At 28.5% G+C, this 235,841-nt stretch overlaps 8 protein-coding genes and 1 long non-coding RNA gene across 15 annotated transcripts; 4 read left to right on the top strand and 5 right to left on the bottom strand.

Moving 5' to 3' along the window:
• Window positions 1-6,394: 6,394 nt before the first annotated feature.
• Window positions 6,395-8,568, bottom strand: LOC127280690 (uncharacterized). 4 transcript variants are annotated; one of them, XM_051303878.1, is made up of 4 exons: window positions 8,347-8,568; window positions 7,813-7,943; window positions 7,036-7,342; window positions 6,395-6,604 (listed from the first exon to the last, which is right to left on the bottom strand). In XM_051303878.1, exons 2-4 carry the CDS (start codon window positions 7,873-7,875, stop codon window positions 6,480-6,482), a joined length of 495 nt encoding a protein of 164 aa, XP_051159835.1. In that variant the 5' UTR covers window positions 7,876-7,943; window positions 8,347-8,568; the 3' UTR covers window positions 6,395-6,479. The 4 variants fall into 4 exon arrangements, with proteins under 4 accessions (XP_051159835.1, XP_051159834.1, XP_051159832.1 ...); XM_051303877.1 differs by having other exon boundaries at window positions 6,396-6,604; window positions 7,813-7,995; window positions 8,128-8,567; XM_051303875.1 differs by having other exon boundaries at window positions 6,396-6,604; window positions 7,813-7,968; window positions 8,128-8,567.
• An 8,476-nt stretch (window positions 8,569-17,044) lies between these two features.
• Window positions 17,045-30,856, top strand: LOC127280736 (G-protein coupled receptor 52). The gene is made up of 5 exons (XM_051303964.1): window positions 17,045-17,265; window positions 23,572-23,944; window positions 24,296-24,515; window positions 24,717-25,146; window positions 25,332-30,856. Exons 2-5 carry the CDS (start codon window positions 23,833-23,835, stop codon window positions 25,509-25,511), a joined length of 942 nt encoding a protein of 313 aa, XP_051159921.1. The 5' UTR covers window positions 17,045-17,265; window positions 23,572-23,832; the 3' UTR covers window positions 25,512-30,856.
• A 2,609-nt stretch (window positions 30,857-33,465) lies between these two features.
• LOC127280735 (dynein axonemal heavy chain 5) lies at window positions 33,466-55,561 on the top strand. Its single transcript, XM_051303963.1, has 30 exons — window positions 33,466-33,558; window positions 33,778-34,017; window positions 34,128-34,282; window positions 34,369-34,592; window positions 34,782-35,059; window positions 35,153-35,326; window positions 35,400-35,629; window positions 35,718-35,917; window positions 36,013-36,236; window positions 36,352-36,527; window positions 36,619-36,801; window positions 37,979-38,377; window positions 38,608-38,855; window positions 39,032-39,289; window positions 39,386-39,561; window positions 39,626-40,115; window positions 41,203-42,682; window positions 42,771-42,978; window positions 44,346-44,732; window positions 44,817-44,989; window positions 45,100-45,466; window positions 45,528-45,861; window positions 45,924-46,200; window positions 46,261-46,702; window positions 46,760-51,698; window positions 51,770-51,996; window positions 52,077-52,388; window positions 52,458-52,909; window positions 54,231-54,525; window positions 54,598-55,561. The coding sequence occupies exons 1-30, from the start codon at window positions 33,466-33,468 to the stop codon at window positions 54,982-54,984; spliced, it is 14,028 nt and encodes a 4,675-aa protein (XP_051159920.1). The 3' UTR covers window positions 54,985-55,561.
• LOC127280732 (uncharacterized) lies at window positions 55,470-57,750 on the bottom strand. Of its 2 annotated transcripts, none has more exons than XM_051303958.1 (3): window positions 57,422-57,750; window positions 56,744-57,105; window positions 55,470-56,648 (listed from the first exon to the last, which is right to left on the bottom strand). In XM_051303958.1, the coding sequence occupies exons 2-3, from the start codon at window positions 57,077-57,079 to the stop codon at window positions 55,608-55,610; spliced, it is 1,377 nt and encodes a 458-aa protein (XP_051159915.1). In that variant the 5' UTR covers window positions 57,080-57,105; window positions 57,422-57,750; the 3' UTR covers window positions 55,470-55,607. The 2 variants fall into 2 exon arrangements, with proteins under 2 accessions (XP_051159915.1, XP_051159916.1); XM_051303959.1 differs by having other exon boundaries at window positions 57,496-57,750.
• Window positions 57,751-57,881: 131 nt separating this feature from the next.
• LOC127280734 (eukaryotic translation initiation factor 3 subunit K) lies at window positions 57,882-59,286 on the top strand. The gene is made up of 4 exons (XM_051303962.1): window positions 57,882-58,065; window positions 58,394-58,613; window positions 58,684-58,903; window positions 58,971-59,286. Exons 1-4 carry the CDS (start codon window positions 58,013-58,015, stop codon window positions 59,135-59,137), a joined length of 660 nt encoding a protein of 219 aa, XP_051159919.1. The 5' UTR covers window positions 57,882-58,012; the 3' UTR covers window positions 59,138-59,286.
• Window positions 59,287-60,469: 1,183 nt separating this feature from the next.
• Window positions 60,470-62,324, bottom strand: LOC127280733 (palmitoyltransferase ZDHHC3). Its single transcript, XM_051303960.1, has 4 exons — window positions 61,912-62,324; window positions 61,100-61,378; window positions 60,849-61,007; window positions 60,470-60,765 (listed from the first exon to the last, which is right to left on the bottom strand). Exons 1-4 carry the CDS (start codon window positions 62,022-62,024, stop codon window positions 60,495-60,497), a joined length of 822 nt encoding a protein of 273 aa, XP_051159917.1. The 5' UTR covers window positions 62,025-62,324; the 3' UTR covers window positions 60,470-60,494.
• Window positions 62,325-64,103: 1,779 nt separating this feature from the next.
• LOC127280737 (mucin-4) lies at window positions 64,104-217,677 on the bottom strand. Of its 3 annotated transcripts, XM_051303967.1 has the most exons (10): window positions 216,746-217,677; window positions 105,282-105,397; window positions 71,929-72,834; window positions 69,528-71,457; window positions 69,035-69,435; window positions 66,854-68,959; window positions 66,645-66,767; window positions 66,347-66,513; window positions 66,024-66,238; window positions 64,104-65,904 (listed from the first exon to the last, which is right to left on the bottom strand). In XM_051303967.1, exons 3-10 carry the CDS (start codon window positions 72,814-72,816, stop codon window positions 65,483-65,485), a joined length of 6,252 nt encoding a protein of 2,083 aa, XP_051159924.1. In that variant the 5' UTR covers window positions 72,817-72,834; window positions 105,282-105,397; window positions 216,746-217,677; the 3' UTR covers window positions 64,104-65,482. The 3 variants fall into 3 exon arrangements, with proteins under 3 accessions (XP_051159924.1, XP_051159922.1, XP_051159923.1); XM_051303965.1 differs by having other exon boundaries at window positions 69,528-72,834; XM_051303966.1 differs by lacking the exon at window positions 216,746-217,677 and adding an exon at window positions 115,269-115,335 and having other exon boundaries at window positions 69,528-72,834.
• On the top strand, window positions 93,267-120,456 carry LOC127280739 (uncharacterized). Its single transcript, XR_007842869.1, has 2 exons — window positions 93,267-93,340; window positions 119,588-120,456. It is a non-coding gene; the product is annotated as an uncharacterized LOC127280739 (long non-coding RNA).
• Window positions 188,876-192,698, bottom strand: LOC127280738 (uncharacterized). The gene is made up of 3 exons (XM_051303968.1): window positions 192,200-192,698; window positions 191,010-191,340; window positions 188,876-190,903 (listed from the first exon to the last, which is right to left on the bottom strand). Exons 2-3 carry the CDS (start codon window positions 191,322-191,324, stop codon window positions 188,969-188,971), a joined length of 2,250 nt encoding a protein of 749 aa, XP_051159925.1. The 5' UTR covers window positions 191,325-191,340; window positions 192,200-192,698; the 3' UTR covers window positions 188,876-188,968.
• Window positions 217,678-235,841: the final 18,164 nt, after the last annotated feature.

The raw sequence follows: 235,841 nt of genomic DNA, 5'->3' as shown, positions 1-235,841 counted from the left end.
CTGTGCTATCTGGGAAATGTACCATTTTTTTATATTTACCCAATTTTTTGGTTAGTTGAAACAAAATTTGTTTAATTCAAATAAATATTTATTTGATCTAAATAACTGTTTGGTTTATTTTAATAAATTTTTTGAACAAAGAAAAAAATTGAGCTAAATAAACGTTTATGGTTTACCAAATGTTTGGTTAACTGTATATCAATGCATTTATTTTGTTGATTTAAAAAAAATTTTGTTGCTTCAAACGAATTTTTTTCTGAGTGTGGGAGCCCTGGTAGAAAAAAATCGTGGCGCTAGCTAGCACCGCTAGATTACATAAGCGCCACTATGGAGTCTAGCAGTGGTAGCTAGTCCCATGATTTTTTTCTACCAGGGAGGGTGGTACTGCACCAGTACGGATACAATGAAAATACCCAGTACTGGTTCAGTACATACTGCCCAGTCTCGGCAGCCAATATTGAACCAGTACTGCGCCAGTAGTCAAATCTGGTATAATACTGAAATTTTTTGGTTGGATTAAAATTATTGCAGGTATTGAAAATACGATTTTCTAAAAAGACATTTTTTTTCGTATAAATATTTAATTATTAAAGATAAAAATGACATATTTATAAAAAGCAATTTGTTATTTTTGGGATATGAGTAATGAATTTATTGAAGGCGCTATAGTAATTATGGTGATTTAATTGCAATTACGATAAAGTGACAGTTTTAAGATACGGGGTGAATTGAATATATATATATATATATATATATACACAACCGCACGTTAAATATGAACGCGAAGCTGATTCTGGACCGCATTGCGGAGGTCTCCCGTTCAAGGTCAAATGGCTATACACATGTTCAAAACGAAAAGATTCTTTCTCCCTAGCCACTCTTTCAAATTACTTCAAAAACAATGACTGCATTTACCATATTATACTATAATCAAAAAAAAAAAATTTCAGATATACATTTTTTTTTCACTTTGATATAAATGAAATTTTAATAATTAATTCATAAACGATTTTTTCAAACTTTATTCCCTGTTGCAAATAAAATTATTTTTTTTTACATAAATTTTCTATTTTTTCGTTCAAAAAATAGAAGAAAAAAATAAATTCCGAAAAACGAATTTTATATTGTGTTATATAAAGGTGAATACTTTTTCGCTGTATGGCGATTTTAATCTCTCTAATGTGGAATATTTACTAGGAATATGATTATGGTCGCGTATAACGATGATCGTGCAATCAGGACAGAATTATGCACAAGTATCGCGAAAATGTGAATAAAATCTAGACACATGTGTACTTTATCAAGATAAAGAAATTTTTTTTTTTTTCCCCTCATAACATTCCACAATAAAGGGGACTATAAATTACTTTCAAAAGTTGTGTTATACCTTCTATATATAAGAGTAAAATGACGATTATTTTCGCTAAATCGTTGCCACGAGGACGAATATTATAAATTCTGGATGTTAACTTTCTAAATACAAAAGCCGTATATATTTTGCTATTATATATATATATATATATATATATATATATATATATATATATATATATATATATTGTGGGTGACTTAAGCTGTGTATATTGTCACTTCCCACATTTGCTGTCGACGAATCTAGACGGATGCTGTATAGACATCAACAGGTTCTGCTGTAAGTCATATATACACAAGTTTTTATAAACTTTTACCTGACGATCGTGCAATTATTGCAAACTCAAGTTCTATACAAACGTCAGACAACTTTCAACGCAGAGAGAAAGAGAGAGAGAGAGAGAGAGAGGCAAAAAAATTGTTCATGAAATAGAAATTCATAAGCTATTTTTCTTACTCACAGTGAAAATAAATGTTTTATTTATTTAATTTTTTTTTAAAAATATTTTAAATAAATATAATTATTTTTTTCTCTTATAAAACTACCATTTTGTCAATATTTGTATGAAAATAATTTTTTTTTTTTCCTAACTTTTTGCTTCTAAGAATTCGCTTCTAATCGAAAATTCTTTTTTATTTATAAGGTTTGACATAATTTATTTATATATATATGACAATTCTTCTTGATTTCCCAAGCGGTTTATAGCCTCGACTGGACATGATCTGATTGATCAAAGATCAGAATAAAAATCTTTGAATATAAATACGCAAATGTAACGAATATTTCAAATGCATTAAAAAAAAATGACTAATCAAATAAATATTTATTTTTATTTAAATTGTATTTGTTTCAAATGAGAGATTATTGAAATATAAATTATTGGTTCAAAAAGTACAGTTTATTTCAATTAAAAATAGTTTGGTTCCAGTAAATATATTTAATTTTTCTTTTTTGAATTTAAATAAAGAAAAAAAAAATTTTTTTTTGAAAATGATATATATATATATATATTAGGAGAAATTCTACTTCTATGAGCTTTTTTTCCTATATTTGAAATCCTTTTCTCACAGCGTACCTTTTATATGATCTTTTCTATATCGCAGGACAAGGTCGATTAGTTTGCGCATGCCATACCAGTCCGGAAAGAGAGAACTTTAAAACTTTGAAGGTCGTAGGTGAAGCATGCCTGACAACTTTTCCCTTCCGGCACGCGAACATCACAAACATATATAAAAAATTCCTTCACGCTTCCTTATATATATATACGTTTTCTATTATCTCAAAAGTCTCCATAAACGTCACTTTACTCTTATTTATATACTATTTTTACTGTACCTATATATATTTTTTTACTTTTATTTTTAATCCCTTTTTTTCCGATATTCTAAAATTTATTTTTCTCTCATAATTTTTGCCTCTTTTTGAATTAGTGAGAATTCCCTTTAGTAAATTTAAATTAGACAAAATTTCTAATTTTTAGTGTTTTTTCACTAAAATTTTAGTAAAAAAAATATTACTAAATAATATAGTAATATTTTACTAAAAATTAGTGAACATTTCTAATTTTTAGTGGTTTTTCACTAAAATTTTAGTAAAAAAAAAATAGTTACTATATAATAGTAATATTTTACTAAAAATTAGTGGAAATTTCTAATTTTTAGTGATTTTTCACTACAATTTTAGTAAAAAAAAATATTACTAAATAATATAGTAATATTTTACTAAAAATTAGTGAAAATTTTTAATTTTTAGTGATTTTTCACTACAATTTTAGTAAAAAAAAAAAATAGTTACTATATAATAGTAATATTTTACTAAAAATTAGTGAAAATTTCTAATTTTTAGTGATTTTTCACTACAATTTTAGTAAAAAAAAATATTACTAAATAATATAGTAATATTTTACTAAAAATTAGTGAAAATTTTTAATTTTTAGTGATTTTTCACTACAATTTTAGTAAAAAAATATTACTAAATAATATAGTAATATTTTACTAAAAACACAGGCACACAAAAAGAAAAATGTGATTTGGCCGAGACACTACACTAGTCTTTTTTCATGTATTTTTTCCCGCTGAATCCGAATCCGATGTCAAAATTATCAGATTGGCTTTTATTTTTGAGATAAACTCAAAAAACTGTTCAGAAAGAAAAATAAAATCAAAAAGTTAAAAAATTTTTGAATTTCACTGCGATAGTGTAATTCTATGTATTTTTTGTCGCTGAATCCGAATCCAAAGTCAGAATTGTTAGATTTGCTCAAATTTTTAAGATAATTGCAATAAAAGGCAAGTAACAAAAAACTCAAAATACTCAAAATCAGTTTTTTTTTTTAATATTCTTCAAAATTTGAGCCAATTTTGTCAATTCTGACTTCGAATTCGAATTCAGCGTGAAAAAATACATGAAAATGAACTATCGTAATGTTTCGGCAAAAAAAAATTTCTTTGAGCTAAAATCGCCAAAAACTGATAAAAATTCTGAATTAGGGGCACAAATAATTTTTTTTTTGCCGAAACACTACGATAGTACATTTTCATGTATTTTTTCACGCTGAATCTGAATTCGAAGTTAGAATTGACAGATTGGCTCAAATTTTGATGATAATTCCAAAAAACTGATTTTGAGTATTTTGAGTTTTTTGTTACTTGCGTTTTTTTGCAATTATCTCAAAAATTTGAGCGAATTTAATAATTCTGACTTTGGATTTGGATTCAGCGACAAAAAATACATGGAATTACACTATCGGAGTGAAATTCAAATTTTTTTTAACTTTTTGATTTTATTTTTCTTTCTGAGCATATAGTAATATTTTACTAAAAATAAGTGAAAATTTCTAATTTTTTAGTGATTTTTCACTAGTAAATTTTAGTAAAAAATAAAGTAGTTACTAAATAATAGTAATATTTTACTAAAAAATTATTGTAAATTTCTAATTTTTAGTCTAAAATATGCTTTTATTTGTAAGAATTAAAAAAAAGAAGATTTTTTCTCAAAAAAATAATTTTTATCTGCTTCAAGCGTATAAAGTATATATTTATTTTGGCTTTTTGAAATCTTATTGACTGTGAATAAACCGCATATATATTTTTGATTATTATTGAATATATGAAAGATTTCCTAAAGAATAATGTTCCTCCCAAAAGGGAATTATATTTGTTTTCATATATATATATATATATCTTCTTCACAATTCAACGGAATAATATAAAGGTAGTTTTATATTCAATGAAGCGCACGATTGTGAATGGAAATAGAGACGACGATCGATAATAATTACAGTAATTGATCTTTAAGGTACTTTTGCCTACAGCGAATTCCCATGAAATCTTCTTTTATGCGCTTCTGTGAATAATAACTAGACTATATATATATATATACAATCTGTATAACAAAGCAAATGAAAGAATCAATAATTATTCTTCTTTTTTCAATTTTATTATTTTACAATGTTTTTTTAATTCAAGTTTGAATTTTTTTTTTTCCACGTAACATATACGAAATAAGGAAAAAATATGTCTTATAATAAATTTATTTATTTTTCAAAAATTCAAATTGTTGATGAAATTCTTGGCGATGAATTTCTTTTTTTTTTTTTTTTTCATTAGTTGGTTCCGCATACTTTTTCCCCATTGGGATTTATATTGAAAGTGATCGTATCTCCGAATTCTCTACGTTACCAGCGGTAGAGAGATCCTTTCATCTTATTTTGCTTTAAAGAAAATTGAGAATCTTCACGACGAAGAGCAACAATTTTCAAATATTTTCATTGTACAACATTTATATATACCACAAAGATTTTTGTACTTTATAAAATGTTCTAAACTGTGGTTAGATTATATTATTATTATCATGAAAGTAATTTAATTCCCACCACAGAAACCACTCAACAAAATCGCATTCATTTTTTTTTGTTTGTTTATTGACCGATAGACTAAAAAAAAATTTAATTCAAAGAATTAAATTAAATTAATTAAATTTTTCTATAATAAATATTTTTTATTTAAATTAAATAAATCCATATAATTTTTGTATTTGAAACAAATATCATTTAATTAAATAATAAAAAGAAAAGAAAAAATAATAATAGTAATGATAATAATAACAATAATAGTAATAATAATAATAATAATAATTGACAAGATTTGAATCGATATCATAGATTGTATAATGCAGTTGAATGCGTTTTTGTTACGTATTGTATATATAAATTGAAAGTGGAAGTCAATTATAAAATTTTATTAGTATTCGTTTATAATAATTATTAGTTACAATAGAAATCGAATCACATTTCATGGACGTGAATTTTGAAATCAGTGAAGGTATACGTCACACGCCTAGGCTTTGACCTACTGACACGATCCTGTGACGTCACGGGAACGAGGAAGAAGGTGGTATATATATATATATCCCCCCCCCAACAAATGTCTGGGGACGAATACAGAAAACGTGGAAAAATTGACCCACCTTTCTCGCAAAAGAAAATGTGCGCACAGGTGCTAAATTTATATGAAAAAAAAATTTCACTATTTTTATATATATTTAAATTTTTTCCTTCGTCAATAAAAAAAATTTACTCAACGCAATTCATTATTGGAAATAAAAAAAAAAAAGAAAAATCTTTTTTATAATTTTAACTAATTATTTATTCATAATAATACTTTTTATTATATAAAATCTTTTTGGCAGAAGGAAACGTTTTTAATGTTAAAAAAAAGTAATAAATAAAAAGTCGACTAAAATTCAATTTAAAAAGTAATTGCAGATTTACTGTTTCAATTTTGCACAAGTATAATTGAATTCTATTCACTGTAGTGTATATTTTTGCTTTAATAAATAAAAAAATCGAGTGCAAACTGCCTCATAAATTCAATTAAAAAAAAAAAAACAATTATTTTTATTTTTGATTATAATTTTGATTTATGAATAGAATAATTATTTATGAGAACACCGAATGGATTAAATAATTTTTTTTTTATTATTTTTAGGAAGATATGAAAATATAATTATAGATACTAATTACCTTGAAATTATGATAAAATTAAGAAATAATGATATATAAAAAAGAGGCAAGTTGTTTTTTTTTATGAAAATTTTATAAAATTTTCTATTGCTTTTTTGACATTATCATTTTGTTATATTTTCCATAAACTTTACCGCTTCGAGTGACTTTGTAATTCATTAATGGAGATGTTTGAATACATGAAGCGCCAGTCACATGTGGTCCGTCACCTGCAATTAAAAAATAATATTTATGATTGAAGAAAAATTTTTTTTTTTTTTTTTTAAATAAAAAATTATTTGCTTAGACAAAATTTTTTTTCTATTTCAAGTATTTTAATATAAAAAAAGTTTTTATAGTTATTTAACAGTGGTAAAATATAATTTTAGTCAGACAAATGAAAATTGTAATTTTTAGTAGTGAAAGACAATTTTAGTCAGACAGAATTATTCCGCATATAGAAAGCAATACTTATCAAAAATACCGTAATTTTGGTAGTAAGTAGTAAAAGCGTTTTTAAGTCAGACTTGTCAAAAACTTTTTAATATTAATTTTCTTTGTATTAAATAGAAAAATTTGTCAAAGAATCCTTTTTTCTCGAATGTAGTTAGAGAAATTTTCAAATTTGTTTAACTCAATAAAAAAAAAGAGTTTATTTTACCAGTGCAAAGTCGTTTAACTCGTGTTTTAATTCCCGTGTTGTGCTTTGAATTGAGTATATAGCAGAGTTTTTTTTGTTGTTCTTTGGTGATATTTTGTGCGGTCGTCGTTGTGGCTTTTGGCGCTTGCACCGCTTTCACATTAACTGGAATTACACGTCGTTTAAATAATTTTAAGGGTGACATAGCGTTAACTGCTTTTGATATTCGTCGACGGCATCGCCATAAAACTGCAGCCGTTGCGAACCAAGCAAACCATGGACCAGCCCTGGAATGTGGAATAGGCTCTCTTGCCCACAAAAATAACATCTGCAAAAAAAAAAAAAAAAAAAATTTCTTTCATAAAAGTTTCGCATTTTTTTTTTTTTTATTACATTAAAATATCTCATTTTAAAGTCTATTAAAAAAAATAACATTTTCGATACACTTAAATAAATAAATATAAACGAATAAGGATTTAATTTTCATATGTTACAAATTTATTTGGATGAAAATAAATTTATAAATAAACGTTAAATAATTAATTAAAATTCTCTGATTTTTCCTCTAAACTTGAATTTGACGGTTCAAAGAATAGTAGTTAAATATTTACTGCGGATGACTGATTTCAGTGAATAAACGAGCTTTTGTCGAAATAATATGGAAGATTAATTAAATTTTCTCTCTCAAAAAAAAAATTGAATCATTTTTCAAAAACTATTTTATATTTATTATTTTTTAAAAAAAGATTTTAAAAATCAATTTAATTATTTGAAATAATAAAATATAATTGCACTCACCTTATAAATCCACTCGTTGGCTTGTTGCCTGAAACTCAAAGGATGATCGACTAATCGAAACATAGAAGGGCCGTAAACGATGTTTCATAAAAAATTGTCAATTCTTCTGCGCAGTAAATGAAATACAAATTCTAAAAAAATTTCTTCTCTCATTTCCTTTCATTTGCAAAAATATAATGTTTTCTTTTTTTAGAAATTAAAAAATTTGATAACAAATTAATAGAATATTTTTTCATATTGTAAACAAAGAAAAATATAAAATAACAAAAAAAAAAAATTAATAATATTATTAATAACAAAGTGATAAATTATTACCAAAATGTTGAATTCAAATTTTTAATCCACAAATTTTTCAAGATTCTTCTAAATATTTTGAAAAAAACAAATCTTTTTTTTTTTTTAATCAAACTATGTGACAAAAAATAATGATAATTTCGCGCCGAACGCTAAGCGTTCGGTTCGCGACGAAACTATATTTATATAGTTATTTGAAAAAAATGTTTGCTTCCATCAAAATAACAAAAAATCACTGACCACTAATGACAGAATTTTATAACCAAACGATTTTCAATAGTTTGCATGTCCCGATTATTTTTTTTTTTTTTCAATGAGTTCTCCTATTTTGTGAATTTAAAAAAAACACACACAATTCACTGTGGGTAAATATTTATTTCAAAAAAAAAGAAATATTGTAAATATACTAAAAAAAAAAAAAAATATGTAAATAACATATGAAGGAAAATTTAGACAATCGCCGACTAGATGACACCATTGCCTGACGTTACTCCGGAAATGCATTGTCTGAAGTTTGTAAAATTTGACATAGAATGTTATTTAAATATTATTGCAAAATTCTGATAAAATTCAAAAAAAAAAATATATTTTTCCCTAAAATCCAATTGTAAAACAGAAAATCTAGTTTTTAAATTGAATTTATTACTTGACTTTTATTTATCTTTTTAAAACGTTTCCTTTTAACAAGAAGGATAAATATATAATAATTATATAAATAAATAATAATATTAAAGAATTATAAATAAAATTTTCTGTATTTTAATTTTTATTTCCCTCGAATCTATTGTTGCGGGCAAATTTTTATCGATTAACAAAAAAAAAAAAAAAAAAAAAAAATAAAGCAATAGAAAATCTTATAAAATTCTCATTAAAAGAAAATTTAATAAGTGGGACAAAAAAAAATGTTCTGATATATCGCGTTCATCCGGTCGTGTCCTCAACCCACTTTTTTGTCTTCGAAGAGGATGAGACATATATATATATATATTTGATAAAGACCTTCTATAATGGAATTCGCATTATTGAGACACGTCTTATTATATATATGTATAGTCAGGAAAATGACCGCGCTACCAAGAGCACGACCCCATCGCGTCAATTCGGGGCTTTTTTTTTGCATTTGGCCCTCACAAACTTGGTTCGCAATTGCATCAACCCAGATCAATAAGCTTCGCGTGCATTTTCGAGGGTCTAGGACGCCTTACAGCCTTCACAACATAGTCTTCCCAAAAACCCTGAACTTGCTTATTTCTTCAGGTCGATCATGGCCTGTAAACAATTTTTTCTTTCTTTTCATCTTCTATATTCAATTTATCGCTTTGCACTTTCAACTTTGATAATCAAAATAATCATTATTTTATACCTAATTTTTTTTTTTTTTTTGGAAAAATCATTTTCATTCAGAAAATAAATAATAAAATCACAGAAAATAATAAGGTATTAAAATAAGCTATGCAACGCTTATTATTTTAATTCAATTTTGCTTATTTTAATACCAAAATTGATTTGGGGCATTTTTTTTAATCTATTGTACTTATAAATTAAAAATTATGCTATATATGAAATTTGTTCATTTTTTTCTTAAATTTTTCAAATATCTGCTCAAAAATAACGTACCTGTTAAAGAAGTAACAAAAAAGTTGAAATTAAACTTAAACAAGTAAGTTTTCTCAAGAGAGACAGACACTTTCGATTTTTATTTTTTTTTTTTTTTTTGCATTACAATCTCTGGTGACTGAAGAATTTTTTCCCCTATCTACGAAAGTGGTAGTTTTAGTTTTTAAGTTACTATTTACAATTTTTAAGCTCGACGTAACGATTTTTAGTATATGTTTTTATGAAAATTAAAAAAAGAAAAAATGAATAATAATGGAAAAAGATTATATTTGTAAAATAACTGCTTAAATTCTACTGTGAGCCGTACTAAAAAAATTAAAAATTGTAATTTAAAAACTAAAAGTACCACTTTCACATATAGGGGAAAAAATTCATCAGTCATCAGAGATTGCAATGCAAAAAAAAATAAAAATCGAAAGTGTCTCTTTTGAGAAAACTCACTTTTTGAGTTTAATTTCAACTATTTTGTTACTTCACTTATAGGTACGTTATTTTTGAGCAGATATTTGAAAAATTTAAGAAAAAATGAACAAATTTCATATATAGCATAATTTTTAATTTATTAGTACAATAGATTAAAAAAATTAGTAGTAACTAATGCCACAGTAACTAATGCCGCAGTAACTAATGCCGCAGTAACTAATGCCATAGTAACTAATTCCGCAGTAACTAATGCCGCAGTAACTAATGCCGCAGTAACTAATGCCGCAGTAACTAATGCCGCAGTAACTAATGCCGCAGTAACTAATGCCATAGTAACTAAATGCCACAGTAACTAATGCCGCAGTAACTAATGCCATAGTATAACTAATGCCACAGTAACTAATGCCGCAGTAACTAATGCCGTAGTAACTAATGCCGCAGTAACTAATGCCGCAGTAACTAATGCCGCAGTAACTAATGCCGCAGTAACTAATGCCGCAGTAACTAATGCCGCAGTAACTAATGCCATAGTAACTAATGCCACAGTAACTAATGCCGCAGTAACTAATGCCGCAGTAACTAATGCCGCAGTAACTAATGCCACAGTAACTAATGCCGCAGTAACTAATGTCACCACAGAAAATTAAAAGGCATTAAAATAAGCTGCAACGCTTCTTATTTTAATCCAATTTTTCTTATTTCAATACCAAAATGGATTAAAATAAGCAAAATTGGATTAAAATAATAAGCGTTGCAGCTTATTTTAATGCCTTTTAATTTTCTGTGATACAATAAATTACAAAACTGCCAGTACTCGGCCAGTACTGAACCTGTAGTGGTTACCAGTACTGGTGCCAACTCTGGTAGCCAATACTGGTAAAATGTTATCATCCCAAAGTTACGCCAATACTGGCTGCCAGTACTGCGCCAATATTTGTCAGTAGTTCGCCAGTACTGCGCCATTAGTAAATTTTTGATTGCGAATAAGCTTATTTTAATGCCTTTTAATTTTCTGTGATATAATAAAATAAAAGATAAAAATAATAATTAAACCTACTTATTTGAATATTAATAAATTTTTTTAGTGTTATACTTGTTGAATAAAAAGAATTTTTTTTGTTTGTATGACACAATAGAGAGAATATTTTCTTTTTTTCCTCCGGGTTTGACAAATAAAACCCGGAAAATTGTCGCACAGACAACATATTGTGCTATTGAAGCGAATGTGCAGTATATTTACAGTATAAGTTTGTCCACAATGATCTCTCTCTCTCTCTCTCTCTCTCTCTCTCTCTCTCTCTCTCTCTCTCTCTCTCTCTCTCTCTCTCTCTCTCTCTCTCTCTCTCTCTCTCTCTCTCTCTCTCTCTCTCTCTCTCTCTCTCTCTCTCTCTCTCTCTCTCTTTCTAACAAGCTTTTTCTGCAACTGTGAGAGTCAGTGACGTACAATCTGCTGGCAGTGAATTGAATTTGGCACAGTTTCGTTTTATTCTACTCCAGGGCGCGCACACGTTCGATACCATGCTCTCGCCCATTCTGAAACTGCGGCCTATTCTCCTCTTTAAATTGGCACATCTTTGATATGAAACTTGTAGTTTCATTGTCCTCGACTCCGCGAAACAACATTTCTATCATACAACTCCCAAGAACACCATATATATATATATATATATATATATACAATTGATTCAGACATTGTATAAGTTTTATATAAAAAAATATATATCAACTTTTTAATCAAATAATTTATTTTGGTTTTTGAAAAAAAAAAAACTTTTATTCCAAAAATAAATGTCCAATAAAGATATTTCTTAAACGAGGTTTTCCTGAAACGATTTCTTTTTATGGTTATACTACTGTCAACATTTGATTTGCGTGTTACATAAAATTTAATAACGGGAAGTATCGTCGTTTATGACCATCTTTATCTCCATAACAATTTGTCGTGCAACTTTCAAAATGTATATAAAAGTTCAAAACACAATTGTCTTTAAAATAATTTTCAAGGTCTGTGAGAATGACGAAAGTTTTTTTTTCCATTTATAGAAAATTTTGATAATTTATTAAATTATTTATTAACTATTTATTTTAAAAATTAAAGCTTAATTTAAATAAAAAAAAAAACTAAACGGTTTGAACAAATTCATTATTTAAATTGACTTTGAAATTGACAATTCAGTCTCATGAGTTTCATTTGCAGCTTCGGATGATAGAAGTTGATTAAATGGTTAAGTATACATATATACAATGGCATAATTAATTAGTATCTTTAATTAAATTGATTTCAATTTTAGGAACTTTATTGACAGATTATAAATAGCAAAAGAAACTATTAAAATCTTTTCCTTTGTCTTAAAAGTTTTTTCCTTATTTTTTCCAAAAAAATAAATAATATAATTTAGAACTTTTATATATAAATAACCGATTATTTGACCTATTATCATAAAAATATTTATTTTAAAATTATTATTTGAGTCATTATATATTTGTTTTAAATAGAGAAATTATTGGTTCTTATAATTATTGATTCAAATAAATTAATTGGCTCAAATAAATATTATTGATTCATATAAATTATTGGTACAAATAAATTATTTGCTTAAATAAATTATTAATTCTAAATTATTTATTTTCTAAATAAATTATTGGCTTAAATAAATTATTAATTCTAAATTATTTATTTTCTAAATAAATTATTGGCTTAAATAAATTATTATATTTTAAAATTCGATAGTACCAATTACGATATAACATTGTCAAAAGACCACCACTTAAAAAGGACTTCTGTGCCAAAATCAATAATCCGCAAAGTGGAAACTATATTCATTATATAAGTATATGTTTTTTTTTTTTGGCATAAATCCACTAGAAAAAATATGATAGAGATAAAATTTTTCGTTCACTTTGTTTTAGAATTTTTTTTTTTAACATTCTCTTCTTAATTTTGCAATAATGGTATATATATTGCAAAATTTATATACGAAATAAAATTTAAGGATAATGTATAAATTATATGAGAGATAATATATAAGTGTTTGGATTTCCTTGATGCAGTGAGAAGAACCTCTTGTATGAACTTATTGCCCTGCATGTGCTTGCATATATGCATTTCTAATGAACGTCAATATTTTTGAATCACGGAGATAAATATTCATATAAATTGTGATTTTTAATTTTTCATTGTAATTTTCACAAAAGAATATATAGTTAACTTTCCGTTTATAAGTAAAATTCTCAATTTTTTCTCCTCGATACTTTTTTCTATAGGGATTAGAACTAGATTTTTTTTTTAATACATTTTCAAAATAAAATACAGAAATATCAAGAAATTAATAATATATTTTTTTTTGTTATAATTTTCGTAAATATTGATAATAGTAAAAAAAAATAATAGTAATATTAATTGAATGAAAAAAAAAAAATATTGAAAATTAATTTAAATGAAAAAAAGAAATCTAATCTATTTTCTTAAATCTAGATAAAATAAATTAATGAGATCGAACTTTAGTTTGACCTTGAATTTATACGAAATTACACTTTCTGAAAATAGAAATTTCTTTATCTAGATATTGTTGAAACCTTGTTATTATCTATACTCCCTTATTCTAACGGAAATAATTACGGTAATTGAAATAAATACATATTTATTCATTCATAGGTGAAAAAAAAAAAATATGCGGCTAAAACATTAACTCGAAACATTTGTTTGATAAAAATTAAATAAATTCAATATCAAATATATATAAAATATATACTAAAATCAAATAATATCAAAAATATTTGTAACCTTATGTAAAATATTTTTTTCCTTTTTTATGCATAAAGAAGATATTAAATATTTTTCCTCAAATATATCGATTATTATATAGTATATTTTTAGCAATTTCTTATTTTCGCTGGGAATTTTTTTTTTTTTTATTTAAGCAACGTGTGTTTATAAAAGAAAGAATGGAGGGACTAATTTTTTCACAGTCGAATGAAGTTTATTTTTATACGGTTTATTTCTATCAACGATGCAAAAAAAAAAAAAAAAAAAAGAATAATACAATCGATCATCTTTTTTTTATATATCGTGTTCCACCACAAAAAACTTCAATTTAACCATTTTTCTTCTCGAGTAACGCCGCGCACTCAATCAACATTTATATGCTAACTCTTTTTTTGTCTGGTGCTGTACAACAGAATTTTTCGGCAAAAAATAATACACAATTACTTGAACAAATATTCTAAATAGAAAGTAATTTCATCATTTATTATTATAATAATTATTGTTAAAGTGGATTAAAAAAATATTTCCTTTTGTACAAAAGTATTTTGATGGATAGAGGGGGAAAAAATTAACATAACTGTAAAAATTTAAGTTATTATTATTATTATTATTATTATGCATTCGACTGAGTTTGGTATAGAAAAAATTTTAAAATATCTCTCTATACTTTTTTTTTCTATTTTGTACTATCGAGTATAGGTCAGTGTGCAGAAAAAATCGAAGAACAATTGAAACAAAAAAAAAAGTCTGCATTGTTTTTTTTTATTATTATCAAAATATGTTAATGGTATTAAATATTTCAGATCTCATAAATATTACTGAAAGTATATATTTTTAGCAAAATTATTGTTCAATTAAAAAGAAAAGTTATTTTTATTATTATAAAATAGAAATCAATAATGAATAATTTAATAAAATTAAATATTTCAATTTATCAGTAGTAAAAGTAAATTTTAGTCAGCCACAATTATTAAAATTGTGGTTAATTTATTATATAAGTAGTAGGCGTAAGTTATTATCAGACATAAAAAATGAGAAATTCTACTGATTTTAGAAAAAGTAGTAGTGTTAAATTTTAGTCAGACGCAATTGTATGAAATTTGAATATTTCTATTTATTAGAAGTGAAATTAAATTTTAGTCAGCCACTAGCTATTATTAAAATTGTAATTAATTTTTTATTAGTAGTATTGGTAATTTATAGTCAGACATATTTTTTTTCTAATTTCAGTATAAAGTAGTAAAATTTAATTTTAGTCAGACGCAATTGTATGAAATTTGAATATTTCTATTTATTAGAAGTGAAATTAAATTTTAGTCAGCTACCAGCTAATTTATAGAAAATTAAAAGGCATTAAAATAAGCTGCAACAATATTTTAATTCAATTTTGCTTATTTTAATCCATTTTGGTATTAAAATAAGCAAAATTGGATTAAAATAATAAGTGTTGCAGCTTATTTTAATACCTTTTAATTTCAGTACAAAGAAGTAAAATTTAATTTGAGGTCAAAAATTTGTATATTATTATTAAATATTTCGATTAATCAGTAGTATAAATAAATTTTAGTCAGGCATTACTATCAAAATTTTACAATTATATTTATTATAATTAGTATATTATGAATGTAGGTTTTTTGAATTACATGAAATTCTTCTAATTTTAACTACTAGTAGTGAAAATAAATTTTTAGTCAGACAGAATAGTTTAAAATTAAATATTTCGAGTAGTAAAAAGTAAATTTTAGTCAGGCACAACATCTAAAACTGATAGTTAATTTATTTTTAAAGTAGTATGGGTAATTTATTGTCAGACATATTTTTTTCTAATTTCAATACAAAGTAGTAAAATTTAATTTTAGTCAGACGCAATTGTATGAAATTTGAATATTTCTATTTATTAGGAGTGAAATTAAATTTTAGTCAGTCACCATAAAATTGTGATTAATTTTTTATTAGTAGTATTGGTAAGTTATAGTCAGGCATATTTTTTTCTAATTTCAGTACAAAAAAGTAAAATTTAATTTTAGTTCAAAATTTGTATATTATTATTAAATATTTCGATTAATCAGTAGTATAAATAAATTTTAGTCAGGCACTATTATCAAAATTTTACAATTATATTTATTATAATTAGTATATTATGAATGTAGGTTATTTGAATTACATGAAATTCTTCTAATTTTAACTACTAGTAGTGAAAATAAATTTTTAGTCAGGCACAACAACTAAAATTGATAGTTAATTTATTATTAAAGTAGTATGGGTAATTTATTGTCAGACATAAATACATAAAATTCTACTAATTTTTGATATACAAAATATTAAAAGGAAAATTTTCTTCATTAAGAATTGTATAAAAATTAAATATTTTGATTTATCAGTAGAACTAAATAAATTTTAGTCAGACAGAATAGTTGAAAAATTAAATATTTCGTTGTACCAGTAGTAAGAGTAAATTTTAGTCAGACAGAATTGTTTAAAATGTAATTTCGTTATAACAGTAGTAAAAAAAACATTTTTAGTCATACCTTCTTAGTTTAAACTTTAAATTCATTAAAAAGAAAGCTTTTTTTAAATTATTTTAATTATTATTGTATAATTATTTTTTCTAATTAATCTTGGTTGGACTGAAACAGGAGAAAAAAGTACTTATATTAAATTGACGTTGTATTTTAAAATTTTTATTTATATATAACCAACAAAGACGCATTCATTTTAAGTGGCTTTTTCTACAATAATAAAGGAAGCGTGAAAGTTTCCGTTGATTCCTGTTTCTGTTGCCGGAAGTAGAAATGCTTAGACATTGCTGAAGCACATGCCAAGCCATTAAGGATTAGTCTGAGCTCTGTACACGTTACACGCTAATTCCAAAAAAAGAGTTTTCTCGTCTTGTGCACTCTCTCTCTCTCTCTCTCTCTCTCTCTCTCTCTTTGGTATATAACACGGTTACAGCAGCCAATGCGCTGCCCGGGATATGGAAAGGGTGTTCGGGGGTGGCGCGCATGCGTCGTCAACGTATCGACTCCCGGGAACCGTCTCCGAGAACCCTTGCGGGCTAGACAAAAAGGGAAAGCAAGAGAGTAAGAGAGATAGAATGACAAGAGTTAAAAGGGTGGGGGGAGTGGGGGAATCAAGCCAGAATCCACAGTAGTAAAGCCCAGCCTAGTCAGCCGGGCGCATCTCACAGGAAGTTTTCTCAAAATAAAATATATTACTTGACTGTTCATTCTCTTTTTTTTTTTTCTCTCTCTTGCCGTGCTGTCTGTGTGAAAAGTGAATTTCTTTTTTGTTTTTCATTTCATATATTGTGCAATTAGAAAATTGAGAAAATCACTGGGAATGAGAACAATGAGGTATGAACTCGAGAATTAGAATTTCTTTTAAAGATGGCAGTATCTGGTTTAATATGGAGGTTCATCAGCGAGATGCTGTATGGACCAAGAATTACAAAATGTGTTCTTATATGAGTGTTATTGTCTACGTATATATGCATATATATTTTTTTATTTATTTACTTATATATTTTTTTATTTATTTACTTATTTATTTATTTATTTACTTATTTACTTATTTACTTATTGACTTATTTACTTATTCACTTATTTACTTATTTACATATTTACACAGAAAATTAAAAGGTATTAAAATAATAAGCGTTGTAGCTTATTTTAATACCTTTTAATTTTCTGTGTACTTATTTAATTTTTTACTTATTTACTTTTTTTTACCTTTTTATTTACTTATTTATTTACTTACTTACTTATTTTTTTTTATTTTTTTACTTATTTATTTATTAATTACACACTGAGATTTACATTTTGATCCCCTTCGAGTTTCGAGGGTTATATCTTTCCCCCCCTAAGGAATTTCAAATTGATTTTAATCAACTGTCTTGGATTTGAATTTAGGGGAATTTAATACATCTTCGATCTCAAAAGTCATTCCTTGTTTTTTAAATGATATATATATATATATATATAAATATATGTGTTGAGAATATTTCCCCTTTTTTTCAATTAAAAAATAATTGTTTTATATTCATGTACTAAATGCTTTGCTCTTTATCAGTAATAAATATTTTTTTTTTTCTTTTTAGTGATAAATATCAAAATAGGAAATTTAATTAAACTCCTCTACACGAAAAAAAATGAAATAAAAAAAAAAAAAAAGAAATGGGTACTAAGAATTGCATTTTGTATAAATATACATTATAATTTTATTGTTTCACTATTTTATATACTAATTAATAAAATAGTAAAACAATAAAAATATAATGTAGATATTTATAAAAAAAAAAAAAAAATGTCATCAATGGTACTCTATTTTTTTTATTGTATCAAAGTGTATTTTATCATTTTTGTCTATTTTTACACATACAAATTAATATTTATACAAATTAATATTTGTTTGTATTTTAAATTATAATATTATTTGAAAAAAAAAATAATTTTTGAAAAAATAATTTTCATGGATGTTTCACAAAATTTTTTCTGATTTTTTTTGTTTATTATTAATAATTTTTAATTAAAAAAATTCAAAATATGTTTCTATTATTTGTATTTTTATTATTATTATTATTATTATTATTATTATAATTATTATTATTATTATTATTATTATTATTATTATTATTATTATTATTATTATTATTACAGAGAAAAGAAAACAATATTAAATTTCAGAACAGAAATTCAATAAAAAAAAAAATTGTTTTCGATACTTTTTTTTGGGGCAAGTTTTTTTTATCTCTTGCTAAACAAAGAATGACAATCAATTTATTATAATCCTATACATATTTTCCCTTGATATTGTTCTCTTGCGCTCAAATGCTCTTGAATTGTCAGCATATATAGATAGTAAAATTGATGTCACATTAATGACAAAGAGAAATTTTGTTAAATATATATATATATAGGTTCCACGAATATCTGACCCTTTCTATTGTATTTTAATTTTTTATTATATTAATATTAATTAACATTATTTTTATTATTATTATTATTATCATTTAGAATAGAAAAAACGTTTATTTACATAGATATTAAAATAAATAAAAAGTATAGAATTTTTATAAATATCCTACCAACATTAATTTTGTTAAATTATTTGATTTTTTGTGTTAAACTGAATTTTTTTCTTTTCATTCCATTCAATAATTATATTAAATCTTTAATTTGCACAAAATGTGAATTCAACTATTGAAAACAAATAGCCATTTAAAATAGCCCATATACCAATATAATAATTAATTATCAAACTATATTGGATTATTGGATTTCTAAAAATTTACTGAATTAATGCAAATTCTTTAGACGAAAAAGAATGTCCTATATACCTAGCTAAAATTATTACCCATTATTATCATTATTATTTTTTTAACAAAGCAAGTTTAGGATAATTATAATTTTAATAATAATATAGTAATATAATAATAATAGTATTTTTATATATAATAATAATAGTAATAATAATTATTATTATTAGTATTGTTTTTAATTTAGCCAAATTTATCATTAATATTGTATTTAATGAAAAAAAAAACTGAAACATATAATATGAATTATAATGAAATTATAATGAAACCATTATTAATATTGATAGAACGAATTTTTATATATATATATTTTTTCTGCTACTGTAAGCTCATTACATGAATAATTTGGGTTCAACTTTCCCTGGTAATGTCACTTGCAACTTGTAAATCGATAATGTAAGCGGAAATAACTTCTTATAGTAGAATTAAAATAGACACGTTCTTCAATTCTTTATATGAAATTAAAGTGAAAATTCATAATATAACAATATATAAATCTCATTAGTATACAAATATTTTAATTGACAATTTTTTTTCTCCATTTATTAGCTATATATTTATTATCTAAAAAAAAGAAAATGTATTTCAGTATATGATTTAAATACCAAAAAATAAATTAATTTAATGCAACTCATCAAGTTATTAAAATATATATATATATATATATATATATATATATATAAAATAAAATATAATAAAATAGGAAAATAATAATTACAATAATTATATAATATAAAATTATAATAGTTATGGAAAAAAATAAGTAATTATGAAAAAATTAATATCAAGAAGAATTTGTCTTATTTAATTATTTATTTAAGAATTTTTGAAAAGAGTATACTTTTTTTTTTTTGAAAAGTTCATTGATTTATTTGTGGGAAATAAGATAAATGATGGGACGGTGAAATATAAACAGAAAAAGTTTATACTAAAAAGTACACAGAAAATTAAAAGGCATTAAAATAATAAGCGTTGCAGTTTATTTTAATGCCTTTTAATTTTCTGTGTAGCAAGTACTCTAACTAAATCACTTTTCAATGACTATTTAGCCCTGACACAGAGACATTCTCTACCAAATTATATTTCAAAGTAAATAACGAAAAAAAAAAAGAAAAAGATCGATATTTTGTCATGAACTTTCAAGGCACTTTTCACATACCGCTAAAGCTGGCTTAGCGCTAAAGGAGTAACGTAACTTTCCAATCCGTCACTTTTAGAGGTTTCCCTAAGCTACTTTTTACGTAATAGACTCATCAACTATTCACTATTCGATATATATATATATATATATATATATATATATATTTTATATAACCACATTCTATTATTATTTTTTTTTATTTCTATATATTATTCTCCAATAATTTCTCTATTTCTATTTATTTATTTGCTAATTACTTTATTTTATTTTATTTCTATTCATTTATATCATATATATATATATATATATATATATTAGCGGTTTTTAGATGCAAAAGTTTCTATATATACCTATTATATATATATATATAACCATTAAAGTCGGAAAGTCAAAACAAAGAGATCTTGAAAGTTTCGCATGAAAATTTCTCAAATTGAATATTCATTGAACAAGCGCGTCTGAAGGGGATCTTGTCGAACTTTTTACTCTCATAGTTTTCTCAAGTTTCGCCTGGTTTGTTTTCGATCAGAAACAAAAGACAGTCTAAAGAAAATTTACATTTCTATAAATTCTTGTTATTTGTCATTTTATAATTAAACGTTTATTTAATTTTTTTGTCCACACAATTTTTTTTTTTTTTTTTTTTTTTGAAAAACAATTTTTTTCATCTAATAATTAAAAATTATTTTATCAATATTTATTTATTATATAATAATAATAATAATAAATATTAAGAATATAAAACTTTTGTTTTTTCTATTTTAGTCATTATAGGAAAATAAAGAATTTTTTTTTCTCTATATTTTTCCCAAATATTTATTATTTATAAATTTTTTTTTCTCCCCCATCAAAATATATTGAAATATTCTTTGCGTTGAATTTATATTATATATATAAAAAAAGTGTTTTTTTTTCCTGTGCATAAACTTTATTATATTATTAATTATAGAGAGAAGGAAAAAATAAATTGAACTGGCGCAAGGTTCTATATATAATATGCAAATATATAATGAAGAGTTACATGTGTACCCCATTGAGAATCGTGACGAATGAATTATGAATGGCGGTCGATGTTTTAAAAGCCGCGCGAGAAAGCTTCATGAGTAAATGTCGTTTTCATATGGGGGAAAAAAGAAATGAAAGAAAAAAAATTATACAACTTGTTAAATATATGTATAATTATCTTTATAGTGTTGAAAAGTTGTCGTGTATATATTGCATATTTTTCATTTTATCATAACAAATTTTTCCCGTTACTTTTGACTCATTACATCGAAAATTGCTCTTTTTGATACAATCACTGCACGCAAACATTCGCTTACAATAAAACAACATTGTTCCCTTTTTTATTTAATAAAAATAATTTTTTTTTTGTGTGTTTTATTTTATTTTCCATCATTTTTTGTGTTTTATTTTATTTTTCATCATTTTTTGGGTTTTATTACCATTTACAATAGAAATATTTTTTTTGTTAAACATTATACCCCCAACTAAAAATTTCAGTATTATACCAGAGTTGACTTTATTTTGCTTTTCTGTGGGTAAAATTATTTAAACAAAAAAGTTTCCTGAGACCAAGTCTAAAAAACATTTTGCAAGATTTTCTATTTATTTTCAGATATGCAATAAACCAAAAAAAAAAAAAATTTAAAAGATCCAACTAAAAATAAATAAATTTGATTATAAAAAATTAATATTTTTTAAAATAAAATTTATAATATAAATTTAATTTAAAAAATTAAATACAATCGCAAGTAAAATTGCACAAATGTTATATATTATCAATAATATAAAATATATAATTAACCTTTCTTATTAGAAATTATAAAAAATAGTTAAACCTACAAACTTATATATTTCAATGGTCAATAAAATTATTGTAATTTGTTTCTGGATGTTATTCTTCAGAATTTTTTTCCAAAAGTGAATTATAAACAAAAAATTTAATGTTAATTTAAAAATAATTTAGATAATTTTTTTTTAATAATTACCTAATTTCAGGAATTTAGTATATTCATTATTTATTAAATCATTATATATTTGTGATGAGTTAATTTGTAAACTAATTTTGTTTTATGTAAATTGAATTGAATTCAATGTTAATTTATTTATATTTGGATATAATAATTAATAAATTAAAGTGAATGAAAAAATAATTAAATAGTTAATTTGCATAATTATATACATTATAATTATTTTATAAACATTTTTATTTTTACTAAACTGTTTTTATAAATTATAAAAAACTTTGGTTTTATAATAAACATATTTTTATATTTATTTTTTGATTTTTTAAAATAATAATTTGCAATATATATATATTATAAAAAGGAATGAAAATTCTTTGTGTTTTCGATTTTATATAATAAAATATTTAATTAGTTAGTTGACTAATTTAATTAATATTTAATTTGTCTTGGGTTACTAAAAATTTCAGACATTTTTTCCTAAGTATACCAAAAAAGTATTACATGGAGTGAAACATATCTCTGTTACAGTTAAAGCTTTCTTTTTGTATACAATAAATTACAAAACTGCCAGTTCCCAAAAAAAAAATCAATTTTTCTTAGAGAGAGGATTTCAGTGCAAATTCTTGCACAAAATACACCTAAAAGTGTAGAAAAAAATTGACACCCAGATCAGAGTAGAGGAAGACCCCTATTACCACACTAAAAAGGCTACAATAACCATAAAAAAAGTTCCCAAAAAAAAAATTCAATTTTTCTTACAATTAGCCGAACTTTTTTTTATGTAATGTCTGACTAAAATGTATTTTTCTACTTTAATTTCTTTTAATTTTAAATAATAACAAGTTTAAAATTAATTATTTTTACTGTCGCAGTAGTAAAAGTATTTTTTTTGGTCAAATAGAAATGAATATCAAAATTTATTAAACAATAATAAGCAATCAAATTTTCAGGCACATAGAATAGAATTTTTAACATAAGTAGTAGAAATTAATTTTAGTCGGACAATTCTTGTAATTTCGATATCAGTAGTAGTATGAGTTTGTTTTGGTCAGACATTTCAATTATTTGTGAGTTTGTGACTTTTATTATTATTTTCTATTTAAATTAAATTTTTTTTATTAATATTTTTTACTACTACTTTATATAAATATTTTTTACTAATATTTTTTTCCCATCTGTAAATAAATAAATTTCAATTATTCGCAAAAAAAAAATGTCAATTTTCCGATTTCAGCAATGCGGAAAAATCGACATTCTCGTCGATGATAACGAGGATCTATTCAAGGAAATGATATTCTAAAAGTGAAAATTCTTAATAGTTGCGAAAGAAGGAAGGGAAAAAGTGAGTAGCAGAAGAAGAAGAAGAAGGCAGAAAAAAAGAAAGTGAAAGAAACGATAAGTAAAATTGGAGATTTACGACTAGTTTCTTCCTGAAAGGTGAAGGGTAGAGGCTCATAAGGGCGAGTGGGGGGATGCAGCGCGAAGGGGTGGCGGCATGGAGGAGCCCTCGCTGGAGGCTCTCCTACAGGCGGGCTTCATCTTCGTGGTCGGCGTCGCCATCATCCTTTCGAATCTTCTCATCATCGCAACCTACCTCAACTTCCGCGGTAAGCAATTTTTTTTTTCAAATCTATTCCTTATAGAAAAATTTGAAATTCATTTACAATTTTTTTTTTTTCTTCTGAAAATTCGCAGAATAAAACAAATTAGAATTTTCTTCTTTTTTTATATATAATAATTTATATTAATTTAATATTTTTAAGTGTGATAATAAAAAAAAAGGGGGAAAAATTGATTATAAAGAATATACTTATTATATTCTCAGTATTAATTATTGATAGAGTTTAAAAAAAAATTTCTTAAAAGATTTCTTTCTTCTTGGTATACGTTTTTTTAAATGTTAAAAAATTTTCTTCTTTCATTATTTCTATAAAAAAAAATTTTATTGTACTTTAAAGGTCCCTCCGAGGTGATAAATTGTTATTTGCTCTCATTGGCAACTGCAGACTTATTTTGTGGTCTGCTTGTTGTACCCCTATCCGTGTATCCAGCATTGGTTCGAAAATGGGTTTACGGCGACATCGTTTGCCGATTGGTCGGCTATCTAGAGGTCACCATTTGGTCGGTGTCCGTTTACACCTTTATGTGGATCTCTGTCGATCGATATCTCGCCATCAGGTAAAGTTTTTTATAATTTTCAATTTTTTTAGACAATAATATGTGACTTTCTCTCAAAATAAATTTTGTATCAGATTTATAATAGAAACGATTTCATTATTAGTAATCGGTAAAACAGATGGAAACAATGAAATCTGTTTTACCGATGATGATTGATAATTTGGAAGAAAATTGAAATAATGTTTTTTTTTTTTTTTGTAGAAAACCATTGCGATACGAAACGGTACAAACAAAAACGCGATGTCAATGCTGGATGGCCTTCACATGGATAAGCGTTGCAATGATGTGTTGTCCACCATTGCTTGGCTTCAACAAGCCATTATTCGATGCCGATGCATTTATTTGCATGCTCGATTGGGGAAATATGGCCGCGTACTCCATCACCCTGTCTATTCTTATATTAGGCCCCTCGGTCATCACCATTGTCTACACCTATTTCTACATTTTCTCAATGATGAGACGACTGAGATCAGGTGTACCGATTCACGACAAAGAATACGCCACTGCTCTATCGGAAAATCTGAGCAATCCCAGTCACATCATGTCCTTCGTATTGGTGTTGACATTTTGGATCGCTTGGGCGCCATACGCTGGCCTTAGGATATATGCCGTTGTTAATGGACCCCCACAAGTATAAATTTAAAAAATTATTCAATATTCACAAGGAGAAAACTCGAGGGTTCAATTTTGATAAATTCTAAAAAAAAAATGCTTTTTTTTATCAACTGTCGATAATGTAGATTTCATATTTAGACCTCAATTTTTCTCCAAGATGAAAAAATAACAAAAAAAAAAATTTATGCCTTTTTTTTTTAGGTGCCATTATTGCACTTTGCTGTGGTGTGGTTTGGAGTGACAAACAGCTTCTGGAAAGCAGTCGTCCTAGGAACCCTGAGTCCCCAATTTCGTCTTGCAGCACGCGTCCTTTGTTTGACCCTGTGCTGCCGACACAGAAGACTTCCTCCGGAACTTCTTGGTCTTGATGACGACGACTAAAAATTAAAAAAAAAAAAAAACTACTTTGCACTTTTAAATTACGCGCCGCATTCCTAGAGCATTGTCCTATTTTTTATCAATCGAACAATCGCTTAAGCCTCCAAAAAAAAGATCGACCCTTAAAATTAAAACAATTTATAATTTTTATCGCAAATTAATTCACTACACTTTTTACTTTAACTTAAATATAATATTATAATTGTGACGCGCTCTGAAGAATGGGACATAAAAAAATTTGTAGGTTATGTTTTGAAATGAACTCTCACTATCATAAACATAACCTATAAGGTCGCGCGTCTCACTTTTTCTTTAAAAATAGAAAAAAAAAAAGTAGTTAGAAAATTCGGAAATAAATCGAAATCTCATATATAAATGTCGTCCGTGATTAATAAACGAACGATTCAATGATAATCAACTTTTTAGACGCCGCAGGACAATTTTCAACTCGTCCATTCTAAATACGTCTTATATATATATATATATATATAAAAAAAAGAGTGTCTAAAAAATAATCTCGCTTCGCTCAATCTAGATTCTGTTAAAATTAGAAGATAATTTTTCGTAATAAACGAAGAAAAAACATAAGTGAAAAAAACTGCGTTGAAAAAGCGACGAAAAAAAAATATATATATATAAATAATAACCGTTGCCTACAAAAAAATATCTACGTAAGATCAAGCTCAATAAATGTCGTAGCTAATTACGCAGAGTTAAAAATCTTAAATCAATTTACAAAAAAAAAAAAAAAAAAAAAACAAAGGGCGCGAAAGATGAAGAAACTATTGAATTATTCGAGAAAATGAAGAGTATGAATGAAAACAAAAGAGAGAGAAAAAGAGAGAGAGAGAGAAATAGGGAAATTTTCTCTAATTTAAAAAAAATCGAGTCTAGTCAATTATTGGAAATGTCTCTGCGAATGCGACGCAAAAAAGTCACTGGTGGGAAATTTAATTTTTTTAAAAAATATTTTCTCGCTTTTGACTTTTCAAGTTCAAAATCTCCAATATAACAAATTCTCTCACACCATTATTGCAATATTTGTTGCATTAACATAAAAAAAAAAAAACAATTTTCATTATTGAAGATTTTGAAACGCTTAAAAAAAAAATGCAACATCATCATTACAAGTCCTTTAAGTCTATATTAATTGTTAATTAATATTATTATATTGTAAAATCTCGGTATATATTCAACGCAATCTGAATGAATCGAATACGCACGACCATCAGCGATATATAGAAAACAAAAAAAAATAAATAAAAACGCACTATTAAATCTCTACGTGTCGTAAAAAATAATTACTAATGACAGTTTAACGCGTAGTGCAATCAGCAGCTGTCGAAAGACCCAGCTATTATAATATAACATCTTGAATTTAAACTATATATATATATATATATAAATAATATATCCCAAAAAAAATCAAATATCACTATTGGGGTAATTTTTTCACGGACTTGGCACCCTCCGTCAATCGCGGATAATTTTTCGTTTTATTTCACAAAAATAAATTTCTACATTTTATTTGCTCGTTTGTTATTATTATTATTATTATTATTATTCTTTATTATTTTTAGAACCCGTTGCCCTTTTTTTAACTGAAAATAAAGAAGAATTATTTTCAAAATTCTCACTCTTTTTTTTTCTTCTATTAAAAAAATATAAAAACTGCAAAAAATTTAACGAACTTCTAAATTATATGCAAATAGTGGCAAGCTGTGCTTGCAAAAATTTATAATTTAAAGAAAAGAGATCGTCTGATTTAAATATTATATGTAAATAAAATAAATAAATTTGCAACTAAAATTAATTAAGAAAAAAAAAAATTTCTCTATATGATGCAAAATCAAGAGGCGTTTCGTATAATTTATTTAGAGTGTAGTCATTTTTAGAGATAGATGCAGCAGGACTGCCAATCTGTCGTCAAATTATTGTATTTTTATCATTAATGCTCTCGTTATAGTGTTTTGATTCATATTCGATAATCCGGCGGGTCCCAGAAAAAAAAAATTTTTTTTTGGTTATCTATAAATAAATTTGAAAAATAAAAAATCTTTCACACTTAAGTAATTTATTTCAAAAAAAAAAAAAAATCTATAAATAATAGAAATATAAAAAAAAGATATAATGTTATGAATACACTTTGTAGTGAAATTTTTCGTCAACGTTTTTTGTAATTCGTGTGAAATTTGAGAAAAAAAAAAACCAAAAAAAAATTGATATTTTTATAAAATATCAAAGTGATATGCACTCAATATTTGCAAAGTAAATTAAAATTAAAAATTGTAAAAGGTACTGTATACAAATATTACGTTATATAATATTGATGGAAATTCGGTCTGACTGAAACATTATTTTTACTACTGGTGCTTTAAAATAAAAATTTGACTAAAATTAATTATTATTTATTAACATAATGAAACTTAAATTTAAAAATTTTTTTTGTCTGACTGAATCGAATTTTTACTACTGACACTGTAAATTTAAAAAAAATGTCCGTGTGTCTGACTAAAACGTACTTTTACTACTGACACTGAAAAAAGGTGTGTCTGGCTTAAATTTACTTTTACTACTGACAATAACAGTAAAAAAAATTAACGTCTGACTAAAAATTTTTTTACTACTGAAACTTAAATTTAAAAATTTTTTGTCTGACTAAACCTAATTTTTACTACTGACACTGTAAATAAAAAAATTTTAGTGTCTGACTAAAACGTACTTTTACTACTGAGACTGAAAAAATGTTGTCTGGCTTAAATTTACTTTTACTACTAGCAATAACAATAAAAAAGTTACCGCCTGATTAAAACTTTTTTTACTACTGATACTGAAAAAATGTGGCTGTCTGACTAAAAATTACTTTTACTACTAACACCAACAAGAAAAAAATTACTGTTTGACCAAACCTTACTTTAACTACTGACGCTATATAAAAAAAAATTACTGACTGACTAAAATTTACTTTTACTACTGACATCACCAATAAAATAAATTTTGTCTGACTAAAACGTACTTTTACTACTGACATTTAAAAAAATGTTGTTGTCTGGCTTAAATTTACTTTTACTACTGGCAATAACAGTAAAAAAGTTACCATCTGATTAAAACTTTCTTTACTAATGAAACTTAAATTTAAAAATTTGTTTTTCTGACTAAACCTAATTTTAACTACTGACACTGTAAATAAAAAAATGTCATTGTCTGACTAAAACGTACTTTTACTACTGACACTGAAAAAAATGTTGTTGTCTGGCTTAAATTTACTTTTACTACTGGCAATAACAGTAAAAAAGTTACCGTCTGACTAAAATTTTTTTACTACTGATACTGAAAAAATATGGCTGTCTGACTAAAATTTACTTTTACTCCTAACACTAAGAATAAAAAAAACTGTCTGACTAAACCTTACTTTTACTACTGACACTGTAAATAAAAAATTTTATTGTCAGCGTCTAAAACTTTTATTATTGACACTAAAAAAAATTATTGTCTGACTAAAACTTACTTTTACTACTGACATTTAAAAAAATTACTGTCTGACCAGAATTTACGTTTTTTAGACTGTAACTGGATTTTATCATTTAGGAAATTAAAAAAAAATTTATATAAAATATCAACTATATACTGTAATATTTGAATCAATTCCTTTAAAACGTTTATTCATCCAAAATGGCAAAAAGTGCCATTTGGCATTTATAATAAATTTTCCTTTTTTCTTTTTTTTTTACCACAAAATGTTATGGGATCCGCATTAATAACAATTTTCCCGGTCAAATGCCGGATTTTCAAGTCTTTCGTCCAATTTTACTGCTATCGTATAAGCTTGTAAAAATAAATTCTTATATTAATTTACCTGTCTCGAATGCAGAGCGGTGTTGACTGAATTATTATAAAAATAACATTAATTAACAGCAAAGGACTTGTCAAATAATAGCCTTATCTCTCTCTCTCTCTCTCTCACTCTCTTTTTCTATTTCTTTCACTCCTTTTTTTTCCTATCACCACTCTGCACTCGTAATATAAAAAAAAACCGCCAAACCGCCGAGCAGTATTAAATTTTCTCTGCTATTCTAAAATATAAAAGAGAGAAAGAGAGGAATGAAAAGAAAAAATAAATAAAAAAAAAGAAAAATTATAATTTCAAAAACAAAAAAAAAAGAAATATTACAGAGGAGGGTGCAAAAAAAAATTCACGACGAAAAAAAAAACCCATGACGAAAAAAAATGAGATTAGGGCGTGAGGAAATAAAAAAATAAAAAAAAAAATGAGTTGGTCCCTGGCAGTTTCCGGGCGGCCTTTATTATTATAATTAATTACATTTTTGTACCTAGCTGCTAGTTTTGTACTAGTTTTGTAACGTACCTCATCATGGTCGTGCTGTTATTAAATATTTTAAATGGTTGTTGATGAAAAAAAAAAAAAAATAAAATAAAATAATAACGTTGATCGAATTGTACGTTAAATACGTGTTCACGTAGTAGTAAATAACGTGATTTTTGGTCTATCAGCCAATTACACGAGGTGGGATTTTTTGATGAAAATGAAAGACGATAAATACTCGAGTGTGGTAATCGCTCGTAAATAGAATTTCAATCCCTCCCCCCCTTGATTATATAAAATAGAAAATTTTTTTCATTATTTATAAAAAAAAAATCGTAATTTTCTCTTAGCGAACAATATTGAAAAATTTCACAATTTTAGTTATTCAATTTATAAAATTATTAATATAAAAATAGAGAAAAAAATTTTATTCTTAAAATCTGAATTTACTCACACATAAATGTATTTCTACACTTGTATTTTTTTCAGTAATATCAACTTTTTCTCTTTATTAAAACTGCGAAATTGTTAGAAAAAAAAAATCAGGCCTATTATACGTTCCGAACGAACATACCACACTTGGTATAGGTATAAAAATATATATTTCGTTAAAATTTTCGAAATGCAACAAGTCCCATCAAAATTTTTTTTCACTATTTATTTATAAATAATTTTTATCTATTTTTTTTTTTTGAAATAAATATTAAATTTTTTTACTACATATCATTTTAGGGGGATGTTATTTTTTGTACTTTTTATTTATGGAAAAATTTTGGTAGATAAATAAAAATATTTCTTAAAAAAAAAGAAAGAAAAATGAGAAGGAGGAGGGAAAAAATTGTGGTGATGGACGAATTGTAGTTCGAGAATATAATAAATAGGCTACAGTGAAAAATGTGCGTAATAATGCAAAAATGATAAGTGAGAGGCGATTCCGATGATAAAGGTACAATATTAAACGATTATTGTCCTAGAATTTAGAATAGAATTATTTATTCCAAAAATAAAAAGTGAGAGACGTAGACACACGTGTGTTTTTATAATGATTTATTTACCTCTCATTTTTTTTTTGCTTCCACTTTAAGTTTCTTACCTTCGTTTTTGTTTTTCTGAAGGAGACTTCTATATTCAGAAATCTAGGTCACATAAGTTGCTTTTTTGTGAGCAGCCTCTTTTTTTGTGAGGAAATAGACTTTATTATTTTTTTTGCGTTTTTCACTTTGTTTTAAAAAAAAAATTATTTCTATACTCTATTTACACATAGAAAAAAAAATTTTAATAAAAAATTTTATAGTAAATTATATTTGTATTGTGTTAATAAATACAAAAAAAAATTTGAAAATATTTCAGAGATAAAAAAAAAAACAAAACTTTACAATAATGTTAAAAAAATTTTGAAAAAAAATTTTCTTTTGACAAAAAAATCTTTTTCTTTTTTTCGATCAATGATTGAAACTTGGCTTTGTGCAATAATTACAATAATGTAAAAAAATTTTGCAAAAAATTTTCTTTTCACAAAAAAATCTTTTTCTTTTTTTCGATCAATGATTGGAAACTTGGCTTTGTGCCAACGACAGAGCTTTAATAACTATATATATCGGTGCAAAAAGTACCTGAAATCTATTTTTATCGACAGAATTCTATTTGAAGCGTTTTATAAATTTTTTTTTTTTACTTTAAGAAAAATATTTTTATGAGATTTTAAAATATTTTATAAATGAAAATTTAGCATTATATATTATTTTTTTTTTATTGTTATGTATTATTAGTTTTAAAAAAATGTTATTGTTTCTATTATTATTATTTAAATTTCATGTTTATGTTTTTTTGGTTTATTTTTTAATTTTTGATTATTTAAACTCAGCTTAAAAAGAAAGAGAAAGAGAGAGAGAGAGAGAGAGAGATCATTGACATTATTGCGTCTGGCCTGACACAGACTGTTACTACTTGTCTGTTTCGAAGTCAATAAATTTCCAAACAATTATCAAAATTTTTCATCAATATTCAATTATTACAATAGTACAAATATTTTGTAATATTAATTTTAAATAAACTATTAAAAAACTATTATAAAAAAAAAAATTTTAAACAAAATAGTAATTATTTTTTCATAATTTAAATTTTCAGGCAAAAATTAACCGAAATAAATTTATAAAACTATTTTCAAATAAATAAATAATCAATAATTAATATAAAAAAAATAGTATAATTAAACAAAATGTAAATAAAATATAAATTATAATTAATAAAAAAAAGAAGGGGGGAAGAGAAAAAAAAATTCTATACGGGAAATATTATAGTGAACGTAAAAAAAAAAAATTATCGTTATGAAGTTTAATCGATTTTCACAAACGACGGAAAGTAGAATATTGTTTTGTCCTTAAAACAGGGTTTATTATTAGCAGAAATGGAACTAAAAGGGCAATAGGAAGGGGAAAAAAAGAAAATGATGACATCGAGTTAGTTGAAGAATCTCTCAGTTGTTATAATACAGTAAAGTAACTCCATAACAAGAAAGAAGAGCTGAAAAAGTAGAAAAATATTCTATAAAAAAATATCATTTATATAAAAGAAAATTCATTTTTAATTAGAATATTACAAAAAAAAAAATGGCAGAAGATGTGAACGATGCAAAAGTAAGATATTGTCTAGTAAAATTTATATTTTGGAAAAATATTTAAAAAATATAATTTTTATTATATAAAATTATACAATATTATTTGTTTTGATGTTTATCAAAACATTTTTTTTTATTATTCTTTTTTATTATAGAAAAAAAACAGTTTATAAATATAATTCTCCAGAAATAAAAATTGTATTATAATAACTATTATAACAATTACATTTTTTTTATTATTAATTATTATTATCTTATTATTATTATTTTATTAACTATTATTATCTAATATTTTCTATTACCACTGTTTTTTTTTTAATTTTGATTTTTTTGGTCCATGAATTAAATAAATAATTATTATTTTATTTTACAAATTCCTTTATAATTTAAATATTATTATTTCTTAATAGAAAAAGAAGCCTTAAATCCGTATAATTTGAAATAAAATATTTTTTTAATTATTATAGTTTTGTTTAATAATAAAATTATTAAGAAAAGAAATTTACTGACCTGAATTATTGGCAAAAAAAATTCATTTATTTATTTTCAGCCATTTACATTTTACTATGTAAAAATTCTCTAGTTCGTATATTAATTTTTCTCTTTTTCTTCTTTCTTTTTCAAAAAATATTTTTCTTCTTTTTATAATAAATATTTGTCACTTAAATTCTTTAACACCTTGAAAGTCAGAAATCAACTGTCATACAGGTCGATTGAAATTGAAATAGAATATATAGTGTGGGGGGGAGGGAGGTATTGGTACCTGGTACCAAACATGATACTCACACCTTCTTACCTCGCACCCTCATTTATTTTCACTCCCAACTTCTCTCATTTTATTGCGCGCCGATAGTGTTAAAAATTAAACAATTTCATTTTCAGTCTGATTTTATTATTCAGGAATATTTCTTTTTTAAAAATCAAAATTTAAATAATTTCTTTCTTTTTTTTTTGATAAAATAAATAAAAAAAAGTTAATAAATAAAATTTATTTGCGATTTGTCATAAAAAAAAAAATGTTCGTTCAAGGACCACAAATGGTCCCACAGGGATCGGAAATTTCTGAGGAATCTAGTGAAGAAGATGCTACTGGTGATGATATTCTTCAGGTTGTTTTTACTATAAAAAATGATAAAAATTATTTAAAATTTAAATTAAATTTAATTAAAAAAATCTACATAAAAATATGAAATTTGTAAATTATATTAATAATACTAAAATAAGTAAATAGTAAATAAAATTATGAGGTAAAATAAAAAATTCATTAAATTATAAAAAAAAAAAATTAATGAATTTAGTAAATAAAATTGTAAATGTATGTTTTTTAGAAAAGACGAGAAGAATGCGAGAGAAAAGCCCGTCGTGGGGAAATGGATCCACGTCTCGAATTTGCTTTTCAATTATTAATGGACGCAACGGGACTTCCTCGTCATGAAGTTATGGATAATGTTTTTGAAGGTGATATGCTGGATGAAATTAATCAATTATTCTTGCCACATATGAAATCAACTCTCATGTGGTATTATCAAGAAGTTGACGAACCGGAAATTCTTAAAATAACCGAGACGGTATTTATAATTCAAAAAAAAAAAAAAATTCCAAAAAATAATTTCTCCAATATTCAACAATAATTTTTACTAAAAAAATCCATAATTGAAAAAAAAAAAATTATTTCAAGGTAACAACAAATAAGACTTCCACTAGACAACAAGGAAATGCCACAGTGCCAAAAGTGAAAGAAATAAAAGAACAAAAAGATCCACCGAAAAAAAAATTATTCCTCACTGATGGTTGGCAAATTCCATGTACAGGAATATGTGTCTATATGTTTCGGTGAGAAATGCAAATTAAAATATTGAATATAATAATAAAAAAATAAAAAATTTTTAATTTAAGAAAATTGTATTTTTTATTTTTAGAATCAGTGTCACGAAACAATTACCAGAAGAAGGTTTTCAAAAAGATCTCTATACAGGCGTAATAGATACTAAAAAAGTTGGAGTGATACCATCAATACAAAGAATTGTGGAATTTGTTTTTATGGATGCATTAGCACATCCTGGAATTGAGGACGACGATGATTGTCCAATGATCAAAAGTCTTTTACTTCCTGGTTTACGATCATTTTGTAGCGCTTTAAAAGGTTAAACAAATTTTTATTTTTATTTACCATTTAAAAAAAAAAAAAAAAATTTAATAGAAATAATTTCGAATAATTATTTCTGAAATTAAAAAATTTTGTAACAAAAAAAAAAGTAATAATTTATAATTGATGCAAGAATTATAATTTAATTTAAATTGATTATTATATTATTACAAAAATTTCATAAAGTTTGCGAGGAAGTTGCTCAAGATGGAAGCATTTTTGATGATGGAGAATTATTAATGGATGAGATTCATAATTTTGATGATGCAAAATTATTTATTTCAAATATTCAATCAGCTGAAAAAGTTGAAGAACGAGTTCGTATTTGGACAAAAAAATTGAAAGATTTTATTCTTGAGAGCAAACAAATTCGAAGAGAGAATGATTGTTCTGGTCCACAACAAGAATTAGAATATTGGAAACGTAGAGGAGCACAATTTAGTCAACTTGTTAAAAAATTACAGGTTAATTATTATTATTATTATTATTATTATTATTAAAATTATTATTGTAATATTGTGTGAAAAAAATTTATTTAAATTCCTCAAAATATTTAGGAACATGAAATAAAAATGTCTCTCTTGTGTCTTCAAGTAATGAGATCGAAATTAATTAAAAATTGGGTTGATACAGAAGACGAAGTAATTTACTGCTTTAATGAGGCGAAGGACAATGCAAAATTTATTCAAGCCTTAGAAAAATGTTGTCATTGCCTCTATCTTGATGATCCGGTAAATCATTTTCAATTTTTCAAAAAATATATTTTTTAAATAATATTTAAAAATTTTTTTTTTTATATTTAAGGTGAGAATGCGAGATTCATTGGTGTCACTTTTGCAAACTGTTAGATTGATTTACAGTGTTTCGAGATATTACAACACTTCAGAAAGAACAAGTTCATTAATGGTGAAAATTACAAATCAAATGATTGCAGCATGTAGAGATTACGTTACTCAAAGAGGACGGGAAAATGTTTGGACACAGGATAGAAATATTGCGAGACAAAGATTAAAACATTGTTTACGATTAAATAAGTAAAATAAAAAAAAATAAAATAAACTACTTTTTTTTAATAAATTAATAAAATTTGTCATTTAAAAAATTTTTTTTCTTAAATTCTAGAGCATACAGAGAAACATATCGCCTCGTTAGATGTTCACCAGCAATAACAGAGAAGGAATTTATTTTTTCCGAGACACAAGTTTTTGGAAGATTTGATTCATTTTGTGCAAGAATTAAAAATATTTTAACAATGTTTGATCTTATTGAAGATTATCAGGGATTATTTAAAAGAAGAATGGAGGGTTTATTATTAGGGGAAGGTATATTAATAATATAATAATAATATTAATATTATATATATATATAAATAATAAAACTAAAATAAAATTTTATACATAAAATAAAAATATTTTAGCTCTAGATGAAGCAATGAAAACTTTTGATGAGGCAAAAAAAATTGCTACCAGTAAATCTTATGATTATTTAGATCCAAGAAATTTGGAATTCGACAAAGATTATAATGAATTAATGAAAAAAACTGATACATTAAAAAAAGATATCGGTGAAATTATTGAAAAAAATTATGCCGATGTTTGGGAAACGCCACAAAGCATTCGTTTTTTAACTCGTTTTGAAAGTGTAATTATATATTATTAAATTAATTAATAAATAACTAACAATTAATTAATAATTAATAAATAATTAATAAATAATTATACGAATATGATAAAGAAACACAAATTTATTATTTTAGGTGAGTGAAAAAATTCCATTAACAAAATTAGATGAAAAATATGTGATGGTTGTACGCTATTGTGATAAGGAAATTGAACGAATTTTGAAATTGTTCAAAAAACAAAAGGACGATCCACCATTGCCAAGACATTTGCCGCCAATTGCTGGAAGATTAATTTGGGCACATTCATTAAAGTTTGAAATTTTTAAAAAAAATTATTCATCTTGGAGAAATTCCCCCCCCCCCCAAAAAAAAAAAAAATTAGTATAATTCTTTTTTTTTCAGGGTTCATTTGAATGATCTTGCACATTCAGTTTCAAGTCATCCAATTTTAAAAACTTTACCTGTAACAGCTGATCTTATAAAAAGATATAATCATGCAATTTCTGTTATTTCACAATATCAAACAGACATTGGTGAAGTTTGGACACATCAAAATTCATGGGTGATTGAAGAAGCATTAAAAAAGTTTGTTTCATTATTATATATATTTTCCTCCCTTCATAATATTATTTACACATGCAGAGAAAGGATATATTTATCTTAGCCAAATAAATATTTGTTTTTTCATATAATAAATTTTTTGTATTTGAAACAAATAAAAAGTTATTATCCACTTTTGGAAAGATTCCCCGAAAAGTGCCGCCTGGAGATTCTATCAGAATTCCGCCGGAACTTTCAACGTAATCCCGTCGGAATTCCAAAGAATTTCCTATGGGATTCCGCCGGAACTTCTAACGTAATTCCGTCGGAATTCCAAAGAATTTCCTATGGGATTCCGCCGGAACTTCTAACGTAATTCCGTCGGAATTCCATCGGAGTTCCAAAAAAATTCCCAAGGGATTCCGCCCGAACTTCCAAGGTAATTCCGTCGGAATTCCATCGGAGTTCCAAAGAATTTCCTATGGGATTCCGCCGGAACTTCTAACGTAATTCCGTCGGAATTCCAAAGAATTTCCTATGGGATTCCGCCGGAACTTCCAACGTAATTCCGTCGGAATTCCATCGGAGTTCCAAAGAATTTCCTATGGGATTCCGCCGGAACTTCTAACGTAATTCCGTCGGAATTCCAAAGAATTTCCTATGGGATTCCGCCGGAACTTCCAACGTAATTCCGTCGGAATTCCATCGGAGTTCCAAAGAATTTCCTATGGGATTACGCCGGAACTTCCAACGTAATTCCGTCGGAGTTCCAAAGAATTCCCTATGGGATTCCGCCGGAACTTCCAAGGTAATTCCGTCGGAATTCCATCGGAGTTCCAAAAAAATTCCCAAGGGATTCCGCCGGAACTTCCAACGTAATTCCATCGGAGTTCCAAAGAATTTCCTATGGGATTCCGCCGGAACTTCCAACGTAATTCCATCGGAGTTCCAAAGAATTTCCGATGGGATTCCGACGGAATTCCGATTAATTTTTTTCAAAAATTTTAGAGTCCTAATTCCGTTGGAATCCCATCGGAAATTCTTTGGAACTCCGACGGAATTACGTTGGAAGTTCCGGCGGAATTCTGATAGAACCTCCAGGGGTCACTTTCCGGGAAATCTTTCCAAATGGGTTTGGCTCTGAGAATAAAATATTTCTCTGAAATTGGTATTTGAAGAAATTTTTCAATATTGAAATTAATTTTTTTTTTTTTTTTTTTAGACCATTATTGGCACTCGATCAAGAAAGTAAGAAAGTAAAAGTCAATTTAGATAGTCGAATTTTGCTTCTTCTTCGTGAATCCGATTGTTTAGTGAAAATGAAATTGGAATTGCCAGTGGTGGCATTGACAATTCTTTCCAAAAAGGAGCATTTTATATTAATAAACGATTCACTTCAACTTTTGATGGATGAATTTGTGTCAACGTCAAGAAGAGTAAAATTAGAAGTGAGACCATTGTTATTGCCCCATCTTGTACGTGTATCATCACTTTTAACATCTGGTCTTGTCACATTAAATTGGACAAATAAAGAATGGAAGACATTTTATCAAAATACTCGTGATCAAATAAAAACTTTTGGTATTCTCATAACTCGTGTTCACGACGTCTATACAAACAGGTTTTTTTTTTTTTTTTTTTTTTTTTTTTTTTTTTTTTTTTTTTTTTTTTTTTTTTTTTTTTTTTTTTTTTTAATAATTAAAATCAAAATATTAATTATTTATAATTATCATTTGAATCAAAATTTGAACTAATAATTAATTTTTTTTTCAATCAATTAAATAATGATCCAAATAATAATTAAAATAAATTTATTATAATTTGATGATAAAAAAATAAATTTCCGCTTAGAATTTTACAGGTATTGGCAAGTATGCAAAAAATCACTCTTCATTCACTACCGGAAGATGAGCCATGGAATGTAGAAAATTTTATAGAAAAAATTGAAGAAACTTGCAGAACAGCTGCTGAAGATTTGAATCGAAAGAGTAAAATGGTGGAAGAAGCTGTTGAAGAAGTATTGGATCTTGTTAGAAATGCAGCAATTGCTTTCAAAAGTGAAGCCGATTCTGATCAATTTGACTATTTAAATGCTGATTGTTAGTAATTATAACGATAATGATAATTAATTATTTTCAATAATAAAAAAAAATGACTAACTTTCATAAATTAAATAAGAAAAATTAATAAATAATAATAAATTATTATTTTCTGATTTAAGTTGAAAAAAATGGTTTTGAAAATATTAAATGCACTTTTTTTTTAAATATATCAGCACAGGAAAAGAAAAATGAAACATCTCAACAACAACAACAACAAGATTGGTCAGTTGTTTGGGCATGTTTTGATAATCCACATCAATTATTATCAACACCTGGTGGTGGTTTATCAAAAGGAATGCAGGAAATGGTACGAAATGCTGTTTCTGAAATGAGACGATACTATTCACGAAAAGTTGTTGATGTACTGATAAAAGTAACTAAAACATCATTGGACGCAATTAGAAAACGATTTGTTCTTGAAATTGATTCAGGTATATTATATTTATTTTTTTTTATTATTTATAATAATTTTGTTACAATAATTTTGTTAATTTAATAAAGTTTTAATTATCCTTTTTTTAAAATAGAAAAATCACCACAGCCTGTGTTTTTACTTCATGCCACATTAATGATACCGTCAGTAATTGTTAGACACAGTTTAGATGAAGTTCAAGATGCTTTAACAGCAATTGGAAGAACAATATCTGGAGTATCAAAAGGTGTATCACAATGGAATGCCGGTGGAAGTAAAGCAAATGAAAAGGTATATAAAAAATAAAATTTCAATTATAAAATAGAAAAATGAATTTTTCTTTTTCTGATAATAGCATCATTGGAAGAGTTTACCATGGGCACCGAAAAAGAATTTAGTTGATATTGTGAAAAATGCACAAGTCGACGCCGAAAAAAAAAGTCAAGAAAATCCAGAAGATCCAAAAACAAGAAGACGAAGATTATATAAAATATTTTCTGAAGAGAAAACTGAATTTCCTAATCAGCAACGTAATTTTTATTCTCTAGTAATGGAGAATAAGGAAATTATCAAAATGTTAGGATTATTAAGTACATGCACAATGGATTTAAAACAGGATCTTAATGATTTTATGGATAGATGGAAACCATATAAATTTTTATGGAAAAATGAAAAAAGTGTTAGGGAACTATTACAAACATCATTGACAAATTTTGAAAGTATGCTAAGAAAACATGGTGAATTGGAAGATAAATTGGCAACGGAACCAGATATGGTGATTCTTGGCTCATCAATTGCAATAGCAACAGAAAAACTTAAATACGGACTCTATATGGACATAAAAGGTATTTATTTTCATTTTTTTTTTTTTTGCTTCCTCGTGGAGGAATATCCCAGGTGAAACGATTCTACGGAAATCACTTCACGGAAATTCCATATACGGAATTCCGCAAAATTTTGAAAGTATTCCTTTCGTAATTTTGCGAATTTTTTTTTTTTGAAGAATTCCATACAGAATTGCAAAAAAATTTTCAATAAAATTCCACCACTTCACAGAAAATTAAAAGGTATTAAAATAAGCTGCAACGCTTATTATTTTAATCCAATTTTTGCTTATTTTAATACCAAAATGGATTAAAATAAGCAAAACTGGATTAAAATAATAAGCGTTGCAGCTTAATTTAATGCCTTTTAATTTTCTGTTTTTATTTTTTACTGATTTTTTTGTGATTTTAAAATAACTGCTGCTACTATAACGAAAACTAGTCGACGATGATGTTTCTGGTGGATATAATATAGAATTTATGATATAGATTAATTAATATCTAGTCAAACTTATTTGAGATGTCAATTAACTAAAGGTAGTTGAGGATTTCGGCTAAATTTTTTTCAGTGTACAGTTGTGAAATTCTAACAAAAATTTTTTACAATTCTGTATAGAGATTATGTGTGTAATTCTTATAAAAAATTCGCAAAATTACAAAACAACTTCTTTCAAAAATTTTGCGGAAATTTTTACGGAATTCCGTACGGAATTTCCGTGGAGTATAGTTTCCGTAGAATCGTTTCACCTGGGTATAAGCTTTGTAATTCTTTCGTTTATAAAAATTTTCAAAGTGTCGGAAACAAATTTTTCTCTATATAGAAACATGTTATATGAGATCGTGATCAATTGTCCGGATGTGTGTGTTTGTGGATCTCTTTTTTGTTTAGAAGATAATTTTAACAGGTTTTAATAGATTTAGATAAAATTTGGTAGGCTCATTTATCATATTAATATCTTAAATCTGACCAAATGATTTAAAAATTTTTTTAAATTTTGCTTATTTTAATAACAAAATGAATTAAAATAAGCAAAATTGGATTAAAATAATAAGCATTGCAGCTTATATTTTAATGCCTTTTAATAATTTTCTGTGTATATATATTTAGGATCGACGCATAAAATTGGACAAGCGATGAAAAAAAAATATCGAAGAGAAATGGAATATGTTTATGCGGTTATTAATGAAATGGAAAGAAAATTAGATCGACAAATACGTGATTTGGATGATGTTCGTTTAATAATGGAGACATTGAAAAAAATACGCGAACAAGAAGTTGATATGGAATTAAAAATTGATCCAATTGAAGAGGCATTTAATATTGTAACAAGATATGATGTACCCGTTGATCGTGAATGTCTTGAACAAGTTGATAATCTTCGTTACACATGGCAACAATTGCAAGCGCGTGCATTGGATAGTCATGTTCTTTTATTAACACTTCAGCCACAATTTGAAGAGGAATTAAAAAATAATTTAGATAAATTTCGTTATGATAATGAAAATTATTGCGATGAATATAGACATTCAGGTCCAATGCAATCGGGTTTAACGCCACGTGAGGCGTCAGATCGTCAAATTTTATTTCAAAATCGTTTCGATGGAATGTGGCGAAAATTGCAAACCTATCAAAATGGCGAGGAATTATTTGGATTGCCAACAACTGATTATCCTGAATTATCACAAATAAGAAAGGAGCTTAATCTTCTTCAAAAATTATATAAATTATATAATGATGTTATTGATAGAGTTAGTAGTTATTATGATATTCCATGGGGTGAAGTTAATATTGAAGAGATAAATAATGAATTAATGGAATTTCAAAATCGTTGTCGCAAATTGCCAAAAGGTTTAAAGGAATGGCCAGCATTTTTTGCATTGAAAAAAACAATTGACGATTTTAATGATATGTGTCCATTATTGGAATTAATGGCAAATAAAGCAATGAAACCACGTCATTGGCAAAGAATTGTTGAGGTAACTAGTCATATATTTGATTTAGAAAGTGAGGGTTTTTGTTTAAAAAATATTCTCGAAGCGCCATTATTAAAGCATAAGGAGGATATTGAGGATATTTGTATTTCTGCTATGAAAGAAAAGGATATTGAAGCTAAATTAAGACAAGTTGTTAATGAATGGTCATCGCATGAATTGACATTTATGACATTTAATAATAGAGGTGAATTATTATTAAGAGGTGATACAACAGCAGAAACAATTGGACAACTTGAAGATAGTCTAATGATATTGGGATCATTAATGTCAAATCGTTATAATGCACCATTTCGAAAGCAAATACAACAATGGCTTGGCGATTTGTCAAATACTAATGAAATTTTAGAAAGATGGCTATTGGTACAAAATATGTGGGTTTATCTTGAGGCTGTATTTGTTGGCGGTGATATTGCAAAACAATTGCCAAAGGAGGCAAAAAGATTTAGTAAAATTGATAAAAGTTGGCAAAAAATAATGCAAAGGGCACATGAAACACCTGGTGTTGTGCCTTGTTGTGTTGGTGATGATTTACTTAAACAATTACTTCCACATTTACAAGAACAATTGGAATTGTGTCAAAAATCCCTCAGTGGGTGAGTGTTCTTTTTTTCATATAAATTGACAAAATTAGATCATTTTGTGAAAAGTTTTTAAACTTTATTTTTTTTTTTTTGTTCTCAGATATTTGGAGAAAAAAAGAATGATGTTTCCAAGATTCTTTTTTGTTAGTGATCCGGCTTTATTGGAAATTTTAGGACAAGCTTCAGATTCACATACAATTCAAAATCATTTATTATCAATATTTGATAATACAAGATTTGTCAAATTTCATGACATTGAATACAACAAAATGATGGCTATTATATCATCGGAGGGAGAAACAATTATTGTATGACATTAGTTAAATACAAGAATTTAGAATTAAGTTCTTAGTTTTTTTTTATAATTTTTTATAATTTTATCAGTAGTACAAGTAGAAGTGTTTAGTCATACTTTTTTAAATTTTGGCATTTTATCAGTAGTACTAGTAAGCGTCTGCTCAGACATTTAAATTTTATAATTTTATAAGTAGTACAAATAAATATTTAGTCAAACTAATTTTTTATCATTTTATAAGTAGTACAAAAATAAGTGTTTAGTCAGACTTTTTTCAATTTTGTCATTTTATTAGTAGTACAAGTAAGTGTTTGCTCAGACATTTAAATTTTATAATTTTAAAAGTAGTACAAGTTAGTGTTTAGTCAGACATTTAAGTTTTGTTATTTTATCAGTAGTACAAGGAAGTGTTTAGTCAGCCTTTTTAAAATTTTGTCATTTTATTAGTAGTACAAGTAAGTGTTTGCTCAGACATTTAAATTTTATAATTTTAAAAGTAGTACAAAGTTCGTGTTTAGGCAGACATTTAAATTTTATAATTTTTAAAGTAGTACCAGTAAGTGTTTAGTCAGACATTTAAATTTTATAATTTTAAAAGTAGTACAAGTAAATATTCAGTCAGATATTTAATTTTTATAATTTTATAAGTAGTATAAGTAATTCTTTGGTCAGACTTTTTAAGTTTTGTTATTTTATCAGTAGTACAAGGAAGTGTTTAGTCAGCCTTTTCAAAATTTTGACATTTTATTAGTAGTACAAGTGAGTGTTTGCTCAGACATTTAAGTTTTATTATTTTCCAAGTAGTACAAGTACGTGTTTAGTCAGACATTTAAATTTTGTTATTTTATCAGTAGTACTAGTAAGTGTCTGCTTAGACATTTAAATTTTATAATTTTATAAGTAGTACAAATAAATATTTAGTCAAACTAATTTTTTATCATTTTATAAGTAGTACAAAAATAAGTGTTTAGTCAGACTTTTTTCAATTTTGTCATTTTATTAGTAGTACAAGTAAGTGTTTGCTCAGACATTTAAGTTTTATTATTTTCCAAGTAGTACAAGTACATATTTAGTCAGAATATTTAAATTTTATAATTTTAAAAGTAGTACAAGTACGTATTTAGTCAGAATATTTAAATTTTATAATTTTAAAAGTAGTACAAGTACGTATTTAGTCAGAATATTTAAATTTTATAATTTTAAATGTAGTACAAGTAAATATTCAGTCAGATATTTAATTTTTATAATTTTATCAGTAGTACAAGAAAAATTTTTGTTTTTCAGTCACCTTAAATTTTTTTTTTTAAATAATTTTTGCAAGTAACACTACTAAAGTTTACTATAGATTAAAGTAAAGAATTTTATTTAATCTTTTTTCAGCTCGAAAGAGCAGTAAGAGCTGAGGGATCAGTCGAAACATGGTTAATGCAACTTTTACAAACATCTCAACAATCTTTACATTCAATTATACGTCAAGCTTATGTTATGATAAATGATCAAAATTTTAATTTACTACTTTTTCTTGATAAAATGCCAGCGCAAGTTGGTATTTTAGGAATACAAATGATTTGGACAAGAGACGCTGAATTGGCATTAATGCAAGCGAGAAATGATAAAAAAATTATGAGCGAAACAAATAATCGATTTTTGGAATTACTTAATACACTTATTGATCAGACAACAAGAGATTTAACTAAAATTGATAGAACAAAATTTGAAACATTGATAACTATTCATGTTCATCAACGTGATATTTTCGATATTCTTGTAAGTGCAACAAATAATTTATCAAATTATTGTAAAAAAAAAAAATTTGTTCTACATTTAATTTATATAATTTTGTTATTTCAGTGCCGATTAAGCGTTCGTTCAGTAAATGATTTTGAATGGTTGAAACAATGTCGTTTTTATTTTAAGGAAGATCTTGATAAAACTGCTATTCACATAACAGACGTTCAATTCACTTATATGAATGAATATCTTGGTTGTACTGAGAGATTAGTGATAACACCATTAACAGACAGGTATATTGATTTTTGAGCATAATTTTTTTTTTTTTGTTTTTGGTTCAAAATGATCTTGTGTGTCAAATGATTTTTATTTCAATTTAAAAAAAAAAAAAATTTATTGACAGATGCTACATTACTTTGGCACAAGCATTATCAATGTCAATGGGTGGTTCACCTTGTGGACCAGCTGGAACGGGAAAAACTGAAACTGTTAAAGACATGGGAAAAACATTAGCAAAATATGTTGTTGTTTTTAATTGCTCTGATCAAATGGACTATAGAGGATTGGGTCGTATTTATAAAGGACTTGCGCAAAGTGGTTCATGGGGTTGTTTTGATGAATTCAATAGAATTGAATTACCAGTTCTTTCAGTGGCCGCACAACAAGTTGCCGTTGTTTTGGCAGCAAAAAAAGAAAAGAAAAAACAATTTTTATTTACCGATGGCGATCAAATTGACATGTGTCCCGAATTGGGTATATTTATAACAATGGTAATAAATTGAAATTAATTTTTTTTTAATATATGATAAATAAATTAATAATTTTTTTCAGAATCCAGGTTATGCAGGGAGAAAAGAATTGCCAGAAAATTTAAAAATTCAATTTCGAACTGTTGCAATGATGGTGCCTGATAGACAAATTATTATTAGAGTAAAACTCGCGAGTTGTGGTTTTTTGGAAAATATCACGCTTGCAAGAAAATTTTATACACTTTATAAATTGTGCGAGGAGCAATTAACAAAACAAGTACATTATGATTTTGGTTTAAGAAATATTCTCTCGGTTCTAAGAACACTTGGAGCGGCGAAAAGAACAAATTCCAAAGATTCTGAAAGTACAATTGTTATGCGAGTGCTGAGGGACATGAATCTTTCGAAACTAATTGGTAAATTTACTAATTATTTTTAAAAAAAAATGAAGAGAAATAATAATTGATAATTTCTACAGATGAGGATGAGCCACTTTTTATATCATTGGTAGCTGATCTTTTTCCAAATCAGGTTCTTGAGAAAACGGCCTATCCGGAATTAGAGGCTGCGATTGATCAACAAATTAAGGAGGCGGGATTAATTTATCATCCACCATGGGTTTTGAAATTAATTCAATTGTATGAGACGCAACGTGTTAGACATGGAATTATGACTCTTGGACCAACGGGAGCTGGCAAAACGAGCTGCATTCATGTTTTAATGAAAGCACTGACTCAGTGTGGCGACGCTCATAGGTGATTTTATAATTTAATAGTTTAATTAATTAAAAATTTTTTTTTCTTTTTTTCTTTTAGAGAAATGAGAATGAATCCAAAGAGTATAACAGCGGCGCAAATGTTTGGTCGATTGGATGTGGCGACAAATGATTGGACAGATGGAATATTTTCGGCATTATGGCGAAAGACATTAAAATTGAAACCAGGAGAGCATGTATGGTTGGTTTTGGATGGACCTGTCGATAGTATTTGGATTGAAAATTTAAATTCAGTTTTGGATGATAATAAAACATTGACATTAGCAAATGGAGATAGATTATCAATGGCTTCAACTTGTAAGATAATATTTGAACCACATAATATTGATAATGCTAGTCCTGCAACTGTTTCACGTAATGGAATGGTCTACATGAGTTCATCAGGATTGGATTGGAATCCAGTTGTCACTGCATGGCTCAAGGGTAGAACGTCACTTGAACAGGAAATTTTTGAAAAATCATTTGAGGAATCATTTGTTCAGGTAAAATCGATAAATAATGTACAATAAATGTAAAATTTCTATACTGTAAATTTTCAGATTTACACATGGACGACCCAAAATGTAAATTTGGCAATTCAAGTTCTCGAATGTAACATGGTACGACAAATGTTATGCCTTTTGGAAGGATTAGTACCACAGGAAGTTGAACCGGAGAATGAAAATGACGAAGATGAGATTGAGAAATTTCATCCCCAGCCAATGACAGCGGAGCATTTGAAACGATTTTATGTTTTTGCACTAATTTGGGGAATAGGTTCACTTCTTGAAACTGATGACAGATTAAAATATGATCAACATCTTAGGGATAATTTTCAATTTTTGGATTTACCAAAATCAGAAAAGTATCCAAAAGCAACGATATTTGATTTTTTTGTTAATGAAAAGGGAAAATGGGACATTTGGCAGAGTTTGGTGACAAATTACATGTATCCAGATTATGCAACACCTGATTATAATAGTATTCTTGTGCCAATAACCGATAATGTGAGAATACAATATTTAATTGATTTAATTGGTCGTCAGGATAGAGCAGTGTTATTAACTGGTGAACAAGGTTCAGCAAAAACTGTTATGTTAAAGGCATACATGAAACGAGCAAATCAAGAAACAACATTGAGTCGATCATTTAATTTTAGTTCGGCGACAACTCCATATCAATTTCAAAAAACAATTGAAAGTTATGTGGAAAAACGAATGGGCAATACTTTTGGACCACCGGGTGGTAAAAAAATGTTAGTTTTCATTGACGATATAAATCTACCACAAATAAATGAATGGGGTGATCAAGTTACGAATGAAATTGTCCGACAGACAATGGATATGAAGGGATTTTATTCATTGGAGAAACCAGGTGATTTCACTAATATTGTTGATGTTACATTTTTGGGCGCAATGGGACAACCAGGTGGAGGACGAAATGATATTCCATCGAGATTAAAGAGACAATTTTGTATTTTTAATTGTACATTACCAAATGATTTGTCAATTGATCGAATTTTTAGTGTATTAGGTGAGGGTCACTATAATTCAAAAAGGGGCTTTTCACTAGAAGTGAGAAATTTAATAAAGAAATTAGTTCCATTGACAAGAGTATTGTGGCAAAAAACGCGTGACACTCTATTACCAACACCGGCAAAATTTCATTATGTTTTTAGTTTAAGAGATTTATCGCGTATTTGGCAAGGAATGGTGGGAACATTGTCGACAGTGATTGAAAAAGAAAGTATTTTAATGCTTCTTTGGAAGCATGAATGCACACGGGTATTTAGTGATCGTTTTACATTGAAAGCTGATAAAAATTGGTTTGATAAAGAATTAATTCAAGTTGTTAAGAATACATTAGGTGATTCTTATGTCGATATGATTGGCCTTGATCCGGCATTTGTTGATTTTATGAGAGATGCACCAGAGCCAACTGGAGAAGAAGGTGAGGACACTGATATGGAATTACCAAAAGTTTATGAACCAGTTTATGATCATCAAATACTTAGAGATCGATTAGAAATGTTTCTCTCGCAATTTAATGAAATGCAAAGAGGATCGGGTATGGATTTAGTTTTTTTCCCCGATGCAATGTTACATTTGGTGAAAATATCCCGTGTTATTAGACATCCAAGGGGTAATGTTATGTTAGTTGGTGTTGGTGGTTCAGGAAAGCAAAGTTTAACAAAACTTTCATCATTTATTGCCGGTTATAAAACATTTCAAATTACATTGACAAGATCTTATAATGTTGCAAATTTTCTTGAGGATTTGAAATTTCTCTATAGAACATGTGGAGGACAGGGTAAAGGTACAACATTTATTTTCACCGATCTTGATATTAAGGAAGAGGGTTTTTTGGAATATTTGAATAATATTTTAAGTTCGGGTGTTATTAGTAATTTATTTACACGGGATGAACAGGCTGAAATTATTTCTGAATTGACACCATCATTAAAGAGAGAAAATCCAAAACGAACGTTAAATAATGAAATTGTAATGGAACATTTTTTGCAAAGAACATGTCAAAATCTTCATGTTGTCTTTTGTTTTTCACCAGTTGGTGAGAAATTTCGCAATAGAGCACAACGATTTCCGGCATTAATTTCTGGTTGTACGATAGATTGGTTTCAGCCGTGGCCACGTGATGCTTTAACATTGGTGGCACAACATTTTCTTCATGATTTTGAAATTGCATGTACAAATGAAGTGAAAGGACAATTGGTGAATGCTTTAGGAACAATACAGGATGTTGTGGCTAAAACATCATCGGAATATTTTCAAAGATTTCGAAGAGCCACTCATGTAACACCGAAATCGTATTTAAATTTCATTGGTGGCTATAAAAATATCTATCATATGAAACAACATGAATTAGGTGAAGGTGCAAAGAGAATGGACACTGGATTGGCAAAATTAGAGGAAGCTTCGATATCAGTGGAAATTTTAAAAAGAGATCTTGCTGTCATGGAACAGGAACTTGTGCAAGCATCTGAGAAAGCAGAGTCCGTATTGTTGGAAGTCACTGAACGTGCAATGCAGGCCGAGACATTTAAAAATCAGGTGCAAAAAGTAAAAGAGAAAGCTGAACAGCTTGTCGAATGTATTGCAAATGAAAAGGCATTGGCTGAGGAAAAATTGGAGGCAGCAAAACCAGCATTAGAAGAAGCTGAAGCCGCTTTAAATACAATTAAACCAGCTCACATAGCAACTGTGCGAAAATTAGGACGACCACCTCATTTGATAATGCGAATTATGGATTGTGTGCTTATTTTATTTCAAAGAAAAGTTGGTTCCGTAATTCCAGATGCAACAGCACAATGTCCCAAACCATCTTGGGCAGAATCGTTGAAAATGATGGCCAGTGCAACATTTCTACTACAATTGCAAAATTATCCCAAGGACATTATTAATAATGAAATGGTCGAATTATTGCAGCCTTATTTTAAAATGGAAGACTATAATATGGAAACAGCTAGACGTGTTTGCGGTGATGTGGCAGGTTTACTCTCTTGGACAAAAGCAATGTCATTTTTTCATTCCGTTAATAAAGAAGTTTTACCTCTAAAGGCAAATCTTACACTTCAAGAAGCAAGACTCAAGATAGCAATGGATGATCTTGCTGACGCTGAACGTGAACTATTGGAAAGAGAAATGGCCCTACAAGCTGTTAAGGAACAATATGATGCTGCAGTTTCAGAAAAACAACGTCTAACCGAAGCAGCTAATGTTTGTCTCCGAAAAATGACAGCTGCAACAGCTCTAATCAATGGATTAGGTGGAGAAAAATTAAGATGGACCGAACAAAGTAAAGAATTCAAAGTTCAATTAGGTCGTCTCGTAGGCGATGTTCTTTTAGCAACTGGTTTTCTCTCCTATTGCGGACCCTATAATCAACAATATCGAGCTACCCTTGTATCATCTTGGATGAATATTCTAACAACAAGAACAATTCCCTTTACACAGAATTTAAACATTATTAATATGCTAGTTGAATCTTCAACAGTTTCCGAATGGACATTACAAGGTCTACCAAATGATGAACTCTCAGTTCAAAATGCATTAATTGTCACAAAATCATCCTCATATCCATTGTTGGTTGATCCACAAAATCAAGGAAAAATGTGGGTCAAAAATAAAGAATCCGCCAATGAACTTCAAATCACTTCTCTCAATCATAAATATTTTCGAACACATCTTGAAGATAGTTTATCATTAGGAAGACCACTTTTAATAGAAGATGTGGCTGAGGAACTCGATCCTGTAATTGATAATGTTCTTGAAAAAAACTTTATTAAATCGGGTTCAATTGAAAAAGTCATTGTAGGCGACAAGGAATGCGATGTTATGCCTGGTTTTATGCTTTACATAACAACAAAACTTCCAAATCCTGCCTATAGTCCTGAAATATCAGCAAAAACATCAATTATCGATTTTACTGTTACAATGCAAGGATTGGAGGATCAGCTCTTGGGTCGTGTGATTTTAATGGAGAAATCTGATCTTGAAGCTGAACGTGTTGCATTATTTGAATCGGTGATGACAAATCAGAGATCAATGAAAGAACTTGAGAGTACATTATTACATCGACTAACATCATCCGAAGGTTCATTGGTCGATGATGAAGCATTAATAAATGTTTTACAGGAAACAAAATCAACAGCCGAATCAGTTAATGAAAAACTTCAGGTATCAGCACTTACTGAAAAGAAAATTACTATTGCTCGTGAAGAATTTCGAGCTGTTGCTGCACGTGGTTCAATTCTTTATTTTTTAATTGTCGAAATGAGTAATGTTAATGTTATGTATCAAAATTCGTTAAAACAATTTTTAACAATTTTTGATAGTTCAATAACAAAATCAATAAAAAGTTCAATAACTTTAGAGCGAATTGATAATATTTTACGTCATTTAACATATGAAGTGTGGGCATTCACATTGAGAAGTCTTTACGAAAGGCATAAATCATTATTTACACTTATGTTGGCAATGAAAATTGATTGTCATCGTGGAATAATTTCACATGATGAATTTAATGCATTTATAAAAGGTGGAGCATCACTTGATCTTAATGGAGTGACACCAAAACCATTTCGATGGATTTTAGATATTACATGGTTAAATCTTGTGGAAATAAGTAAACTTGAAGTTTTTTCTGAGGTACTAACAAAAATTGAATTTAGTGAAAAAGAATGGAGAAATTGGTACGAGAAGGAAAGACCCGAGGAGGAAGATTTGCCATGTGGTTATCAAAAGAGTCTCGATGTATTTAGAAAACTTTTAATGATACGTTCATGGAGTCCTGATAGGACACTCTCGCAAGCTAAAAAATATGTCATTGAATCATTGGGCAAAGAATATGGTGAGGCAAAAATTTTGGATTTAGAAGCAACTTGGCTTGAATCTGAGCCACGAACACCTCTTATTTGTATATTATCAATTGGTTCTGATCCAAGTCCACAGATTACAGTTTTGGCTAAACAAAAAGCAACACGTTAGTATTAATATAATTATTTTAATTTGGTGAAATTAAATTTTTTTTAATTTTCTACCTTTTTTTTATAGAATTACGATCAGTGTCAATGGGTCAAGGTCAAGAGTATCATGCAAGAAAAATGATAAGTGACGCAATGAATGACGGTGGTTGGGTACTTTTACAAAATATTCATTTATCTCTTCCATTTTGTACGGAAGCAATGGACGTTCTTGTTGAGACTGATAGTATTCATGATTCATTTCGTCTTTGGATGACAACCGAAGTGCATGCACAATTTCCAATTGGATTGTTACAGGTATTTTTAATAATTGTAATAGTATAAAATAATCAAATATTTCTTAATTTATCATGAAATTTGATTGATATTATTTTTAGATGGCTATCAAATTTACCAATGAACCACCTCAGGGTATAAGAGCTAGTTTAAAAAGAACTTACCAAGGAGTTAATCAGGATACATTGGATTATAGTACACAACCACAATGGCCACCTCTTCTTTATGCAGTTGCTTTTCTTCATACAGTTGTTCAAGAGAGAAGAAAATTTGGTCCACTTGGCTGGAATATACCTTATGAATTTAATCAAGCTGATTTTGCCGCATCAGTTCAATTTATTCAAAATCATTTAGATGACATGGATCCTAAAAAGGGAGTTTCTTGGCCAACTATTTGCTATATGCTAGGAGAAGTAATTATTTAATTTTATTTACCTTTAATATTAAAAATTTATTGCAATTAAATTAATATTTTCATAAAGGTACAATACGGTGGAAGAGTTACTGACGATTTTGATAAACGTCTACTTACAACATTCACTCATGTTTGGTTCTCTGATGTTCTTCTTCGTTCGGGATTTGAATTTTACAGGGGTTATAGAGTACCGTTAACGCGAAATCTTCATGGTTATCTTGATTATATAAATAATTTGCCAGAGTACGATACGCCAGAAGTTTTTGGACTTCATCCAAATGCTGATATTACTTATCAAATAAATACTGCAAAGGGTATATTGGACACAATTTTAAGTGTTCAACCAAAAGAAGGTGGCTCACAAGGTGGTGAAACTAGAGAAAGTGTTGTTTACAGATTGGCCGATGATATGCTAATTAAATTACCAAAACAATATAATTCATTTGAAGTAAAAGAATCCCTACAAAGAATGGGACCACTATTGCCAATGAATATATTTTTGAGACAAGAGGTCGACAGGTGTGTTTCTTGTTATATAAAATTATATAATAATAAAATGCTTGATTAATATTGTTAATTTTCAAACAATTATTAAATTTTACAGAACTAAAAATAATTTATCAAACAATTTTTGGAAAACATTTTTTAAATTTAATTGAATTTTCAAAGATTTAAAATTGAGATTTTTGAAATTAATTGAAACTTTAAGTATTTTGTAATTAAAATTTTAGATGATTTCACTAAAAATTTATTAGAAAATGCGGACAAAATACAATAATTTGAAAATCATTTTTAATTCAAAAATGGTTTCAGATAGTTGAATTTTCAAAGAATATTATTAAAATAGTTAAAAATAATTGAATTTCCTTAGAGTTATAATTGAAATTATTAAATTTCAAAACAAAAAAAAAATTTCATGGAAAATTTTAGAAATAATTAAATTTTAGATGCTTTTCAATTCAAATTATTGAAAATTCAATTAATTTTGAATTCAAATTTTTGAGAATAATGAAATTTTATTTTATTTTAATTTTGGAAAATAATTGAATGTCAGTTCATTTTGAATTGAAAATTTTGGGAAATAATTAAATTTTAATTGAAATTTTGGATAATAATTTAATTTAAGTTCATTTTTGATTGAAAATTTGGATAATTAATTTTGAATAGAAATTTTAGAAAATAATTGAATTTTATTTCATTTTAAATTAAAAACTTGGTAAATAATTAAATTTTAAATTGAAAATTTTGGATAATTATTGGATTTTTAATTGATTTTGAATTAAAATTTCGGGTAATAATTGAATTTTAGTTTATTTTGAATTAAAATTTTTTAAAAATAATTCAATTTTATTGTGATATTTTTTTAAAATTATAAACAATTGTTAAATTTCATAAAAATTTTAATTGAAAAATAATTTTAATATAATTGAATTTGTAATGTATTTCATTAAAATTATTAAAAATAATTAATTTAGTGAAGAATCATTTTAGTTCAAAATTTGTTAAATAATTGAATTGAAGAATATCTGAAGAAGATATAAATTTTATACTAAAAAAATTTATTTTATTTACATTTTTTTTCAAATGTAAAAAAAAAATGTCGCATTTTATTAAAATAAGTCGATAAAAGTCGGAAAAAGTCGTATAATCCGAGGCCTGTAAACATATAATTTTCATTATTATCATTTAATATGTAATAATATTCTAATAAATTAAATTATTATTGATAATATTAATCTTTAATTTCTTTATAATAAACAATTAAATACTCAATTTGGCGCGCGTTTAATTTTGCTAGTAAATAATAATTTAAGTAATTTTTTTTATATTTTTATTTTAGAATTATGAAAGTGATCAAAGAGGTGCATTCTACTTTGACAAATTTAAAATTAGCAATCGATGGTACAATAGTAATGAGCCAAAATTTACGTACATCATTGGATGCAATGTACGATGCAAGAATTCCTGATAAATGGTCAAAAATATCATGGGAATCAGCGACTTTAGGTTTTTGGTATACAGAATTATTAGAAAGAGATTATCAATTTCGACAATGGTGTAATAATGGAAGACCAACTGCTTTTTGGATGACTGGATTTTTTAATCCCCAAGGTTTTTTAACAGCAATGCGTCAGGTAAAAAAAAAAAAAAGAAAGAAAGGTATTTAATTTTGAAAAATATAAATTAATATACTTTTTTTTTTGTAGGAAGTTACAAGAGCACATAAAGGATGGGCATTGGATTCAGTGGTATTGCAAAATTTAATAACACGTTACAATAAAGAAGATATCAAGGATCAACCACAAGAGGGAGTTTATGTTCATGGTTTATTTCTCGAAGGTGCTTCATTGGATCGAAAAAGTGGAAAACTCGTCGAAAGTAAATCAAAAGTTCTTTACGAACAAATGCCAGTGATTTATATTTATGCAATTAACACAACAGCTGGCAAAGATCCAAAATTATACGAATGTCCAATATATAGAAAACCACAGAGAACAGATCAAAAATATGTGGGATCAATTGATTTTGAGACAGATTATAATCCACGACATTGGACATTACGAGGTGTTGCCTTACTATGTGATATCAAATAGAAAATTTGTTATTTAAAAAATATATTACATTATTAGGAAGACCGTACGTAAATACATCACAAAATTTTAATTTTAACTTAATTTATTTATATTATTTTATTGAGTTATAATACTTATTTATTACATATATTTCTCTTTCAACAAAAAAAAATATATATATACATAAATTAATTTCACGAGACTTTCTTTTACAATAAAAATTTTTTTATCACTACCGATAGACAATTTAATTTTTTAACATGCTAAAAATGTCAACATTTTAAATATAAATTCCACAAGAAAGATCTCATTTAATTAATTTTTAACATTAACATAATCTAGTTAATAAATCATAAAGAATTATTTATATTCTTGCATCAATCCAAGAATTTATTACAGTCGAAATTAATATTATATTAAAAGCAATTTTTTTGCTCAAAAAAAAAAGTAATTTAAAAAAAAAATTGTTATACAACTAAAAATTAATTTTCTTTTTCTTTAAATCAAAAAAATCATTATGTTGAGAAACAAAGAAATACATATATTTTTTTTTAATAAAACAAAAATGAATGAAAAAGCCATTAAATAGCCAGAACAATATATAGATTATTCAATTTGAATAATTAAGTATAAATGGATATCATTTACATCAATTTAGTCAATAAATGTAAAATTTGTTTCATACCATTTATTTCCGCTTGATGATGATTGTCAGCAATTCCAATTTCATGAATATCAGGATTTGTGGATATTTGAACATGTATTATAATTTTGCTCGATTTTGTTTCTAATTTCCTATGTTTATATATCAATTTCAATGGTTTCAATAATTCCGAAAAACTTTGTCTTGCATCAAAAACAATTTTTTCTGTAATTTCATCTACATTAGTTATTTTATCAATTAAATTGATCACCTGCTTTAATACCAATTCTCGAATTTCATTTGAAAAAGATTTCTTAAAATGACCATCAGATATAAGTGCCTTATTTGCATTTGCTTTCATTTGCATAAATTTCAATAAAGGAGAATTTTGAGTATTTTGTAATTTTTCAAAGGTATTGTTAATTTTTCCGACAATAACTTCTTTTACATTATTTTTCTTTTCATTCGATGATGAAATTGAATTTACATTATTGTCCTTTTCATCAGATGGTGGAATGACTGTTACTTTTTCATCCGAAGATGAAACTGGTTTGATATTTTTTGCACTGTCATCAGTTTTGTTAATTTCTTTTGTTTTTATTGAAGAATCTGGAATCAATTGATCATCGCTCTCATTTTTATCTTGAATTTCAACTTTAGTGACTGAGAAAATTTGTCCATTCGTTGAATTTGCCTGAACAATTTCATTGTCTTTTTTTTGTGAATTTTCCACATTTTTCTCATCCAATTTTTCTTTTAATGAATTTTTTAACGTAGACTGTAAATTCATTGGCAATGATTGTTCATTTTCTAATTTTATGTTCTGAGAATCACAATTTATTGTTTCTGTGAATATATGTTCATGAATCATTTCCCACATTTTTAATGCAGCTTCATTTTTAGCTTGTTTTTTCGATTTACCATCACCATAAGCAGTAAATGTTGAAACAGTACAAGTGACAGAAAATGTTTTCATATGAGGAGGACCCGTTTCATTAATCTCATAATTTGGCAATTGCTTGAACATTTTAGAACAGATTTCCTGAAAATAAAAAAAAAAGAAAATGAAAAATCGCAATTTTATATTTCTTTTTTTACTTGTAATATAATTAAATTAAAGAAGCCTAATAAGCTTACAATTAATGATCCTACAGCATTTAAAGTTGGAATTGTTTTTAATTTTTTGCATATTATTGGATTTTCTCTTATATCTTTCGTGAAAAGTGATCTTTTTAATGATTTTCCAGTTAATTGAGCATCTCGAGCTGCAATTTTTTCTAACATTTGATTTGCCGCTTCTTGTTTAGCATCTTTTTTTGATCCTGCACTTCCTATTGCGACTAATCCATCACAAGAAACTTGATACGTAAATTGATTAATACCTTTACTTATAATTAATTCAAACACAGGTACTATCTTCTTTTTTACCATCATTTCGTTAAGAATTGTAATAGGTGTTTTTATCGAACTCATTGTAAAGATTTTCCAAAAATTATACCCTGATAAGAAAGAAAAGAAACGATTTAACATAAAATTAAGAATCATAAATATACAATATAATATATATATATATATATAAACAATACAAAATTTTATTTTAAAAAATATTTTTGAGGTTAGGGTAGAAAAATTATTGTTATTTTGTGTAGGGGTTTATTAAACCGTTTAAATCAATAAAATTTTGGAAATTAAAGAATAATTATTTAATAATTAATTAATTAAATATAATATATTATTAATATTCCAAGAAATATAAACAAAAAAAGTTTCCCGGCAAATGAATGTTATTGAGTTGATGGTATATAAACAACATACCTTTCTAAAAAATAACAAATTTAATTAGTTCATATTTATGATTGCATAAATTGTAAATATTGTTTTATACAAACTTTTCTGTATAATTATATCAAAAATGATTTCGGTGTGCCCAAAAAGCCGGATCCAATTCCTTGAATTAATCAGTACGATCTAACGTGAAATTAATAACAAAATACGTTGCAGTCACGTTGCAGTGCTTCCAAAAACTGTCACAATATAATATACTGAATTATTTTTAGACAATATAATTATATATATATATATATAATATATTACGTATAAATATTCATATATCTTTAGTTGATAAATATTTTAATTTTAGTTATTTAAATAATTTAATTTAACATTAATATTAAATTTAATGTATATAATATCACAGATGTGAAACTCGTTCAAAAAGTCGCACACTTCTTTGGGTAAATCAAGGGTAAATAACGTAAATAACGTCAATTTCAGAGTTGGATAGTTACACGACAGTAAGTTGCTTTAAGCGTTCTAAACCTAACCTAAAATATTCAGATTTATCACTTATTTTCAATTTTATTTTTATAAATTTATTAACTAAATAAGTTTTTCAAATTAAAAAACATGGCCGAAGCAATGAGACAAGCTGTTGTGGAAATGTTGAAGGGAATAGAAAGGTATTTTGATAATTTTACAAAATTAATGACACGTTCCTTAAAATAGTTTCTTTCTCTTTTCTGTATTTATAACATTTTCCATATTGATTATATTTCGGTATACTTTGTTAATTATTAATTAAAGTTAAAATTTTATTTTACTTCTAAAATTATTTTTATATTTCTCTATTAATTCATTTCTTACTTTTATTCAAAATATGAGGTTAGGATTTTATATCTCTAATTTTTTTTTCCTAAGATATATTTTTAATTAAGTTAAATTTAAAATACAAATATTATATTTGTATATTAAAAATATTTCCGAGTTATTTATATATATTTTTTTTAGATATAATCCCGAAAATTTGACAACTTTGGAAAATTATGTGGAAATTCAAGCGAGAGAAAATGCCTATGATTTGGAGGCAAATTTGGCAGTTTTAAAATTGTATCAACTTAATCCACAACGATTTAAAGTTAATATAACTTGTCAAATTCTTTTGAAGGCTCTAACCAATTTGCCACACACAGATTTTGTTTTGTGCAAATGCCTCTTAAGTGAAAGTATTGTAAGTGTTTTATTTTTTTATTTTGTTAATTGAAATACTTATATTTTAATTTTTCTTCATTAATGTGTAGATGGCAGAGGAGCCTATTAATCAAATAATGTACTTGGGAGATATTTTGGAGCAGTGTGATTTTCAACTTTTTTGGGAACGCGCTCGCACAATGTCCGAGTTATATGATAGTATCATTGGTTTTCAAGATTCAATTCGAAAATTCGTTTGTCATGTTGTGGGAATAACATTTCAAACAATAGACAAACCTCTACTTTCACAATTATTAGGCGACGTTGAAGGTAATTAATTAAATTTGAAGAAAGAAAAATTAAAACTTACAATTAATTTTATTTATTAAATTTACAGACACGACACTCAATCATTGGGTGCAAAAATATGGATGGAGAGAACAAAGTAGACAAGGAAAAAATATTATTTTCATTGCAAATCAAGACGAGAACATAAAAACAAAGAATATCACGGAAAAAATTGATTTTGAAAATGTTGCTGGTTTAATGGCTGCTTGCTTATAATTCGCAAAAAGAAAAGTGTGACAACAAAAATTTTTTATTTAAACTATTTCTGCTCGACTCAATTTGAAAATGAAAATTATAGCGAATTATGTTTGTTTCAGATTTATTTCACATTGTCCAAAACTAAATAAATAAGATTTTCTAAAGAATCACAGAATACTTTATATGTATATATATATTATTTGTATGAAAAACGTTTACATTAATGCGATATGATCATTGGCTTAAGTCACTAATAGGAATAAATATACTGATACAGTTTACAAGATTTTTTTTTTTAAATTTCGAATATACTTTTTTTTTACTAAGAGAAAGATACAAGTTCAAAAACATGTTACGAGACGAACAGTTTTTTTTTAAATACAATTTTTAATACGGGATAAAATAATAGTAATACTTTAAAATTATGAAATTTTTTATAAAAATTAAATTATCCTAAAATTATATTATTAAAAAAAAAAGAATTACAAAAATTGAATCTCCATGTAAAAATTAATCGAAATAAATACGTATAGGATTTAAAAAACATATAAAAATATTTACATAAAATTATTCAAACGTAAATAAAATAAAATATTAAAAGTTTTAACAGAAATTGGTATATATTAAAAAATTGCACGGCTTTTGTATTTAAAAATAATGTAGACTATAAATGAACAATATAAATAAGAAAATTACCTCTCGAAGCATTAAATTATTTAAATAATTAAAATATTTCTTTGATTATCAAGAAATAAATGCTCTTTTCGACACAGTCACTTGAAAATTAAATAATTTTGCTAGAAAACAATTTTTAAGAAGAAAAATTTGCTCATCTAATTTTCAGAACTATTTTGTAGCAAAAATTTGTTTTTGATTAATTTCCATTAATTTTTTCTTTTTATATTACAAGAGCAGAGCTTGGGTTATATTTACAGTCTTATTCTATAAATATATATATATATATATATATATATATATATATATATATATATATATATATATATATATATATATATATATATATATATATATTGTTTTTGTCATTATACTATAAGGAAGAGTAATGAAAAAATAGATATGAAATACAAAAAGCATTAATTTGCAGTCTAACTTCGTACTATTATTTTTTTTAATGTACGCGATATTTTCATCATTAAAAATACATTTCATTACCAGTAAAAATTAAAAGGAAACAAAATTAAAAAACTGACCTGATTTATTTTACCGGTAGTGTTGAAAATATTTTTCCTTTTAATATCACAAAAAAAGTGAATTTCCTTTCTCTCTCTCTCTTTCTTTTGATAAATCACAACTGTTACGACAATTGCACAAAATCGAGAAATTAAGTAATTTTCTTTTTTTTTCGGAAAAATATTCAAACATCATGATTTAGCAAACGTTCTTCTCGACGATAAGAATAGCGAGGTGGATTTTGACAAGGTAGAAGCCACAATAGAGGATGGCTTTTACCACAAACTTGCGAGAGTAATGTAAATGTTCGCGGTGGCGTTTTATGATGATGATGTCCTTGAATTCGTTCAATTGCTGTCTCGTCACACAAAATCCCTTGAAATTGATCAACTAAAATAGCTACAACAAACATTCCAAAGAGTGCCGCTTCAAGCACCAATATCACACAATGTAATCTGAAAGTAATAAAAAAAAACATTTCAATTATTGAAATTAAACAAAATATCTTTAAATTATACATTTAAATATTAATATTTACATTCGACTTTGTTTTATAGTTACGTCATTACTGCAATGAGTGCAATCATTTATCCAAGAAGCAATCACAAGTGTTATGGCATAAACGGCCAACATTCCAACATACACCAAAAATTGAATGAAATACTTTTGATTTCTTTCTCCGACACAATTGTTTATCCTGGAGAAAAAAAGTGGTAATTATAAAATATGTTTTTCTTTTTTTTTTTTCCTAATAAAATGTTGAAGTAAAAATATTTTGATTTTTCTTACCATGGACAATGATGATCCATTCTTCTAATGCATCTTTTACAAATTCTACAATGATGAGCACGTGGAGGCCTATAAGTTTCGCACCTGGTGCACACAGTCCAATCATCTCTCTCATCACTTTCATCTAGGCCAGATCCTGCGGTATGAATATCAGAAAAGTCCATTCTAGTTTGGGGCAAAGGTACAACTCCCGGATCGCTGCACACTGCTTTCAAATGTGACATCATTAACAGTAGTATCAGTGTATTGAAAATCACTACGTGAAATGGACCCCAAAGGCTGTAAATAATATAAAAATTAAACATCATTTTTGTAATTAATAAAAGATAGAACTATAGAAATTTCAAATATCTTATCAAAATTAAAGAAAATAGAGAGAAAATTATAATTTCATATTATTATAAAAGAAATAATAACAATATTGAAAATTAAAAACCAATTGAATATTTAATTGAAACTAATTTAACAAATTAAAAACCAATTTTTGAATTCCTTTAAATTTTCAAACAATTTAATTATACAATCACGATAATTATATCACGATGATAATGATAAGATAATATATTTCCTTTAAATTAAAGTAATTTTTAATTTACAATATATTACTAAATTAATAAAATTACATTTATTTTCACCTTAGGAAAAAATATATTTATCATAAAGAAAAAGAAAGAAATTTCACATATCGTTACTGTCATTGGTTTCTTTTTTTTACGCAATAAAGAAAACAAATTAAATGCAATTTATTGTTACAAAATAATAAACAAATGACATTTGTGAGCTGTCAAAAAAAAAAAAAAAAAAAAACTTACCTGTCTTGCATCGTATGCAAAATAATCCATCGTACCACGACGTAATCGGCATAAAATACGGCAATATACGTCACAATTATACAAATTATACCACAGGGATCTCTTACAAACATTGTTCATATTTTGTTTAAAAATCACATTTTCCAATAATTAGTATTGCTATCACAATCATTTTCATTGTACTCTATTGTCATAATGATTGACTGTTGTTTCATTTTTATCAATTCAATTTTCATATCTTGTATTCTAATTATAGAATCAAATTTATCACACTGAAACATTTAATAAATTTAACTAAGGAGGAATTAAATTGAAACTTGTATTACTGAGGATAAATTAATAGAAATTTCTAAATCTTTTACTAAAAAATTCTCCTCTCACGTCAGTTTGTGCTTCTGTCAATTATAAATAGTTCAAGATCCCAATACTAGAGTGCGCTGAAACAAAAAACCGGAAATAACGTCACTAAACATTGGTGGGAAAATTTGAATAGGTATTTGAAAATTTATGAAGAGATTTTTATTAAAAAAAAAAAACTATGCATATACAAGAAATAATAATTAAAATTTTATCAATTAAAACAGATAATTTATTAAATTTTTATATTAAAAGGGAAGTTTGTTATTTTGTTTGTTTGTTAATATTTACAAAGTTCCAAATAAAAAAGAAATTGATAAATACATATGAAAATCAATATTTTCATATATTAAATAAAATCATATTACAATCCAATATTGATTTAGTTCTAATTAATTAATAAATAATTTTTGTTAAGATCACGTGGTTTTCCCCAAATGACCTTAATCAAATTAATTTTTTTATGTCTGGTTATAAAAAAAAATGTAATTTTATATTTTATATAATCCTTTAATAATATTAATATTAATAATAATAATAATAATAATAATAAAATAATAATAACATAATAATCATTACTATGACAATAGCAGCTTCTCTCTCTATTCTAAAGCATTATTATTAATACAAATAATTATAAATACGAGAGGAAACAAAAGAAAATATACATCCACATGTCTATTGTTTTATACATACAATTTTTTTTTATAGTACAATAAAAAAAAAACCATAATCTATTGTAATTGTATGTTTAAAAGTATAATAATAATATTAATAAAAAATAATAATAATGATAATAATAATAATAATATTAATATTAATAATAATTTGAATTTATTTACATTTTCAGACCTTATAGTCTGTCAATTAAATTTAACTATTTAACACCAGAATGCTTTACATACACGAGATACATTTAATATAAACAAATATCAAGATTGGTTATATAATTCTCTACTTACACTCTACATACAATACATACAATACGTACATTATTAATTTCACAAAAAAAAAAGAATTGCGAGTCATTTTTAAAAAGAAACGAACCTGGACACATTAGATTTTTTTTGCTGTATCTTACCTACTGAAAAAATAGACAGTATGTACATAGAACTGCACGTTGTTTTTTTCTTTTCTTTTCTTTTGTTATATACGGTTAAAAAGAAACATTTTGATCGCACGCACAGACACAAATCTAAAAATCACATTTTTGATTAATTTTCTGTACAATGCAATTTATATTAAATACATAAAAGCTTTTTCTTTCTTTTTTTTCATTTTGAAGCTTCAATAAAAATTATCTGTGCGTGCGCTCATTAATTATTAATAATTACATCGAAAATACACATAAATTTCCCTGAGACTGATTATAACGATTTAAATCAGCGTTAAATTTAAAAGAAAATAATATTAATAATAAAAATAATAAAATAATAATAGTAATAATAATAATAATAATAATAATAATAAATGTACGACACAGTATATAATGAACTTTCTTTTAGATAAACTTAGAAAACAATTTATCGTAGTATGTTAAACAGGCTCGCGAATATTTTTCTTACTCGCAATTAGAATATCGCAAATATTTTTTGTTTCCTTTCGATACTTTTAATAATAAATCGCAAATTTACATTATTAGAAAATCTTAGTTTGCAAAAAAGAATTAAGTACGTAAATCGACTTGTTCAGTTTACATAGAAATGTTTTCTTTTAAACTTTTAAAATTTACCATTTCTAAATTGTTTCAGTTAAAATATTTCCCCCCTTTTTTTTGTATAATTAGCTTCGCTGCTATAGATTCTCACTGCTTTTAATAAATCACCTTTTCCGCCTTTAAAAAAAAAAAAAAAAAAAAAAAAAAAAAAAAAAAAAAAAAAAACAGACAACATTTTTTGATCAGTGATCGACATTTAAGGCGTTCACTTTATATATAGATAGCTTAAAAAGAAAAAAAACATAATGATCGAATACGCGTATTGCACACAGAGAGTTAAAAAAAAAAAATATATCTCCGTGGGGAAAAAAAATTTCCTACATTTATAAATCTCAGTCGACTAAAGAGTATTTTTCATTAAAATAAAAAAAAAAAAAAAAAAAAAATTGCGTATCCTTTCAAAAATTGCACTTCCCAAATATGTAAATGCTATTTTTCATCGCATGTGAGACATTTCTTTTTTTTCTTTTTTTTTTTTTTTCTTTACAGAGAGGGGAAGAAAAAAAGCCGTATCATAAAAACTAACAAGTGGTAACGTCGTAGAATTAGGAAAAAAAATTAATAATTCTTTAGTAAAATCCTTTTAGTAACTAATTATAATTAACTAAAAATAGAATTGACTCAAGCAGAACGTCCTCGAAGTTTGAAAAAAAACTTCATACTAAATTTTTGTTTCAAAAATTATTTTTTCTCTTATTTTTTTTTTCTCTCTTATTTCTTTATTTTTCATTCCAAGACGCTCCGCATATTCTATTGTCGTATAGGCGGCAGTTTTCTCTCTTTCTAAAAAGCATTATTATTATTATTAGTTTTTTTTAAAAATTCGCATTTAAAACCAGCCTTCAGGCGCGCAATAATAAAATATCATCCTACGGATATATATTCATATATATATTTTTTTTAATATATTTATATATGCATATCTTCCGGTAAATACTCTAATGTAATGTCACAGATGGCTGCTTTGTGTTATCGTCACTCTTACTTTCTAGATAACAGTTTTTTTTCCTATATTTTTTTTACTCCTGTAATCCGAATTGCACTGTCTTTATATAATATTGCGAGACATGTTTCCTCTCCTTATTATAAGAATCAAAAAATTACAACTATAAAAACCACCGCTTTATAAAAAAAAATTTAAAAAAAATTCAAACATTCACAAAAATTCATTTTTTCAAAGTCAATCATTAAAAAAAAATCAATCAATTCATTTACAAAACCCTAAAAATCATAAATCAATTATTTTGTAAATTACTTTTTCAATAACATCGTCAATTTTTAAATAAATCAACATGAATAATAATATTATAATTATTATTATAATTTCAATTAAACTTGACGCAATCTAGTTTTTCTCTCTCGCTTAATAATCGGCTTAATAGTGGAAATATTATTCTCTAATTTAACAACAATTTGCTTTAGAGTCTTTTTCCGTGTTAAATTTGACGTTGAGGGTTTATTATCCTTTAATGAGGATTCATCCTCAATTGCCTTATGTCACCTTGTGCTTATTAAAATTCTCTCGACATTCAATAATGATTTCACTTTTTCATTATATTTAATTAATGTGACTTTTGAACCTCTAACATTAATTTTTTCACCACCACTCAATAAATGACAACATTTTGATTGTTCCAAAAATTCACCTAGTTTCATGTCCTTCATAACATCACGATGTGCAACTCCAGGTGGTCCTGTTGGTGCTTTTGGATTAATTTGTCGTAATAATGCATCACGACTTTTTACTTTAACTGCAGTCATTAAATCTTGTAGGAGAATCCATTTATCGGGATCATTATTGAGTGTAAATAATGCCGGTAAATTAACATCACTCACTTCCATTTCAATTTCTTCCAATTCTAATTTTGGTGATTCCACAGGAACATTTTCTAATGGATTATAACCTGATTCTTCGGGATCTGTAATAAAAAAAAGAGATTTATTAAAATTATAATTATAAATTAATTTAAATTGTTTTAGTTGGAGAATTTTTGAAAAAATTGAGCGAATTTTTATGAGAAATAAAAAGAAAATTTACCAAAGACTGAGGATGGTCCACCGAAGGACCAGGGTTCACAATCTCGACCTTGAATGTCATTTAAATGTTGTTGGAGTATTGTGTGTGCATCTGTGTCCATTGCCAACATCAAAGGAGTTTGTCCAGCGTATGTTGCCAATAAAGGATCAGCACCGTATGATAATAATAATCGTACAAGTTCCGCCGATCCATTTTCCGCTGCTTCATGCAAAGGCCTAGAAAAATTATTTTTATTATTTAACCATTATCAGTGTTGTTTCTAATTTTATAACAAATATTGCATTTAAATTAAAAGAAAAATAAATTATTTTAACAAAGCTCACCTTATTCCACCGTTAGCACTTTCACTAACGTTTGCACTGTAAGCCAGAAGAAGTTTAGCAATTTCAAGATGACCTTTTGCACAAGCTTCATGAAGTGGAGTATATCCTGCATTGTCTTTTGGACTAGGAGCATTATTGAGCTTTTCCAAACAAAAGGCAGCCACGTCCTGAATAAACAAAAAAAAAAAACAATTATAATTCAATTACATCAATATTAAGGTCATTTAATCTCCTTTAATTAATTTAAAGAAAATTTATAAAAACAAAATTATGAATAGAATTTTTGGAATTTTCTTACCGTGTAGCCTAATCTTGCAGCACGATGTAAAATCGTCTCACCGACTCCTTTTTTTATAACCCAAGTTCTTATCTCATTTTGAATATCAGCCACGCATTCTGGATTTGATTTTGTGATAGTTTGCTAAAATTTTAATTGAAAATTCAAATTAATTAAAAGTAAAAATAATAAGAGACAAATTTTGTTTAAAAATTTTTTTTCAAACTTACTCGTTTTCGTTCTTTTGGCAAAATATCATCCTTCTTCAATGGTTTCTTTTTCTTTCGAATATAATCGAAACCCGAGCGGAATTTTCGACGACCTGTTCTAAATTTCTTTTTATTGGGCAATTCATCAGTTTCCGGCTCATTAGTTTCTTGTATTTCATCGCGATTTTGTTCCTCCTCATCATCGTCATCATCTTCATCATCGTCATCATTATCATCATCTTCATTATCATCATTATTATTATCACCATCATCATTATCATCATCATCGTTATCAATTTCTTTTTTAACATCCTTTTTCAATTTCTTATTTATCATATCCTTTTTACGTTTTGCAATTAAAAGATGTCTTTTTGAATTAATTATTGCCTTGTTACTACGTAGAATACCAACATTTCTCAATCGCGATACAACTTTTTGCTTTAATGTCATTGTACGTTCAATTGTTCCTGTTTGCGATTCATTTTGTGAATCATCATCATCTTGCGATGTATCGTCACGATTTCTAATTGGTGGCGCTGATGCTGGACGATCTTCACCAAATACTTCGCGTATTGTTGCTTGTTTCTTAAGAACTCTTGTCTCAGTGCGTGTACGACTTTTTAAAACAACTGTTGAAAATTCATTTGGTAATGCATGATTATTTTTAAATGTATTACGAAAATTATTGACAGTTTCTTTACGAAAATAACCAAGTAAAAATGAATCGGAGACCTTTATTGGTTTTGGTGATTTATTTTTAATGGGTGTTTTGCCCTTTATTTTTGTTGATGACTCATCTGTGGATAATAATGGTGTGAGACTTGGCGTTGGTAATAATTCAGGTTCATTATTATTGCCACGACGATTTTGTATTTTAAAGGGGCTATTTTTTTCAATTTTCGCCTTTTTCTGATCTTTTCTATTATTATTATTATTTGTACCAACTTTTTGTGCAAGAACATCGACAATTGAATTTGTTTCGGATTTAATGAATCTTGTTTTTGGTGGACATGATACGGTTGTTGATGATGTTGCTTCTTCATCATCGATTTTACTACCAAGACCGGCAATAGTGAAACTACAATTTGATTCTAAATCACTGTCAACAATGCGTTTTCGATTGAGACACAAGTCACTGCTGTCCATTGAAACGGAAAGTGCCGGTGAACCGGGATCTAAATCCGGCAGAGAAGTGGATAATCGATGAAATCGTGTTGGTTTTGAAACATTTATTAATCGCGGTGGCATTCTTAGGGATTTTTTATAAACATAAACTTCTTCCTCCCATCCTGGACGAAAATCACTGCCATCACCAAATAATGGTTTTGGTTTTGTTTTATGTGGTGTTTTATCATTTTTCGGTGATTTTGTCTCTTTATCTTGTTTATTTTTATGCGGTGTATTACCACGTGATCTTAATTTCATACCCTCGTCAATTTTATTTTTACCCGTACGTTTTCTTGCACGTAAACGATCGGCTACCGATGAACCTTGTCCAAATTCGGTACTCGCATCACTTTCTTCACTTGATGATTCACTACCACTTGATGATTCCAATTTTATTCTACTTCCCCGTCGAATTCGATTTTTTCGACAGACAATTTCCTCATCTCCATCGCTGTCATCTTTTTTCAATTTTTTCTTCTTTTTTGCACGTCTTATTAAAGGTATTTCATCTGAATCATCGCCAGAAATTTTTTCTTTTTCATTAAGTTTCTCATCAATTATTGTCGATGGTTTGATTTCAATTTTTTCCTCTTCTTTGTTCTCAATTTTTAATTCAGTCTTTATTTCTGTCGCTGATGGTATTGTTAAATCTTTACTGGATTCTTGAGAAATTTCACGCGTTACGTCTATCGTGTCGGGTGTTTCTTTTTTAATGTCTTCGGGTTTAATTATAGACGTTAATGCCTCAATATTTTCTTCATTAATAGAAGTTGTAATTGTAGTCACTTCTGTTTTTAATGTGGCAGTAGTAGTAGTAGTAGTAGTAGTAGTAGTAGTAGTATTTTCAGTCTTCTTCTTGCGTCCTCGTTTCTTCACCGAGTCACCATTTCGTAATTGTTCCATAAATTTATCACAGGTCGCTGTCCAAAATGGATCCATTTCGGTAATTTTGTTATTCTCCTGCAAAAAAAAAAATGCAAAATTAAAAAAGGGTTGAATAAAATTAATTTTTAAATATATTATTAATTTTCTCACCTTTAATTCAATTTTAACGAGATCTGTTGAAGAGGCCATACCCAACATAGCGTCATTCAAAGAAACAGGTGGTTGTACTTTAGAGAGTTGCTTTCGATCTCTTCTCATTTCCTCAAGAGTTTGACGTTCTAATACAGGCATTTCACCTTCAGAATCACTCTCACGAAAATCAAATACCGAAGTCTCGGATGAACTTCTAAATCCACTTGCTCTTGGTGATACTGTAGAGGCTGTTGCAATTACCGGTACATTCATTGAAGACATACTATCATCATCTGTTCGTGAAAATAGTCTTCGTCTTGGTGGTAGACATGCTAATTTTTCACGTGTCAATTTTGGTGGACTTCCAACTGATGATCCTGATGTTTGTAGAGTTGACGTCGAAGCGGCACCTTCGACTTCTAAAGAGGAAAAAAGAAAATAGAAAAAATTAGTGAAAAATTTTTTGAATTTTACAATTTGTAATAAGAAAAAAAAAAAAAAAATATTCTACCTTTTGGTGTTGATGGTGTATCCTGTATCAACAACATTGGTGGTTTCGATACAAATTGTCCAGTGCCAACTTGTTTTAATTCAGCTTTAGTACGTATTTTTGCCGCTAATCCATCATCCTTGCCGCCAATTATCATTTGATTATTATCAATTCCCCTTGGACTTAATGATGTTTCCTTAATTGATAAAATTGAATTCATTTTAGATGAATATAATCCACGTGTATTATCCTGAATAATAGAATCAACTGCTTTTGGTACATGAAATTTATAATGAGGCGGTGTATTACTATTGCGTTCCAATAAACTAGCGGCAGTGAACGGTGATAAATTATGTCGTCCAATATTTGTCTTTGGCTCAATTGGTGTAACAACTTTTTGTTGAAAACTCTGTTGATTAACAATTGATTGTTGGCTATTTAATTGTTCTTCACGTTGTTGTTTACTTTCGAGACTATTACGCAATAGACTCAATACTCTTTTATCAGCGCCAGTATTACTTGGTGGCTCTGAATATTGACGATAATTAAGATAATTAAGATCCATTTGACTACCTGATGGTTGATTATTTGATGGTGGTCTTGTGAGTTTTGGATCTTGATAATTTCTTTTATCACAGTATGTTTGATATCTTGTATCATTGGAATAGATATTCTCCTGTCTTTGCTCATAGCCATTTGATTCTTGTTTTTTTTGCTCTTCATTTTGACGTGCTGCTAAAAATTTCTGTTGTATTTGCTCGTCAATTGCTATTCGCCATGCATCGACGCGTGGTTGTTTGTTTGGTGTTGATCCACTGGTATAGAGCGCATCGGTTGTACATCCACGTTTCATTGGATTATATTTGTCTGATGGTAATTGAGTACTGAAGAATTTAGCGCCTTGATAGTATTTACTTGAATCGGATGGTCGATCTGGATATGGTCTTGGATGTTGTTGGGTTGTTGGTAGGGATTTTTTGAATGTTGACATATGTGGCAGGGGTATGGTATTTTGTGATTGTTGTTGTTGTTGTTGTTGGGGATACAATTGTTGTGAGGATAGACTTCTTCGTAGGGAATTTTGATTTGGTTGTTGGTGTCTTGTTGTATTAAAATCGGGATAGAATTCAACTTTTGGTGCACAAACTGTTGATGGCCTGATGTTTCTTATTCCATTTGTATTTCTCACATCGAATGGATATAAATTTGTTTGTACTGGAGGTAACATATTTCGGGAAGACATTGCATTGCTGCTTGTTACTAAATTACTATTTGCTTCGATATCGTCCTGTGCTGTTGAATCAGCTGAGGTTTTTACTGTTTTCACTGATAAATCAAGGGGCGATTCTCTTTTTCTCAATCCATTTGGTAATGAATAACGCGATGAATTTTGATAATAGTCTTTATAGAAATTTTCTTGTGTACGACTAGTCGAATCGGATGATGAATATTGCGTTGGTGCAGTGGGTGGTCTTGTTACTCCAATTGATGTGACAGTTGTACTTGAGGAATTACTACCATAATGACTTGGTGCAACGGTTGTTGCATAAGTTGGATATTGTTGATTGTATCTACTATAGGATGTTGTTCTTCCATTAATTGGTACAATTTGATTTATTGACGATACAGGATATTCAATTCTACGTGGTACTGTCGATGGTATTGGTACTGTTGTTGGTTTAATGGAATGCGTTGTTCTTTGTCGTGGCAATGCTTGTGATTTATCCCTGGAATTACGATTTTGAAATGATAGCGCTCCAATTGGTGGTAAATTATGCGTATTCCTTTGAATTGGAGTTGGAGTACGATACGATCCATAATTTGTAACTTCAGTTGGATTTCTCTTAACATCCTCGCCATTATATTTGATTATTGAATTTTGATAGGCACCTCCATTAGTTCCGGAATTGATTTGTAATTGTTCCACTGGTTGTGAATAAGTTCTTGGTGGCTGTGAATAATAACTTGAATTTGGAACTACTGTTTTTTGATAGGAATGGTATGAAGATTGAGAATAGGGATTTGGAAAATTCGATCCAGTTTGATAAAGTGAAGTGGGAGGTGGAGGAGGAGCTGAAGGATTAGGTGGATTTGGAGGATTACTGTAGGTTTGAGGAGTCGATCTCGGTGGAGGTGGATACGGCGGTGAATGAGGTTGAAATTGATTATGCATAACAGAAATATGTGGCGAGTGTCTTTGAGATTGTGGTTGTTGATTCGAAAGGACCGGTCGATACGTATTGGGATTTCGACTAGAATGCGTCATTGGCGACGACGATGATGATGATGATGATGATAATGATGTTGACGATCCTGATGGTGGATGTGGTGACGGAATGTGCGCCGGAATATTATGTGGCGAAGGAATGTGACTTGTACTACCAGTTGCTAAGGGATTACTAGTACCAAGATGTGGATTTACCAATGAGGTTGCAGGCGAAGTGGAATCGTTGGAAGAAGGTCCAATTCGTCGTTGGCTTGTTGCATAAGTTCCATAAACAGAAGAACCACCAATTAAAGTTTGTGGCTGCGAATAGGCTGAGGGAATTCGATGTTGCTCCTGTTGTGAATGACTTGAGGTTGGAATTGAACCCTGTTCGTTGGATCTGATGCATTGTACAGAAACAGTTGGCGAAGCCGAAGGTGGTACGTACATTGAATTTTGGGAAAATGGTACTGGTGCACTTTTTCTTATGTCTGGATGATGATAACGTGGATAGTATTGAACTCGTTGAGCTGCAATTGATCTGTCCTGATAGGGATCAGCAGTGGGATATGAAGTTCTTGCGACGTTATTTAATTGTTGATAGACGGGTGATTGTGATTTGGGTGGTTGCATTTGGTGCAATTGAGGTTCAGTGGCGGGAACAACGGTAGATGAGGGTTCTTGTTTTTGTTCCGTCGTACGTGATTTGGACGGTAACATTTCGGTTAAAGATCCTGGTTCCATGGCGGTTTCATCAGGCCTGGTGTCTGGTACCTCAACTTTTGTTGGTTGAGGGGGATAAGGTTCAACTGGTCGCAGCTCATTTGACCCGGATGGATTCCAATAAGAAGTTGTTGATGAATCCTCGGTTTTTGATTCTGAGTAGATTTGTTGATGGCGATTATTGCTAGTCGTGACCATTGATGCCACTGCTGGTGATGTGATGGAGGAGGAGGAGGATATCGTTGTTGCTGTTCCATTTTCAAAAGATGTTGATGTTGTTGTCGTTGTTGTTAGATTCTCTGTACCTGCAGTACTTGGCACTGGTAATCCTTGGAAGTACTGGCGGGACACCTCCAACACGTTCGTGTAGCTCACATCCATGTCACACTGACTGCTAATCTGAAATCAGAAAAAAAAACAAAAATCCATTATTTTCTAAATAATCATAATTTTTCTTTTTAAACATAATAATTCTAGTTAGAAGTAATCTTATTTAAAATACATAATCCTCTTCAAAGACTGAATTTAATTACAAGGAGACTTCAATGTCTCTCTGTTAATACATCTCTAATTGCTCTAATGAGAATTCTCTTCATGTTGATCTTGTTGCTGTTGTGAAATCTTCTTCGTAACTTAATCTCTTCCTACTTGAAAACTATTTCTCTATTAATTTAGATTGTCTTTAAAAACAATTTAATTAGTAATGAAAAAACCTTGTCAAGAAATAGAAAAAAAAACTTTAAATAAAAAAACGTTAGTAACATAAATTGTTTTATAAAAGAAGGGAAAAAAAGTTTGACGATATAGGTATCTAAAAAAAAAAATTCTAAGCGTAGAAGCCATACTATGGTTTGTAAAAGAAGATTGTCGGCAAAGAGGTAGGAATCGATATGGCTCACACACCCCTGGACTAACTTGTCAGAGTTGCTATTCCCCTCTTTTGGAAAGCCCCAGTTCTCGTCACCCTAAAGCAGAAAGTACCATTTTTTCTTTCTCATTCAGAAAAAATAGTTTTTCAGCTAGAAAATCTCTCTTTTTTTTATAGCCTTGACCTTTAAACATTGCCCTCTTTAATCTCAAGAGTTTTTACAACCTTAAGAAAGTTCAAGATTTCAATTATTGTCAAGTGTAACACATATAAAATAATTGTATTTTACTTTTAAAAAGTGATAATTTTTCTAACAAATTCCCTAGCAGAATATTATTCACTTTGATGAAAAAAGACTTAAACTTTGAAAAAAAAAAAAAAAATTCCCCTCAAGTTTTCTGAGAAAAGTTTTCCTTAATATTTCACGAGTTTTGCATTTTAGGTATTTTCTTCTTTATATAAAGAGCCAACAAAAAGTATTTTTTATTTGTATCGTCTTTTCTTTTGCACTTTTTTAATTATGTCTCACCGAATGAATTCCGTTAATCATTTTTTAAATCTAATAAAAAATGGTTAAGAAACTTGAACGATAATAATTGTTAAAAAATTAATATAATAATTATCAAAAGATACAAGGAAACTAAGAAAAGAAGTAATATTTAAAAAGATATAATAATAACTATAAAAATATATAATAACAGATAAGATATTATAACTATAAAAAGATATAACAATTATCATAAAAGTTAAATTATATAATAAACTATAGAAAGGTTTAATAATGTTAAAAATGATAAAATTTGATAATGATCATGTGATTAGAAAGTTCTTTAATTATCGATTAAACTAATTTGAAAAATTTTACAAATTAAACTATAATATAGAAATATTTGTAAAAAAAAAATCTCTCTATTAATTATATAAAATAACTTTAAGAAACTTTAATCATTCTAAGAATTTTTTAAAAAAAATTTCTAATTCGTTTGATTAGTATGATCGGGAGGGGGGGGGGGGGAAGGATAAAAAATAATGATTTAACAAGCCAAGTCTAAATTAGACTTTTTTTTATGACGTCGATTTTGTTGATGGGAAAGTTCTTTTTAACCGCCAACTCAGCAAAGCTTGATCCACGTCCCTTATACAATCTCTCTAGTGCTCTACGCGAAAGTGAACTGGTAATCTTTCAACCCTCCAAGGCAGAAATTTATCAGGTAATTAAATACTTGAAGCAAACACAACTTTTCTCTTTTCTTTTCCTGTTTTCACATATATTTTTTTTTTTAATTTTTATTTTCGTACTTAAATACACAAAAACCAATTAACTTTGTTAAGATTAATATTTTTACAATAATTGACGAGAAAATGTTAAAACGATTTTCATCGCAAATAATAATAATAATAATAATAAGAAAAGATAAGAAAAAATTAACTTAAAAATACTTTAATTGTTTAATAAGATAAAATTTCTAAAGAAATTAACTAAAAAGAATTTTTATTAAATCGATTATATTATCAAAATATTATTATTGTTTTGACACAAAAAAAACATATATATATGTGTGAGAGAGATCTATGATGAAACATAATGAGGTCAGGGAAGCCCGACTCAGAAAAGTAAAACCGACTAATGTTGATAAAAGTAGATGGCGACTTGATGTGAATCAGATGGACGAGGAAATAAAAGATAAAAAAGCCATTACCTCTAAAGTGGATCAATTTATTACCCTCAAGAGAAATCAGAATTTTTTTTAAAAATTTTTATTAATTTCATTACTCTTCTATTTACACATTATTATATAAAAACAATTACGTACATATTATGATACTTTCTAAAGGTTTTATTTTACTAAATTATTATTTCATTTCAATGTATTATTATTATTATTATTATTATTATTATTATTATTATTATTTGCCAAGAATCAATTGACGCAAGTGTAATTTAATCGCCGCTTAATGAGTCTCTCTCAATAAACGATGATTTTACCTTCTCACGACAAAAAAAAAAAAAAAAACTTCTATGAATAAAGAAGACAAAACACAGAACAATCAGTAGATTTTTTTTTTATTGCAATTGGAAGGATTTTCTTCAACAATTCTCTTTCTCGATTTCTTGTCTACTTTAGTGGTGGAATTCTCATCGAATAAGGAATGCGCAGACAAGTCCTTGAATGATAATGATTCATTTTACCAGGTAGCACGTGAATTGTATATGCGTGCAAGGACAAAATCATTTTTCTTGAATAAAACAATTATATATGTTGTCTTTAATTTTTATTTCATAAAAAAAAGAAGATATTAGAAAGAAGAAAAAATTGAGTAAAAATAATTTAGAATTTGTACTGACGGTTTTAGGGGCGATATTTATTTTTAAGAAAGAAGTTATAAAATAAAATTGTCTAAATCCAATTAAGGGTGTGTCCTTATCAAGGGCGGAGTTACAAAAGAGACGTCGATACGATTAAAATCCCACCAATTTATGAGCGTGGTCACTTTAAAGAAGGAGCTACGATTAATTACACCCATTTAGGGGCGTGGTCACTTTAAGGATGGAGTTACGATTATGCATGTGTCCTCTTCAAGGGCGTGGTTACGATTAAAATCCCACCCTTTTATAGGCGTGGCCACTTTAAAGGTGGAGCTACGATCAACTACACCCATTTAAGGGTGTGGTCACTTTAAAGGCGGAGCTAAAAAAGGAGAAATGATATTAAAACACACCCATTTATGGACGTAGTCACATTAAGGGAGGAGTTACGATTAATTACACTCTTTTAGGGGCGTGGTCACTTTAAGGATGGAGCTATGATGATGGATGTGTCCTCTTCAAGGGCGTGGTTACGATTAAAATCCCACCCTTTTATAGGCGTGGCCACTTTAAAGGTGGAGCTACGATCAACTACACCCATTTAAGGTCGTGATCACTTTAAGGGCGGAGTTAAAAAAGGAGAGATGATAATAAAATACACCCATTTATCGTGATCACTTTAAGGGCGGAGTTAAAAAAGGAGAGATGATATTAAAACACACCCATTTATGGATGTATAGTCACTTTAAGGGAGGAGCTACGATTAATTACACCCATTTAGGGGCGTGATCACTTTAAGGGTGGAGCTACAAAAAAGGCTACTTTAGAGTAAAAAAATTAGAAGGCGTGGTAAATCCCTTCTAATTAGGGGCGGGACGAAAAAAAAAATACAAACAGCAGAGGCATTTTTCTCAATTAAGTAATTCTACTTTTTTCTGGGCATTACACGAAATAACGGATATCGGGAGAAGAATGGTGGTAAATTTAATGAAAAATGTTTGAATTTCTGTAAACGAAGGAATGATTACTTTGCAATTTAAGAGGCATTAAAGTGATAAAGATGGGAAGCACTGAGAAGATTTGCGTTCAGGTTTTTGCTTGTCGACCGCAGCTGACAGACCGTGCAAAGTCTCAATTTCTCGGTTACGAGAGAGAGAGAGAGAGAGAGAGAGAGAGAGAGAGAGAGAGAGAGAGAGAAAAGGAGAGAAATGTGGAATGAGAAGAGCAGAAAATAGCGAGCACAGTCTGTCGGCCTGTTTCAGTCATAACGGTTCGTTATTTCTTACACAACCTCGAGTAATCTTGCAGCACCGTTTCATCCAATGGTTTTGACAGCAAATTCTCCATTGTATGCACTTCACAAAAGACAAAATGCGCTTTTCAAACTATCAGCTTAAATTATTTTCTTACATTCACTGTTTTTAGAGGAACATGAAATATTCTCTTCTCGTTTTTTACATACACATATAAACATAAGTAGTATAATAAGCTTTTCTGCTTTTGTCAACTTCATATATAAATTCCACAAGAAGCAAATAAAAGAAAAATACTATCAAAAATGTTTTTTTTGATAATTGCATGTATTTCTAAAAAGGGAAATGTTTATTTTAATTTAATAAAATAAAAAAAAAAAAGAAACTAAACTCCTGTCAACGATTCTCTTACAGCTGCTAATTTGTTCAGGTGACCCAAATCTACCAAGTGCAGTCACGCTCAAAAGGATTAAGCGAATCTGGTAGAAATGTAATCAACCCCCGCCCCCCCCCTCTCCAACCCTTTTGCTATCTAACAGCGAAGGGAAAACCACATACAATCCTGCAAGTGTCGTGCAATGAAAACGACAAAACTTGCGTTGCAATATTATTCAAGGGAATTATACAGAGAGTTGAGAATACGCGTGTGCAAAAGGGTAGTAGCAATAAAAGAAAATTACAAAATTTTACACACTTTAAAGATATAAACGACACTATTTTGTGAATAAAGTTCTTCTAAAAAAAAAAAAACACAATTTTTCTCTTCTCGAATTAGAGTCAGTGTTTTTTTTTCCTTTCCTTTTTCCTTCCTTTTTTATCTCTTTGTATAAAAATAAAAATAAATTTTGAATTCAAGATTATAAAATAAATTCTATTATTTCAATTGAATTATAATTCAAGAAATAAGAAAGAAAACGACAAAATTAAGAATTCAACTGGTCGCGTGAACTTTTCAAGTGGAAGCGGTTGACTTTCATGAATTCCTAGTTTCTCCTTAGATATATATATATATATATATATGTGTGTATGCGCTCGTGGCGGAAACCACAGAAGGAGAAATTCCACTAGACTAGATCATCTGACAAGATTTACTCAAGTTTCATAAAGAGCCTGACCTCGAAATTATCCTTAAAACAAAATTCAATCTCCAAAACAACAATTTAATTTAATTTAATACCAGAATTTCTATAGATCAATTCCATTTGATAGACATAGCCATGAAATTATAATGATAAAGAGTAGAATTCTAATTATCATTGGGTGAGGCATTAAAGGTTCAACCCCTTTGTGGGTGTGGATAATGGCGGGTCATTAGTATTTCAACTGGGCGTGGCTACAAAAAAGGGCAGATATTTTGGGCGGGACAATAAAAGACCAACCTCTTTGTGGGCGTTACTATCAACTCTTTAAATAAACGTAGGTTGAAAGTAAACTTTAATTAGAGGCGGGACTAATGTAGATCAAATAATTTTGTAGGCGTGATAACAAAATTTCAATAGAAAGGCGTGGTTTTAATTGTAAATGGGCGGTACAATGAAGAACCAACCTCTTTGTAGGCGTGGTTACTATAAAAAAAATTTAATTTCGTTGCGGGACTACAGAAACAAACCTTAGCAAAGGACTACAAAAACTAATGAATTTACAATTTCAGGACAATTTCAAGTAAATAGACGCGACATATTAATAATGTTAAAAATATAATTTTTTGTTAGAAATAAAAAAAAAGCCTAACAATAGACAAAAAGGGGAAAATTAAAGGAAATAATTTATTGAGAGATCGATAAAACCACATTCTTTGGAAAATTGGAACGTGAATGAATTTACAAGCTTTCGCTATTTTGGAATGTGTTTGCAATATTCTCTCGTTATTTTAGAGAGTTTACGACGGTACTTGATGCTTTTTACCCCGTATATGTATAAGCTCAGTGATAGATTATAAACGTCATTTCAGACGTTGCACTATAATGGGGCGAGTGTAGCGTTCGATCGAAGTGTGTGTATGTATATTTACGTAGATAGGTATTCTATCCATTTAATTTCCTGTCACCACAATTCGAAACATCACATGATATTATATATATATATATACATATAAAGTGAAGCAAGTATTCAATATGTAAATTTTATTGTTATTTCTATCGTTATTTTAAAGAAAAATGTTTTTAGGAAAAAAAAGTAGCCACTTTAAAAATTCTTTAAAAAATCAATTTTTTTTTTTTAAATTTTAGTTAAGTATTTTTTTTTGTAGAGTTTTTTTTTGCGAATAATTATTATAGAATCAAGGGTGGCGGTAACAATGGCACACACACATACAATGGCGAGCTTAGCAAGTGCAGGCCACTTTGCAATTTTATACAGTGTTCAATAGCCGCCCCTGTTGTGTGTAATTCCTGTCGAGTGTGTATAGCATATACACACAAAATACGCGCTATACTTGAACCACAAACCGCACGCGGTTCATTGCTTTGGATGTTCAGCTTTGCTTGCACTGAAGAACAACAAGAGAAGAGAAGTCTCACAGTGCATTATAGAGCACCGATATATAAAGTTACGTTAGAAAAACAAAAAAACGATACTACATTTTTATATCAATATTTTAAAAAATTTAATTTTAATTAATTAAATTTTTTTTAAATTAACCTTACCAAAACAGCGACATAGATGATGATAGATACTTTGGAAACTTACCTGAAACAGAAAGAAAAATAAAATAATTAATAATAATTCAAAAATATAAAAAATATTTATAAAGTTAAAAATTAATTTTTTAGTATTGGTGGTACAAAAAATTCTTATTGTTATATATATAGTTGTGAGTGCAATGAACGATCTTGCGATATTTGAACCCTCTCTTTGGCTTGGGCAACGTAGTGACACTGTATAGAGCAGAGAATTTATCGCCGTCAGGCTGCCTGAACAGAAAAGCTCTCTCTCCCGGAAAATCCGTTTCCCAAGAGACGTGCTAAGAAACCGACGCAGAGAAAAAGAGAGAGAGAGAGAGAGAGAGAAAGATAGAGAAAGTAAGGGATAAGAACGCGACCGCACTTCCGGTTCTTATCAGATTGTTTTTATCGATTTTTCGAAAAAAAAAACAAGTTTCACGAGCAACTTTACCAAATTACATTTCCTTCTTCAACTATTAAAAGTATTTTAACCTAATTAAAAATTTGATTTCACTATACTATAACAAAAAAAAAAGTATCTCTTTTCACAATAGAGAAGTTCATTTTTCAGTTATACATTTTTAACAAAGAATTATACATTAGTAACACAATGTTGAAAGGAATTTTAAGTTGAATATTGCGCGCGTTGCTTTTTACTAGTGGGGAGTGGGGGAAGAACCAATCACTTTTCCAAAGCTGCGCACGCATTTTCCCCCTTCTCCCAGTTGCCTAAAAGATACCTATTTTAAACTCTGAAAACGGTAATAAAAAAATTTTAAAAAAAACATACTAAAATTATATTATAATTTTCTAATAAAATCCATTTCCGAAAACAATATAAAATACTTTATTTAACAAGAATCGATATTCAGGATCAATGAGAGAATTCCAAGAATCAAAATAGCAGGAATATTGGCAATGAAATTCAACAAAAGAGACGTCGATACGATTAAAATCCCACCAATTTATGGGCGTGATCACTTTAAGGGAGGAGTTACGATTAATTACACTCTTTTAGGGGCGTGGTCACTTTAAGGATGGAGCTATGATGATGGATGTGTCCTCTTCAAGGGCGTGGTTACGATTAAAATCCCACCCTTTTATAGGCGTGGCCACTTTAAAGGTGGAGCTACGATCAACTACACCCATTTAAGGGCGTGGTCACTTTAAAGGCGGAGCTAAAAAAGAAGAAATGATATTAAAACACAGCCATTTATGGACGTAGTCACATTAAGGGAGGAGCTACGATTAATTACACTCTTTTAGGGGCGTGGTCACTTTAAGGATGGAGCTATGATGATGGATGTGTCCTCTTCAAGGGCGTGGTTACGATTAAAATCCCACCCTTTTATAGGCGTGGCCACTTTAAAGGTGGAGCTACGATCAACTACACTTATTTAAGGTTATGGTCACTTTAAGGGCGGAGTAAAAAAAATGAGAGATGATATTAAAATACACACCTATTTATGGACGTATAGTCACTATTTTCCCCCCTTCTCCCAGTTGCCTAAAAGACCTATTTTAAACTCTGAAAACGGTAATAAAAAAATAATAAAAAAAACATACTAAAATTATATTTTCTAATAAAATCCATTTCAGAAAACAATATAAAATACTTTATTTAACAGGAATCGATATTCAGGATCAATGAGAGAATTCCAAGAATCAAAATAGCAGGAATATTGGCAATGAAATTCAACCTGTTCATTAATCCTGTATCCGGTGGGATGACAGGAGAACCGGAGAAAGCAACCCGTTTACACTATATGCGTGTATAAAGCAAGGGATGATAAACGGCTTCAAGTCCCGTTTAATCCCTTTGCATTCCCTCGGCCTGTTTTCCTCATTTTGCTCTGTGCATGGATTTAGAACATATATACATATATACAATACATTCACAGTACAAAAGCCATCGTTAGTAACTTCACCCCTCAACCAAACTTGTTCACAGTTTACACCCTTATACCCCCGGTGCACTTGGTCGGGTCCACCAATGACTTCGACCCCTTACTACTACACTATATATACTCTCCCAACGTGTACGCACGCATTGTTCCTATATTAATTAAATATGACGAAGCAAAATTCAGAACGAAAAAAAAAAATTAGATATTCGAAATTTTTATGGCATAATTTTTTTTTTTTTTTACACACTTTAAATATGTGAAATAATTTTCTTCAATCGAATCGCAGTGTGAATTATCAACTGCTTTTTTTTTTGCATTATTAAAATGCATAACTCTCGAAAAAGAATTTGGAATGTGTTGTATATGGAAAAAAATGCTTTGTTTTTTTTTCTTTTTTTTTTTTATTAAACGCAATTCTTGGAAATAATTCAGTTGCAAAAAAAAGAGGAACGTAAAATGTGATTCAATTTGGAAATGCATTTTGCAAAATGGCAAAAGGATTTTATTAATTGCTTTTTGTTAATTACTATTTAGAAAAAAGTATACAGCGAATTAGAACCTCATTTCATAAGAAATAAATAGGTAATAAGTAAAAAATATATACAATAAATAATAAAAAAAAAAAAAAACTATTAAAATAATAAGAAAATAGTAAAAAAAAAATTAATAAAACAGAATATATGAATCAGTATCGAGAAATTAAAAACGCATTTCAAAATTTCGCGCCACTATTTGATTGCGGCTATTTAAAATAAAGGCACTCTCACACCTTTTTTGCTGCCTGCCTGCCTGCCTGCAAGTTACCATGACAACGCACAAGAGTGAGTGAGACAGAAAATTTGAATATTTAAATTTTTAAATTTTCTGTCGCACTCATTCTCATGCGTTGCCATGGTAACCTGCAGGCAGCCAAAAAGGTGTGAGTGCGCCTTAAGCCCACAAGCTTTGCGCAAGCGTTGAAGAAGCGCCACCACAAGACAAATGGTGCGAAATTTTAAAATCAAAACCTCTCAAATAAATTGAAAATCAATTAAAAAAAACCAAAGACAATCATGAAAAAAAAAACAATTTTAATTAACAAAAAAGATTTTGCAATTTTTTTTTTTTACGATAATTGAATTCGTAAGTCAATTCAAAAGCAGGTTTGTTCTGTTAATATAAAATCGATATATCGTATACGCTATATAGTTTGTATATATATATATATATATATATATTGTCTTGACGTAGACACCCCCATTCCCCACCAGTATCACAACATTGAGCGGGACTTTAATAATAACCCAACGACGTCGGTCTCACTAAGGCTAGACTATTTTTAGCAATTTCCCAGTTCATCGTGACCCACTATAAGTATATACTTTTATATACCATACAATCTATTAGACAGCGATCTATCCACAACATATTTTCAATGGCACTCGCGTAAAGTTCACGCGCTCGATTTATTTTCTATACTATTAAATAATAAACATTTGAGCAATTTCAGTTATTTTTTATTTTTTCGATTAACACCTACTTCTTATTTTACATCTCAAGCGGCAGCTTTAACTCATTATTGATTAATCAGTCGCTTGCAGGAAGCTTTTCATTGTGATTGAAATTCTAAAATTGCCTCAGGTACATATAACAAGCTTATTTTTTTTATTTTTTAAAGTATGGAGTCGATATTTTTTTAAATTACAGGGAATTAATGAAAAGAAAAATATTAAATTTTCAAATAATTGGATTTAAAAAGAATTTTTGAAAAAATAAAATAAAAATGCGCAGCATTATGGATAGAGCCTAAGAATTTCCTTAACTTTTTAAAAGTGACGCGCGCATTCAAGGTTTAAATTCATATTTTTTAAGAATTTATAAATTGTTATATCGAAAAAAGAATTGTAAAATTAAAAGAAATAATGTTACATTTGGGATTATATATTATATAAATTTTCAATCAAATATAATGGAAAATTTAAGTGAAAATAACATTTTAAACTGATACTTTAAAAGTGTATATATGTATATATATTTTGAAATTCTCCTTTAAAAATAATAATAACGTTGATAAAATATTTTTAAAGTGAAACTCAAGAATTTTAACTAGCGATAAAATCAAGAATTTTTATATTTTTCATGAGTCTTTTCCTCCGAACTATATAATATACTCTCTCTCTCTCTCTTTCTCTCTTGTAACCATTTTCACAAGAGATAGTGTGAAGCAAAGAGTTAGTAATTTACATTCATATGCTGTTTACGAGGAGTCTCATAAACAGTCTTCGTGTATATATATATATATATATATATATATATATATATCCATTGCCCTATTAGACGAGGAGAAAGAAAAATGTCGAAATCTTATATGCGATCACAAACACTCTTAATACAATTCGATCGCCTTTCACTTTTGAATTATTTATTATAAAATATAAATTTTTAATAAAATTATTCCTGTTATTATAGACGCTCATATTGTCTGTTATTATTATATCTTTTGTATAATATGAATGGAAATTTTATTGTATATATTTTTACCAGCTAAAAGTTTTTATAAAGTGAAAAATAATTTTATAGATTTATAAAACTGATTTTATGATTTATAAAATATATGAAATATTACACAACAGTATGGTAAATTTTCATATATAGAAGTCTACCTAAACTCTGATTATATACTCCATTATTACTAAATTTAGTTAAATTTTGTAAAAATAATAATAGTATCAAAAATTTGATGACAAAAAAAAAAAAAAAGATTGACTTTTATAACTTAACGGAAGGAAAAATAATGATAATAATTAGAATTAGAAGTAAAAGTGAGAAAGAGAGAAGTAAAAAAAAAAAGAAAAAGAAAAGGTGGAGAGAAAGTGGGGAAAAAAAAAGTTGAGATGCAATGAAGCGTCGCGAAGGTCCAGGACAATGTGGTACATTGACCTTATCCCACCTAGTGGGACGAATGAACCCGTTTCAGTTCTCCGCCTATCTTCCTTTTCTCCCTGAAGTATCTCAAAGAGAGGATAGCTTTGTGTTTCAATGAGCACGCGGGACAACGAACAACATCTATATAGACGCAACAAATCTTTTAAACGATAATTATTACTCTTTTTTTCATTTCGTTGCCGTTATTTTAATTAAATCTTCTTTGAACCTACAATTAACCTCCGTTGATGCTATACTGAAACTACATTGAAACTATATTGAAACGATGTTAAAACTATATTGAAACTATGTAAAAACTATGTAAAAACTATGTGAAAACTGTGTTACAACTACATTGGAAATATATTGAAAATACATTGAAACTATATTGAAACTATGTTGAAACTATATTGAAACTATGTTAAAACTATATTGAAGCTATATTAAAACTATGTTGAAACTATATTGAAACTATGTTAAAACTATATTGAAGCTATATTGAAACTATGTTGAAACTATATTGAAACTATGTTAAAACTATATTGAAACTATGTTAAAACTATATTGAACCTATAACTAGATTGAACTAACTATATTAAAACTAGAATAAACCTATATTGAAACTATATTAAACCTATATTGAAAATATGTATATTGAAACTATATTGAAACTATTAAAATTATATTGAACCTATATTGAAACTATATTGAAACTATATTGAAAATATATTGAAACTATATTTAAACTATGTTAAAACTATATTGAAACTATGTTAAAACTTTATTGAACCTATAGCTAGATTGAACTAACTATATTGAAACTATAATGAAACTATATTGAACCTATATTGAAAATATATTGAAACTATTAAAACTATATTGAAACGATATAGAACCTACGTTGCACCTAAATTAAAATCATATAAAAACTAGTTTGGGCCTACATTGAGCTTTTATAAAACTTACATTGAACCAAACATGGACCTATATTGAATCAAAAATTTTGAATAAAAAAAATAATTATAATAATTTTTTTAATACAACAATTATAATAAAAAACTTTCATACATTAAGCAAAAAAAAAAAAAACATTAGTGAATGCTGTTCGATTATATAACAATAAAAACACTCAGTAGTTAAATTGTAAGAAATTGAATTTTTACGACTTGATTATTATTGGAGAGTCATGAAAAAAAGAGAAGATAAGAAGTGATCTTTTGATATAGGCAATTAAAGGTCGGAACGAGGCCTTCAAGGATGTACAATGCAAGCACTAAAGGTACATGGAGGATCAAAGTGGTACAAGGTCACAATCGACGGTATATATATATATATATATATATAAGGCTCAACTTTCACGATTCTACTGTACCGGAAGTTCACTAAGTACTAAATACAATTTGACTGTCAGCTTTTAATCAAAAATTTATTACTACTTCATTACTGATTTCGAACTAGTTTTATACTAATTTCAAATTTATTCGAAACTAGTACTATTTTGATACTGGTTTGGTACTAGTTTGTTATTCTATTAGAACTAGATCGGTGCTTTTTGAAGTGGTGAAAAATTAGTTCGCGGTACTGGTTCAAAACTAATTTGTTACTAGTTTGGAAACTGGTAAAAATTAGTTTGGTACAAATTTTAAAAATAGTTTTTTAGTATATAAGTAGGTGTTATAGTTTAAAACTAGTTTAAATCTGGTTGATTACATGTTCAGAACTAGTTTTCCATTGGATTCAAACTAGTTTGGTACTGGTTCATAACTGTTTAAGTACTTAAGGACTTTTTTTTGTTACTAATATCGAATAAGTTCAATACTGATTTGGAACTAGTTCGGTACTAGTTCAAAACGAATTTATTACTGGTTTAAAACTATTTTGATACGGATTTAGAACTATAGTTGAAAACTAGTTTGGTACTGGTTCAAAATTAATTCGGTACTAGTTTAAAACTAATAATGTACTGGTTTCGAACTTGTTAAGTACTGCTTTAGAACTAGTTTCGAACTTGTTCAGTACTGCTTTAAAACTAGTAGTTTAGAACTACTTTGACACTATCTTAAAACTAGTTTAGAACTACTTTGATACTAGTTTAAAACTAGTTTAGAACTAGTTTAGAAGTACTTTGAAACTAGTTTAAAACTAGTTTAGAACTACTTTAAAACTAGTTTAGAACTACTTTAAAACTAGTTTAAAATTAGTTTGTAACCGGTCCAATACAACTTGTTGCCGTCTAATTGAAATTCTGTAAAAAATAAATTTTTTTTAAAGCTTCGTTAACAAATGCTACATCGGCAAATGGACTCGAACAGATTTTGATGTATGGATCGACAAAGGAGTATTTATTATCTAAAGGATAAAATCGATAAAGGACGATCGATAATGCATATAAACTATATATATATATATATACAAAGAGTCATGCTATGTCGGTATCGGTAACCAAGCAGTCGACCGTTGGCTAATTAATTCGCCACGTAACGTAATTACTCTCCAAAGCTTGGTTGTGTATATATATATGTATTGTGCGCAGCGACGAACGAGTAGAACTGTCTGTTATAGAGCATCGAAACATTGCGAATTTATGAGCCACCACCGCTCTATTATCGAAACAAGGTTGATTTCGTAAACACTTGTAAATTATTCTCTCTCTCACTCTCTCACTCTCAGTTTGATTAAGAAAGTGATAAAAAAAAATAACACATTTTTTTTTCGAAAATTTTCTTAATCTCTTTTGCATTCTGGTATTTAAAATATTTTATACATCGACAATTATTGATTAATAAAATAATCGATTATAAAATAATAATAATAATAATAATAATAATAATAATAATAATAATAATAATAATAATAATCCTTATAAAATAATCGTAATTAATTAAATAATCGAAAATAATTTAATAATAATAATTAAATAAATCAATAATTTTGAATTAGAAACATTTTTTTAATTGATTAAATTGAAAAAAAAAATTTTTAACACAGTATTTATTTTTTCTCCCTTCTCCAGGCTCGTTTTCAGTAATCTGAGAAAATAACGATCGGTCACGATCATGGTTAAAGTGACCTCATAGGACACGTGAGCGACATTTATTGGACGCTCAAAGCTAAACGCATTGCTAACATATATATATATATATATATATATATATAGTTTATAACCTATAGAGGCATAAATATTCCTCTAAACATGATATCTTCCCTTTTTTTCGTAGCTGAAAAATATTTGCAATTAATTTTTCCATCTCTCTTTACAAAAAAAGGCTACATTGTTAAAATATATATATATTGAATTATTCACAAAGAATTTAATATAAGACATTTTTTCAGATAATCAAAGCCAACAAACTTTTACATTCTTCTCAACTTTTTTTTTTTATCCTTAAATTCATTACGTTCAATTTTCGTCTTTTTGTTATACATTTTTCTAAAGAGCTTGTGACACAAATAATAATAATAAAAAAAAAAAATGATTCTTATTTAATTATGTATGAGTTGAATTATTATATTTAATTTTTTGTCAGAAAATGTTTAAAATATTTTGACGGGTAATTAAAAAAAAAAAAAATTTTTTTCATGTAATCTAAAACTAGGAGAATGATATACATTCTCTTGTTATATACAAATGTGATTAACATTTCTAGGAAATTGTAGATTTGAACCAATTGCAATAACTTGAGCTTGGTATAATGTGAGTGAGGGGTAAAATTCTCTTTAACTATTTTCTTTGAAAGAGAGAGAGAGAGCGAGAGAGAGAGCTAAAGAAATACCTTTGAGAATGTACGCCGAAGAGATTTATTCAGAGAACAATGTAATCGTTTCTAATCTATATGCACGTTGTCACATTATATTTTATCAGTGAAATTTGATTCAAGATACGTGCTTAATGACCTTGAGAGATAAAGTATTTTGGCAAAAGCATTGTTTTAAAAGTAAATATTCTTTTTTTGGGTTTTATTGTCCGAGTTGGAAGTAGATTCAATTCAGGTTCAATATAAGCTTAAAGTAGGTTTAATGTAGGTCCAAAGTAGGCTCAATATAGAATTTAAATATAAGTAAATATAGGTTTAATAGACTTCATCCCACTTGGAAAGATTCCCCGGAAAGTGAACCCTGGGGGTTCTATCAGAATTCCGCCCGAACTTCCAACGGAGTTCCGACGGAATTAGGACTCTAAAAATTTTGAAAAAAATTAATCGGAATTCCGTCGGAATCCCATCGAAAATTCTTTGGAACTCCGATGGAATTCCAACGGAATTACGTTGGAAGTTCCGGCGGAATTCTGATAGAACCTCCAGGGGTCACTTTCCGGGGAATCTTTCCAAGTGGGATGTTAGAAGAAGATAAATTTAATATAACTTTAAATCAGCTCAAAGTAGGCTCAATAGGGGCTGAAATTAGGCTAAAAGTAGACTGAAAGTAGGTTTTAATATAGTTTTAATAAAAGTTCAAAGTAAATGCAATATCAGTTCAATGTTAGGCTTAAAGTAGGTTTAAAGCAGGCTGAAAGTAGGCTGAATATTCAATATCAGTTCAAAATAGGGTCAATATAGGCTCAAACTGTAAATATAGGTTTAATGCAGACTCAATCTGGGCGCAAGATAGTTTTAATGTTTAAAATATCTAATATTGATTATAATTTTTAACATTTCAATTATTCCCAAGTGTTTCAACAATAAAATTTTTTCACAATAATAAAAATGTCACAATTATAAAAAAAAAAATTATAATTTTTCAAAGTTGAGTGCATACACTAATGATAGTTAAAAAAAAGAAGAAAAAAATTATATATAATTTTTATTTTTAACTAAAATTCCCACTAAATAAGGCCTTAATAAACAATTATATATTGAGAAAGAAAAAAAAAGTGATGAATCAAATATGCTGAGTAATGAACTCTCTAAAAAATACAAAGCTTGTATACATATATATATATGGTAAAGAAGGGAAATTTTCTCGTATATTGTTATATATGGAACTGGTGTGACACAAAAGATAAGAAAAGATCCATTGATATATAAGCAATTAGAGGTCGGAATGAGACCTTCAGCAATGCACAATGCGAGAGCACTGAAAGTGCATTGATGGATCAATGTGGTACAAGGTCACAATATATTGTCGAACAGTTAAGGTGCGCCTTTCACGTTATATATTTCTCTCTCTCTCTCTCTCTCTTTCTTTATACCGGAAGAATAGAAATCTATATATATATATATATAGTAATTATTTTAAATTATCAAATCGATTGAGCAATATGATTAAAAGGATTTGTGTATTTTACATATATACAATAAGCTCGATGTTAGTTTATAACTAGTTCAAAATTAGTTACGTATTGGTTTGGTACTAGTTCAAAATTGGTTAAGAACTGGTTCAGAACTAGTTTGCTTTTTTTTACTGGTATCGAACCAATTCAGTACTGGTTTGGAACTAGTTCAAAATTGGTTAAGAACTGGTTCAGAACTAGTTTTTTTTACTAGTATCGAACAAATTCAGTACTGGTTCGGAACTAGTTTTTTTTACTGGTATCGTACCAATTCAGTACTGGTTTGGAACTAGTTCAAAATTGGTTAAGAACTGGTTCAGAACTAGTTTTTTTTACTAGTATCGAACAAATTCAGTACTGGTTCGGAACTAGTTTTTTTTACTGGTATCGTACCAATTCAGTACTGGTTTGGAACTAGTTCAAAATTGGTTAAGAACTGGTTCAGAACTAGTTTTTTTCTGGTATCGAACCAATTCAGTACTGGTTTGGAACTAGTTTAAAATTGGTTAAGAACTAGTTTTTTTTACTGGTATTGAACCAATTCTGTACTGGTTCGGAACTAGTTTTTTTTACTGGTATCGAACCAATTCTGTACTGGTTCGGAACTAGTTTTTTTACTGGTATCGAACCAATTCTGTACTGGTTTGAAACTAGTTCAAAATTGGTTAAGAACTGGTTCAGAACTAGTTTTTTTTTCACTGGCATCGAACCAATTCAGTACTGGTTTGGAACTAGTTTAAAATTGGTTAAGAACTAGTTTTTTTTACTGGTATCGAACCAATTCTGTACTGGTTTGGAACTAGTTTTTTTTTACTGGTATCGTACCAATTCAGAACCAATTTAGTATTGGCTTGGAACTAGTTCAAAATTGATTAAGAACTTATTCAACACTAGTTTCTTACAGGTATCGAACCATTCTAGCACTGGTTTGAAACTAGTACAGTACTTGTTCAGAACGAATTTGCTACTGATTCAGAACTAGTTTTATATTTATATAAATGTAGATAATTAATTTTCGAAAATTAAATTAAACCAATTATCAGAATTATGGAATACGTCAATTCTGATATGATGATGAATCATAAATCACTGAAGCATAATAATTAAGAAAATTGTGTCTTAAAGGGGGTCATGTTTCGTCCCTTCGGGGATGCAAAAGTGACGCTTGCCTTTAATAATAATAATAATAATAATAATAACGACAAGGAGGCAAGACCCTTCGTGACGAGGAATTAATCTTCCAAATGTGAGTCTCGTTAGCACCATACCGTATAGCTTTATTCAAAATCAGTGAGGTTGAAAAAAAAAAAAAATATTTTCTTTTTTTTCTTTTATACATACACCAAAGGTCCTTCTACAAAAATAGGAAAGACAGTATAATCGCATAAGAATAATATAATAAAAATATAGTAAAAAAGAAAAAAAAATTTGGTTGTTTTAATATAATTAGTATAGTTAATTGATAATTTCTAAACAATTATAGTGAAATATTGTTTTTTTTTTTTTTTCTATTTTTAAATGTGTATTTAAGTCCGGCATGTCGTTACACAAATCCAGGAAAATAGTGAACGGTCACGATCATGAACGAAGTGACCGTGGGACACACACGTGAGTGACATTTATTGGACGCGGAGTGAGAGAGAGAGAGAACCATACACTTTGCTGACATGCTTAGTTTATTGGCTAGAGACCCAGATTCGCATAAGCATTTGTATTAACACATACACACACATATGCTGTATTGTGCGTATTTTTATTCCCCATCAATATACAATAAAAAAAAAAAATTATACCAATAATCACGAAAAAAAAATTTTTTTTCTCCATAATTAATATACAATCAATCGCAATATAATAATATTGAAAAAATACCCTTACAAATAAGATATTCAGCGTAAAATAATAAAAAAAAAAGTAGTATAAAATTCTGTTTTAGTTTTCAAACAATTTTTTTTTAACACAGGAAACTTTATATAATGGATACTTTTGTGTTGTTTCACCATTTCCTTCTCCGTTATGTGATGGTAGTTTACTCGAGGCAACTTTTATTAAGAGATAGATAAAAAAAAAAAAAAAAAAAACTGGAAAAAAGATAGAAAAAAATCTGAAAAATACCATCTCACAATTTTTCTCAGCCAATACTTTGGAGAGCAATTCTTCACCCAGTGAGAATCAGAAAGAAGAAGAGAAACTATTTTTTTCCTTTTTTCCCTCTCCCACACATCGCGCTCTTATTTACAGGCCAAGCTTTATTCGAAAATAAAGGCCAGAAAAGAAATTTTCCCAGACAGACTAGACGGATAGCAACTCGATTATGGACCTTCTTGTTTTCTGTGTCGTGAGGAAGGAAAAAGGGCTCTTTTTAAAGGATAGGAAGAGAAAGAAGGAAAATATCATCAGATAAAATGTAAAAAACAAAAAGAAAATATACTAAATACAAGAAGTAAGCCGATTTTCTGCTTGATTGAAAATCAACGACGTTTTATAATTACCTTCTCTTGAGCATTAGATTATATTTTTCAACTGAAATTAAAGTTTAAGTGAGTTTTTCCTCTTTTTTGGAAACTATTCGAAAATCGAGGATATATAATTAATAAAATTATTATTATTTACTAAAAATTTGTGATTTTTTTTTCAACTATTCATGTAAAAAAAATTTGTACTATAATTCAAAATTTAAAGAATTATTTATGATTTATCATTAGAAATAAAGTTTCGAATAGACTGAATTGTACAATAGTTCTTTAAATTTTCCACTAGATAGCGCGCATCTCACTTTGTCTCGCAGATGAGATTAGACTTTCGATTCTTTATAAAGGCAAGAGACGAAGAAATAATTGTCATTCAGTAGGGTCATCACTGATCCTCTTAGCAAATGATGAATTTAGATTATGATCAATGATTAAAATCCACTTCTGGGTAATTTTATTATCGCAAAGATTATCCATAATTTTTCTGATGCTACCAATGAACTTTATATTTATTTTAAAATTAATATTATATTTTTATATTATATTTCTTATGAAAATATTATTTTTATTATTACTTTTATTTTTATAACTATTATTTGGTATACTTTATTTTTGTTATTATATATTTAGTTTTAAACAAAAAAAAAAAAAAAATTTAAGAAGAGAGCAAAATAAGAAAAGAAATTGTGTGAGGTAAAAAAAAAGAAGAAGAAAAAGAAAAAGTCGAGGTAGTTATCCAATTTGGTTCAAGATGAAGGTGTTTATAAACTTGGTGAAAGGATAACTTTCATATATATATATATATATAGTTGTTTGATAATAGAGCACAAAGAAGTGGATTATCTGAATGGCAAATAGATCCAAGAGAGGAAAAAAAAAAAGTTATTTTGTTTTTATTGACACACAATAGAAAATGTACATATCAAAAGAATATAAAAATTGTGAAAATAGATAATAATATTATTCTATTTGAATGGCGTTATCAAAATTATTCGAAAAATTCGCAACATTCCTTAAATGTGTTCTGTTATCTTAAAGAATGGAATAATATATATATATATTGTAGAAGGGAAAGGAAAGTGTATGAGTATGATAAGAAAGTAAAAGGTGAAAGTGGGTTTTCAACTCTCTCGTAGAGTATATATAGAAAAGAAGGTATAAAAGTTGGATCTTGGAAGTCTGTGTACGAATACACACACGTTTTTCGCTAACAATCACTGCGATGGAGGGCCTCGACAAGAAGCGTGCAAGGGTACCTCAAGGTAGAGTATAAGAAGTAGGAAGCAAGAGAGACTAAACAAGTTCAGAGGGTTGTTACATCGAATGAGGGACATTGTACAACACAAGGAGAGAGAGAGAGAGAGAGAGAGAGAGAGAGAGAGAGAGAGAGAGAGAGAGAGAGAGAGAGAGAGATGAAAGCTTTCTCTTTGATCTGTAAAACCCACCTTATACTCAACAACTTCAATGCATGTATAGAATAATTTATGTTTCATTGGCCCCCTAAAAAGAGCCACTTTTCTTGCTTCGTCAATTGAATTTCAATTTTCCCTATAAAAAATGAGATTTCTTTTTTAAAAACTCCTACTTTCAGCCTACATTTGCATTTGTCTATACTTTAATCCTACACTGAACCTATTTTGAACCAATATTGGTCCTACATTACACGGAAAGAAAAGTATCAAACTTTATAAAAGCATTTTCAAATTTTGTAAAAGTATTTTCAAATCGTGGAAAATATTGTAAAATGCAAAATTTCCATATAAAAATTATTAATCTTTAATAAACTTTTATGAAATTTACTATATAGTTGTAATAAAATTTGGTAGAACGTATTTGATTCATTACCAAATTTTATTATAACTATAGTAAATTTTATAAAAGTTTATTAAATATTAGTAGTATTTTTTATATGGAAATTTTGCATTTTACAATATTTTCCACGACTTGAAAATACTTTTATAAAATTTGATATTTATTTTTTTTTCGTGTAGACATATACATAGTGCCTAGGATTGAACTAATTTTCAGCCAATATTGAACACATCTCATAGCTACATTGTCCCTTAAAACCTAAGCAGCGCCAAATATTGAACCGACTTTGACTCTATAAAAAAAATTATTTTTAATTAAAAATTAAAAGAAAAAAAATTAAAATACACTAAACTTTACAGAAAAATGAATAAAAAAAAAAAAGAATGCTTTGTAAAAAATATGAATTCGACATCATACTTTAAAAATTAAATTGTCGAGTGATGCGAATAAATGAAAGAAGAAAGAAAATTTTTCATAAATTAATTTTTTACATTAAAGAAGCTCGTTTTAATTAACTCCACTATAAACGTTTAAAGGCCGTTTTAATTCTCGATTTTCTCCCCTCTACTTTTTTTTTCTTTCTTTCTCCACTTATTCTAAAACACATTGCTCGCAGGTGTGCACTTTCTTTTTTACACTTTGACCCACAACCGTTACTGCGTATATATACATCATAGAATGAAGAGTTTACGATTTATTTATTTATATATATAAAACAAGAAAGCCAGAAGGTTACCAGGGCTTTTAGATTCCCTTCGACTCCGCAGATGTAATATCCGAACAATATATACTATGTTTAACTTCACCTTTTTCTACGTCTTGCAAAAAAAAAAAAAAAAACAAAATAAAAAAAAAAGTTTCCCTCTGCCAAGTTTTCTTTGATATTGTCAAAGGGCAAATTATTTCCTGTTGAAAAATTCATTTTATAATTTTATCCTTTTAAATATTCTTTACTTTAATTGTTAATATTTTTTTAATTATTCTCTTAACAATATTCAATAATAACATTAAAATTATTTTATTATTAAAAATTTATTATTTAATAAAATAGTTTAAAAAAATAATAAATATAATAGTTTATAAAAATAAGTTTATAATATAAAATACTCAGTGAAAAAAAAGTAAGATCTCTTCTTTATCTAATAAATGTGTCTGATAAAAAAATTTTAAACGAAGTTTTCTAAAAAAAAAAAAAAAGTAAAAAAAGATAATATGCAAAGTAGAAAAGTGATTGAAGTTTAAAATGGGGGTGAAAAGGGATTCTTTCATGTTCGTGAAAAATAATTTGCGGCTGAACGACCTCGTGAAGTGAGAAACGCTACCAGATATTCAAGCTGGCATGTTTCCAATTATGTCATCGTGGCTCGATTAGTTGCGGAAGGGTTCATGGCTAGCCGGATGTTTGCGAATCGATTATCGCCGTTATCCATTTCATATATAGGTATATAGAAAAGGAATATAATTATCCAAATGATTAAAATTACGGCATTTTTTTTTACCTTTCGAATTACTTGACTATGAAATAAATATATTTCCTTGAACCAAATATAATTCTTATTTGAGACAATTAAATTTTATTTAAATAAAATTTATTTAAAAGAAATTGAGTCAAATAATTTTAACTTTAATTTGTTAAAAAAAACGTATTTGATTGTTTCAATTGTAATGTGGCTTTTATGAATTATTATTTTAAAGTTAGAGTAGTTTTCGCTTAAAACACGTGACTAACATATTACGAGATATACGTTTGCTCGTCTGTCAACGACAAGTGTCAGGTATACATCGGAATGAAACTAATGAATATTCACAACTCACTTTAGAACGAAACGCGCGCCATTTGAATTTATATATATATACATATATAGAGAGAGAGAATTATATTATGCCATCGTTTCTCATTTCATTAAAAACTTTATTGGAATTCACTGGACACGATTGACAAATAAATTAATAACTTTATGAGAATTGATATTTCCACATTGTTTGGCTATAATAATAATAATAATGAATTTTTTTTTCCTTTTTTTTTTAGTGTCAGAATATTGGTAAATAAAAGATATATATTTTTTTTTATTAATTTAAAGTAACAGAAGCTTGACTATATGGATCGCAGTTGCTATCGCAATGATTTTTCACACCTTTTTTAGACATCGGATGTCTTCTTGCGCTTTAGACGCGTGTGGGACGAACTATCGGGTTTACGTCCTTGTGCATAAATACAATATATATATATATATATATATATATATATATATATATATATATATATATATATATATATATATATATTGAAGGAATATATGCTCTGCTTTTATCTCTCTCGCATCATACTTTTACGACCAGAGCACCGTAATAATTTTTCATCTCACTCTTCCCTTTAACTTCCTCTGTGTCTCTCTCTTCTCAGAATAATATATATAGGTATATACGTGGTAAGCCTTTCTCTTGCATAATACGCCGCAGGTAATAGCTATACATATATATGTCTCATACACTTGCATTTCCGGTTTTTATAACACACTTGACTTCCCGCAGTTGTTTACTAATTTATATATATATATATAATATCGCGTTATCTTTTCAATGTCTTTCTAATGATCAATTCAAGGTGAACCGCTAATTTTTTCAATACAAATTGTTTCTTTACTTTTTTTTTTTTTTTATTCGCGTGCAAAAATTCGCCAAACTAGTCCTGATCTGAATGGAAACCCGATCGGTGACCATACACTAGGCCATAGTTGGGCACCGCGGTTTTAATCGATTTTAATCAAAATTGGATTTCTTTTGTGATTTTAGAGTTTCATATATGAATTCCCTACTTCCGCCCTGACAGAGCCCGTTTTAACATTTTCCATTGGTTTATCAAACAAATTAAATTACCGAAAATTAGTTCGTCAATCTTTTTTTTTGCAATGGTATATGATTTTATATACAGAAATCTTATTTAAAACGGACTTTTTATTGTTTAAAATCATATCGGTTTGATGATATTTTAACTGAACGTGAGATTCGAAATTAGTCGTACTAACAACGACATATTTTGGCATTTCGCCCAATTTCTCTCTCTCTCTCTCTCTCTCTCTCTCTCTCTCTCTTAGTCTCTGGAACTTGGTTTCTGTTCGTATATATATATATATAATCTGTATGCGCGAATCTTGGCACTTGATTTTCCCTTCTATTCAATCCTTTACTCCATATCAGAATAGTGGGATTCTGATTCGCTTCCGCATTATTAACACGAGCCACTGATTTCACTGGTTAAATATATATATATATAAAATTCTTGAACTTGTACGCAATTGCCTTAAAAGTGTCAGCCTTGAATTTATGTTTAACCTTTTTTTTTTTATAATCGCAAAATTTTGTAATAAAACTAGTTTTATTGTCTCAACATTGAAAAAACAAAATTATAACTATATTTACCTTTGGGGTAATATATACATATATATATATATATATTGATCATGCAGCTCGAGTTTTGGATTTCAGTAACCTTGCTGTGTGTAATGATAACGTACGGATGGTTGATACTCGTGGCAAAGCATACCATCTACACGCAACGTTGCACTTTGTGCAATATGACGTTGACGTTAACGAGCAAATTCTTGCACAACGACACAATATATTACATCCGCACAGAATGTCAATATTTTTTTTCTTTATTTTCTTTTTCTCAAAAATCGATTCAAAACTATTATATATTATATATATATATTAAAATTATAATTCAATTATTTCTAAAAATACATTATGACACCGTCCGACACAATTTTTGACCTACAAAAAAAATTTAACATTTTCGGAAACTAGGACCCCAAAAAAAATACATAACCGTATCTGGCCGTTTTGTTAGATCAAATCGTTTGTGGTTTTTACACGGAAAAAAAGAAAAAGTAACTTTTACTACTTTAAAAGTAAAATTGGACCTGTCCGAAGTTTCTCATCTCTGGCAACTTTTACTCCAAAAATAGTAAAATTTACTTCAGAAATAGTAAAAATTACTACCGAAACAGTAAAATTTACTACAGAAATAGTCAATTTTACTATTTTTCGAGTAAAAGTTGCCAGAGATGCGCAGAAACTTCGGACAGGTCCAATTTTACTTTTAAAGTAGTAAAAGTTACTTTATTCGTTTTTCCATTTTTCTCCGTGTAGGGATGAAAACAACCCCTAAATGAAAAGTGACAAGATATCTTTTTAAAATTATTAATATTTTATAAAACTTGGTATCTGGGGGTTTTCGGAGTCACTGATTATTAATCTGATATCAGATTTTCAAAATGGCGGATTCAATATGGCGCTCAAAATCAGGGCCGAATTTAGACCTACGGGGGCCCTAAACACACAAAAGTTATAGATCTTATTAAAAGGCATTTTTTTATATCTGATGCATTTTTTTCAATTTTGAATATTTTACCCAATAAACGAAACAAAACCATAAATTTTGGAACAATTTTTTTTATGGTTTTCACCATAAAAAATCAAATTTTCGGGTATTGTCACTATGATTTTCGTAATCATCGCATCAAAATACATAAAAGTACGTAGTATAAAAAATACCAATAATATTTTTAAAAAATTCTAAACTCAACATTTTTTAAAAAATTCCAAAAATATTGTAAAAATTGTTTTTAAAAAATCGACCATTACGTGAAATGAGAAAAATGACTTTTTATCATTAAAACTCAAAAATTTGATAGTAATATCGTTTTAAAAAAAATTAGATTTTTTTTTTGAAAAGTCCGTTTAAAAACATACATTTTGAAAAAAACTTTTAAAATTGATGCATTTTTAAGGAAGTTATAGGAATTCAAAAATTAAGAGTCATGAAAATTCTCCACTTTTCAAAATTCCATAACTCGAAAATGGGTTGCTAAAAAAATATGAAAAAATTCATGGAAGCTAATCTCAATTAGTACTAAATGAAAAAAAAAATCGGAGATGCAATTGCAGATGGACTTTCACTTTGGCGTGGAATACATCATATGTATTTTAATTTTGTTAGAATAATAATTTGTTTATAAACATTTATTAATTTTTATTAAAAAACATTTATTTGAAAGAAAATTTAGCCTTTAAAAAAATTTCAGGGCCCTAAGCAGTTGCTTATTTTGCTTACATATAAATCCGGCCCTGCTCAAAATTTTAAAAAGTTATTAATTTTTTATTTTATATTCGCCATTTTGAATTTTGACAATTTAACATTAGATTCGTCATCAACGACCCAAAAAAAACTCCTAGATATCAAGATTTAAAAAAAAATTTAATAACTTTTCAAAATTTTAAGCGCCATATTGAATCCGCCATTTTGAATTTTGAAAATCTGACATCAGATTAATAATCAGTGACTCCGAAAACCCCCAGATACCAAGTTTTATAAAATATTAATAATTTAAAAAAAAATATCTTGTCACTTTTCATTTAGGGGTTGTTTTCATCCCTAAAAACCATAAACGACTTGATCTAGCAAAACGGGCAGATACGGGTATTTTTTTTTTTTTTGGGTCCCAGTTTCCAAAAAATGTTAAATTTTTTTGGTGGGTCAAAAAAAAAAGTTGAATTTTGTCGGACGGTGTGATAGAAACAATTTAATTGTAATTGAAATATTCCAAAAAAAGTTTCTTTTCTTTTTCCAATTGAAAATCTAATTTTCCAAATTGAAGTCAAATTTATTTTTCACTCTCTTTTCTTACTTTTTCCACAATTTTTCTCATTGGAAGAGATTTTTTTTTTTTTTTTTTTTTTTTTTTTTTATTCACGTTTAAAAATTGCTCTCAAGTTAAATATTCATTAAAATTGAGCTTCACAAACACGTGTGCAAGTTCACAAGGGCGTAATTGACTGAAAAATTCATCAGCATCACGGATTGAGCATGCCAACATCCAATCGGAACCGCCCAAACAGGCGTTCTATTGTAATAGTACGAGGGAATAAGGGAAGTTTACCGTTAGAAAGCGAGAAGGAGGGTAATAGAAAGAGAGTAATCGATACCGGAATTTTGTCAAACTGATAAGAAAACTACTTCGAATTAGCTTTGACTTACAGAAAATTAAAAGACATTAAAATAAACTGCAACGCTTATTATTTTAATCCAATTTTGCTCTCTATCTCTACTCTCTAAATCTGAATTAGTAAAAATGTTTACTAATTTAAATTAGTTTTTTTGCTTTAGAATTAGTTAAATTTTACTAATTGTTAGTAAAAGTTACTAATAATTAGTAAAATTTTACTAATTAAGAAGCAAAAAGACTAATTTAAATTAGTCAACTTTTTTTACTAATTCAGATTTAGAGAGTAAGTCATATTTCACTGATTAGCAGTAGAAATCTACTAATTGCCATAACGAGAATTGAGCAACTGCTAATTAGTAGAAATTTACTGATTCAATTAGTAAAATATAAATTACTGATTGAATCAGTAATATGGCAGTGGCAGCAAAATCTACTGATTTAACAGTTAATTTTAAAGGTTATGTTATATTCAAATTACTAATTTACATAAGTTATTTTCTATTGCTTTCATATTCACTAATTATATTAGTAAATTTCAAAAAATAACTGAAACTTCAGTTAAAATGAAAAGTACTAATTGAATTAGTATTTCTACTGATTCAGATTTAGAGAACTTATTTTTAATACCAAAATGTATTAAAATAAGCAAAATTGGATTAAAATAATAAGCGTTGCAGCTTATTTTAATACCATATAATTTTCTGTCCTTTCAAATTCACTTTTCCTTTTATTTTTACATTCGTTTCATTTTGTTTTTTTTTTTTTTTACCAAAAAAAAGGAAATTAGCATCGAAAGTACGCCACTTATTTATTATTAAATTGATATATTGAGGAATAAAAAGCAAAAAAAATTTTTTTTCTTTTTACTAATTGTGAACTTTTGTTATTATACAGAGATAATTTGAAGGCAATTATTTTGAACAATATATAACGGCGTATAATAAAGACACACTGGGAAGTCTATATATATATATATATGTCGGTCAACTTGGATGTTCTCTCACCGGAACGAGATTATCGATGATGCATTCGCGAAACGACAAATACAGGGACAAGCGCTCGAATCGTTATCCGGTTTATTACGAGCTACTATTGGAAGCCTGGTACTCGTCGCCATTCAAATATTCACATATACACCGAATATTTATGTATATATATGTGTGTATGTGCGCGCGGACAATGATAGAAAATCAATATTTCAATGAGAATACATCCCTTATATTAATTCCTATATATGACACGTTACGACCGCATAATTGTCTATATATATATATAATTGAATTTATATCAAAAATAGAAAATAGCAAATATTTATAACATTACACAGGGAAAAAGGATTTCCACAATTGGATTTTTAATATAGAATCAAAGAACAAATTTTTTTATTCACACTGAAAAAAGGGTTTGGTTCAAACGTTTGGTTGGTATTTAAGCAACCAAAAATTTTTTTTTTTTTTGTTGAATCAACAAAATTTTAATTGTCTCAATCAAAATTTGTTTGACACAACCAAAATTAGGAAAAAAAAAAAACGATTTTTGTTGTCCTAACTAAAGTTTAATTGTGACAACTAAAATTTTGTTGATTCAAGAAAAAAATTTTAGTTGCTTAAATACCAACCAAACGTTTGGTTGTCAATACCAAACCTTTTTTTGCAGTGCATCTAACAATTCGAAATTTTTTTATAATAATTCAATAAAAGTGTTAAGAAAATAAAAAAAAAAAAATAGTAATTTTTTTTTATTTTTAAATGAAATTAAAAATTACATTTTTTTGAGAGAGAGAGAGAGAGAAAGTAAAATAAAAATTTTCTATTTCAATATTTGATAATATTGTAATTTTTTTTAAATCTAATTTTAAGCAATTATTCTGGAACATCGGATAATGATCGATCGTTTATTATAATTTATTAATTAATAACGAGGCATATCAAAAGTTTGAACTTAATGATAGACGTTTATGTGAGTGTATTTAAATTATTAAAGCCGATATATCAGTGTCATCTTATATATATATTGACGCCAGGTTACATCAGTTAATTAATATATTTACAATCAAGAAGCGTGCAATGAATTAAAAAAAAAACACTTTTCATCGATGATGATGATGATAATGAAAAAGAATCATTTATAGCAGAATCATAAAATTTTATATCTCAACACTTTTCTTATGTTTAATTTCTCTTTTTTAATAATTAATTATTATTTAATTTATTAATATTCAATCATTTAATATTTAATAAATAATAATTTTTTTTTTATTTCTTGTGTAAATTAAATTTTTATATGTAAAGTATTTTTTTTAATTTGTAGTTTCTTTTATATACAGAAATTTTCTTTTTTTTTTTTAATCTCAAAAAAAAGGTGAACATAAGCAGAAATTGAATTTTTTCGAAAGTGGATATCTCGGTTTTTCCAGGCATGCTTCTGAATGTCATTTTAAGCCACCTAAGATGTGAAATGACCTCATCCTATATGTATATATATATATGTGTGTGGTCCTTGCCTTTTTCCTATCTTCTTATTTCTCATTCTTTATTCCTATATATATACTCTACTCTTTGCTCAAGATTTTCTATATACTTTTTTTTTACCCTTTGTCCCTTTATTTGTCTCCACGACCTTTCTTTTTTTTTTTTTTTTATTCTTTCCTAAGAGATCGTATAAAGGAAACTTGGTTGAAATTCAAAGGTTGTAAATATACACAGAGAGGCGCGATAAAGAAAAAGTGATTAAATTATTTTTTTCGCGATTTTATTTTTATATTAAAAAAAAATGTAATTTCTTTTCAAGATTTTATTTTTTAAATAAAATATTAATCTTTTTAAATAGAAATAAATAAGAAAAAAAAATGGCGAAATTATCGCAGAGAAAAAAAAATCTCCGAGGAGACAACGGTATAATAATAAAAGAGTTAAAAAGGCTTCTTTGTAATAATTTCATCAACCATAAAAAAAAGTTCCAAGAGTAGATCATAAAAATTGTATATAAAGAATCAGATTTAAAATTGCGTTTTTTTTTCTATTTCATTCACAGAGTTTTCTTATGTTTTTCTCTTTCGCATTTTGAATTCATCTTCTGTTTCGATTTCTCTTGCATTTCTAATGTATATTTGTTAAGGTATTTTTTCTTATCTCCCTTTTTCTCTCTCTCTCTCTCTCTATTTTTCTCGCTTAATGTTCAAGAATAGAGCCTATATCAAGAGAAACGATCTTTATCTCATACTTTTTTTTTCTCACACCACAAAAAACGCCCTTTTTCTCCCATCCCCCCCCCTTAAGGGTTGTTAGGCACTACTTTTTTTTCTGTGACAAAAAAAAAAAAAATAAATAAATTCTTTAAAGTAAAAAAAAATTAAATTTCAAATAAAAAGGACAACAATATTTATATTTATTTCGCGGAAGCTGATATTATTTCCGGGATGAAAATTGAGAACAGTAATTTTCTCCTCATCGAAGGGAATTAATGCGATGGGAGAGTATATATATATATGGCGTCTCCGGGGCGCCGTTATAAGATGCTCTGAAAGTGAGACAATATAATTAGCGTTCATTTCGATCCATGACGCCTTTTCCTATGCTTCCTATATAATACTATATAGCGTGAATCTTTTATTTACCGTTCGCCATTCTGCTCTAGATATCTTTCTCATTTAATGAAAAAAAAAAAAAAAAAAAAAAAAAAATAATGTTCCCTCGATTTTTTTCTCTCTTCTTATTCTTATATACTACGCTTCGTGAAATAGGTCACGACCTTCGTAAGATTAACCTCGAAACGTGCCGATAGAATTATAAAAAAAAAAAATTTTGTTTTAAATTCGAAAAAATAGATATTATTTTATTTATTATTATTATTATTATTGTTGTTATAATAATAATAATTATTATTATTACTATTATTATTATTATTATTATTATTATTATTATTATTATTATTTAAAATTATTTATTATTTAACTAATTGTCGTTCGAAATAACTTAAAATAAAAAAAAGGTTAATTAACTTTTAGCAGAAACTAACGCATTTTTTTTTTTTTTCTGGAAAATAATATGAAATGTAAAAACTTTTCAATGTTGATAAATTTAAAGGCTCTCTTTTAAAACTACGAGTGCATTGACTCATGAGAAGTAAAAGGACTGGAAAATTGGAAATGAGTCGCTTCGTTCATAGTCGACTAGAAAGTCGATGCAGAATTTCCAATTAAGAAAAAAAAATAAATAAAAAAATAAGAAAGAAAAAAAATACTTTTTTTACTTCCAATTTTTAAATTCAGTTTTACTTGCGACTTAAATTTTCCTTAAAAAAGAAAAATAAAAAAACATTTTAACAAAATATTTTATATATGATTCAATATTTAACTTCACTATTTTTCATACTATTATTACTTGTTGATAATAATAATAATATATTATTATTATAATTTATATAATTAATATTACTTATAATAATAATAATAATAATAATAATAATAATAATAATAATAAATTTCAAGCAATAAATTCAATAAATTGAAAGTAAACAATAAATGAATAGAAAATTATTTTCCGACTATTTTCATTGAGAAAATAATGGTATTCATTTTTTTTTTTCCAATTTACAATAGAGGAAGGGGAGTGTTATAAAAAAAAAAAATTGTTATTTGAAAAAGAAGTTAAGTAAATTGTTACTTAAATTTATGCAGTTTCGTAGGAAGCAGTAATTCTTCACTACAAATTATCGTCCATTAATGTATTCTGCGAAAAAGAAGAATCAATCACTTTAACAAAAAAAAAAAAAAAAAAAAAAAAAAACTCGCAGGAAACAGCGGATTGTCCGCTTGCTTTGTTGGCTGAACGCCTCCCTTTCAGTTCACGACTATAGAGTCAGGTTTGACTCTTAATGAGTGCTTTCAGATAGTATATATATGCGCATTATTTATATTTATCTAGAAATGCTCTTTTTTTAAATTCAAAAAAAAAAAAAAAAAAATATCAAAAAACGAAAAATTTAATGTATAAAAAATTATTAATTTTTTTTTATGTAAAAAAGAATAATTGAATACTTATTATTATTATTATTTTTTTTTTCTAGAAAATAATGAAAAAAAAATTTTGTCAATGGTTGCGCAATATTTTGTGCAAACAAAAAAAAAAAATTAAGTATCAGATAAAATTGAATTAATCAAAGTATAGAAAAAAAATATATCTTTCTAGTGACAAATTTATTTTTTTAAATCGACATTATTGGAGAAAATTATTAATTTAAAAAAAAATCGAAACAATAGTTTACACATATAAAGTAAAAAAAAAAAAACAAAAAAAAAATTATAATTAGAAAAAAGAGAGCACCGATTGTTACAATAATAAATTGAATGAGAAATAAAAAACATGAAAAAAAAACTCACCAGGTGTGTGGCTGCAGGGTGTCGGGGATGGGTTTTAGGGCTATTAGCCTGCCGCGCTTATAGGGCGCATACGCGCAACCTCCACCTCCGAGCTTCTCTGGCTTTGTCTCTGCATTCTGTGAAAATAAAACACAGCTCGTTATTAAAAGTTACTGCAAGATTAAAAGTTAGATAACAGTCGAAAAAAATACATACATACATATATATATATATATATATATATATATATAAATTCTTTTCTTTCGAAAGAATTACAAAAAGTATAACAATGTTATTTTGTTTTTCGAATTGAAACAACGTCAGGCAATTTAATTAATGACTCAACACATTTTTAAATCAGAACTTTCTATTTTTTTCTATTTCACGATTGTCACTTCCTATATTTATAATTAATTATTATTATTATTATTACTAACAATTTGTATTGATTTTTTAGTCAAAATTGAATTTTATTTTGTATTTAATAGAAAAAATCAATTTAAAAATTTTTTTTTTTTGGTGGATCCGATATAATAAAAATGTGTATAAAATAAATAATAACAATGTGAGTTATAATAATAGTAAAAATAATAATAATGATAATAAATTATTTTCTGTTATATTAGAAGATTAACTGATATGCAAGGTCGCAAATCTACGTATACATACGTAAGTCTACGTATATATATATATGTAGATCGTTTCATTCCAATATAGCTAGTAAGGCGGAAAAGTTTATATTGGGTTTCATATTTAATGCAATATCTCCTACCACATCGTGTTGAGATAAATTATTTATGTCGAGAGAGAAGTTGTGACGCGAAGATGGGAAAATCGGGAAACACGAGACTTACAGAGAAAAGCAAAAGAGAGAGAGAGAGAGAGAGAGAGAGAGAGAGAGAGAGAGAGAGAGAAAGTTGAAACGTGTCTACCCGCCGAGTAAATCAAGGACAGTTCGTGTAGTTTTATTCGCACACCATTAAAAAAAAAGTAAAATAAAACTCGTATTCATAAACATTTAATATTTTTCAACTAAATTTTATGCAAAATTTATTACACTTAAGTACTGAAAAAGTAAAACTTTTAATTAGTAAAAGTGGTATCAGACTTTAAAAAATGTTCGAAATTTTTCTAGTTTAGTAGTAACGGACATTTAGAGTCAGACTATAAAAAAAAACCTCTAAAATTACCTTCGTTTTCTTCTAAAGTAGTAAAGGACAAAAATAGTCGGACAAAAAAAAATGATTTTAACAGTAAAAAAAAAAAATTATAATATATTTTTGTAATTTTTTGGTATTAGTAGTAAAATGCGTTTTTAGTCAGACAAAATTTAGTAGAAAAAATTCGTGGCGCTAGCTAACACTTCTGGATTACATAAGCGCCACCAATCTAGCAGTGGCTAAGAATTTTTAAACTAATTTTTTTATTGTAAGTAGTGGAAGAAATTTTTAGTCAGCCATAAATTTATTGTAAATAGTAAAAGTATACTAACAGTCAGACTTTCACGAGTGTTGAAAATTTTTAAAGCATCTAGAAATTTATGATTAGAGAAAATAAAATTATAATCTACTTTCAGTTTGTTGAACATAGTAAAAGCCAGACAAAAGAATATTTCAATATAAGGTATAAGTAGAAACAATTAATTTTAGTCAGACATAACATTATTTTAGGACTTTTTTCAGTATATCAGTAGTATAACACAATTTATGGACGGACAAAAATATTTAGATTCTTTTACGGTAGTTGTATAAGTAGTAAAAGGCGATTATAGTCAGACAAAAAGTAATTTAGTGTCAGTAGTAAAGATTACTTTTAGTAAGAAATTAAAATTTTTGTATAGTATATTTTTACTAGATAGTAAAAAGTAATTTTAGTCAGATTTTCAAAATTTTTTGCAAATTTTGGTATTAGTAGTAAAAAACGGTATTAGTGGGAAAAACCAAATTTTTTTCTAAATTTTCTTAAAATCTTTTTAAAGACTAATCATTTATTTTTATAATTAAAAAATACAAAAAAAAATTACAATTGCATTAAAATTCTGCACTTTCTGACAGTGAATATTTGAATTGCATCAGGAAACGATATATCGTTATTCGAGCGTTAATTTGCACGTCCATTAGTGTCTATTATATATATATATATGGTACGTGGTTACATGGTGAATAATATCTGCACACTCATACAAGTAGTAAGACAAACGGTTGGACTGGCAATTACAGGTGCGCACGCTTTTACTTCAGAATGAAAAGAGTTGAGGAGGGCGAGATGAGAAAGAGAGAAAGAGAGAAGGTTTTTTTTAGAGTAAAAAAGAGAGATGAAGAGAAAATACAGATGAACAAAGTGAGATGAAAAAAAAATTTTAAGAGAAGAATAAAAGCGAAACAAAAGAGAAAAAGGAAAGACGAATAACGAAAGAGACACTTGGTAGCAAAAGGGACGGAAAGGGAAAAAGAGAGAGAGAGAGAGAGAGGGGGGGATAAACGTGCCAGGAATGTAACTCGCGAAAGCCGCTCTCTCGTTGAAGGATGCTGCTTATTACGGGTCCGCATTTATGAACCCATTAATAATGCGCTCCTTTCGCGCCATGTTTGTAATTTCCACCGCGACGGATTATCGTTCTACATTCAACCAAAAAGTCAGCAACGCAATCTTGTAAGATTACTGGACTAAATTTCTTCTAAATAAACACAAAACAATCAATTTCAAGAAATTCAACAACCATTACTATATGTAAATTACCATTATTAAATAAATGTGACGCGATCTGAAGAAAGGGACCTTAGAAGCAAAAAATTATAGGTTACGTTTGAAAATTTTAAAGTGAAAATACACAAAAACGTTAAACTTGTAATGCAAATTAATGATATTTAGGTCTTCATTAATTTCAAAATATTTAATAAAGACTAATTTCAGTTTAAAAAAAACAAAAATAAACTTGTAGTTTAAGTAAAACTGTCTTAATGATAACCTATAATTCATTTGCTTTTAAGGTCCCTTTCTTCAGATCGCGTCACAAATAAATAACAATAAATTAATTATAAATACTAATAAATTAATTAATAAAATTATAAATTTCTCATTTTTATGGAAATTGGAATAAAAAAAAAACAGACGAGTGGCGAGTTGAAAAAAAAGATGAAATTATGACAAAAATGATCGTACGGTAAATTAATTTCCGGTTGAAGGAAAATTATATGACAATAGTTTAATTTCCGAAATATTTTACAATATAAGTACCGTGACCGTTATATTTTAATTATTTCATAAAAGGATAAAATAAAAATGTAGAAAAATCACAAAAAAAAAGAAAAGTATTGGATAAAAGAAAAACAGCGGAGAATAAAGAAACAAAAAGGAGAAAAAGTTTGTTTTGTAAAACAATTTACTTTCTTTTTTTTTTTAATGAAAATTTGACAGCAATTTAAAAAAAAGAGTGAGGGGAAAAAATAGAAAATTATAATTAAAATAAATTGAATTTAATTATAATTTTCTTTTATGATTTTGGAATTTCTCGGAATGTGTATTAACAAAGTTATTTTAGTGTAAAATTTAGTTCTACTGTGTATTTTATATATACATATATACAACAAAATATCAACCCCGACAAAGTAAATTAATTAATTAAAACTTTACGCTAATATTAATGTTTCCATCTCGTATATATTAGATTTTTAACTCGTGCTTCAAAACTTGTTTCTGAAAGTATAAAGTATATAATCTATACTTGCAAGTCACAATTAAAGGCGATGTATTTGAAAGTTTCTATACTGAAATTAGTGACAGTATTTCTCTTCATTTGTTTATAGAATTTTTTTTTACTTTTTTTTCTTTACTTTTTTTTCTTTACTTTTTTTTCTTTTTTTCAATTTATAATCAATGCTATTATTAATTATATAAAATAAATGAATTCTCCGAAAAAAATAAGATTTTGAAAGACGATAATGAACGGTTGGTAAAAGCTTGATCGGTCAAGCCTTATATTCCAACTATATATATATACTAATTGGAATCTTCTGCCAACTTTAACGAGGTTATAGTTCTTAACAAACCCAAACCAAGATTTCTGGTAAGTCGTTTCTTCCAATGACTTTAAATTGTCTTTACAACTTTGCCGCTTCCCTGCCTCATACAACTTTTCAAGATCTAGAGAAACTTCTGATTAGTTCGCAACTTTTTTTTTCGAAAAAAAAAAACAAGTCGTAACATCTTTTCAAAATAGTCAAATCGTGTATTATATATATATATATATATATATATATATATATATATATATTATAAAATGGCTAAAAGTGTAACAGAAATAAAATAAATGTTTTAATCAGATTAAAAAAAAAAAAAAATACAAAAAGTTAAAAGTAATCACATTCATTAGTCAGCTTTTTGTTTAATTAATTCTCATATGCCAGGACAAATAAAATATAAAGAGGAATATTAATCTTTTTTTCAATAATGATTGAATAAAAATAAATGAATATTTCATTTAATACTTTGCTTTCAATTATCAATTTCTTTTTTTTTTGCATTCACATTAATCTTTTATACCAGACTGTTTACTTTTTTTTTTCTATCAAAATATTGGTCACGAGAGAAAACCAATAAATTAAATACACTCACTAGCCAAGCAACGATTCATGAATGAATTCATAACCTATTAGTTTGTCAATAAAATTGATTATCTACTAGCGAATTTTATACTTTCATATATATATATATATATATATACAATATAATAGGCTCTTAATATTATATAGATAGTTAATCTAGTTGTTAAAATATCCAACACCAAATATTTTTAACACTACGTTTAATTAACTCAATAATTATTTTTGATAAAAAAAATATAAAGTTTATTTAAAAATAATAATTAAAATCAAAGTCACAATTAGTTATTGGGAATTAATTAAAATTTTCGAAAATTTATTATCTTTGTTTTGTGAACATTTTATATATATATATGAAAGTACACTTAAAAAGTACGGCAATTATCCTATATAGAGTTGCGCGAGAGGCGTGAATTATTTTCAAGAGTCGACACGGTCACCTGATATTATTAACGGTTCGTGAGCAGAACGCGTGTAAACGAGGCGCGAGATGAAGTTTCTGGTAAGAAGTCTGTTGCAGACGACGGCAACTTTAATGCGACCATAAACGTATTTATCGATTTTCTCACTCTTTCATATATATATATATTTTTTCTTATCATCAAACTTCCAAATCAGATTGAGAACAAACGGAAGCAAGATGTCAAAAGAAATACTTTTTTCATTCCCTGGAATTTCATTTTTTTTTTTTTTTTTTTTTTTTTTTTAATTATTAAATATATTAAGAATTATTTAAAAATAATTTGCAAAAACTAAAAAACCAAGAAAAGTTTCGTAGATCTTTGTCAAGTGGATTTATTGCTGAAAAAAAAGGGGGAAAAAAACTAAATTCCATTTCTACAAGTGCTTATACAAACGCAATGGTTTTCGGAACTAGGAAAACTCTCTTTTGCATTATGCAAAAGAAAAGAATATGATTTCTCCAAGAAACGACAGTTAATGTTCCTAAAGGAACGACAGTATATATAGCGGATTGCAAGCGAGGGAAAAATAAAGTAAAGCCGATGGGAATGCGGGGCGAAAATTGGATTGCCTCTATGTTCTCTTCTGGTTCAATGGAAAAGAGTTGAAAAAGACATTATTCAAAACTTTTTTAACATTCCAAAAAATCGTTTTCCGCCTTGCAATTATTATAGTCTTATTTAAATTTCTAAATTACCAAAACTTCACTAAATAAAAAAACATTTCCTCTCTCAAAAGAAAGAAAAATCAAACTATTTTAAATCATTGTTTGTTAAAACAATAATAATAATCTATCTATAAAAAATTATACAATCATTTACAAATGTCTTTTATTAAATAGAGAGATTTTTATCATCACCCATATAATAATTTCATTTCAATTTTTACCATAGGAAAAGAAAAGTAGAAACATTATTTTTGTATTCTCTTTATCCCCCATCGAGCATAGAAAGAGTATATGTAGAGAGAAAATAAATTATCCCGTACGTCGTGTTCGACGCAAAGTCGTCTATCATTGGACATGAGAGAAAATTGCTACATTCACAAAGAATCTTTTTCTTCAGAATGGGTGACAAATTTCAAAAATCTGTCGTATATCTTGATCGGATATTTCGACATCTCTCGAGAAAAAGAATATACTTGTCTCCGAACCAATAAGATTCTTTCTTTTTTTTTTTTTTTTGCTTGGCCATTTGTAAGGATTCACAAAATGATATAAGCCTCTCTTGACAAGAATCCAGCAAACATGACATTTTTCTTTTTCCAACAAAAATTTCAACCAAATAAGTTCTCTCATAAATATACATATAAAAAAGTAAAATTACTTTAACAAAATAAAAAAAAAAAATTCATCCAAAATATCTTTAATGAGAAAACATATGCCCACTTATAAGTCTGTTTTAAATAATACTCGCCCATTTTTAAGGCATGTATTATATTAGTCATGCCTACAAAATGGGCGGCTACAAAAAAACACTCCCATAAATAGGTGTGACTTACATAGTACACGCCCACAAGTAGACGTGGCTTACTAACGCCTACCAAAATCGGCAGGTAGTCACGCCCACTAGTAGGTTATAAACTACGCCTACAAGAGGGCGTGTACTTGGTAAGTACCTCCTACTTATTGGTGTGTTTTCTATAATAACCGCCCATAAGTAGGTGTGTCTTACAAAGTACACGCCCTCTTGTAGTAGCTTATGACCTACTAATGTGCGTGGCTTATATTTTTTTTAGTAACGCGTTCATAAATTGGCAGGTATTCTACAAGTCACGCCCTCTAGTAAGTCATAAACTACGCCTACAAGAGGGCGTGTACTTTGTAAGACACACCTACTTATGGACGGGTATTATAGAAAACACACGAATAAGTAGGTGGGACTTACAAAGTAAACGCCTATTTATAGGCGTAGTTTCTGACCTACTAATGGGCGTGTCATGTATTTTATTAGTAACGCCTTAAAAAATGGGCAGGTATTCTACAAGTCACGCCCTCTAGTAAGTCATAAACTACGCCTACAAGAGGGCGTATACTTTGTAAGACACACCTACTTATGGACGGGTATTATAGAAAACACACGAATAAGTAGGTGGGACTTACAAAGTAAACGCCTATTTATAGGCGTAGTTTCTGACCTACTAATGGGCGTGTCATGTATTTTATTAGTAACGCCTTAAAAAATGAGCAGGTATTCTACAAGTCACGCCCATTAGTATGTTATAAGCTACACCTATAAGTAGGCGTATACTTTGTAAGACACACCTACTTATGGACGGGTATTATAGAAAACACACCAATAAGTAGGTGGGACTTACAAAGTAAACGCCTACTTATAGGCGTAGCTTATGACCTACTAATGGGCGTGGCTTGTATTTAAGTAACACCTTTAAAAATAGGCAGGTATTCTAGAAACCACGCCCTTTAGTAGCCATGTATACTGGTGGGCGTGTACTTTATAAGCCACACCTACTTATGGACGGGTATCATAAAAACACACTCATAAGTGTAGGTGTGGCTAACAAAGTACACGCCTGCAAGTAGTAGCTAGAACTACTAGGTTACGCCTACTATTGAACGTGGCTTGTAGTTCAACCTGATCATTTTTAAATTCTTAAAACATACGTCTACACAAGTTTGGCGGGTATTTTACATTTACAAGTAGGTGTGGTTGTGTAAAAGTGCAAGAATTCTATAAAGCACGTAAATTTATGTCCTTTTTTTTACTTCTTTAGTGAATGTGATTTATTGATTATAAACAAGCACGTAGGGAAAAATTTCTAATAAGAAGCGTGATAAAATAAAAAAAAATAAAAAAAAAGAATGAGAGAGAAATATCCAATTTTCTTAAAAGTTGTGCAATATGGTATAGAACGGTTATTTGATGTTTGAAGTAGAAATTTTTTGAAGCGTGATTTCATTCACTATCGAAGCTGGCAGCAGCAAAGCATGATTCCTGTTTGAGAAAAAGCTATTCGCATCATCCGTTATCCAAGGCTGACAACTAAGTGGTAAATTATTGTCGCTCGGTCGAGTTTACGAGCTCAAAACCTTCAACTCTCTTAAAAGAATATCGATATCGTCCACACGATATATAAATCGTTCTTTCGTCTCTCTCACTCTCTAAATATATATATTTAAAAATTGGTGATTAAATAAATAAATATATATATATATATATATTTGAAACCAGTGGAACCACTAAATGTACAAAGTTTCACAGGAAAATTTTCCCATCACTTGAGCTTGCTTTTGTCTCTCACTCCAGTCTAGTTTTCAGGAGTAAGTTTGTTTCTAGTTTTCGTTTCACGTCAACTCTCCCTCGGCAAAGACTTAACGGTATCCTCGAACCGAAGTGTTTGCGGTTGAAACATTCCACCAACAACTTTAAAGTCTCCCAGTGCATTTGATACCTCATTGCAAATTGCAATACTGAGAGTTTAATTTTTAGTTTCTTATACAACTTGATAGTTTATATTGGTGGAACGTTTTCTTTGAAATGTTGTTGAAAACAACTATTTAGAAAAAAATCAAAGTAGAACTTGTTGGAAAGCTTTTTCTATATATATTTTTTAATTTTAGAAATAAAAAAAAAAAAAAAATTCTGACAATAAATTTTTTGATAAATATTATTCGTTTATTAAATTTAGATAATGACTTTGATAAAAGTACTTGCTAAATGCATTGAGGTAAGTAGTTTCGTATGTTGTTGACGTCAAGAGTTATTTATAGGACATTGAGTATAACGGCCGATAGAATAACTAAAAATACCAGTCATTCGCTGCGGGTGGTTACAGAGACCACAACCGAAAGATTCTTTCATCCATACCACGTGCTTCTTTTAAGAAAAAAAAATATATATATATATGACGCTTTTTCAAACGTATTTGTTCGCATATGGTTGATATTATTTAACCCTCTCTTAAAAATCCCTTCTCAGAAGAAGGCATTTGTCTCGTTTTTAACTCTGTCAAACGAGTTTATAAACTGCAAAATATGAGAAACATATTTGGTGAAGTGTTGGAAGATTTATATTCATTGGCATAATTTTTGAATTTAAATGAGAATTTAAGAGAAAAAAAAGAGAACGCGTTTTTAAAATATAAAAGAAAAGAAAAATGAAATCTAAATGTTGTTATTATTATTATTTTTATATGACTCTAACGAAATCAAATAGAGATTCCTCAGACTTTTTTTTCCACTTTGCTAGTTACTCTATATAAAGTTATCCTTCTTCCGTTCAGAGGTGAAGGAGAGAGAAATTGAAAGGAGAAGAAAAGAGTGGGAGACGAAGAAAAAGGCTCAGTAACGATGGAAACAAAGTTTCCTATTCGTTGAACTTTGCGATTCATCCTCTTTGGAAAGGAGAATTCTCCTCTAATCTTTCAGAAGTATTTTAGCAAACCATGAATTTTCTCATCGTTTCTATTTTTCACAAAAAACAAAACCTCTAAAGTCAATTAATTTTCATGGCAATTTTACGTCCTCACAAAAGATTTCCTCTCTCTCTCTCTCTCTCTCTCTCTCTCTCTCTCATTTTAATTTATATTATATATTTTTTTTCTGTGTGTGTGTTCATAAAATTCTATTTGAAAAATGTAAAAATAAACAAAGAATTTTACGAATCGAACGATTCAAGAATATTCTTTGTGCGAATGAGATTTGTTTAAAGAAATATAATCCGACTCTTATACCAAAGGCAAAAAGCATTCGAAACATCGATAGAGAGGAAATAACAAAAAAAGAACTTTTTCGTTTTAAAACTAGTTACATTGATCTGAGATTTTGACGGAAATATTTATTCTAGAATTTTAATATTTTTCCTCACTATGATATATATATATATACAACATTTTAAAGAGAAAAATGTTCATTTTGCAATTTTTCATATGTCCTTAATTCTTAGCAAATTTATAATCTAATTTAAATATTATTTTTTATACGAACAATTGGATTTTTTTCCATTTCCTTTTTTGTTGTCATTTCATACATCTTTTTTTTTTTTTTTTTTTTTTTGGTTAATCAGTCATATTATTCTTACCTGAAACAGAAAAGCAAAACAATATATGAATTATATGAAAAGAATTTCTCAAATAAATAAAATAATAATTGAAATTAAATTTAAAAAATAAATTAAAAATAATTTTTTTCATAATAAAAATATTTCTTTTTCCTACTAAACAACATAATAACACTACTAAAAATAATCTTCAGTAAATGAACTGGATTAAAATTTCAATTTCATCTCTAATATAATTTTACATATACACACAAACAATTTGAGATAGTATAAAACGGCCATCTATGCATTCTGGCATCGAAACAAATTGAAATCACTGAGTGGAAAATACGTCTAGATTATAATTAACGCGTTTAAATTGAAAGAGCAGAGAGTTGTTGCATTCTCCGCTAATTGTTATTGAAGCAGGAAGGACCAATCACAGAGATCGAAGGACGACAATGACGTACTTGCACAATTTCATTGATAATAAATAACCACTTTTCTGTAAACTTAATTCTTTTTTTATTCCATAAATTCTCATGTGTGCAAAAAAATTTGATAAAACTATTTTAATTTTACTTTTTTTTTTGTTTGTTATTATAGCGTTTATTGCGCTTTCATAATTTTAGAATGAAACAATTATTCCAACTTTAGACACGCCTTTTTCATTAGGACACACCCATTGTGTTAAAGGAGTGGGGGTTTTATAAAAAGGAAATGTCTATATTATTCCCGCCTATTCCAAGAAGAGGATACGCCTTTATATTCCTTTTTTCTTTGAGAATGTTTATATTCCGCCTTGGGAGGCGTGTCAGTAATAAGATACGCCTATTTATCACGCCCTTTTTTTTAACCGACGTACGGTCAATGAAATTTACAAGGAGGCGTGTCTTGGATAAAACAGATGTATATAGTATTTTTCATCACGCCTTAGGAGGCGTGTCAGTAATAGGAGACGCCTCTTTAGTCTCCTCCTCTTTTCAAGACACGCCCCTTATGATTCAGACTCCGCCCACTAAAAATTTGAAACTAAAATTAAAATTTGTATTTCTTTTTTTTAATTACCGTTACTCGCATATTTTTCGCAAACAAATTAATAATAAATTTGTAAAATATTTACTTTTTTCTGACTATTTTATGATATTTCGAAGTACTGAAATATTTCAACTATTTCGAGCACGAAAATTGGGAATCGATTTCCCATTCATATTTGATTCTTTCGTGAAAATATATAAATATTGGAATATTCTCAGTATAAATACCACAAATTTTTTTTGAATATCACCCTTTTTTATTCTTTTACTTGATTTTTTACTCTCTCTCTCTCTCTCTCTCTCTCTCTCTCTCTCTCTCTCTCTCTCTCTGTCAATTTCTATTTCTTTTTTGAATACTATCGTAGAATCGTTTTCTCAACATCGTCGAGACAGCTTTATTTACTTCGAATAAAGGGGATGTCTTGAGCAAAGGACCTGTGAAATCGTGCTATTGACAGAATATGGAAAGGTAGGGCATATGTTAAGTAGAAAATAGTGCTCTCAAAGATGGCAAAACTTATTTGAAAAAAAAATTACGAATTTTTTGAGACAATTGTCAATTTATATAGTCCATTCTATAGTTTTAATGTTTAAAACCAATTTCAGCATTTTAATATATACAAAAAAAAATTTAAGCTCTTGCTATAATTATTAGGATATATATATATTTACTGGTTATTTTGTTACAACTAGGGTATTGTGTGTACATATATTTAATCATTTATCTGCATTTATTTGGCAATAGCCGATTTTTGGTCCTTTGTTTTTCTACTGTTTTAAATCCTAGTTAGTCAAGTTACAAACGATAACTCTCGACATTATTTCGCGAAGAGAATTGGCATTAAGCCAACCACATTTTCCCGAGATTGGTATAGTTTAATAATGCAGTCATCCTCTTGTGTGACTTACTTGTAAATGGGGGGCTAACAATAACTTTTCATTAATAGAGGCATTTCAAATTATACTCAAAGATTTCTTTCTCAAAAACACATATCGTATATAAAAGTTTTCTTCATTCTTCTCCGAAAGTCAAAATACAGATAAAAAAGTACTATTTAAATTTAACATTTCAAATAAATGTTAAAAAATTCAGAAATGAATAAAAGTGTTAAAAAATGATTTAAATAAAAAAAAAGTATTTAATAAAAAGTAATAATGAAGAAATAAAATTCTTTTAAGCTTTGAAAAAAAAAGTTCATATGCAAAAATGTGTAGGAAATTTACAGCAATAAAAAGGAACGAGAGAGAGAGAGTTAAAAGGAGTGACGATGGGAATGAATATAAGCGGGCACAAGGGAAAATATAGATTTTCTGATGATGGCTGCAAAATGAGTCCTTTGCACGCGTTTGGAATAACATCAATTTTCTTCTCAGCAAATGTCATTTTGAAAAAAAAAAAAAAAAAAAAAAAAAAAACGACTAACGAGATCTTTTTATCTGTCAAATAAGCTTCATATATGAAAAATGTTAAATTTTATATATCGCTCAAGCAATTAATTCGCTCTCGAGTTGTAAAATGAATATAACAAAAATTAATTTTTTTTTTTTTATATTTTTAGATTTTAATTTCTTTTAGTATACGAATTTTAATATAGAAATTTAAAAAATGATAAACAATTGAAATAGATTTGGAAAATAGAAGAGAGAATGAAAATTAAAAATTTATCTTCACTAATAATTAATTGTATTAAAAAAAAAAAGAGAAATTGTGTCACTCAATGAATATAGATATTTAGTTTATGTCGTTCATAGAAGGACCGCCTATAGATTTCTTCTTTTAAATTCAAACTCTCGGGGAATTGCTCGTAACAAGTTTATATAGCAGTTCGACGAGTTGAATACATAAAGCGGTAAACTGCAAGAGCTTCTATAGAAACATAATCACACACCTCTATAAGATTCTGTCAGTTTCTTCGAAACGTGTCACAAGAAATTTCTAACAAAAAAAAAAAATAAATAAATAACTACAATATTATTTGAAAAATCAAAAAAAAAATGTTCAAAAAATTGAAATTTCATTTCAATTAAATTTTTTTTTTTTGTAATACAATTTTTAGTAATAAAAACAAATTTTTTGAGTATCAATTTGTGTTACTCAATAACGTTTTTGTATATCATATGGTAGGAGATAAATTTGCAAACTCATTGTGCAAATACTTTTCAGCAGATAGAGAGATCTACGGACTTTAACTTGAGGCGATATATTATGCAAGCATCAAAACGGCTGCTTACCGTTTGAAAATATTTTTTTTTTTTCCTTCAACTTTGAAATTATTGAAACGTTTTCCTATATTAAAAAAAAAAATTATCATCCAAATTTTTTCATATTTATTATCAAATAATTCCATTTTTTTCTGATTTGACAAAAAGTTTATAAAACATTTTTTTTATTAAATATTCAAATATTTATGAAAACTATCAAAGTTAAAGTATTTTTAAAGCGAAACAAAAAAATGAAAATAATTCGCGCAAAGCATAATTTTATTACAAGTGGTATATATATATATATAAAATGAATTTAATGTTTTTGCAAATTTATTTCTTCATGTGAATATATATATATTTTTTACTCTCTCTCTCTCTCTCTCTCTCTCTCTCTCTCTCTCTCTCTCTCTCTCTGTCAATTTCTATTTCTTCACCACCATCTTCTTCACCATTCATTTATATACACGCTTTTACAATTTCTGGTATATGCATAAGAGTGTGTGGGAAATGGATATTGAGTGGAGATCGAACCGTAATAAAATTGGACCCGCCGATGCTTTCCCCGCATGAACTTCCGCTTTTCACGAGCTTCACATATACATATATTTATAAAAAGCAAATGAGAAAAACAAATGAAAATGTGAATTTAAAGTGATTCATTTTATCTTGCTTATAATTTACGCACTCTCTCTTTTTTTTTTTTTAATTAATTTTTATGTATTCAATACAATGGTTTACCATGTCTTTGATATAAAAAAAAAATTGGCTGTAGCCATAAAAAAAAAATATTCATTTTCATTTTGAAACTATTAGTTTTATGTTTAATATTATAATTATATATCAAATTGTACTAAAAAAAGTCGATATTTTTATTATTCAAATATCAATGTATGTAAACACTGTTTAAAAACTAAAACTGCACTGAATGCTTTTTTTTTCATGAAAGATAAGGATCGATTTGAACTTTTTTTTAAAGAGTCAAAAAGTCTGATCGTAAAGTTAAGAGCTAAAGTTTCTCTTCGCAGGTAGAAATACGAAAAAAGAGAAGAAGAAGAAGAATTTCAAGGACTTGGCCAATTACTTGATCGTCTGCTTTTGCCTCGACAGAAATTGAAAATTACAAGGATTTCGTATATATATATATACTGAATCTCCAATTACATATTCATGGCATTAATTTTTGTAAACATTTTAAAAAAGGGATCAAAATAATTTTATACATTTAATATTATTTTATTTATTAATTTAATATTAAAGAAACAAATTATGAATATCTTCAAAATTTTAATCTTCAAAATAATAAAAATTAAAACAAAAAGTGTAAGGAAAAGGGCAAAAAAAAATTAATATTTTAAAAATTTATTTAAGCAAAATAAAAAAATAAATTGTGATTAAAAAGTCGCGGCAATAGATTAGTGTAAAAGACATTTTATAAAATGAACTCGTATCTTTCTCTCTCTCTTTCTCTTCTTTCGCAGTGATACAGTGCAATGCAATGGAGATACATGTGTAGATACAACTCGTGGTACAACTAAAACGTAAATACGATTGGGAAAAGGAGACGCCAAAGTTATAAAGTTTCAAAGTCCACACACAAACACAGTTGAAGTTTAAGTCAGTAAAATTGTATTTACGTTGTATGTGCGAGAACCAAGAAATTACACCAGATAAACCTGAGGATTTCTTTAATCCTTCAAAATGTTTGCAAAAAAAAAAAATAAAATTCTTAAAATTAAAACAAATATTTTGACAAGTTTAATTAATATTGATTCTTCATTCAATTTTTTTATCAACAAGCTTATTTAGATCTAAAAATATCACTACGATAAATGCTTCTGTCAAGTTCTCTCTCTCTCTCTCTCTCTCTCTCTCTCTCTCTCTCTCTCTCTCTCTCTCTCTCTCTCAAATCTATTCTCAAAAAAGATAAAAACATTATGTTCCATATAAAAATCCTTTACTTGGAATTAAATACCTTTGATATTAATAATGATGACTTTTTCTATGTTTATATTTTTTTTTACAATAATAATAATTTTAGAATAAAAATTCGTCAGTAAATGATTTAAAAAAAAAAAAATCATGAATGTAATTTCCTTCTGCTGTTTAAGGAGTTGTCAACTTTCGCTCAGTATCCGGCTTCTTTGCAAAAGGATGCATTTTGCAAATCATTTGCAATGCCTTTTGACTCAAAAGGAACTTTCACCTCTTTCGAAATTGTGTATAAGATATTTTAAATTAATTAAAAAACTTTTTAAACTACTATTCCTTAAATCAACTATAAAGGAATTATTAGCTAATTGTTATTATTATTAGGGTTGATAAAAATGATTTTTTTTTTAAATTCTATTTTAATCAAAGAAATATTTTATATTTTTAGACAAATTTTTCTAAAAAGAAATTTTACAAAATTATAAATATTAAATAATGAAACAGCTATAATGGATTTTTAATTTGATTAATTTAAAAATAATTTAAAACCCATATTGTACTTGAAAATTAATAGTGAAAACATAATGGACCAATGTGGTGCAATCTGAAGCAGCGATCTTGAATTCCGCTTACCCAACTGGAGAGAAATTTGACTCCAATGTTGCTTTGACGATGCAAATATGGTTTCAGTGAGCATTAAGCCAAAACCATTCGGAGACTATTAATGAATCGCGGTCAAAATTTAGAGAGCGAGAGAGAGAGAGAGAGAGAGAAAGCTTAGACAACTTTAAACTAATGTACAAGGGAATTAACATCTACAATTACAAATGTATTTTCAAATGTAAATTTAAATGCAATATACTCGACACCGTGTCTCTCAAACAATATATGATCATATTACAAATAATTGTTGTTTTCAAATTTTCCAATTGTCATATTACCAAATAAACTGCATATGTAAATTATACAGGTGCAAAATTCTCTCATTTCACTCTGTATATACCTATATCGGTTAATAATAATATTTCCCTAATATCAAAGTTACAAAAAAAAATATTTAATTTCAAAAAATTTTTATTTATAGTAAAAACTATACAAATTTAAAAAAAAATCACGTGTAACAAAAAACTTTATAGCAAAAGTAGCGGTGATAAGAAACTTATATCGAAACTTTGAAGAAAAAAAAAAAAGAAAAAACATATGACAAATTGTGTTAAAAGAATCCATCATCAAAGGAAGTAGAAAAATATTTGGATTTATGACATCATGAAATTTGTCATTTAGAAACGAAGATTGACATACATACACATATATATATATATACGTTGAATAGAAAGAGAAATTACTTTTTTAAATTCAAAAATTTGTTTAAGAAAATTTTTATCGTATTTAAATTAATTGAGTTAAATTAAATTTATAAAATTATTTTCTGCTTTATGGTAAAAAAAAAAAAATGTACATAGAAAAAATAAATGAAAATTAAATCTGTGGCGTTTTGGAGAAGAGAGAGAAAGAGAATATATATAGTAAACATGTATTGTTTTTGAATTATACAAAAACGTGCGCGGAATTAAATTGTAATCAGTACATTGAACCATTAAAGAATGAGTCTCTTTTACCGTAAATAACTGACAGTTCAATTTTTCATACAAAAACAATTATTGTTGAAATTTAAACATGTTTTTGTGTTAAATGATAAATATGCAAGTTTTAAAAAAAGTATTTATTTTAAAAAACTTTTTTCGAATATATATAAAAGAAAACACATATTTTTTCTGATGGGTCACAAATCTTACTGACACAAAGTTCAAGTTGGAATAAGGTCAAAAAAAAAAAAAATTTTAATAATTTATTGCTTTCGAGATTTTGGAGAGAAAATTTCAATTATTCTGAAACAAATTTAGTTTTCAACTCTCTCTCTCTCTCTCTCTCTCTAACTTTGCTTTAAACCAAAATCCAATTCCTTTCTAAAGCATACCTGAATTTTCATACTATATATACATATATATACGGTTTGAAATATTTCCATTCTAACCGGAAAGAATTATTAATTAAAATTTTTGTGAAATAGGCATAAAATTAAAAAAAATATATATTTAGAAGTTCGCATTTTTAAAAAAATAATTAATAATGTGGTTAATTTCTTTCAGTTTCGTATTACTAAATTTAAAACTTAGTTTTTTTTATTAAATTCAAAAATAATGAAAAAAGGAAGAAAAAAATAAAAATTGCAATAATATTTTGTATAAATAAACAAAAAAGTAAATAAGTAAAAAACATAAGTAAAGAAATAAATAAGTAAATAAATATATAAGAAAATAAATAAATAGTTATAAATAAAGAAATAAAAAAAGAAACAACGAAACGAACTTGAAAGAAATAAACATTTTTTTCTCGTATTCAGTTTCAAATGCGTATTTTATTAGGACATAAATATTTTTTTTTTTTTCATCTTTTACCAGGAGTTCAAGGTAGAAAGTCTTACTTAATTATTATCACTTAAGGGGAAAAGTACTTTTCTCTTGGAGGATTTATTTATATATGTATATATATATATATATATATATATATATATATATATATATATATGTATATTTTGTGGAAATGACGTAAAAGGTGTATTCTGCAGCATAAGTCTCATTTAACTTGTACTGAAACTGAGTATGCGAGCTTCTGCAGTAACAACGTTAAGCTAAAGTTGTTTCAATTTCATTTGCTCGTATTACAGTAATCTCTGAAAAGCTTATTCTGCCTGTGAAATCATGGCACTTAGATCCTTTGGCGAATGTGTATACAATTTTAAATTTTCAAAAACATATATATATATATATATATTATTTTTCTTATTTTAATTTGACTATAAAAAAAATCTTTTCTAGTATTTAAAACGAGAATACTACATACTGAAAAAAAAGGGTTTGATATTGATAACCAAACGTTTGGTTGGTATTTAAGCAATTAAATTTTTTTTTGTTGAATCAACAAAATTTTGGTTGTTCCAATCAAACTTTAGTTAGGACAACAAAAATTCTTTTTTTCTAATTTTGGTTGTGTCAAACAAATTTTGATTGTGATAATATTAAAATTTTGTTGATTTAACAAAAAAAAAATTTGTTTGCTTAAATACCAACCAAATGTATTTTATATTTTGAAATGGTATTGATTTGTTTCGAATTCAATTATTTTCAATATAAATATTATTCCGATGGATTTTAAAAATTTCTTTTTTTTTTTTAAATCAATTAACCTAAATTTTTGGTTATTTGAGAGAGCGAGAGAGAGAGAGAGAGAGAGAGAGAGAGAGAGAGAGAGAGAGAGATTTGTTACAGTTACAACTACTGCTGTCATTATATACGCGCAGTAATCAGGAAAAATTTGTGCACCCCGAATTCACGTCTCGTAGCGACGTGATGGCTAAACGGGTATCCACATAGAGCTGAAGAACCAATTAAGCACGAAACTGCTCGAAAGCGAGTCGAGAGTTCCTGTTCCAGTTCTCTCTTCTCCAAAGATCCACTTTATATTACCCAAGTTCCAAGTTCTCTCTCTCTCTCTCTCTCTCTCTCTCTCTCTCTCTCTCTCTCTTTCTCTTGAAAGCAACAGACAATGTCAGTCGCTGCAGACACTTGCCAAGGGGTTGAATAAACTTACTACATCTTGTTTAGTCCTGTGTAATATCATCTCATGCTTCAATGCAAGAGCCATAAGGATAAAATAAGAAATTAGATATTTCTTTTTTCTAAATTTCGCTCTTTCCATATTGCAATTACTTTTATACTTTTACTTTTGCTAAAAAAAAAACTTTTCTGTTCCCACTTATTTTCCCAGATTCCCCCCCGCAAAAATTACTTCAATTTTCGACCGAAATAAAAATTTTTTAAAAAAAACAAGTATTTCATTCAATTTTTAACTTGCATCATTAAATTAAAAAAAGGAACAGAATTTTTCTCACCTAACCTAAAAACTTTTACTGACAAAACTTATTTTTTGATAATTCAAATCAAAGGAACCCGTGCAAAAATTAGCCAACCTGGCTCTGATCTGGTTGAAACAGGGAACTCTGACCGGGGCCAAACCAGGCCCTGGTCGGGCCCCGGTTTTAATCAATGTTAATCGAAATAGGGAATTTTCCGTGGCCCCGATCGGATTCCCTGTTTCATGCGAATTTGGAACTTTCTGACGTGGGCCCTGCCAGGGCCCTTTCAAAATTTCTGCACAGGAATGAATAGCGATCAAATGGACAATTTTGAGGAATCCAACTCTGTTAAAAAAAAAAAAAAAAATGAAGACATTGAATTATTGTCGACGTATATATATATATATATCCCGTTGGCTGAACCGTTTCAAGTACCGCGTATAATTGTAAAGGAGAATCGCGACTGTGGGTCACTGGGTTAAATTCCCCAAGTCCGGCTCCGACAAGGTGATATCGACCGTGGTCCGGAAGAAGGTGGAGAAGGGGAATGATGTCTACTATGCAGTTTAATGGTAACTATCTACTGTATTATATATATATATATATATATATATATATATCTTGGTCGCGTCGACGTCGTCGTTGCAAAGTTGGATCGTCGATATATATATGAAACTAGAATCGCGAGCACGCAGGTGTACTGCACACGTAAGCACCGGAAGTGCCACTGCTCCAGATGCCAATCGTAAATCACTTAAGCGTTGCTCCATTCATTTCCATCGCAAACCACTCGCGCTTACTCTATCAACCTTTCTCTCTCTCCATATATATATATATATATATATATATATATATATATATATATATATATATATATATAGTAACAGTCCAAAGAACACTGAAACTATATATATATAAGTAACAAATCGCGAGAAATCATGACAGATGTTTTTTTTTCATCACACCTTCTATCCTCATAAATAATCTATCTAAATTCACCTGAAATTACAAAAAGAAACCTTCTACGATTGATTCTTATTGTCAGCTCTTAAATTAAATTTGTCGAATCAATTATTATTAATTTACTAAAAAGAGATTTTTTTTTATTTAACAAGACCGAATCATTTTTGTAGAAGAAAAATTTTTCACTATGGCAAAATAATTGTAAACAATAAATTGCACTCTATACAGATATGTAATAAATTTGAATGTAGATGAAATCTTAAAAAGAGAAATCCTATATAGAAATGTTACCAAAAGCATTGGGGCAAAAGTATATATATATATATATATATATATATATATATATATATATATATATATGTGTATATAAACCTGAGAAAACTAGTCAAGTCATTTAAATTCCTTTCACACAGTTGGAAATACACATTGAATATACGTTGCGAACTAACGTTTACGTGCTCACGGGGAATACTTATCGAATAGCAAAACTCATGGTGATTAGTCACGAGAACTATTTATATTTCCAAATAGTGAGAGAAAGAGAGAGAGGGGGGGAGTTGCAATTTTGTATTTAAAAAAAAAACTATACTGAAACTATATTGGACCTCTATTGAAACTATACTAAAACTAAACTGAAACTATTCTAAAACTGTACTGAAACAATGCTAAAACTATACTGAAACTATACTAAATCTATACTGAAACTACACTGAAAATGTACTAAAAATATATAGATCCTATACTGAAACTATTCTAAAACTGTACTGAAACAATGCTAAAACTATACTGAAACAATGCTAAAACTATACTGAAACTATACTCAAACTATACTGAAAATGTACTAAAAATATATAGATCCTATACTGAAACTACATTGAACCTATACTGAAACTATTCTAAAACTGTACTGAAACAATGCTAAAACTATACTGAAACTGTAGTAAAACTGTACTAAAAATAAATAGATCCTATACTGAAACTATTGAAACTATTTTAAAACTGTAATGAAACAATGCTAAAACTACACTGAAACTGTAGTAAAACTGTACTAAAAATAAATAGATCCTATACTGAAACTATTGAAACTATTTTAAAACAGTAATGAAACAATGCTAAAACTATACTGAATCTATACTGAAACTGTAGTAAAACTGTACTAAAAATATATAGATCCTATACTGAAACTACATTGAACCTATACTGAAACTATTCTAAAACTGTACTGAAACAATGCTAAACTGAAACTACATTGAACCTAGACTGAAACTATTCTAAAAAAATATGGAACCTACACTAACTAAGCTTACAGTAAAAACCTATACTGAAACTATACTAAACCTATTTTAAAACAATGATAAAACTATACTGAAACTATGCTAAAAATATACTGAAACTATAGTAAAACTATTCTAAAACTATTTTTACCTACATTAGACCTGTTCAGAAACTATCCTGAAACTATTTAGAAACTATATAGCTATTAAATTTAAAAATAGTATTATCTAAAAATAGTTAAGTAAGAGTCAATTGTTTTCTTCTCTTTTTTTTGTCACATAATTCATATAAAAAAGATGTTATAAATTTTAATTCAATTATAATAATTATTACTCACTTTTTTCATATAATAGTGTCTTCTGACATTTACGAAATATTGAGCAACAGTAACTAACCTGTAACAAAAAAAAAAAAGAAATAAACATACAGTTAATTATAAAAAATAATTATATCTATTTCAATTTATAATTGAAATATATTATACATAAAGACTATTATGTATAAAAATCAGGAGAAAAAAATTGATAAAACAAAAAATGAAGAAAATATACTTTTGAAATATAATAGTATACGATTAAATTCACAAAAAAGCACAGTTATATTAAAAGTGAGTTGGGAATTCTTGCGAAGAGTCAAGAAGAGTGCGAAAGTGGGTTACGGATGAGAGGATGTCTGCTCAAGTCGGTAGAAATGAACGTAGGTGACGGTTCGTACACATGCGAAGGTCAGAGAGGAATTTCTTTATTTCCTTTATGTAATTTATAATTTATATATATATATATACATAAATATATAATACATTTCACATAAATTTTTTTTCTCGATATAAAAAACTTGTTAAACTATATGGAAAAGAAACTATTTTGAAGCTATACTAAAACTATACTGAAACTATATTGCACATACATTGGATATATACATATATAGGTCCAATGTTGGTCCAATATAGTTTTAGTATAGTTTCCGTCTATTTTCCGTCTTGTTACAGTATAGTTTTAGTATAGTTTCAGTATAGTTTTAGTATAGTTTTAGTATAGTTTTAGTATAGTTACAGTATAGTTACAGTATAGTTACAGTATAGTTTTAGTATAGTTTCCGTATAGTTTCAGTATAGTTTTAGTATTATAATTAATAAAGAAATATAAATGAGAGTTAATTTTTGTTTGTATAAAATGATGTTTATCCAGAGATACTCTCTCTCTCTTGTTTCAGGCTTCAACGCGCTTTTCGTTGCGGTTTTGAAACCCTGCTAGGCTGAGGATTTTAAAAGCGCCTCTTATTTCCGTTCTACACGCAAAAGCGGATTTCAAGAGATCTGCCAGCTCAATTTCCGTGTTACATTTTCATTCGCCCACCGGAATAACGCGTTAAATGATCGTTATATTCGAAACAAATGAACAAAATTTCTCATCTCTTCTTTTTTCGATCTATTTTAATTTGAAGCTACAATTTGTTTGGAATCAAGAAATAATAATACTAAATTAAAATACGTAGAAAAAAAAGAAGATAATGTTAATTACGTAATGCGAATTATTATTAAAGAACTAATGTAGTTTCAAAAAGGCGTCAAATTTGTTCACATTAACCAATGGAATTTTGATTATCAAGTGGTCGAAAAAAAAACGGAAGCAATCTCTAGCATCCGGAAGGGCGACAATTCATATATATAAGAGATCGGATTCCAATAAATCTTATTTCCTGCTCCAGTGAGTACTCACAGAACGTGAACTTTAGTTCGCTTTAATTTTCAGTGTACTGAGTATATATATATAATAAAAGAGAGAATCCTTCGAAAAATAGAAACAGTTAACAATTATTATTATTATTATTAATGTATAATTTTGTTTTACTTTCAGAGTTGTAAACAATAGTTTTGTTTATAAAATATGTTTTCAAGCCAAAAAGTAAAGTACAATTTATTTTCTTGAAAAATCCGTTTTCATTGCTATTTCCACTTTACCCTACATGGAGCAAATAAAAAAAAGGGAATTTTTACAGTTATGAAAAGTAAAGGAAAAGTCATTTTTCTCAATGTAAGAGTCTCTGTGTGTGTGTATGTGTATAGAACAGTTACAATTTTTCTTGCACGGCAACTGGGAATAGATAAAGAAAGAAAAAAAAAGATGAAAAGAAAAATCCCTACGTGATGTGTGAAAAAAAAACTTTGTTATCTGATCTTCTTATTCGATAGTCAAGAAATCCTTGAAAACCACAAAATGCGAAACGTCGCAGAGATATTTTTTACGTCAGAGAGAAAGAGAGTATAGGTTACCATGTCACATTTCACAAGTACGACGAATGCTGAACTTTTATCTTCGCGTGATGTACGACCAAACTTCCTTTACGTCGAGCAATGTTTGTTTCGCAAATAAAAAAAGCCTTGTGTATTAAAAAAGTCAACCGCGAGCATATATAAATTAATATATATATATATATATGTATACTGGAAAACGATCTAGGTATAACATATCGACCGACAATATACTTTAAAAGAATGAGCTTCCGTTTAATTGAGACGAACAATACATATTAATGCAATTTCATTTTCACTTTCACTTATAGTAATTTTCACTCTCGATTTCATTTTCACTTTTACTAATTTTTAATCAGTGAAAGTGGCAGCATTGTTGAGAGTGAAAAATAAAATAAGCGGAAGTTTAAGTAAAATTAAAAATATACTCGTTTATCAATTTCATCAAAAAATTTTCATTCTACAAAAAATTCAATTTTGTTAAATTAAAGATAGAAATAATTATTAACTATATCGTATACAGATACTAAAAAGCAAAAAATAATTGAAATTACCATAAACGATGGTAGATAATTTTTTGTCGACAATTATTCTTATCAAACGAGATTCTATTTTTATATGATTCAAGATATAATGGCTTATTGTTAGCGGTATATATATATACTCGTGCTCGGAAAAGCAGTGAATATCGAATGAGGCATCCAGGAAGATGGGAAAGAGCAGAGTCAGAGGAAAACTTGGAGAGAAAAGAGAGACGAGATTAATTAAATGGTGATGACAAAGTGAGGGTTGAGGCAACGTCCTCCAAGTTGCACACTCGCTGTGTGTTTTAAGATATGTATATACATAGATTTATATATATATATATAAATTTATATATATGTTTGTAGATATTCTTGAAATACTGGCAGAGGGCCAATTGAAATCCAGAGGAGAGAGAGAGAGAGAGAGAGAGAGAGAGAGAAAGGTACTTAGAAACTCAGCTTGGTAGATATTGCTCACGAGTTACCTGCTAATTATCTGAAAATGACTCTAAACCTAAGATCTCCGTTGAATACCTTGATATTCAAATCATTATCTCATATCTCTGCATTTTATATAATTACGACAATTATTATTTTCCACAAAATATTTTCTTTATTTAAACAAAGATTATTGTATAAAAAATTTTTTATTTTTTAAGTTTTGTTATTGCTTTTCGAAAATTTGAATTTTGTTTTTGACTTTAAGTTAAAAGTTAAGAATTTCCATAGCTTTCAAACTTATAAGTTTCTTAGTTCTCAAAGAGTAACATTTCAAGTTAGAAAAGTATACAGAAGTAAAATTTTTCAAGTTTTATATGCGTCTGAAAGTTGTTTTTTTATTTATTTTAAACACATTTAAAAGTTTAAAGTTACACTTCCCGCAAACTTGAATATTTTAAGTTCAAATATTTGTTTTCAAACTTGAAAACGTGAATTTAAAAAAAAAAAAGACATAAATATAAAAATTCAACAATGAAATGAATTTCGTTTTTTTTTATATATATCAAGCGGGGAGATTAATGCATTGAAAATAAAATTGCAATGTTCCTTGTGTTTGAAATGGTGAAAACAAGTTTACGAAAACTGTTTACACACACGAGAGAGGGAAAAACATTTCTCGTTGGCTTTCTGTGGAATCGTCTACTATTTGTCGAATTTGCCCGAGTCTTACTACTCTGAAGAAAAAAAAAAAAAAAAAATCTTCAAACGTGAAATGAAACAAGGTCATTGGGGAAAAACAGAGCTTGCGAGAGCAAAAGAGAGTAAGAGAGAAAATTTGTAAGTATTTTAAGCTGGCCTGAGCTTTTCTTTTTAAAGACCAACTTTCCCTGCAACTAAAAGCGTTCCCACCCATTTTCAGACACAACATATAAAAGTTGAATTTGTATATAATGTATTAAAGCACAAAAACAAATATCAATTTGATTTTATATTAAAAAGAAAAATTTTTCTAGTAAAAAAAAAAAATCTTTTTCAGTTTGTTCGTTTTCGTGAAACTAATAAAATATAATAATAAGAATAAAAAGTCAATGTAAAAAACATGTGAAACTTTTGATATATATATGTTTCTTTAGATTCTTTATACTCTGATGCACCTTTTATCGTGTAAACTCACTATAGTTGAAAAATCCTTTAAATATTTCAGAAGCTTTGGTATATATTAAGGTTTGAAAGGAAGATGGATTTCAACTTCTTTTTCGTCATAAAACAGACACGAACACAAGTTTTTCTACCAGTTTTATGCCTCAGACACATACCACTTTAGATTTTTCTTTTACTATGATTTTCTCCTCACTTTTCCTCTTTATCCCTTTTTCTGATATATATATATATATATATATATATATATATATATATATATATATATATATATATATATCAGACTCCTGGATTTCTTTGTCAGATGGTAGAGCGATTCATGAATATTCTAGCATCGATTACAGACGAAACGCGTCGCGACGCTCGACTATTGTTATTTACAGAAACGCCCAACGACCTGTCCTTAACACACTGCACCCGACAACTAACAAAACCAAGTAAATAAAAATAAAAAACCGAAAAACAAGCTATTACTTAAAATCACTTTACTATTTTTAGAAACTACCATTACTTGGTATTTGAAAATCTTATAAATTATTCAATCTTTTATTATTTGTGTTTATCATTTATTGAATATATTCAAAATCAATATTAATAATTTGGCCCAAGTTTATTATTATATTCTGAAGAAGCTAAAAAAAACTACTACACTGAAAAAAAAGGGTTGCCGAGAAATTCAACTACCATTGGGTATAGTTGACTAGAAAGTAGTTAAAATAACTATTTTTTTATTTAATCTAATCATGTTCATGTAGTTAATGTAACTATTTTTAAGAAGTTAATAAGTAATAGTTGATTTTACGTAAATATGTAGTTAAAGTACAACTACAGGTATAGGTAGTAAAATTAACTTTTTTTAAGGTAGTAAAAACAAGTGGAATTGTAGTCAACTTAAAATTTGAAGAGTAGTAAATCCAACTACTATTCACCAGTTATATGAAAAGTATAGTAAAAGGAATTATTTTCTTTAATTAATATAACTGCTTTTTGAGTAGTCAATTTTTTTTTATTAATTTCTATGATTTTATAGGCTTCAATAAAATTCTTGTTGTAGAATTAACAAGTTGTCTGTAATTAAAACTACTACTTTAAGTAGTAGATTTTTACTATTTTAATTAATTCGATAGACTTAAAGAAGATTTTTGATGTAGAATTTACAAATCGATCCAGTTAAAACTACTACTTTAAGAAGTAGATTTTACTACTCAAAGTGGCTTTAAGAACATTTTTGTTGTAGAATTAACAAATCCTTTGTGATTAAAACTACTACTTTAAGTAGTAATTTTTTACTATTTTAATTAATTCAATAAGCTTAAAAAACGTTTTTGATGTAAAATTTACAAAACGTTTTCAATTAAAACTACTACTTTCAGTAGTAGCTTTTACTATTTAAAGTGGTTCAATAGGCTTTAAGAATATTTATGTCGTTGAATTAAAAAATCCTTTGCAATTAAAACTATCACTTTAAGTAGTAGATTTTACTCCACTATGCAATTAAACAACTTATAATATAATTAAAAGATGAAAAATTTACAAGTCAAAACTTAAAAAGGATAGTTATATAGCAACTAATAAAAGTAGTAAAAATGACTACTTTAAATAGTTAAATTATCAATTGAACAAGCAGAAAGTAGTCTTCGAGTAGTAGCGAGCGTGCGTGGTTAGTCGGTTAAGGTATCCGATAGCGAGCGTTAGGGTCGAGGGTTCAATTCCCGTCGGTTAGAAATTTTCTCTGTTAGGTATATAATCGTTAGGACATAAAATAAGCGTCAGTATAGGAGAGAGGATGAAAAAGTCAATTCTACTGATAATAAACAATTATAAATAGAAAATAATTTTATTTCCCTCTTTTAAGTAGTAAAATCTACTACTTAAAGTAGTAGTTTTAATTGCAAAAGATTTATTAATTCTACAAAAAAATGTTCTTAAAGCCTATTGAACCACTTTAAGTAGTAAAATCTACTACTTACATATTGAGTTGTTTGAACATTTTTAAATTGAGTTAATACAATCACAAAATGTCATTCTACCAATTACATTTTTAATTGGTTTAACTGTTTTTATATAGTTAATAGAACCGTTTAAATTTAGTTGAGGACCCATTGTACTAGAGTAGTTAAAAAGTAGTAAAACCTACTAGTTTTTTTTTCAGTGTATGGCAACGATTATTGTTTTTTTTTTTTTAAATTTATATTTTCTTCTACTAATCATAAAACTACGTTTCACTTAAAATGACTAAAATATCCAAAGAACTTTTATATTCCTCTGAAAATAGAATGAAAAAATTAATTGTTTTGAAAAAATGAATATTATTGAAAAATATGAGATAAAAATTTGATTTGCATTATGTCGAAAAGTACTTTTCAATATTGTTCAAGTTAAGAACAAAGTTATCCAGATGGACCTGGTAAAACCGGTTTTAGCGTCTGTTTGATTCTCTTTCTCACAAACATACATATATATATATATATATAAATAAGAAATCGTATGTGTGAGATAGTATATTCTCCAGGCTTAATGTAAAAGATTGGTGTGGTATTTCAATGTGATGTGCTTGGCACGTCTACTAATGCAGTAGTAACCTTGCCTTCATTCGAAGGTTGTTCCTTGGAAATTGTCCTCGTATCTTTGATTTAATTTCATTTCAAGCGATTATAACTTCCTAATTCAAAAGACAGAGAGAGAGAGAGAGAGAGAGAGAGAGAGAGAGAGAGAGAGAGAGAGAGAGAGAGAGAGAGAGAGAAAATGTATTTGAGGAAGCATCTGTTGCATCACTTTAGAATGATTTTAATTCAACATTATATAAATCACCATTTAAATTTTACTCTATCTTCTTTAATATATTATAATAATTGCATTAAATACATTTTTTTTGTATTATATCTTTTAATGAATAAAAAATCCAAAATGAATCTCTCTTTAAATCTAAATTCTCCGTTTTAACGATCAAGTTTTACGAGTTCAAAGCCAAGTTCGAGTAGTTTTAAAGCTCAAAAATCCTTCTCTTCTTATCTTAAGCGCGTGACATTTTCAATTCTATGCAAAAGATTTATACTATTCGAATTTTATTCCCTTGACGTATATTTAATTACTTCGTGATTATTTTATTCTTTAATTTTGATTTTAAAATGAAAATTTTTGAAAATATTTATTTTATAATGAATGAAAATTCATTGAACAAAATTTTTGAATAAATTTTATATACTAGTTTTTAGTACAAAAAGTATGTCAGAGAAAAAATTATTGATTATTTACCTCGTGAACATTTTTATATGTATAGTATATATTCTTCCGGAATAGGGGTCTCGTGATTGTTGAGCCTAAGCTATTCGATTGAGTGGAATTAACATAGAATTGAGTGTGACATGAGAACGCGAAGAAATGACCCTCCCCACTTTTCCCCTTTGACACAAAGGTATATAGGCGTGGGTGTTTCGTTTGTATACACAAATAACAAGGGGGGGATTTTTGCGGAGGCGAATAAGAAAAACGAAAAATCGAATAGTTCATATGAAATGACTAAAATACTGTTATTTAAATCCTTTAAAAACCGATTTTGTCCTACTTTCCTCTTTTTTACAAATTACAAAGATATTTTAATTTTCTCATTTTTTTTTGTACCAAAAAACAAGTTGGATAAATGAATCCAAACTAGATACTATTTTTATTCTTTCAATTCAAAAAAAAGAATGTGAATTTTTGAAATTAATTTTGATATTCAATTGTTGTGGGGGTTCATTGACCCTAATTTCAACTGACATCATCGACCCTTACCCTTTTCGCGCTCTCGCTGTTTGTGGATCATGTGTATGTGCGAAGGACGAAAGAGAGGGCGATGAATAGAAAAGCACATTAACCTCAAGACAAGCAGAACCGGATGTGATCTCTTATATATACAAACAACACACACACAGTTTTTTTACGATCATTTTTCACTTTAAGTTACAGATAACGTCAAGATCATTAAATGATAAATTATATATAATGAATATTAATTGATTCATAAAGAAAAAAAATTCGAGTGTGAATATTGGCTCGCTAAAGGCTGAGATAAAATTCAATTAGAACATAATCACTGTAAAACTTTAGACTTTAGGTACTAAATTTTTATTTGGTTCTATTTTGATATCTAAAATCGGTACTGTTTTAGTACCTTTTTTTTGCAGTGAATCGGATGATTCAACTATTTTTTGAATTTTTAATTCTTAACATACGTTTATTGTATGTTTTAGATTTTAGGACACGAAAAATACTAAATTTCTCTTGGTACAAATAACAATATCATTAATGAATATTGGACTTTGCGACAGTAGCAAGCGCAGCAATGGAAGTTTGCTGAGCAACAAGGTGCGACCTTGACTCGTGCTCAAGTATCTATACACATATACACACAGTACCACAGGTAAAGAGTAAAGACACGAGCTCAAGCAGAGAAATGTTTATATGTGAGGAGAGTTGTTGGTAGCACCTATACCAATGAAAAGGCCACGTTCGAATCTCGTCATCGTTCGAAACTTAACCCTGATCTTAATACGTACACCACGAGGTCGCGCAGTGCAATATACACACATTCGCGCACAAACAACCGATTATCTCTCGAGTGCTTGCAGAACGGACGAGAAGCACGATTACTTAGTTACGTTACCAACGATATTCATTCATATATATATATATATATATATATATATATATATATATATATATATATATATATATATATATATATATATATATATACATACGCGGTTGTTGCTAACTCCGCTTCTTAGTCTTCGAGGCATGTTAAGTGGAAATGTCGCGTGTGCATACAGTTTGCAACTTGTTAGCAGCTCGTTACGGGCACGTTATAATAACGCGTCACGATAAATAAACCTGATAATGAGCCATGAGTCTTTAAAACACTTCTGAAAAGCATTTCTTACATACTATATATATATATTGTTTCCTAATCTTCCTTTCTATAAATTTTTACTCTTAAATAAATTTTGAGTTCATTTTGAGGAATTATTTTTTATTTTTTAATGTTACGCGAAAATAAAAGTTCAAAGTTTAATTACAATAAATTTAATAACTGTTTATATAACAATAATAATAATATAATGAATCTTTATTGATTGCAGCAGCTGTGGAGTTTAATTTTACATTATTAATTATAATTACTGTTATATAGCATCAAATTATCATTACAGATTTAGAGTGAATTTCATGATTGATGTTTCCTCTATTAGAAAATTTATCGCCTAGAGTAATTATATTGTGAGAATAATAATTATATTATTATTATTATAGATATATAATAGTATTACTAAATTCTGGTTGGTGTTAATTTTCTCCACAAAATACTAAAAAAAAAAATTATGTACCAAAATTTTATCAAATTAAAAGTGTACTGTTTTTTTTTTTATTTTTTTAATAGAAAAATTAATATCAAGTAAATACTGTAATAATCACAAAAAAAACTGCAATTGATTTATTTTTCTTGATTTGAAAAAAAATGGTCTTTTCAACGATAACAGAAAACTCGCAATTTTTGTTAATACTGCTTCTTTTATCTTTTTCCTGAGGATAGAGAGAGGATACACGAGAGATAACCTTAACTGTATAGCGCATGTTTGCACGATAAATTGGTATTTCGTCGAGTTTCTTTGTCGAAAGAAAAGAAAAAAAAAACAGAAAGAGAACGAATGAGAATCGCCTATACGTGCGTATAGAACAAAAAAAATAAACAAAGGGAAAAAAAAATTGTTCATATTCACGCACAATTAGAAAAATTGTGTGTAACAATTATTATTATCTATTATAATTAAATATTTGTAAAAATATCAATCATTATTAATTGAAATACGATATAATATGAGAAAAAGTTTTTTTTTTCTGATACGAAAAGTTTTTGCAACATCATCTAATTCTTAATGAAAGGTTTCATTACATCGAAAAAAAAAAAAAAATTTCTTATCCCTACAACCTTATAATGTTTATTCTACACACATACTCAAGAATTGCCTCAAGGCGTGTATATATATATATATATATATATATATATATATATATATATATATATATATGTATATATATATATATATGTATATATATCGCCAAGTTTACTCGACATCGATGCTGAAAAAGGTTGGCGGAGAGATTTTGTTGGCAATAAGAGCGTATAAATCGTCTCTTCCGTCTTCGAAGCTTTAGTGGAAAACGGCACGCGATGAGAAAGAGGAAACTTTTATCAGTGAGGGAGATGGATTGATATAAAGAAAAAGAAAAAACAAAACGAGAGAAAAAGAAAAACTGTCATATTTAATTGTATTATTATATATTATTATAATATATAAAAATTTTCAATTTATAATGAAAAAAAAGAGGGGAAAAAAGAAGAGCAAAATTGAGTGAATAAAGAAGAGAGGAAGAGAAAGGAAAAAATGGCTTTTGGTACACACATGCTGTTTGCAAGAGGGATGAAGGTGGTCTGTAAGAAGGCTGCCTATTCTCCCTGACACAATACCGCTACGAAACTACTGTGGCTTGCATTATTACCTCCTACTCCTCTTTCTCTCTCTCTCTCTCCAACATTACAGTCTGGAGTCTCGCTTGCCAGCTTGCAAAGTAACTTTGACCCTTTAATTCAATGGAGGCGTGCCACGTACCGCGAAAGTCGCTTTTAAAAACACGAACGAGGAAGTAAAAAAAAGTACCACAAAAAAAAAGTATATGAACAAATCGTTCTCAAATTTTTAACAACAATCAATTAGATCTTAAAAGGAGAAAAAAAAATTGAACCCTCATTTACTCTTTATCAACTTAATATAATAAAAGTATAAATTTTAATTTATTCCTCACACTATTAATTAATTTTAATTATTAATAAATGATTAATACTTTAATAATGATTAATAATAACTGATTAATACTTTAATAATTAATAATAACTGATTAATATTTTAATTAATGTTAATAATTTAATTTACTAGTTAATAAAAATTGATTTGCTGTGGATTTTAAAATTATATACTAGTTGCCACTCCTTGCTTTCTGGATGTAAAAATGTTCAGCACGAGTCACTTATCCACGAGAGGAATCGTCCCTGACCTTTTCAGGTGCGAGGATTCATGATCAGATTTACCCCAATGCTCTCTCTCTCTCTCTCTCTCTCTCTCTCTCTCTCTCTCTTTTTTTTTTTTTTTTTTTTTTCCTCTTTCGAGGCCGCAGCATCCCAATACTAGTTTACTTTGTCATAAATCTCAGCCAACAAAGAACTCTTTTGCCAATCATCAGAAACGTGTCCTATGTTTGCAATTTTTTTTTTTTTAAATAATGAACATTAATTACCCTCTCTTAATTATAGAGAGAAAAAGAATTGAAAATTTCGAAAACAAAAAATATTTTAAAAATATTTTCCATTATCGTAAGTTTTAATATATTTAATAAATAAAACAAATTTAAAGAGTAAACTTACATTATTGTTGAACAAAATTAAATCATTGAAGTGAAACATACCTGAAACAAAAAAACGTACATTGTTAATAAAAAAAAAAATTATTTTTTTTTTGAACCAAAATATAATACAAATTACCAAAAAAAAAAAAGAAAGTTTTAAACAGCTAAAAATATTCAGTTAGTTTATAGATAAGAATAAAAAGACGCGCAATAATTTTTACGAATGAGAAAAAAATGTTAAATTAAATAGGTCAGCAACTGAGTCAATGACATGATGAAAATAAATTATCTAATCAATATTGAAAGATAATATATATATATGAGAGAAAAGAAAAGGTGCCATATTCTAATCATGGTATGCTATGTTTAAATGTTAAATGAGTTATCAAAAAGGTGAATGTGTACGTGTACAAAGCAGGTCACGCAACGACAGCACCCAACAAGTTAATACCGTTACGCTCTCCTATCGTAAGATCCACTTCCGGTGGAGGTTTCCTCTTCTTGGTTTCTCGCGCATGCCGGAGTTCATTACCCACAAGGATCAACGGCTCTACCTTTAAATCTACAGTTACCTCTTTCTCTCTCTCTCTCTACCTGTCTGCCACGCTAATTAGGAGAGACTCCCGCGTCCTCCGTGAAAAACGAACCTCTCATTAAAAACCTCATCGATTCTTTTTTTTTTTTTTTCCTCATTTTAAATATCATAAAAACATCATTAAAAAAAAAATTTTTAAGTTTATTTTCAACTTTTCCATATTTTGAGGTTATGTTAAAATAACTGAATATTATAATTATTATTATATTATATAATTACATTATTATAATATAATAATTACTAATAATTATCTTTTAATAAATTGCTCAAGAAAAATAAATGTAAACTAAAAAAAAATTAAACATACAATATTAAAAACATGTATTAATTATACAATTTATATATTTTTGTTACGAAGAACGAGTTTATCAATATTGTACCGCAGGTGCTTGTTATTTTTAATAAAAAAAAATCAAACGCAGAAAAATAGAAGTTCAAATATCTTATGCATGACAAAGCTGCGTAAATTTGGTATAATAATAATAATAATAATAATAATAATAAAAATAATAATAATAATGAAATCTCTAGTGTTTCCGGTAACTGCGCTCATTGGAGAACAATAATTTGCCGTGCGACTACAATTTTTTTCACCCTCCTCCCTACTTTTTCTCGATTGGTGAAACGTATCGACAAACCGATAATTTGCATTGCAATCATTTCCGTGATTCATGTTTATTTATTTATTTTTTCATATATACTTTCAAAAGTCTAATAAAAAAAAAACAGAGTGAATTCAATATATATAAGAATTAGAAATTTCAACTGAAAATTTAAATATCAACAATTGTTTATTTAACAATAAACATTATTGTCTTGATTTTTGACAATATAAAAGTTGAAAAACATAACTCTTATATATATATATATATATTAATAATGAAAATAAAATTTCAAAGTTAAAAATTTATATATAATTTTAAAAAAAGGACTAAAAATAATTTATCAGAATAAAGTGTTTAAAAATTAATTATTCATCAAAAAGTGTGTGAATATATTTTGAATATCGAATCATATAATTTCAATACGAAGGTTATAATTACAATTATATATGATGACATAATTTACGATGCTATTTTTATTATTTATTCAAGTGTGGTATATAAACATACGTCAACAAAAAAGAGAAAGAAATTTCTATATAAAAAATATATATATATATATATATATAAAGACATTAAATCCAAAAGATCTGACTATTCCCTGAGATTAATTTGCGGGATTAAATTGCACACGGGCCAAGCGTTGTTGCATACTAAGTAAGGTATCGAATATACCAATGGGAATAATTTACACCTACTTGCAATAAAACGATAAATCACGACACGCTTAATCGATCGGACGAGAGAAGATGCTCTTCGAGAGACTTTAATTACCATAATTGCGGCAACAGTCTCTTATATATATATATATATATTTATATAATCTTTAAGTCGAACACTATATATATAAAAATCGAAAGAGAAAGTAATACGCCCGAGGGATTCAAGAATTTTGGATCTAGGTCTTTAGAGCAATATTGCATATTCAATACAAGAAAAAGAGGACATTTTTTAAATTCTATTCATCTTTTATTTATTTTAATTATGTTCAATAATAAATAATTAGAAAAACAGGCGCATAGGGTTTCAATTAAATGGTTTCGTGGCAATTGTATTAATTTCAATGACAAACCGTTGGCATAGCGACCGTTGCTAAGCTAACGGTTGTTAGGTATCTGGTAACACAGCAACTGTTGCTATGGAAACGGTTGCTAGGCAACTAGAAGCATAGCAACCGTTGCTAAGCTAACGGTTGTTAGGTAACTGGTAACACAGCAACTGTTGTTAAGGAAACGGTTGCTAGGTAACTAGGAGCATAGCAACCGTTGCTATGCTAACGGTTGCTAGGTATCTGGTAACATAGCAACTGTTGCTATGGTAACGGTTGCTAGGTAACTAGGAGCATAGCAACCGTTGCTATGCTAACGGTTGTTAGGTAACTGCTAACACAGCAACTGTTGCTATGGTAACGGTTGCTAGGTAACTAGGAGCATAGCAACCGTTGCTATGGAAACTGATATCATAGTAACCGTTGCTATGTAAACGGTTGGTAGGTAACTAGGGGCATAGCAACCGTTGCCATGGTAACCGTTGGTATGCTAACGGTTGCTATGGGTAACTGTTATGGAATCGGTTATTGCCATGGTAGCCAAATTATATAGTGTACGACGGACGGCAAAATCTCGTTATAAGTGTTTCAGTTTTGGTCTTCTAATCCCTTACAAAAAAAAAAAACAGAGAATGGATTATATTTTTGTTTTCAAAGATTTCGCGCCCTAGATCTGATTTCCAGCCACAAATATATATTTGATATATAATTAAAAAGATTTTGTATGCATGCTCATGTAATAATTAGTTTACTCTTAATAATTTAATTATTACTTTTTGACTCTAATTTCAATTTGTTCATCCAAGTTATCTAGTTTATAACTATTATTAAATTATTCTCCTATATAAACATATCAGTATTGAAATATATACCTTGAACTTTCACACAAATCCATATTTCTTGAAAAGTTTTTAATGACATTGTTTTTAAACAATTTTTGTATTAGGGTTTTTTTTTTGTTTAAAGAAAAAAATACAAATTTTCCCCAATCATGTTATAAGTAACAGAATGTCTTGTTAAATTTACCATTCACTCTCTATGGAAGTTTGGAAAATATATAGTTGAAAGTGAAGATTTGACTTGATATCGTGGTTTATAGATGAAGAAAATGTATATATATATATATATATAAATTCAAGTGGGATCGGTTTGAAATTCAATCGTTCTTTGATGACGAGGCTTTCATTAGTGTAATTTTAAGCGAAGCGAAAGCGGAATTGAGGAAACTAGTGAACCTCGTCGTACTCAACTTAGCGATCGATTAGCACGACTGGCGCGCTGCCTGGAAACCCGTGAATGTTGTATATATATAGTTAAGTACATAGGAATGAGGGATATAAAATGAACAAGTGTGCGAGAGAAAATTGTGAGAAAAGATCCCTTCATAATGAATAGGAAAAAGAAGGTTCTAATATTTTGTTTAGCATAATTAACTCTTGTTAATACATAAACATGACATTTAGCTTCCTCACTTCTTTTTTTTTTCTAAATATAATTTCATTACTATTTTAAATATAAAACAAAAAAAATTCGCCTTCATTTTTTTTTTTTTGTTTACTTCCGCAACTTTACATTCTCATGACAATAATAATTGTCGCACGCCAAACTGGATTTTACTTTATTGCAGATCAGCGGTTTTATCACACGCGACTGCATACCTACACGTTTGCTAGTAATCGCCGGAAGTTACAATGCCTGAGGGCAGTGGAAAAAAAAAAAAAAATGGCACCAGCAAACTATTCCTTTGTTCCCCTTGTTCATCCCAGGGATTCATATATACAATGTGTTTAGATCACAAATGAAAAATAGTAAGTATTTCTGACGCACAAAATACGCAATACATCATTACTAATATTTACCAAAATTAAATTGAAACCCTTTTTTCATTTTCTGGATAAAAAATTGTTTTGATAATTTTTTTTTCGAAAAATGTAATAAGTTTTAAAAAAAAAGAATTTTTTGATCTGTGACGACATTTCGACTATATTAAAAGTTGAAATTTCTCTCTCTCTCTATACACATAGAGAGAGAGAGAGAGAGAGAGAGAGAGAGAGAGAGAGAGAGAGAGAAACTTTGCGGGAAAGTTATATCAACATTGTAAGGAAATTTATGATTTGATGATACTGGATATTCGACTATTCCGTGAGTGCCTTAAAGTTTCCAAGTTGCCAAAGGTATATACATATCGAGAGTCAGAAGCGAAGAAAGATGAATCGATAACCGATATAATATGGCGCCGTCTTGACTCTAATGCAATACTTTGACTTCAAAGTCAACAGTATATATATATATATATTGTTCTCAAGAAAATTTCCCCCCCCCCAAAAAAAATAAGTTCGATTTATCTCACGCTTTTATTATTTATATTTTCTTCGCCATATACTTTTAACAATTTTAAATTTGACTCAATGATATTTTATATCGATAAAATAAGTTAATAAATCATAAATAACATTTTAACGATAATAAATCTGTAATGTTAAAAATTATATAGAAAACAAAAAAATCATTAAGTGAATTCCTTCTATTACAATGAAAGGTGTAAATTCAGAGATCGTACAAAACAAAACGACGATTATTCCTTAATCGATTTGCCGATAGACTCACTGACTCGACACATTGTCGTTCACCTTGAGTCGACAAGACAAACCACCACATACTCTCACTATAGAAATTCTCTCTCTCTCCCAAGACAGAAAATTCATTCATCTAATTCATTTAAAAAATAAAAAAAATTTGTTTTTAACAATATCCAAATGAATTCTTCAATATAAAGTTAAATTTTAATCTTTCTACAAAATTAATAATAATAAAAAGAAATTTTTTTTTTCTACAAAAAGAATAATGATGAATAAAAAAAAGAATTAGTGATAATAAATCTTTACATATATATATACAAATCTGGTAGTATAAAAAAGTATATAAATAAAATCTTTTGATAATATTCAGTATGAAAATATCATTGTTGAATGAATGAATGAATGAAAATAATTTAAGAAAGTAAAGCCACGTAAATAAATGAAAGCATCTATTTCGAAGTAGGTAAAACCGTCGTTTTTCAACGAAGCAAATTCCTCACCGCGTAAACATTACGCCGGCGTTTAAATCGCTTTAAAAAGTCGCTATGAATTCACTTTGCAAAGACCGCTTTTGCCTACCTCAACCCTCGACTTTCACTTTTTTTTTTCCCTTCCAACTAACGTCCTCCACGTTCTACTGAATAATTTGTTACTCTTCCACGTCTACAAAACTGTCATGGATGAAAAAATTGCAATTTCGTTAATTCGATGCCTACATATATATATATATATATATATATATATATATATATATATATATATATATATATATATATATATATATATATATATATATACATATAAAAGAAAATATAATATTTAAAAAAAAATTTCTCGTCTTTCATAAAAAAAAAGATTAAAAACATCAAGAAGTATCTTTTAATTTGCACGTTTTCATTTCTCTGATTATTTACTGCATTTCTACTATCTTTGCATATTTCTGCATTCAATTATGTAAATTTTTTTTTCACTAATATTTCGCCAGCGATTGTATAATAATAATGAATATTATTAAATGATTAAAATTAAATCAAAATTAAAAGAAACAATAAAATGGCGTTATTATAGTAATAGAATTTTTTTTTTTTTACTTTTGCCTTTGATTGCTTGGATAAATCCGAGATTTACAAAATAAACTATGAAAAGAAGAAATGAAGCGGCTATCGGGAATAGAAATCCCAGGAACGTTTTTCCACTAAACCGATATATCGACTAACGTATACAATGTCGCTGAGCTCACAAAATAGAATTTCAATCTTATACATTTTTAAAAGCTTTAAATTTGTGTTAGTTACACCACGCATATAAGAGACAAAATCTATTGATATATCTATTCAAATAATTTTAAAATATTAATTTTTTTTTTTATTTACAAGCCATTTTAATATAATATCGCATTTTTTTCATTTCCTTATTTAATGAAAAACAAATAAGAGTTCAATTATATAATAATAAGTTCAATGTTGAATTTTTTAATTGAATGAAAATTATTCAAAATATCGTTTGCTTAAAGCGCAAAATGAAATATATTAAATTTTTATAACAAATTTCGCATTAAGATAATATACATAAATACCCGCGTGCACGTCATGAACACAATAATAAATTAAGTATGTTGACACCGTCAGCTTTTAGCGATAAAGTCATATTTTACATTTTTGTGAATATACAAAATAATACAAGAAATATAATATTGAGAATTTATGAAACATGTTTAAAGTTTTGTTTAAATTACTTTTTGTAAAGTAACAAGACATTCTTATATTATTATTATATAATGAGAATGTAAAAACGTGCAAATAAATTAAAATCGATGTTAAATAAATTTATGGAAGATCTTTTTTTTTTTACTATTTGACAAGATGCGTGGGCAAATTTGAAAAAAAGCGCAATAATTGGCGCGCGGATCGCTTGAAAAGAGGGGATAACCAATCAATGAGCCCTATTTTCATATTGCGTGCGCAACTTGACGAATAGTGATTAGAAGAAAATTGCCATAAAACATTAATTTCTATTTTATTTTCATTATAATTTTACTTTTTCCTACTGATATTTTTTTCAAATACAAAAATAATTCCTATGATTAGTAAAAAAAAAACAAGAGACGTTAAAATGTTGTATTTTTACAGAAAATATGAATACATATATAGTACTTGTGGGTGCAATTTTCATCCAAGTCATTAATATATGTAATATGGCTAATTAGCAGTACTCCATGAAGGATCAGTGCATCTCCAAGGGGCTTCTATGCTAGAGAGCGTGATTTCTATCGACCGTTCGAGGCAATTACCACATTTAATTAACCATTGACGCTCCCACCTCGATTATGAAAATTAAATAAAATAATCTTTTTTTTATCCCCCCCCCCCTAATATACGAAATCATGTATACATATTGAAATATTTGGTTCATTATAAAAAAAAACAATGATTATTCAATACACGTGTTTCTTTCTTTTCTACAAAAAAAAAACACGTTCTTCTGTTTACTTCAATTTAGAAAATGAATATTCAACTACACGTTGAATTTATTATTTAAACATACACACAGAAAACAATTGTATTCTAGATTGAGCATATTTTTTTTTCTTTTTTTTTAGTGACAATTTTGTGACACTTTATTATCCAAGAGGTAGTAAACTCACTTGAAATAGTATATTATGTAACTTGTAGAAGAGCACGCACCCTTTAGATTTTACAATGCAAATTCTATATATATATATATATATATATATATATATATATATATACATATAATCCCACGCCCACAGTCCTTTTCATGCCAAGATAGCAAAAGGCTCGTTTGCTCCTTCATTTTGTATGCACGTGTTAATTTTTTTATCAACTCGTATAAGCAAATGCTATAAACAGCGCTATACATTTGAAAACAAAATTCACTTTATAAACAAAAAAAATATATATTAATGCTACCTCTCACGATAGTTGCGCGAGCCCCCCCCTTCCTCTCGACAGTTAGTGACTAATCACTGCGCTTCTATCCCTTCCCTGTACGCTCCTGACTTAGTGCGTTGCCAATCATAGCGCGACTATCCCCTCTCCTTACTTAATACGTTACAAATCACTGCGCGGCTATCCCCTCCCCGTACGCTGGAGTCCCTTCTTTCAATTTTTTTTCTCCAATCAAAAAAGTGTTGATTGATGAATAAATGAAAAGGTTTGCAATTAAAAGATTACAATATGCGGTGCGGATTTCTCTCTCTCTCTTTTTTTCTCTCATTGTATTCATGTCGGAGGGAGATTAAAATGACAGTGAAATTTTGGTATACGGCAAAATGTGTGTATAGACACAAGCCAGATCGATGCCCGCGTCTCACTTTCACAATCAGCGGTCTTCCTTTACTTCTCTATCTCTCTCTCTCTTTCTCTTTGGCCCTTTCGAACCGTTTTCTCTGTCCTTTTTCCTCATCAGGCATCGATCTCTGTTCTCTCTTCCACTCACAGGCTGAATAGGCCACTACATTCGAGTGCGTTCACCCTGTCTCCCCTTTCGACGGACGTGTGCACACCAGTACGGACGTCAACCTCGTACAAATGTACCTACCCCATTTAACTCATTCTTTACTCCCTTCTCTCTCTCTCTCTCTCTCTCACTCTTTCTTTCTTTTTCTCTCTTTGAACTTCGCTACACTCCGCCAACTATTGGACTTCCACTAACACAAAATGCGTGTTTCAGGAGATGCGATAAAAAACGTTTATCCTTGCAATTGGCCACAGGTTTTTGCTGTCGTCAACTTCACGGAGTTAGTTCTCAGTTCTCTATTCGGTCACCCATTTTCCGTAATTCTCTTTATATACCTTTAATTCATTCTCACTTTTCTTTTTTTTTTGCACCACTTCATTCTTTATTTATATACTTCATTCCCTTTCCTTTTTTTTAAATTTAATTTCTCAACTCTTTATTTTCTATTTTTTCTTTATTTAATTAAAAAATCTTTGACCCAAATCTTTGTAAATTCTCTCTCTCTCTCTCTCTCTTTTTTATTGTTCACTGAACCAGAGTGGATTAATAAAAACACTTTTTAACACTTTTATAGATTAAAGAACAATGTTTAGGAAAAGAAACTTTACTTTCTTTAAAGCTTATTTTACAAACATTTCTGAAAGTTTTAAGAATGTGTATATATATTCGAGTAAAAAAAAAAGAAGTTCCTTGAAAGAATGCGCATAAATATTTTCTGCAAAGGAATAAAGAAGTTTAAACTTTAACAATCTTTTTTTAATTTTAATCACAGAAAATTAAAAGGCATTAAAATAAGCTGAAATTAATAATAATACATTTTTGTATTAAAATAAGCAAAATTGGATTAAAATAATAAGCGTTGCAGTTTATTTTAATACCTTATAATTTTCAGTGATTGTATATTATTAATTCAATCAATAAAACTAGTCATATATTAATTATTTATTTGAATTTTGTTCTATGAAAAATTTCGAGATTGAAAAAAATTTAATTAAAAAAAAAAACGAAATATATATGGATTACTTTCTAAGTGCTGTTCATTTTGTAACATCAAAGTCGCACAGATGTTGAAAGCACACGAATATTCATGTCTGGAGTAATCTTCCCTATGAAAGAGAATTGAAAGAGAGTGAAGAAGATGAGAGACAAGTGACATGAAATAAGAGTGAGAGAAAAGAGACTCTTTATCTTTCGATTAAAGAAGACAGATGCTCACCATTCTTGCGAAGAATTTACTGCAGTGTGAAAGTGAATTCGTTTGAATTAATGCGCAAATCGCTAACGGCCAAGTGTATATTTTTCATGATTTTGTTTCTTTATTTTTCCCCAAAAAAAAATAAAAAATCATATTTACAAAAAAAAATAAAAATCTCGCCATTTTAATTACATACAGAAAAATAAGTATATTACAAATTCATTGCATCAAGTAATTAATGTTTCTTAATGTTTTTTCTATTCATTCGTGGATAAAAAAGCAAATTCGCACTTCCATTCTCACTTCTACTCTTTCTAATTCTCATTCCCATTTCACTTTTTTTAATTTTCATTCCCATTTCCACTTTTTTATATCCATTGCCACTTCCACATTTTCTAATTTTCATTCCCATTCCTATTTCCACTTCCAGTTTTTTTATATTCATTGCCACTACCACTTTTTCTAATTCTCATTCACACTTTCACTTCCACTTGTTCCAATTTTCATTCCCATTTCATCTTCCACTTTTTTATTTTCATTACAACTTTTTTATATTTTCACTTCCACTTCCATTCCTAATTTTTTAAAATTTTTATTATCACTTTCACTTTTTCTAATTTCCATCCATGGTAATTAAAAAAAGTGGAAATGGTTGTGTAAATATAAATTAGAAGGAGTTTCAGTCGAAATGGCAACAGCTAATGAAAATTAGAAGTGGAAAAAATGGGAGTAAAAGTGGGAATGAAAATTAGAAAAAGGGAAGTGGGAATAAAAATTAGAAAAAGTGGAAGTGGTAATGAAAATAAAAATGTGAAAGTGGAAATGAGAATTAAAAAGTGTGGAAGTGGAAGTGCGAATGAGAATTAGAAAAAGTGAAAGTGGTAATGAAAATAAAAAAGTGAAAGTGGAAATGAGAATAAGAAAGAGTGGAAGTGGGAATGAAAGTGTAAATGAGAATTAGAAAAAGTGAAAGTGGAAACGGTAATGAAAATAAAAAAGTGGAAGTGATAATAGAAATAAAAATTATAAAAAGTGCGGGTAAGAATATTAAATACTTCCTGGTGGTCGATTTTCGACAAGTTTCTGCAAAAATATAATTTAGAAAAATTCTCTTAATTTTTTTATAGGTACTAACGTTAGTAATGTTAATTTTTCTACCTGGGGTGTATCAGAAACAACACTTTAGGTTAATGTGAATTATGTCAGGAGGGCAATGTACGAGAAAGGAACGTCGACATCGACCAAGAAATTGGTTTACTGGTCATTAGCAACACACCCACGCGTATTATATACGATATGCTTCATAATAAATATATATATATGAAAGCTCGCGTATATGGAAAATCGCAATAAATGACCACTTTCCTCCACACTAATGTCAAACCTCATAAATTGCAATTAGCAACAAATCGAAGAAAAAAAATAGTAGTAGAAAACAAATATATAGGCCAAGGTTAACAAAAACAAATCACTACTCTCTAAATCTGAATTAGTAAAAATGTTTACTAATTTAAATTAGTTTTTCTCTTTAGAATTAGTTAAATTTTACTAATTGTTAGTAAAAGTAAAATTAGTCAAATTTTACTAATTCAGAAGCAAAAAGTGAGTCACTAAATTCAAATTAATAAACATTTTTAACTAATTCAGATTTAGAGAGTATATAAAAAAAAGTACGCTACAAAAGTAAATAAATTTTTTTTTTCATATAGAAAAAATGTGTATAATATATATGTTGGTGACATTAAAGTGTATAACACCTGTTGATAAACCATTATTGTTAATTCATCTGCTAAGCGCGAGTGCGACAACGAAAATACGCAGGTAAGTATATAGATAAATACAAACGAGATTCACAAGATAGAGAGAGAAAATAAGAGCTGATTGTTTGTCTGACAATCTCTGCGTATATAAAATGACATCAATGTGTGAATATTCCTTCCCCGCATTCTCACTCTCGTAAAAGAGTATACATGTGCCGATCATTAATTTCTGCGCTACACTGAGTTCGAGTGCATTCGTCACTTCAAAACACGCAATGAAGCACAATTTGGCGACTATCCAAAGTCATTAATTTTGTAACAAGCACCGCACGGTTATTTACTTTCCTTCGCAAACAATTAACAGTTTAATGATTAATCCCGCATTTTCGACAACAAGATACATAAATATTAAAAACAGTATATACAGAAATTTACCCATAATCGATAGAAACAATATATATATATCGTCTATATTTAATTCGAAAAACTACATGTACCTACTTCCTAAATGATGCTGAAATCCGCAACATTTTTATAAACGAAAACAAACAAAAAATAATTAGACTAAACTAAATTTAAAGACTAAACACGAAAAACAAACGGTATATAAATAAATTTTAGATCTTTTTAAATCTTCGAGATAATTATCTTTATCATCAGATAAAATTAGGGATTTTTTAAATTTGCTAGATTGGTCCAGCGGATGCTGAGAGCTGGATCAAAATAAATTTTTGATTTTTTTAAAAAAATGCATGAAATTATTATTTAAAAAAATATTTATTTCTAACCTTAGCAAGCTGCCGATGAAACATTTCGGAAGAGAAAAAAAAAATTTCTTCATGAATAACACTCGCGATTTAAACATTTGGATTTGAAATTTATTTAAAAAAATAAATTATACTTTTATTTAAACGGTTGCGATTTAAAGAATTGCAAACACTTCCAGAAAAAAATTATTTAACACTTTTTTTTTTGTTAGCGAATTAAAAAATAAAATCACTTCCGAATACACTTTTAAAAGTGGAAATATAAAAATTTATCTTTCAAAAACTATATAAAGGAATAATTTACACTTTTGTTGGGCACATCTAACCAGGTCAAGACACGAATTGCAACTGACGTAATTATCGCTTGGCTTTCTCATTCCATAAACTTTTGGTATATGATGCTCCCTTTGTACTTCAATGTAAACATACAGCTCGTGAAGGGCAGGTATAAAGATAATTTTAAATGAATTTTCAATAATTATTTATAAAAATAATAATTTTAAAGGTACGCTAATTAGAATGCCAACCTCTTCCCACTTGGCACAAGTCAGCCAATATTAATCACCATTGAAAGTTCTTTCAATTTTCTTTTTTTTCTTTTAAATCACTTTTTTATGCGCATTTATACCAAAAGACTATTTGAAAAAAAAGTACAAAAAGTAGCGCAAGGTAGATTAAAAAGTCCTTAGTTATTTCATTCGGAGAGTGAGCTATTGCATCTAGATAACAAAATACACATATACACAAAACAACAAGCGAATCCGATAACTAATTGTCTCACTGGTCTGTTAACCGGCAGCTCACGCGTTATCTCGTTAAGCCAGCCACGAAACCATCGGGGCAAGCCGGTAAATCATGCACCGACTTGTTTCTCAGAAATAAACGTTTCGACTCCTCTTTCACGATTTATCATTTCTGAATTGATCGTTTTCCCATCGACTAATACTACCACTGCTACTGTAAAACGGCTTCTGAAATTTCAACGCTTCCAAAATATATTCCGCGTTAACTTTCCCATTGAATTTTTATATTTTAACCACATGAAAATTAATTTTCATTTTTTAAATTTCTTTCAACAATTTTTTTTTCTAAATTTTAATTCATTGGGATTTTCCTTTTTTTGACTGAAAATAACAAAAAAGTTTATCGGATTCTAAGTGTGTGAGAGAGAGAGAGAGAGAGAAAGGACAAAGGGAGGACTGAAAAGATGGAAGTGAGATGAGACGAAATTATGTTGGCTTGTGTATTCGTGCGTGAAATGAATAAATAAATAAGTAATAAAACGGTGTATATTGGTTATGGTGTTTTTCTCTTTCTCTCTTCCCTCGTTTTTCGCCAAGCTTGGCCGACTCACGGTGCATTGAATTTAAATTATCCTTCATGAGCTATTATTATATCAAACCCTCGTTCAAATACGCTCAAATAAATTACATTAATTCCCCTCTCTCTCTCTCTCTCTCTCTCTCTCTCTCTCTCTCTCTCTCTCTCTCTCTCTCTCTCTCTCTCTCTCTCTCTCTCTCTCTCTCTCTCTCCTTCTCTCTCTAATTTTGCTTCTCACTCCTCGAATCACTTCCACATTCATTCCAGTGACCTACAGTTCATCATGGCTATTTAAACAAACTAATTACCACAAATTACTTTTCCACTCTTTTTAATTGATTAAAAGAAACAATAAATTATTATTTACTATAGTTATAAAAAAAATTTACATTTATTTATTATACGATTTTAATAATAAAAAAAAAATTGAAATATTCATTAATTTTTTGAAAAAAGTATTTAAATTATATAAAAATTGTAAGAGTGAATATAATTATAATTTATAATCTCGAATCAGTGGCACATATGTTTGTGGTGTAATTTATAAATATAGAGAAACTGGGATGACGGCCGCGTATAATTTACCTTCTCTCTATACTGTCCATACGACGGTCAGGTTCGCTTTGCAATGAAATTACGTAGGCATTGTAAGTACTTGCGCAACGTTTTACTTCTGGCCTGCAGCTCTCGCTCACTCCCGTCGACGATTACGATTGCTCTCCTCGCACATATTCAATTGCCTACAATCATTACCCCTCACAGTGTGTATATGATTTTATTCACTAAAGTGTGTATATAAATGCACCGCCTTCTTCTATTATCACACCACAATGTTATATTTTTCAATTAAAGTGATAAAATGAAAATAAATTATCTTTGAAAATTAATAAAAAAAAATCCTTAATTCAAAAAAGTAAGAATTTTTTTTTTTACAAAAAAAAAAAAAAATTATGAAAAAACTAATCTAGATGAGTTGAAAAAAAAAAGTTTGTCAAACAGACGAATATATATATATATATATATATATAAGAGAGCTTATAATATGAAAAGCAATTTCGTGTTCAAACGTCTTCATGACTAACGGACACACGATCGCGTCATGCTAACATTTTGCTGAGAGTGTGGGTTCGCCATAATCCCATTAGCATACTGGTTGATATCCTACCTACTGGTAAGCAGAGGCAAAGTGAGATCAATCCAAAAAGGGATGCACACAAGAGATATTCAAACCCACCCCAAAGGGCCACAAGGAATAATCCCTTCACGCGCACTGTCCAACCATGTGTTCCAATCAATGTTTCTCATAAATTAATCACATTTATATATTTCTATACTTGTTTTACGCCTCAAAATACAATTTTCAATGTAATAAATATTCTTGATCTTTAGAAGAAAAAAAAATAATCTGCATGTAATTAAATAGTTGACAACAATTTACAAATGTCATTGATTTTCTTATTTTTGTATAATCTAGCGAATGAAATTACAGAAAGCCCCGCCTACTTTTCGTTTTTAATCTATAGGTACGCGGACTGCCCCGCCTACTTCTCCAACTGTTCATTTTTTACCTATATAGGAGTGCGGACAGCTCCGCCTACTTTTCCAATTTTACACTTGTGGCGAATAGAATCACAGCGAGCCACGCCTACTTCCCCCACTTTCCGTTTTCGACTTATAGTAACGGGAACAGCACTGTTTACTTCCCCCACTCTCAGTTTTCGACCTATAGTAACGGGAAAAGCTCCGCCTACTTCCCCCACTCTTTGTTTTCGACCTATAGTAACGGGAACAGCTCTGCCCACTTCTCCCACTGTTTATTTTCGACCAATAGGTGCCCGGACAGTACCGCCTACTTTCCCCACTTTCCGTTTTCGACCTATAGTAACAGGAACAGCTCCGCCCACTTCTCCACTGTTTATTTTCGACCAATAGGGATGGGAAAAGATCCGCCTACTTCCTCCACTCTTCGTTCTCGACCTATAGTAACGGGAACAGCTCCGCCTACTTGCCCCACTCTTCGTTCACGACCTATAGTAACGGGAAAAGCTCCGCCTACTTCCCCCACTCTTCGTTTTCGACCTATAGTAACGGGAACAGCTCCGCCTACTTCCCCCACTCTTAGTTTTGAAATTATGAAAACACGAAAACTTCTTCCCTTCTACGTTTTCGACCTGTATGAGCACAGACTCTATTATTTTTGTCTAAAAAGGTAAATATTAATGTTTTTCAAAAAAATCAGAAACAATTTTTGAAATTCTTTGCGAAAAAAGTGATACTATATATAAAGGTAAATTCAACGAAAATTTCGAGACAAACGGACAATGTAGAAGTAGACACAAACCCTTTTATATACAGTCGTGAACTATGCAAATATTCTCATTCGCTATTCACGCTTAGTTCGTCCTATTGACTTGTCGATGTGTAAATGCCTTAGATTTGCTAAAGTGTGTGCGTTTATATATATATAATATATATATTTACATGAATATACGATTGCTCGACAATCGTTGATTCCTAAAGTTCTACGATTCTTTGTATGATAAAACGAGAAGAAAATGAATAAAAGGCGCTAAATTGGTCGTCGATCAGCGACAAATCAGAACAGGTTTTTGTAATATATATGTAAAATTTACAGAGTCTATAATAAATGATCTTCAACTATGTTTCTTTTTTTTTTCTTTGTGATTCCTCTTTAATAAATCGCTTTATAGCTAATCGCTTATACAGACGAATATTTATGGTCTTGAAAGGTTTTCATAAATCACCGACAGATATATTATATATTCGATAAAACGGGAGTGCCTTATGTCGTTGTTGTTATTTTATTATCGTAACTTCGAATTGATTTTATTATTACGTTGATCCTTGGTTGATAACACTCGTCAGATAAATAATAATACTAAAAAAAAGAGCCGTTGAAATTAATTCATGTCAAATTTTTCCTTAACGTGATATTAGATTGGATATTAAAATCTATATTAAACTCAGTTTGAATATTAAACCTAGTCTGAACCTATACACTGAACCTTTATTTAACCTAGTTTGACCCTACATTGAATCTTAAAAAAAAAAAAAAACGAAATTGAACTTCGAAATAAACATTTTTCATTTTTTTGCGATAGTTCCTTGACATGATTTTACGATTCTGTATTATGTAGCATTTTATAGTAAGATGTATATCTGAATTTTACTCTTTTCACATTTTTCCCTCCATATAAAGTAATATTGTAGATGTCACTAAACTATCGTAAGAAGTTTCAGACATTGTAACGTCACAACATGAAGGCCATATCACAACCTTTTACTATTTCCTATACATATATGTATTATATATATAGTATATGTGTCCGAAGCAAATATGGTAGTAGTAGTAACAAACGATCGATACTTCAACATCGAGCCACGACCTCACGTCAACATTTATCTTTCTTACAATTACTTTCCTTTTTATGACTTATCCTCATATTTTATTCTCTTAATTTCACCCAACTATTGTAAGTTCTTAAAAATTTATTAATCACAAACATTTTTTTTTTCACCTCTTAAATAAAAAAAATACCTTCTCATTTTAGAATATAAAAAAAAACTTACATTTTCAATTTGAAGTTTCATTTGTAGGATATAATGTAGAATTTACCTGCAACAAAAAGAAGAAAAATCATGTTAGATTTATGAATTCTTTTTTTTTTTTTTTTTTATTAAATTTACGATATTAGTGTAAGGAAAAAAAAATTATGTTTCAATGCAATTAATAAAATTGTCAATAAATCATGATTCGAGCTCGATTTTCACTTTATCAGTGTTTTTTCTGTTTGCTAGATCTCATTTTATGTTCTTTCACACAGAGGGTTACTTGTCTTGGTTGAATTGTCTAAGTGCAAACTATAGCTCACGAGTGTAATAAACGATCGTTCTCTACATTTTTCTCTCCATACCTTCTGGTCTGGCACACACAAGAGAGAGGATATCCGAATTATTGATGTCCCAGCTCCAACGATGTATACTCTACCGAACAGAAACTTTACGGTAGAATAAGAGAGAGAGAAAGAAAAATACAGTTATACTTTTCACATGAATGTGTAAGAGAAAGTAAACGACTTTAGTTTTTCTTTCAAGTAGTTCAATCTTATAATGTTCAACCTCACTCTTAAATCGTATAGTCACGTTCAATGAATTTTACTTCATATCCACAAATAATCGAAAATTATATTAAAAAAAAAATAAAAAATTATTCACTTATATTATCAGAATTGATTTATAATTGCAATTATTATGAATTATTCTAATCATAATGAGTGTTAAATTTTTCTTTCTCTCTAGGTTGAAATTATAAAAGTCGGAAAAGTAGGCGGAACTTTCACGAGATTCTATTGGTTAGAAATGGGAGGTGCTACCTGTGATTTTTTTTTTGCTTCAAGCGTGAAATGAGAGGAAGTAGGCCGAGCTCTCATAGGTTGAAAAAGGAGAGTGGGGACAATAGGCGGGGCTGCCTGCGTTTCAATAAGTCTAAAACAGAGAGTAGGGGAAGTAGGCGGAACTGGCCATGCTCTTATAGGTCAAAAACAAAGAGTGGGGCAAGTGGGCGGAGCTATATGTTCTCTTATAGGTCGAAAACGAAGAGTGGGGCAAGTGGGCGGAGCTATATGTTCTCTTATAGGTCGAAAACGAAGAGTGGGGCAAGTGGGCGGAGCTATATGTTCTCTTATAGGTCGAAAACGAAGAGTGGGGCAAGTGGGCGGAGCTGTATGTTCTCTTATAGGTCGAAAATGAAGAGTGGGGCAAGTGGGCGGAGCTATATGTTCTCTTATAGGTCGAAAACGAAGAGTGGGGCAAGTGGGCGGAGCTATATGTTCTCTTATAGGTCGAAAACGAAGAGTGGGGCAAGTGGGCGGAGCTATATGTTCTCTTATAGATCGAAAACGAAGAGTGGGGCAAGTGGGCGGAGCTATATGTTCTCTTATAGATCGAAAACGAAGAGTGGGGCAAGTGGGCGGAGCTGTATGTTCTCTTATAGGTCGAAAATGAAGAGTGGGGCAAGTGGGCGGAGCTATATGTTCTCTTATAGATCGAAAACGAAGAGTGGGGCAAGTGGGCGGAGCTATATGTTCTCTTATAGGTCGAAAACGAAGAGTGGGGCAAGTGGGCGGAGCTATATGTTCTCTTATAGGTCAAAAAGGAAGAGTGAGGCAAGTAGGCGGAGTTTTCCATGATTTTACATGCAGAGTGACAGAAAAAAGGACTAAAAGTTTTGATTTTTTAAATTCTTGATAAATATAACGCCGATAAAAATTCTAAGTGGACTTTAAAAAGCCTTCAATTACTTTTACTAAAAATAACCATTTTTGTGAATTGTTTTACCCACACAAAAAAGGTGAAACTAAACAATTGCCTCTCTCTCAAAGCTACAATTACAAAAAACGAGTGACACTAAATTGAAAACAATTGAGAAGCGGATTTTTACGAGTTAAAATCTATTTTCCTCGTCTATGTTGAGATATTCCAATGGGACTTTTATTTTCTCATTCATGAAACACTTTTTTAGTGGCTCAATTTGTTTTTTTTTTTTTGTATTATTGTTACAATACACCAAGAAGAATTTTACTTTTGATGTTATAAATAATATCGAAACACTTACTGATAAATACAGTTGTAGCAGTGTAACCTTGAATGCATATATAAGTTTTTGCTACTTATGCGCGTTTATTATAATAATAATGTGTATACAAACATATTCAAAAAAAGAGGCTTATGTCAATGACGATGTAAGAGAACGATAAACTATACAAAGGTCACGCACTCTGAATCGTGTAACGATATTAATTTTCAGAGAGATGCATTACGCTTCTAAAATGTCACGAGACGATAAAGAGAGAGAGATATATATATATAAAGTGAGAGAGCTTATGGTGGTTTACCTCTTTTTTTAGTGATATATATCGACACGTGTATACGCGTTATAATATAATTGACTAATGTAACTAAAAAAAGATTTATAAAGTCGAATTATTAATAGAAAAAAAATTATAAACAAAATAACGTTGAAAATTATATATTTATTGATAAAAAAATCAATTAAATATAAAATGTAAATTTTCCACAATAGTGGATATGAATTAAAGAATACATAATAATTAGCAACTTAAATGAGAAATTGACCTGAAAAATTGGAACAATCTGCAGTCCAACAATATATATATATATATATATATATATTGTTGGACTGCAGATTGTTCCAATTTTTCAGGTCAATTTCTCATTTAAGTTGCTAATTATTATGTATTCTTTAATTCATATCCACTATTGTGGAAAATTTACATTTTATATTTAATATATATATTATATATATATATATATATATATATATATATATATATTATATATATTATATTATATTATATATATATATATATATATATATATATATATATATATATATATATATATATATAAAGAGAGAGAGAAAGAGAGTTTTGCATTAACAAGCGACTTGCCTGTCTCGTGTAACAGGCAATTATGTGCTTACGTAATCCACTCGAAAACTCGCTCGCCCGTTCGCGCCTGTTTCCCTTCATGAATTTTCATGAACAGATATAACGTCCACGAGACAGTTTCAAGAATACGCAAAAGATTTTCACTATGGTCTCACTCTTCATTTGATTGGTTTCTAGTAACAACAACAATTATCTAGATAAAATGTAAATCCTTATGTTTCTCTCAAAAATTCAGTTGTATAATTTTTTTTTTTTTTTTTTTAAATAAAATGATAAATTAAGATATTTAGTTTGCTTTCATTATTATTCTAATTTTTATTAATTAATTTATCCTCTAAATTTATTAATTAATAAAGCGCACTCTCATTTTATTCTTATCAAAGAAATTTATAATCATTTGTTCATTAACATAATTAATTTCCGCTCAATTTTATCATTAATTATTGTTATTATCATTTTTCGCTTGTACTTTCAAAGGAAATATGAAAAAAAAAAAAAATCTTAAATTAATGAGGCAAATATTTAATTAAACATAAAATACTTTGAGAGGTCTTTTACGCGGAGAAATTATTATTCAGTTGTGTTAATTCTACATGTGTGAACTACCAAATAAAATTTGAATAATTAAATTGCCCAAAACTGGTTTTCCTAATAAAGCAAAATTGTTTCTCACTTGGAAAAGTTGGTTATATGCTTCACTAAACTAAATTTTCACTAGCCCTAAAGGACAAATTTGAAGTTTATACAAGACATATATATATATATATATATATATATATATATATATATACGTGGTCAAAACTTTTAGATCGTCATAGAAAACACACGTTTGACATTTACGTCAGAAATGAAATTGAAACTTTTACTTTGTTGGGAGGTACAGGGCTTATAATGAAATTTTCTGTTTTCTACAATAATATATTCTCTCATGTATACCCGCATTAAAAGAATTTCCATTATAGATGAGGGAGAGTATTTCAAACTATAAATCCTCTATAAATTATATGAATGGATTTAAAAATAAAATTGCATTCAGTTAAAAGAACTTGGATTATCTGCACTGAGAAAAATGTTTAGTCAGAGCAACCAAAAATTTGGTTGGGCAAACAAAAAAATTTTGTTGCTATTTAAGCAACCAAACTATTTGTTTGAGTCAACCAAAAAATTAGGTTGAGTTTTTTTTGTTGGCATAATAAGAATGTTTGGTTAGCTCAACCAAATTTTTTTTGTTTAGGTCAACAAAAATGTTTTTTTTTGTAAAATTAAAAATTTTATTCTACACTATCTCTTTTCTTTTTATCCTTTTTTTAATTATTTCATTATTTATTTATCAATTTAACATTGAATTTATATTTATCCTGGAATCGAACCTCTATTCGAAAAAAAAAAATGTTCAACCAAATAATTTTGTTGACCTATAACCAAATGTTTGGTTGAGATAACCCTATACGACTATGTTTCAGCCAACCAAAATTTGGTTCCAAGAACCAAAAAATGCCTAACCAAACAATTTTGTTGCAAACACTAAATTTTTTTTCTCAGTGTGAAGTATCAAAAAAAATATATCTGAAGTAACGTGAATTATCTATAAAGAGAGCAAGATAAGATAAGCGGGGCAAAAAAAAAAGAAGTAAAGTGAGAGTGTGCGGTATGGAAATAGCAAGACTGAAAAGTTTTGACATGAATTTCATTTCACGATGAGTCACAAAGAAGAAGAAAAAGATTGTCTAAATTATTATGTGAAAGAAAAAGTCTGCGAAAAATTATTCACTTTAGATTTTTTCATAGAAAGCAAAAGTCTTTTCCGGGGCAAAAGAAAAAAGAAAATTTAACGCAATGAAAACGATTCTGCTTTTTAGATTCAACAAACTTTTTGTTGTTGATGTTTATTTCATTTACCCATTGAAAATAATTAGATTTCATAGCATATTAAAATTGTTAATATTATATACTTTCAAAACTTTTTAAATCTAAAATTTTTCTTTCTAAAAAGAAACAGGTATAAATATATATATAAACATTTCACTATACAATTTTTTTTTTATTACCTACTATTGTTTATTATTATTTATTTTTTTATTATTAAAAACTAAAATTTGTTTTTTGTTATTAAAAAAAAAAGAAAAGTAATAAATTGAGTGTAAATTTGAAGAGCAATCGGTGATACCAAAAGAGACACCTGCTTTATAGTGGAACTATTTCAATTCTCGGATTTTAGCCATGTTTGATTTGACTTTCGTGAAGTGCATCGAGAACTCATGCCGGAAGTTAGAACGTTTCCGCGATGAGGGTTGGATGTCTGGCCTGTTGGGATTGTTGGGCGTTGGGGCTGCTGCATTGATCGGGAGGGCTTATCCTCTCCCTTTACTCTTGCTACCACTTTCCCCCTCATCCAAGTTTAGGCGGCAGACGAAGGGCGAATAGGGTATCCCGCAAAACACACGCTTTACCTTCAAATTCACAATACTTACTCTCTCTTAAAAAAAAAAAAAAAACTATATTAAGTGCGCGCACTGACTTATCTGCATTATCTCAAGTAAATTATCCAAAGTATGCTAAATTATCGAAAGTAACGAGAATTTTCAGAAGCCACTTCAAAAGTTCAGTCAAGTTTCAAAACTCGTGAAACAAATATCAATGAAGAGAGATTAAAAAAAATATATATGAAAGAGTTTTCTGAAAAAAGCACACTAGCAAACGATTCTCTCGTAACCGGATACAGGAAGCTGTATAAAAAAAAAAAGAAGAGCAAGACAGAAAAAAGTGGCGGGAGTACGGATGGATAAAAGTACAAAGAAAAAGCAGGAGATTTCTTTAATCGAGTCTTTTGTCAGACTCGATTCTAAGCCACAGCTTTACGCTTAGAGTATATACACGGAGAAAAAAGATTTCTTTTATAAAGTAACTTTTACTACTTTCAGAGTAAAACTGGACCAACTCGAAGTTTCTGCGCATCTCTGGCAATTTTTACTCCAAAAATAGTAAAATTTACTCTAGAAATAGTAAAACTTACTACGGAAACAGTAAAATTTACTACAGAAATAATAAATTTTACTATTTTTGGAGTAAAAATTGCCAGAGATGCGCAGAAACTTCGAGTTGGTCCAGTTTTACTCTGAAAGTAGTAAAAATTACTTTTTCTTTTTCTCCGTGTAGTGTCTTTGGAACAGAGCAGAGACTCGTTTACTTGGTTCAAGGCTTATAATTACTCGACCTGCAAGTAGGTCGCTTTCTCCTCACAACACTATATAACGCCATAGTATATGCGCGCGGTCTCTCTGTTTTATTCCGCGAATCTCCATGCTTCACTGCTCTCACTCTGCCTCCCTTCATATCTATATCTGTCTATATAGTGTCTATACGCATTTCATCCTCTCTCAGTATTTCGTTTTTACATAATAAATTCTATCATAATATATTTCATTCTAAAATTCGTTTTTTCTCATCATCAAAATTTGAAAATAAATTTCGTATTAGAAAACTTTAAAACTGATACAATTAGTATTTATCAATAGGGAAGTTTACGCATAAATACCAGAGATGTAATGTCCTCGAATCGGCACAGAGTGTAATTACAGTGCAGTGAGTGTGGTCACATATTGGCACATTGATGTCCCATCCTGCGGTATTTCTCAATGTATATGAATATGTATGTATGTGTGAGCACAAGTTTTCAAGCATATACATACACATATATATATATATATATAATGTATTTATATACAACTCAGGTAACGCGAGCAACTTGGCAAGCAACCACGTGCGATACGACAATTTACAGTGTGTTTGTGTGTGTGTGTGCAGGTGCTTCGAGCAGCAACTGATTTACAGGGTCTTGTCGTCAATTTTATTTTAACAACTTTCCCATTTGCCAAAAAAAAAAAAAAAATTACATATTTCTTTTTATATAAGATTTGTGTTCAATCTTAAATCTCTTGAATTTTATTTTTCAAAATATATATTGGCAAAAGTTTAAACAATAATTCTTCGTATTTCAATAATTTAAAATATTTCACAAATTCTAAAGTCATAAAACATATATTTTCACCGAAAATTAAAAGGCATTAAAATAAGCTGCAACGCTTATTATTATTTTAATCCAATTTTGCTTACCTACTTGGAAAGATTCCGCCGGAAAGTTCTATCAGAATTCCGCCGGAACTCCATCGGAATTCCAAAGAATTTCCTATGGGATTCCGCCGGAACTTCCAACGTAATTCCGTCGGAATTCCAAAGAATTTCCTATGGGATTCCGCCGGAACTTCCAATGTAATTCCGTCGGAATTCCATCGGAGTTCCAAAGAATTTCCGATGGGATTCCGAAGGAATTTCGATTAATTTTTTTCAAAATTTTTAGAGTCCTAATTCCGTCGGAATCCCATCGGAAATTCTTTGGAATTTCGACGGAATTACGTTGGAAGTTCCGACGGAATCCCATAGGAAATTCTTTGGAATTTCGACGGAATTACGTTAGAAGTTCCGGCGGAATCCCATAGGAAATTCTTTGGAATTCCGACGAAATTACGTTGGAAGTTCCGGCGGAATCCCATAGAAAATTCTTTGGAATTCCGACGGAATTACGTTGGAAGTTCCGGCGGAATCCCATAGGAAATTCTTTGGAACTCCGATGGAGTTCCGGCTGAATTCTGATAGAACTTTCCGGCGGAATCTTTCCAAGTGGGTAAGCAAAATTGGATTAAAATAATAAATTCCGACGGAATTACGTTGGAACTTTCCGGGAAATCTTTCCAAATGGGTATTTTAATCCATTTTGGTATTGAAAATAAGCAAAATTGAATTAAAATAATAAGCGTTGCAGCTTATTTTAATACTTTATAATTTTCTGTGTTATAAAAAAAAATTATTATCTACGTCATTTATTTGATTGTAAATCTCGTTATAAAATTAAAACACCTATGTGAGGAAAAATTTCTTTATAAATTATATAATCAAAAATTTTGCCCCAATAAAAATACACGCACATAAAATATGTTGAATCTTTTTAACATCGTTTTGTTAGAAACAATATTTTTGCCTCTAACCGGAGAGACGAAGAAAGATCCGGTAACGGTAACGGGTGGATAATTGCCCGAGGCCGTGGACCGACTCTCAGGGACGGATGAAAAATTCCTCCATTCTATTGGGCCCTTTAAATCGATAACAAGTGCAAAAATTACAGATTGCAAAAAGTAATTTAGTTTTTTTTTTTTTTTTTTTTTTTTTTAAAAGATAAATTTCTAACGATATAAAAAAAAGTGTTTTACATTGGGCCAAAAAAAAAATTATAATTATTATTATTATACAAACAAACTTTGGTATGTAAATGTTAATTTTCTACTAATTAAAACAAGTCCTTTAATTATTCATGTACAATTACAAATGAACTTCAATCATTATTATTAATTTCTAATTAATCAAAGCATAAAAAATGAGAATCACTTGTTCAAAAACAACCCAATGGGAAAAATACCATTGGCGTATTAATGGCCCAATAATGGGAGCCAGGGATGCCAATATAATGTCATACTTAATAATTCGTTAATTATTATAAAATAAAATATCTAATAAAATCAAATTTTTCAAATGTTCCCGCGCTGCGCTGATGGCTCAGCTCTGGACTTTAGTTCACTCAACGCCGCAAAGGGAGGGCGAACATCACTGTTTCTCGCAGTTGAGATGCCACTTGATTGGTATATAAGCAGTGATCTAAAAATTTTTTCTCGTCGAAATTTTTTTCTGCCCGATGTCTCTTCTATTAATTGGATTTGAGACAAACTCTTTTTTGGAAGAAATAGTTTCACTAATACTTTGATGACCATTTTTTTATTTTAATTTAATTATTAAAAATAAAATAATAATAATAATAATAACTATTAAAAAATAATAAAAATATAAATTTTTTTTTAAATTATTGATTTTTTAAATTATTATTAAAATTTTTAATATTGGCTAATTATTGGTTGCCAATAATTTGCCAATGATGGTTGCCAATCATTGGCATCGGCGTGGACAGCCCATGACTTTACCAATAATGGTCCATTATTGGGTGCCAATGGTTTTTTCATTGGCTCCCATCATTGGGCCATTAATACGCCAATGGTTACTCGTGGCAGTTTCCCATTGGGAAGTCTAATCAATTAAAAATAAAATAATGAAAAAATTCTTATCATAATCAAAGAGGAAAAAAAGAGAGAGAAAAATTAATTTTATTGGTAAGAAATTCCGAAATATATGTATTTTGCCTGATAAATCAATTTTAGAAAAAGAAGAGAGAAAGAAAGAGAGAGAGAGAGACAGACAGAGAGAGACTAGGCGACCTAGGCAAGTCCCCCAGTCGGCTTTTATCGATCCCGAAACCGGTTTTGAAGGGTGCCCACACCGCGACGAACCCAGGGAAACTTTCTCGATTGCTTATTAAAGGTAGTTATTTCCAGAAACGCGTTCAACAGATAACAAGAGAGAGAGAGAGAGAGAGAGAAATTCACGTTGATTCACGGGACAATTAAAAATGAGTCAAAGACTCCCAACTGAATTACCAAACACAATGGACAATTAATCAAGTTTAAATATATAACATATATATCTCTCTCTCATTCTCTTACTACATAAAAAATGAAAATAAAGAAAGAAAAAGTAAAGTATGTTAAATAAATTATGTGGTAATAAAAAAAAAAAAAATAAAATTCTATTAAAAACACAACATGAAAGAAATTTATCTTGCCCTTGAGAAAAGAAAAAAAAAAATAAATTCCACCCTTTTCTCAATCACACACAACTGATTGTAAATGAAAATCAAATTTGTCTCCTACCCAACGAAGCTAATTTTAGTCTGGTGAAAAGATTAGTGAAAGTTCCTCGCGAGATTGCCTTCAAGGTCGCGCAACCAACCTTGAATAATTTACCTTTTTTTTTTTTTTTTTTTTTTTTCTTTTTAAAAACTTGATATCGTTTTATCTGACGAATCGAAGCTTCGCGATAGAGAATCCGAACTATACTGATAAAAAAAACGACGCTAGTCCAAATACTCCGAATTATAATTCGCAATCTAAAGTTAAAATCCAAATTATTAATATATATATAAAATGTATAAAAATAGTTTCAGATGTTTTTCGAAATAAAATTTTTTAAATCAAAATATTCATAAATTAAAATTTATATATATTTATTATGTTACAGATAAATAATTTTCTTCAAAAAAAAAAAAAAATTGTAATTGAGAATTTCGGAACTTTGAAACTTTTAAGAACCTAATGAATATATGTTAAGAAAAAGCAATATAAACGACACAAAGAACTTGAGAAATAAACGAGACCACAAATATTTTATCAGTGACGTCAATTTTCTAAATTACTAAAACACAACACGATTTAGTGGTTAACGACCTCAGGTCATTAACTTCTTAAAACAGTTATATGTTTTAATCTGAAATGTATATATATAGTAAATAATAAAAATTTCAGTCAATAAAATATTCGTTGAAAATCAAAACAATTTTTTACGAATTTACCCTAGACCAGTGCAACGCTAGTTTTTTTTTTCCTAAATTGTAACCATTAATAAATTATGTTATTTTTTTCAAAACTATACTCATGGCTATTTTGAAAAATTATTTTTGCTTTTACAAGTCTTTTGAAGTTAATTTTCAGTTTGATAAAAATCTCCATTTTCCAGGGACTAATTTTAGTGGCAATTTCTCACCTTTTGAGATAATTTTGTCTCTTAGAAAGGAAGAAAAAGAAGAAGAAGAAGAAGTAAAAAAAAGAAGGAAGTGCCCCGTGCAAGGAATTGAACATCTTGTGGTATTACCGTAAAATCCTGACGTGCTGGAGGGACGCCAAAAAAAGAAGCAAGGAAAAGAATCCAATCTACCGGATTTGAGACACACCCATTGGTGTTGTCGGTATTTCGCTTAAGCTTACAGAAACACAAAACGAGAGTCAAAAGTTTATAACACCCCAATAGGGGGTCACAATTCTCATTTTTTTTTTTTTTTTATATATATAATCTCCCCACTTTTCGAAAAACGAAAAAATCAAGGAACTTTAGTTAAATATTTGTAAAAAATTTAAAATATCATTTGTTAAAAATACTCAACAATTTTTACACGACAGTATGGTAAAATTCACAATTTGATCTTTAAAAAAATTCTTTCAAACAGAAGAAAAATATATATATATATACATTATTCGACAACTATGAAACAATAAAATATATTTTATATATATATATATTTTATGCAGATAAGATATATCGATTGAAACATCTGCTCATCTTATCGTTGTGGTAGTGACAATTGAAAACTATAGATATATATATATATATATATATATATATATATAAAATTTATAGGAATAGCTTTTGTTCTTATCTAATCGCAAAACTCAAACAAGTGAAGGTAATTTGGCGTAAAGTTGAAGTTCTGATAAGACTTTTCAAGAGCCATTCTAACATCAAGAAATTAATTGCTATTACATTAGAAGTAAAAATATATAGTTCATCATTTGATAGCTTATTTTATATATAATTATAAGCAGAAATTTTTTAATTTTTATGTCAAATCATTTTTATGTGCATTAAATTATCATTTTGAAATTGAGTTTTCTTAAAAACACTTTATATATTCGAAAAGTGACTTTAGCTCCGCCCAATTATTCCCACTCTCTGCTTTCAGCCACTCGCCACTCATTACCCCCCCACTCTGCGCTTGCAACCTATAAAATCACAAGCTTCGCCTTATTACCCTCACTCTTCATTCTCGACCAATGATTCTCACTCGGCGGGTCAATTCAATTTTAATTAAAATTAGAAAAAAAAAAATTGAAATATTTCCTTTCGTAAATTATAAATTCTAATTATTGAACACACATTCAATAATTACTTCCGAGATTTATTTATTTTTTTTTTTTTACAACTGATATTTATTATCGTATAACGATTGAAGTCGTTCCGCGGGGATCTTTATAGCAAATGTAAATACATGCGGCCTTGACATCGCGGTCTGCCGCATTGTAGATGCTAACTCATATAATACAGTCACTTACTTTGCGTTCGCCAAACGGATTTTGCAACGAGTAACGCGCCATAGTTGGCACACAGAAAGTTATCGTTCCACAGCAAATGTTTTCCAAGTATTTTTTTTTTTTTATTCTTTGGCAAAAAAGGAGTTTTTTTTTTTTTTTTGCCAAAGGAGCTCGTTTGTCAAACATCAAATCTAATATGTACCTTTGACGTGTTATCTGAGTGTAAATAAATACTTTTTATTTAACCTCTTGTTTGTAATATTCCTCCCTTTGCATAATATAATTAATTCAGAGAAGAACCAAGATTATAATTATTATCATGGAAATATATATGATATGTTGAAGTATTTACTCACTGTGATAGTAACGATGATGATTATTATTATTACTGTTTCTCACCTGAAACAAAAAGGAAAAAAAAAGCTTATTATTATCAAATATAACAATTTAAATTAAGTGTGTGTTTATAGGGTGAAAAAGATGAGAAAAGGGGATGAATGTGTTGAAAGATAGTGAGAAAAAATAGAAGGAGAGATAATCGAGGGAGTTATGTCGAGAAAGAGCGAGGCCTTCTCCTCCTTCATTTCTCTTTTTTGGCGAACCAACTTAGTTACACCGTGACGATATACACCTCAGTCGACCGTGAGAAGATTATCTTGCCACTATCTCTCTTTCTCTCACTAAGATGGACAACCATGTAGTAAAGTCCGTAATTCTTGACACCTCGAAAAAAAAAAAAAATTTCGCTATTGTAATTTTTTTTTCCAAAAAAAAGTTGATGATTCAATTATCAACTTTTTTTGCATACTTGATAGTTTAAAATTATAAAATTATTTTTATTTTATTAACACAAATAAATGTGCTAAAAAGATATGATATTGAAGTCCGCAACGTTTTCAAAAACGAAAAATTAAAATATAGAATTATTTTTTCATGTCAATTTATCTCTATAATTTTGATTTGCACAAACTTTCAAGAAATTAATACTTTTATAAAAACCAGTTACCCCCGAATAACTTTAATTTTAACTGTAATAGATATTGTCTAATTATTTTTTTTTTTTTTTGTTTTCGTTTATAAAAAATTAAAAACGTTGTGGACTTCAAAAAGACAGTAGGTTGAGCGTCACTAATAATGCGCGCGCAAGTAAAAAAAAAAGTAGGGATACAATTGCTCTGATTCGTTATCCCTACTACTGCTCTCAACGAAAAATAACTATATAGAAAATAATTTGTATTTAATTTTTTTGAAAAATATCTTTATTTAATAAATAGAAAAAAAAAAAAATCACGACTAAATTAAAAATTATTAAGAAGTTGATAGAGTGCAAAAAAATTTCAATTTCTTTCTTCCCACGCTGTTTTTCTCTTTCACTGTTTAATATAGAGGATAATGTCTCACTCCCACGCGTCATATCATGTCTAACCATTTCAATCTCCCTCTTATCCTTGTCTCTTGCGAGCTTTCTCACTTTTTCTCCTTCTCTCTCTCTCTCTCTCTCTCTCTCTCTCGTCTCTTATACTATTCACCAAGTTTTGCGCGCTCTGTTTAGAACCATTGGATATGGTATATATTTAGCGACATTTGTGGAACGGATGCTAACGTTGGCAAAAGTCCAGCGAACACTGAATTGCATACAGAGAAATCCCACTCTCTTTCTGTTTTTCTCTTCTATTTGTAATTTCCTTTCTCTCTCTCTCTCTCTCTCTCTCTCTCATTCTCTATGCCCTTCGTACTGTGATCGCGTGTAAACTCATGTCCTGCTATATAATACTCTTTTGTGGTGTGTGCAAGCCTGTGTTTCCTTGCATGATACTGCTTTTACAATTTTTTTTTTGCAATTAAAAAAATACCCCTTAAATAGAAAAATAATTATTTTTTACTATTTATTATTGAATAATTATTTTTTTCTTAAGAGAAAAAGAGGTTTGTTTATATATATATATAATGAAAAAGAAATATTCAACTCTTTTTATGAGAGAGTGAATGACTCTCTGCCTCTCAAGAGAGAAATTTTACATTTTCATTCTTGAATTGTTTGAGCATACTATAAGAGAAATGCATCGGTTGGTCCAATGGATTTTCCTTGGTCCAAAGAACTGTGCTCCAGTTTTTGTCTTGAATAAACTATTAATATCTCTCGGCCCATCGTGCAAATCAGGCTGGACATAAAGTAACGTCAAGAATATCCGGACTCTGGGTTTCTCCATTTCTCTCTTTTCACATGGAGAAAATATTTTCCAAGGGCTTTTACAAATTGCAAAATAAACTTTCATATACAGCTACAATAAATCCTTTAGGTTTATTTTGTTCAAATCTTCTCTCTCTCTTATCTTTCTATTTATATTTTATCATGTTCTTTTAGCATTTTCTTTGCTTACATTTTGTATCTAGCAATTTTCGTTTTATATTTTTATCAGCTTTTATATATTTTATATATATATATATATATATATATATATATATATATATATATATATATATATACAAAGTAACTTGATAACATCTCAAGTGATGAGAAATAGATTAAAAAAACAAATTCTTTTCTCTTTCTCTAGAATGAAATTAAATTGTTTCGTATAAGATTAGACTTTTAAAAAATTAAGATCTTGTAAACAATTCTGCATTCCGGTATATATACAATTTCTTTCTCACTCTCATTTTTTTTTTTTTTCTTTCTTTTCCTCGTATACGTAGAGTCGTGCTGAAAGTAGAACTAAATGCTCGTAAAGCGTAAATTCAGTGAACAGATGAGAAAAAGAAAAATTCATTAGTTTACTGTAAACAGTTTCAATTTATCAGCAGAGTAAGTTTAGTTCATTAAATTACAATTTTATGAGGATAAAATCCACTTTTTTCCCCCTTTACCAGATTGCAAAATTTCATCCAAGCTTTTAATATAATTAATGAAATCATTAGCAAAAATGTTCAAGTGTACAAATTTTAAATTAGAGTAAACAATAATTGCTATAATAATAATAATAATTATTATTATTATTATTGTTATTAACTAATTAACATTGAAAACTATTTTTAATCACTAATTTTCAACGCATTGGCCAATTTACATTTATGTTGACAAATGAAAATATTGTCGCATTATCTTATCATATATTGAAAATTAATCGCTCCTAATTGGAAGCAAGTAATCGATAATTTTAATTGAATACGTATTTGGTATTACTTTTTTTTTCAATTAAAAATATAACCTTCAAAATTCAAATTTCTATTTAATTGCAATTATCCTTTAAATCTAATCTGAAATTAATTTGAAAAAAAGTATCACTTAAAAATTAATTTTTTTTAAATACTTATTTTTACATTCAAAAAAAAAAAAAAAAAAAATTCTTAAAATCAAATCGATCTTGTAATTTTCAACAATAAATTTAACAGATGGTAGAATTTTTTTTTTCGTGAAAGACGAAAGAGTGATGAGAACAAAAAAAAAAAAAAAAATATTCGTGAATATCAGGTGTGGTCCATGCTTTTATCTCAAATATTTCGTCTCTTCTTTCGCATTCCGTTCGCGCCGACTACACGCAAATCGAGGCAATTATCGCGCAGCGAGAAATCATGATTAAGATCGATGTCTGCCGTCGCTGTTTTCAAGGGATTCCATATATATATATATATATATATGTACCTTGAATCGACCCTTTTACAAATTCCAGATTTCTCTTTCAGAAATATATAAATTACTCTGATTTTTCTTTACTTCATTGAATATATCTTTTACTAAAAAAAAAAACAGCTCAGTGTTCCAAACTCTCGTCTATAATAAAAGATAACAAATAAAATTAAAAAAAAAATGAATGCAATTTAAAAAGAAATAGTATTTACGTCACATTTATTGAACTCTTAATATTAATATTACTGAAAGTTTCTAATCCAAGGAAATATATATATACATATACATATGTATATATATATATATATTATAAACTTGGAGTCTCTCGTCGCTATGTGACTTGCAAACTTTCTACGATCATCAGCAGTTACTGCAATAATTTCCAGCAAATACAAATTATTTACCGTGTAACTACACGGTGACGGCCGTTTTGCTTACGTAAGACGCGCTAGCAGCAGACTCGACTTGGAAAATGCGGAATTCAACATCAAAATGTTAATAGATTCCTTGCATGTACAGAGTGTCTCGTTAAAAAGGAATTGACGTTTTCAGTGTATATATATAAACTTTTTTACTATTTTATGATTTATTTATATTATTTTCCACATATCGTGTTATAAATACTACCCGTGTGGAAAAATTTCGGGGCGCTGGTAGGACGCTGGACAGACTGTCTAACGTCTCTATAGACCCAGGCCAGACGGTCTTGTCGAGCCCCCGATCAGAAATGGAACGAAAGTTCCATGATACGGTCTAGAGTTAGACAAGCTGGCCAGGTCTTGATAGTCGCGTTCAATAATTCTTAATAATAATAGTAATAATAATAATAATCCTATTAATATTACGTATTATTATATTTATAGATAAAATTAAAACAACATTAGTATTCATTAATAATATGATTTTAATTTACTAATAATAAGGAGATAAGTTGTATTGGAATCTTATAAGTCAAGACAACTTATCTCCTCATTTAATTATTATTAGTAATTTCAAAAAAAAAATTTATTATTATTTAATTAATTTAATCCGAAGTTTTTTACTATTTTTATATTATCACTTAAGATTAATTAACAACACCTGTAGAAATAACACTAATCTAATTTGAAAAATCTCGCTCGCACTGGGCACCGAACCCACGACCTAACACTCGCAAATCTACTACGCTAACCACGGGGCCACGCTGGCTACTTGGCGACGATCTGTTAATACCGGTGATGTTTTTGGCGCGCCTTTATGCTAAATTCAAAATGTTTTTATCCTTAAATTATATATATATTTTTATTATAATTATAAAATTATTTCTATTTATATAAAAGCCATATCCATTGCCTTTATTGTTAATAATATTATAATATAATATATATATTAATAATAATATTGTTTTTTACGTTATATTTATGATTTATCATCTCTATAATGTATCAAATAATAATTCTTTAATTATTACAATATTATAGGTATAATTATAATGAATAATATTGAAATAATCCATAATAAAGATGTTTCAATAGACGTAGTCGAGTTCGTCTTATCTAGACCGTTTTTCAAGCCTCAGGCCAGCGACTTTACAGCGCTACTTGACAAACGTATAGGTTATGGTCGTTTGCGGTTGTCAGTGTACTTTTATAGTTGTTGCACTTTTGTAAAATACTTTTGGGAAATACTTTTGTGAAATACTTTTGCGAATTACTTTTGTAGTTGTGTACAAATATTTTTAAATAATATATTTTTTACAATTTTTACTAATAACAATTTAATATATTTTATAATTAGTAATTAATATTATTTAAATTAATATATATATTGTACAACTGGATATGTCGAATTTGGGTGTAATAAATTTTAAATATATTTTTAGTTTTGTTAAAAACGACTTTTTAGTTTGAGGTTATGTTAATGGATATATAATATAAAAATAAATAAATTCGTGACAAAGTTTTTTCTTCGATTAAAAAAATAAATGTCAAAAATCTATAAAAAAACGAAGAATATTTTTATTGAAATTAACAGCAATACATAAATATAATTTAAATAATATTAATTACTAATTATAAAATATATTAAATTGTAATTAGTAAAAATTGTAAAAATATTTGTACACAATTACAAAAGTAATTCGCAAAAGTATTTCACAAAAGTATTTTACAAAAGTATTTTACAAAAGTGTTTTACAAAAGTATTTTACAAAAAAAAGAATTTCACAAAAGTTCAACAACTATAAAAGTACACTGACAACCCCAAATGACCATAACCTATACGTTTGTCAAGTAGCGCTGTAAAATCGCTGGCCTGAGTCTTGAAAAACGGTCTAGATAAGACGAACTCGACTACGTCCATTGAAACGCTTCTTAGCGAATAGCAAGACCCACTAGTTTAGACGGGCTTGCCTATGCATGGAAAGACTATTTCTAGACGCTAGACTTCCACAAGATTTTTCCACACGGGTATATATATATATATGAACTCCTGTATCATATTGTCATAAATAGGAATAAATTACAAAACAAAACAAAAAAATAATAATAATTGAAATAAATTAAATATTCTAGAAATCCATTTTGTAATCATCTCTTAATAAATTATTTTATAAAATTTTTATTAACAATTCTTAAAATACATATTATATCCAATAATTTGATAAACAAGTTTATTCGCTCTCTCTGTTCAAAAAAATTCATTGTCACAACAAACTTGTAATTTATAATTAAAAACAAGAATTATATATTACACTATTATTGAATCGGAAAAAAATTCCTACACGAGAAAAATGCAAAAAAATTCAAGGAAATCATTTTTTTTTTTAAAGGGAAATCAATAAGTAGAAAAATTGCAATGGAAACACTCCAGTCCCAATCGTTTAAGAATATCATACATATATATATATATATATATATAGAAATGGATCACTTTGCCAGAGAGCGCGAGAAAGTAGACCTCGCGAATATATATTTTTTTTTTTTTAGAGAGAAAGAGTTTTTTCAATTTTCTTTTTTAATCGAAATTGATACAAAAATTTAATGCATCTCGAAGAATATGAGATCATGTTTTACATTTAATGTGAATATTAAGAAGATATAATTTTTTCCCCTCTTTTTTTTTAATAGCAGCATTAAGTTAGGTGATGAGAGAGAGAGAGAGAGCTTAAGTATTTATGCATATATATCAAATGGAACAAGGATTCGCTCGTTTATGACTTTATATCTCTGCACATATATATAAAACGCGAAGTACAGCTTCGTTCCGCGTTATTGCGCAAGAAACCGGTAGTACATAATAACGGTTACGACACGCGGCATCGAGTTCCTAGCTCTTTTCTTCATAATATATATATAGTAATCACCTTATTTTTCAAAAATTGAATTTTCCGAAAAAAGTTAGTAAATCTAATTTTTACAATTAAATATGCATAATTCATAAAAATTAAAATTCTTTTTCTCCATATGGAATTACCATATAACAAAAAATTAGCTATTTGATTTAAATAAAAAAAAAATCAATAATTAAATTGTCAAAACAAAAAATATACAAAAGAAAAGAGAAAATACGTTTTATACTGACCGAGGAATAAATTTCAATATTTTCTTCAGAGGAAGAAAAATATATAAAAATTGAAATAGATTTATTTGGTTTCTCATGATAAAATCAAAAATAGATCTTATAGTATAGAACAATCCCCTCATATATATATATGAAGTAAAATTTCCGGTATTACAAGCGAAAACCATATAAAAGAAGCAGCATCAGTTTTCCTTCACGCGTGCTTTAAAAATCCATAGGGGAGAAAACTTTTCTGATTAATGTCGCGTGTCAAAGCACCCGTGAGTTCGCAACCCCTCCCCCCCCCTCCATCCCCACCGCCACAAAAGTGACGCGATCGAATAACATTCTTCAAGGGATGTCTTTTAATATGTGGCTTTTTTATATTCCTCTCTCTCCTAACTAACATTAGCAAATGAAAAATTAACAATTAATTCACCCTCAAAAATAAATAAATATAATAAAAAAGTAACGTTTTTTTTTTAAAATTTTTAATTGAAATAAAAAATTCATACGAGGAAAAAAAATTGACTACACATACTATAATTGAATTCTCATGCTAACTCAAAGTTAACGGTAACCGTGCCATGTGCCGTACGTGCACAAGTAGTACGAAAAAAATATAATACACTAAAAATTGCTCCTATATATTTGTGAACTAAAGCAAAAAAAAAAAAAATATATATATATATATATATATATATATATATATATATATATATATATATATAGCGGTACTTTAATTAACATTGTACGCAATTAAAAATATTTTTATAATTATTTTACCTATAAATATAAAAAACAAATAAAATGTAAAAATTTTATTCTTGTAATTTATAAAATCTGCAACGTAAATTCTTTTGCCATATAAATTCGCACAATATTGCCAGACGTTAGGTATACTTTCACTTTGAATTTGCGGAAGCAGAGACTCTTGATAGCGTATGTGAGTGAGAGAGAGAGAGGGTGTTCCAATCAAAAGCCTATAATTAGCATAGGAATACTCCAGACACGATTTTTCTCATTGAAAATATATTAGCGAGAGAGTTTCCTCTCAAGAATTATTGACGATTTACCACCTAAATGGGATCTGTTCATCATCATTATCCTCTTAGAATAGTATAATTAAAAAAAAAAAATTTGATTTAGTTATCGGAATATTATTTTATGTAACCATTTATATAAAAAAAAACGTGAATTTAAAAAGAAGAAAAAAAATATATAAAAGATCCACTTAGAAACGCTCCGACGTCGATCTTCATTTTTGTCGCTCGTTTTATCTGCTCTCTCTCTCTCTCTCTCTCTCTCTCTCTCTCTCTTTCTCTTTCACTGCACTTCCTCTTTCATTCCTTTGCCCTCCCTCTTCCGAGAAAAAGCAAAGACCGTTCGACGAACTCAGTTCTTACTTGCCTATACACAGTCCTTTTCCTACTTCTACTTCGTTATCGTTCAACGGGGCAAATATCAGAACGAATAACTTTCTTCTATATATACAAAAAAGAAAAAGAAGGCTCCAATTAAAATTACTCACAAAGATCAAATATTCTACGAATATTACCATACTGCAATGATACGCAAAATAAAAAGCAAATTATTTTCCATTTTAAATATGTACTGCTGTATTTCCTTATCTAGTTTCGTGATCGAAAACAAAACTCTAAAATTGAGAATATCTTTTCCCTATCAAAAATTAACTACTGGGACAGTACAGGCGCTGTACAGTACACCGCCAGTACTAACAGTAGTGGTGCGATATTGGTACCAGTACCGCGCCAGTAGTGAACATTGGTTATTTTTAGATAAAGTTTATATTTATTCTTAAAAGAATTAAGTTTTTTAGGTGTGATTCAGTGACCTTTTTATTCCTCAACAAAAAAAAAAAAAAATCATTCAGTTCAGATATACAAAGAGAAAGAGAAATTGGCCGACATCGTTTCACTCCGATGAAATTGGAGCAGTTTACGGCTCTCTTATATTTACGATCTTGGTTACAGAAAAGCCTTCCCAAGTGTTGCGCTTTTCAAACAAAAAAGAAAATATCGAAAAACCATATAAATTTTTGTCCGAATTCAGACTCCGCGAAAAAAAAAGAAATAAATCTTTTCAAATTCAACGCAGAATGTTTACAACACATATTTCCCTGTGTTGAAAGAGAGAAAAATGCATTAAGTTCAAAATGTCATTCGTCACTATTTCCAACGATATTAATCATTATATACTTGCGCTTGACATTTATATTTATATATAACAAAAACCAATTTGTAACTTTTCTCACTTTATATATCAATTTAACGATTGAAGGAGAAAAAGTTTTTATTTTTTTTTTCTATACATTAATCAATGTAGACAAAAGAAAAAAAAAATTGAGTTTTTGTTCATAATTATTAAAGTCTGTTAACACCTAACAAGAAAAGAAGCTCTAGAATAGTCTGACACTTGTCTCATTTCATCACAGGTTTGTCGATTGATGAAAAGCGACGGATTATCGATAAACGCCATCCGTTATTCACTTCCTCTTTATATGCGCGAAAATCTGATATACTCTCTCTCTCTCTCTCTCTCATCTCGCCAAAAGAACACTTGAATCGTTAAAATACTCGACATATCGTTTAGTGATAAAATCTTCACCTTTATATTCTTATTTCTAGGGAATATATTTATTCTAAACGCTATAGATAATATTTTATAACAATAATAGCTACAAAAAAAAAACCCCTACAGTTTCCCGTGCAGAAATTTTGAAAGGGCCCTGGCAGGGCCCACGTCCGGAAGCTCCAAATCCGCATGAAACAGGGAAACCGATCGGGGCCAAAGAAGAGTGCCCCACTTCAACCCGATTAAAATCGATTAAAACCGGGGCCCGTCCAAAGCCTGGTTTGACCCTGGTCGGATTCCTTGTTTCAACCAGGTCAGGGCCAGGTTGGCAAATTTCTTCACGAATTGATTAAAATCGATTCAAACCAGGGCCCGACTAGAGCCTAGTGTGGCCCAGGCAGGGCCCAAGTAGGAGACCGCGTGAAACACTAAATCCATTCATAGCCATAAAAGAATTATTTCAATCTGATTAAAATCGATGCAAACCGGGGCCCGGACAGAGCCTTGTGTGGCCCCGGTCGGGTTCCCTCTTTCATCCTGCAATCAGGGACAGATTAAAGAATTTCAACACCAATTTCACAATAAAAATTTCCCAACAAAAGTGCCCCCTGGTGGTTCTATCAGAATTCCGCCGCCAACGTAATTCCGTCGGAATTCCAAAGAATTTCCGATGGGATTCCGTCGGAATTCCGATTAATTTTTTTTCAAAATTTTTAGAGTCCTAATTCCGTCAGAATTCCGTCGGAAATTATTTGGAATTACGTTTGGAAGTTTCGGCGGAATTCTGATAGAACCTCCAGGGGGCACTTTCCGGGAAATCTTTACAAGTGGGATGTAATAAAAAGTACTACACAGTTGGGGATAATAATCTTAACTATATTGAATAATGATTACATTTTCGGAAAATATTATCAAGTTATTATTCTACGAACTTATTTTACTAGATACCGTTTTACTATATATATAAAACTGTTAAATTTATTTATCATTCAATTACGCGTGAAAAGGATTTATATTTAGATCATGCGCAAATTCAATGTAAAATTAAATTAAAAAAAATAAATTATTAAGTCATAAAAAATGTCATTAAAACAAAATTGCATATTCATTAAATTTTGCGGTTTATTTAACGAGAAAATTTTTTCAACGATATATGTATATAGTATTGATAAAACATGTTCTTAATGCGAGACAAAAGCTTGGCAACAACGCGCGCTCGACAAGGGGTTAACATAGCATGTGGCGAGCAAGCTTTTCTCGGAAGTCATATCACTAAAATGCCTGCCAGCCATTGGTATGAGCTTGTTTCTCTCTCACAGTACAGACGCAAGAGGGGAGAAAATGAAATTGTAATTAGCGATCGTCGATTTGAAATCGTCGCCGTTCTCTCTCTCTCTCTCTTTCTCTCTCGACAACGACGAGAAAATTGATTGCATCAATTTGTCCCGATTGAAACTATCCCGACACTATATGCTTTCGGAATTCCTATTACCCTCCATATTCTCTTGACCACTCTCCATGATTCTCTTTTCCTTTTTTTTCCATTTACCCCTTTTTCTTTTTTTTTAGTTCTTCGTCTCTTTTCTTTCTAATCTTTTTCTAAATTGTTTCTTTCTCTTCGTTTGATTATCACTGTAATATTTTTTTTGGAAATAATCACCAACTTATTTTGGTTAATGTTACATATTGGAAAAATATTTTTCCCACAAAAAATTAGTGAATATTATTTACCAAATCTAAACTTCCCCCAAAAATTATTTTTGGGGAAAATTCACCAAATAATCCTCTAAATTTTTATCATCGGAATTTTGGCCCAAAAAAAATTTTTTACACTATATATATATATATATATACTGAAACTCGTTCTGCGTTAAATGAGGCGGCGGCACTCGATATATTTCTATTTGACCTCGGATTCCCTTTCTTGATGTATCCACTTCATTCAACTACGCTATTGACCTTAATCTGCATTTTTCATTCTTTGTGTATATATATGAAACACGAAATAGAAAAAAAAGGCGCGTAAAACACTTTTTAGCCCCCTTTTAACATTGAATAAAAAATTTGTTTACTACTTTTTTATTTTCAAATATTTCTTTCTATATAGAAATATAAATTAATAATTCGTACTTTTTCATTAATATATATATTTTATTTATAATATTACTTAACTATCTCGACAATTTTTTCTTTCAACATATATAGTTATAAGTTTATAGATATAGTATAGCCCATATGTACACATTTCGAATTGAAACAAATTTTAAACCAGGACCAATATACAATTTTGTTCGTTTTACCATCAGTAGAACGAAAATCGACGCGTTTATCTGCCAAGCGCGCACCACTTATTGTCATATCACAATATTCAATGATCTCTTTTTTTTTCATTATTCTATATAAAAAGTATTCATATACATATATCGAGGAGGTCAAACAAATTTGATCAATACAAAAAAATATTCTATTTATTTTATTAAACCTCTTTTTAAAAAAAAAATCTATTGGAACAACACTATATTAATTAATCATTGATTGATCATTTATTATTTAATAATTAATTAACAAATTTAATAAAATAATCCTCAATTAAATCTGTAATTAAAAACATCTATTCTCTTTTTCTATACCTTTGACAAAAAAAAAAAATAATTGTTTTTGAATTGAAAACCTTCGTAACAATTAAATTTCTCACGACAATGAATTCGTATTTTGTTACAAGTTTACGTATACATATATATATATATATTTATGAAATATCAACTTTCTTTTTTTGTGAATTGAGAGTATAACGATTTGCGTTTCAATTTGTAGCCTCTTCGATTTCCATTTCATTTGCAGTCAACACGTGTATCGATCGAGTTACGTTTCACATTCGCCGCGTCGCGTCAGATTCACAAGTTGAGGGGGAGGAGGAAGGGGGATTATTTACTATATGTATGCATACAGACACACACATGACCAAACCGTATAGATTGGCCATCATCCGTTAGATGAGGATCTGTTAGTTCCCACGTAGATATTTGTGCATGCAACTACAGGAGAGGATATCTGTCTAAAATATATACATATAAACAAATACTAACTCCGATTTCGAGCTCAAACAATCATTTACCAACATTTTCACATATATATATAGACAGAGATTTTGCCTCTATGACTTTAGTAAACAAATAATTTTACAATATTTCAGACACTGGTACAGTATTACTTTCAGTAAAATTGTTAATTGTAATTTAAACAAGTTTTTTTTGAAACAACAAAGTTTCAAAACAATAGTGTAGATTTTCGCCAAATCTGGCTCCGATGTGGATGAAACAGGGAAAAGGGTTTTAATCGATTTTGATTGAAATAGAACTTCTTTTTTGATCTCGATCGGATTTAAAATTGCATGCGAATTTAAGGCTTCCCTACGCGTGAGTCCTGCCAGGACCCTGACAAGATCCTGATGTGGCCCCCACTTCAGAGAGCATCAAATCAGTTTGAAACACTGAACCCTATTTCTGTCTGTTTAAAACTTGGCTAAATTTGATGTGGCGCTGGCAAGGCCCACGTCAGGAAGCCCTAAATCAGAATGAAACACTAAATCTATTCGGTTGTTTCTATAGCACCGAGAGAATAGCATGAGAATTTAATGCTTCTTAACGTGGTTCCTGTCAGGGTTCATTCAAAATTTCTTCACTATATTTTATATGATTTATACAAAAATATGGTGACAAAAATTACACGTTTTACCGTGTTTAACATAAACAGTTAATTTGTAAACGTTACGTAATTCAGATTCATCTTCTTCAGACAGAGAAAGAGAGAGAGAGAGAGAGAGAGAGAGAGAGAGAGAGATTGAAAATCCGATTAAACATTCTTCGCAACAGGAAGCGTGTAATCTCGAAAGACTACAAGAATAAACGGCTTATAAACCTACATGGTAAAGCCAAGTCTCATATCGATGAGATGAAGAAAGATATCAAAAGAAAAAAGAAGTATATATATATATACATATAATCTTGAAAATGGCTCTAAATCATGAATATATAAGGATGAAAGTTTCTAAGTGCGCATCTTATACATATATATATATACATATATATACCTATATATTTACTAACGACAAGAAATCAGGTAGACAGACACTTTGCTTGAAGGCTGCTCTTGAAACTCCGTCGTTAAGGGATAAAAGGGGAGCAGGTTGTGATGGGTGGAACGGAAACGGGAGGTGAAGAACACACACAACTAAGAGAGGAACCACCCATAGGGTGGCGAAAACGTGTTAAGCATAGTATGCACGTGCGAGCTTCAACTAATATAACCAGTTCCTATAAGAGAGAAATAGAGAGAACGAGAGAGAAAGAGAGAGAGAAGGAGAGTCAGGTGAAGGGGAAAAGAGAGAAGCCGTAAAAGATGGCGAGGCAACGTCATGTCGATAAAAAGAAAGATAACGACCAAGAATAATCCTTTATTTCATAACCGTACATCGTTGCTTCTTTATCACTTTATTTTGCCGCAACATTCTTTTTTCTCCTTTTGCTATTTTAAAAACAAATAAAATACTATTATCAATGTCATTCAAAAGAAAAATAAATTGTATCCGCGAATACAATAATTTTCACTTTCTTTATACAGTTTGGCTAATCATTAATATTTTGAATATCACAATTTGATTGCGTATATGTCAAGTGTTTTAAGTGCGTATATATACTATATGGATTATGTAAAGGAGCTAAGCATATCGTTAGTAAAGTTAGGATTATTGCATAAAGGGTCAATATAGGTATCAAAATCATCATGCCACAAGTTGGTCAGTGCTATATCGATCTTTGGTATTACAGAGGGAATACCTTAGGGAAGATCTCCCCTCCTTCTCAATTGAATGCTTGTGGTGCGAGTGTTTCGCCGCATATGAATGTTACATTACATGTATTTGTATCCCACAAATATTTCCTATAGGGAAGCTAGGAATGCATTTCAGTAATGCTCTCATAATTTCCTTTATAGTGACTGTGTAGGCATTTTTTTTAAACTATCAAAAGTATATTAAAAAAAGCAACAGAAGAACATTTTCTTTTTAATGAAGAAGCAACTTTTTTAGAAGATGCATATATTTTTCAAATAGGGAAGTATTTTTGAACCGCATTCACTATATTAAACGGAAGAGTCGAACCACTTTTTAAATATTAAAGTAGCATTACATAATGAAGCATCATTTTTTGCAAAATAAGAAATAATTTTCTGATCCATTGATACAAAGAGACGTTATTTCAAAATCAAACTTTATCCATTGAATAGGGTCAAGTTTTTTAGAACATGAGTCTTTCTCACACTGCATTACTAATCGTACTCGGGGATCGGACGCGATGAGCGCGTGACGAGCGGATTAACGCGTCAAGAGAGCCAACTTCTCGTTCATCTTGCTGACACGATTCTCGAATGGTATACACGGAACACACGCGAAAAGCGCGTTCTTTTGTCCAATCTCTAGTTTCTATTCAGTCACGAACACTTCATGTACCATCTCTTCCTATCTTGTAATTGTTAAACAAAAGATAGAATTACCAACAATACTAATTAGAATCAACTAAAATTATACTTATATATAACACAAAATTAAAATTTTTTTTTTTTAGTTTTTAACAAAAATGTAAAATTGATTATAAAAAGGCGAATTTTGAAGATTAAAATTGCCTTTTATATATTATACATGAAAAAGAAGTGGTTGTCCCTGACCGTTTATTGCATCTTTTTTTTTCATCATCGATTTCGAAGGTCTGCGAGGACAAAACCTGCCGAATAATTGCGTGATTCGTCAAAATGACAGCATCTCTTGTACTATATATTTTTTCCAGTCGAAAATGAATTGCAATGGAAAGGGAGACAAATCTCTGGATACTTTTTTTTTCTCCCTCGAAAAAGGAGAGAGAGACACACAATACATCAAGGACAATAATCCAAATATAAAATCCACAAATTCGGTTTCTTTTTTATAATCTTTAAAATTCAGAAAAATTAAAGCAATTTTTATATTTTGTTCTATGTTTATCAAATTTGATCGTCTTTTTTTTAAAATCGGAAAACTATTCTTATATCGAGTGTTAGAACATGTTTAATCTTTCTTTCACTTGTCTCTCGGTTGGGTGACCTCAGGATTGAATTAGTTTACATGCATGTCGACGAATGTCTCACACAGCATCACTGTGGAAAATGTGCTGCAAATAGGTTTTTATTTTTAGTCCGTTTAACGCCGACAGTCACGAAAATAAAAGACGAAGTCAAATTTGCAAGAGAAAGAGAGAGAAGGGACCATTCAAAGTCTGCCTGTCTCGCCAAAGTGTAAATGCTGATAGGACGGAATTTATTGATTCGTCAACTTCGCTATATAGACGCACTTTTGCCCAATGCTTTTCAATATATATATAAACCAAAACCGCACATAACATTTCAATATTTCATTTTCTTTCAATTTTTATAAAAAGAATTTAACAATAAATCTTGTAAAAAAAAAAACTGAATCAAATATTTTTAACATTTACGTTTAAATATTTGAAAACGAAACAAAGAAATTTGAATAATGAATAATTTTTAACTTACAGTTATTGGGGAACGGTAGCAATTAATTGAAAATCCTCTCACCTGAAACAGAAAGTATACAAATATTAATACATTAAAATAAATATTAATTATTTAATTACGAGACGCTAGTCAGGACAATTAAATTATTTCTGAAAGACATACAGGGAATTAGATTAAAATTTATATCTATGTGCGTATTATAGCCATCACGAAGTGAGTTTTGTTCTAAGCAGGTTACAACTTGGATCATGCAACGACCCTTGGATCGAGGTCACGACTAAAACAGCTCTTTCGCTTGTCAGATCGATCGCAAGAAACCGACCATCAGTGCTTAAAGTTTTGTTTGAACGAAATCGAGCTATATTTATTTTGTCACTTCAGACTCACTTTCCCTTCTTCTTCTTGTCATTTTTAACTCATCACTTTCCACTTCTTTTGTACACACACCTTTCAATATTTTCTTTTTAATAATTAACTTCAACTTGAAAATTTTTCAAACATAAAACAAGTGTATCTCTTTTAGTTCATTACTAATGAACAATAACTTGCAAATAATTTTTTTTCTTCATTTACAATCAATTTCATTTTATTATTTTATATTACTGATATGATATTTAAAAAAAAACTAGATCTGTACTACACAGAGAAACAAGTTGACCCTTACCGAAATCTGCAGAGATTTTTTTCTCCCATAGACCGAAACGAGCCAAAAATTCTTGCGGTTCGTGATTCGCAAACGACAAAGAGAATTTGAGTATCGTTTAAGGCAAAAAGAGAGAGATAGAAAGAGAGAGATGGACTGGCGAGTGTCCAAGATATCCCTCTCGGACGAGGCACTTTAATTTGTTAATGCACGTCTTCATTGGATACTTCCTGCTACAGATTCCGTGATTCAATTTAATTAGAGTGTACCGCGGGAGGATCGTTCTACATAGGATATAGCTCTTGCAACGAAAGTATTATATGTATATTAACAGTGGGGGGTTTTTTTTCTTTACGTGTGTATATATAAAAAAGAAAGAATAAGAAAAATTCAAAGAATTCAATTTTGTATAGCAACGGTTGCTATGATACAGATTACCTCTAGTAACTGTTAGCATAGTAACGGTTGCTAAGCTACCAGTTACCTAGTAACGGTTACTGTTACTATATATGACAACAGTTGCTATGCTACTGCGCTTACTCTGTTACTATTAATATTTCAATTAATATAACAGACACAAGAAATTTAGTGTAAGCGTTGCTTCTCCGACTGGATTTTTTTTTAATTTATATTTTCTTCTATTAATCATAAAACTGCGTTCACTTATAGTGACTGAAATATCCAAATAACTTTATATTATGGAAATAGTTGATAAGTAACTGGTAACACAGCAACCGTTGCTATGGAAACGGTTGTTATAGGTAACTGGTAGCATAGCAACCGCTGTCATAGTAACCGTTATCAAAATTAATATAACAGTCTTGAAATACAGGAGACATTATGCCGGTGCTTCTCCGACTGATTTTTTTTTTAATTTATATTTTCTTCTATTAATCATAAAACTGCGTTCACTTATAGTGACTGAAATATCCAAATAACTTTATATTATGGAAATAATTGCTATAGTAACCGTTGCTGTGCTAACGGTTGCTAAGTAACTGGTAACACAGCAACCGTTGCTATGGAAACAGTTACTATAGTAACCGTTGCTATGTAAACGGTTGTTATAGGTAACTGTTAGCATAGCAACCGCTGCCATAGTAATCGTTATGAAAATTAATATAACAGCCTTGAAATACACTAATGGAGACGCTATGCCGGTACTTCTCCGACTGATTTTTTTCCATCTACACAATTCGCAAATACATGAGATGCAAAAAAAAAAAAAAATGAAAGAGACGCGCGCGTTCGAACACATCACTATAATACGTCATCATTTTGTTGAAAACACACTTGTCTGTCCTTGCTTTCTAATTATCGTGTCATTATATAGCGTATGCGTGCAATGTGCCTGCTTGTCTCTTACACAAACTAGTGATATATATATATATATGTACAGAAGAGAAAGAGAGAGACTCCCTTCTATATTTATCCATTGTTTGGTCTTTATGCAAGAGCTTTTCAGTGGATCACTGCCAACCAAGAAACTTATTCGAATGACGAGAAGGCCAACCAAAAGTAAAATGACTTTAAATAATATATATATATATATATATATATACATTTGATAAAATGATATTAGTCTAAATATTGACTGATTTTTAATTAAAATTATAATTTTATTTATAGTATATTAATATTTAATTTGTAAGATTCTCTCTAAATTTCTTTAATTATAATTGTAAATTAATTATATAATTATTATTAATATAATAATTCTTCTACTTGGTTGAGATGCATATTATATATTATATGATTTTCAAGAATCTTTCTTTCAACTTACGTCAGCAAATATAAAATCTTTTATCCCTACTTTTTCACAAAAATCGCATTGGGATCATTTCACTCTAAAATTTATGGCAATTGAATTCGAATTCAATAGGATATTCTTTTATTGGAAAAAAAAGAAGACTAAATAAATAAATGATAGCTCTATTAAAACGAATATATATATATAAAGTAAATAACATGGAATTTGACATTGTTAATGGTCTACTCGGAAGGAGAGGAAAATGTAGAATATTAATAGAAAAGTAAGTCCGTGGTACTCGTTACAATTGCGGTTTCTCGTTATTTCTCCTTCGACGCGCGACGCTCGTTAATCTCTCTTTCTCTCTCTCTCAGCAGGAATTCTTTCAGTCTCCCCCCCCCACCTCTCTATCTCTCTCAGATTTCCTTTTAGAAACCTCAACGAAAACTGAAATCCAACTTAAGAAATAAAGTGAATCCCTGTGGATGTTAAATTTCGCCTTAGAAATAGAAAAAAAAAGTCTATTCACCGATCTCTTACTATTCAGCTCCAATGTTGGTAAAATTATAGCCAACTTGAGCTCATCTTTTAGCATTACTTTCATAAACAGTTCCATTCAAATATTTTGTTATCCGAGAAATTTTACTTAAAAAAAAAAGCAATACACTAATATTGCAAATCAATTATATCGATTTTATAAAAATTTCCTTACAAAAAAAGATAAAGAAATTTAACTATTATATTAACAAAACATTTATACTTTCTGTTAAGTCAAAAATTTTAAACTTATTGATACTTTTATACAGCAGTTTATATAAAAAAAGCAGTAACATTTGTTAATAAAAGTTTCAATGTTTTTCTCTCACATTGCAAAATAAATTACATTCATATATATATATATATATATATATATATATATATATATATATATATATATATATATATATATCTCAAACGTATTTTTCCGGGATCAATTTCAATTTTTTCACCCCCGGGTTTTTCCACACGTGTCAGCCTTCAAATGTGAGTACACAAAATAAAAATATAGAAAAAAAATTGTAATATACTCGTGTGTAACGTTATATATACATATATATATATCTTAAAATTGATCTTGTTTTTTCAACACTCGATATCGTCAAACTATAGTAAATATGAAAAATTCAACACGATAAATATGCGAGTAAGAAAAGAAGGAATGAAATGATTAAAATTTATTTTTATTTAAAAAAAACAAACTTCCAATCCAGAGCAAATTTACAATTGTTTCACGATCATTTAATTATATAGTCACAGAAATAATATTAGCAACACAAAAAAACTACACCATATCTAGATATTATAAGTAATATTAATTAATTTTTTATTCATAAATTAATTATTATAATCAATACTAAACAAAAACTATTAGTTTTCTTTTCTAGTTATTTTCTGCTATATTCATATTTAGAGAGTATGTGAAGCTACTTTAAAGTTTTATCTCTAAAATGAAGAATATTAAAAAAATAAAAATAAAAAAAGAAAAGCAAAATTCTATTGACCAGATGAAATCGTGTGGCAACATTCAGAAAGAATGGGAGGGAAAGCGAGTAGAACTTTAAAAGGAGGATGAGGGTGTGTCGGGGTCGAGGGGATGAAAGGGTGAAAGGGGGGGAGGGAGAGAGAGAGAATCTGCTGAGTAAGGGTGAGCACGTGTTGCATGGGCATGGTAGTGTGCGGTGCATCGAGTGAGGCACTCGCTCCCTGTGTACTACTTGGTGAACGAGCACAAACGTGTGTTTGTGTATATATATATATATATATATATATATACATGAGCGTCGTCCACTAACGAGTCGATGACCTTAGCGCTATGCTGGTTCTGGAGGTCCACCACGAGTAGGAATGCACCGGTACGTGCATGCATAACCGTCCGATTTCCCCTCCTCTACCCTCAAAGCTACACAAGAATCTCATCGACTCCACCCCTAAAATCCATTATCCAAAAATATTTTCCCGCTTTCCTCAAAAATTTGTTTAACTTATACATATTTATGTACTTTTCCCAGAGAAATAAATATTTCAATGAATTTTTTTTTTCTTTCAACAAACGTTACAGGAAAAAAAAATGTCACGCAATCTACTTTTGTATATATCTCTTTAAATAATATTCAATTCGATTTTAAATACATACAATTTTAAAACTCTCCAAAATTTGAATTAGTTTTAAATAAAGAATAACAAAGAAAAAACAGTCACTGATGCAAATACAGTAAAAAAATTTTTAATATTTTAGTTAAAAATCTAATTGTTAAATTCAGTTTTGACATATTAGTTATATAACAAATGGTAACTAATTAATAAATTTAGTTCAATTTGACTATTTTTTTTGTTAATTTTCAATTAAAAATTATAAACTTTTTACTTATGATTAATTATTCTAACTTTGATTAGTAATTAATTATAATTATTATTTAACTAATTTTTTATTAGAAATAAAGTTAATTTTTATAAATTTCAATAAATAAGAATTAGTAAAAATTTGAACTGTAGTTGAAATTAGTAGCTGACTTTTTTTTTGCTTTAGTTAAACTTTATTAATTTGTGAGTAAAAATAAATTCTATACTTTTATAGGGTGTCTAACAATGCAGGGTGGCCACTAAATCTCGCGGATAAAATTCCAGGTCATTTCCAGGTTTTTTCCAGGTTTTTGAGAAATTTTCAAGGTTTTGAAAATAGTTCTTTATTTAGCACTTTATTTATATAAATGTTAATTATTATTAATTAAAGCAATATATTGTTTGTTTTAAAACAATTTTTAAATATTTTAAAATTAAATAAACTTTTTTTTAACTTCTTATTAACATTTAAAAGAGTAGATCATATACATAACGAAAAAAAAAATACGAGATCTTTGGATCAGTTTCCTTGTTTTAACATACATATATTCAGAGACTATTTACTTTTTATAACTTCGATTTTTTTATCCAAAACTTGTGCAGCTTTTTCAGCGTCTTTTAAAACTTTACTTTTTTCGTTTTCTAAATTTTTTATTAGGAAAGAATTTTCTTTTAATTTAAGGAGTTCCTGTGATTCATCATCAGATGTTTTTTTTTTACGTTGCAAGGCTTCTTTGTACAATTTATTGGCGTTTCGAGCAGCGTGAATTAATGATTTAGTAATTGGAACCTTATTGATTCCACCCAAAGCATTTACCGCGTCATAGATTATCCTATTCGCTACAAGAGTTTCTTGCGTCATATTTTCGAAAATACTTTCAGCGTTGATGGAAAATCCTCGCTCGATGTTCGCGTTACCATGAGAAAGAATGAGTGTCGTTTCTAAAACGATTTTAAAATCATGGTATTCTCTGTCGTTATTAAGCACATGCCTCATCCAAAAAGAATCTAATCTTTCCTTTTTTCTGTTGAAAATTTTGCATTCCTCAATTACAGTCATTGATGAACATAATTCTTTGTACTGATGAAGTGCCGTATCAGCAGTCGCAGAATGAATCCAGTTATTATCATGTAATATGTGCAGGAGTTTTTGAAATCGCTCTTTTCCTTCGGGTTTCAAAAAGATGACTGGATCAAGAGAACTTATGGCTTCTGTTAGCTTGAATTTAAGTGGAGAACGCTCATTGATTTTTGAAACAAATTTTTGCAATATCCTTCTACAATCTCGACGAAAAACAGCAATCTCCAAATCGGTCACGCGTTTTCTGCACTTCTTGATTTCTTTTAATGATTCAAATCCAATTTCGATTTTCTGTGAATGAATAAGATTTTCTTGTTTATAAACGTCGACGTCTGGTCGAATACACGATGGTTTTACAAAGCGATCCATGATCTTCTCAAGCAAAGCATGTAAAGCTGAGTATAAAAATGGTGCAAGTGGCCAATCGGACTGGAATTCTCGAAGAAATGGCTCCACATCTGTTGCAATCGTTTTAAAGAATGCTAATTTCGGACCAATCATTGGATCTTGCATGCACTCTGTTACCTTTTTATAACTAGCTGAAGATGGTTGCGTTTTTTCATTCTCAGCGGTCTTAATAAATGTTTGTACATGAGGCAACATGTCAAGAGCTCTTTGCGCTACGTCAGCATTTTCTAACCATCTAATAGAACAGAACTTCATAGGGAAAATACTGGAATTTGTATAACACGTGTACAAAGCTCTTCGTGAAGGCACATCTTTGAAAACATTGTACAATCCTCTTAAAAACTTTACAATATCCCAATCAGTAGCGCTAAATCCAGCTTTGAAGCCATTATGACAAGTGTGAATACCACAGCTTCCCAACTCCAGCAAAACTGTATCGCATTCACAATTTTTCAAATATACTTTTAGATCTTTTAGAAACTTTAAATTTACATTCGGACCGTCCATCGATATTTGTAATATTAGTTGCACATTTAACGGTTTCAAAGCCTCTAAAAATGCTTTTAACAAATCGACAGCTTTAGTACTTCCTAGAAAGGCTGAAGTCAAATACCTGGTGCACACTTGATTCGTCTGATCATCCCAATACCTCACATTTATGTCCATTTGTTGTTGCTGGCATACTTTATTTAATGACTCATCAAAGCCAATCACGAAGCGAGGGCAGTTAAGTAAGACCTTATTCAATTCTTCCTTAAAATAAGGAGCTATGCCGAAAACGATGGTATAACCAATTTTTGTCCTTTGGAGCTGAAGTTTCTGAGCTATTTCGCTGTCAGAAAATATCATCTTAAATAAAGAAACATCCTTAGCAGCAGTTCTCATCGACTTATGAGTGATTACAGATTGCAGGCACAAAATAATCTCTGCTGTTGTGACATTCTCTTTAAGAAGATGCGCTTTTATCCCACGGACTTCGGCTTTCTTCGTCACTACAGGTTCCTTAACAAAAAAATACATATAGATAAATATTGCTATTAACAATTTGCAAATACAACATGTCGCTAATTTAAACCATAATGAGATTAAAATTAATGTAAAATCAAACCTGAAATGACTTTTCAGAATCATTTGCTTGAGGAATAGGCTCTGGTATGTAATTTTCTGATGTGGATTTGGGAGATGACAGTTGCGCTCGAATATCGACAGTCTTTTGCATTACTAAAAGTTTTTCTTTGTGTTTTTTACTTTTCATATGGCTTAGGAGACTCTGTCGACCCATATTATATACAGATATGTCTTTTAAACATAAAAAGCAATACGCATATTGACCATCTTTGGCACTTTTTTTTAACCAATTAATAAATAACGGATCAGTAAGCCACTGCTCTTGAAAAACAGATGTCGAGTGCTGGCGAGGCATTGCTACAATTGTAAATCTGAAAAAATATAACAATTTATTTAATAATGTTTCTCCTAAAAAAAGTTTAACCTTATGCTTAAGAAGTGAGATGTATGAAAAAATTACTAGCAATCTGTTGTCCGAAGTAAAAAAAAGCGTAAACAATAATATTAACATTTACAATGTTTTAATTATTTTTTAAATTGTTCACTTAATATATATTCATTCTTAATTAATTTTAATAACACATATTTCACAGAGAAAAAGTTATAAAAAAACAGCTTGTAAGTTTCCCTAAATCCAATTGATTTATTTTAAAGAGAGATTAAATCTCATGGCATAACCTCAAAGTAGAATTTAAAAATATCCAGTTGTGCAATTTTGAAAAAAATTATTATTACTCAAAATTTGCTGTTGAATAATAATTATTGAATATTTTGTATTTTTTATAAAAGTTATTTTACAATCGTAATTTGAATATTAATTTTTGAAAATATTGTTAACGTAATTCAACAAACAATTCATGTAAATGATTAAAAAACTTTATTAATTTCAATTATATATTTGTTGATAAACTTATACATAAATTTTTAAACTTGAAAATATCGTAAACACGAATCCTAAGATTGAGAGATCTGTCAGATACAAACATAACCTCAAAATGCGTCAGAAATATACTAGAAATATACATTCGAAACATTTTTCTTGTAATTAACTACATAATAATATAAATTTAATAGATTGTAAAACAATCTATAAAGACAAATTTATAATTAAAATAACACTTTCTGATGCAATGAGAATGTTAAAAAATAAAATTTATTGTTAACTGTTCGCGACTTTTGTAGTTATCAATTTAATAATAATGCGTGCATTATATAATAGGTAGTACTTACCACAGTAACTGGCGTATTATCTAAAAAAAACTTTACATTTTCACTAAAAACTCTGAGATCGAACTTATTTCGTTTTTGTCAAACAAATACTGTAGTAAAAAGATAGTTGCATGTTCACGTTCTACCCATAGAATGTTTATGCAGAGTTGGGGTATTAGAAGACTCAATTATGAGACAGGCACGGATCGGGGATCCACCTGTGAATTTCTTTCAGAATAGTCATATCGAAAATTGATTGGCTTAAAGATTAGGACGAACAGAAAGCAGACAACTTAATGATGCGCATAGAAATTGTAGGAATGTGATAAAAGCTTTATGTTAAATAGATCGGACCTAACCACATTTTCCGGAAAACTCGTTCACGAATATCAATTAAATTTCAGTTGGGAATTAAAATTCAAGGTTTTGAAAAAAATTCACGTCCAATTCCAGGTTTTTTCAAGGTTTAACAAAATTCACGTCCAATTCCAGGTTTTCCAGGTTTCCAGGTCAGGTGGCCACCCTGAACAAGGATTGAGAAAAAAATTCCCTGACTCCTCCCTGACATTTTTTTATTTTTCCCTGACTTTTTAATAACCTTACTTCTGCTTTCTTTGGACAAAAATATCGTTACTGACATATTTAACAATAAATTAATTTTTAATGGTAGTAACAAATGATAATAAAAACCATTCGTTTTTTTTTTTAGATTAAAACATTTTTAAATTCACAAAAGATTTTAATTTTTGTAGAAATTTATAGAAATTTCCCTGACTTTGAATGAAATTTTCTGAAATTCCTTGACTTTTCCCTGACCGTTAGACACCCTGTTTTAGTTAAATTTTACTACAAGTTCAGAAGAAAAAAGTTAAATTTTTTATTGGTCGTTCAAATAGAGAGATTTTTATATATATATATATATATATATATATATATATATATATATATATATATATATATATATATATATATATATATATCGAATCCATTTCTATTATTATATCAAAACATATTAAGAATTCAATTCATTTCTGCTCTATTCCTATATACTTGTTATTTATAACACGAACCTCAAAATGATGACAACTTAACTCTGACCAATATGAAAATTAACCCATTAATCTAAAAATATACGTGCTAATAGACATGAATTTTTCATATAAAATAAAATACCTTCCTCAATTTATATTATTGAGAATGTAAAAAAAAATTCAAGAATAAAATTTTCTATTATACTCTCTAAATATAAATTAGTAAAAAAATAACTAATTATTACTAAAAAGAAACTAATCTTCAATAGAAAAATAATTTTAAACTATTAAATTTAATATTTTTTAACTCAGTTAAATTAAAATTACCAGAAATTTTAATTATACATAACCTGAAAGTGAATTAAATTTCACCGAAAAAAACTTTAATTGATAAAAACAAGTATAGTTTAAAATAGCATGATGATTTTTACTAAACTTAGTAATACTAAATTTAAATAGTTAATTTTAAGTGTAATTATTTGTTATTTTTAACTAATAAATTCTAGTAATTAACTATCAAATTAAGTATTTTTAACTAATTTAAATTTAGAGAATAAAGAAACATTTTGAATATGAAATTTAAAGCAATATTATGAGAGTGTATGTGTGGTGATATGGATGTTGAACGATAAGGAAAAAAGAGAGAGTGAATGAGAGAGAGAGAAAGGGGAATGCTACCCTTTGCCATAGGGGTGGCTGAATACATCGTAGTTGTCTCACGGTCGAATATTCATGAAATCCTCCCTCTCCCTCCCATGGAGAGTTGATTGAGAGGCGAAGCTTTGCAACTGTATACAATTCAGCAGCGCCGAATACAAAAGCAAAATGGAGGTAAACATTCCCGTCAATCACGGATCGATGCCTTTCACCTAATACAGTTTACGTGACTGTGTGACTCTACGCATTTACAAGTAGAACAGCCACAATTACATGCCGAATGTATATATTTATATATAATTATATATATATATGTGACGCTCCACGGTGAAAGGGTGCTTAGCTGCTTAAAATTTTAGGTTATGTTCATGGTAGTTTTTGCTTTATTAAAGATTTATTTTTGATTATTTAACATTAAAAGCATTTTTTACTAAAAATATTACATCTAATAAATAATTAAATAATAATAGTTTGTACCTTAAACTAATCGCTTTTATTTATTTTTACTGCAAAGTTTATTTCTGTCAAAAACAGCTAAGCACCCTTTCACCGTGGAGCGTCACATATATATATATATATATATATATATATATATATATATATATAACCACATGCGTTGATCAACAAATGTGTTACTTGTACACATTATCGTGTATAACAAGAGACGGAAGTGGGAAGGTCATATCGCATACTAAGAATACCAAATGCACTTTTCACTTATATCATTTCATCTTAATTATACATATATCACACTAAATTAAAACTTTTTCGAGGATTCATATCCAAATGTAAAAAAAAAAAATTTTATGCTTTACTCACGGCAAATAAACATCTATGAAAAAACTGTATTCTCACCTGAAACAAAAAAAAAAATAAAAATTCATTAATTAACATAAATAATTCAGTAAATCATGACATACAAAGAAAATTATGTATAAAAAAAAATGATGCCACTAATTTTATACTCTTTTTTAAAAATTATATTTCATCATTTAATATAACGAAATCGTATTGGTGCGATATATATATAGGTATATATTTATCAACTATTATGTACGTGCTTCTCATATATTGTCGATAGTGAATAAAAAAAAAAAAAAAAAAAAAAAAACTTTTAAAGAATCATACTTATACCAACGGAAGAAACATGTTGAAATTGTTACGCAAGATGCGCACTGTGCAACAACTTTGTTGTGTAATGCAAGTTAAAAAAAAAAAAAAAAAAAAAAGAAACAGTTAAGTACAAAAATATTTTTTTTACAATCACTTAAAATATTGACAAAAAGGAAGTACTACTATTTACTATTTTGTAGTATTATTATTATATTTATTACTGTTAATATTAACAATAATAGTAATATTAAAAAAGATAGTAATAGTATTAAGAAGAAGAAATATAGAAGAAAAAAAATTATTATACGTAGCCAAATATTTGGTATTTCAATCAAATCAAAATTGACGTTGGTAATCGTTCATGTGCGAAATATAAATAAACCCTAACTCAAAAGTAACAAAGTGACTCTCGGCATTTTGCGGCGATCGGGTATCATTGACACTCCCCTTGAGAAACCCCCCCGGCTCTATAATTCGACATATAATAGCACATAAATTGGCGCAACCATCTAATTCCTCTTGCTTTGAACACACATAATTATATATATATATATACACACTAATCGTCACACACGTGTTCATAACAAAATATAGATATTTTTGCATGTATATATATATAAGAGGAGAACATAGTCCCGAAGCACAGAAAAAGAGAGAGAGAGAGAGAGAGAGAGAGAGAGAGAGAGAGAGAGAGAGAGAGAGAGAGAGAGAGAGAGAGAGAGAGAGAGAGAGAAAGAGCTACTTTAGGGTCAACGCATTGCCAAGGTGGCGGCCATGTGGCACTCTGATGCACATTAGAGCGCTTGCGTGCCTCCACTTGTGCACACGTGCAATGGCCATGTGTCGGTGCGCTCTTAGTACATAATGTAGCTATGTAGAATCTACGCGGGTTTGCATATGCACTCTTTCTCTACTCACAAAGAGGGAGGTCTGCTGAATAGCAGGTAGTAACTTCACTTTTTTTTTTCTTTTTTAAACTTGTCTTAACTTCACGTTTCAACTAATATGCTATAATTTGTCGTAATTTAGTAATTATATTGATCTCTTGCGTTAATTAACACCACAGTGAGTAGAGTACACTTTTTGATACTTCCGATAAAATATCAATATAATTTACTAATTATTACAATAATAATAAATAATCCGATCTCCTCTCTAAATTTGAATTAGCTAAATTTTCACTGTTTGAATCAGCGAATAAAATTTTCACTGCAAATCAGCGGATCTAATAACATAGCGAAACACGAATCGGCGAACGTCGGTCATTTTCGTCGAAAGATAAATTCATTTTTAAAATGGAGTATTCCGCTGATTGAAATACATAGTTGTTAGTCGCTAATTCGCAGCTGCATACTTATAGCTTTTTCAATCAGCGACTATTCGCTGCCAATCAGCGGATTTTAGCTGATTTAAATTTAGAGAGTGGCGCCACATCAGGCCCTAAATTGTCCTGATCGGATCCGTTCAAAATTTCTAATTTTAAATATAAACCATCATTGGTAACTTTTGGTTTGAAAAAAAAAAAATTATCCCACTTCATTGACACGTGTTTGTGGCGCATGAAGAAATGTTGTTTACAATAAAGGATCACATACGTATTCAAAGGAGAAGAAAGAATATGAAAAAAAGGGATAGAGACCGAAACATGAATAAAAAAAAAATGGGATGTTCAAACTCTCTTTTGGTATATTACACGCGTGTGTAGTTGTAAACACGATAGCCACTTGCACGCGTACGAACAATAGTCAACGTGTCAATGTATTGTGTTATTTATGTGTGTGTGTATATACCGCGCGGCAAAATATGTGTGTCACGTACGTGAATTATCTATTGTGCACAGGAGCGGAACTTTGCCGACTCATTATACTTACCATTGATGAAGAAGGTGTGAGAAACTACTAACGACGAACTTATATTACTTATATATACCCCCAACAATCTACAATGGACCTTTCATGTATTATATGTATACTTGACTTAAAAAATATACTTTCTCGAAATATATTTCTAAATTTTTCATCAGAAATAAGAATCACTGAATTACATTTCTAATTATCTAAATTCCAAAGCACTTCTTTTTTTTTCATATCGGATAATCCACATTATAATTCCAGAGACAGAAACAATTTTCCACACAGAAAATCGATATCAACTAACTTCGGATTACGGCTTATTTAATTATAGGAAATTATAACAGATCGAATTGAATACATCGTTTAATTGAGATTTGAAATAGAAATTAGTAACCACCTGTCCTGAATCACGGAATAAAAAAAAAAAATTTCCAATTTTTTTAAATAGTATTTAAAAAACTTTCGTAAATCTATATTTATACTTATATTATAACTTTCCATAAATACTTCCACTTTCTTTCAACAGTTATAAATAGAAATAATCAGAAATAACGATTTCTCAAACTAAATATATATAATAACTGATTATATATACGAGAATAAAATGTGTGTTATTAGTTTACAACATGATCAATGAAAGATGAATTTTTCCTTAGGGAAAATCGTATAAACTCTATAGGTATATATAATGATTATAAAATATATATATAGCTATATTATGAGTCTTTTGAATACACGCAAGAAACGACTTAACCTTTCATCGATCTCTATCCAGTTGGTAAAGCGCGTGTCCAATATACTTAGAGAGAAAGAGAGAGAGAGAGAGAGCAACAACGATCTACTTAATAGCGGAAAGGAATCCCCTCGAGAGTTGTTTCTGAAAATGTGTGCCGCGCCTACTATTTCAATTATTCAAGGTATCCCGTATGCGAATATCTCAAGCATTTATAATTACAAATTAACGCCAACTTTATTTTTCTTCAAAAAAAAAATTAAATCAAAAAAAAAAAAAATAGAGTTATACATTATTCATCATAAATTGATTGAAAATAATTTTGTATATTACTTTTTACAATATATACGTGCGTTAAACATTAAATTATCAATTCAACAAGATGCGTCCTGTAATTAGACGCCTCGTTATCAAAGTACTTATCGTATATACGGCTTTATGCATCGCGTCATGATAACACGATACCACTGGGGACTAAAAAAAAAAGAGACACACACAATCGTGCTCATACAACAATAATTATACTTGTGATTTAAATTCTAGTCTCAATGAATCATTCTATTTTTTTTTTTAATCAAAAATTTGAATTAATTATTAATTACTAATAATAAAATAATTACTATTGCTAATAATAAAAAAGCAATTTTCTGAACAAAATCATAGCTAAATAAACATATTTCGAGGAACTATATTATATGAGCAAGGTTACGAAGCTTATCAGTAAACTATATGAATATATATACTAACTCGTTGATTGGAATTAGTATATTATGTGACAACGAAGTTACTGCCCACGCCATTGCGCGTGATTAAATACATTTTAAGACGCCAAGGTCAAGCGCAGACACGAACCAAGAAAAGAGTAAATGTGGTAATGTCCCTTGTAACCAAGCTATAAAAAGAATCTGACAGCTGGCAATCACATTCGCGCTATGCATATATATATATATCTTAATACAGAAAAGTATAGTAAATATTACCACATATAAATAATACATTTACAACTTTTCGATCAATTTTAATTTGTAATTATCATTATTGAATTTAAATTAACAGCAATTAAACAAAAAAAAAAAAACTCAATTGCCACATAATTAATTTTGTTTTCCTTGAATTTTTACATTTTTGATCGAAATAAAAGAAAGGAGAATTTACACTGAGAAAAATGTTTAGTCAGAGGAACCAAAATTTGGTTGGGCCAACAAAAAAAAATTTTGTTGGTATTTAAGCAACCAAATTATTTGTTTGAGTCAACCAAAATATTTGGTTGGGTATTTTTTGTTGGCATAACAAAAATGTTTGATTAGCTCAACCAAATTTTTTTTCTTAGGTCAACAAACGATCAATTGGTTTTTTAGACTAAACTATTTTGTTGTGTTAACCAAATTATTTTGTTGTTGTAACCAAATTTTGGTTGGAATTTAAAAATGTTCAATCAAATAATTTTGTTAGCCTAACCAAATGTTTGATTGAGATAACTCTACGACTTTGTTTCAGCCAACCAAAATTTGGTTACAAGAACCAAAATTGCCTAATCCAAACAATTTTGTTGCAAACACTGAATTTTTTTTAAGCAAAAATAAAATAATTAGTAAATTAATTTTTTATTAATTATTAAATGTTTAAAAAAAACATTAATCGAAAATAGGCCGTATAAAAAAAAAAAATTATTGTTTTAAAAGATTATGTTGCGTGAAGTGGAAAAAGTTTGTTTCCTAAGGTCGATTTAGTTTTATTCAAGCGTGACAAGACTTTCTCGATGAGAAAATACCAAGTGTTTATATATATATATATATATATATATATATATATATATATATATACAGACATGGCGCGCGATTGTGTGTTTGATTATTTTGCCTTGTTGTTGCATATAAAACGAATATTTACAAAGTCAGTGTTACTTTGTCACGAAAGACGCGACAACAGGATAAACAAAAAAGCTGCTTTTGGTAGTTTGTCGACCTCTTATTGTTTCTTTCTCATTTTTCGTCTTGTTTCTCTCTTTTACTCATTCTCTCTCTCTCTCTCTCTCGCTCTTAACAATCTTCCACCGAGACACACCGCGTGCTAGAAGCCGGAAGGCACATTGTATTGTTTGCGCTCGTACCACTTAGGAACTTCATTTTACTTTACCCACTAAAGAAGAATGAAACACTAAAGGATCCCGAAAAATATACTGACAATGAATTTTCTCATCTTTAGACAACATCTTCAGTTAAACTGTTTATTTTATTAAAATATAACTTTAAATATTCACAAATCTCTTTTGCTTATAATTAATTTATTTTAGATTTCAACTTTAAATTCTGTCATGCGAAATTATTTCAAAATAAAAATTAATATTGAATAAAACAAAATAAAGTGAAATTCAAAAAGTAAAATCTAATTCACTTTACCGAAGCGTCAGAAAGTGAAGTATATTCTCTTCTCTGGTATCTCTCTAATAATTCAACGTGCCATGAAGGTTGAGGTCTAACTAGGATATAATAGGGTAACAATGGTGAATTCCAACAGACGATATGGCTGCACTGCGGATAGCGTCGTAATTTCCAGTTAGCATTATTAAACTTTGAATTTAGTTCACAGTTGAAAATGAAATTTTAAGATTCAATCAGAAAAAAGGGAAATTTAATTTACTTTTATTGAAAAAAAAAAAAAATTCAATAACACCAAATCACAATCAATTTAATTTACAATTTAATCTAAAAATATCCTCTGCTAATGGTAATATTTCTTCATCTTCTCTATTAATTCGATTATTATAAACTGCTTCCCATTGAGGATTCTATAAATCAACGTTACATTCGGTAAATAACACTAAGGTATATACAAGCCGCTTTGTGGCTAAAGGGAAGGAAGTTAGGTTCTTCCCCTCGACGTCGAGGAAACACGTCTATCACTTGCGGACATTAGACGTCCGCCAAATATCTCATGTGTCTACAAAGCATGCTGCCGAGATACTGAATCGGAATTTTTCCTTCTTCTATTCGTGAAAGCGAAACAAGATAAAAAAAAGAGAAAAATAAGAAGAGTTTGTACAAAGAATTTCACGCTCTCAGTTTCACATCCCTCTTTTTCTTCTTAGAAAATGTTAAGAGTCTGAAGTTAAACTGCAACTGAGTAATAGTCGAAAATTTATTTCAATCCAAAAATATATTTAAAAAAAACTAAATATTTTACAATAAATCTTCTATTAAAAAAACAATTGTGAAATATTTTTACACAAAACATTTTACACACTGAATATTACAAAATAGAAGGAGAAAAAGAGGTATATATACTTGAGAATAAAATCAAATACGAGGTCTTGTTTTTGCCCTCTTGTAAACGCACTTTTATCTCCCCAATAATGCACGTTGTTACTTCTTGTGACGAGGAAAGCAATGAAACGACAGCACAAGCTAGTTAACTGGAACGCGACCCCGACCTGCTTTGATCCAGCAAAAGCGAACCGAACCAAAGGAAATTTGTTTAGTCTAGGCGACCAACAAAAAAAAAAAAAAATAAATAAAAACGAAACTGGTCATTTTAAAATCATTAAAAACAATAATAGTTTTAAAGAAACTGTTTTCTTTTCTAACTTCTTTTCTTAATACTCCTATAATTGTAATTATAATATTTAAAAACAACACAGAAAATTAAAAGGCATTAAAATAAGTTGCAACGCTTCTTATTTTAATCCATTTTGGTATTAAAATAAGCAAAATTGGATTAAAATAAGAAGCGTTACAGCTTATTTTAATGTTTTTTAATTTTATGTGTTGGGAAATTTTTGTAAGATTGTGTGTTGTTTCCCGTTATCTTTTTGATAATTTAAAAAAAGTAGAAATTTTCGGTGACATTGATTAATTATTATTTTCTTCTTAGTTCAGCCTTGACATATCTAAATGTTGCATTTGCATGCTCCTAGATCTTATAGATAATAAATAATTCTAACCCAGTCTCTTGGCTTTTTTTTTCTATATTGAGGTTAGAAAATTATGCCTGCGCATATTTTTTTTTTTTTTTACATTTCATCATTTTATTGTTTAATTCTAATTGTGAATACCTTAATTTCTGCATTCACAGAAAATTAAAATGCATTAAAATAAGCTGCAACGCTTCTTATTTTAATCAAATTTTGCTTATTTTAATACCAAAATGGATTAAAATAGGAAGCGTTGCAGCTTAATTGCAGCAAAATTGGATTAAAATAATAAGCGTTGCAGCTTATTTTAATATCTTAGAATTTTCTGTAAAATAATCATTTTTTTGACAATTATAATTCATTAGTTTTTCGAACCATTATGAACAGTGATAATTAAAAGAAGATGCCGTTTATCTAAATTGGATAAAATCCCAAGTGTCGCGAGAGAATTCTGGCATTGTATTTTTTTTTAAGATTAGTGGGTTGTTCATTTTATTTTTCAGATTCTTTCGCGCAACGACCTGCGAACTCGTGTTCCTTGTAACTTTTTTTTTTTTTTTTTGTTCGTCCTTGGTTGACCTGCGCTTGCTTGGTAGGACTTGGCGCGTTTGCACGTGTGTAAACTACACTATATTACTATGTACATGCCTGGAGAAAGAAAGAGGAGGAAGAGAGAGAGAGAGATACAACCATACGTATAAAGAGCGAAAGAGAGAGAGAGAGAGAGATGAAAAGAGATGTGGATTGGGTACAATGCTCTTCGTTTATGGCAGGGATCAGGGGCGGCTGCTCGGCAGGTTTACAACTCGCTATCCCTAACGGCCTAACCTAAACTCTCCTCGACACTCTCATCCCTCTCACTAAAATGAGAATATACTCTGGAAAATATAATGAAAAACATTCCATGGCCTAATTACATCTATACGAAATTTCTTTTATTCAATATTCTTTTACATTTTCATTATCTACCACACTGTAAAAAGAAAGTACTAAAATAGTACCGATTTTAGGTATCAAAATAGAACCAAATGACAATTTAGTACCTATAGTTGGTATTAAATTAATACCTTTCGTTTTACAGTGCATTTGAAGCATAATATACTTTTTGTAAAATTGTCTTTTAAGGTTTTCCAAAATTCTTTTTTGTTTGGTTCATCACTATTTTTAGTTATGTAAGCAAACGAAACAAAAAAATCGGTTTCAGATGTGTGTTTAACGATTGTTGATTAGCAGTATATACAAAGTCAAACTAAATCTTCATTAGTTGATGTTCTTCAGTCACGAGAGTGTGCATGACACTAATAACCGATTTTGCATGTATAACTCTGCATTTCACACCTGTGTGTAAGAGATAATGCAAAGGCACTTGTCAACGTCGAAGAGTTTAGTTTAGACCAGTCAGCGTAGCCAAATGCATTTATATACATATGCGTATATATATATGTATTTACACACATACAAAACTAAAATCTAGATTTAGACGAAGTAGCAGGTATAGGATCAAAAATATTTTGTTAGCTATTGTAGAGTTTAAAGGTTCCCTTTCAATCTCTCCCTTTTTAATCTCCGACAGAGTCTCGTCCCTTTACATTTTTTTTCTCTTTCTATCTCGCATATTTTCACAAATTAAAATAAATATGCAGAAATTTATAAACTTTTTTCAGAGTGTTCTTTTTTTTTTTTTTTAATTTAATGAATTCCAATAACATATATAAAAATATTATTTTAAAATGTAGAATTTAAATATTCAATATTACAGTGTCATAACAAATTTTCACGTAATTTAAAAGCTTTCTCTATACCTTTTTTTCTGAGTGAAATCTCATTATAAAGAGTGAAATTTCGCCTCGGGCGCGAGAGCAAAGATTGAGTAACATCGTAGACTGATTTACAGTTATTTATACAGAATGATTTTAAAAAATTATAAATAGAAAGATTTTTAATATTCTTCTAAATTAATTTTAAAAAAAGCAATTTTAAGAAAAAAAAAATATATCCACACAATAAATTATTCAATGACAAATGAAAACATTAAAAAGCAAAAGAGGAAAAAAAAAAAAAAGAAAACAGGTTTTAAAGAATAATAAGGTTGCTCTCTAAACTGAACCCCATCGATAAATAATCTGGGGCTATATGCATTCTGCTATTTCGTCGGACCTTTCCATAGATACTGGTTATCCCGTAAATCGCGCGATATATCTTTTACGATCGTCAATAAAATTATCGATTTTTTCGTTTTAGTTTTTTTTTTTTTGTTTCGTCGAAAACCAGTATCGTGCCAATCGGATTTTTTTTTTTTTTTAACAGCACTTCGTGTATGATATATAGAAAGAGAGGAGGAACGCATTCTTTCTTTATAGACACAATGCGTTCTCATAATTTCATGGGTAGAAGAAGTTAATGATAATTCGACAGTAGCTCGAAACCAAAGTTTAGCCTCCAAAAAGGAACTTAAAAGATTTTAGTTGAAAGCTGATGCTTCGACTCGAAAGTGGAATTGTGCCGATGGCGATGGTAATATCGATTTAGTGGAGGTTCACTTCACCTACCACCCCTTCCCCCGTCCACTATACCTATCTTCTTCTTTTCTTATCTTTTTGTTCAACCTTTCCATTTCGTCCATCTTTCCGCATGTGGATATACTCAATACACATATACACAAGATTTTCCCCCTCCCAATGACAAAGAGATAAACTTCAAGACTTCTATACCTTTTCTTTTTCCACCCCATACAACCGATACAATTTATTTTCTAATAGGACTTGAATTTAGTAATTATTTAGTGGAGATAAATAAATATGACGAGAGAAGAAAAGCTGTTTTATTGTTTTATAATAAAAATGAAATTGTTTCAATTTAATTTTCTATTTAAAAAAATTATTTTTTCTATTTTATTTAGATATTTCTATTCGGTTAATTTTACAATATGCAAATCAATTTTGGCTGTGCATTTTCTAAACTCAAGTCAAATAAAAATTACATTTAATTAAATGCAACGGAAGGAATAAAAAGGGAATGATCAGCAAATTACTTAGCGATAAAAATAAAATTACATGAAATGGAATTTAAAAAAAGAATGTAAAATTGAGGAAAAAAGTGTTAGTTATTTGTTTTTAGTAAACAGTGTATCGCACGAAAAAAAAAAAGTAGAATTTTTACCCCAAAATCAGTATAAAAATTACCTGCAACAAATTTTATCCTAGTTGAGGGCGCCACCGTCTATGTGAATTAGCATTGGTGAAAATTACCCACAACAAAATTTACCCAACGTTTTTTCTGTGATATAAAAATACATTTCTAACAAAAAAAAAATATTTAAAAGTGTAAATTAATGTTTGTTGAAAAAATTTATAATAAAAATAAAAATTTTCTTTTTTTAAAAATTAGTAGAAATATAACTTGTAACATCTTTGTTTAACTTTCACATTGGCAAGTCGTTGCCGTACGATCTAGAGTTCTCGAAGAGAACCGTAAATCGTATGGAAACGAGCCCCGATAGTGGTCATGACAGATTTCAAAGTAGAGTTGGAGGGTAATATTGCCACGAATATCGCACATAATGTATATAGAATAACGAAACCCCAAAAGCATGCCAATGCCTCTAGGATATAAGTGATATTATAACCAAAAACAATGTTTCAGTGAACCTAATTAACGAATGGTAAACGTTCACACATTTTATTTTTTAATTAAAATATGTAAACGTTAAAAATGTTTTAAAAATAGGTGCATAAGAATCTTTTAAATTAATGACACCAAGTGATACGTGAGACGGAAAAGAAATAAAGTTCATTGGTCGATTAGCTTTTAATCGGACTTTGATTTCTGCGAGTACCCAAGTAGGCATTAAGTTCCTAATCGACCAATAACCTCGAAAAAAAAATTTCTTTTCATATCTTGAAAACCACATTTATCGATACTAAAGATTTTTTGTGTAACCAATAAAAAGAAACAATTTTTCAAAATAAAATACTATAAAATATTTATTTTTTTTTAAATGCAAATTAGAATATTGATTGAACTATGAATGTATAGTTACAAAGAACGAATAAATGTATTATGAAGAAAGAATAAATATGCTATAAAAAAAAAAAAAATAAATAAAAATGTTTCACTAAGTTGGCAAACTAAGCATCGATCGCAACAAGACCACCCACGGGATCGAAATATCCCTATGACGTTTACACCGACACACGGTTCTTCGGCATCCCGTAAAACGGGTTTTGCTCTTGGTTCGGCGGGCGATCATCGATTCCGTCCCGTGAGGGGAAGTAGCCTTCCCCTCTACCACCAGGAATGAATTCTCGCCCGTATCCCAAGCCGAACTCAAGACTGGCAGTGCGCTCGAGGTGTCGCATAAAACTGCCTGTAATTTTCATTGTATTTGAAAAAAGACGAATAGAAAAGAAAGCTTTGGAGAAAATGAAAGTATTGTTTGCAATTAAGGCAATTAGTACAGTCATCACTCTTCAGGCGTATGATACTATTTCTGAGTTCATACTCCCGTGGTACATCATTGATATGAAATCAAAGACATACTGCAGAAGGCAAATGAATCGGTACATAACTGCCTCATTTTGATCATTAATAAAATTGAAATCGAAACACACAAACACAATCATTAATACCATACAATGATCAACCGGAAGTAAAATCAATCGACTCTAAAACTTGACTAGTCATTAAGAAAAACTCCTTAATGACGAATTAGACGCCCTCTGCTGCGAGGGTCGTATGAGCATTCATAGTCCCAAACTGCCGGACGCTTGTGGATCGCATGGTGGGGGAAGGTCGCTTCCCCTCACAGGACGCAATCGATGACTGACCAAACCGGCACTATCCTGACCAAACTCCTTTTGTCTCTCGCTTCTGTACGTGCAACGGTTGTTCCATTTTCTCGAGATATAATTACTCAGAACAAAGCTCACGCGGTAATCAAACACAAAGTTTCTGTCTCTCTTTTTTTTTTTTTTTTTATTCTACACCCGCAGAAAGAAAATATATTTACCTCAGTGATAAATAAATCTATTTAAAAACAAAATTTTATTTCATTCAAATAAAACGAAAAAAAAAATGTTTTATTTTTTTCAATATTGAAAAGAAAATTTACGAATATCATGAGAAAAGAGCTGAGGAAATAACTTATCAATTTTCTAGAGTGTATTTTCGGGCACTTGACTCTTCCGGAACATTAAATTCTCAATAAAGATCGAAACTTGATGCAATGTTAGTTATACCTTATGCTTATGGTATTACAATTTAAAGAAGCTAATATATCAAAGAAAATGTATGAGGTGGTGTATAAAGTGGGGTGGGGAGGAGAAACAAATTTTATCTTGGAAAATAAAGTTTAGAAACGAGCAAGAAGGTCGATATCTGGTTATATTTATATGTTTACCCGACAGGAGAAAAAAAATATATATATATATACATATATAAGATATCAACAGTAAAACAAATCCAACCAAATCCAATATCCAACGGTCAACGACATTCTTGCGAAACGTCTCGTGGGTGCGCGCGAGAAATCGAAGGCAAAGACATTAAAAAACATGAGCTCACACCAGAACGAGTATCGTTCAGTCTTTTTGAAAAGCTCTCGCGTCGTCTGCTTAGCTCGTTGTGGCACGCACGTTCTATACAAGGCGTCCTTGGCTTAACTTGAGAAATGCACGAACTCGAAAGAGAGCGAGAAGCGTTTGCTTCAAGTCACGAAACTTGAAATTCTAGTCAGGAAATGTAACTAAAAGTTTTCAAAAACCGTGAGCTATATACTTAAATACAATAAACATACACACTAAAAAATAATACTTATATTTTCAGTTCACTTTTGACTGAAATCATTAACATTAGAACCATTTTTACTGTATTTCAGCCTTGAGTGTATGATTTTGTTCTAAAAAATTGACTTAATCTAGTTTTAAGATAAAAATTAGACTAGTTTCCACACCCACTTGGAAAGATTCCCCGGAAAGTACCCCCTGGAGGTTCTATCAGAATTCCGCCGGAACTTCCAACGTAATTCCGTCGGAGTGACAAAGAATTTCCGATGGAATTAGGACTCTAAAAATTTTGAAAAAAATTAATCGGAATCCCATTGGAAATTCTTTGGAACTCCGATGGAATTACGTTAGAAGTTCCGGCGGAATTCTGATAGAACCTCCAGGGGGCACTTTCCGGGGAATCTTTCCAATTATGGGCAGTCATTTTGATTTTAAGATGTTAACAGTTTTCGTATATTTGTTTTTTCTGTGTATCCTTCTGATTTACAAATTTTTTATTGCCCAAGTGATAAAAATATCCTAATCTTTTGCATTTTACAATTACAATCAATAATGCAGAAAAAAAAGTACGTTTGTCACATATACATGGTTCTCAGAGACCCTTCAAAGATTTCTTCAAGAAGCAATTGTACGGAATCTAAAAGTAGCAAATCAGGCCTAACAATTTTCAAAAGTGGCTAAGGGTCTAACAGACCAAGTGTGAGCTCCATAAGTTAAATTTCAAATATTCACCAATTTATAAATTTAGATAATAAACATCTATCTTACAAATATTAAATACTATTAAAGACTAAAACATATTAATCTACCTTTATATATATATTAAATAAAAGAGAAAAAAAAACAATTTTTTAACACAAGACAAATGTATTATAATTTTTTAGCTCTCACTTCCAGACACAAGGAACATAAACAACAGTGTTAAAAGTTGGACAATATCGCGAGATTCTATCTCTCTTTCTCTTTTTTTTTTCATCTCTGAGAAAAAACTTAAATCGTCGAGGCGCAAAATATTCGCAGGTCGATGAGCTCGAGAGTTGAAATATTTGCTCAGGGAAAAAATTAGATCGTAATGAATGACGAACGAACAAAAAAAAAGAAAAGGAAAATTGAGTTCGTTTTCTGTGTACTGCAAATGTCTAAACGGACCTTGGCACGACTATTTAAGACGTAGATATATGTATATATATATAGAAGAGAGGTAGACAAAGTGAGATGAAGAGCAAACTAAGATCAAGTAAAATTGAGAGAAAAGCAAGATGAGGTGAGGGACGAAAGAAGAAGGGAGAGAGTGGTCGACGAGAGAGAGAGAGAGAGAGAGAGAGAATGACTCGCGGATCTTGGAACGCAAGATGGTATAAAACTACGCTGCAATGTAGATCGATGGTGAGTGGTATGGGTCGTCACGGCAACGGAAGAGGTGGAAACTGGAAAGCAACAGGAATAGAATCGACCTAGTGTCGAGAGCAAGGCTGTTATTAACTTTGACTGCATTTCAAGATTTCAAATCGCATAATTTCTCTTCGCACCGATCAACTATCTTAAATTGCTAATTTCATTATTCCACGAAATCTATTGACGTGAAGAGAAAAATGAGAATTCAAAAAGCTTTATTGAATTTTCGACTTTTTTTTAAAAAAAAGACGTCATTTATCAAAGATTCAATTTAGAAGATTACTAAGTAGTAACTAATATATACAGTAAAAAAGTTACTATATTTATAATCTTTTTTTTCAAATTCTATTTGTAATATAAAAATATGTAAAAAAACAAAAAATATTTCAAAACAATAAGAGCTAAAAACAACATATATCAGAGATTAAATGCGCAACATATAAAAAATTAGGATTCTCTTTATATAAATAGAATATTTGCTCGGGGAGTTCTGAAAAGGAATCTGTTTGCACGCCCGAGATAGAATTATCACTGAGTTGGGGAGATAAGAGGAGAAGAGATAATGACACGAAACGAGGCAAAGAGAAAGGGGATTGGGTCCTTTAGTAAATAACGCTATTTCTCTTTTCCATAAGATTGCGTTTATATACTTGACTACGTATTACTTATAGACATTTTTTAACAAAGTGGTTTTCATCCTTCGAAAAGCAATCCAGACTCGTTTTCTTCTATCTCTCTTTCTTTCTTTTTCCCCTCTCCCTCCCTCCCATCACCCCTTTCAAGTGTCCTCTTCGTAGTTTGTTTTCCAGTTTAACGAGCAGTCATTGCCTCCCCTATCGCGTCCTTTGAACCCACCGCGCGTTCTATTCCCTCTCACTTTTAATTTTTACCTCTGCTTCATATAAACTTGATATACTAAAACTATTTCTTTAATTCTTTAATTTGTGAAATAAAGTTAGCAATTTTTTTTTTTTATTGCGAATAACTTACAATTTACGTATTGCAAATTTTTTGATATTTTTAGATAATTGGATTTTTTCGCGCAATCGAAAGATCACTAAAAAACGATTTAAAAAAAAAATCGTGGCAATTTTTGAAAAAGGATAAAAAGTTTAAAAAAATACTATCATTTTCTAGTGATACATAATTTTGTATTCAGAAAATCTTATATAAGTTTATCAACTCTTAGCGTGTTTTTATCGACCCCGTCTGCCTCTCTCTCTCTCTCTCTCTGTTTTTTTCTCGTGCTGTCCTCGACTTTTATTTTCACATTTTTTTTTTCTCGCACGCAAACTCGCAACAAGGAAGCGTGAGAGGAATTCGTGAAAAGATCCCTTTCCGCCCCTCACCATTAATAACCCGGTAGTCCGGAAATACTGTTTCCTATCTTCTTGAAGAAATAAGCTTTTCGTAAAAGGAGTTTCTGACACACACACACACACACGGACAAAATTTGATTGTCATAAATTGTCAAAGTTAAAACTAATAAAAACGCCAAAATACATTCAACTTATTCTACACCACAATATAATTTAAAAAAAAAACAGTGAGACATTTAGAAAATTAGTAGAATTTTAAATTTTCTAAAAATAATTCTATTTCTAAATTTTTTCTTATAGAGAATCAAATGAAAAATCATTTTAAGGCAAAAATATGGCTATTGAAACAAAATAATATATTGTACAATTTACAATATTGTAAATATTATTATATTAAGGTAGAAAAAACGCGAGTAAATTTACTGAATAGTAATATAAGAGTGGAAATAAATATATATGTAGTAGAATGTAAAAAAAAATCGGTCCTTTTTTTCTACCCCAATGGGGATTTGTTAAGGGACACTGAAAGGTTTTTTTTCGTATATATATATATATATATATATAGGTATACGTTATATAGTGGCGAATCCACTTTTATTAAAGTCACCCTCTTTTTCTTGAATTGCCACAATTGTTAATGTCCCTCCCGAATGTTGAAATTATCGTGGCAATTTCTTCAATGTAATTAGATTCGAATAAAACAATTCCTTCGAGTTGCGTTCTAGTTCTCGGGTATTATACCTATATGAACTCTATTTCTCTCTCTCTCTCTCTCTCTCTCTCTCTCTCTCTCTCTCTCTCTCTCTCTCTCTCTCTCTCTCTCTCTCTCTCTCTCTTTCTTTCTTTCTCTCAAGGTTTTCAATGAACTCTCGCGCGAGTCGAGGTCACGATCGAGTGCGCACATCGCGTACACGTCCCGTGGGATTGTCGAGTATACCTCAAGCTAAAGAAATCGACAAGTCAACTATTCGCTCTCTTATGTAGATTTAATATAGAGAAATTAAATAATCTTATACAAAATTATATTGTTCTCATTTTCTTTAAAAATAACGTTTTCAAAGAAAAACAAAATTCTTTAAAAAAAAAAAGCAATAGTAAAGTAAATATCAAATATATATTATAGAAAAGGAAAACTGAAAGAAGTGTTTTTCAGTTAAAGAAAAATCCGTGAGATGAATGAAGAAACTTTCGCGTTCTTTTGTTGTTGTTGGTTAAAAGCGAGAGAGAGAAAGAGAGAGAGAGAGAGAGACGTTGAACTGGTGAAAGTTTCAAGTTCGACAACGCGTATGTCTATTGATTTTTTTTTTTATATAAAGAACAACTCTTTTTTGAAAATTTTTAGTAAAAATATAACATAACAAACAATATTTACAGGAGTAATACGAATCATGTAGTACACAGAAAAAACGCTGGATAAATTTTGTTGCGGATAATTTTAACCAATATGCTAATTCACATAGACGGTGGCGCCCTCAACTAGGATAAAATTTGTTGCAGGTAATTTTTATACCGATTTTGGGGTAAAAATTCTACTTTTTTTGTATGTATAAGTAATAATTATAAAATAAAATAAAACTTCAAAAGAGGCCATTATCTAGAAAAATTACACCAAATTTCAGCTCACTAGGCCAAACAGACCAAATGTGAAGGGGGGGGGGGGCTAAATAATTTCAGCTCTAAATGAAATAATGAATGGAATATCACTTCATTTTTTTTCCAACGTTTAAATAATTTACCACATATGGAAAAAGTTTGTACCCAATTAGTAAAGTATTTATAAAGTAATCATCATGTAATGCAAGTTTTCTCGCCTCAAACATAATAGCCGCTATGGAAAGTGGAACGTATAATGTGTAAGAAGCCTCCTTAGTAAAGTGAAACACATGTTCTCTTGGCTTGGGAGTACATATAGTAGTGGGTTGGTGTGTGGTAGGTATAATATAGGTTTGAGGGAAATGCTACATGTCCTGTTCGCTCTCTTCTATCATGACTCGTTGTCCGCACACAGAGAGAGAGAGAGAGAGAGAGAGAGAGAGAGAGAGAGAGAGAGAGAGAGAGAGAGAGAGAGAGAGAGAGAGAGAGAGAGAGAGAGAGAGAGAGAGAGAGAGAGAGAGAGAGAGAGAGAGACGGTCGGACGAAGCGGAAATGATTCGGGGCGTTGAGGCTAATTAGCTTACAGTCAGGAGAGGAAAACGTCGATTATAACCACCATCCAACCCTCATCGTCACACATTTCTATATGGTTTTCGATTATCTTCCTCTCTCTCTCTCTCTTTCTTTCTGCTTCTCCTTTAAATTTGCAGAAAATTATTGTCCCAAAATCCTTTTTATTTACTAACGATCTATTAGCAAGTTAATATATCCGTTTCCGAAAAATAAAATTTTCTAAAATATATGTTTTTACAAAAACGGAAAAACATATGCCATTTTTATTGAAGAATGGTAAAATTTACCAAAACCTCTTTCTTTTTTTTTTTTTCATTTCTATATGTGAATTCAATTCAGACATGATAAAATTCTATTTGTCTCGAGTCTCCTTGGGCTATGTCTCTCTTTTTCTCATCAGAACTCATCGAAGGGGAAATCTTTAGAAGAAAAAGACTCGAGTCTAACGTCACCTTAAGCTCATGAGGATTTGTCAAAAGTATAAGTCCCGATGGAAATCTGACCCAGACTTATGAAATCTTGAAAGTCGTATACATATATATTTACTGTTCCCCCTCCCCGTAGCACTCCCGCTGGTAATAACTTTTCTACATCGTTAAATCACCAGCATTTTTATACCCAAAACAATCAGGAATAAGCCAAATTGCATTATTAATATTTTAACTATATATTGTTCTCCCATTATTATATCCTTGCATTGTGTATTTATGATTCTTTTCTTAATTATTCTTGAAAACTTTCTTTTCTACACTATATTTACATATAACCTCACTATTCACATCTCTTCACTCTTATTTAAGACCTCAACAATTACTGTTAGGTAAAATGAATTCTCTTACAAAAAAGAAGAAGATTCTAAGCGAATTAAAACTAAAAAAAAAAAAACTAAAAATAGTTAAAAATATTTGTTGCAGAACCGATGATGATGATTTTGAAAAGATGAGAACTTACGAGAATAGAATTCGAATCTACCTGCCCACTAATCGTTCCAAGAACCTTTCATTTAACCAGGAATGAGGGGCACTCTTGCTTTCCGGTTGTCTGCCTTTAATCCATTACAAGCGACGAAATGCGTCGGCACGTTTCAACGCTTTCACGAGCAAACCTCTCAAACAGCATTGTTCATCAATAAAAACATATATATATAGATGCATAAAAATGATACAGTTACTTTACTAATCTTCAGTTTCCCCCCCCCCTCCCAAAAAAAATATATATCTTTTTTATATTTTTACACATTATTAAATAGTTCCTTAATTTTTATCTCGATTTCACTAATCAAAGCTAATTATAATTTTTTTATATAAACTCAATTGGAATGAACTTTCACTTTTAAAAATTCAATAAGGAATTCAAAAAACAGCAGCACAACTTCAAGGGAAAGAAACCAATTAGTCGACGAGAAAAGGAGAGAGAGAATATTGCAAAGTTTATCATTTTCTATTTCAAGACCTTGGAGTAATTCTAAAAATAATCTCAAATTACGTAAACTTGACTATTTCTAGTGCGTTTATCTTTAAAAGGTAGATTCAACAAAAAAAACTTATTGCAAGAAAATTATTTTCGTTTCAGTTATAAAAAAAAAAAAAAAAATTATTTCGAAAATGACTTTTTGTTGTGAAGCATTAATAATAAATTTAGATGAATACAGGAAAAGCCATATTTATATATATACACACACACAAAACAAAGATAGAGATACAAGAGAGAAGAAAAGACACGTGCATCTCAAGAGCAGTGCTTTTCTTGCGTAATGTTTTTCAAAAGCTTTATATATTTTTTCTTTTTTAAAACTTTTTTTTTCACTTTTCCCATAAATAACAATATTCTATACACTTGAAAATTATATCATTTTCACGCCTCTTCAATAATACATTATTTCAAGTTAAAAGGAAAAACAACTATATATATAATAGAATATAAAAATACAATTTCCGTTAAATAAACAGAAAATACACATGTGATAACCGGAAATATAACATAACAAAAGAGAATTGGCTATACCTAATAAAATAACCAAAAATCACTCAATTTCTCTCTGCAAATATATATATATATATATATAAACCAAAAAAAGAAATAAAAGAGAACACCCAAAAAAAAACAACTGACAATAAAAGAAACACAAAAACCATACAAAAAAAACAAAAACGAAAAAAAAAATATTCAAAAATACAATGTGAGATGAATAAACAATGAAAATCACAGAATCATCGATTAATATATAGAAAATTCAAATTCAAAAGGGAATCAAATATAAATAGAAACATACATATATTGTTCGTGGGTACATTTGAAAACGACATATCAATAATATTGTCACGGGGAATATGAAATTTGCATTTGACAATAAATCAAAATCATATATATATATATGTGAACAAATATTTATCGCAATAAATTTTAATGAACACTTATAAATATATATAACAAGTGTTTTTGAATATTGAAAATTCGACACATAACCAAATTAAATATGCACAAAATTATCTTTTGTTAACAGATCAATTTAGAAGTTGACAGAAATATGAAAATACACACGTATACATAGAGGGGGAGTGAAAACTTTTACACACACATATATATATATATATAAATAATAAATACATTATACAATCTCATTTCTCGAGAGTTAGTAGTAGCGCACAACATTGCAAGGCTTGTGGTCGCTTTGTGCATATACGTGGATGTTGAGTGAACTATAGAGACACGTCAAGCCTCCCAACCTAGTAATGAGGTTACTGGAACGTTCTGCAATTAATTTGCTTCCAAATTGCTATGCTTTGCAAATAATTATTATCTTGCTTGAAACAAAAGTACTGACGGTAATTTCATTATAGGTTTACACATCCAAACGTTAACTTAAAGTATAACAAAAGATTTTTAAATTTAAATACACACTGTCGATGAGAAAATTTCCAACAAAATCTATCTTTGAAAATTTCACACAGATAATAATCTTTAAAAAAAAAGAAAGATTGAAAACTTTAATATAAGTTTCATAAATGGGAAAATTTTTGTAATGAATAAACCGTAAAGTTATAAATGAAATATTGGAATATTATTAAATTCCTCATAATTCATGAATAATTTTATATAATATGAAAATATTATATAGTGAAGAGCAAAAGAAAGAGAGAGAGAGAGAGAGAGAGAATTTTAACTTTTCGTCAAGGATCTTCTTTATTATTCTAATCCTGTGAAAATTGAGTGCGATCGTCGATTGGAAAAAGAACGTCGAACTGAATTACGACATCGACGATAATTGCGTTTGTAATCGAGAATCCATTGGGACGAGAGCACGGGACAATCCAGTTTTTTCACTCGACTTCGGGTAAAAGACACGCTTCATTGAACTCGGGTTTGACATTTTTCAACCATAAAAAATAAGCTCCCTATTATATCGTCAAATTATGAATATTTTTTTCTAATAAACTCATTTTTTTTTTTCTAAAGAATAATTATATTTAATTTGTCAGCTAATTCTATTTCTCATTATAGTATACAATAACAACGGAAATACGAATCAAAATATTTTAATTTCATTGTTTAAAAAAATATCACATCAGCAAAAATTACTAATCAATGTACAAATTAAAATAGAATTAAATAAAAAATAAATAGAAAAACTTATTAAAAACATTTTCAAATGTTTCTATAAATTTTAACCCGTTTCTTCTTTTTTTGTTTTGACAACTATACAGCAAAACTTGAAAGTTTCTAACCTCAAACTTTAATCTGATATCACAGATCTCAAAAGTTGACTTTCTTAATCGTCGTAAGCACGCAAACCACTGACAAAGTTATAAGCAACATTAAACTTAAACTAAGCTCCGAAAACTCGATTTTCTACCTACTAATTAATTGCCAATTATTGTAAATTAATTTTACTCCTTTGAGGAGAAAAAAAATTTATTTTTCAAAGACAGAAGATATTTTTCCAAACACGCGAAAATTAATTGTATCGATTTTCAATTAAGACAATTTAGATTTTAATTTTCAAATAGCTTTTATACGTTCTTTCGCGCAAAGTTTGAGGAGGAAAAAAAAAAAACTCCCCGATAAGTATGGAAAAGTACATCTCTAATATTAAAGTTGTAATGTAATGCCAAGTTGCAAAAAAAGATGAAGCCGAATAAAGTAGGAATTTCATTACTTGAAATAGAGAAATGCAGTTGGATCTTTATCAGAAGAAGAAGAAAACGGTATTTCAGTAATAAAAGTAGACGTCAAAGTGTTTCAAAAGCATTTCAGTAATATAGTGATCACAATAAAGCAATACACAAATCATTACCAATACAAAGACGATAATAAACGCGCACTCAAAATAATAATACGCAAGATGGCAACCAATAATCCGAGACCGATTCTTTTACCAAAAAATTATAACAGAATAATAGTACACAAAAATTTATTTCCCGAGCACATTGCCTAGTTAACAATGCAAAAAAAAAAAACATTGTTTTAGTTTCATTTAAAAGTTCAATATAATCGTCAAGTATTCTCAAAAGAAACGAATATTTAAATATTAATTCACTTCTCCGTTTGGAAAAAACGTGACCGAATTAAAAAAAGAGAAAGTTATCTTAAATTGAAAAAAAACTCACCTTAAAAGACTGCTCTTATGACCACCGCTTCTCTCCGTGCTGTTAACTGACGTATCCAAATATAATCCAATTATCCAAGTAGGAGGCACTAATTATTCACTCAAGTATCACTTTGTAATAAAAAAAAAACACTTCTTTTTAAAACACTCGTGAGATCATTCTAAACGAATCTTTAACTCGAGATCTCATCACACATATCAACGTCTTCTCCACTACTTTGCGAATAATACTGAAACCCATAAGAAAACCGGTTGGGAAAGGCAACCTCGGTCCTTCCGCCGGAAAGTGAGCGCGACGCGTATTCTTCTTTTTTTCCCTCAAACAAAAAAAAAAAAAAAAGAAACTTGTTGATTTACAATCACTCAACGATTCTGAATCCAGTAAAACTTATGATTTTAAACACACACTTTAAATTCTTCTTTTTCGTTAACTATGTTACGTAAAAGTATACCCGACGGTCAATCTCGAGAAGCGCGTTTCTTGGCGTAACGCGCTCTGTGAGTCGTATCAGGCACCGAAGCCAAGGACACGAGCCGGGTTAACCTACTTTTCACCGCGGACACACTTAGAACCAACTCTCTTTAAGCACTCACCACAGGTGTGCTTACCGTTGACGAAGATATTGGCGCACCCTGGCGAAAGTGGCCAAACGTTTCTTCTTTTTTTTTACTCCTTTTTTTGAGAAACACCAACTTACACGCACAAACACTTGCAAACGAATTTTCACTTTTCACCGCGTTTTACTTTAATTCCTTATTCTGGAAAAAAGACGAGAGAGATTATACAGACGATTTTCGACTTCTTCTATATTAGGGAGTTGCGCTCCGATGATGAGGGGAACGCACACACAACAACACTCTACTACTGGGTAACACTCGAGGAAAACGGAGAGCTAAGCGCGCAACAAACAAACGACCTTTCGCCTCGAGAGGTCCGACTTAAACTGAAGAGAGCCGCAAGCGCGCGCGCCAACATCCCCTCCCCACTCTAACCATTCCCTCTACTCTCTCTATATACTACACCACTCTTCTCACCGCGCGCCGGGAAACTTTCCGCACCGAGGTCATTTATCGGAAAGCCCCTGAAAACGCATTGCTCACCGGCCCGTCACTGATTCTTGCGCTTTTATATACATATATATACGGCTCAAGATTCTTTTATTTTTTACGAAAAAATCTTCACTTCACATTTTAATAGTATACTTTTCATTTATTTCTGAAAAATATAAGCAAAAAACTTTTTTCCCGCTATATTTATTGACATTTTTTTTTTCATGTTTGTTGAAATCAATTTTTTAAATTCATTGTTATACAGCAGAGTTGCCAATGACCCTACCTAAACACTACTGCGCTTGCGCTACGACAACTCTCTTATAGGTCGAAAAAAGCGCGCTTATATAAAATGCTTAATAATAAAAAAAAAACGTTAATAAAGGAATATAAAAATATTTTCACTATTGAATTTAGTTTTTTTTTGTTAATTATATTGCTTTTAATAAAAAAAAATATTAATTTACTTAATGTACTTAAGTATGTAAAAATAATAATTATAATATTAATAATTTTATTATATTTATATCATTATTGTTATTATTTTTTTTATAAAATATATAATCTATTGTTATTATCATCAATTTAAGATTTAATAATTAATTATGTAATATATTATTTATTTTTGTTATTAATTAATTATCTATGATATATGGATATATATTTTTTCAAAAATTTAGCGAAATTTTTTTTTTACTTTTTTATGAGAAAATTTGAATTGGGGAAAAAAGTACGAAAGAAAATTCGAGTCATTTTTTTTTTTGAAATATATAGATGTAATACATCCATATAGATATTCAATAATAATTTATTGAAAATAATGATGATAATAATAATAAATAATATAATAATTAATTAATAAATATTATATTGATGATAATAACAATAGATTATGAATATTTTATTTAAAAAATAATGACAATAATGATATAAATATAATAAAATTATTATTATTATTATTATTATTATTATTATTATTATTATTATTATTATTATTATTATTATTATTATTATTATTATTATTATTATTATATACTTAAGTATATTAAGGAAATTAGTATTTTTTTTAGGAAGCAATATAATAACAAAAAAAAATTCAATATAGTTAAAATATTTTTATATTGCTTTATTAAAGTTTTCTTATAATTAAGCATTTTAGGCAATTTTTGTTCTTGTAACTAAATATTGGTTAGCTGAAACAAAGTCCTAGAGTTATCTCAACCAAACATTTAGTTAGGCCAACAAAATTATTTGATTGAACATTTTTAAATTTCAACCAAAATTTGGTTACGACAACAAAATAATTTAGTCTAAAAAACCAAATGATCGTTTGTTGTCCTAACCAAAATTTTATTATCGCAACCAAATAATTTTGATTCGCTCTCAGCTCATTGCTTAAGAAAACAGTTTAAATCTCTCACAAGGATGGTTAGTCCAGTGGTTAGAGCTCCCGACCTTCAGTTTTAAAGCAGAAGTTCGATCCCAGGCGGAGGTGAGATTTTTCAAAGTCCACAATTATTTCAATTGATTAAATATAAATTCAATTGTAAAATTAATAATAAATAAATAATGAAATAAATAAAAAAGACAAATGAAAAGAGATAATTTATAATAAAATTTTTAATTTTACAAAAAAAACCGGTTTGTTTAATCAACCAAACATTTTTGTTATGCCAACAAAAAAAAAAAAAAAAAAAAAAAAACCAAATTTTTTTGGTGACTCAAACAAATAGTTTGGTTGCTTAAATACCAACAGCAATTTTTTATTAGCCCAACCAAATTTTGGTTTTTTCTCAGTGATATTTTTTTAAATTTATTTCAATTTAAACAAGAGAGATAAAACAACAAAATTTATCTGCAGTTTAGAAAAGACATAATGTTCCATGACCTCAAAATTAATTCCATTTAAAATTTAATATTAGGAACACTGAAAAAAAGGAAACAAATAATTATAGACCAATGAAAGGGATTGTGAAATTTATCTGTTGGCAATTAGAAGTAATTGATTTGTAAAATTCAAAGCATTGAACGCGGTCATTTTTTTATCAACTTGATTAAAAAAAAAAAAAAAAAAAAAATCCTCTATCATGTCAGAAGTACCAGAGAAGTTCAATGAAAAATTCATTTCTCGTTTGCACGACTCCTTCATTGCGGACTTTGCAAAGTAGGTATATATCTCGATTTACTTTAAATATTGATTTAACGATGAAAAGTCACTTTTTTTTTTGTTTTATCTTTCCGAGAAATTAATAGTATATTCCATTCAAGTGATTTTTATTCACATTTACTTTGAATTGGCAATATATATATATATATATATATATATATATATATATATATATATAAATAAAAATGTTTATATTGAACTCCGTGAAATGGAAATCGCTTTGTAATTTGAAAGTATATATATGTGACGTTCCATGAGGAAAGGGACCTTAGCTGCAAAAAAATGAAAATTGAGTTTTTGATATCAGTCGATAGATCTTGAGTTGCTCTTTCAGATACAAAAGTTAAAAATTGTACTTTTCTATTTAGTTTTTTTGTTATAAAGCATTAATTATGACCATGTTAATCGCGTTCCAGCACGGACTACAGAAACCATCCCCACCACTTCTACACTAGTATACTTGTCGTAAGCGTGAGCTGTAGGAACGATGTAGTAGTAAGGTGGTGGGGCTGATTTTCGATGGAGGGTCTCAACCAATCAGGGACGCTCTACTTTAAATACCTTTTCTGGAAAATGCGTCTATTGCAGCTAAGGTCCCTTTCCTCATGGAACGTCACATATATTCATTGAATGAGAAAAATTCAAAGAGAATTTTTGGAAACATTCCAAAAATGAGATCATTATTTTTCAAATGATTCTGATGTACACTGCATTGGAGTGTTTCCAAAAAAAAAAAAAAAATGTATTTTTGCGATGGATTAAATTTTTTTTTGGGGGGGAAGGGAATTAAAAAAAAAAAATTATCATCATTAATTGGAAATAATAAGTAAAATGTTTGATATTAATTTAAAAAGTGAAAGCGATAAATTTAAAAGACATTTTTTTATTATTATTTTCTATTAATTGCTTTGTTATAAACGGATATCAATAAAAAAGCACCTGATTATCTGATTTGACGGCGATGGCACTTGGATTGGAGTCAAGCTCAACGTCGACGTTTCGTCGATGCGACGTTGCACGATATATATATATATATAGAGAGAGAGAGAGAGACAGACGAGAGGTGTTGTGGGCGGAAGAGGAGAGCAAGGGTACGTGCACACGCACTGTTGCCAAGTCATTCGAGCAAGCTGTGCGGCACTTTATGTGTGAGTTTGAAAGTCCCAAATTCATTTGTGTCAAAATCTTTTTCGACAAAAAAATTTCTCGCAGTGGAAAAAAAAACAACTCTCTAAATCTAAATTAGTTCTCTCTAAATCTGAATTAGTAGTTTTCTACTAATGAAAGAGTGCGGATTCATTTATCAATTGAATTAGTAACAGTTTTAACTAATTTTTAGTAGAAAACTACTAATTGCAAGTGGAAAACTACTAATTTATAGAGTAAGTCGTATTTTTTACTATTTCAAATTAGTAAGTCGATTTACTCCAAGAATTAGTAGTTTTCTACTAGCAATTAGTAGTTTTCTACTAACAATTAGTAGTTTTCTACTAGCAATTAGTAGTTTTCTACTAGCACTCTTTCATTAGTAAAGAACTACTCCCTAAATCTGAATTAGTAGTTTTCTACTAATGAAACAGTTATGTTTTCTTTTATTCTCTAAATCTGAATCAGTCATATTTTACTGATTAGCAGTAGAAATCTACTAATTGTCATAGCGAGAATTAAACAACTGACAATTGGCAGAAATTTACTGATTCAATTAGTAAAATATCAATTACTGATTGAATCAGTAATATAAGTATATGGCGGCGGACACAAAATCTACTGATTTAATAGTTAATTTTAAAGGTTATGTTATATACAAATTACTGATTTACATAAGTTATTTTCTATTGCTTGCATATTCACTAAATATATTAGTAAATTTCAAAAAATAACTGTAAATTCAGTTAAAATGAAAAGTACTGATTGAATTAATAATATTTCTACTGATTCAGATTCAGAGAGTACCAATTGAATTAGTAACAGTTTTGACTCTTTTTTAGTAGAAAACTACTAATTGCTAGTGGAAAACTACTAATTTATGGAGTAAGTCGGCTAACTAATTTAAAATAGTAAAAATACGACTTAATTAGTAGTTTCCTACTAGCAATTAGTATAGTTTTTTACTAAAAAAGAGTCGAAAATGTTAATAATTCAATTGGTAAACGAATACGCACTCTTTCATTAGTAAAAAATTACTCTCTAAATCTGAATTAGTAGTTTTTTACTAATGAAAGAGTGCGTATTCGTTTACCAATTGACTGTTACTAATTCAATTGGTAAACGAATACGCACTCTTTCATTAGTAGAAAACTACTAATTTAGATTTAGAGAGCACACCTACCTTATTAGTTTTTGTAACATGCTCTCTAAATCTGTATTAGTAAAAATGTTTACTAATTTAAATTAGTGACTCACTTTTTGCTTCTGAATTAGTAAAATTTCACTAATTATTAGTAACTGTTACTAAGAATTAGTAAAATTTAACTAATTATAAAGCAAAAAGTGAGTCACTAATTCTAATTAGTAAACATTTTTACTAATTTAGATTTGAGAGTGATAAAATATCACGCGACGCGGAATAAATAATTTTATAATAGTAATAATAATAATTTACAAACAATCATGTAAATACTAAGGAGATTATTATTTTTTTTATGTATTTTTGTAACTAATAACAATATTGATATATAGTATATATTATTATTAAAAGTTACAAAAATACACAAAAAAAAAAAATATTCTCTCAGCTTCTATGTAAAATTTACTGTAATGTACTGTATAATATTGTTTCATATCTAAACTGGCTGTGAATTTAATTTGATTATTGTGTAGAACAAGGAAAATTTGTATTTTTTTTTTAGATTCCCGAAGTTATCATATATAATCAATTATACTTCAACAGAAGTTATCCCCCCCAAAAAAAAGTCCATTCTTTGTTAGTATCTCATATTGAAAATGAAATTTAAAAAGTTTAGTACGCCACGTCTGGACGAGACAATAATATCGCAAATTTTATGATGCTATAAAAATCATTTTTTGTTACGACCAGCAATGATCTTGAAGTCATGTATAATAAAAAAAAAAGAGGAATGATTCCTGAGAATGAAATGTGCGCAATGGGTCTTTTGCGGAGACCGCATTGAGTATCAACGGCAGCATATATATATATATATATATATATATATATATATATATACAATTTAACCGTGCGGTTAATAAATAAATGTTCGGTAGAATGAAATATCGCTCGATGTTCGCAGAGGCGTCAAGGATTTGCCAAGGGTAGGTCAGTACACCAGCCGGGCGGATGAACTGGTGAATATACGCACTAACATTCTCATTTCACATATATATATAATGACTGTCCACGATGTGGACTCATAACCTCAAACTTTTTTTTTAACTACTCTCTAAATCTATAAATTAGTAAAAATGTTTACTAATTTGAATTAGTGACTCACTTTTTGCTTCTGAATTAATTTTACTAATTGTTAGTAAAAGTTACTAATAATTAGTATAATTTCACTAATTGAGAAGCAAAATGTGAGTCACTAATTTAAATTAGTAAACATTTTTACTAATTCAAATTTAGAGAGTATTAATTTGTTTTAATAAATTCTTTTTGACTTTTAGAAAATTTTTATATATAGGTTAGAAAGAAGTACCAATCGCTTAACACAAAATTATAGAAAAAAAGGAGGTAAATTTAAAAAAATTTCATAAAAAAGTAACAAAGAATATTTTGAAAAAAAATATACAAATTGCGTATTATATATTTATCCGAAAATTATATGCAAATATTTGTTTACATTGGTTACGAGTGTATAAAGCTATGCATCAGTATTATATAGAGGAAGTTCATTGCTATTTTCAGTCGCGGTAACCTTTGGCTGACCTCGATTTGCGTTGAGATGGTGAGCATGGCAAAAGGAAATGGGAGAGAGAGACAGAGAGAGAGAGAGAGGTGTTTTCCCCACTCGATCCCTCTTCCTCTATTATATCGATTCTTATCATTCACCCAATTTAGATAATTTATTACTTTTCCATTTCACTATATAATATTCACTTATATTAATTTTTTATGATCCCGTGTGTTTTATTTCAATGAATTTTTATATTTCAATTCTCACAACTTTTATTTCTAATTTTAAATGCTAATTAAAGGAGTTTTTTTTTTTTTTTATCGAATATTGTAGATTTATCTAATTATATCATTACATAAATTACAGTAGGAAAAATTTTATTAAATTTTTAATTTTACTCTCTAAATCTGAATTAGTAGTTTTCTACTAATGAAATCTCTAAATCTGAATTAGTGAAAATGTTTACTAATTTGAATTAGTGACTCACTTTTTGCTTCTGAATTAGTTAAATTTTTGTTAGTAAAATTTTACTAATTCAGAAGCAAAAAGTGAGTCACTAATTCAAATTAATGAACATTTTCACTAATTCAGATTTAGACAGAAGAAAGTGCGTATTTATTTATCAATTAAATTAGTAACAGTTTTGACGCTTTTTTAGTAGAAAACTACTAATTGCTAGTGGAAAACTACGATGTATTTTTGTAACTTTTAATAATAATAATACATACTATCAATATTGTTATTAGTTACAAAAATACATAAAAAATAATAATCTCCTTAGTATTTACATGATTGTAAATTATTATTACTATTATAAAATTATTTATTTATTGAATTAGTAACAGTTTTGACTAATTTTTAATTTAAAAAAACTACTAATTGCTAGTAGGAAAGTACTAATTAAGTCGTATTTTTACTATTTCAAATTAGTAAGCCGATTTACTTCATGAAATAGTAGTTTTTTTTACTAAAAATTAGTTAAAACTGTTACTAATTCAATTGGTAAACGAATATGCACTCTTTCATTAGTAGAAAACTACTAATTCTGATTTAGAGAGTAGTTTTTTACTAATGAAAGAGTGCGTATTCGTTTACCAATTGAATTATTAACATTTTCGACTCTTTTTTAGTAAAAAACTATACTAATTGCTAGTAGGAAACTACTAATTAAGTCGTATTTTTACTATTTTAAATTAGTTAGCCGACTTACTCCATAAATTAGTAGTTTTCCACTAGCAATTAGTAGTTTTCTACTAAAAAAGAGTCAAAACTGTTACTAATTCAATTGGTACTCTCTGAATCTGAATCAGTAGAAATATTATTAATTCAATCAGTACTTTTCATTTTAACTGAATTTACAGTTATTTTTTGAAATTTACTAATATATTTAGTGAATATGCAAGCAATAGAAAATAACTTATGTAAATCAGTAATTTGTATATAACATAACCTTTAAAATTAACTATTAAATCAGTAGATTTTGTGTCCGCCGCCATATACTTATATTACTGATTCAATCAGTAATTGATATTTTACTAATTGAATCAGTAAATTTCTGCCAATTGTCAGTTGTTTAATTCTCGCTATGACAATTAGTAGATTTCTACTGCTAATCAGTAAAATATGACTGATTCAGATTTAGAGAATAAAAGAAAACATAACTGTTTCATTAGTAGAAAACTACTAATTCAGATTTAGAGTATTGTTTTTTACTAATGAAAGAGTGCGTATTCGTTTACTAACTGAATTAGTAACAGTTTTGCGACTCTTTTTTAGTAGAAAACTACTAATTGCTAGTAGAAAACTACTAATTCATGGAGTAAATCGGCTTACTAATTTGAAATAGTAAAAAATACGACTTACTCCATAAATAAGCAGTTTTCTACTAAAAATTAGTTAAAACTGTTACTAATTCAATTGGTAAACGAATACGCACTCTTTCATTAGTAGAAAACTACCAATTCAGATTTAGAGAGTAGTTTTTTACTAATGAAAGAGTGCGTATTCATTTACCAATTGAATTAGTAACAGCTTTGACTCTTTTTTTTAGTAGAAAACTACTAATTTATAGAGTAAGTCGGCTTACTAATTTGAAATAGTAAAAAATACGACTTACTCCATAAATTAGTAGTTTTCCACTAGCAATTAGTAGTTTTCTACTAAAAATTAGTTAAAACTGTTACTAATTTAATTGGTAAACGAATACGCACTCTTTTATTAGTTGAAAACTACTAATTCAGATTTAGAGAGTAAATTGACTTACATTTATGCAATAAATGATGAAACAAATATATTTATAAATATTGAATGTAACGGATCATTAACTATATGTCAAATTCAATTTCACGGACAATGCTGCTTACATCGAGTACCACAAATGTTCGTGCCATGACCCCTTGACCCATAGATCTCATGTCTCGTCCGCTTAAGCCTAACACTTCACTTTATAGCTAATTCAAGCATATATATATATAGTATATATATTAGTATATATATATATATAGTATATATATTGCTGAACAATATCTTATCTGCCAAAGTGAGATATACTAAGGTAAGGTTCGAGGATGATTTATCGATTATTATATATGGTTCTGCTTTGGTGAGTTTTCTGCGACCACCATAAATATGTTGATTATACCACGATAAAAATCTCGTGAACCAAATATATACATTTTAGACACGCAAGCATATATAACATACAAATTGTTGTACCTATATATAAAACGAAAAAAAAATTTCTCGCAAATTATTTACATGCATCTGTCATTATTTATTTTTTTACTTTATTTCAAGAAACGTACTTCTGTTTTATATACATATATATATATATATACTTACAAACTTGCGCTTTTAGATTCGCGATTTCTCGAGAAATAAAAGCAGTACATCTATGTTTTGCAAAATTTTCGATTATTGTTTGTAATATTCTTAGTTTATGGAATAAATTTTTTTTCTTCTATTCATAAGAAACAATTTTAATCAATATTATACCAGAAACATTTCCTGTTTTCTCGTTAACGGTATTTAAGTATATAATATGTTTATATAAAGTCACGCCCATCAAAGAAATCATGATCTCGATCTTAAGGTTAACTTTACTATGAAATATGCACGAGACATGTGGCCTTGAACGTATAAGACTTGCCCTAGACACGTGTGTTCAACATTATTTCAATATTCATGCAAATATTATATATATAAATGTCTCTGAAAAGTAGCCAAAATGTTCGATATGCAAAATTCATCTAAGTTCAATGCTCTTTATAGAGCTTTTATAAAATCGTTCTCAAAATATATTATTATTACAACTTTGGTATTCGCAAATTCGTGTTTTTAAATATCGTTTATTTGAAACAAACACTTATAATTAAAACCAATATTTATTTTTTTAAAAATATCTAATTGAAACAAATAATTATTTGGCTCTGAGACAATACATATATAGATATTTTCTTTGGATCCTCGGAAATAAATTTATATTTTGTAACAATAAAATTCAAAAAAAATAATTGTAATTTCGCTTAATTATTACAAACATAAACATTCAATTATTCATAATCCAATATAATCTGGATAAACCTGTTTGTTATTCATATATAATATGCGGTGCTTTGTTTAACCGATATAATTATATATATATATATTTTTTTTAAATATTATTCATATAAATATTTTAATAAATAATTTTTAATTAAAGGTAAAAATATAAATTTAATTATAAGAGAGACACTTTTTAATCGTCATTATAAATTCTCATATTTATTAATTCACGAAATAATAAATTATTAAAATTCAAATAATTGATTTTTACTTGCGATATATAAATGAAAATTTATAACAGACATTTTTAAATAGAACACAGTGACAATTGTCACTTACTATATATATATATATATATATATATATATATATATATATAATTTAATAAAAAAAGTGTATAGAGCAGATTTTAGGTGAAATTATTATTACTCGCACTTCATCGCTAACTGAAGCAAAGTTAGATTGTGTATTTCAAGCACTTCCGCTTTACCACCCGAAAATATCTCAAAGTCTAAGTCTATATACATAATCTCAAATACTGTATATCTTCATAAGTGCTAAAATCCAACATTTGTCATCCAAGCATAAATTTCAAAATAAAAACAGGCAAAAATATATGCGAATTAGCTACAAATGAATTTTTGCTAAAAAAAAATAAATTTCCTAAAGTAAATTATATAAAAAATTTTTTACAGGTGAATTTTCATTAGAATTTTAATCAAAAAAATCCATAAACATATATATATGTTTATTAGATCCTAAAATTTTTGATATATTTACAATTTGATTCGATTGCTTCGTTACACGAGAATGACGTAAGTTATGTAAACTATGATTCATTGAATGGTTGGGAAGCAAAAGTGAAAGCCCTGCTCGATAGAGCGTGCACCAATGATAAGGATGCTCAATGAGCGCGCACACAGCTTCTCAGTTTCTCACATAGAGAGAAGTTATTATCTCGCTTTATAAAGATTATTCATTACATCTCTTTTTATAATTTAATTCTCTACATTATTTCACAAAATATAATAATAAATTTTTATTGTTATTATTATACTATTTTATTATATATATATATATATATATATATATATATATATATATATATATATATATATATATATATATATATCGAGAGAGAAAGAGTGAGAGAGAAGGATGTGATTTAAACGATTACTGTAACGAAAGAGGTTTATTATTACAATGCACGTCACATGAGGTATACATGTGTTTAACAGAGATTTTCTCGTCTAATTAGAGATCGTCAAAATACTATTAACATGCTTTCAAGCAGCTTCTAATAAACTTTCACTATTTCTTTTTAGCAGAGCTTCTAAACTGGTTTTTCGCCTTTAAGAAACGAAATTTATTTTCCCTTTTTTTCTCATTTCATCTGTGTATATGTTTTTTTTTTTTTTTTTAAAAAAAAGGAAATTCTAAAAATTATATTTTTGAAACATTAAAAAAATTTGTTACAAAAAAAAAAAATTCTACATATATATAGGAATGCATACACGTATAGAAAAAAATTTTGCTGTGACAGCGAATTATTTGCTGCTACATCAAATTACGTTAGCTAATATTAGGGACAGCTCGCAATTGATTCAAATATAATCAATAATATTGCCATGATATTTTGAATAAAATAAATTTTTCTTTTTTAAATAAATGAAAACAACACTTATGCTATAGAAATACCGTGTATTATATAAATTTATTTTATTCTATAGAGTATAGATAAAATTATAGACAGGCTTAATTTTGTCGAAAAATTATTTATTTAGAAGCAAAGTGTCCCTATAAGTTCAATATAATAGACGAGTATCGCTTTTCCATTTTCGCTTAACTATGAGCTTATCGCAATCATTTTACCGGCTCACCGTATAGTCATATTTATGCTGTAATTAGCTCTCGTTAGCAACAGACCCATTAGATGCAGTCGCTATTAAGCCACGTTGCAGTCTCACTCAACTTCATTATATATTATATATATATAAAGAGTGAGATTCTCTCTCTCTCTATATATATATGTATATATATTCGAAAATTCTCCTAACTTTGTCCATTTTTCATATAAAAAGAACAAAAAAAAATTCTCTTAACAAAATATTTTTGAAAAAAAAGTTATAAAAGTTATGTCTTTTCACTATATAAGAAAAAAAAATTCATATTCATCAAACAGAATTATTTATTTTCCAATCAAATTTTTATGAGACGCATATGAATAAATTCTAAAATTAATTTAATACACAGTAAAAACAAAGTCTTTAACCGTTTACATCTTAAATTAAGCCCATTTGTTTTGCATAAGTCTGTCCTTTTTTAATTGGTCTTACTCCGTTTACACCTTAAATTCAGCCTCAAAAATAGGCTGAAATCAAGATTTCTTTTTTAGTGTGTAGAATTTACATTTTATTGAATTTCATTAGAAATTATAAATTTTTATTTCTTCAAATTATTATTTAACAAAAAATCCATTTAAACGGAATTCTGTTTTTTAAACGAAAAATTTTTATTTTACAGAACAATTTGTGTACGAATATAAAAAATTTTTTTTTATTTCTTGCAGAAAAAATTGGGAAGCATTTAAAAAATCTCAAGTCTCAATTTTTAAAGAATTCATTGCGCTGAAAACTATATGCATTGACAGAGACAAACTGCAGTTTGAAACAGATGTCGATGGCCGTTGCAAGTGTCTACGACCCCTTAAAATTAAAGTCTCTCTCTCTCTCTCTCTCTCTCTCTCTCTCTCTCTCTCCCTCTGTGTTTCTCTATATCTCAGTTCTTCCCACGCATCATATCGTATATGTGTTAAGTGAGACGCGTGAGGCCAAAAGGAAAAGAAAAAAAGTGGCCTCACAGTCTATATAGAAATACAACTTGTGAGTGTTTGTATATATATATATATATACGTATATACAATCAAGAACGTAAATCCTTCTATAGACGACACACCGATAACCGACTATTAATCAGCGAGGCTGCACGGCCGGTTTTGGGTGCTTAGCATTGACTAACCCCATTTACTGGCCAAGCGAGAGAAATCTATTCCAAGGCGCGGAACATTACCCAAACCCCCATCGAACACACGAAGCCCTGAAATCCAGCCATGGTTACCATGGTAGCGGCGTCCATCCCCCGTTTTCTCGCTGCCATTCAAGTTCCCCTCACGCGTTTCCCCCTCTTTGTAGCCCAAATGCTTACCCCCCTCCCCTTTTCTCTCTCTCTCTTCCTCAAACACATACAAAGTATATACATATATATATATATATACTAACACGTGATCACTGTATAAACCAGCTGCACCCTATACCAGATTCTCTCCTACTACCTTCCCCCTCTCTCTCTCTCTCTCTCTCTCTCTCTCTCTCTCTCTCTCTCTCTCTCTCTCTCTCTTTCTCTCAGCCCCCAACGTCACACGATATCAACCTGCGATATCAATTACCTGACAACCTACTACAAGGATTTTCCACCTTATATATTACGTCGCGTCTTCTCCTGATTGTCTGCTCTTGAATTGGTGACTTCAATGAATGAAAAGGTTTTTTTATAGGTTTATATATATATATACATATATAAACCCAATCAAAAATTTACTAATGGCGCAGTACTGGCAGCCAGTAACTTTGGGATGATAACCCAGGTGAAACGATTCTACGGAAACTACTCCACGGAAATTCCACACGGAATTCCGTAAAAATTATATACGGAATTCGGCAAAATTTTTGAAAGAAGTTCTTTTGTAATTTTGCGAATTTTTTATAAGAATTACACACATAATCCCTTTACAGAATTGCATAAAATTTTTTTTAGGATTTCAGAACTGTATACTGAAAAAAATTTAGCCGAAATCCTCATAAATACCTTTACACTGAGAAAACTGTTTGGTATCATCTACTGAAGTTTGGTTCTCTAAACCAAATTTTTTATTTGATATATGTGCAACTAATCCGTTTGCTTCGGGCTACTAAATTTTTTCGTTGAATCATTTTGTTCGGTCAACCAAATTTTTTGTTTTTCACAACTAACGCTTATTGTTTTTAAGCAAACAAAAAATTTAGTTAAATGAAAAAAATTTTTTTCTTTTCTCAACCAAATTATTTTTTGGCTCACGCACTTATATTTTTTATTTTTCACTTAATTTTATTCACTTTTGTCATCCTCTTTTATTCTTTTCGCTTTATATTATCTACCACCCTATGTCTACTTAAATTAATTTCTATTGCGGAAAAACCTAACATTGCTGGGGATCGAACCCTCAGACTACGCAACGCAAATCAAGAACGCTGACCACTACACTAAGAATCCTAGTGACAATGTGAGTGTAAATTATTTTCATAAAGTATACAGGCTGGAGAAAAACTTCCTTTCTTTTAACAAAGCTTTATTCTCTCGACAGCCATGTTATAAAATATGAGAATAAAGAATTTTTTGTTGTAAGCACTTAGTGATGCATGTCGAACCAATAAATTCTCGTGATCATAATTGACGTGCTCGAGATTTTATTTGCATATTTTCTTTTCACCAAAACACAGTGACATTTGTCCGATTTTCACATGAAGAACGAACATATTTTCCACATTTATCCATTTCTTGATCATATTGTTCGATATGCATCACTACACACACTTTTTTACCCAATTTCTGAAACACATAAAAATCCCGAAAACACTTGAATAAAACTGGACGACACGAAGAGCGAAGCATATGGTTAACGTGTGACATCCGTTTACGAGAACAGCGCATGCGCAATTGAGCATTCAGACGGTTTGGTTTGGAGAACCAAATTATTCAGTTAACAGACGCAAAAGCTTGAACGAAATTTTTGGTACAGCCAACTAAATTTCTCGATTGATTGCTTCTTTCGTTACTGTTATGTCAACTAAATTTTTGTAATCTTAACTAAAAGTGCTCTACCAAATTATTTTATTACCATTACATTATTATTTTTCTCAGTGTAGTTAACTAACTTGAAAGTAGTAAAAGTAACTACTTTTTTGGTTATTTTAACTATGTGCGTGTAGTCAATTTAACTATATTTTTATGGAGTTAAGAATTAATAGTTAATTGTACTTAACAAAACTAGTTAAATCAACTTCAAAAATTAGAACAATTACAAAATCTCCTTGACCCAACTAAATTCTTAGTTCTTTCAACTACTTTTTAATATAGTCCATACAACTTTTTAAATTCAGTTAAGGACCTATTGAACTATGTAGGGTATAGTTAAAAAGTAGTCAAATCTACTAGTTTTTTTATTGAGTGTATTTTTTACTAATTTTTTTGTAATTTTAAAATAACTGCTGGTAGATACACTGAAAAATATTAGTCGAGAAATTCAATTACTGTTAGTTAGTTGACTGAAAAATAGTAAATTTCTTTTTGGAAAACGTTTTATTGACCTCTCAAATAAGTTCGACTAGATATTAATTAATCTATATTTTCCTTCAAATTTTATTTTTTTTAGATGCAAAACCTTTTATTTGACAAAATTTTTATTTCACTTTTTTTAAAAAAATCATTCAACATTTTATTTAAAAGAATTATGAATTTTGAGTTAGCATATAATATTCTCATTCAAGAGAATTTTAAGTGACACAAATTTTTGAATTGAAAAAAATTTCTAATTCGATAAATTTGGCTTAATGAACTAATTTGTATTTTCTTTCATTTTTAATTGGTCTACTTTTTAATTGGCAAACAATTTACGTTTGGCCTAATATGTATTTAACATGATTCTTGGCCTAATTTGTATTTTTATCTAATTCTAAATTAATCTATTTTGTATTTAGATATTTTAATTCATATTTGGCCGAATTTATCCTTGGCCTAAAGTGTATATTTGAACTGTTTATCTTGATCTAATTTGTATTTAAATTAATTCTTATTAAGCTTAATTTATATTTAGCCTAATTCTCAATTGTTCTAATTTGCATTTAGCTTATATCTAACGGTCTGATTCATCTTTGGCATAATATAAATTTAGTCCAATGTGTATTTTGACTAATTCTTGGTCTAATTTGTATTTATCCTAATTTGTATTTTCTCTAATTCATAATTAGTCTAATTCTTCCTTGGCCTAATTTATGTTTGTCCTTACGTGTATATTTCTGATTCTTGGTCTAATTTGTATTTGGCCTAATTCTCAATTGATTTACTTTGTATTAATCTTAATTCTTGAACTGATTTATCTTTAGTATAATTTATGTTTGGCCTAATGTTTAATTGTGTATAAATGTTTTATATTTACCCTAAATCTTATTTGGTTTAATTTATATTTAGGGACTAATTTCTTTTTTTTTCCTCTTCATATATAGTTGGTATAATTCTTACTTGGCCTAATTTTTGTTTGGCCTAATGTGTATTTGACCTGATTCTAGGTCTAATTTGTATTTAGCCTAATGCTTATTTGGCTTAATTTATATTTATCTTAATTTTTTCTTGGCCTAATTTATATTGTTATATTGTATTATTTATAATAATAATAATATTCTTAAGGTAAGTATATATATATATAAAAAAAATAGTATACGCTATAGTATTATGTCAACTCGGCTAATGATAAATTAGATATTCATTCAATGTATACATAACCTATAACCTTTAATGAGTAATGGATTGAAAGATAAGAACCTCTCTCTTATATAAACCCTTTTCTCATTTTATCTTTTATCGAATTAGCCAAACGAGGTTAAAGGGAATTAAAGAAAGAGATAGAGAGAGAGAGAGAGAGAGAGAAACAATAAGTGAGTAAATTTCTATAATTAAGAGATGTTTCCTTCAACCGTTGCCTTTTATATATATATATATATATACACTTCAATGGATATATCCTCAATCTGATTAATTTTCCGCAGGTAATTTCAGAATGCCCTGGAATAATACTTATATAAAATCTAATTTAACATCAAAATACAAACGATTCAGAAAAATACAATTTTTCTTTTTTATTTCGTTTGTTCAAAAGATTTTTATTATGTATTGTATATATATATATATGTGTGTGTAGCTCAAAAAAGGAATCAAGCAAACGTTACAAAAGCGAATTTCTATTAAAGGAATGTGCGATAAATCGTTTTTCTTTATACACCTTGAGAATAATGAAAAGTATCGAAGAAGAAAAGAATATATATATATATATATATTTTCAAAGTTTCCTGTTGTCGACAAATCGATTCCTGAACGAAGAGACTGTTAACTCCCGCGTATATAACAAGAGATTACCGCTATAGTATGACAAACTTCAGAGCTTAGAGAAATTTGCCAACATCAAGTATACTTTAGTTTTAGTATATATATATATTTATAGAAAATATATGTATACTCTATTATTAAGTGTAAATCAAACATGAAATTATATGTAAATATATATATATATATGTGATATCCACAATAACTTCTAAAATAATTGTTTTTTTCATTTTTGCTTTAAAAAAAAATTGTATTCTTAATGAAAAATAATCTATAGAAACTGATAAAACATTACACAGAAAATTAAAAGGCATTAAACTAAGCTGCAACGGTTATTATTTCAATCCATTTTGGTATTAAAATAAGCAAAATTGGATTAAAATAGTAGCTTATTTTAATACCTTATAATTTTCTCTGTATAGAATATAGATCCTATTGATTTTTTTTCTTTCCGAATTAATCGGGTTTCATTCCGAAGCTGAATTTTAATCCTTTTCAAATCCATATAACTTTATTCCAATTCAAAATTCGTTTTGAAAATCAAATCAATTGATTCGAAATAAAATTTACGACAATTTTAAAACTTGAGATTAAAATTTAGTTTTTGAATGAAACAAATTGATTCAGAATTTTTTTTTTTTTTTTTTTTTGAATAACGTAAGAATTTAGATTTAGAAAGTGTTTGAAATTAGTTTCATTAAAATAGAATAATACCAATTAATTTGTTACTTACAGTATGAAAAATCTGTTGTTGATAAAAATTGTAATTTCTTACCTGAAAATAAAAAAGAAAACATTTTTTATTAGAATGTTTTCCGATATAAATTTGAAAACAAATCTTTGGTTTCTTTAACAAATTTTACTCTTATCGATTGTTACACGGAGAAAAAAGATTTCTTTTATAAAGTAACTTTTACTACTTTCAGAGTAAAACTGGACCAACTCGAAGTTTCTGCGCATCTCTGGCAATTTTTACTCCAAAAATAGTAAAATTTACTCTAGAAATAGTAAAACTTACTACGGAAACAGTAAAATTTACTACAGAAATAATAAATTTTACTATTTTTGGAGTAAAAATTGCCAGAGATGCGGAGAAACTTCGAGTTGGTCCAGTTTTACTCTGAAAGTAGTAAAAATTACTTTTTCTTTTTCTCCGTGTACAAAAAAATTTGTTGCAACAACAAAACAGAATTTGTTAATTCTATTTATTAACAATACGATTGTCAAAGTAAAAATTCTTTTTCTTCGTGTAAAATGAGTTTTTAATAAATTTAGTTACTTTTGAAAATTTTTTT

This window comes from Leptopilina boulardi, unplaced genomic scaffold (assembly GCF_019393585.1).
Source record: "Leptopilina boulardi isolate dan_hultmark-lab unplaced genomic scaffold, ZJU_Lbou_2.1 LbouV2_249, whole genome shotgun sequence".
NCBI classification, from domain to species: Eukaryota; Metazoa; Arthropoda; class Insecta; order Hymenoptera; family Figitidae; genus Leptopilina; species Leptopilina boulardi.
Note: the sequence above shows the minus strand (reverse complement) of the source record. Positions and strands in the feature narration are given on the sequence as shown.

Coding starts and splice junctions, on each gene's coding strand:
- LOC127280690 (XM_051303878.1), bottom strand. CDS start 7,875: ATGTTTCGATTAGTCGATCATCCTTTGAGTTTCAGGCAACAAGCCAAC. Junction 7,343..7,812: donor CCAACGAGTGGATTTATAAG/GTGAGTGCAATT, acceptor TTTTTTTTGCAG/ATGTTATTTTTGTGGGCAAG. Junction 6,605..7,035: donor AGTTAAACGACTTTGCACTG/GTAAAATAAACT, acceptor TTTTAATTGCAG/GTGACGGACCACATGTGACT.
- LOC127280736 (XM_051303964.1), top strand. CDS start 23,833: ATGGAGGAGCCCTCGCTGGAGGCTCTCCTACAGGCGGGCTTCATCTTC. Junction 23,945..24,295: donor AACCTACCTCAACTTCCGCG/GTAAGCAATTTT, acceptor TGTACTTTAAAG/GTCCCTCCGAGGTGATAAAT. Junction 24,516..24,716: donor GATCGATATCTCGCCATCAG/GTAAAGTTTTTT, acceptor TTTTTTTTGTAG/AAAACCATTGCGATACGAAA.
- LOC127280735 (XM_051303963.1), top strand. CDS start 33,466: ATGTTCGTTCAAGGACCACAAATGGTCCCACAGGGATCGGAAATTTCT. Junction 35,060..35,152: donor AACTTGTTAAAAAATTACAG/GTTAATTATTAT, acceptor CAAAATATTTAG/GAACATGAAATAAAAATGTC. Junction 51,997..52,076: donor TTCCAATTGGATTGTTACAG/GTATTTTTAATA, acceptor TATTATTTTTAG/ATGGCTATCAAATTTACCAA.
- LOC127280732 (XM_051303958.1), bottom strand. CDS start 57,079: ATGAGTTCGATAAAAACACCTATTACAATTCTTAACGAAATGATGGTA. Junction 56,649..56,743: donor ATGCTGTAGGATCATTAATT/GTAAGCTTATTA, acceptor TTTTATTTTCAG/GAAATCTGTTCTAAAATGTT.
- LOC127280734 (XM_051303962.1), top strand. CDS start 58,013: ATGGCCGAAGCAATGAGACAAGCTGTTGTGGAAATGTTGAAGGGAATA. Junction 58,614..58,683: donor GCCTCTTAAGTGAAAGTATT/GTAAGTGTTTTA, acceptor ATTAATGTGTAG/ATGGCAGAGGAGCCTATTAA. Junction 58,904..58,970: donor ATTATTAGGCGACGTTGAAG/GTAATTAATTAA, acceptor TTAAATTTACAG/ACACGACACTCAATCATTGG.
- LOC127280733 (XM_051303960.1), bottom strand. CDS start 62,024: ATGTTTGTAAGAGATCCCTGTGGTATAATTTGTATAATTGTGACGTAT. Junction 61,379..61,911: donor TTGCATACGATGCAAGACAG/GTAAGTTTTTTT, acceptor TATTATTTACAG/CCTTTGGGGTCCATTTCACG. Junction 61,008..61,099: donor ATGGATCATCATTGTCCATG/GTAAGAAAAATC, acceptor TTTTTTCTCCAG/GATAAACAATTGTGTCGGAG.
- LOC127280737 (XM_051303965.1), bottom strand. CDS start 72,816: ATGGATGTGAGCTACACGAACGTGTTGGAGGTGTCCCGCCAGTACTTC. Junction 69,436..69,527: donor TACACCATCAACACCAAAAG/GTAGAATATTTT, acceptor TTTCCTCTTTAG/AAGTCGAAGGTGCCGCTTCG. Junction 66,239..66,346: donor AGTGCTAACGGTGGAATAAG/GTGAGCTTTGTT, acceptor TAATTTTTCTAG/GCCTTTGCATGAAGCAGCGG.
- LOC127280738 (XM_051303968.1), bottom strand. CDS start 191,324: ATGCCTCGCCAGCACTCGACATCTGTTTTTCAAGAGCAGTGGCTTACT. Junction 190,904..191,009: donor ATTCTGAAAAGTCATTTCAG/GTTTGATTTTAC, acceptor TTTTTTGTTAAG/GAACCTGTAGTGACGAAGAA.